Consider the following 264,075-nt stretch of genomic DNA (forward strand, 5'->3'; position numbering starts at 1 on the left):
ATGGATTTAAAGGGGAACTCTACGCCAAAATGTAAAAAAAAAAAAGCGCGGGGTTCCCCCAAAATCCATGCCAGACCCTTATCTAAGCATGCAGCCTGGCAGACCAGGAAAGGGGGGAACGAGCAAGCGCCCCCCCCACCTGAACCATTCCAGGCCACATTCCCTCAAAATGGGAGGGTGGGTGCTTTGGAGCACCCCACCCCAAAGCACCTTGTCCCCATGTTGATGGAGAGTTTTTGTTTGTTTTTTCTTTTTTGGCCGTGCGGCGGCATCGTGATTGACAATGGATTTACATTGGGGGATATTGTTTTTTCATTTTTAATAAAGGAATGTTTTTATAAATGTTTACACTTTTTGGTGAATGGGTAGGGGTACTATGTACCCTGTACTCATTCACAAGGGGGGGGGGCGGGATCTGGTGACAACCTTACAGATTCGGATAAGCCCCCTGCCCGCAGACCCCCACAACCACAGCCCAGGGTTGTGGAGGTGAGGCAATTATCCCCATTACCATGTGGACAAAGTGCTTTGGGGTGGGGAGGGGCAGAGCCCCTCTGCCTCAAAGCTCCTACCCTCCCATGTTGAGGGCATGTAGCCTGCCGGGCTGCATGCTCAGATAGGGGTCTGTTATTGATTTTGGGGTAGGGACACAATTTTTTTTTTATCTTGGGGTAGGGTTCCCCTTAAAATCCACACCAGACCCAAAGGGCCATAGCTGTGTGGTTAGTAGCCATTTTGTAATTATGCAGCTAATCCAAGCCATGTTGTCCAGTGAAGAGCACACCACCATGACCTTGCCCCCACCTTTTTTCATTCAGTTATCCAATAAACAAACTTGTGACTGATGCCAGGACCTTATCAGTCCAGTGATCAAATACACAGACTTTTCCATTACCCAATCGACAAATTAAGGCTGGAACCCCTAATAAAACTGTCACCCTCTCAATCCAGAGAACCAACAAATACGTAAATACCTTGATCCACATAGAATGCAGACAGTTTAGTATAGTTATGAAACTTCAGCATGTTTTATATCTTCCAAAATATTAATAGCAACCATAATATGGACATATTTAGTTTCTTCAGATAATTTGTAACGTGTCAAGTCCAGACACCTCTATGTCAGATCATATGGGAAACCACTGGTACCCCTTGTTCCTCTTAGGTAAACTAGACATTAGAAACCTGCCATGTTTATATTTGCTTTGAAACAAAAGTCACACTGGACCTTAATATGGATGTTAGCAGTCTGTATACAGTAGAGATGCAGAGATATGAATATTTATCACAAACTGTACCTGGGACATGGTCATAAATGTAGAGACCTCCCAGCAACCAACCCCTAAACAAGATGACCAGACGATTGGTTACTATATAAAACACTCAGCACAGACAGATATAAAACATAAATATTGCAAGCTGTACACTTAAGGTTAATCATATCACCTCATAAAATAAAATAAGTGCAGCGCATTGATAAAATAATAAGTCTGTAAACACATTGTTCATAAAAGGAACTACAAGTCCCAGGATGAGAGATGAAGAAACCTTGTAATGAATTTTAATCCACTGCAAACTTCTGTGTGACAACCTCCACAGCGGATAAAAATTATTAAAAAGTGGGAGGAGGAATTGGGATCCTCTCTGAGTATTTTAGAATTAAAACAAATATGGAGAAGAGTGCATACCTCATCAGCAAATAGTAAAATAATCGAATTAAATTATAAATGTTTAATGCGGTGGTATATTACCCCAGACAAGGCTCATAAATATAAGAAAGAAGCCTCAGAGTTGTGCTGGCGCGGATGCGGGCAGATCGGAGATATGGCTCATATATGGTGGCAGTGTCCAAAAATTAAATTGTATTGGAGAAGGATTAGACAATTAATTATCCCTGGGGATGTTTGCATCAGAAGATAAGATTACCTATGAAACAATATCAGAAAAGTCTATTACCCCACCTGTTAACTGCTGCTAAAAGCCTGATAGCCAGCCACTGGCAAGAAAGGGAAAGCCCCTCCATTAAAGAATGGTGTAATAAAATGAATTCCATTCAAAATTTAGAATTCCTAAGGTTAAGTGACTCAGACAGTTTAGAGGAATTTGAAAAGACCTGGTCTAAGTGGACAGAGTTTAAAAATTCCATGACATTTGTGGAGCTAATGGGTGCATAGGGCATAGTACTTGGTAAGACTTTTTCAGTTTTTGAAGGAGGGATCCAATATAAGAAAGTATTAAAATTAAGATAGAAAAAAAGAATGATCAGAAGACACAGAAAGGCAACTGGAGTTCCAGGGGGAGGGGCGGGGGGGGGGGGAGGGAAGTGGTGGGGTAGAAGGGTTATAAGAATTAAAGTAGAAATGTTTAAAAATATGTAAAAGTAGATAAAATATATATTTGCTCTTTTTGGATACGAGAGGGAAAAAAAAAAAAAACCCACACATAAAAACTTCCACATATGATGCGAAACCAGGAAGGAGATATGGCGGGCAAATGAAAGGCGGGCAAGTCTCACGACCTTCCTCCGCAAATGGTTAAGTCTGAGGTGGAAACAAAAAAAAAAAATCATATCACCTCATAAAATAAAATAAGTGCAGCGCATTGATAAAATAATAAGTCTGTAAACACATTGTTCATAAAAGGAACTACAAGTCCCAGGATGAGAGATGAAGAAACCTTGTAATGAATTTTAATCCACTGCAAACTTCTGTGTGACAACCTCCACAGCGGATAAAAATTGAGCACTTACCAGATCAGATAGACCCCTGAACTAACAGAAGGTCAAACACACTTGTATCCACAATGAGATCAAGAAAACCAGCACTCCAATGGACCGGGTCAACCACAGTGTGAGAAAAAAAAAGAAGACTATCTAAGCGCTCTCCGTCAGAAAAAAAGTCATTTATTCTCAAGCTGTGATTAAAGGCTAAATACAGCGGTAACAGGTTACCATAAAAATCAATGACATCCAGCGTGGACATCCAGTAATAGCAGCATGGATAGTACAATGACAGCGGATGACTTCTGCCAGGTAGCTCCTCCCCTGTATGCATTATGTCATAAGGGACTTCGTCAGCAAGGGTGGGGCTACCACGTCACCCATGAATCTAAATAGGCGGCTCGTCTTCATGGAGATTGCAGAAAACAGGAAGTTCCTGCTCAAATCCGCGATCGATAATACCTATGGGGACACTTATCTCACCCAACGAAAATCAAAAAAGGGGGGTGGCAAAAAAATCCTGAAACTTTCCAGAAAGGTTTTACTTCTATTAAACATCATCAAATCAATAATAAGGATGTTATGTACCCACGGCCATCGCATTACAATTACAACTCCGCAAATACAATATGACATATACAAAAGGTGTTTAAAATGAAGCCATTAGCATATAAAACCTTCAAAACACACACATAAAATCTCTATTTATTGGATATAAAGCAGTTCAAATCAAATTCAACTTTTTAACCTTCTGAAGCTGAAACTTTTGTCTCATATATCCAGAATGTTATATCCAAAATGTTTTGACACACTATGCATTCGTTAACCCTTTTTAAAAATTGTTCACGTGCTTGACAATGCGTGTCCCTCCTTACATCAGGTGTCCCCAGTGGAGCCCCTGCTTACATCAGGTGTCCCCCCAGCAGTGTCCCATCAGGTGTCCCCAGCGGTGTCCCTTCTTACATCAGGTGTCCCCAGTGAAGCTCCTCCTTACATCAGGTGTCCCCAGTGGAGCTCTTTCTTACATCAGGTGTCTCCCCAGCAGTGTCCCATCAGGTGTCCCCAGCGGTGTCCTCTTTACACCAAGTGTCCCCCAGCAGAGTCCCCTTACATCAGGTGTCCCCCAATGGAGCCCCCCCTACATCAGGTGTCCCCCAGTGGAGCCCCTCCTTATATCAAGTGTCCCCCAGCAGTGTCAGCCTTACATCAGATATCCCCAGTGGTGTACCCCTTACATCAGGTGTCCCCCAGTAGAGCCCCTCCTTACATCAGGTGTCCCCATGCCCCCCAGCGGTGTCCCCCTTACATCAGGTGCCCCCCAGCTAAGTCCCTCCTTATATCAGGTGTCCCACAGTGGAGCCCTCCTTACATCAGGTGTCCCCCAGTGAAGTCCCCCCTTACATCAGGTGTCCCAGCAGTGGAGTCTCCGCCACCGTTACAGTGTGTAACACAGGTCACTTGCCGAGGGAAACAGACAAGAGGCGGAGCAAGCTTGGTGGCTACCAATATAAATTAAGCTGCTGCCAACCCCCCACCCCTGGCCTTTCCCACAACAGGCTCAATTTCTATTGGCATCCACCCGGCTGGCTCAGCCTCTTACTTCTTCCTTGAACGCTATACAAGAGCTGGTCTTCTGTAAAATTTAATTTCACTATCGGCTGCAGACCTCTAGCGGTGGCGGCAAAAAAACGGGAAAATAACAGGTTTCCCGGGACATTTCCCGGGAAACGCAAAAAGTGGGACAAAGGTCTAAATCCCGGGAATGTCCTGGGAAATTCAGGACAGTTGGCAACTATGTTTTTCTTGATAAGTACCCACTTCCACTTTCTCTTTTCTGACTTGCGGTTAGGCATGCCCATGCTCCCCGCTACAGCCTCCAGTCCCATAGTTGTGTGCGATCACAGGCATGTGCAGTGGAGATCCCTGGGAAGTCACACCCTGCTCCCATATCCAAGATGACGATGCAGAGGACCTTCCATGATAAGAACTAGCTATAGGCAGGCAGTACTGGGCTCCAGGCACTGGTAAATACCTGATCTTTCTATTTATACGTTGTAGATAATGACTTTTGAATTATTTATTTATTTATTTTAAGATTGAAGTTCCTCTTTAAACTAAACATGGTTCCTCTGTGGAACTATAAGGTTTGTAACTAAATACACAAAAATATTTGTTATAAAAAACGCTTCGGGACACGCTGCTTGCCCGCTTCCTAGATGGGGTAAGGGCGCGAGGCTTTGATGTCCCAGCTGTTCTACCGAAGAGGGGGGGGCTTGCTGCCGCTGCAGCTGACCGGGGGGGGGGTGGTTTCCACCCCTCCAAAAGAAAAAAACACCACCAGCCGCCATTGATACCAATTTTTTGGTACATTTTCTGAAAGCGCATCAAAGATGCAACATGCAGGACTTTTTGTTCGTCAGAAATGTGGGACATAATAAAAAGTCTATGGGAGACCGCAGGTAACCTGCACAAAAAATGCAGGTACACTGCACTGCACCCATGCTGGGCCAAATCAAAGCACATCCGTGTGAAAGTGGCCCAACATTAGCAGCTACATTGAATAACATGAGTAGCTTTTGAAGCTGAAGATTCTCTAGCTAGCTACAAACATTGCAAAATGTAAACCACTCAGCAAATAAGCTACCAGTTAGTTGCTTAGAATTTCAGCAACACTGACCTTCCATTGACTGCATTTTATTTTTGTTTTAGCCACAAAAGCATGTATGTGTATGTGTTTTTGTAAAAGTAAAATTATTTGTGTATGTGTTTTTTTATGTGTGTATGTGTCTTTTTTCAACCAGATTAACTATATAACCATGAAGGAAAGCAGCCCTGCAACTGTTGCTACAAAATTGCTAGTATGACATGAGCCTATGATAGAAAAGATAGATGACAATGAAAAAAAAAAAGGTTGGCGTACAATACAAATGGTAAAAAAATTGCAAAAACCTAATGACTAAAGGGAGAAAGTTAAAGTGGTTCTAAAGGCTCAACGTTTTTGCAGAAGTCCCCCAGCCCCCCCTAATACTTACCTGAGCCCCATCACGATTCAGCGATGTGCACAAGAGCCTTGGCTCTCTCTCTGGGGACTCTCTCTCCTCATTAGCTGAGACAGCAGCAGTGCGGGGTCACCAGGACTTTAGACCACTGGATAATAGGGGTACAGAGGCTGCAGGGACTGGTCTAGCCACTGGGAGGAGCAGAGGATCAAGCAAGTTACAATTACAGTGCAGGCACAGCCCTACTACAAGGAATACAAGGAATACATGTTTGATTGTTTAAATTTGGGCTGTAAACTTCAGATTTGAATACCACAATACAAATCTTAAGGCGGCTCAGAAACTGTGCCATTTAAGTTCAGTAAAAGTACTTCAGAGCACACTTGTAATCCTAGAAGAGAGTTGCCTAGGCTGCACGGCTTATAGACATTTCCTGGTCTGTATAGACATGTTTAGACAAGCTTTTCCAGTTTATGAACATGATGAGGAACCCTTCTATTATGGGCAATGGTGGTCATCTATTTCCATGGGTAACCAGCTAAACAATACATAAAGCTTTAGTTCCAATTTCTCTTTGTCACTCACATCTACAAAAAATGTCATTGCCTTGATAATATTGTTGTGATTTTGTTCTGACCCACTGAGATTAAACACTATAAACCAGCCATTACTAAATGGCGGCCGGCTGTCCGAACACGGACCGAGTGACGCTCCTTTCCGGACTGTCAGGCTGCCAGTGTACAGCACCACATCCCCCACTGCTCCACTCAGCAGTCATTGGTTGATGGGACCGTGGGCCCCCTGCAAGAAATGACATTGCGTGTGCACGTTCCCCCGCTGCTTACTATCTTGGGCCTCCTGATGGGGTTGGAGAATTTTATAGGTTGGAACTTTTGACAGAACACCAGCCGGAGCCACGAGTGCCCGCCACTGCCCTCTGCTGTTTGTTATCACGGGGGTGATCGCCGAGTGAGAGCCGGGAGCCGTGAGGAATGATGTGCTATGCGCACCCCTTCAGCAAGACTCCCAGCGCAGCTCTCGTCCCCTGCAGCTTGTTACCGCCTGATCCCTACCTGCCACAAGCTGTGTGGGGTGTTTACAGGGGCACATTTTCTTATAAGGGGCACACTGATGAGCATATTTAATGTAAGGTTCACTCTGTTGGGCACAACAACATTTGCCCATCAGAGTGCCCCTTACCTTAACATAAAATAAGGGGTATGCTGATGGGCACATTTCATGTTAAAGGGGCATGCTGATGGACACATAGGTTAATGGGGGCACAGTGATGGGCACATATTATGTTAAATGGGCAGGCCAATGGGCACATATTATGTTAAATGGGCACGCTGATAGGCACATATTATGTTAAGGGGACATGCTGATGGATTGGGGCACTCTGATGGGGACACTTGATGTAAGGTGGCACTGTGATGGAGATGCCTGATGCAAAGGGGCACTCTGATGGGGGCACCTGATGTAAAGGGGCACTCTGATGGGAACACCTGATGTAAAGAGGCACTCTGATGGGGGCACCTGATATAAAGAGGCACTCTGATGGGGGCACCTGATGTAAGGGGGCACTCTGATGGGGGCACCTGATGTAAGGGGGCTTTCTGATGGGGGCACCTGATCTAAAGGGGCATTCTGATGGGGCACCTAATGTAAAGGAACACTCTGATGGGCACACCTGATGTGATGGAGACACCTGATGTAAAGGGGCACTCTGATGACGGCACATAATGTAAGGGGGCACTCTGATGGGAACAGAGAATGTAAGGGGGCAGACTGATGGGAGACACCAGATATAAGGGGGTCTTCTGATGAAGAAACCTGATGTAAGAGGGCACTCTGACAGGAATACCGGATGTAAAGGGGCACTCTAAAGGGGACACCTGATATAAGAGGGTAGTCTGACAGTGGCAACTGATTTATTGGGGTAGTCTGATGGGGGCACCAAATGTAAAGAATTACTCTGGTAGGGGCACCTGATGTAAGGGGGAACACTATTGGGGACATTTACATTTACAGAGTATTAGCAGAGTGTGTGGAGGAAGGTAACAAAAGTGCCAGAGAGCAGGGCTTGTGCCAAAAAAGGAAAGTTAACACATACAATCTTTCATGGCACAGACTTGTGATTTGGACCTCGCCCAAATTTTTTTTTAGTTATGGGACCTCCTTGAATTTTATTTGACTACCCCTGCTACAGTGTACATGACAGAAGAACATGCTAAAATTACCTTCAACTACAAAGTAAAAAAAAAAAAGCTAGCAAGTGATTAGTATACACCCAAAATAGTACAAGGTAAGCCAACACCTAGAGCCTCAGAAGATCCTGGACCACACCAATCTTTTGAAAATTATAATGATTTGGAGTAGCATGTTGGAGCAGTCAGTCACTTATTTACATGGAGCAAATGATAATGCATTTAAAATTAGAATCACTGTGGACAGAGGCGGCTCTCTATTTAGGCAAATTAGGCACTTGCCTAAGGCCACGCCTAATTTGTCTAATGTGTGTGTGGGAGTGGGTTGCGAATGTCCCCCGATCGGATTCCCCAGGGCCGTGTTTATGCCTGGAAATTGTTTCCCCAGCCAGGGGGCGGACTGACCTCTTAATAACTTCCTGAGGTGAGGTACCAGGGTCAGTGCATTGCGGTTCCTCCGTGTATTTGACTCTTCCCCTTTTGCCACGCTCTGTGGATCTCCTGCAATGTGCAGAGCAAGGCGGCTGAGCAGCTCCATCATCCACTCTCTCCAGAGTCCAGGACAGCCGCTGGATGATCTGCAATGGAGGAACCTGCCACTGGCTGGCAATCATCGGGGAGCCTGTCTTAAGGTACAGCATGACAGACACATCCCGTGGCGTCACCCCCCAGACCGAGGGCACCCCGAAAAGCACTGCTACCAGACACCCCACACACAGAACCATGATCTGTATATGATGCCACCTATTGACCACCAGTCATTCATCCCACCTGCCAGCCACCCTCTGCCAGCTTCCTACCACCCCCCTGTCATCATCATCCCACCTGCCAGCCATCCTCTGCCAGTTGCTCAAGTGGGCAACTACTGACCACCGAGGCTCTGATGAAAGAGGTTTGCCTCTGAAACGCGTAAGCCATAGATGTTGGTCTGATGCCATCTGATCCGTGTTGTTACCGTGGTCGCTGGGCGATACTGTATACCAGTTCAATTGTCTGATAAGCGTTGTCTTTTAACTCCGTTTGTGAGTATGACCATTGTTTTAATCTATCTAATAAAATCCCTTTAAGTGTTAATGCACTAGGTCGGTGCGCCCTCCTTTTTCTTTTCTTTTATAGTTTTATGAATTCCCGTGATTCTGAGGAGGGCTGCAAGATTTTAGACTTTACACTGAAACTGGATGACATTGCCCTATAGCAGGAAAACACCAGAGCGCAGGAGAATTTTTTGTGTGCTTTAGCTTCCTACCACCCCCATCATTTTCATACCACCTGTACCCCTCTGCCAGCTTCCTACCACCCCACCTGTCATCTTCATCCCACCTGTACCACTCTGCCAGCTTCCTACCACCCCACCTGTCACCTTTATCCCACCTTTACTCTTCTGCTAGCTTCCTACCACCCCCTGTTATTTTCATACCACCTGTACCCCTCTGCCAGATTCCTGATTATCTGCATCCCCCCTGTGCGCCTCTGCCAGCTTCCTACCACCCCGTCATCCTCATTCCACCTGTACCCCTCTGCCAGCTTTCTACCACCCCCTGTCATCATCTGCATCCCACCTGTCTCCCTCTGCCAGCTTCTTACCACCCCCCTGTCATCTTCATCCACCTGTACCTCTCTGCCAGCTTCCTACCACTTTAAATTAGGAAAAAAAGTTGCGCTAACCATAAAACAATATTAACCTGTAGCCGCCAGCACCAACAAAAGACAATGTTGTGTACACGAAATGGAAAAGAAAAAGTGCAGCGCTAAATATTCAGTGAAGTGAATCAAAAAATATGGTAAATAATCAAATTCAGTGAAAAATCAATGAAATTAGAAAAAAAGGGGGGAGGAGGACACACCCCCAAGTGGTGTGATAAGTAAAACACAGAGGGTGATGACCATGTGGTAGCCTAGAGACCCGCTGAGAGGTGGGATCTCTCTGGATAACTATATAATAGGAACACACCGTGATGAGTGATGTGACACAAAAATAAATAATAATGTGAACCTCAAATGAAGTCCATATAAAATATATGTGTAAATCCAAAATATAAGTGTGATAGTCCAAGGTCAAACTGGCATATACAATCCAAAAAAAGAGTATTTTTTTGAAGTTGGTCAGAAGTTCTTTGTGGAAAGAAAAACCGACTGCAGAGGAATGGAAGATGGTGTGATCTTCTCAGGTGTGGAATTCAGGTATTCTTGGTAAATAGTGGGGACCTCATCAGCATAGGTTATGCCCCAGTTGAAGAGCTCTGCTGCTCGAAACATGTCGGGTACATAGCTCATACGCTACTCGCCCATTGCGCCATTTTTTACTTGTGATCACTTGTACTCGTCTTTCACCGGGCTTGTACTTTTTTTATCTATTTTATGCATTTATTTTTATCCAGTTTTCTGTTCATTTTGGCTACCTTTTTATGCCTAATAAAGGCTTGTTTTGGGATTAACCGCACTATGTGAGTTACGTTTTCCCTTACATGGTTCTACGTTTGGCCTGCATATTATACACCTTCATCTGAGAACCTCACCTGCATGAGTTGTCTCCTTTCATTGGATCGGACCCGCCCTGGTGGATCAAAGGCTGGCACATCAAACGGCTTCCCCACTGACATCACTGCTGCCTAGGAGTTCGTGCATGCTCGTTTGACATACCGTCGCTGACGTGTATGTCCACATATTCTGGTAAGAGTACCCATCTTTACATTTATTTGTTTGGATACCATTATGGATTGCTGATGAGGTCCCCACTATTTACCAAGAATACCTGAATTCCACACCTGAGAAGATCACACCATCTTCCATTCCTCTGCAGTCGGTTTTTCTTTCCACAAAGAACTTCTGACCAACTTCAAAAAAATACTATTTTTTTGGATTGTATATGCCAGTTTGACCTTGGACTATCACACTTATATTTTGGATTTACACATATATTTTATATGGACTTCATTTGAGGTTCACATTATTATTTATTTTTGTGTCACATCACTCATCACGGTGTGTTCCTATTATATAGTTATCCAGAGAGATCCCACCTCTCAGCGGGTCTCTAGGCTACCACATGGTCATCACCCTCTGTGTTTTACTTATCACACCACTTGGGGGTGTGTCCTCCTCCCCCCTTTTTTTCTAATTTCATTGATTTTTCACTGAATTTGATTATTTACCATATTTTTTGATTCACTTCACTGAATATTTAGCGCTGCACTTTTTCTTTTCCAGCTTCCTACCACTCCCCCTGTCATTTTCATCCCACCTGTACCCCTCTACCAGCTTCCTACCACCCCTCGTCATCTTCATCCCACCTGTACCCCTCTGCCAGCTTCCTACCACCCCCTGTTATCTTAATCCCACCTGTACCCCTCTGCCAACTTCCTGATCATCTCTATATATACCCCTCCCACTCTGCTACTTAATTGTTCCTTTAATTTTTTTGAGCAGTGTATATCAATAAATCACTGAGAGACAGGTGATGCTAATGCTGGACTGGTGGAATCGGGTTCAGGCGCATCCATACTGGTCCCTAAATGCTGCACACCTGTGAAGTGGTGTCCTCTAATGGAAGGAGTGTCAGAAGTGTACATGTGTCATCAGGGTAATGCAGTTAGTCACAAATTAAAATTAGTTAACAGTATAGTTGCAGCTCAATTCTAAGTTTGGGAGACCATGTTGACTGTTACATAACTGCAACTCTCAGCCTGGAGTTCAGGCATTGGTGAGTGTAGTTCCACTTGTCCCCCACTAGGGTGCCTAAGCCCTGCCCACATGTTGAACATCCCACGTGCTGGCTCCATAATACTACATTCTACTCCAGGGGTGTCAAACTCAAATTCATCGGGGGGCGCATCAGCATTATGGTTGCCCTCAAAGGGCCAGGGTCAGAGTAGAGGGGTCAGGATTGCGTTACGTACACAGTGCATGGGTCAGAATTGCGTTACGTACAGAGTGCAGGGGTCAGGATTGCGCTAGTTACACAGCGCATGGGTCAGGATTGCGCTACGTACACAGTGCAGGGGTCAGGATTGCGCCCAAAGTTTCCTCACATCTGTACTATCTCCTACCTTCCTACCTGGCCCAGCTCTGGTACCTCCCTGTATAAGCAGCTCCCTCCCTTTGTATTGGGCTATAGTACCTTCTTGTTTATTGGGCTATAGATGGTACCATCCCTCTGTGGGCGGATCTCTGTGTTTAGTAACAGTACTCAGTTTTGCTATATGTTTTTTTTCACCATCACTTCAAAATAGCAGCACACACTTCATCAACACAAGTGCTTAAAAAGCCTCAGGACGCAGCCCGCTGGATGGGGGGGGGAGAGCTGTCAGCAATCTCTGCCACTATGCTGGTCAGCGAACAGCGCATGAAAAAAGCTGGCATCGTTGGGCGGACTGGGAAGGCGAGAGAGTGAAGGCGGCGTGGAGGCGGAGACAGAGTGGCGGTGGAGGCGGAGGCGGAGACAGCGGCATCGTAAGCTGAGACAAAGCTAGGGTGGAGACAGAGCGGCGGTGGAGACAGAGCGGCATCGTAACCTGAAACAAAGCTGAGGCAGGGTGGAGACAGAGCGGGGGTGGAGGCAGAGACAGAGCGGCGGTCGAGGCAGAGGCAGAGAGGCACCGGAGGCTGAGGCAGGGGTGGAGACTAAGCGGAGGTGGGGGTGGAGGCGGAGACAGCACGGAGGGGGAGATGTTTATTCTTGTTGTCATGTAGACTGACCGGCCACACATGTGCTAAACAATGCCACGCCTTTCGGGGGACTGAGGGGGATGTGTTTCCCTCATTGCCTGGGATACCTGTCAGAGAAAAAGAGGTAGCAGCCGGAGGCTGCTGTGCGGGCCACGTGACAAAGCCTGGCGGGCTGGATTCGGCCCGTGGGCCTTGTGTTTTTGTGTTTCTTGTGATCACACTATATACAGTGCCTGTATTTGTCTACATTGATGTAAGTGCAATACTTTATTTAATACATTTTTAGCCAAGGAATTTATGCTATGTGGCAATTTTATTTCCTTCATTACCCCCTTTTGTTGACCGGAGGAGCCTAAGAGTCGCTAGATGCTGAACCAGGGTCGACGTACCTTCTGTGTTGTTGTGCAGTTTATATGCTGGTTCCTGTGATGTCAAAGTCTCCCTAGTTCTGCTCGTTTGGCTCCTTGCTGCTGGCAGGTAGCCCACACCATTTGGTAAGAGTACCCTAATACCTTTGTTGGTAGTGGTGGCACATTGGATGGTGAATTTTCTCTTTGGTTGTCCCCTCTGAGGAGCTTAGTGCATATTCATATGGGTGATCTCCGTCCTGAAGGCTAAACATTCATCTTCCACCATTTTGAATCACTTTTCACTTCAAGTTTTATACACTTAGGCCCCGTACACACGACCAAACATGTATGCTGAAACTGGTCCGCGGGCCAGTTTCAGCATACATGTTCGGTCGTGTGTAGGCGCGAGCGGGCCGAATTTCAGCAAACATTTGCCCGCCGGGCCTTTTCCCAGCGGGCAAATATTCCTGGACGTGTTTTAAAACCGTCCGCTGGAATCCTGCCCGCTCGGACATGTACGGTCGTCAGTACAGACCTACCGTACATGTCCGAGCGCCCGCCGTCCCTCGCATGCGTCGAATGACTTTGACGCATGCGTGGAAGCCTTTAAATGGCAGGCCCGCCCACGTCTCCGCGTCATCGCCGCGTCATCGCCGCGGCGACGACGCGGACACGCCCCGCGTATTGTTTACGCGCGGACTTCTGTACGATGGTTAGTACAACCTTCGTACAGAAGCCCTCTGGCAGGCATGTACGGTGAAAACGGTCCGACGGACCGGTTTCATCGTACATGTTTGCTCATGTGTACCGGGCCTTATAGTACTTGGACTTATTCACGTGCACCTTGACTCAGTTTGATGGACATTATGCTTTTTCACATGTTTTTTCATTGTTTCATATAATATTCTTGCTTTGCAGGCGCCAAATATTGGCCATTTTCATTATTTTGCAGTGTCACTTTATTGTTTGCACATTTGTATGTTTTCACAATCATTCAGTGCTGCACTTTACTCCTTATTCCCAGTACATATCATTGCAACTTCTTTGTGTAGCCAGGTGGATTATACCTTGTTTTTTCAGGACCAATTGGGCTTTCATTTTGTGGTAAATGGTAACGGATATCTCTGATATGTGACGCTATTGCTACAATACACCTCCCCCATACCCAATTACAAGCAGACTTGTTACACAAATCAATAAACCAATATAAACCTTGTGCTTTACTTCCAAAGATGTGAAAAGAAAGTAAAATAACCAAACCATATGCTATAATATACCTCCCTCCTCTGGGAAATGTGTACCTTAAACAATGTGTGAGAAACTCATAAATGTGCATATATATATATTAGGGCTGTTACTGATTAAAATTTGTGTTCGATGAATCGATTTTTTTTAATCAATTAATCTACTAATTTCGATTAATTGTAAAATAAGACTGTAATATCCACAATCTCCCCCAATGTAATATCCACAATCTTCCCCACTGTAATATATCCACGTCATCTCCCCCACTGTAATATCCTCAATCTCCCCACTGTAATATCTGCAATCTCCCCCACTGTAATATCCGCACCCACTGTAATATCCACAATCTCCCCACTGTAACTTGTCTTTGTACTACTCACCTGGTTGCTACCACACATGCTTGACACCATCTAAACCAAATAAGTTTATCTTGGTCTCCCCGCTTTTCTAGGGAGTGCTTAAAATACAGTTTATGTATCTGTTTTTTAGTATAGAGTTGTTGGAGGCATCTACTCCTGAAGAAGTGAAAGTATTCACGAAATGTGTCAAGTTACAAGATGCATTCCTTTCCCATATTGCAATCATCTTGGTTATGTAAAGCATGTATTTTAAAATATACCAGCTTGATGTACATTATATATTGTTATGTGTAACCCATTGGCTTGTTATGCCAAACATTTTTTATGTGTACTTTATACATTTATGTGTGAAATTATTGTACAAAAAAATATATTTTATGACTTTTGTACTATGCCTCATTTAAAGTCCCATGGGTGAATATAGGTTGTGTGTATGTTATAAATGGGGATGGAGGCATGACATGTTAGGCACCTGGTCACAGTTCTTTTAAACACTGATAGAAGTAAGCAAATCTCACTTTCAACTGTGAGGAGTTGACAGGCCAATTGGCAGTAAGAAAGCCATTGCTAAGATGGACAAATAAGAAAAAGGTTGATCACAGTTCATCATGCAGGGTTTCTGTAAGTCATCAAGCAGGTAAAAGGATGGTTCCTCGGTGTGTGCCACAAACTGAAGCATGATGGTCTGGGTCTGTTTTGCTTGATCCAGAGTCGGCGACTTGTGCAGTATGTGAGTGGCACCCTGAACCAAAACTGTTACCGCAACATTTTGCAGCGTCATTCAATACCCTCTAGGGTACACCGAATTGGTCAGGGTTTCATCTCACATCAAGATAATGACCTAAAACATACCTTCAGTCTATATCAGAGATACCTTAGGCCCTGTACATACGGTCGGACAAAACCGATGAGAATGGACTGAGGTTCAGTTTCATCGGACCAAACCGACCGTGTGTATAGCCCATCGGTCTGTTTTCCTTCGGTCCAAAATTTTAAAACATGCTTCAAATCCCACCCAATGGACCGCTGCCCGATCGGTCCAAACCGATGGTTAGTACAGAAAGCATCGGTTCAAAACCCACGCATGCTCAGAATCAAGTCGACGCATGCTTTGAAGCATTGAACTTCGTTTTATTTAGCAAGCCGTGTGTTTGACGTCACCGCGTTCTGACCCGATCGGTTTTTGGAAGGATGGTGTGTACGGATATCAGACCATCAGGCCACTTCAGCCCGTCGGACCATTCTTATCGGTTTGGAACGACCGTGTGTACGGGGCCTTAGAAGTGTAGTAAACCCCCGAGGGAGCTGCTTTTGTTTGTTCAGTCCGTTACTCTGCCTTTCAACCCCAATAAACTGCCCAGCCCCTCTGGCACACCTAGCAATGTGATTAATGGAATAACTCAGCAGGAATACACAACACAGTTCTTCTTGTGGTTTGCAAAAAGAAAAAGAAAAAACGTGAAGCGCTAAGTAATATCTGGAGTGAAGCCAAATATGTGGTGTTTGTTTTCAAATCAGATGCTCCAAATAAGGAGAAAATATAAGAATACACTAAACTGAATTAGTGTGAATGTCAAATGGTGTACAAAAAATAAAAATCAGGATAGGTGTGATACCACAGGGTACCACCAGGGTACTCACAATCAAGTGAGAATGAATATATTTCACAAATGAATGTGTCCAAATACCTGCAGGGTATGTGTGTAAAACCCAAATAAATTTGAGTAGACCAAATATAATATAAAAATAAAGAAAACCATGTAAGTGATATCACAGGATAGCACCGAGGTGCTCACAATCAAGTGAAAGTGGATGTATACCACAGATAAGTGTGTCCAAATACCTGGAAGGTATGTGGCCAAAATGACAGTGCTAATGAAGGTCACAAATAGCAATATACATAAACCAGTCCAAGGAAACCAATAGATAAAAAATCTGGTGGTAAAGTCCCAATATAAAAATAAACAGAACAACGTTAAGGCAAACTGAATTGCAAAAACGTATGGGATGAGTCCTCTCAAACGCAGGAATCAAATAACTTCAATATTTAAGCAGGTAATAGAAGCCCCATCAGCGGTCGCTTTCACAGGATCCACAACAACATCCAACTGGTAAATATAGAAGATGGGTACTCTTACCGGATGGAGTGGACACACTCGTCAGCGACGGTGTGTCGATCAGGCATGTACGAACTCCTGGGAACGATGGTGTCAGTGGGAGGCCGTTGAAACAGCAGACAGTCGATCATCAGAAGCCGAGTGGATCCAGTGTGAATAAAATCCTTCAGGAAAGACTCATGGATAGTGGCATATAGCAAATAGGCCCATCATAGAATCATGGAAGGGAAAAAAACACAGCTCCACATGGTGTGGTTACTCCCAATAAAAAAAGCCTTTATTAGGCATAGAAAGATAATACAAAAAGGCCAAAAAAGCAAATGAATAAAAGTTCAATAAAAAATACAGGGCTATGAAAAGTCCAGTACAAGTGATCACATGGATAATGCAGCGTGGTTGGCAGGTAGCTTATGGGCTATGTACCCGACATGTTTCGAGCCGATAGCTCTTCAACTGGGGCATAAAACCACTTCTTGTGGTTTACTTGAAGAAAAATAAAATTCAGGTTAACATTAGTCAGCCAAGACCTGTGTAAGTACCCAGGACTTGGTTTAAACAGTTTAAAGAAAACAGTCAGGAACACTATGCAAACAACGAAAGCAATAGGTAACAATATGTACAGATTAAATAGACTCCCCAATAACTTTTGGTGTGTGTGGGATGCTGTGGCTAAAGGGGAACCCCAGGCTAGCCTACGATGCTTCTAGTACACACCCAGTGAAATGATCTCAATACCCATGGTGTGTCCCCTTTAAGAGCAACCACGGTAATGTCCTGGAGGCAAAGCTTTGAGTTTTATTATGTAGGAGCTCTGTGGACAATATTTGGATATGGTATTCTATGAAAAGCATTAAAGGTTCCTGGGCAAAGCCCCCTCACCAAATCCTGTACACAGTTAGTGGCCCTCCCCTGAGCAATCGAAATTTTTTTTTTCCAACTTCCTCATTAAAACGACGTTGCCCACACACCATTGTTTTTTAAAAATGCTCTAGCAAAGCGCGGTGACGTACAACATGTACGACGGCACTATAAAGGGGAAGTTCCAATGCGGATGACGCCACCCTTGGGGCTGCTTTAGCTGATTCCGTGTTAGTAAAAGACGATTCACGCTTTTCTGTCTGTTACAGCGTGATGAATGTGCTTACTCCATTATGAACGGTAGTCTTACCAGAACTAGCGCTCCCGTCTCATAACTTGCTTCTGAGCATGCGCAGGTTTTTAACGTTGTTTTAGCCCACACACGATCATTTTTTACAACCCGAAAAACGACATCGTTTAAAACGTCGTACAAAAATGCAGCATGCTCGAAAAAAACATTTGTCGTTTTTCAGAACCCAAAAAATGATGTGAAGCCCACACACGATCATTTTAAATGACATTTTTTTAAAACAACGTTTTTTTTCATGCCGAAAAATTATCGTGTGTACGCGGCATAAGAGTCTGTGTGTGAAGAGAGAAAGGGGGGGGGGGTGAAAAAGCCCATGTTGCTGCAGCAGACAGCTGTCCCCTAATATATTAGATCAGTCTGGAGAAGTACCTACTACACATTCCCTCACCAAAGAACCTTTGGTCCCCAAAGGAAATAAAAGTCCGTAACCTGTTACATGCTTTTTATATACACGCAGAGAAAACAAGTTAGTGTGCACAAGAAATCAAACAGTTTGTACTTGCATAAAACCCTTGCAGAGGAACCTCCCACCAATGAGCATGGGAAGGAAGGTTGTCCTGCCTACAGGCCACCTTAACTAGGATGGCCCAGCTAGATGTGCCAGGGGGTTAGTTGGGGCTGTTCTCCAACAAATGTGTGGTGGAAAGATCAGGCGTCTCAAGAGTCCTTTTTGAGGTGAACACAGCTTCCTCAGAGATTTCACCAAACATGTCATACGTCAGTCTCTTGGGTGGGTGAATAGCCCTTCGCTCTCTCTGTTCTTTTGGCTCTGGTGTTACAGGCACACTGGACTTGGCTTCGTCCACAGCTTCTTCTTCTTCCTGCATACGAGCCTCAACTCTCCCTTCTGTAAATGATTGGACATCTTCGGGGTCTGCTGTTGGCAGGGAAGATTGAGTGTCTTCCAACTCTTCAGAAGGTGGACTTTGGGGCACAAACGCAGGAGCCTCTGGCCTGAGAGTTGCAGTGTCTGTCACTTTAGGCAAAACGAAGATTCCTTAGCAGCACCCTGCCATCTGGTTGCAAATCCTGCACTCGGACTCTGAGATCAAAGTTCCTTTTATTTCTTAACCCTCGGGCATCTGAGGTAGCTTGGGCCTTGTCATAGGTGGTCTTCAGACTTTTCCGCAGGCGGTCTATAGGGATAAGCTTCGAGTTCGAGTCGAACTCATGTTCGACTCGAACATTGCCTGTTTGTCTGTTCGGCGAACAACGAACAATTAGGGGTGTTCGCGGCAAATTCGAAAAGCCGCGGAACACCCTGTTAAAGTCTATGGGAGAAATCTAAAGTGCTAATTTTAAAGGCTAATATGCTAGTTATTGTCCTAAAAAGTGTTTGGGGACATGTATCAATGCAAAAAAACATTTTTTCGGGAGCAGTGAATTTAATAATGCTAAAAGTGAAACAATAAAAGTTAAATATTACTTTACATTTCGTACCTGGGGGGGGGGGGGGGGGTGTAAAGTTAGCATGTGAAATAGCTCATGTTTCCAGTACATAGAACTGTCTTTGCACAAAGTGTCATTTCTGAAAGGAAAAAAAGTATTTTAAAAAAATGGTGTGGAGTTCCCCCAAAAATTCACACCAGACCCCTTATCCTGAGCACGTTAACCTGGCCGGCCGCAGAAAAGAGGGGGGGACAGAGTGCGGCCCCCCCTCTCCTGAACCGTACCAGGCCTCATGCCCTCAACATGGGGAGGATGTCCCCATGTTGATGTGGACAAGGGCCTCATCCCCACAACCCTTGCCCGGTGGTTGTGGGGGTCTGCTGGCGGGGGGCTTATCAGAATCTGGAAGACCCCTTTAACAAAGGGGACCCCCAGATCCTGCCCCCTCCTATGTGAATTGGTAATGGGGTAAATTGTACCCCTACCATTTCACGAAGGAAGTGTAAATAGTTGGAAAAAACACACACACACCGTAGAAAAAAGTCCTTAATTAATAAAAAAAATAAAAAATAAACTCCAGTGGTGATAATCCACTCGTTCCCGGCTTCCTGCTCAACGTTGTCTGTATCCAGCGACGGGTGCGGGTGATCTCCGGTCTAGCGATGAGAAGATCCATCCATCCAGAGCGCAGCATCGCTGACCTCCTCTCACCGCTGGACACAGCCCAGCGAATGACGCGGCTGAAGCTGTGAAATTTCTTATATAGGGGAGGCGGGGCCACCTGTCACGTGACCCCGGACCTTCTGCTACGTCACTGGGGAAGCCCAGCAAGAGGGAAGACTGGGCTTCCCCAGTGAGGGGATGGATGGATGGATGGATCTTCTCATCGCTGGACCAGAGATCACCCGCACCCGTCACTGGATACAGACAATGTTGGAGCAGGAAGCCGGGAACGAGTGGATTATCACCGCTGGAGTTTTTTTTCGTTTTTTTATTAATAAATAACTTTTTTCTACGGTGTGTGTGTTTTTTCCAACTATTTAAACTTCCTTTGTGAAATGGTAGGGGTACAATGTACCCCATTACCAATTCACATGGGGGGGCAGGATCTGGGGGTCCCCTTTGTTAAAGGGGTCTTCCAGATTCTGATAAGCCCCCCGCAGACCCCCACAACCACCGGGCAAGGGTTGTGGGGATGAGGCCCTTGTCCCCATCAACATGGGGACATCCTCCGCATGTTGAGGGCATGTGGCCTGGTACCGTTCAGGAGAGGGGAGGGGCGCACTCTGCCCCCCCCCCTCTTTTCTGCGGCAGGCCAGGTTAACGTGCTCGGATAAGGGGTCTGGTGTGAATTTTTGGAGGAACTCCAAGCATATCCAGGAGGGTTCGGTTGAATCTTTCTGGCTGAGGATCTCCTTGAAGATGGTATGGGGTGGTTCTGGACTTCTTAATGCCTAACAAGTCTAAATGTCTCTTGATGCGGCTGCTTTCAAAATCTCTTCCTTCCAGAATGGATGTGTTGGGGCAGGCCATAGTGTACAAAGAACTTCTCCACCAAGACCTTGGCCACCGTGGATGCTTGTTGATCCTTTGTGGGAAAGGCCTGGGCATACCTAGTGAAGTGGTCAGTCACTACCCAGATATTTCCCTGTCCACTCATATCCAGCCCCAAGCACAGAAAATCAATGCATACTAGCTCCATGGGTCCCTGACCCAGAAGATGGCCCATTGGGGCGGCTTGGTGAGGCAAAGTTTTTCTTTGGATGCATCTGATACAGGAGTGGCTGTGGCCCTCGAATTCAGCCCGAAAGCAGGGCCAGTAGAATCGGTCCCTTACCAGGTGGAAAGTCCTCTCGGGCCCTAGGTGGCCATGATTGTCGTAAAGAGAAGTCAATATTGTCACCCTGCGTTTTTCCGGTAGAAATAGCTGCCATTTCTCTTTGTGATCATCAGAAGAGCCCCTTCGGTAGACCAGCCCTTGATGCAGTTGCAACCAATCCCACTCTCGGTGCAGTAGGCGGGCCTCCTTTGGGGAGTCAGTGAGGAGCATGTCGGGGCATTGGTTCTCCAAGGCCTTCAATGCCAAGTTACAGAGGGGATCTTCCAACGGGTCCCCCCTCAAATCCTTCTTAGAAAGCTTCGACAGACCTTCATTGCTGACTTGGGTAACATTGCAATAACATTTGGGGACACCAGCAGCTGAAACTCCAATGTCTTCGACCCAGGATCCTCCTCCAGCTTGGTGTTCTGCTCCCTGACACAAGGCTTGTACTCCTTCAGGTGTCAGCCGAGTCCACTCTTCTAGGGGGGTCACTGGAGTAATAGGGCCTTCTTGACAGAGCATCTGCATCCTTGTTACCGCCCCCCGGTCGATACTTCAGGCTGAAAGTAAACCCCGATAGGGCAGCCAACCATCTGTGACCTGTGGCATCCTACTTGGCAGTGGTGAGGATTTAAGTGAGAAGATTATTGTCAGTCTTAACAACGAACTCCGCTGGTGGGTGCCAAGCTCCGACTCACATAGGCAACAGGCCATAGGTGGCCGTCGTGTTCTTGATACAGCACCCTGCCTAACCCATCTCGACTGGTGTCAACGTGTAGTTAATACGGCTTGGTTGTATCTGCATAGGGCAGAACTGGGGCAGTTGTTAGACTCCACTTCAGCTGCCTAAAGGCCTCTTCGCATTGGGCAGTCCACTGTTCCTGAATGGACTCTGGGTTTTCTGGGCCCTCCAGCTGGTCTGACAGGACTTTTCGGGTCCTCATCTTCCTCCTCACTCTTCAGTAGCTCATGTGGGCAAATCTATAAGTGCAATACATTTGTGAGAACTTCTGTAACAGTGTTGGGAAGAACCGTCTGAAAAATTATTGATTTTTGTTGTAGAAAGAAAGCTACAAGTGTGTTTGGCTGTTAAATCAGCAAACGGTGGCTAGTTTGATGAGCCAAAATTTTAGATTACAATTTGTTAAAGAAAATAATTCCATGATTTTTTTTTTTATGCCCAATTATTTATTTGTTCTATGCTTTGTTTTCAGAGTACATTGAGACAATAAACTATGTCAATTTCAAGAAAAATTTGAAAAATGGGTTATGCTAAGACTTTTGACCAGTACATGTACAGCGTATAAAACAGTGTGCTTATTTAAACGTAAAACAAGTTCTTTACTAGTGAAAGGTGATACTTTTCAGATTAAGCCTTATATAAACTGTACAATGAAAATGTGGTATGTGCAATCTGTTATAAATGTAGTAAGCAGTACAGTAATCAGACTTCTAACAATAGAAGGCTAGGATTAAAAGTCATAGAGATGACACTGAAACTGGAAGGTTAAGGTCTAATGCACCTGAACACTTCTCCATTGACAAATCAGGTGTTTGGCAGCTCACATTCCTTCTTTTGTTACAATGGTGCATCTGACATTATTTCAAATTCATTCCCAAAACAATTTCAGCTTTAAGCCCTGGTTCACACTGGGTACGATTTGGAACGATTTGAGATGCGATTTGACATGTCAAATCGCATCTCAAATCGGCGGCAATTGTCGGCAATGGCACTGTCCTAATCAGTGCGACGCCGCATCTGCGATTTCAAAAAGTAGTTCCTGTACTACTTTTTGCGATTTCGGGCCGCGATTTACATTAAATTGCGGCCGAAATCGTGGCAAATCGCGGCAAAATCGCGGCCGCGAAACCGCGATTTTGAATTCGCAGCAGTGTGAACCTAGGCTAAAGTGACATTAAACTCTGTTTTAAAAAAAAAAATCTTTTCAAGTATGTATTCCTAATTAATAAACAACACAACTCAAAAACACACATTTTTTTTTCCGCTCTTAGCCTCCTCCATATGTCTATATTCCTTTTTTTAGAGGGTAGTTACACTCATTTTTCATGATGCCAATGCATGTAAGAACGTATGCCACTCACTCATGCCCACTCCTGAGATGGACTATGGAATTTATAGAGTGCATAGAGCACTGTACATATCCACAACTAGCGTGCATTATTACCAGCATATACACAAAAAAAAACTATTTAATAAAAAATAGATTACAGGGCTATTAAAGGGGTGGTTCACCCTAAAAACTACTTTTTTTTATTACACTGGCCCCCCACATTACAATACGATTAAGGCTATTATTATTTTTTTGATGCTGTACATACCTTTGTACAGCATATTCACCCGTGGCTTCCGGCTTGCGAGTCCCGCAGGAGTGGGCGTTCCTAACATGTCTGTGATTGACGTTTTGACAAAAAACCAGCTCCCCCCCGTCGCGTAAGCCGCATCACGATTGGCGAAAGGAGCCGAACGGCGATGCGCATGCGCAGTATAGCGCCGACTCGCCGTTCGGCTCCTTTGAATTTGAATCAAGATTTGAATCATTTTGAGCAGGCTGATTGTACCCAAGTCGATCCATTGATTGACTTGGGTTCAAGCAGCATGCTGGATTTTTATATTTGAATATTGTCAGTGGATTCCCCACCTCTTTTCCTGCCGTTCTCCTGGCACAATAGTTCCCCTATCAACACTGATTATGTTGATGAGGCAATCTATCGATTTTATTTGCAAAATCGCAATCTATGGCCTGCATAAGGATATTGTTTAGTGTCACTTTAATGAGTGCCAGGAATTAACACAGGTAACTCAATCACCTTAATCCGGTCACTATAGAATGTAATGAGGCAGTGTTGATTATTCATATACAAGATAGGAGGTGTAAGGGTTTGTTAAATTACCACGCCCCTTTTTCCTTAATGGTGTCACAAATATTGGACCAGTTTTGACCAAGCTATTAAAAAAAAATTCAGGATCTATGTCATGACAGCGATTGAATTATGTTACTAGAACACTTGATGAGGTTAATTAAAATTCCAGACAAAATTCCAAACTTGTAAAAAAGGATTTTTGTTATTCTTAGCAGAACACACACAAATGCACTTTGCACACATGATGCAGTTATAAATATAAACAGTGGCGGCTGGTTTTCAAAATTTTTGGGGGGGGCGAAAACAAACTGAAAACCCCCCCCCATCAATTGCAGCCACTGTGCCCATCAAACGCAGCCACTCTGCTATCAATTGCCGCCCCTGTGCCATCAAATGCAGCCACTATACCCATAAATTGTCACCACTGTGCCATCAAATGCAGCTAATGTACCCATCAATTGCTGCCAGTGTGCCCATGAATTGCCACTACTGTGCCCATGAATTTCCGCTACTGTACCCATCATATGCTGCCAGTGTGCCCATGAATTGCTGACACTGTGCCCATCAATTGCCGCTACTGTGCCCATCAACTGCCGCTACTGTGCCCATCAACTGCTGCCAGTGTACCCATCAACTGCTACTGTGCCCATCAACTGCTGCCAGTGTGCCCATCAATTGCCGCCACTGTGCCGTCAAATGCAGCCACTGTACCCATAAATTACCACCACTGTGCCATCAAACACAGCTACTGTACCCATCAATTGCTGCCAGTGTGCCCATGAATTTCCGCTACTGTGCCCATGAATTGCCGCTACTGTACCCATCAGTTGCTGCCAGTGTGCCCATGTAGTGCTGACACTGTGCCAATCAATTGCTGCTACTGTGCCCATCAACTGCTGCTACTGTGCCCATCAACTGCTGCCAGTGTGCCCATCAACTGCTGCTACTGTGCCCATCAACTGCTGCCAGTGTGCCCATCAATTGCTGCTACTGTGCCCATCAAATGCCTACGGCTCTAATCAGGTGCTTCTAAAAAATAGCCTGCAGCTGTAACTCAGGTGCCTGGCGCCTGAAAAGCAGCCGGGCACCTGAATAGGGGGTGGCAGCGGCGACCATTGCATGAATCTATCTATTGGTGATAGATTGGATGCACCGCCACTGACCACCATAATATATATATATATATATATATATATATATATATATATATATATATATATATATATATATAGTAACTGTTTAAAAAGGCCCCTGCCACACACAAGATGTAGTGTCAACAGTTTGTAGCAGTTTTAGACTTACTCTCCTTGAGGTCAGCTTCATAAGTTGTCATTGCAGTGCCATACAATGCATGCATTATTGTGCTATGATGCTAATCATTTTATTTTTTTATTTTTATTTAATTCTCTTTATTTATATTTCTTTACCCAACAAGTATCAAAACAAGTTACAAAAATAGAAGAAAAAGAAACAGTGTACAAATAATTTAACACACCAAAAACTCCAACACACTAAGGCAACTGAGCTGCTTTGCAATGCATTTCAGCACACAGTAACACTCTACCTACTTAAAGTGGTTGTAAACCCTAGGGAGAAGTTACAAGGTAAGCCTTAATCTAGTATCACCTTTGAGAAAGTCACATGACGAAACGCGTCAGGTGACTACTACGCAAGCACGCACGCACGCCCTCCAACCTGTCCACGCGCTGTCCATCTGAGCTGCGATCTGCCTGGACAGAAACAAACGCCCGCTCACCAACTTACCAGTTTCGCTATTCCAGCTCTTAATAGACAGGCGGACAGTTGGGCTAATTACATTTTTGCTTTTTTTGTTTTTAAATGTTCTATTGTGTTTCCATTAATTTGGAACTTTACCCAGGTGTCTCTGGGACTGTTGTGGAGCTATTCCACTGTTTTTAAGAATCCTCCTTTTTTAATAAAGGCTTGTCGCCTTTTGAAACATATCACGCTATGTGGATTCCTTTTTTTATGTTTGAGTGACATCAGGAGTGCCCACCCGGAAAGTACTTGGAGTATATTTTCCTACAGCTTGGAGAAACGGCAATACAACAAATCCGTCACACAGGACTGTGCAACAGGATCAACTAAGGTACCACCACCTACCGCCTTTTGCCCCTAGGGGTGCCGACATCTGGTGAGTGGGGACCCAAGCGGGGGAGCACAACAGTCACAAATTATTGATCTGTGAGGAATCGGCACTTGAAGTCACCCTATTGTGTTATATTTTATTTCCAGGGATCATGCTTTGATGGTTGAACTTTGACCCTATGCTTTCTCCATTAAGACTATTGCAACCTCTACTGCTCACAGCATAAACCTGAACAGCAGCACTGACAGGGTGGTTGATCACTGTGTGTTGCTCTGCTATTTTGCAATTATCCTTGTCCCTCATTTTGGATTTTATATACATTTTTTCTATCTAATTGGTAGATTGCATTTTATTTAGGCTGCAGGAATTATTAGGAACCCCGCATGAGGACTTATTATTGATTTTTCAGCTCTCTTCCCGGGTTATTACCTCAGTGTTAGTCCATGGCCTGCACAGTGTCCTGACTGACCCATTGTTATTAATTTTTATCTATCATGACTTTTACTTAGTCTATATATTTTATTGATAGCCTTTAGGGACCTATTGGTCATCTTTGCTGTCTTGTTTTTGTTGGTTTATTTTCATTGTTTTTGCACTGTGACCCACTTAATCACTAATATTTACACACCTTTTGTATTTACACTTTCTGGCGGATTAACCTTTATCATAGACCTTCCAGGATTTAGGCACTTCCAAACATTTTTTGGCATATACAAGGTCTGGCCTGATCACTGGCCTGCACATGGTCCTGACCTCAAACAATTTTCTGCTACATATTTCTCACCCACCAGTACCACACTTACAGACCTTTTTTCCACACTTTGGATATCCATTCCTAGTGGAGGTCCAAACATTCACGCACTTGGCAACAAGTTTTTCTCTTAGCACTATCAAAAGGGGCAACCTACACGCGCCTGTAGTGTAGCAGCGTGTGCCCATAGGGAATCCACACATATTGGTTTTACCCCTTATAGAGGTTACCCAACACGTGTTTAACACCACTAAAGGATATTCCTAATTTTCTAGACCTTCTAGGTCCAGCAGCGCCACCATCCCAACACTTTTATACCACTCTTCTGAGACCCTCTAGGGAGGCAGCAGCTCACTCACATATCCTAAGCGCGGATTCCTTCTTCTAGGCCTTAATCTAGGCTTACCTGTAGGTGCTTGCAATATAGAGATATGAAAGATATTTACAATTTCCCCAAGCGACGCCTTCTTCTGCGCATGCGCCGTTTTGAAAGGGCACGTTGTGTCGTTTCAAGCAAGGGTCATGCCATCAAAGGCGGCTCCCTTGTGCATGCGAGTGACGTCACGTGACTCCGGCCAGTCACAGAGTCGGAGTTCGTGGCCCCCAGAAGAGGGGTGGAGATGGACACTCGCTGCCATGGAGGAAGACGGCAACATCGCAGGCTTCTCCTGCAGGTAAGTGTCACATAATGGGCTACTATGCGATGCATATTAGCCCATTATACTTTACCTTTGCAGGGAGACATAGAGGAAGTAAACCCCATCAGGGTTTACTTCCTCTTTAAAGAAGTAGTGGGGTAGATTCAGAGAACAATTACGCCGGCGTATCCATAGATACGCCGCGTAATTGCTAAGTTGCGCCAGGGTTATCTACTTTCTGTATTCAGAAAGCTAGATACGCCGACTGTAGCCTAAGATACGACTGGCATAAGTCTCTTACGCCGTCGTATCTTAGGGTGCATTCTGCCGCTGGCCGCTAGGTGGCGCTCCCGTAGTTTGCAGCGTAGAGTATGCAAATTGCCTACTTACGCCGATTCACAAACGTACGCGCGCCCGGCGTTCCTTTTTTACGTCGTTTGCGTTAAGGCTTTTCCGGCGTAACGTTGTTCCTGCTATTAGGAGGCGCAGCCAATGTTAAGTATGGACGTCGTTCCCGCTTCGAAATTTGAATTTTTTACGTTCACGTTAGTCGTTCACGAATAGGGCTGGACGTAAATTACGTTCACGTCGAAACCAATACGTCGTTGCGCCGTACTTGGAAGCAATGCACACTGGGATATGTACACTGACGGCGCATGCACCGTTCGTAAATCACGTCAATCACGTCAGGTAATCACATATTAACATAAAACACGCCCCCTTCCCCATTTGAATTACTCGCGCTTACGCCGGCCCCATTTACGCTACGCCGCCGCGACTTATGGAGCAAGTGCTTTGTGAATACTGCACTTGCTCCTGTAAGTTGCGGAGGCGTAGCGTAAATACACTACGCTGCGCCGCCGTAACTTTAGGCGGAGATACCTGAATCTACCCCATTGTAGTCATCTGTTGCAGAAAATCTGTAGCAAGATATAAACTGCCAGAGAAAAATCTGAGAAAATTATTACTACAGATACATAACTATGCTACCAATTTGCTGGTGAGACATGGCCCTAACAAGGTTAAAATCTTTAAAAAAATTCCATCAAGTTCAGTCTCTCAAAACAAAGTGACATAAACATAATGAAAACATGGAGATTACAAATGTGTTTTTTCTTTTCTCGTGCTATTGCCATGTGCTGTTGTGTGGATAGGCAAATCATTTGCTTAATCACTTCAGCCCTGAAAGGATTTGCCACCTTAATGACCAGGCCATTTTTTTTGCGATAAGGCACTGTGTCGCTTTAACTGACAATTGCACGGCCGTGCAACGTTGTACCCAAACACAATTGACATCCTTTTTTCCCACAAATAGAGCTTTCTTGCTTTTCTCTGCGGTTTTTATTTTTGTGCTATAAACCAAAAAAAGAGAGTCAATAAAAAAAAAATGTTTTACCTTTCACTATAATAAATATAAAAAAAACTTTTTAAAAAACAAATTTCTTCCTCAGTTTAGGCCAATATGTATTCTTCTACATATTTTTGGTAAAAAAAATCCAATAAGTGTATATTGATTGGTTTTCGCAAAAGTTATAGCGTCTACAAAATAGGGGATAGATTAATGGCATTTTTATGGCATTTTTTTTATTATTTAATAATGGCGGTGATCTGTGATTTTTAGCAGGACTGCAACATTTCGGCGGACAGATCGGACACATTTTTGGGACCACTGGCATTTATACAGCGATCAGAGCTAAAAATAGCTACGAATTACTGTATAAATGTCACTGGCAGGAAATGGGTTAACACTAGGGAGGGATCAAGGGGTTAAATGTGTTTCCTAGTTAGTGTTTCTAACTGTGGGGGGATTAGACTGACTGGGGGAGGAGACATATCGCTGTTCACAATTACTGCAAACAGCAGATCTGTCTTTACTCCCCTGTCAGAGCAAGGATTTGTGTGTGGCTCTCGTGCCCGTGATTGTGGGTGGCCGTCGGTGATCATGCCCGCCGGCCACATGCATTCGGTCCCCCGGCATGCAGCGGGCGCCTGCTATGGCTCTTAAAGGAGCCGTCGTACATATACAGCGATTTGCGCTGGAGAGCCAACCTGCCGCCGTATATGGACAGGAGCTGGTCGGAAAGTGGTTAAAGTGTTACTAAACCCAGGACCCTACATTCACTTTATACTGTATGGTCTCCCACAGTACACAGAACATGGAAATGCAATTATTTTTGTAAATATAAACTGCTAAGGGCGACCATCTTGGGACACCCTGGATGACGTTTTGTATTTAAGCAGCCTAGAGGTTTATTTGGGCCAGGCTGTCAGAGGGAAGACATCTCCTGGTGTCTTCTCTATCCACTACCTCACTCTTCTGTTACTATGGAGCCTGGCCAAGGTTAGCAGCAGTGATGGGGATGTGTATATGTACATATATATATATATATATATATATGTATATATAGTTCGAAATATATATATATATATGTATATATGTATATATGTATATATATATATATGTATATATAGTTCGAAATATATATATATATATATATATATATATAATATATATATATATATATATATATATATATATATATATATATATAAAATGTATTTTCTAATTATCTTTACATTAAATGAGTTCCTTTAAATTTGTCTTATCCCCAGCTGCCGCATCAGATCCTCAACATACCACTTGGTAAGGGCTGCAATAGGCAGGTAAGTTATTTTTTTCAAAAGAGCTTTTTCGCCCATTTGGAAATATTCCTTTGTTTTTTCCTACAGCCCACTCCGATAATTATCCCACAGATCTTCCTGAAGGAGTTCTCCCAGTAGGGGGGCAAAAGGCCATAGAAGTTCTGGTCACTCGCATTCATCCTCTGCTCATGCTTCCCGCAGCATTCGGAGGTCACCCCAGCATACCTCTAGCTGACATGACTCCCAGCGCAAGTCTACACATCCAGGGAATGAGGCCTGTTGGGTATGTGGAAAACAAGCCCTACGGGGAAAATTGGCATGTGGTCAGTGCTTCCTATAAGCCACGGCGGACAAGCAGGGATCCATAGATTAAATTAAAAATTTGATAAATGATTCCATTCCGGGAATTAGCCTCATCCCAAGATCAGTTAACTCCGCCTAGGGGGCAAAGAGCAGTAGGGATGCCTATTCTCCAACCCGATTCAGAAGCTAATTCGGAAAACGAGTCAAACGCAGCCAAAGAAAATACGTCAACATTTGATTTCAGTTTAGTTGAACCTTTTATTATAGTAGCAGTAAAAGATGTTTGATTCAGTGGCAGGAAGATCCGGAACCTCCGTCCAAGATGAAAAAATACTTTCCTCACCTAACAAAGAAGGTTTCAACCTTCCTTTTGATAGATGAGATTTGGGGAGTGGTTACGGATGAGTGGCGGAAAGTGGACAAAAGACCCATCGCCTACAATTGATTTCTCAAACTATACCCACTGGCAGAAGCAGATGCTCAGCTCTTTGATTCCATTCCGACTGTGGACGCATCAGTCATGAGGTTAGCCAGGAATACAACATTGCATTTAGAAGATGCAGTCTTGTTCAGGGATGTCCTGTACCGCAGGATCGACTCATATCTTAAGAAAGTTTATCCGGCAACGGGGGGAGCCTGCAAGCCAGCAGTGGCTCTGTCTTCAATTTCCAGGGCCATATAATATTGAGACAGCTCTCAGACGAGGCTTAGGCTCAGATTAAATCATTAAAGCACTGGATGAGTTGAAGCTAGCCTCAGATTTTATGGCAGAAGCAGCCATCAATGTCCTGAGGTGTTCCTCCAGGGCCATGCTATACTCTTTCACAGCCAGAAGGGTATTATGGCTAAAGCCATGGTCGACGGACCCATCTTCAAAACAGTCCTGGTGTCACATCCCATACGATTGAAAGGCCCTGTTCGGCAATAAAATGGATACAGCAATCAGCAGAGTCACAGGAGGCTTAATTACCCGGGATAGGAATAGGAGAAGGCCAGCTACCCAACAAAGGCCAAGGGATTCCAGGACATACCATCTGTGTAAGGAATACAGAAGAGGCTGGAAGGGCTCACAGGCCAGCTTTCTCAAGTTGGAGAAGCCTAATGACTCGACATTGACGGCTGAGAACCAGAAGTCTTTTTGACTCCTTACCCACCCAAACCAGTCCAGTAGGAGCAAGACTCAGGTCTTTATCCCAGGTTTGGGTGCAAAATTGCATGGATCAATGGGCAATCTCCATGGTCCTTCAAGGACATGTTTGGAAATTCAAGAGCCGTCCTCCACCCTTTTCCTTCCAACCCACCAAATACCGAACTACAAAGAGAAGAAAGAAGCTCTCTTTCAATATATTCAAATATTTCTACACCAACAGTCAGTACTGCCAGTCCCGGTCTCGGAGAAACACTCAGGGTTCTATTCCCAAGTCTTTTTAGTTCCCAAGAAATCGGGAGGCTGGAGGCCGCATTGAACCTAAAAAGGCTTTACAAGTGCATTCAGGTAGAGCACTTCGAAATGGAATCCCTAAACACAGTAATTCTGTCAGTACAGCCAGGGGATTGGATGGTCTCTATAGATCTCCAGGATGCATACCTTCACATACCTATCCACCATCATTTCCAGCCTTTTCTCCGGTTTAAAATAGGCAGTCTGCACCTCCAGTTCAAGTGTCTTCACTTTGAAATTTCATTAGCTCCCAGAACCTTTACCAAGGTTTTAGTGGCCATCCTAGCTTCCCTCCAGGAGAAGGGGATACGGGTCCTGCACTACTTAGACAACATACTTATCCTAACCCAGCACAGAAGGACTCTGGAAACGCATGTGCAGCTGGTCCTAAACACTTTAATTGTTTAAATGACACCTTTATTGGGAGCTTTATTCAACACCCCAAAGAAGGCTGTGTCACTACCACCGGAGAAGATCCCTATATTGATACAGAAGGTGAAACAAGCGTAAGGAAGCCGTTCCATGCCAGCATCAGACTGTCTGAGCCTCCTACGATCCCTTTCGTCTTGCATACCAATGGTGAAATGGGCCAGGTGGCATGTGCGAGATTTCCAATTGGGTTTTCTGGCACAGTGGAGGAAGAAGCACCTAAGACAGATGATAATCATCACCTTTTCAATGAAGTCCAGCCTCTGGTGGTGGACAAGACCACCCAACCTTCTAGTTCACCGCTCCCTTGGCCACATCTCATAGACCATTCTCACATCGGACGCAAGTCAACTGGAATGGGGAGCACGCTACCAAAACCAGTTAGTACAAGAAAGTTGGAGATTCAATGTGGAAGGGATGGTTTCGAACATGGAGCTAAGGGCAGTATGAATGGCAATCTTACATCTAGCCCCTTTTCTCAGAGAAAAGTCCATTCTGCTCCAGATGGACAACAGGGCGGCAGTGGCCTATATTCAAAACCAAGGGGGGATGCACAGCAGGTCCATAGCCAGCGAAGTAGCCCCAATCATATCATGGGCCGAGAGGAATTTGGTCGATCTTTGGGCCGCCTATATTCCGGCCCCTGAAAATCAGCCAACCGATCGCCTTTCAAGAGCTTTCAGCAGCAACAACGAATGGTTGCTAAACTCACAGTTTTTTCACTGCATATGTCAACAGTGGGGCACTCCCCAGATAGATATTTTTGCTTCCCCGCTCAACGCGAAGACACCTCTGTTTTTTACGAGATTCCCATCTCCAAGGTAAGCTGAAGTGGATGCCCTAGTCCAACCATGGGTCTTCCAGAAGGGATATGCGTTCCCTCCGATTCCTCTGATACTGACATTCCTCCAGCGTCTGACCTTGGAGAAGGTCACTATTATGGCAGTCATTACATACTGGCATCTTAGGCCCCATACACACGAGAGGATTTATCCGCAGATACGGTCCAGCGGACCGTATCCGCGGATAAATCCTCTCGAGGATTTCAGAGGATTTCTATGCGATGGCGTGTACACACCATCGCATTGAAATCCGCGCCGAAATCCTCTGGCGATGACATGTCGCGCCGTCGCCGCTATTATGACGCGGCGACGGGCGCGACGCTGTCATATAAGGAATTCCACGCATGCGTCAAATCATTACGACGCGTGCGGGGAATCCCTTTGGACGGATGGATCCGGTAAGTCTGTACAGACGAGCGGATCCATCCGTTGGAATGGATTCCAGCAGATGGATTTGTTGTGCATGTCAGCAAATATCCGATCTGCTGGAATCCATCCCAGAGGAGATTTCTCCGCGGAAAAAGATCCGCTGGCGTGTACACACCATAGGATCTATCCGCAGAAACCCATTTGCTGGGATTTATCTGCGGATGGATTCTATCGTGTGTATGGGGCCTTAGTCAAAATGGCTCTGTGCAGCCCACTACCTCTTCCACACACGGAAAACCTCCTATCTCAAGGTGATTTCTTTCACCCACATCCGGAGATCCTATACTTGAAGGCCTGGAAGTTGAGCAGAAGAGGCTGGGCAACTTAAGTCTCCTGCAAACGATCGGACTTCCATCTGACTTTTCTGTGGATTTTTGTCCAAAGGGGCGTTGGCCGTGAACTTGGTATGCATAAACACGGCAGAATATTTTCAGCCAACATTCATCAAATCACGTGGTTTTTCAGCTTTTTACCGCCACCCTTTGGGCAACTTCTGCTATTGTTGTCTGATGTTTAGCATTGGTTATGAGCATGCGTGTTTGTACTTTGAATTTTAGTCTGATGGACTTGTGTACACACGATCGGATGATCCGACGTAACACATTTGTTGTTGGAAAGTTTGATAGCATGCACAGTGAACATTTGTCAGTGGAAATTCCGACAACAATTGTCCGATGGAGCATACAGACGGTCGCATTGTCCCATAAAACACATCCGTCGGACCATTGTTGTCAGAAAGTCAAATCGTGTGTATGGGCCTTTAGGGTGCTCACATAATGTTATCCAGACATTATTACAGGCAAGGAAATAGTCCACCAATGTCACCTACTACAGGGTATGGAGAAAGTTTACGGAACTGGCAGAGTCCAGCCATTTCGATCCACTGGATCCCGGGGTCCAAAATATTCTACTCTTTCTACAGAATGGTCTAGACTTAGGCTTAGGTCTTAGCACACTGAAGTTTTAGGTTTAAGCCAAATCAGCTTTAGCGGACACACGATGGGCACTAAATCCCCTCGTAGAGCATTTCCTGAAGGAGTTTCTAAGATTACGTCCTCCCAGGAAAACACTGTACCCCAAATGGGATCTGACAGTTGTCCTCAATGCCTTAGCAAACCCTCTCTTTGCACCCACCGAAAAATGTACATTGGAGGATATTACATGGAAAACGACCTTCCTGATCGCCATCACATGAGGTCGTAGAGTGTCAGAAACTCAAGCTCTAGGGGCACAGGAGCCCTATGTCACCTTTTTCCCAGACAGGGTAGTCCTACAGCCTATTCACTAGTTTGTCTCCAAGGTACCTTCAGTCTACCATCTCAACCAGGAATGGGTTCTTCCGACCTTCGGGGGAAGATCCAACCTCCTCAAAACTACACAAATTGGATGTAGCCAGATCCGTGAGGTGTTATTTAGAGCTGACACAAAGTTCTGCAAAGATCAACGTTTATTAGTTTATCCCGAGGGCGCAAAGAAAGGAATGGCAGCCTTCAAGATGACCTTTGCCAGCTGGATCGTAAGACTAATCCAGAAGGCGTACCGGGCTAGTGGTCTTCCAGTCCCAAATGCGGTGAACGCACACACAACGCAGGGAATGGCCTGTTCTTGGGCAGCTTTGGCTTGGGTCTCCCCTGAAACAATTTGCAGGGCGGCTAGTTGGTTGTCCTTCAACACCTTCATGGCGCACTATAGCCTAGATCCAGCGGTCCTTACCTCCCGAGATTTTGGGAAAAATACCTTAGAGCTATCAGTTCTGTAAACCCATTAAAATTTATTATAGCAGTACCCTCCCTGTAAGCGAGTTATTTACCATTGGTATGCTGCTATGGAGGCACCAGGAAAACAGAAAATTGAATTCTCACCTTTCCAATATTTTCCTTTCCTGTTGTCCTCTTCTATAATCCTTAAATGTTCTGAAGTCTAGTTACAAGAATACCTGAGGGGGGAGAGCAACTCTTTTTTTATAGAGTTAAGTGGCCCTGTGGGTTGGTCGAGGGCGGAGCCACCAACCATTTGTATGCTGCCATGGGTAGGCACCAGGAAAGGAAAATTGTAGGAGGAGTTTTCATTCGACTCTGGCTGTTCTATGAGGCTGCGGGACCTCTGACCCTCTGTCCGGACAGTACTGATTGGCCCTGTGCTGATCACATGCACCCTCCCAAGAAAGAAAAAACTCTCTAGCAATATACTCCAAACTGAGCATGTGCAGAGTGCCCCCAAGGCTCTGTACTATCAGTAGAAAGATAAGGAACAGTGGAAGAAGGGGATATCAGAGGAGACAGGATTAAACAGCCTTTTTACACAATGTAGATGATTAACCCCTTAGGTTCCACAGTGACTATAACAAGTGTGCTTTACTGCGCATACAGACTGATTTTACTGTTGTGGGTTTAGTGACACTTTATTATAAGGGTTTTTAGTTGCAAATCCTTGAGTTTTACTCAAAACTTACAAATAGAGATGGGCCAATAGTATATGTGTGTGTGTGTGTATATATATATATATATATATATATATATATATATATATATATAATCACCTGTGCTCTGACTCAGAGGCGCCTCCCTGCTTTCAGGAAGATTGTTCTGGAACATGGGCTGGACCTGAAGTTTGAGTGACAGGCAGCTCATGTGAGGAGCTCTGACCGATCCCCATTCGGTATTGACATGGGGCAGGCCTCCCATATAAGCTAAGGTCACATGCTGCTAGGGGGAGAAAGGAGAATAGAGGTTTAGGCAGTTGCTGCAGGGCATCCTCACGTGGGGACGCGCCAAACGTGGAAGAGGGCCGGAGAAGTGGCTAGGATGTATTCCTTGATAAAGATCTTCACCATGGAGTCACCATGGGAACACAGGACTTGCACTTTGGAGAAGGTCAGTGTGGAAGAAGCAAGAGGAGGATTGTTGAGAGTAGTGCGGAAAGCTTTAGCTGGAAACTCGTAGCAACCTACCGCTACACTTGGAGGTCCCACCGAGATCCGCCTTCACGGTTAAAGACCCAAAGACACTTCAGCTCGGCTACTGCACCCCCGTACCTCAGGCCAAATGAGGTACTGCAGGCCAATGTTCGGCTGCAGCGCCCCCGTACCTCAGGCCAAACAAAGTACTGCATGCCTTTTTTCGGCTCTGCTCGGGTCCTGTGCCCCTGTACCTCAGGCCAAAAGAGGTACTGCAGGCCTATTTAGCTTGAATTCCACTCGCCTTGCGAGTCAACACTCGCAAACCGAGTCAAAATTTTAAAAAAAGTTACTCGCAAATCAAAACGCTCTCAAACCAAGTTACTCTTAAACCGAGGTTCCACTGTATATTTTACATGGATTGTGTATATGGGATTGTATGATTTTTTTTCGGGTGAACTAGATGGACTTATGTATTTTTTCAACCTAACTATGTAGCTATGTAACTATGTACAGTGTACAGTATCTCACAAGAGTGAGTACACCCCTCACATTTTTGTATCTTTTATGTGACAACACTGAAGAAATTACACTTTGCTACAATGTAAATTAGTAAATGTACAGCTTGTATAACAGTGTAAATTTGCTGTCCCCTCAAAATAACTAAACACACAGCTAATGTCTAAACCGCTGGCAACAAAAGTGAGTACACCCCTATGTGAAAATGTCCAAATTTTGCCCAATTAGCAATTTTCCCTCCCCAGTGTCAGGTGACTTGTTAGTGTTACAAGGTCTCAGGTGTGAATGGGGACCAGGTGTGTTAAATTTGGTGTTATCGCTCTCACTCTCTCATACTGGTCACTTGAAGTTCAACATGGCACTTTATGGCAAAGAACTCTCTGAGGATCTGAAAAAAAGAATTGTTGCTCTACATAAAGATGGCTTAGGCTGTAAGAAGGTTGCCAAGACCCTGAAACTGAGCTGCAGCACGGTGGCCAAGACCATACAGTGGTTTAACCACTTCCAGACCACTGTACGACTATATACGGCCTAACTTTAAAGATACATATCTCGGTAACGGCAGCAGCTGCTGCCACAACCGAGGTATCTATCTTTACTGTCAGCGGTTCTGGTAACGATAACGGCGGTCTCCGCGGCGGATTCGCCGCGAGATCGCCGTTATCGGTGGCGGGAGAGGGCCCCCCCCTCCCGCCGGTCTCCCGCGCCCTGAGCTGAGCGGGGACGACACTGAAGGAAAAATCTCCTTCGCCCGTCCCCATAGCTCGGCTGGGGGGAAGTGACGTCAAAACGTCAGTCCCGCCCAGCCTCTTAAAGAAACATTTTTTTTTTTTTGTCTTTTTGGTCTTTTTGACCCCAGATCTCATATTTAAGAGGACCTGTCATGCATTTTTCTATTACAAGGGATGTTTACATTCCTTGTAATAGGAATAAAAGTGATCATTTTTTTTATTTTATTTTTTCCAGTGTAAAAAATAAGAAAATAAATAAAAAAAAATAAGAAAAAAAAAAAATGTTTAAAGCGCCCCGTCCCGACGAGCTCGTGCGCAGAAGCGAACGCATACGTGAGTAGCGCCCGCATATGAAAATGGTGTTCAAACGACACAAGTGAGGTATCGCCGCAATCGTTAGAGCGAGAGCAATAATTATAGCCCTAGGCCTACTCTGTAACTCAAAAAATGCAACCTATAGAATTTTTTAAACGTCGCCTATCGAGATTTTTAAGGGTAAAAGTTTGACGCCATGCCACGAGCGGGCGCAATTTGTAAGCGTGACATGTTGGGTACCATTTTACTCGGCGTAACATTATCTTTCACAATATATAAAAAAATTGGGCCAAATTTATTGCTGTCTTATTTTTTAATTCAAAAAAGTGATTTTTTTTCCAAAAAAAGTGCGCTTGTAGGACCGCTGCGCAAATATGGTGTGACAAAAAGTATTGCAATGATCGCCATTTTATTCTCTAGGGTATTAGAAAAAAATAAATATATAATGTTTGTGGGTTTTAAGTAATTTTCTAGCAAAAAAAACTGTTTTAGTCTTGTAAACACCAAATCTGAAAAACACCCAAAGTAGAGCCTTGCCATGGTTAACCATAGAAGTTAAATGCACGTGCTCAGAGGTTGTCATTGGGGAATAGACATACGAGTGCTGACAGCATTTTCAGGCTTAAAACAGGTGGTGAAGAGATGGATTTGCTTCCTCACTTCAAGCACCTCTGAAAAGCAGTCCACCACAGGGCTGCCTCACATCAGAACAACCCTCCAGATGACACTGATTTCCAGTGACGACTGGTCCTCCAAATTTTTGGGGGGGTGCAAACAAATGAAAAAAAAAAAACATCAATTGCAGCCTCACTGTGCCAATCAATTGCTGCCACTGTGCCCATCAATTTCCGCCACTGTGCCTATCAAACGCAGCCACTGTCCATAAAATTGTCACCACTGTGCCATAAAATTGTCGCCACTGTGCCATAAAATTTTCGCCACTGTGCCTATCAAACGCAGCCACTGTCCGTAAAATTGTCACCACTGTGCCATAAAATTGTCGCCACTGTGCCATAAAATTTTCGCCACTGTGCCATGCCATCAAATGCAGTCACTGTGCCATGCCATCAAATGTAGCCACTGTGCCCATCAATTGTCGCCACTGTGCCATGCCATCAAACACAGCCACTGTGCCCATCAATTGTCGCCACTGTGCCATGCCATCAATTGTTGCCACTGTGCCATGCCATTGTCGCCACTGTGCCATGCCATCAATTGTCACCACTGTGCCATGCCAAACGCAGCCACTGTGCCATCAATTGTTGCCACTGTGCCATGCCAAACGCAGCCACTGTACCATGCCATTGTTGCCACTGTGCCCATCAATTGTCGCCACTGTGCCATGCCATTGTTGTCACTGTGCCCATCAATTGTTGCCACTGTGCCATGCCATTGTTGCCACTGTGCCCATCAATTGTCGCCACTGTGCCATGCCAAACGCAGCCACTGTGCCATCAATTGTCGCCACTGTGCGATGCCAAACGCAGTCACTGTGCCATGCCATTGTCGCCACTGTGCCCATCAATTGTCGCCACTGTGCCATGCAAATTTTTGGGGGGGGGTGCAAACAAACGAAAAAAAAAATATCAATTGCAGCCTCACTGTGCCAATCAATTGCTGCCACTGTGCCCATCAATTGCCGCCACTGTGCCTATCAAACGCAGCCACTGTGCCATAAAATTGTCACCACTGTGCCATAAAATTGTCGCCACTGTGCCATACAATTTTCACCACTGTGCCATGCCATCCAACGCAGTCACTGTGCCACGCCATCAAATGTAGCCACTGTGCCCATCAATTGTCGCCACTGTGCCATGCCATCAAACACAGCCACTGTGCAATCAATTGTTGCCACTGTGCCCATCAATTGTCACCACTGTGCCATGCCATCAATTGTCGCCACTGTGCCATGCCATTGTCGCCACTGTACCATGCCATCAATTGTCGCCACTGTGCTAAACGCAGCCACTGTGCCATCTATTGTTGCCACTGTGCCATGCCAAATGCAGCCACTGTGCCATGCCATTGTTGCCACTGTGCCCATCAATTGTTGCCACTGTGCCATGCCATTGTCACCACTGTGCCCATCAATTGTCGCCACTGTGCCGTGCCAAAACGCAGCCACTGTGCCATCAATTGTCGCCACTGTGCCATGCTATTGTCACCACTGTGCCCATCAATTGTCGCCACTGTGCCATGCCAAACGCAGCTACTCCACTGTGCCATGCCATTGTCGCCACTGTGCCCATCAATTGCTGCCAGTTTGTCCCTAAAATGCCGCCAGATTGCCCCCCCCCCCCCGCCTGGCACTTACCTTTCCCGGACAGTCATCCTCGGATCGATCCCTTGAACTAGTCCCGCCCTCGATGTTGCTTCAGCCAATCAGGTTACTGGTAACCAGAACCAGGACGCACCGCCACTGCTGATTTCAAGAAACAGGAATTTACAGTAAATCTCCAACAGCAAAACAGGCAAAATAGAGAAGAAATGGCTGCACATCAAAGAAAGTCCAATTTGTCGTTTATTGAATCACCAAAGTGACATAAAGGACACCAGTATACAGTCTTGTAGATGCGTTTCACACAGTACAATTGTGCGTAATCATTATTAATCATCATCGCTAATGATTAAGCACAACTGTACTGTGTGAAATGCGTCTACAAGACTGTATACTGGTGTCCTCTTATGTCACTTTGGTGATTCAATAAATGGCAAATTAGACTTTCTTTGATATGCAGCCATTTTTTCTCTATTTTATGTAGTGCCCTGCTCCCAATGATTGGGTCGCTATTTTAAATTTAGAGGGTGTCTGAGCCAATTGTGGGCTCAGACTTTGTTGAATTCTTTTGAAATTAGCCTCTGTTCTGTCTATGGTTGTGCTTGATAGGATTTTCCCCTGTTGCCTGTAGGTAGCATTACCACCTCAGGCCCATGTTGGAACACAAGCGAACCATGGTGTGTTAAGTGACCCTTCACGGCAGCAGCCCAGTGGGAGTGGTTCCCCGCTGTGCATGCCGGGAAGGGATACTTAAGGGGCAGATGCCGTGTTTCGGGGTCCTTCGCCTCGTGGCCCTACAGGCGCGAGGCACGTGTCTGTGATCTTGACTTCGGGACCATGTCGGCCAGAGGTCGCATCTCCATGGAGTAGGCCCAGTTATGCTGGCTGGGGCCTACGATTCAAAAGGGGATCCCAAGCTGTTTATCCAAGTGGGGGAAGCTGCTTAACGAAGGAAACCGGGGGAGGACCTGCCCTGGAGGAGACCAAGCAGAGCAAGCTAATGTCTCGGGATAGGCCTGGTCACCCTGTTATAAAGGGATCTACTATTTTATTTGTCTTACAGTCCGTCGGATTGGCTTAAAGGCTCTTTTACTGTAAGGCTGGAAGTTAGGGACTTAAATCCTGTGGCAGAGGATCCCTGACTATCCATCTTTCGTTCTCAGACGGTCTGTGGCAGATACCGTTCTCATACTGTTCGTGCATCATTCTGGCTGCTAGGCCATGTGAGAGGGGTCTATCAGTGTGAGCAATACCCACTCAAGAGAGAGTGGTGACTGACTAATCAGAACTTAAGATATTTTGGTGCATTATGTACCGCGTACCTGAACCTTCCCCCTTCTCTCTATACTCTTCACTTTTTTCATAAGTTTTATGTAGCAAAAATAAAACCTAAGGCCACGTACACAAGATCGGTTAAACCGATGAGAACGGTCTGATGGACCGTTTTCATCTGTCCAAACCGATCGTGTGTGGACCCCATCGGTTAATTATCCATAGGTTAAAAAAAAAGCAATCTTGTTTTAAATTTAAAAATCCATGCATGCTCAGAATCAAGTCGACGCATGCTTGGAAGCATTGAACTTCGTTTTTTTCAGCACTTCGTTGTGTTTTACGTCACCGTGTTCTGACACGATCGGTTTTTTAACCGATGGTGTGTAGGCACGACTGATCATCAGTCAGCTTCATCGGTTAACCGATGAAAATGGTCCATCAGACCGTTTTCATCGGATGGACCGATCGTGTGTACAGGGCTTAACAGTTGAAGGTTTTACATCCTGTGTGGACATTGAAATTCCTATAGACTTTCTTTCCCTGACAATGAACTTAGAGGTAATGTGCAAAACTCAAATCTAAACTAGCTGCTCCTGCGGGGGTAGTGCTATATTTACATATCCATGGAGGTGGACCGGGGCTGTTCTTATCAAGCACAGCTCATTCACCTGGAGCAGTGATTTCTTCATTCCTACTAAGCAAAACATGCAGGAGTAAAAAACACTTTCTTTCTTCTCTGGTAAAACTGGTGTCACCAGGACAGAACGTGAGGGGAACCATCTTTTATGGAGCTCTGGATATCAGTGAAGATCTGAAAAGGTTCTAATCCTTTCCCACTCTATTGAAATGAAAAGAAGAAAAAATCAGCTTGACGTGTATAGTACTGCAGCGATATCCCCACAGGAGCTGCTAGTGAATATGGTTATCTCCCACCCTGCACAGCCGGGCACATGACTTTTCCATTCACTCTGGAGACAAGAAGCGGTCCTTGCAGCTTTGTTTTGTTTTTTTTATTTAGGGGAATTAAACTTTGATGGGGAAGGATTGTTATGGGAAGCCCACTTGGTCAGTAAGAAATCTTCAGGGACTCAACTATATACATCCGGTATATACACACTTCTCCTCTTCTACCTCCAGCAAAGATTTGCTTGTAGAACTACATCTCCCAGGACCAGCTAGCACTGACAGGATGGTCTGACAAGAGCATAATTAGACCATAGCAAATGCCCTTTGCAGGCAGGGACCGCTGACCCCTTTAGTTGTGGAGCAAAAATAGAGGTCTTTGGTGCTCAGCTGTTCTATTTCTGTGGCTACTGTGCCCAGTTCCACCTCTTCAGGCACTGCAAGCCTGCCTGGCTGCAGCTGTCCCTTTCACTAGCCTTCCTGGCTACTTCTCCACAGTCCTGCCAGACTGACTCTGTATCCACCCCAGACTGCTTGCACCCAGTCCCTTCAGGCATGCCTCCCAGTCCTCTGACTGCAACACTCACCAGCCCTCTTGGCTGTCTTCCTCCCTGGAGATTTGCCCGGCAGTGTTCTCCTGCTGTCCTCTCCTTGCTCCTCGAGCCTTCTGGTCAGGATCTCTCAGTGTGTCATTGGAAGGGGTTCCGCCTCACAATCCATCTCCATCTTCCACTCAAATTCCACACTCCAGCTGGGCTGACCCTGAGTATTCGAGGGGGCCTGCCCCCTGCCAACCCTTCTGTTGGGGATTGGTCAGGGCCCTCATAACACTCCAGCCAGCTCATCCTATACCCCTCCCAACTGCTTCTGGAACCTTCTCCAAGTTTCCAGCAAGCAGAGAGGAGTCACCAGAGAAGCTGCTGCTGAGTCATCCAGCCTACCTGAGTCACTCACCTGACCCAGAAAAACTAACAGGCTTGGCTGCCAGCCTAGCCTGACAATTTACCTACACTAAACAACAATCCTATCCTTAGCACTCTAGCCACGCTATTAGGTGCACAGTACTTTATTTTGAAAAGTGTTTGTAGTAATCAGAAGTACATTGAGAGATATTCTGTTAAGGGGAAATCTTGATTCTAAAGCTTTAATTTAAACAATATTTCTACAACATTCTACAACTTAGCTTTTTCTATATACCGTAGCATGGGATGGATTACAAGGGTGCCCTCCTGTAACTCACTACTCTATATTTTGTACGCATATCACCAAATGGTCAAACTTTAAACCCCTTGCCACTTAAGGACTTCCTCCTGCAGAATGGCACGGCTGGGCACAAGCACATACCTGTACGTCCTCTTTAAGTGCCCAGCCGTGGGTCCGTCCAAAGCTCCGTGACCGCGGCCGCGGGACCCGCGGACCAGATCGCCGCTGGAGTCCCGCAATCGGTCCCCGGAGCTGAAAAACGGGGAGAGCTGTGTGTAAACACAGCTTCCCCGTTCTTCACTGTGGCGCTGTCATTGATCGTCTGTTCCCTGATATAGGGAAAGGCGATCAATGATGTCACACATCCAGCCCCGCCACCCTACAGTTAGAAACACATATGAGGTCACACTTAACCCCTTCAGCGCCCCCTAGTGGTTAACTCCCAAACTGCAATTGTCATTTTTACAGTAAACAATGCATTTTTATAGCATTTTTATGCTGTGAAAATGACAATGGTCCCAAAAATGTGTCAAAATTGTCCGATGTGTCCACCATAATGTTGCAGTCATGAAAAAAATTGCTGATCGATGCCATTAGTAGTAAAAAAAATGTTTTTTATAAAAATGCAATAAAACTATCCCCTATTTTGTAAACGCTATAAATTTTGCACAAACCAATCGATAAACGCTTATTGCGATTTCTTTTTACCAAAAATAGGTAGAAGAATAGAGATGTACAGAACTGTTCGCCGGCGAATAATATGCGCTGTTCGATCCGCCTCCTATTAATTAACATTGAGCAAACTTTGACCCTCTACCTCACAGTCAGCAGACACATTCCAGCCAATCAGCAGCATACCCTCCCTCCCTGACCCTCCCACCTCTCGGGCAGCATCCATTTTAGATTCATTCTGAACCTGCATTCTTATTGGGAGGAGGGAGAGTTTTGCTGCTGCTAAATATTTTAGGGAAATCTATAGCTAGGCTAGTGTTTTCAGTGTCCACTCCAGTCCTGGAAGACTCATCTGATCTCTGCTGTAAGGATAGCACCCCAAAAAGCCCTTTTTAGGGCTAGTATATCAGTCAGCTTTTTTTTCTTTGTAATCTAATTGCAGTTGCCTGCTAGGAAGGCAGCGTGTGTGTCAGGATCACAGCGTACACTGTGCACAGTGCCACCCACCACTCATCTATCTTGGTGGCACAGTAGATAACATTTAAAAAAAAAAATGTTTTACTGCAATAGAATAGTAGTCAGTAGCCTGGATGGCAGCGTGTGTCAGGGTACAGCGTACAATGTGCTCAGTGCCACCCACCACTCATCTATCTTGGTGGCACAGTAGATAACATTTAAAAAAAAATGTTTTACTGCAATAGAATAGTAGTCAGTTGCCTGGCTGGCAGCGTGTGTCAGGGTATAGCGTACACTGTGCCCAGTGCAACCCACCACTCATCTATCTTGGTGGCACAGTACATAACATTTAAAAAAAATTGTTTTACTGCAATAGAATAGTAGTCAGTTGCCTGGCTGGCAGCGTGTGTCAGGGTACAGCGTACACTGTGCCCAGTGCCACCCACCATTTATCTATCTTGGTGGCACAGTAGATAACATAAAAAAAAATGTATTACTGCAATATAATAGTAGTCAGTTGCCTGGCTAGCAGCGTGTGTCAGGGTACAGCGTACACTGTGCCCAGTGCCACCCACCACTCATCTATCTTGGTGGCGCAGTACATAACATTTAACAAAAAAAATATTACTGCAATATAATTGTAGTCAGTTACCTGGCTGCCAGCATGTGTCAGGGGTACAGCGTACACTGTGCCCAGTGCCACCCACCACTCGTCTATCTTGGTGGCACAGTACATAACATTTAAAAAAAAAATTGTTTTACTGCAATAGAATAGTAGTCAGTTGCCTGGCTGGCAGCGTGTGTCAGGGTACAGCGTACACTGTGCCCAGTGCCACCCACCATTTATCTATCTTGGTGGCACAGTAGATAACATTAAAAAAAAATGTATTACTGCAATATAATAGTAGTCAGTTGCCTGGCTGGCAGCGTGTGTCAGGGTACAGCGTACACTGTGCACAGTGCCACCCACCACTCATCTATCTTGGTGGCACAGTAGATAACATTTAAAAAAAAAAATGTTTTACTGCAATAGAATAGTAGTCAGTAGCCTGGATGGCAGCGTGTGTCAGGGTACAGCGTACAATGTGCTCAGTGCCACCCACCACTCATCTATCTTGGTGGCACAGTAGATAACATTTAAAAAAAAAAATGTTTTACTGCAATAGAATAGTAGTCAGTAGCCTGGATGGCAGCGTGTGTCAGGGTACAGCGTACAATGTGCTCAGTGCCACCCACCACTCATCTATCTTGGTGGCACAGTAGATAACATTTAAAAAAAAATGTTTTACTGCAATAGAATAGTAGTCAGTTGCCTGGCTGGCAGCGTGTGTCAGGGTATAGCGTACACTGTGCCCAGTGCAACCCACCACTCATCTATCTTGGTGGCACAGTACATAACATTTAAAAAAAATTGTTTTACTGCAATAGAATAGTAGTCAGTTGCCTGGCTGGCAGCGTGTGTCAGGGTACAGCGTACACTGTGCCCAGTGCCACCCACCATTTATCTATCTTGGTGGCACAGTAGATAACATAAAAAAAAATGTATTACTGCAATATAATAGTAGTCAGTTGCCTGGCTAGCAGCGTGTGTCAGGGTACAGCGTACACTGTGCCCAGTGCCACCCACCACTCATCTATCTTGGTGGCGCAGTACATAACATTTAACAAAAAAAATATTACTGCAATATAATTGTAGTCAGTTACCTGGCTGCCAGCATGTGTCAGGGGTACAGCGTACACTGTGCCCAGTGCCACCCACCACTCGTCTATCTTGGTGGCACAGTACATAACATTTAAAAAAAAAATTGTTTTACTGCAATAGAATAGTAGTCAGTTGCCTGGCTGGCAGCGTGTGTCAGGGTACAGCGTACACTGTGCCCAGTGCCACCCACCATTTATCTATCTTGGTGGCACAGTAGATAACATTAAAAAAAAATGTATTACTGCAATATAATAGTAGTCAGTTGCCTGGCTGGCAGCGTGTGTCAGGGTACAGCGTACACTGTGCCCAGTGACACCCACCATTTATCTATCTTGGTGGCACAGTAGATAACATTAAAAAAAAATGTATTACTGCAATATAATAGTAGTCAGTTGCCTGGCTGGCAGCGTGTGTCAGGGTACAGCGTACACTGTGCCCAGTGCCACCCACCACTCATCTATCTTGGTGGCACAGTACATAACATTTAAAAACAAAAAAAAATGTATTACTGCAATATAATAGTAGTCAGTTGCCTGGCTGGCAGCGTGTGACAGGGGTACAGCGTACACTGTGCCCAGTGCCACCCACCACTTATCTATCTTGGTGGCACAGTACATAACATGGCTAGCTTGGTATCCAACCTTGTGTAAATGGACTGTTTGCAGGTGTTTGCGGTGCGTTAAACAGGGAGTTTGATCTGTCAGAGTTTGGTCTGTCACTGTGAACCCTAACCCTATTACAGATAGGGTTAGGGTTACAGATAGGGTTAGGGGTAGGGTTAGGGTTACAGATAGGGTTAGGGTTACAGATAGGGTTAGGGTTAGGGTTACAGACTGTAACCCTAACCCCATCTGTAACCCTAACCCTGTCTATAGCCCTAACCCTAACCCTATCTGTTACCCTAACCCTAACCCTATCTGTAACCCTAACCCTATTTGTTACCCTAACCCTATATGTAAACCTAACCCTAACCCTAAGCCTTACACTACCTGATCGATATAACATTATGATGTTTGATGTTTGATGTTTTAAAGCACGTTATTCCAAACAATTTATGAATGTTAGGTGATTTATGCCCTTTATGGATTAAAAACGGACTCTGCGACAACTACGTAATTTTCCATGGGAGTTTTGCCATGGATCCCCCTCCGGCATGCCACATTACAGGTGTTAGACCCCTTGAAACAACTTTTCCATCATTATTGTTGCCAGAAAGAGTTCCTGTGGGTTTTAAAATGTTCCTGCCCATTGAAGTCTATGGCGGTTCGCCCGGTTTGCGACATCACTAGGTTCGCGACATCACTATAGAAGAATACGTATCCGCCTAAAATGAGGAAAAAAACGTTTTTTTATATATTTTTGGGGGATATTTATTATAGCAAAAAGTAAAAAATATTGATTTTTTTTCAAAATTGTCGCTCTCTTTTTGTTTATAGCGCAAAAAATAAAAAACACAGAGGTGATCAAATTCCACCAAAAGAAAGCTCTATTTGTGGGAAAAAAAGGACGCCAATTTTGTTTGGGAGCCACGTCGCATGACCGCGCAATTGTCAGTTAAAGCAACGCAGTGCCAAATTGCAAAAACTGGCCAGGTCCTTTATCTGCATAAAGGTCCGGGTCTTAAGTGGTTAATTATGGAAAGCCCTTCAAAACAGGCTAGGTTACACAATCTGATGGGAGAATCTTTATTCGACCATCCCATTCTTGTCACCAGCTACCTTGCATTGGTGTTGACTACGCAAACTAAAGTCCACTGGTTGAATACAATAGAGAAGCGCTTTCGTCCAATGAGCACATACGTTCAGGTTACTCTAGTTATAAGGTTTTGTTGGTTGAATATTCATGTGCATGTATACATTCATTTGTAACCTCTTTTAGTTATCTATATTCATGCATGATTGCATTCAAGCAAATATAAAAAGTGTGTATTCGCCCTAAACCCCCTAAATCCAACCTGCTTTATAAATACCTGTATGATATTAAAACACTTTACACACTACAGAATGTTTCATATAATGATTGCATTCACGTATTAAATTATGCTAACTTGCAGTAATTTATGCATGCAGCAATCAACCTTCTGTTGAAATTTCACCAGCAATAGACAGATAGATTCAGTAGCTAAACAATGGCATATAATAATCTTTAAAATCTTGTGTAATATGACACACACTACTTTACTTATTTACATTTTAGCATCTTCTCAGTGACTCTCTTTCATTGTTCTAATTATTCTAAACTGATAAAAGATAAAGTTGAATAGTTGGTTACTATGGGTTGGTGCACATCACTGGACTGTTTGCTACATTATTAAAAAGCCATTAGGATATTGTTATATATAAGAGAGTCTGTTAACCGTGAAATTAATTTACCCTTAATTTTATATATGTGTCAAATTTTGGAGAAGGATTATTTACTTGGTTGTACGTTTATTTTGACACGTTCTTAATTGATCACTTTCTGTAAGGACAGTAAAGTGCATGGAACAAAGGGTTAAGTTACAGCCTGAAACACTAGATGCGTGTTACTATGATGAAAGGAATACGTTCACGGGTCTACTTTAGCTCAGGATTCCCCTTGTTCGATATTTCAAGCAGCATGCGTGTGCAGACACTGTTACAGAACTGTTCATGGTTGACTGACATTATCTGTGAGCCCTAAAGTGTCATTTTATTTCAATAGCATTGTTTCCATTTTATATTACACTTTGAGAGAACATATTTGCTGTCAGAGACCCAGAAGTGAGGGTTGCTTGAAAATTGTCAGTTTTTATTGTAAAACACATCATATCAAAATACCGTATTTATCGCGGTATAACGCGCTCCCGCGTATACCGCGCACCCCTAAAGTGGCCCCCAATCCTGTGGAAAAAAAGTTTTTTTTTGTACTTACAGTTTTGGTGTCTTGCGCGGCGTCCATCGGCGGCCTCGTCGGGTCCGGCGTCCTTCTGCGGCTTCGGGTGTGCTCTTCGGCGGGTCCGGCATCCTTCTGCGGCGGGTCCGGTGTCCTCTTCGGCGGGTCCGGTGTCCTGTTTGGCGGGTCCGGTGTCCTCTTCGGCGGGTCCGGCGTCCTCTTCGGCGGGTCCTTCTGCGGCGTCCTCGTGTCCTTCCCGCCACGAGTTTGAATACTGCGCCGGCATATACCGAGCGCAGTACACTCGTGAATCTTCGGGCAGGCTCGGCAACTGTCGCGCTGACGTCCTGTACGTACAGGACGTCAGTGCGAGAGGCGCCGAGACTGCCCGAAGATTCACGAGTGTACTGCGCTCGGTATATGCCGGCGCAGTATTCAAACTCGTGGCGGGAAAGCGGGTATCGGCGTATATCGCGCACCCACGATTTTGCCCTGATTTTTGCCCTATGGGTAAGTGGCTTTGCCTAGTAGCATTTGTGCGATGTATTTCCATGTATGTATGTATATGCATCCCCCATTTGTTGTGACAAATTGTTTTCCCTTTTTGTACCGTTTTTTGTTAAAAAAAATAATCTCATTATATTATACTTGTTCTAAGTATGCCTATTGTACATTGAGCTCATGTATTGACTATTGTCTCAATGTTTGATTTCTCATACATGATTATTCCTCTTCTCTCTTATAGTATGCCTTGTACAAGCTCCTGACGAAGCCCTGCTCAGGCCGAAACATGTTGGGCACTCCATGTACAGGTCATCAATGTGGCTCTCTGAAGTCACGCATATCCTCTCAGGATCAAAATGTGGTTGTTTTAGCTTCCATTTTTTAATTATGTATGTCCAAATCGAATAAAATTTGTATTTTTCTACTTGATATATTTTTCTTTATTGACACCGTTCAAAGTCCCTGGGTTTGTAACCCTTCCCCCCCTCCTTGATTCAGTATGTTATTTACCGAGCGCTGAGGTACTGCATATTATGGATCAGATGGACAGATTGTTGGATGAGGCTGGGGGAAGAGCCAGATGTCATGATACACTAATCACAATGGGGCAGATTCACGTAGAAATCTGTTACGCTGCGGCGGCGTAACGTATCCCATTTACGTTACACCGCCGCAGGTTTACAGCGTAAGTGCCTGATTCACAAAGCACTTACCTGTAAACTTGCGGCGGCGTAGCGTAAATCCGCTCGGGCACCATTTAAATTAGGCGCGTTCCCGCGCCGAAAGTACTGCGCATGCTCCGTCCCTAAAATTACCCGACGTGCATTGCGCTAAATGACGTCGCAAGGACGTCATTGGTTTTGACATTAACGTAAATGGCGTCCAGCGCCATTCAGGGACGACTTACGCAAACAACGTGAAATTTAAAAATTCGACGCGGGAACGACGGCCATACTTAACATTGCTTAGACCACCTAGAGGGCATGCTTAGTTTTACGCGACGCATCTCTACGGAAACAACGTAAATTTAGACCGACGGGCAAAGCGGACGTTCGTGAATCGGCGTAACTAGTCATTTGCATATTCTACGCTGACCGCAATGGAATCGCCACCTAGCGGCCGGCCTAGAATTGCAGCCTAAGATCCGATGGTGTAACACAGTTACACCTGTCGGATCTTAAGGCTATCTATGCGTAACCTGATTCTATGAATCAGGCGCATAGATACGACAATCGTATCTCAGAGATACGACGGCGTATCAGGAGATACGCTATACTAAAGAAAAAGGACATCCAAGTTGGTATTCTTGGAAATACTGCAAGTACCTCAAGCCACACCAGAGACGCAGCAGGAGATTAGGGAGCTTAACAATAGGTGGAAGGAAAAAATGAATACCTCTAAATAAGGTGGGATTTTTTGGGCAACCATAAATAGCGATGACAACTAGGTCATAAAAATATAAATTAAATACAAAATGTAAATAAGCATAAATAGTCATAATAACATGTCAAATTACAGATAAAAATATCAGACATGAAAAAATTACTGCTATAGATCATCATATACCCCAGGACAAGGCTAAGGGCATAGGTGGTCGTTTCCGACGCGTTTCAAATGTTAGTTTTACATCCTTCTTCAGGGAAAATAAGCAGTGGAATTTTTTCTGAAACATGAGAAAATGCAAAGTAAAGAAATCAATACAAAAACTTTTGTGATCAGGTATAGACATTGCAACATGTGGGCATGAAGGGGAAAAAAAGGGGGAAAAAGTTCATCATCTGAGGGAAAATGACTCACCTTCACCCAGACAAAAAAATACCTAGATTATCCCCAGGGAGGCGTGGACGCACCAATACCAAAAAGATGGCCGGGCCGGATGATGTCTCCAATGCCCTAGAGGGCTGCTTCATTCAAGAGGGCTCCCGAACCATGGGGGGTGGATGATAGATAGTCAAAATCCACTATTCGATCAGCAACCAAATATAATAAGGGTGATCCCAACTAAAGGGAGGTCAAATATATACAAAGGAGTGTCATTAAATTGTCACTTATCAAAAAAAGGGACAATAAGATGAGGGGAAAAAACAAACTTATATACACTCACCACTCCAATTGACACAGCTAAGGTTAGGGATAGACCGGTATTCCAATAGGTGGAAGAACTGGTGCAGGAAGGGGGGTTTTAAGTTCCTGGAGAACTGGTTAAGAATTGGTTAATGGCTCTATAGCAGGGATGGACTGCACTTAAATGGGGAGGGTGCAGCTCTGTTGGGGGAGAAGATGGCCAAAAAGCTAGAGAAACATTTAGATAGGAGGGGCAGAAGAAGCTTTTTCAGTCAGTGAATGTGAACTAGAGGGTGCTACCGTGGTCCACATTGGTAGTGTATCTAGAGCGACTAGGGTCAATGTACATAAGCTGCCAATATTCTATTGCAGCCTCAGAACACACAAGGAAAAAAAATATGCTCTGGTACAAAATGCAAAGGCATGTTTACGACATTTGCGGCAAGTGGGAGGGAGGAAAAACAGCGCAAATTCGCGGACCGAGCTCTACAACTGAGAAATCCTGAGCATTGCCGCGTAATCTGTCTCCATCCTCCGTCTGATGGCCGACACCAAGCTATGGAGCTTGGATTTTAATGGTGATTACTAATGTATGGATATCGCTGGTTGAAGATAACCATTTGGGCTGCTGCTGGATTTGATTTTATGCTTATTATTCACTGAATTCTGGTAAGAGTCAGTATTATCTGTGGTGGAGGTCTCCTGTTTGTTCTGAACACAGCGTGGTTGCCATCACTGCTACCTAAGATTCCTTTCATCACTACACCTGTGGACTGCTTCATAATCTCTTGGCTTGTCTAGACTGTCAATTCGTCCATATCAACTGCAGAGACATTTATGATATTCAGTAGACATTCACAATTTGCACTTACTATATTGATGGTGTTTACCACCATATATTGAATTGTTTTCATTTTATTAGTCACTGGTGCTTCACTATATTTATATTAATTCTAATTAGCGCGACTTCCCTTTTTTTACTATGTTTACAAATGCTATGAGTTTGATGTGTAAAATGACAGAACTAAAACTACTGATACCTGAAGAGGATTTTGACTTTGTGGGAGATATAGAAACCTGGTTTGTGACTGTCCAGAGGTATTCCATGTATCAGAGGGAGAGGGTTGGTAGCAGAGGGGGAAGAATGTGATGTATGTCAAGAGTGATTTGACAGTAAATATAGGAGACAACGCTCCTAAGGCCTCGTACACACGGACGGACTGTCCGCTGAAAACGGTCCGCCGGACCGTTTTCAGCGGACATGTCCGCTCGGAGATTTCTGTCTGATGGTTGTACACACCATCAGACAGAAATCCGCGCGGACACGATACGCGGTGACGTGGCTGCGCCGTCGCCGCGACGATGACCCGGCGACGTGCGCGGCCCTGGAAGGTCAATGCTTCCACGCATGCGTCGAATCACTTTGACGCATGCGAGAGCTTTCGGCCGAGCGGACATGTACGGTGAGTCTGTACAGACGACCGAACATGTCCGACGGACAGGCTTCCAGCGGACATGTTTCTTAGCATGCTAAGAAACATTTGCTGGAAACCTGTCCGATCCGCCGGAAAATTGTCCGGTCGGACGTACAGACGACCGAACATGTCCGCTGAAACTGGTCTGCGGACCAGTTTCAGCGGACATGTTCGGTCGTGTGTACGGGGCCTAACAGGGCAAGGGAAGAGGTGGAATCCTTGTGGCTGGGGCTACAAGGGGAAAAAACTAATGGGAAATTAGAAGTTGATGTAGCTACAGGTCCCCCAATCTGAAGGATAAAGAGGAGACTGATCTCCTTTCACAGACAGAAATGGTGGTTTAATTATCATGGGGGACTTCAGTCATCCAGATATTGACTGGGAAGATGGAACTGTTCAGTCAACTAAAGCTGCATATACACTATACAATTTTCCTTTAGATTTACCAAAACCATATGTAGCACTACCCCCGGAGGAGCTGCTGGTTTGTTTTGGGTGGCACATTTACCTTGTGGCTCTCCAAATTCCTAGGGGGGTTATGGTGCATATAGCAGAAGTAAAAGAAATGTCCGAAACAGGTGTCTTTTGCTGTGCTCTTTATTACCCAGCTGGGTAAAAACAATAAACTTGTGGTGAAGAAGGTAGAGTTGAAGGAAGAAGCAGAATAGCAAATTTAGGCCTAGTAATAGGGAAACAGTCCAGCTCCCACGTGTAAGACTTCTTTGCGCCACTCCTGTCTGAGTGGGAATAGTGTACCTGGACAGGCCTCTCTCACTGACCTTGCAGCCAGAGTATCACTCGAACCTTTGAGAAGAAGTCTCTCCCACAGACCCTCCCAGAATGAATTCAGTAAGAAACCTCTGCCACAGGCCCTCCTGATTGTAGTTACGGAGATGAACCTCCTTAGTGGAATTACGCCTGGATCTCTTTCTAATTCCTTTCAGGTACCGACTGATAGGTGACCAGCCTCCCGGTGTCCGGATACCTCGATCTCCGGTGGATTGTCGAGACCCTATTGGATTGCCAACCTCTCATTTGCTCTCCTCAGATGGACGCCCTATCCAACAGCTATACCGATTGGGATATTCAGGAATGGGAACCCAGACGATCACTGGGCTCCCTGCCACGACTCAAATGTTCTGGACCCATATGGTCCCGGAACCAGGAACTGCATGTGGCACGCACGCCCCGGCCAGGTAGGCCATAACGCGGGGCGCCATTGGTGCAGACACACTAAAGGTGGATGCCGCACTTGAATAAGAAGAGCCCAGAACCAATGGCGTCTGCCCCATAAATACTCTCCCCCAGCATGCACAGCGAGGCTTAACCCTCCTGATTGGCTGCTGGGGAAGAGCACCCAAACCTTGACTCCACTGCTGCCACCTACTGCCCTGGGGTGGGAAGAACACCCCAGCACAACAGAATGAGCTCACAGCACAGGCAAGCTGAGACAGAGACCCAATTTGAACATTTTACCAGATCAGAGTTTAACTACACTCTGATCTCTTTCTAAATTTAAATAGCACCGGTACTTTGAAGTAACCAGGCGCTACATACTCCTCCCACCTGAATAGACACTGTCCTCAGTGTCCCAACAAAAGGTATTCAAGCCTGAATACCTGGCCTGAATCTGCTTTACAATAGAGAGAAAAGATAGAAAGATAAATAAATAAAACAATATAAAACATTCTGTGTACAATCCTTACAGTATCATTCTAAAACAACAAAACATTCCTGACTATCTATCCTGCCCCATTCGCCGACAGTTTTGATAGAAGATCACGATCTGTAAAATATAAAATGGAAGAAGATATATATACAAATATACATTACTATACAGTTGTAGTCACTAAGGGTGAAACCGAAGCTGCACCTTCCCCAGTAAAAGGCGAAAAAGGTCCGTGGCCCCGGAAGGAAGAGGGGCGAGAAGGTGGACACAGCCTTCACAGGGGACAGTGCTGGATTCGTTTGCAGGTAAGTGTCACATAATGGCCTAGTATGCGATGCACACTGGCCCATTATGCTTTTAATTTGTAGGGTTTGCAGTGAGAAAAAGATGAAGTAAAACTCATCAGGGTTTACTTCCTCTTTAAGCAATAATGTTCTAAGCAGTTCTTTATTTTGATTTCTCTTCTGTTCATTTACTTCCTATTTTGTTAATTGATCAAAATAAACTGTTAACACTTCTATTTCTGAAAGCATTCTTAATTTACAGCATCTTTTTTACACCTGCCTTAAATTTTTGTACAGTACTGTGTGTGTGTATTGTGACAGGAAGTCAGGTAAATCTGTGTGTGTTGTCACAGACGGGACATACATTTCTACCTTGTTTAGACAATACACCAATTGTTATTAGGCGTCGGCTGCAAAAGTAGCCAGAAAAGGTCTAAGGGCGTTGGAAAACTTCAGCTGTTCAGAATGAGGCACTTAAGGCCTCTATAAGTAATCCAGAGGATTACCACTGGATTGCTGCATCCTGAGGCTTTGTGAGGAAGGAGAGCAGTGTACTGAAAGTCTTCTGAGGAGGTGAGGAGGTGATTGATTTTTCTGTGTGATAAAAATCAAAAGACTATTGTTTTTCTGCTGTATGACCAGCAGTGTCTGCCCAGCACTAGGCTGTGCCAGACTCCATAGATAGGTTCCTGTGTGGTGAAGATAGACGCCCCAAGTGGCCAGGGTTTATTTTATGTTTGATTTTGTTTATGCTGTTTGGATGCTTGCACTTGTTTCCAGCAAGATGGAAGAAATAAACCAAAATCTTTGTTTTCAACCGTCTTCGACTGCCTGTCTGCCTATAAATTCAGTGTGTAGTGAACCCACCCAAGGCGTCACACACCCCGCTACCGAGTTCACCCCTTACAGTATATATATTTATATATATATATATAGATATAGATATAGATATATATCTATATATAAAAGGAAGTTGCATAACGTAACGCGTACAGGGGAAGGAGTCTGACGTCGCTCGCTGCCATCCTTTGAAAGCACACGCTGTGTGTACCATTTGCTGATGTTTTTTTCTATTGGCTAATGTGAGTAGCTTGTTAAACAGAGAGCACTTAGATCTGTGTTTTTCTATTTATGATCCCAATGCTGCTGAGTTTGAGGAGTCTGTCCTAAACACATCGTATCAACCTGGTGTTTTGATCTCTGCTGGTATGACTGCCTGGTAAAACAGGGGTATATACCTGAAGGTGAGAGTAGCCATTTCTAATGGTGGAGGGATCACTTTACTTTGGAGTTAAAAGTCACCGGTGAAGATTTTGGAAGTTGTTGTTTCACAATTTTTTGATTTTTTTCACTTTATTGGACTTTTATATATTCATATATTCATTTATTACCATTGATTATCTTGCAATTGAAACAGTTGCTTTTTTTTCTTATACAGTGCCTTGCGAAAGTATTCGGCCCCCTTGAACTTTGCGACCTTTTGCCACTTTTTAGGCTTCAAACATAAAGATATAAAACTGTAATTTTTTTTAAGAATCAACAACAAGTGGGACACAATCATGAAGTGGAACTAAATTTAATGGATATTTCAAACTTTTTTAACAAATAAAAAACTGAAAAATTGGGGGTGCAAAATTATTCAGCCCCTTTACTTTCAGTGCAGCAAACTCTCTCCAGAAGTTCAGTGAGGATCTCTGAATGATCCAATGTTGACCTAAACGACTAATGATGATAAATAGAATGCACCTAAGTGTAATCAAGTCTCTGTATAAATACACCTGCACTGTGATAGTCTCAGAGGTCCGTTTAAAGCGCAGAGAGCATCATGAAGAACAAGGAACACACCAGGCTGGTCCGAGATACTGTTGTGGAGAAGTTTAAAGCCAGATTTGGATACAAAAAGAGCACTGTGCAAGCGATAATATTGAAATGGAAGGAGTATCAGACCACTGCAAATCTACGAAGACCTGGCCGTCCCTCTAAACTTTCAGCTCATACAAGGAGAAGACTGATCAGAGATGCAGCCAAGAGGCCCATGATCACTCTGGATGAACTGCAGAGATCTACAGCTGAGGTAGGGGACTCTGTCCATAGGACAACAATCAGTCCTATACTGCACAAATCTGGCCTTTATGGAAGAGTGGCAAGAAGAAAGCCATTTCTTAAAAATATCCATAAAAAGTGTTGTTTAAAGTTTGCCACAAGCCACCTGGGAGACACACCAAACATGTGGAAGAAGGTGCTCTGGTCAGATGAAACCAAAATCCAACTTTTTGGCAACAATGCAAAACGTTCAGCTCATCACCCTGAACACACCATCCCCACTGTCAAACATGGTGGTGGCAGCATCATGGTTTGGGCCTGCTTTTCTTCAGCAGGGACAGGAAAGATGGTTAAAATTGATAGGAAGATGGATGGAGCCAAATACAAGAAAACCTGATGGAGTCTGCAAAAGACCTGAGACTGGGACGGAGATTTGTCTTCCAACAAGACAATGATCCAAAATATAAAGCAAAATCTACAATGGAATGGTTCACAAATAAACATATCCAGGTGTTAGAATGGCCAAGTCAAAGTCCAGACCTGAATCCAATCGAATCTGTGGAAAGAACTGAAAACTGCTGTTCACAAACGCTCTCCATCCAACCTCACTGAGCTGGAGCTGTTTTGCAAAAGGTGGCACTACAAAGTATTAAAATAAGGGGGCTGAATAATTTTGCACGCCCAATTTTTCAGTTTTATTAAAAAAAGTTTGAAATATCCAATAAATTTCGTTCCACTTCATGATTGTGTCCCACTTGTTGTTGATTCTTCAAAAAAAATTACAGTTTTATATCTTTATGTTTGAAGCCTGAAATGTGGCAAAAGGTCACAAAGTTCAAGGGGGCCGAATACTTTCGCAAGGCACTGTATATAATATTTTTTGCGCTGCACTATTTTCTTTTATATCTTTGCACTTTTTTGGGATTTTGTGATTATCCTGTTAGTGTCCAGCTTTCATTATTGGGGGGAGAGTAATTGTTGGGGTTTTTTTTGCGCTGATTGCACCCTTGTTTTTTTTATATATCTATATATATATAGCCAGATTCAGAGAGACTTAGGCCGGCGTATCAGTAGATACGCCGGCCTAAGTCTGAATTTGCGCCGACGATAATTTAAGCGTATTCTGGAAACCAGATACGCTTAAATTAGACTCAGATACGAGTGGCGTAAGTGTCTTACACCGTCGTATCCTAAAGTGTAATTTTTAGGCTGACCGCTAGGTGACGCTTCCATTGCGGTCGGCGTAGAATATGTAAATCACTAGATACGCCTATTCACGAACGTACGCCCGGCCGACGCAGTACAGATACGCCATTTACGTAACGCATTATCAGGCCTAAAGTTACTCCATCAAATAGCTGGAATAGTAATGTTAAGTATGGCCGTCGTTCCCGCGTCGAAATTCGAAAATTTTACGTCATTTGCGTAAGTCGTCCGTGAATAGGGATTTACGTCATTTACGTCCACGTAGGACCGTGCGGCGTACTTTGCCGCAATGCACACTGGGATATGTAGGCGGACGGCGCATGCGCCGTTCGTAAAATACGTCAATCACGTAAGGTCACCCCCCATTACCATAAAACACGCCCCCTCAGCTAAATTTGAATTAGGCGCCATTACGCCCGCCCGATTTACGCTACGCCGCCGTAACTTAGCAGGCAAGTACTTTGTGAATACAGTACTTGCCTTGCAAACTTACGGTGGCGTAGTGTAAATGCCATACGCTACGCCCCCGCAACTATGCGCCCGCCATCCTGAATCCAGCTAATAGTTATATATAGATACATATCTATATGTATCTATATATAGATATATATATCTACAGTTGTGTTCAAAATTATTCAACCCCCCAATGCTGTAAAGGGTTTTAGGGAATTTAGTGTACATTTGTAATTGTATTCAGAATGAAATCCTACAAAGACTTCTTAAAGAACCATATGCAACTAAAATAACATCAATCGGTTTTGTAATACAGTAGTAAATATTTATTTTGTGAATTCTTCATTTACACAATTATTCAACCCCTTAAAGACTACCACTCTGAAGAACAGAGGTTCATTGAAGTGTATTCAATCATGTATTGAAAACACCTGTGGATGTCAAGGAGCAGCAATAAAGCCTAATAAGCATTAATTAGGCAGCTTTAAAATGACTGTGATACTCAGCTCCTTCTAGACATTTACTGGTGTGGTTACAAACATGGTGAGGTCAAGAGAATGGTCCAGGAAGACAAGAGAAGAGGTGATTACTCTTCACAGGAAGGGCAATGGCTATAAGAAGATTGCAAAGATGTTAAACATACCAAAAGACACCATAGGAAGCATCATTCGCAAATTCAAGACAAAGGGCACTGTTGAAACGCTACCTGGTCGTGGCAGAAAGAAGATGCTGACTTCGACTGCTGTGCGCTACCTGAAGCGTAGAGTGGAGAAAAGTCCCCGTGTGACTGCTGAGGAACTGAGAAAAGATTTGTCAGATGTGGGTACTGAAGTTTCTGCTCAGACAATACGGCGCACACTGCGTAATGAAGGCCTCCATGCCAGAACTCCCAGGTGCACCCCCTTGCTGTCTCTAAAGAATAAGAAGAGTCGACTGCAGTATGCCAAAAGTCATGTGGACAAACCACAGAAGTTTTGGGATTGTGTTATGTGGACTGATGAAACAAAATTAGAAGTGTTTGGGCCCATGGATCAACGCTATGTTTGGAGGAGGAAGAACAAGGCCTATGATGAAAAGAACACCTTGCCCACTGTGAAGCATGGCTGGGGTTCAATCATGGTTTGGGGCTGTTTTGCTTCTGCAGGTACAGGGAAGCTTCAGCGTGTGCAAGGTACCATGAATTCTCTTCAGTACCAGGAGATATTGGATGACAATGTGATGCAGTGCGACACAAACCTGAGGCTTGGGAGACGTTGGACCTTTCAACAGGACAATGATCCCAAGCATACCTCCAAGTCCACTAGAGCATGGTTGCAGATTAAAGGCTGGAACATTTTGGAGTGGCCATCGCAGTCACCAGACTTAAATCTGATTGAGAACCTCTGGTGGGACTTAAAGAAAGCAGTTGTAGTGCGCAAGCCTAAGAATGTGACTGAACTGGAGGCTTTTGCCCATGACGAATGGGCGAAGATACCCGTAGATCGCTGCAAGACACTTGTGTCAAGCTATGCTTCAAGTTTAAAAGCTGTTATAACTGTAAAAGGATGTTGTACTAAGTACTAAGATTGAATGTCACTTGGGGGTTGAATAAAACTGATAATGATGTGAGCACAGAAAATACATTTGTGGTTATTTTATTATAAATGTTATGTTATTTTTGTCTGACCTACACGTGCCTCTTTGATTTAATTGTAAGCAGGATGACTGAATGATCAAAATCAATGTCAAACTGGCCAAAACAATCAATTTCAGTGGGGGGTTGAATAATTTTGAATACAACTGTATATATATCTATATATATACACTGCACAAAAAAATTAAAGGAACACTTTGAAAACATATCAGATCTCAACGGGCAAAAATCTCATGCTGGATATCTATACTGATATGGACTGGGTAATGTGTTAGGAATGAAAGGATGGCACATCGTTTGATGGAAATGAAAATTATCCACCTACAGAGGGCTGAATTCAAAGACACCCCTGAAGATCAAAGTGAAAAAATTATGCAGCAAGCTAGTCTATTTTGCTGAAATTTCATTGCAACAACTCAAAATGGTCCTCAGTAGTTTGTATGGCCCCCAAGTGCTTGTATGCATGCCTGACAACATCAGGGCATGCTTCTAATGAGACGACGGATGGTGTCCTGGGGTATTTCCTCCCAGATCTGGACCAGAGCATCACTGAGCTCCTGAACAGACTGAGGTGTAACCTGGCGGCACTGGATGGATCAAAACATAATGTGCCAGAGATGTTCTTTTGGATTTAGGACAGGTGAGCGTGGGGGCCATTCAATGGTATAAATTAGGGTTGTCCCGATACCACTTTTTTAGGACTGAGTACGAGTACCGATACTTTTTTTCAAGTAGTCGCCGATACCGAATACCGATACTTTTTTTAAAATGTGTCCCCAAATGCAGCGATGTCCCCCCACAGATGCAGCCATGTATCCCCCCATCCAGCCATTGTCTCCCCCCATCCAGCCATTGTCTCCCCCCCATCCAGCCATTGTCTCCCCCCCATCCAGCCATTGTCTCCCCCCATCCAGCCATTGTCTCCCCCCCATCCAGCCATTGTCTCCCCCCCATCTAGCCATTGTCTCCCCCCATCCAGCCATTGTCTCCCCCCCATCCAGCCATTGTCTCCCCCCCATCCAGCCATTGTCTCCCCCCCATCCAGCCATTGTCTCCCCCCCATCCAGCCATTGTCTCCCCCCATGCAGCAATGTATCCCCCCATCCAGCCATTGTCTCCCCCCATGCATCCCCCCATCCAGCCATTGTCTCCCCCCATGCAGCAATGTATCCCCCCCATCCAGCCATTGTCACCCCCCATCCAGCAATGTATCCCCCCATCCAGCCATTGTCTCCCCCCATGCAGCCATTGTCACCCCCCATGCAGCCATTGTCACCCCCCATGCAGCCATTGTCACCCCCCATGCAGCCATTGTCACCCCCCATGCAGCCATTGTCTCCCCCCATCCAGCCATTGTCACCCCCCATGCAGCCATTGTCACCCCCCATGCAGCCATTGTCACCCCCCATGCAGCCATTGTCACCCCCCATGCAGCCATTGTCTCCCCCCATCCAGCCATTGTCACCCCCCATGCAGCCATTGTCACCCCCCATGCAGCCATTGTCACCCCCCATGCAGCAATGTATCCCCCCATCCAGCCATTGTCACCCCCCATCCAGCAATGTATCCCCCCATGCAGCCATTGTCACCCCCCATGCAGCCATTGTCACCCCCCATGCAGCCATTGTCACCCCCCATGCAGCCATTGTCTCCCCCCATCCAGCCATTGTCTCCCCCCATCCAGCCATTGTCACCCCCCATGCAGCCATTGTCACCCCCCATGCAGCCATTGTCACCCCCCATGCAGCCATTGTCACCCCCATGCAGCAATGTATCCCCCCATCCAGCCATTGTCACCCCCCATCCAGCAATGTATCCCCCCATGCAGCCATTGTCACCCCCCATGCAGCCATTGTCACCCCCCATGCAGCCATTGTCACCCCCCATGCAGCCGTGTCTCCCCCCATCCAGCCATGTGTGTCTTCCCCCATCCAGCCATGTGTGTCTCCCCCCATCCAGCCGTGTGTGTCTCCCCCCATCCAGCCGTGTGTGTCTCCCCCCATCCAGCCGTGTGTGTCTCCCCCAACCAGCCGTGTGTGTCTCCCCCCATCCAGCCGTGTGTGTCTCCCCCCATCCAGCCGTGTGTCCCCCCCATATGCAGCCATGGCCCGCTTACCTGCTACCGCCGACTGTGTAAAGTACTACGGCCGGCCAGGAACATTACAGCTTTGAATAGCTTTGTAATGATTGGCGCCACGCTGCGTGTATAGACACTCCCCCTCGCTCGGGATTGGACAGTTCACCCGAGCAAGGGGGAGTGTCTATGCGTGGCGCAAATCATTACAGCTATTCAAAGCTGTAATGTTCCCGCCCGTATTACACAGTCAGCGGTGTAACGGCTTTGGATCGCAGCGGCGAATTGCGGCTCCGGTGGCTGCGGTCGGCGGCGGCGGCGTGGCGCGGGGGGGGGTTAAGTATTCTATTTGTGTATCGGGGCGGGGTATCGGCGTCTGACTACCGCCGAAAAAAATCGGAATCGGTCCCGATACCGATACTAGTATCGGTATCGGGACAACCCTAGTATAAATTTCTTCATCCTGCAGGAACTGGCTGCATGCTCTCGCCAGATGAGGCCGGGCATTGTCGTGCACCAGAAGGAACCCAGGACCCACTGCACCAGTGTAGGGTCTGACAATGGGTCAAAGGATATCATCCTGATACCTAATGGCAGTCAGGGTGCCATTGTGTAGCCTGTAGAGGTCTGTGCGTCCCTTTATGGATATGCCTCCCCAGACCATCACTGACCCACCACCAAACCGGTCATGCTGAACGATGTATAAACGGTGAGACCTAATTGAAGAGATACCGTTGGCTGCTTGTGGCCAATTGTCATCAGTAGTCATAGGTCAAGAAAAAGGGGAAGGAAGGGGTTTTTTTTTGGATTGGGACTTTCACGGCACTGATAGGAGACCAAATTAATATAAAAATAACAATATTTATTTACATAAAACAATTACAATATAAAAACATTTAGGGACAAACCCCACAAATCAAATCAGATAATAGAACCATCTGTGTCTAATGAGTGGAGCCAGTGACCTCGACCGGTTTTGCGGTTGTACCGCTTCTTCAGGAGGGTCTAGGTTGGTCAGGGCGATCAAACACTGGGCCTGGTGATTACCTTCTTTGGCGCATGAAGGGGGATATTAATTAGAATGGACTCATAAGAGTTACAATAACCTCATAATTGCTGGGGCACATAAGGGCGGATGGAGTCAGCCAATGGGATACAAACAAATATCCAAATAGAGAGCCAAAGCATGGCAATTAGTCTGGCATTAGCAGATAGAAGCACCGTGTGTCCCCAGGGAGAGCGTCCGTGCTGTCTCGAGAGTCCGTTCTAATTAATATCCCCCTTCGTGCGCCAAAAAAGGTAATCACCAGGCCCAGTGTTTGATCGCCCTGACCAACCTAGACCCTCCTGAAGAAGCGAAACCGGTCAAGGTCACTGGCTCCACTCATTAGACACAGATGGTTCTATTATCTGATTTGATTTGTGGGGTTTGTCCCTAAATGTTTTTATACTGTAATTGTTTTATGTAAATAAATATTGTTATTTTTATATTAATTTGGTCTCCTATCAGTGCCGTGAAAGTCCCAATCCCAAAAAAAAACCCTTCCTTCCCTTCCCCTTTTTCTTGACCTATGACTACTGATGACAATTTGCCACAAGCAGCCAACGGTATCTCTTCAATTAGGTCTCACCGTTTATACATCAAACGGGATGTTGGCACATCTAACTACCTTTTACCATTAGTCTAATAGAGGCAATACTCTCCCTTTTTCGACTCATGCTGAACGATGTTACAGGCAGCATAAAGTTCTCTGCGGCTTCTCCAGACCCTTTCACATCTGTCACATATGCTCAGGGAGAACCTGCTCTCATCTGTGAGCATGGGGCAACAGTGGCAGACCTGCCAATTCTGGTGTTCAATGGAAAATGCCAATCGAGCTCCGCAGTGTCCAGCAGTGAGCACAGAGCACACTAGAGGACATCAAGCCCTCAGGCCACCCCCATGATGTCTGTTTCTGATTGTTTGGTCAGAGACATTCACACCAGTGGCCCGCCGGAGGTCATTTTGTAGGGCTCTGGCAGTGCTTATCCTGTTCCTTCTTGCACAAAGGAGCAGATACCGGTCCTGCTGATGGGTTAAGGACCTTCTACGGCTCTGTCCAGCTCTCCTAGAGTAACTGCCTGTCTCCTGGAATCTCCTCCATGCTCTTGAGCCTTCTGGCAATGACACATATTGATGTGTCATCCTGGAGGAGTTGGACTGCCTGTGCAACCTTTATAGGGTCCAAGTATCGCCTTGTGCTACCAGTAGTGACACTGACCCTAGACAAATGCAAAACTAGTGAAAAACAGTCAGAAAAGATGAGTAGGAAAAAAAATGCCAGACACCTCCACCTGAAAAACCATTCCTTTTGGAGGTCGTCTCATTGTTGCCCATCTAGTGCACCTGTTGTTAATTTCAATTAACAGCAAAGCAGCTGAAACTGATTAACAACCCCCTCTGTATACACCCCTCCCCCTCTGCTACTTAACCAGATAAATATCCCAGGAGTTTTGATTCAAAAGTGTTCCTTTAATTTTTTTGGAGCAGTGTATATAGATATATATCTATATCTATATATAGATATATATCAAAGATGCATTTACATTCTATAACTCGTCATTTTGTGCTTTGTTTGATTTTTATTCTGTTCGCTCACTTTGCATTTTGTAAATTGATAAAAATAAATGTTTAAAATATATATTTTTACAAGCATTCTTACTTTACAGCATTTCTCCACATCTGCTTAAAACTGCCTAGTACTGTATATATATATATATATATATATATATATATATATATACACACACACACACACATTTACACATATATATATATATATATATATATATATATATATATATATATATATATATATATATATATGAGAGAGAGAGAGAGAGAGATAGTAAAGACTTTAAAACAGAAATAAATATAATTAGCAAATCATTAAGCTATATTAGAAAAGCCAACAATACCATTATTTATTTATAAAATAAACATGCTTGTGGGAAACCTCTTCTTGTATCCTGCATGCCAATGAAGCAGAGAAAAAAGCTATGACCTGTAGCTCTACATTCAACGTCCTAGTAGGAAGTAAGCATTGTGACCTTGCAGAAACGAGAAGAGCGTATGTGTGGTGCTTTCCCAGGCATTCAGCAATGCCCTACTGTTCTGCTTCAGCAAAAGCAGAGCTGCCTTTGATTAGCAGCTGACGTCATGAAGGTGTCGATTGGCAACCGGTGTGACTGAGGGAGATGTGTCCTCTTGAATGTCCGAGCCAGCTATTTAACTGTCCTCACTTTCAAGTTCAAAGTGGCTTCATGTAAGCAGCAGCACTTTCACAGCCAGGCAGTGAAAATAGACTGTCAATGAGACTTGAAGAATGAGAGCAACGTGAGCCTCTGAATAAGCAGAGAATTGTTACAGTAGACATCAGTATACATGGTAAGGAAAATGTGCATGTTGCTTGACATGACCGCTGACTTGTTATCATCTGCTGTAAAAAGACATTGTACAAATAGGTCTTACCCTTGTTCAGATGGTTACCCTTCTCTGCAGAAAACCTACAGAACACATCGGTTTCATGGATAACCAAAGACATTATTCTCTCAGGGAAGCAAGGAGTATTTTATTTTTATTCTTAAATGTAATTTGTAGTCTTATAGAGCGTGGCATATGCTGCCCAAAGGAATGCACTTGTGAACACCTTTTAGTAAACTGCACTGACAGACAGCTTGAAGAATTTCCCTCTGGCATCCCAATGGATACCAGACAGCTAATCCTAACTCACAACAATCTAACCTATTTGCCATCAGTGGATCTCAATCTCCTGATTGACCTTGTGTACCTGGACTGCAGCCACAATATTCTGGGAAGTTCCTTGGAAGCCACGTTCATTGCTATGTCATTGGTTTATCTGGACTTGAGCTATAATAATATCACCAAGATCACATCTGCCACTTTCTACCTTTTGACAAGTTTAGTTGTTTTGAAGTTATCAGACAATCCCAACTTGGAGGAGATTGAGAAGGATGCATTTTCCAACAATACAGGCCTTCGACAGCTGGATCTTAGTCGCACAGCACTGACTTATCTGGACGTCACTACAGTCAGTGAGTTGCCTAGCCTACGAACACTAGGCCTTAGCTCAAACCCCTGGGACTGTTACTGCCCCTTGAAGGAATTCCTTAAATGGGTGATGGAAACTGATATTTACTTTACAGGTGAGCAACTGAATCAGGTAATTATGTAATAAGAACACAAAAACTATCAGGGTTGTCATTCCAAAATAAGAGATTAAACTTGAGTGGTTGTATGAAAAGGATGCCATACACTGAGTTGTTGAATCCATAATCAAATTTTGATTTCATTGCATTTGTATGCTTCTGTTTGGTAATTGCACTTGTAGTTCCATCTGAATGTATTCTACTTATCTATCATTAGATATAAGGAATTTTTAATGGACCTTGCAAAAATATGCATCATCACGGGGTGACTAATTGCTGTGGATGCAACAATATGAGTGTACCAACGTCCCGGTATTATTAAAATGGAAACTAATCTAATCTAAACTAGAAAAAATTGACTTTTGGCGGTACACGAGTAATGAATATAAAAATCTATAGATATTTATTGTAGAAAATATGTATAAAAAAGTATCTAAACTTATAATACAGTATTACATCAGCATGGGTACCCAGCGGGTATTCCAATAACACTTCCAAAAGCTTATAGTAGTGCAAGTACGTTCACATAATGAGAATACATAAATGTCAAACAGTAAAAGTGCATATAGGATTTGTGTCCTTGGAGCTGGGTCCGGTATGCATATTAGTTCTTGCTTTGCTCAACATGTTTTGCGTGAAAACGCTTCATCAGGAGCATGGAAGTCTAATAGAAGACATATATAAACATAGACAAAAACATTGTCAAATATGTCAATTAATGACACAAGTTTATACATAAAACAGTTACATAGAACATGAAAAATGTATACACATTAAAACCGTCAATGTTGCTATTCGTGTGTAACAATGTCTGCCACTCCCATCCGACAATCTCAGTCCCAAATGAACTGCACCCTCACTATGGGGATGTGCATAGGTCAGCTGGTATACATAATGTATAAACGCGGGGCACCGCATATATGTGTCACCGACAACAACAAGGCAGTTGTAACCTCAAAAAAACCCTACCATAGACATTACAAGTAGGTGTCAAAACTCAGCTACAGGGTAAAAAACTATAATATTTTACATATTTTATTTTTACTTACAGACAGATCGTGTTTAAGGGATAGAAAAACAGACCCGGCTACCACCAATTAGGGCTGTATGTGTATAGCTGACCCAGCCAGCCAGCCAGCTGGGTATTGTTTTGGTACTCTAAAAAAGAGATATACATAGTATAGTTTTTAATGGAGGACATAGTTGTAGCGCTACCCCCGGAGGAGCCGCTGATTAGATTTGGGATCGGCGTATTTAAGTTACCTCTTCACTGTGTCTAGGGGTGATGGTAATGTTGAGAGCAATAACAGAATGTCCAGAACCGTTGGTTGACGTTTTCAAATGCTTTATTTTCCCTGTCAAACACGACCGACATGTAACTTGAGGTAGACAAGATAGGTTGGTGAAGGTAGAGCAACTTCACAGTATCAGGCTATGGATAATAAAGGCAGTCCTGCCCTTTAGCAGTAGTATTTGTATGCGTCGCCACTCCAGCCGGAGTGGGTGAAGTGCCCCTGGACAGACCTCTCTCACAGGCCTGGCAGCCAGAGCGCCACTTAAAGCTTCTAGGAAAGGAAACAAGTCTCTGCCACAGACTTGGCTCTAAATTAGATCTGGATGTCCAGATGAGACCTCTGCCACAGGCTTGGAAGTTAGGACGATAGAGCAAATCCTCCCAGTATGTCTTTGGAGTCACCGACTGACAGCTTGAATGTGACCTGTCAGTGTCCGGTGCCCAGATCCCCGGTGGTTCGTTCAAGCCCTGTTGGATCACCTGCCTCCGGGTTCTCCTCAGACCGATCCCCCCAACGAACAGCACCCAGCTTGGGATCTTCTCAATAGAAGTGGGGACCCAGTAAGTCACTGGGGCCCCTTTGCCATATAATTTGCTCTGGGCTATGAGAGCCCAGAGTCAGGAACTCCACGTAGCACGCGACCCCGGCCTGGTAGGCCATAGTAGTGGGGCCCGTGATGTGCGCACACCCTGAAAGCGGGTGCCGCACCTGGAACCAGGAACCCGCAAAGAACCCCGAACAACGGCCTCCGCCACAGAAAATACCCCTCCCCATCATGCCCCACGAGGGAAAACTCCTCCAATTGGCTGCTGGGAAAAAGCGGCTCCGCCTGGACCCCTCTGGCACCACCTGCCGCCCAGAGATGATATCGTATCTCTGGGGCACAGACTGACCCACAGGACAAATCCAGATTTGGCGACCGCATAGCACCTGTACGAAAGTACACAGGCGCTACATAGTTAAATTGCCATATTGGTGTCAAAGACAGAGTCCAGCACCAAAAAAGATAAGCAAGTTTTGTGCACAGGCAAAGCTCACCGTTGTATATGGCAATAGAAGGTTGAACCAAACACAGTCTGCTGGTAAGCAGAAAGAGAGGGGAAAAGGAAAAGTCTCTCCAATACAGTCAGGTCTCTCTGCGCCCCAAATGGCTGAATATAGATCACCACCAAGGACTGGGCAGGAGAGAAGAGATAGCCGTCTCTGCCCCAGGGTTCGTCTGAGGAAAGAGGGATTAAACTGGCTAAAAAAGACCAGAGAAAACCTGGTTAGTAAAAAGATCACAGAGTATGTATAGAAGCCATAGCATGGTCACAAAGGGCCAGATCCACAGCCCCGCAGCGCAACGTAACTTAAGAGATTTAAGTTACACTGCCGCAAATTTCCTAAGTTAGGTATCGATCCACAACACACTTACCTGGAAATTTGCGGCGGTGTAACTCAAATCCGTCCGGCGCAAGGCGTTCCTAATCTAATGGGGCGAGTCCCATTTAAATTAGGCGCGCTCCCGCGCCGGACGTACTGTGCATGCTTGTGACGCAAATTTCCCAACGTGCTTTGCGCGACGTGACGTAATTTTTTGATCGGCGCGGCGCGTAGCGTATTTCCGTATTCCCGTACGGCTTACGCAATCGACGTAAAATTTTAAAATTTGACGCGGGAAGGACGGCCATACTTTACACAGCAGTACGCCTGCTGTGTAAAAGTAGGGCTGCTTTACAAAAGTGTAACTAAGCGATGGGAAACTAACGTAGCGGCTAAGTAGCGAACGCGAAAAAGCTTTGAGGATCGACGTAACTCCTCATTAGCATACCCGACGCATAATTTCGACAAAGAATGCCCCCAGCGGCGGTCGCGGTACTGCATCTTAAGATCCGGCAGTGTAAAACTATTACACCTGCCGGATCTTCTGTCTATCTCTTGGAAACTGATTCTGTGGATCAGTTCCAAAGATAGAAACAGGGATACGCAGGCGGAACAGCAGATCCGCCTGCGTATCTCTTTTGAGGATCTAGCCCAAAGGATCTAGCACTGAGTATTGTGTAAAATATAGTACAGCGCTCAAAAAACAAGTGAAAAAGATCTAAAATAAATTGATCGAACATAAACAATATTGAATTGTGAAATGAGAAACACTTCTCACACTAATACATAAAATAATGTAAAAAATAAGTGAATATAGAAAAGTCCCACTGTGTAGAATATAACGTCCAAAAATTATGAAAAATAAATGGAGAGTGGGTGAAAAACGAATTGAAAAAATAAGTGAAAAATAAGTCCTTGCAGGATAGGTGACTCCTTGAAGGGAAAATCCGAATGGAGACCAATAGAGGATAGAGAGAAAATTCATCCACCAGGAAGACACACAAATGTGGTAATGTAGTCTCCTTACCCTGTCAGTGTGATCACCATTACAGTGACCTGGGGATTTTAGATCTTCCTCTACACCCTCTGTAAGATGTGTGAGGTGGTGCCTATGGTCTCGGATGATCAGGAAATAAAAAGGAAGAGGACCATAGTGTAATACCGTAAGGTTGAGTTTAATAGGCAAAGATACTATGCACTTACAGGTTCGATGGCATCAAATTGCGATTTAGAAGCACATCTAATCGAGACGCGGCGGCTTCTCTTGTCTCTCCTGTGGTATAAGCTCTGAGCTCCTTCGTCAAGAGCGTGATGACGTCAAGTCTGCAAGCCACGCCTACGCGTTTCGTCACCACCGACGTTGTCTGGGATTGGCTGCTGTCAATCCCAGACGACGTCCGTGGTGACGAAACGCGTTGATTCGGATTTTCCCTTTAAGGAGTCACCTATCCTGCAAGGACTTATTTTTCACTTATTTTTTCAATAATTTTTTCACACTCTCCATTTATTTTTCATAATTTTTGGACGTTATATTCTACACAGTGGGACTTTTCTATATTCACTTATTTTTTGTTACATTATTTTATGCATTAGTGTGAGAAGTGTTTCTCATTTCACAATTCAATATTGATTATGTAGGATGAATTTATTTTAGATCTTTTTACTTTTTTGAGCGCTGTACTATATTTTACACGTTTTAGGAATTTTTTGTATCACCATTTTTTTGGTACTGGCAGCTAGTTATTAATTCACTTACTAATCATTGGGGTTTGTCACCCATCTTTTTATTTAGCGCAATGTTTTTTCCTTCTGGAATTTTTTTTTTTTTTTTAGCGCTGAGTATTACCTTATCAGCCAATATGTACAACCACCGAAGGGGGGAAGGAGAAGAACGAGGGGGACAGGAGACAGGAGAGCGGTATGTGCCAGCCTTATGAACGTCACCGCGGGAAGTACGGCTGGCAGCAAAGGCATGATGCACAGGGCCAAGGATGACCCCGTGCAGTGCCAAACGTCGGAGCCCCGGTCAAGGGAAAGAACCGGGGACACGACGTAAAGCCACATAGTGGGGGCAAAGAGGTTCAGAAAAGGAGGAGATGAGAGAGCAGGAAGGGAGGGGGGGCATTGACATCACTTAGACACGGGCAGCAAGAAACAGCATACAAACAAATGAGTAAAAAGCAAATAAAATAGGTGCCATAAAATCACCTATTATTTAATACAGGTATATATACATATTAGTTGAGGTATCCAGGAATTATTTTTTACAGTAAATACAGGTACAATAAATGAAAAAATAAAAATGAAATAAAAAATAATAAAAATAGGTATAAACCAATATATAAACTGGTTAGACCTAGAAATCTCACATTTATTTGTTCAAGAAGATGCTAGTATTAATATAATTGTATATGTCCACCAGTGTCAGTATATGGGGAGAGAAAAAAAACCTACGTAACAGTGAGTGAACTGAAGTGTAATGTGAACAAAAAGTGAAGAGGACAACACAATAGTGATACCAGTTATAAGGCTGGAAGACATGTAATATAACATGAATATATAATAGAGTACTGACTTATCTGGACGTCACTACAGTCAGTGAGTTGCCTAGCCTACGAACACTAGGCCTTAGCTCAAACCCCTGGGACTGTTACTGCCCCTTGAAGGAATTCCTTAAATGGGTGATGGAAACTGATATTTACTTTACAGGTGAGCAACTGAATCAGGTAATTATGTAATAAGAACACAAAAACTATCAGGGTTGTCATTCCAAAATAAGAGATTAAACTTGAGTGGTTGTATGAAAAGGATGCCATACACTGAGTTGTTGAATCCATAATGAAATTTTGATTTCATTGCATTTGTATGCTTTTGTTCGGTACTTGCACTTGTAGTTCCATCTGAATGTATTCTAATTATCTATCCAGGGCTTTTTTTTCAGGGGGAACTTGGGGGAACTCAGTTCCACCACCTCTGGCTCAGACCCTTTGGTGCCTGCTCACCACAATCACTTGTAAACACAGAAGTCTGGTTTCTGTGTTTACAAGTGACAGCTTTGTAACCCCCTGAACTCTGAACTCTGTATGTAATGCAATTCTGGTATTTAATGCCCCTTTAAGATCCTTCTACTGTTTGTGAAATCTGAACGGGTCGTGGTTGAGTTCCTGCACCTATTTTCTGAAAAAAAAGCTCTGTATCTATCATTAGATATAAGGAATTAGCTGTTATATGGAGTTCTGCTAGGATTGAGAAAGATTGAAGAAGTGCTTGAATTCTGTACATTGGTGAGAATTGTGTTTTATATGAGTTTTGGAACTTTGTGTGCATTTTTCATCGTGGATTGCAGCCATTGATTTCCATCTTTTTTGAATCTCAAGTTATGCTGTTTCTGTGCACCTAAAATAATGTTGGTATTAAAAAACGGCCCTACTAGGGAAACAATATTTAACAAAATAGAGTATGTTAGATATTTATGCTTATTAAATTATGAATGAATGAATGGCATATACCTATCGTGCTGAATTAGCTTTTCTGTTAATTTTTTAATTTATTTTTTATACTTCCTGTCCCTTTGTGGCTACACTCATATCTCCACTGTATCTATGGAGTAAGTCATAGTTGTCACACAGTCGGGACTTCAAACACGTTTGCAATTGTTCATCACCATTACATGATGGATTGATGGGACTAACCGAACATTCGACTGGAAATGTACGATTGCAGCATCGTACAGTTTCGTTGCTCCGTCGAATCTTTTATTTTTTTTAAAGATTCTGTCAAATCTTCTTTTTTTTTTTTTTAAAGATTCCGTCACGGAAACGGTCGGTTTGGACCAATGAAAAGGTCCTTCAGTCCGTTTCCATCGGTTTTGACCAACCGCGTGTACAGTTTTGACCGACTGCGCCCTAAAGGACACTGGATTATTGGCAAGATCAACCGGTATTTTTTTTTTGTACGTGTTGAAAATATTCTTAGCCTGAAAAATTAAAACAAATACAGCCACCACATCCAAGGACTGGTAGTCTGCAATTAATTAACTGTTGGTTTTTCAGGTTTAGCTATTTTTAAGGACATGTTTCAATCTGATTTTAAGTCAACGAGCGATACACTAAGTATTTTTAATTTTATAGGGCCAGATCCACAAAAACCTGACGTAACTTAAAAAATCCAATTTAAGTTACACTGCCTTAAAGTTTCTACCTAAGTGCCTGATCCACAAAGCACTTATCTAGAAATTTCAGGCTGTGTAACTAAAATTCCGCCGGCGCAAGGCGTTCCTATTCAAATGGGGCGAGTCCCATTTAAATGAGGCGCGCTCCCGCGCCGGCCGTACTGCGCATGCGCGCCGGCCGTACTGCGCATGCGCGAAGTTACGTTACGCCGAGTTTTGAGGATCGCGACGGCTTAAAGTTGCGTCGGGGATAAAAAAAATGACAGCGGCATGCATTCCTGAGGGAGAACTCCATGCCCATTTTCAAAGAAAAAAACGGCATGGGTTCCCCCCCAGGAGCATACCAGGCCCTTAGGTCTGGCATGGGTTGTAAGGAGACCCCCCCACGCCGAAAAATTGACGTAGGGGGTCCCCCTACAATCCATACCAGACCCGTATCCAAAGCACGCTACCCGGCCGGCCAGGAAAGGAGTGGGGACGAGCGAGCGGCCCCCCCCCTCCTGAGCCGTGCCAGGCCGCGTGCCCTCAACATGGGGGGGTTGGGTGCTCTGGGGCAGGGGGGCGCACTGCGGGCCCCCCCACCCCAGAGCATCCTGTCCCCATGTTGATGAGGACAGGACCTCTTCCCGACAACCCTTGCCATTGGTTGTCGGGGTCTGCGGGCGGAGGCTTATCGGAATCTGGGAGTCCCCTTTAATAAGGGGGTCCCCAGATACCGGCCCCCCACCCTAAGTGAATGGATATGGGGTACATCGTACCCCTATCCATTCACCTGTAGGCAAAAAGTAAAATGTAGTAAACACACAACACAAGACTTTTTAAAATATTTTATTATTCTGCTCCGGAGGCCCCCCCTGTCTTCGTTATTAGCTCAATTAGCAGGGGGGGCTTCTTCTTCCGCTCTCCGGGGGTCTTCTCCGCTCTCCGGGGGTCTTCTCCGCTCTCCGGGGGTCTTCTCCGGACTCCGGGGGGCTTCTTCCATCTTCTCCCCTCTTCCGCTCTTGACTCGGCGAACCCCGGTTCTTCTGCAGCTCTCCGGTGCCTTCTTCTTCAGCGCTGGCTGCCTGCTATGTTTGTGTGTTAGCTCGATTTCAAACAGGCAGCCAGCGCGGTCTTCTGTGATGTCAGGGTCTTCTGGTCTTCTGGAAAAAGACAGTGCAGCGCTAGACAAAATATAACATCAAGTGTGAAAAGTGTGTCAATAGAATATTTAAATAAATAAATAAACCATGAATAAAAAATTATATAAGTGAAATATAAAAATAACTCAATCTAATATGGCAATTATCCTCTGAAGTGAACAGGACTGTTGCAAAAAATAAACATGATAACTAAACCTGTGAAGGTAAGTGATGCCTAAAACAAATGTATTTCTGCAGTGAAGCCAGAGAACCTGTCTCAGTCTTCCAACAAATCAGTGTAAATTATACCACATAAATAATCACAGTGATAATGATACACAGTGTTTCAATATAAGTCCATGTTGCATGGAAAGTATAAATAAAGTTGAATAAAGGTGAGTAAAATTAAATGGAGTCCACAAAGGAAAAAAAGTGAAGGAGGGGTTTTGTAGTCCCCTCAGGTGAAGATGAGTAAAATTAAATAGAGTCCACAAAAGAAAAAACGCGCGGGAGGGGTTTTGTAGTCCCCTCAGGTGAAGATGGTAAAAAAAGCAGAAGATCCACCAAAAGACCGCAGATGGAAATAGGAGGAAGCAATCCACAGACAATCCAATGTAAAGAGAAATGGAGGCTTACCGGAAAGCCTGTGACCCGACCTTCTCAGGAAGGATCTAAACAGGCGTGTTGGGATAGAAACGTCCCTCAGGCAGTGGAGATGGATCGATATCCTTCACGAATCAAACGTCAGGGTCCACAGCGTCGTAGCTCCTCATATGGGTCAGGGATGACAGCACTCACAGAGATATGTAGCAACGGTGGTCAGCAGATGTCATATGAAAAAAGGAAAAATTTCCATGGTATAGCCTGCTTGATATTGGTTTATTTAAAAATTCAATTAAAAATCCATTAAAAAGATTTCCCATACATAGGGAAGAAATATATAGAGTCCTTGCAAGGAAAAAAAAGCTCCAAAATATAAACAGACCGCCTTGGGCCGTTAGCGCATGCACAGTGCGTGTGTTGCAGCCCGACGATCGTTTCGTCGTAATGACATCATCAGGGGCACGCACACCTCACTGTGCATGCGTGATTTATACAGCCCAAAGCTTAAGCGAAATGAGCTCATTGGCCAAGGCGGAGTTAAGACAGAAATCACAATAGGCTGTACTTCTCATTGAGTTACAAAAGGAAAAAAGAACCATGCCATCTTGTGGATAAAAAAGCGTATTACCGCTCAAAAATATCTATACTTCAAAAATAATTAAAATTGACATGGAACCCGAAGATAGGGCATAAAGAACATACACTAACAATAATTATAATGGTGTGTATGAACAAAAAATGATTGCCCAACGGAAATATATATATAAAGGTTATATGTTAAAAAAATGTACACCCATAATGTCATAGGGATTTTTTCCTTTGGCAATAATGTCTGATTGATTAGGACTTAGTAACATATGAAATACACAAGAATCACATAACCAAATGCATAGATTAATCTTTGGCACTAGTGTCTAATTAGTGGATAATTAGCGGCTTGTAAATCATAAAGCCGAATGCATAGAGCACAAAAATATACCAGGCAGATAAAAATTATGCCATAGAAAAAATGTATGTGTATATAAAAAAATATATAAAGAAAAATTAGTAGAGCAGGGTTCAAATGGGACTTGTTAACTATTATTGATGAAACAATTAATGTCCCATTCGACGTTAAGTCCTCCAGGGACATGACATCCGAGTTTATGGATCCAGTTGGTTTCGGCTCTGGAGATGGATCTTGTGCCATTGCTACCTCTCCAGTGTGGAACATATTTCTCCAAGGCAATGAACACAGTCCCCTCTGGGTTTTTATCATGTTTTAGTTCGTAGTGTTTGGACACATTATGTTTGTCAAATCCAGTCAGGATGTTGGTAATGTGTTCGCCCCATCTGACCTGTAATTTGCGTGTGGTTCGTCCTACATATTCCAAACCACATGGGCACCTTATAAGGTACACCGCACATTTAGTGCTACAGGTAATAAAGGTTTTGATGGGGTATGTTTTACCTGTGCCTATGGAGGTAAAATCTGTGTAGCGTCTGTTCTGGAGGACATTTAATTTACAGGCTCTACATTTTTTGCAAGGGTAGAAGCCTTTGAAGTCTCCAAAAAACACCGGTTGGCGTGGGACATCTAGTACATTAGGGGCCAACGAGTGTCTGAGGTTTGGAGCTCCTCTGAACAAAACTGTAGGGTTAGTTGTGAGGAGTGGACCTAGAATCCTGTCGTTTTTAATAACTGCCCAGTGTTTCTTTATGATTCTCTTAATAGCCCAATGTTGGCTGGAGAAGGTGGTTATGAAGGCTAAGCCAAAATTTTCTTTTGTACTAGTGTCCGATGGTTTATCTGTTAGCAGAGTGCATCGATCAATCTGACTTACTTCCCTAATGGTATTGCCAAGTCTTGCCACATCATAACCCTTGGCTAAAAATCTAGCTTTTAGTAGTGCTGCCTCTTTATAAAACTCATCTAGATTTGTGCAGTTGCGTCTAAGGCGTAAAAATTGGCCCTTTGGGACCGCTTTCAGCCATGAAGGATGATGACAAGAGTCAACCGGTATGTATCCATTTCTATCCGTAGGCTTGAAGTATGTTGAAGTGACAATTTTGCCATCGGTTATAGAGATGTTTAAATCCAGAAAGTGTATCATAGTGGCACTCTTTTCATGGGTTAGGACAATACCCCTGTCATTTCGATTGAGAGTCGAGATGAAGGAATTGACTGAATCATCGTCACCGTCCCAGATGCACAGGATATCGTCGATGAATCTTTTCCAGAGGATGAGGTTTGATGGTCTGTTCATAAGTACAGTATCCTCCTCCCACTTCGACATGAACAGGTTCGCCATGCTTGGCGCAAATTTTGCCCCCATGGCTACCCCCTTGATTTGCTTATAGTGGGTGCCGTCATGCCAGAAGTGATTATGCTCCATGGCGAAATCAAGCAGTTCCATTATGAATCTGCAGTGAGTGTTTGTCAGAGTGGACTTCTGTATCAAAAAATGTTGTACTGCGTCATGTCCCAAGTGATGCGAAATAGACGTGTACAAAGAAGCCACATCCGCTGTGACTAACATATAGGTAGGTTTCCAAACTATATTTCCAAGGAGGTTGATGACATGTTTGGTGTCTTTTAAAAAGGAAGGAGTACCCATCACCAGTGGTTGCAAGTAGAAGTCAATATACTTGCCTATTCTAGAGGTTATGGAGTCAATACCACTGATGATGGGCCTTCCTGGGGGATTTATCAAGGTTTTATGAATCTTTGGCAAGATGTACATCACCGGAAGACGGGGTGCTAAGGGAACCAAGTGTTCCTTTTCTTTCTTGTTAAGAATACCCATGTCAAAACCCTTTGTAATGAGATCTTTCAGATCCCGTTTAAAGGGTATGGTGGGATTCATAGGGAGTGTGGCATAAGTATCAGGATCAGACAAAATTCTCGCCATCTCGGTAAGGTAGCAGGTCTTGTTTAGAATGACAATGGCTCCCCCCTTAATTGAATTTTTAAATAAACCAATATCAAGCAGGCTATACCATGGAAATTTTTCCTTTTTTCATATGACATCTGCTGACCACCGTTGCTACATATCTCTGTGAGTGCTGTCATCCCTGACCCATATGAGGAGCTACGACGCTGTGGACCCTGACGTTTGATTCGTGAAGGATATCGATCCATCTCCACTGCCTGAGGGACGTTTCTATCCCAACACGCCTGTTTAGATCCTTCCTGAGAAGGTCGGGTCACAGGCTTTCCGGTAAGCCTCCATTTCTCTTTACATTGGATTGTCTGTGGATTGCTTCCTCCTATTTCCATCTGCGGTCTTTTGGTGGATCTTCTGCTTTTTTTACCATCTTCACCTGAGGGGACTACAAAACCCCTCCCGCGCGTTTTTTCTTTTGTGGACTCTATTTAATTTTACTCATCTTCACCTGAGGGGACTACAAAACCCCTCCTTCACTTTTTTTCCTTTGTGGACTCCATTTAATTTTACTCACCTTTATTCAACTTTATTTATACTTTCCATGCAACATGGACTTATATTGAAACACTGTGTATCATTATCACTGTGATTATTTATGTGGTATAATTTACACTGATTTGTTGGAAGACTGAGACAGGTTCTCTGGCTTCACTGCAGAAATACATTTGTTTTAGGCATCACTTACCTTCACAGGTTTAGTTATCATGTTTATTTTTTGCAACAGTCCTGTTCACTTCAGAGGATAATTGCCATATTAGATTGAGTTATTTTTATATTTCACTTATATAATTTTTTATTCATGGTTTATTTATTTATTTAAATATTCTATTGACACACTTTTCACACTTGATGTTATATTTTGTCTAGCGCTGCACTGTCTTTTTCCATACGTTTTTTTTGTTTTTGTATCTAAACATTTGTGTTCAGCTGCAGGACGTCCCTCCCGGGACCCACCCTTAATTGCTTTATTATTGCTTTCACCTAGCGCAGATTCCCCTATCCCATTTCCCTTCCTTATACCAATCTTCTGGTCTTCTGTTCTTCCGATGTTGCCTCGTCGCCTGTTGTCGCTGTAATGATGGAAGCGCGCCTTGCATCCCATTTATATAGGCATCACCGTCCCATCATGCTCCGGTAGGTACCCACATGGTGGGTGCACGTGGGTAGGCACCCACCACGTGGGTACCTGCCGGAGCATGATGGGACGGTGATGCCTATATAAATGGGATGCAAGGCGCGCTTCCATCATTACAGCGACAACAGGCGACGAGGCAACATCGGAAGAACAGAAGACCAGAAGACCCTGACGCCACAGAAGACCGCGCCGGCTGCCTGTTTGAAATCGAGCTAACACACAAACATAGCAGGCAGCCAGCGCTGAAGAAGAAGGCACCGGAGAGCTGCAGAAGAACCGGGGTTCGCCGAGTCAAGAGCGGAAGAGGGGAGAAGATGGAAGAAGCCCCCCCGGAGTCCGGAGAAGCCCCCCCGGAGAGCGGAGAAGCCCCCCGGAGAGCGGAAGACCCCCGGAGAGTGGAAGACCCCCGGAGAGTGGAAGAAGAAGCCCCCCCCTGGTAAAAGAGCTAATAACGAAGACAGGGGGGGCGTCCGGAGCAGAATAATAAAATATTTTAAAAAGCCTTGTGTTGTGTGTTTATTAACTTTTACTTTTTGCCTCCAGGTGAATGGGTAGGGGTACGATGTACCCCATATCCATTCACTTAGGGTGGGGGGCCGGTATCTGGGGGCCCCCTTATTTGAGGGGACTCCCAGATTCCGATAAGCCTCCGCCCGCAGACCCCGACAACCAATGGCAAGGGTTGTCGGGAAGAGGTCCTGTCCTCATCAACATGGGGACAGGGTGCTCTGGGGTGGGGGGGCCCGCAGTGCGCCCCCCTGCCCCAGAGCACCCAACCCCCCCATGTTGAGGGCACGCGGCCTGGCACGGCTCAGGAGGGGGGGGGCGCTCGCTCGTCCCCACTCCCTTCCTGGCCGGCCGGGTAGCGTGCTTTGGATACGGGTCTGGTATGGATTGTAGGGGGACCCCCTACTTCAATTTTTCGGCGTGGGGGGGTCTCCTTACAACCCATGACAGACCTAAGGGCCTGGTATGCTCCTGGGGGGGAACCCATGCCGGTTTTGTTTTTTACAAATTGCCGTGGAGTTCTCCCTCGGGAAAGCATACCAAATGCCGTCGCTGGAATGGGCCTTTACAAGGTGTTACTAACTTTACACTTTGTAAAACGAGCCCTAATTTTACACTTGCAAAATAACACTTACGGCGCAAAAAGGAAGCTAGAAAGCTTTGTGGATCGCCTTAAGTGCTAATTTGCATACTAGCAACGGCATTTCGACTCGAAATGCCCCCAGCGGCGGATGCGGTACTGCATCCTAAAATTAGGCAGTGTAATTCAATTACACATGCCGGATCTTCTGTGTAACTTTGGAAAAAGCCTTTTGAGGATCGTTTCCAAAGTTACACACAGACTGAACAGCAGTTAAGTCGGAGTATCTCTTTTGAGGATAACCCCCATAGTGTATATTCTGAGAAGTTTACACATTTGTCATAGCAAAGCAGGCTTTGTGTTACCAGCTCCCACCTAGACAAATTGTGGCTGCAACGTATCGGCGATATTGCTGTGTCCCATTAGGACCCAGAATCCTAAAAAAAACAGGCCTCTGGACATTTTTAGGTGATTGTAGCTGTATTAGGTAAGCTATCATTTAAAACTAGTGAGCAGATACATGTCCACAATCATGGATTCCAACAGCCATTTTGTGAGAGACTGTGTCCTAATTGGATGCACTACTTCTCACGAAATAGACTTACATGATTTTCTCAATTTTGACAAAAACGAGTCCCTGTTATTTGAGCAAATTTAATAGTAAAGTCTGTAGTTCAAGCACCAAATAATCTTTACAAATGTGAATGAGGGGTTAAAAAACCCAGAACCAGCGCAAAGTGGAGAGATAATGAGTAACAACAACTAGAGTAATTAAAGTAATTAAACAGGTGAGTATTGATAAGGAGCAGCACGTTGTATAAGAAAAAATAAATGAATACTAAAATGGTTAAACCACGCTCCTTCCGTTTACAAAGTGCAAGCGTGCAAAGTGATTTCAGCTAAACACCAACATGATAATATGTGTGTTAAAAGTCCAAACACAAAATAAGTTCAATAGTGCAAATAGTGAATGTTCAAACAATGTATCAGAGTCCTCAGACAATGTATCAACTTCTTCAAATAGTGTACACAATCTTCAAATCCCTGCTGAACAGTAGGTATATTTGACTGAAATTTCTTTCACCACCACCACCTGTCACACATCCTACTCACCAAACTTCCATGACCCCTATTACAGGTAGTCATAAAACGCATATGGGCAGGGCCGTCTTTACCGCAGGGCAAAAGGGGAAGCTGCCCTGGGCCCGCAGTTTTCCCGGACTAACGGGTGCAGCTGATCCCCCCCCTATCTCTACCAAGCGGCGGCCACATTAATTAATTTATGCAGGAGAGCGGGACAGCTGCGGGCTTCATGTGTTTGAGCCCGCTCGTCCCGCTTCTCCCTCTGTCAGGAGCTGCCGACCGGTGTCAATGACAGAGCGAGAGCGATGCTCTGTGTTCCTCCCGCCCCCACCCCTGCCTGGCAGACCTGTGTAGCACACAACCGAGTGAATTTTTCTGGCTGTGTGCTGAGTCTGATAGGCGGAGACTGTGTGATCTCCCTCCTCCGTGTGATCAAGTAAAATAGAACAAGATGGAGAGAAGGGGATTCATATGTTGTGCAGACTGCAGAGAATTGCTGGTACAGAGGTGGACATGGGGGGTACAGAGGTGGACATGGGGGGGTACAGAGGTGGACATGGGGGGGGGGGGGTAAAGAGGTGGACATGGGGGGGTACAGAGGTGGACATGGAGGGTACAGAGGTGGACATGGGGGGGTACAGAGGTGGACATGGAGGGTACAGAGGTGGACATGGGGGGGTACAGAGGTGGACATGGGGGGTACCGAGGTGGAGGGGGTATAGAGGTGGACATGGGGGGTACAGAGGTAAATATGGGGGGGTACAAATGTGAGAGGTGGACATGGGGGGTAGAGAGGTGGACATGGGGGGGTACAAAGGTGGACATGGGGGGGTACAGAGGTGAACACAGGTGGACGGGGGGAACAGAGGTGGAGGGGGTACAGAGGTGAACACAGAGGTGGACATGGGGGGTAAAGGGGTGGAGGGGGGTACAGAGGTGAACACAGAGGTGGACGGGGGTACAGAGGTGAACATGGGGGATACAGAGGTGGACATGAGGGGGTACAAAGGTCAACACAGGTGGACATGGGGGGATACAGAGGTGAAGGGGGGTTACAGAGATGAACCCAGAGGTGGACATGGGGATGTACAGAGGTGGACAGGGAGATACAGAGGTCGACGGAAGGATATAGAGGTCAACGTTTAATGGGGGGATGCAGAGGTGGATGGGGGATACAGAAGTGAGCTGTGGATGGGGGGATACAGAGGTGAACATAGATGGGGGGTGGGTAAAAAGGTGGACATGGGAGGATACAGAGGTTGATGGAAAGATATAAAGGTGGACATGGGGGGTACAGAGGTGGATGGGGGATACAGAAATGAGCTGTGGATGGAGGGGTACAGACGTGAACGTGGAATACAGAGGTGAACTGTGGATGAGGGAGCAGAGGTAAGCAAAGTGATGTGCAGATGTGAACAATAGATGGTTTCTTTGGGGGAGGGGGGAAACGCAAGTACTGCCCCTTGTGCTGATTTTTTTGTGTGCCTTGTATGATACAAACACCTCAAAGTACATCCCCCCCAATCCATGTGTGTCCTCCTGGACACCTATCTCCCCCATCCCCCCCCCAATCATCCTGGACTCCCCTATCCCCCCATCATCCTGGACTCTGCTATCTCCCCCCACCCATCATCCTGGACTCTTCTCTCTCTTCCCCTCATCATTATTAGTATTATACAAGGTTTATATAGCGCCAACAGTTTGTGCAGCACTTTACAACATGAGGGCAGACAGTACAGTTACAATACAATTCAATACATAAGTTTACACGTGTGTTTTGTTTTTTGGAATGTTGGGGTGGAGAGACAATTTGCATGGGGGGGGGGGGCCCAAGAATTTTTTTTGCCCAGGGCCCAATCAATAGTAAAGACGGCCCTGCATATGGGTATATACAGCAGGAGTTGTACACGATCCCAATGATGATCCCAACGTTTAATCGACCTCCAGGACACTCACACCAAAAAGGAATCCAGATCGCTTGAGTACGTTCCCAGGCAAAAAACGATTTGAGGAGAGCTGTCCAATGGTTAATGGGAAAAATCTAAAAGAAAGGACTTCCATAGTGAAGTATGTCACGATTTTATTTCAAAAACAGATAAAAACAAGGTAAAAAAGCAAACGCTTGCAGCTTAAAAATTCATGTGCATGGAGACGCCATGATGTGTTCCAGCTGCGCTTCAAAAACGGCGGAAATGACGTGTCACAATCAAGCACCCTACCAGTTTCATTGGTGCACACCAACATCTTCAGGGGACATGTCATTTCCGCTATTTTTGAAGCGCAGCTGGAACGCATCACGGCGTCTCCATGCACATGGATTTTTAAGCTGCAAGCATTTGCTGTTTTACCTTGTTTTTATCTGTTTTTGGAATAAAATCGTGACATACTTCACTATGGAAAGTGTGAATAGTGGGGGCAACTAATGCGCAAAAACCACACTAACTAGAGCAATAGGTAATAATGACTAATAAAAGCTAAAATAAAATAAAATAACTAAGCAGCAGCCACGACAATATAGTGCTCACACACTGATAAAAATGATATATAAGAGGGGTAATGGCGCTTGCTAATAAATACAATTATATTAAATACATATAATAACAATCTCAAATACTGCTTCCATCCTAATCCAAGTCCAAATGAGACGAGCCAAATAAGCCCAAAAAAAAGGGGGGGGGGGGTGTATCACTCCTAGTCAGTCACAACCCATCATCAATCAATGGGAAGATGAGGGGGGTACACTGAGTGATGTTTTTATATATATGAACCAATTGGTGGTGTATAAGAGTACCACCACCTGGCTAGTGAATTTCCAATAATCCAAGTAAGTGAAAAAATAATATATGTGAAAAAATATGTAACAATTACAAAATATGTTAATAAATATAAAAAGCATAAAGTGGCAAAAACAATAGCCAATACTGATTAAAGGGCATAAAAATGTACATATCCACACGTGCAAATAAATAAGAAATAAGAAATAAATGTGAGTCTCTGTGCACACTCCACACTCCAAGATATGTGCTCAGAGTGTGATAATGATCAAGTGTCCAAAATAGATCACAGCAAAGTGCTTCAATTAACAGTATTTTTACTATTTTTAAAGTTTTTTAAAGTGCATAAGTGTTCCAATAAAGTGCTTGACTCCACACAGGGTCCCACGGTGCATAACGTGCAGAACAAGTGCTCCGTTTCCCCAAGCCTCTCACCTCAGAAAGGCTTAAAGGGTCACTAAAGGAAAAAAAAAATTTTGCTGAAATGACTGTTTACAGGCTATAGAGACATAAAAGTTAACTGATTCCTTTTAAAAAATGATTAAAATTGAATTTAATCTATCATATAATGTGCCTCTAGTTTCACTTTCGGTTTTAAAGGTACATACATGACGTTCCGGGTGAGAGGTGAGTCGGGAAGACTCACAGAACAAAAACAAACAAATCCAGGGCAGTGTTTTGTTTTTTAAATTAATCTGAGGAGTTTTAGACACACAGTAATGACAGCTTAGACCACTGTGAGAAAGCTCCCAGTACGATGGTTATAAGGAAACAGGCAACCAGGAAGTGTGGAGATCACAGCAGAATTACAGCTACTTCAAAGCAAAAACGAACAATGAGGACATGAAACCAGTACTGCAGTAAGGCTAAGGAAGCTATTTAGCTAAAAAAAAAATTCCTTTAGTGACCCTTTAAAACAAGCCTATAGATCTCCAATACTGCTGGCTTAATAGCACAGCAGATTTCGTTTCTGATGGAAGACTCCCGGTCAGCCTATTTTCCAACGCCACACCAATCCCTCTGGTTAGTGATCCCCAGGTCCCAGCAACCAGCTCTCAGGGCAGATGGCTCTCAATAAACAAATAAAAGCTCCATAGCGTAAAACTGATTAATACGTTTAATAAGTAAAAGCAAATGCACTTACAGCAAGCTTGTAAACAAATAGCATAAAGCATGTAGTTAAGATGTCTCCGCTCTCGGCCTCAAGCAGAGATGACGTCACCACCGGCTCTCCTCCTTACGCGTTACGTGGCTGCACACGCCACTTACTCATAGGATCCTATTAGTAAGTGGCGTGAATGTGCAGCTCACGCCACTTACTCATAGGCACACTCATCCATTCGGATGACACCACCCTTTGGGCTGCTTTAGCTGATTTTGTGTTAGTAAAAGATGATTTGCGCTTTTCTGTCTGTTACAGCGTGATGAATGTGCTTACTCCATTATGAACGGTAGTTTTACCAGAACGAGCGCTTCCGTCTCATAACTTGCTTCTGAGCATGCGTGGATTTTTCACGTCGTTAAAGCCCACACACGACTATTTTTTACAACCTTAAAAACTACAACATTAAAAACGTTGTGAAAAAATAGAGCATGTTCGAAAAAAATGTGCCCATTTTTCAGAACCCGAAAAATGCTCTGAAGCCCACACACGATCGTTTTTAATGACAAAAAAAAAAAAAACTCCTGGATCTTAGAATCAAGATGTGGCAACTCAGGGTTTCTCCATAATGGAGTATTTGGGGACATGTTAGTTCTCGAGTATCCCTCTTTTACTGCGGCTGCTCTCCATATTTTTATTGTTTCATTGAAGGGGTCAAATCCTCCCTAAATTTTATCCCCCGGTATAATAGTCCCTGCAGTGCCTCCGCCGATTGAACCACTGCTGCTTCCAGCATTGTAGCAGAGTCAAACCCATCAGGGTTCAACCATCTCCCCACTGTCACTAACTGTGTGGCTAAATAATGACTAAGCACTGACGCCAGTGCGAAACGTTGGCCATACTGATTTTTGTGGGCTTGCAGTGACTGTATGCACAGTTGAAAATAAAGACATCTCTTTTAAAGAAAATTTTGGAGTGCGGCTGTCCAGCTTTTGTTCTTTTGTTTTTGTGGCTAAATAATACTTATAGAAGTCTGGGAAGGCCAATCCCCCTTTACTGCCGGTAGCATAAGTGCGCTTAATTTAATTCTAGCTGGTTTGTTTTTCCATATAAATGTAGAAAACATACCATGCAGCTGTACAAAAAAACTTTTAGACAGCCATTTTTTCTAAGAGAATTTCTAAATAAATACAAAAATTTGGGGAGAATAATCATCTTTGTTAAATTTATACGTCCTGTAGCGTCAGGGGTAGCGCTTCCCATACCTTTTTTTTCCCTAAACTCCTGTATTACTGGATCCAAGTTTAATGTTCGAAAATCTTCCATCTGTCAAGATATTATTATACCAAGGTACTTAAATTCTGTTACCCATTTCAATGGTAGATTTGGGGCAGCAGTGTCCTGTCCTCCCTGGTCAATGGGAAATAATAAAGACTTAACCCAATTTACTTTGAGCCCTGTATACAGTGAAAAAATATCTAATAATTCTAAGGCTCCTTCCAAAGATGGGCCCGCGTCTCTCAGAAATAAAAGCATATCATCGACAGACAGGGCTACCCTCTCTTCCACTCTTCCAAGCCCCCCCCCCACTCGAAGTCCTTGAATGTTTGGCGAAGCCCAAAGAGCCTCTGCCACTAGCATTATTGCTAACGCAAAGAGTGCCGGAGAGAGAGGGCAGCCCTGCCTCGTGCCTCTGTATAGCTGAAAAAAAGATGATAGCTTTCCTCCTAGTTTAACTGCTGACATGGGTTTCCTATATATTATTTGTATCCATTTAATGAATACCAATGGGAATCCCATCCTTCTTAGGCAACGTACACACGATCGGTTAAACCGATGAGAATGGTTTGACGGACCGTTTTCATCGGTCAAAACCGATCGTGTGTGGGCCTCATAGGTTATTTAACCTTCGGTTAAAAAAAAAAGGACACTTGCTTTAAAATTTAACCGATGGATGGCTAACCGATAGGTCAAAACTGATCGTTAGTATGCAAAACCATCGGTTAAAAACCTGCGCATGCTCAGAATCAAGTCAACGCATGCTTGGAAGCATTGAATTTCGTTTTTTTCAGCACGTCGTTGTGTTTTACATCACCGCGTTCTGACACGATCGGTGTGATACATTTGCCTATATGTCTCAGTTTACTGCTCCCTGCTAGCCAGGTTATTGATGTGCTAATGTCCCCTCACTATTTCTAAAGGTTAATTGATCTATTGTGTTGTGTGAAGGAGAGCTGGGTTTAAGTGGCTTGTGTTAATTATTCTGATTGCTTCATTGTGGTAATTATCTCTCTATATGCGGGGTCGAGCGGTCTGGTTGATGTATTCAGTACAGCTAGTGCTCAGCGTCATTGATGTCATTGTCTAAAGAAAATGTGTTTCAGCATCGGCCCCGTCGTGTCTACCTACTCATCTGTATGGAAGCCCCAGTGTGAGGGGGGCAGAGATTTGTCATTGTAACAGTTTTGGAAATGACATATAAGCTGTGTGTTATAACATTAAAGTCTGTGTTGTTCAAGCAGTAAGCTGGTCTCATGTGTGGCTTTCTGGGCGATTCCAGGGATATCCCTCCTCGTGGAATATTGGGGTGATTTTCGTTATGGGAAGAAGGGAACGTTGACGGGGATATCATACCGATACCGTCACAATTGGTTGGTAGCAGTGGGATTTTTCCCTTCTATTCCCCTTCACACCCGGATTCCAAGCAGACACTGGAAGAACTACTGGAAGTTCGTGGAAGGATTGCTAGCAACAAAACCAAGCGGGTCATCATAGCAGAATCAATGGAGCTAGACCAGGAGGACGGGATTGCAGCAACGCCAGCAGTACAAGAGATGGAGACACCAGTGATTCAGGAGGAGGAATCGCCAGCCAACAAGCTAATGAGAGAGAAGCTAGCGTGGTTCGGCCCGAACCCAACGCCAGATGTGGTACTGAAAGTGATGGACCTGTTAGCGAAGGAGGCTAAAGAAATAAGGGACGCAGAACTACAGTTAAAACTGGCAGCAGTCCAACAAGCAGCCGCACATTCTCCAAACAGTGAGTACAGCACAGCAGACGCAAGGAAGATTCCGTTTAGCGCTTTTAAAGCTTTTGATGAAAAGGACTGTGAGATTGATAACTTCCTGGCGGACTTTGAGCGACAATGTAACCTGCACCGAATAGCTAGAGGAGACTGGGTTGCAATATTGTCAGGCAAACTGTCAGGCAAAGCTTCTGATGCTTTCCGGACCGTGCCAGATCAGGATATTCATAGCTACGCCCGGGTTAAAGAAGTGCTCCTGGCTCGTTATGCAGTAACCCCAGAGTCCCACCGACAGAAGTTCAGGGACTCACGCAAAACCACGAAAGACTCTTATGCGGAATGGGCATGCCAATTGTCCCGGTCGACCTCTAACTGGGCTAACAGCAGCCAGGCCACCACCGCAGAGGACATTTTGCAACTAATGCTCCTGGAGCAATTTTACAATCACATCCAGCCGGACGTCAAAGATTGGGTGAGAGATCGCAGGCCCATGACTCTACCAGAGGCCGCGAAGTTGGCGGATGAATATGCAGATACTCGCAAGACGAACCAGGTCACACCACAGGAACAACCTCCACCACAAACGGTGCCCTCACACCCACCAACCGCTAGATACCAACCTCCTAACAGACCGATGACATCTAACCCTCGCTATCCATGCCAGGAGGACAACGAACAACGCTGCTTCCGGTGCAAACAGCTGGGTCACTTCAAGCAGAATTGCCCCATGAATGACAACACCAGGTCAAATTGGTCTCAACCTGGGTACCGCCCACCAGCAGCAGCCCATTGTGTAGACTCGGCTTGGGATCCAAAGGAGCTGGGTCAGGAAGAACCATTGGGCACCCCTTACGAAGCCCTCATGGTACAATCTGTTATTACGGACAACAGGGAACACCATTGTCAGCTGGTCATGGGCGACAGCCCTGAGCCGGAGGGGCCCTGGAGGGAGCTGGGCAAAAAGAGGCACCGCCGGCCACCCTTCAAGAAGAAGAGGTCCTGGAAGCCGTATAACAAGCTGACCTGGGAGGAGAAGAAGCGACTGGAGGAGAGGGAGTCGCAGCGGGCGTCCCAGATGCGTGCCGAGATGTTCGCCAAGGGCCCACCGGTGGCCCCTTACACCACCACCCAGTTCCTGATGATGAAGGACCACGTGGAGAGCCTGCAGGACATGAGCAAGCAGGAGCTGATCCGTGAGTACATAGAGCTGGAGGAGTGCATAAGCCGCATGGAGGAGGAGAACAACCACCTGAGGTCACAGCAGCATGAACTGGAGATGGAGCTGGAGAAGCTCCAAGAGGAGAACCGGCGGCTGCGGAGGGAGCAGGGGGTGGCTGACCTTATGGGGCTCTGATTCCCCTCCCCCCCCCCCGGACTCTGAGCACCAGTGCTACAGCATTTCAACAAATATAACTTTTTCTTTTTATGAATCTCCTGGGATTGTCACTTCAGAGCCATAACCTGCCCCCTCCCATAGCGGGACACCTAGACGGCGGCGCACAGACCCATTCGCTGTCTTCACACTGACTTCTGGTGACTTTGCAGATCGCACAAAGACTTGGGGACTGACCGGCGTGTGATCTGACGACCCGGTGACATACCTGAGTCTGAAGCAGTTGCCAAGGGAGGTCAGTCATGCCAAACGGAGTTAACCTCTGACTAATAGCTCTGAACCCTTCAACCCTACTGGACCAGGGAAGGTCCAACCGGGTTTGCCGGAGCAGGGAGCAAAAGGGGGGCCATTGTGATACATTTGCCTATATGTCTCAGTTTACTGCTCCCTGCTAGCCAGGTTATTGATGTGCTAATGTCCCCTCACTATTTCTAAAGGTTAATTGATCTATTGTGTTGTGTGAAGGAGAGCTGGGTTTAAGTGGCTTGTGTTAATTATTCTGATTGCTTCATTGTGGTAATTATCTCTCTATATGCGGGGTCGAGCGGTCTGGTTGATGTATTCAGTACAGCTAGTGCTCAGCGTCATTGATGTCATTGTCTAAAGAAAATGTGTTTCAGCATCGGCCCCGTCGTGTCTACCTACTCATCTGTATGGAAGCCCCAGTGTGAGGGGGGCAGAGATTTGTCATTGTAACAGTTTTGGAAATGACATATAAGCTGTGTGTTATAACATTAAAGTCTGTGTTGTTCAAGCAGTAAGCTGGTCTCATGTGTGGCTTTCTGGGCGATTCCAGGGATATCCCTCCTCGTGGAATATTGGGGTGATTTTCGTTATGGGAAGAATGGAACGTTGACGGGGATATCATACCGATACCGTCACAATCGGTTATTTAACCTATGGTGTGTACGCGTGACGGACCATCAGTCAGCTTCATCGGTTAACCTAAGACAACTGTCCTTCAGACCGTTTTCATCAGATGGACTGATCGTGTGTACGAGGCTTAAGTATTTCCCATAGAAAAGGCCATTCGATTGTATGGTCTTAGCGGAGCTTTACCAGTGTTTTTCGGGTGCTGGCAGTGTGAAAGGGCTCTGAAAGCACTCAGGCTTTCACATTGGGATTGCAGATGAGGCTTCTTTCAGGCGCTTTACAGGTGCTTTTTTTGAAAGGGGTCTTTCTGACCATAGTGTCTGTTCTATACTCAGTACCCAACATAACCCAACAATCCCCCTTCCATTCCATTGTGTGGCGGGCTCTCTAATAGACAATCAATCTTGAGGACACCCCACCTATTGACCATTTTATCCCCTATATCTAGCTTCTCCCTTATCTCTTAAAGGAGTTCTCTGACCTAAAACTTTTAACCCCCGCTGTGCCCGGGCTGTAAAACTATACAAAATAAACTGTCACTTACCTGCCTACGATCCCCCGTTGTTCCGATATCGCCGTCCCGTTCTCCGGTCCCGGTCTCTTCCACTTCCTGTGTGTCGGTGACTCATAGTGCGCTCAGCCTATCAGCGGCCGCAGCAATGTCCCGTCGCGGCCGCTGATAGGCTGAGCGCACTATGAGTCACCGACACACAGGAAGCGGAAGAGACCGGGACCGGAGAACGGGACGGCGATATCGGAACAACGGGGGATCGTAGGCAGGTAAGTGACAGTTTATTTTGTATAGTTTTACAGCCCGGGCACAGCGGGGGTTAAAAGTTTTAGGTCAGAGAACTCCTTTAAAAGAAAAAAATGAAAAAAAAAATACATTGTTATGCATCATTAAAGGGGTTGTAAAGGTAAATGTTTCTTCACCTTAATGCATTTTATGCATTAAGGTAAAAAAACATCTGAGTATTAGCGCCCCCCAGCACCCCCGATTACTTACCCGATCCCTCGAAAGTCCCGCACCGTGAACACGCAGGCTTCTCAGCTGTCTTGAAGGCATGAAGGCATTGCGGGGAGAGCTGAGACAGCCGCCGAGGGACCCCAAAAGACCAGGTTCGGGACCATTCTGTGCAAAACGAGCTGCATAGTGAGGTTAAGAGGACAGGTCCCACTCAGAAAAGGCCTTGCTATGGTCGACCAGAAAAGTTGAGTGTACGTGCTCATTGTCATATCCAGAGGTTGTCTTTGAGAAATAGACGTGTAGCACTCTCTACCTTAGGTAAGTGCTAAGTGTAAGGGTTTTTGTGTAAGCTGCCAGCGCTGGTAAATTTAAGAAGGCCTATGCTGCAAGCTAGGCCTGTTTTTTTGATCTGGGGGCAGGGCAGTGGTTTAGTGTGACTGACATGTACTTTAGCTCTTGGGTGCCTCCCCTGTTTCCAGGGAGAATGTTGTGGAAAAGGGGCAGGAGTGACATGGGATACATGAGGAGCTCTGACCAATACCCAAATATAATTGGCAGGGGGAAGGCCTCCTACATATACCTGCTGGGGGAGGAGTTGTCGGCTGGGTGAACTGGATGATGGAGTGTTAGACTGTCGTTCTTGAAGGAGCCTCCTTTCCGGGGGAGGGGTGTACCTCAGGCGGTGGAGCTCGGGGAGCTGGGAGGGAGCCTCTCCTTACACGGTCATGGAGAGGTGTCCTGGAACAGAAGCTAGAGGAGACAGTTGGTCCGCACATCCAGAGTAAGTCATTCAGGATGGATCCAGGGCAGGAGTGAAAGCACAGTGAAGAGATCTGGAAGAGGCATGCCAGGGGAGCTGGATGTAGAGCCAGGAGTTTCTGTCACATCGATTCAGACATAAGGGCGTGCAGGATTTGCAAGTCGGACTTGCTGGGATCAGTAGTCCATCACCATTTATGCTTCTCAAGTAAACAGTTGCTGCCATAAAGGAGTACTACAGGCCCCTGCCTACAAAGGGTCATCAAGTTCTCCTGCTCTCAGGATTGAGTCTGAAAGAGTGACTCCTCCCCAGGGCTAGAACTGAGCTCCAGTAGTAATCGGCGTGCGGACCTAGCAGTAGGACGTACGGCTCCTGGAGCCAGACAGGCAGGGTTTTCACCTCCAGCCTGCTTGATCCTCCCCCTGTCACTGCTGTCCGCTCTCCCCGGCGTCTGCTGGTCAGATCTCCTGCCGCAGACTTCCACCTGGCTTCCCCCGGACTACCCTGACATCCCCTGGCTCCCTTTTCTTCACCTCTATAGGGAAGCCTACAGGTAAGCCCCTGTTCTCAGGGCCATCTACTAGGTTCATTGGCGGCCGTCCTTTTCAGGACAAGCCGCCACAGCAAACTACTTAGCTCGGCTCTCCCCTTCCCCTCACCCCCTCTTCTACACCCCCATAGTACTATCAAGATATTCCCCCCATCACCTCCCCGCCGCAATTTCGAGCCGTTTTTCGGCGTTTTTCAGAACGTCCGCGCCGGCCTGCAGAGAATCGCGGCAGCCGCGATTCAGGAAAGACCGCGGCTTCACCCGCGGCCTAGCGGCACAACGCTTCCCACACCCCTCTATCTCCACCAAACTGATCCGAGGCCCCCCCTTCCCCTACCCCTGAAGGATACCTATTCTCCAGGTCCAAAAACCGAACAGTACACAGCAGGACCGATCCAACAAAAGCTGGCCCCCAGCCTGGATCCTGCTGCCTGATCAGTGGCCATCTCTGCAACACCCAGCAGTAAGAATATCCCCCACTCCCCCCCCCTCAATACAACCTGAACTTGATCCAGGGCTTTACCCGATCGCCTGTTAAGGGGTCAGGAAGGAATTTTTTCCCCAGCCACAGCATATTGGCACAGCTTGGCCGGGGTTTTTTGCCTTCCTCTGGACAAGCTAAAAGAGAAGATTAAGCTAATCTTCCCTCCATCTCCCTAGAATAAACTCTCCCCCCCCCTTCTTGAGGCTTGGCGACCATGGTTAAACTGCAATATTCTGCCGAAACCATCTGGGGTCTGAGGCGTTTCGCCGCAATACTACCAGCCATCACCAAAAAAGCCCTAAGAATTGAGCGATTATTGAAAGTCGATCAACGATCGACTAGCAAGAATCTCAGTCATTTGCCCCAGCCTAAGCACATATTATGTGCTTTAATCAACACAAGATCGGCAGTAAAACACCGACTAGAAATCCATGATTTAATTTTACAACACAATTTAGATTGCCTCTTTATTACAGAGAGCTGGCTTACAGCCGACTGTAACACCATTCTGGGAGAACTGGTGCCTGAAAGCTATCATATTATAACCGAAAACAGAATAGGGCAAAGAGGAGGAGGACTGGCGGTGATTCACAAGACTCACCTTGCGATCACTAAACCAGTCCTTCAAAATCCTCTTCCATTCATGGAAACCCTTACTCTGCAACTACAAACAAATTCCCAGGAGACCGTCCGTATTCTACTCTGCTACAGACCGCCTGGCCCAAAATCGCAGTTTCTGCCATCATTGACGGACTTTATCTCCACTTATACCCTTAACAGCAAACACCTTTTGCTGCTCGGGGATTTCAACCTGTGGGCCAATTCCTCACAAGATCCCTGTATCAACCACCTGGAAGGTTTAGGGCTGCAGCAATTAGTATGTGGGCCCACACATACTTCAGGTCACACGCTCGATCTTATTTTCAGGCAAAATCTGGAAATAAACATTTTGGAAAATGAACCATTGCCATGGACAGATCACCATGCAATTAAGTTCAGAATTCCCCAAATCCCCCCCTTAACAAAGACATCAAAACCAGTGACAACACACTGGACTAGATGTCAGAAGAAGCTCCATTCGGAACTCTTCAAAACCACATTAAGGGAAAAAGTTAAAACAATTCAATCTTATCAAACGACCTTAGAAACACTGGATGCCATAAACACAGCCCTATTACAGTCAGCCGACTTAATAGCGCCAAAACGGAAAACCTGCATCCGAAAAAATACCTCAAGCTGGTTTAACAACCAGCTGTCGTTACTGAAGCAAGAGCGTAGAAGGGCGGAAGCCACCTGGAAAAGAAGCTCCTCAGAAGAAAACCTCATCACCTACAAGACCACAACAAGAAAATATCATAAAGAAATCTTCAAAGCCAAGAAAAAATTTTTTTCCAAGGCTATCAACAGCGCCCTAAATCGCCCCCGCGAACTCTTCAAGCTGGTCACTCAGACCATGAATCCTGTCTGTCTTGAAGCCCCCAATTCTGACACCCAAGAATTTTGCAATGAATTGTCGGATTACTTCATTAATAAAATCGAGGGAATCCGGGAAAGCATTCAGCAAAACAATACCCCCCTGAACCCCCCCCCACAATTACTCACACAACACCCACAGAAATTCACCGCAATTAGGAAAGTTCACTCTAGAACCCATCTCCATAGAGGCCACTAAAAATATCATTGGTACTCTGCGAAACAGCACCGCGCCAAATGATATCATCCCCACTAAACTGCTGAAGGAATGCGCCGACATCTTGGCACCTCCTATCACGCAGCTTATAAACCACTCGTTCAAGGAGGGCATGGTGCCCTCCCAGCTGAAAGAGGGCATAATCCAACCCATCTTGAAGAAACCCACCTTAGACCCCAAGGACCCACTTCATCGCCGTCCCATAACAGGTCTAAACGTTCTTTCCAAGGTCATGGAGAAAGTAGTGGTACAACAGCTGCAACAGCATCTAGATACCCACAACCTACTTGATCCATTTCAATCTGGCTTCCGTCCCGGATACGGTACGGAAACAGCATTGCTCAAAATATGGGACGACGCTCTCGAGGCCGCAGACGAAGGAGAATCTTGTCTCCTGGTTCTGCTGGACCTAAGCGCGGCTTTTGACACGGTAGACCACAAACTATTACTAACTCGGCTAACGGACGTAGCCAAAGTCGCAGAAGGTGATTTATCTTGGTTTTCCTCTTTTTTGGAAAACCGATCACAAACAGTGAAATTGGGACCTTTCACTTCTGAGAAACGCACGGTATCATACGGAGTCCCTCAAGGATCGCCTCTATCACCGGTGCTGTTTAACATCTATCTTCGTCCCCTCTTTAAAATCATTAGCAGCCAAAAACTGCTTTATCACTCATATGCTGACGACACGCAACTGTATTTCCGTATTTGCAACAAAAAAGATCACCATCTCAATCTAGAGACATGCCTCTCTTTGATAGAGAACTGGATGACTAAGAGTTACCTTAAACTCAACGGAGCGAAAACAGAACTTCTCCTGTTTCACGCCAAGCGCATGAATCAACCTGCAACAACATGGATACCCCCGCCCATTCTGGGCAAAATCATCACCCCTAGCGCCAAAGTCAAAAGTCTTGGGGTCATCTTTGACTCCTACATGACAATGGACGCTCAAATAGGGTCAGTAGTCAGCGGATCTCACCATCTGCTGCGCCTACTACGCAAACTCACTCCTTTTATTCCCAAAGAAGACATAGCGGCCGTGGTGGGAGCTATTGTAAACTCCAGATTGGATTATGCAAACGCCCTCTACCTCGGACTCCCAAAGTACCAAATCGCTCGTCTGCAAGTCGTTCAAAATACGGCCGCCAGACTTGTGACTGGGAAAAAACCATGGGAATCAATCTCACCTTCACTGAGAACTCTACACTGGTTGCCAATAAAAGACAGAATTGTCTTTAAAGCACTCTGTCTAACGCATAAATGTATCCATGGGAATGCTCCCCATTATCTATGCGACAAAATAAAAGCCCACAACTCCAATCGCATTCTGCGATCCACCAATCAAAACCTGCTCCAAATACCGAAAGCCAATTACAAGTCAAAAGGAGAAAGAAGATTCGTGGTCCAAGGTCCCAGACTATGGAACGCTTTACCAACCAACATTCGGTTGGAGGAGAACCACCTAGCCTTCAGGAGAAAGATCAAAACTCATCTCTTTTGATATCAAAGGAGACCGGAACAACCAGCGCCCAGAGGCGATTTAGTTCGCATGCGTCGCGCTATATAAATTCTTCATTCATTCATTCATTCATTCAAGTAAATTAACTGGGACTTATTCAGAGTGAGGCCTAGTCAAGTTCTGAGGGTGTGACAGGATTACTAAACTTGGATAGTAAAGTAGTGTGCTGGAGGAAGAAGTGTTCTGAGGTAAAAGTCTGTCAAGGAATGTGCTGAAGGAAGAAGTGTCCTGAGGTAAAAGACTGTCAAGTTTAGGGTCAGCCATCTTATTATTTTGAGAAGTGTGACGCGGTTACTATTTTCTGCAAAGCACTAATTTATCTTTTGGGCATCCCATGTCTCTTTCCCCAACCAAGTTAATCCCCTAATAAAACAACGAAAACAAGCAAGAGGCTGTTCATAGACTAAAGAAGTGTATCTAATGGATGTCTGGCAGTAGGGTGAAATGTGTGGATGCTGTAACATGTAGCAACTCATCGCTACAGACGTATGAGTGCTGCCAGCATTGCTGCAGAGGTTGAAGGGGTGGGGGGTCAGCCTGTCAGTGCTCAGACCGTACACTGCACACTGCATCAATTTGGTCTGCATGACTGTCATCCCAGAAGGAAGCCTCTTCTAGAGATGATGCACAAGAAAGTCGGCAAACAGTTTGCTAAAGACAAGCAGACAAAGGACATGGATTACTGGAACCATGTCCTGTGGTCGGATGATACCAAGATAAACTTATTTGGTTCAGATGGTGTCAAGTGTGTGTGTTGGTAACCACGTGAGGAGTACAAAGACAAGTGTGTCTTGCCTACAGTCAAGCATGGTGGTGGGAGTGTCATTGTCTGGGGCTGGATGAGTGCTACTGGCACTGGGGAGCTACAGTTCATTGAAGGAGCCATGCATGCCAACAGTGGCGGTTCGTCCATAGAGGGCACCGGAGCGCCGCCCCCTCTGGCTCTCGCACAGCCAGTGAAATACATAGATTCACGCTTGTACAGGCTTGTACACCCTGGGACACATATCTCACCCTCCTCCAGCCGTAAGACACTACCCTTGATGGTTGCAACACTGTTGCCTAACATAAGAACCAACACATTGGGGACCTATTAGATTTGGATCATACTTTTTCCTGCTGTCTGTGAGGTATTTGCTGTCCCAGTATGCCACAGGACCGTCTATTTTAGCACAGACGACGTGTGACTATATTCGTTACGCCCATTTCAAGCTTGCAAACTGTGTTTTTTACTACGAGCTTATTATCTCCCCCATCGGGGATGTGTTCCTTCCTCTGGCTGTATACAATAGCTGATCCTTTTCTAAAATTGTGGACAAGTTCCCTATCGATCTTGTGATACCGTGTGCTATTTGTGCCTTATGGATGCATCCATCGAGAGACCATTTGTCATATAACTACTTGTTCTCTGTTATACGTTACTCTACGAAATCCTTGTTATCGTCCTGAAGAAGCCCCACGGCGAAACGTGCGTTGGCGACTTCTAAGGATTTTGTATACAGTGGTCATTTTTGTAATTGTATTTATTACCATGTATATTTGTTTGTAATTTAATATGATATTAAACTTTATTTTTAATATACTTCCTTGGCCTCAAAGTCTGACCATCAATATCTACTTGTAGTTATTGTTCCCCCCTTATTAATGGCTGTGTGTTGAGTTACACTGTTATGCAAGCTGTACACTCACTACTTTACATTGTAGCAAAGTGTAATTTCTTCAGTGTTGTCACATGAAAAGATAGAATAAAATATCTACAAAAATGTGAGGGGTGTACTCACTTTTGTGAGATACTGTAGTCTGGTCAGATGAGACCAAAATTTTACTTTTTAGATGCCATAATACACACCATGTTTGTGGGTCAAATGGCACCACACATCACCCCAAGAACACCCCCATACCAACAGTGAAGTTTGGAGGTGGGAACACAATGGTGTGGGGATGTTTTTCAGCATACAGTTCTGGCAAACTTGATGTCATTGAAGGAAGGATGAATGGAAAAATGTACCAAGACATTCTTGATAAAAGTCTGCTGCCATCTACCAGAATGAAGAAGATGAAATGAGGGTGGACATTTCAGCAAAACAATTATCCCAAATACAAAGCCAAGGAAACTCTCAATTGGTTTCAAAGAAAGAAAATAAAACTGCTAGAATTGCCCAGCCAATCACCTGTCTTGAATCCAATAGAAAACCTATGGAAAGAAAATCAGAGTTCATAAAAGAGGCGCTCAAAATCTTCAAAATTTGAATACTGTTTGTGTGGAAGAATGGGCCACAATCACACCTGAGCAATGCATATGACTAGTTTCTCCATACAGGAGGCGTCTTGAAGCTATCATTACCAACAAAGGATTTCTCACATCAAACAGATATTCTACCACTACCTCCTGTCACAGGATAGTGCATAGTGGTTTAAAAAACAGTTAATTATTCAACCCTAAAAAGGGAACACATCATCATGTGGAGGTATTTAAGCGTATGGTCCAAGAAGAAATAAAATAAAAGAACTTGATGTTATACAGATAAATCAAAAAATGAATCCCATCAATGAAGGTATTAAAAAGCTTGAAACTCACAAAAACATAGTGATACGTCCAGCAGATAAAGGGGGAGGGGTCGTGGTACTCCTCAAAGAACAATATTATGCAGAAATCCAGCGTTTATTGTTGGATGCTGATACTTATCAGCCTCTGCCAGGGGACCCAACAATCAAATTGAAAGCCCAACTGTCACTCTGGGTTACAAATGGTTTAACACTATCCATTTTGGACAATAAGGAAGCACAATATTTTGTTCCAAAAGCACCACGGATACCGGTGTTATATATACTCCCCAAAATCCACAAAGATAAAGTTAAACCCCCAGGGAGGCATATTATTAGTGGAATCGGCTCCCTTTATTCAAGAGTGGGGGAATATTTAGATATTTATCTACAACCTCTTGTTGTAAAGGGCAATGCCTACTTGAAAGATAGTAGAGATCTTATTAAGACCCTATCCCCTGTGCTTGTAACAGAGAAAACTTGGTTGGTGACAGTTGATGTCGAATCGCTGTACACCAACATTAAACATATAGATGCAATTCTGGCTGTTACCCAAGCATTGGAGGCACTATCTGCCATACCTCCGGCTCAAATTCAGTTTCTAGTGGAGGGTTTGAAACAAGCTATGGGGAATATTTATTTTTGGTCACAAGGGACATTCTATAAGCAAATTAAGGGTGTCGCTATGGGGGCTCGTTATGCACCCAGTGTGGCCAATCTGGTCAAATGGGAGGAAGAAACCATATTCAATGTTAACCTACCTGCTTTGATATACTATAAAAGGTATATAGACGATATCCTGCTTATGTGGGAGGGTCCCAAAGCAGCTCTTGATGAGTTCATACTGGAAATGAATATCAATCACTATGGTTTGAGGTTCACTGCGGAGTGCAGCCTTATTTCTATCAACTATTTAGATTTAACATTATATAAAATTGGGGATCAGGTCGGGACAAAAACCTACTTCAAACCTACGGACAGAAATGGTTTTGTGCCCACCTCTAGTTGCCATCATCCAAAATGGTTGGGAGCAACCCCCAAGGGCCAATATATGTGCATTAGAAGGAACTGTGATTTAATTACCGACTACAACTCACAAGCAAACATACTTACCAAAAGGTTTGCTGAAAAAAGATATCCCTTGCCCATATTACAGGCCACTCAGGTGGAGGTTTCCAGTATGGACCGCCCAACTCTACTTGAATCTAAAAGGGGCACCCAGCGGGGTGATCAGGTATCTTTCCTTTCTGGCTTTCACAGACAGTATAGGAACGTGGAAAATATTTTTAAAAAACTCTGGCCTATCCTATTACAGGATGTGGATTTGGCCAAAATATTACCACCCAAACCCAACTTTGTGTATAGACGAGCCCCGGCCTTAGAAATAAAATTGCGGCTAATGTTCCAGATCCACCTGAACGGCCTTTGACCTTCCTTGATGGATCTGCATTTCATTACTGCACCCGATGCAGATTGTGTAAAAACACTACTAGACAAGGAAAAAAGAAAAGTACATTTACTTCCTTTGTCACCCAACAGGAATTTACAATAAAGCCACTCATTACTTGTCATTCGGACTATGTCACCTATGTCCTAGAATGTCCTTGCAAGTTACAATATGTAGGACACACAACCCGTGAACTTAAAGTGCGTATTAATGAACATGTGGCGAACATAATCAAAGGGTTCCCTAACCACAGTGTCTCTAAACATTTTGCAGATTGCCATGATAGGGATCCACGCAAACTGACCTTTTATGGCATAGACAAGGTCACTCAACATTGGAGAGGCACTGACCTTAAAAAAGCAGTATCGCAAAACGAAACAGAATGGATACATCGTTTAAGGACGATGCAGCCGTTAGGGTTAAATATTGAGTTGGACCTGAACTGTTTTTTATCTAATGAATAGTATTTTAAGTGTTTTAATTATTTTTATATTTATTTATATAATGTTTTTTACATGTCATTTTGTCCAATATTTGGCCATACACATGTGAATTTATGCATATATATTTTAAAATGAAGGTTTAATTTAATGCTGTTTGCACAATATTTATTCAGTATATATGGTTTAACATGTTATACCATGTTATACCATGGAACACAGCATGTATCAATTAACTGTTTGATTGGGAACTGAGGCTCGTCGTAGGCTAAATCCCGCCCACCTCAATTGCAAGACCTATTTGTATGGGTCTGGTACGCATCTAGGTACGCTTCCTGATGACGTGTTTATCACGAAACATATGTCGAGGCGCCTAGTTACGTATGAACGACGCACTTCCGGTCCCGCTGGCTCTCGTGCTTGATACGTACGCGAATCCCCAGCGAGGAACTCCTATCGCACACGCTAGTTCCCCAGCGAGGAACCTTTATCGCAGTGTATCTGCCATGCCGACTAGCCTCAGTGCCGGGTCCAAGGCACTATCAAAGTAAGAGGCCATTTGGCTACGCTGTTATTTTTTTGATATTTTAATAAACAATACTTTACTATAGCGGTTTTCCTTTTCCTTCCTGTATGAGAGTACCTGGGTCTAGGAGACATAAATCTACACAGCTGAATCTTTCAACTGGTTTAGTGACCAACTGCTGTAATTGACCTTTTCTAAACAATCAGGTCAACGCCTTGTGGTAAGAAGCCATCCATCAGTACACTATTGGGGGATCTTTTTCTTGGTGGAGGTCGATACCTTTCATATGAATTTTCAACACTGTTCTCTCAGTTTATCGGCTAAGGACATATTTGAATGGATTTCACCTAATATTTTTGAATGGACTTTATATATTGACTTATTTATTTAGTCACTTATATTTTTTTCCTTATATTTATATATATTTTTGAATGGACTTTATATATTGACTTATTTATTTATTTTTTTCCTTATAGTTATATATATATTTTTTATTCTCAATTTATTTCATTATTCATTTATTGCATTGATTGTTATTTCTGTTCACTAGTTTGTTAGCACAGACGGATTATTTGATTATTGAATTATTTTTGATCACGCAACTTATTTATAGCGCCCCCTACACACTACCAATATCCAATTTTTGACCTTTTGACCTTGGTCTCAATTTTAGGGGAGCAGCTTACTCACTAATATATATGTCATATTAATATATTTACTTTATTCACTATGGGCCAAATCCTCAGCCAGGCGGCGTAACTTAACTTTCAGCAGTTAAGTTACACTGACTTAAAGTTTTTACCTAAGTGCCTGATCCACAAAGCACTTACGTAAAAATTTAAAGCCGTGTAACTTAAGTGCCGCCGTCGTAAGGCGTTCCTCCTCTCCGGGGGGCGTTTACAATTTAAATGAGGCGCGCTCCCGCGCCGGCCGTACTGCGCATGCGTGTGACGTCATTTTCCCGACGTGCAGCGCGTGAACATCGGCAGGTACGTGGGTACCTGCCGGAGCATGATGGGACGGTGATGCCTATATAAATGGGATGCAAGGCGCGCTTCCATCATTACAGCGACAACAGGCGACGAGTCAACTTCGGAAGAGGGGAGAAGAACAGAAGACCCTGACGTCACAGAAGACCGCGCCGGCTGCCTGTTACTAATTGAGCTAACACACAAACATAGCAGGCAGCCAGCGCTGAAGGAGAAGGCACCGGACATCTGCAGAAGAACCGGGGTTCGCCGAGTCAACAGCGGAAGAGGGGAGAAAATGGAAGAAGCCCCCCGGAGTCCGGAGAAGCCCCCCCGCCGGAGAGCGGAAGAAGAAACCCCCCCCGGAGAGCGGAGAAGACCCCCGGAGAGTGGAAGAAGAAGCCCCCCCTGGTAATTGAGCTAATAACGAAGACAGGGGGGGCATCCGGAGCAGAATAATAAATTATTTTAAAAAGCCTTGTGTTGTGTGTTTACTAACTTTTACTTTTTGCCTACAGGTGAATGGATAGGGGTACGATGTACCCCATATCCATTCACTTAGGGTGGGGGGCCGGTATCTGGGGACCCCCTTATTAAAGGGGACTCCCAGATTCCGATAAGCCCCCGCCCGCATACCCCGACAACCAACGGCAAGGGTTGTCGGGAAGAGGTCCTGTCCTCATCAACATGGGGACAGGGTGCTCTGGGGTGGGGGGGCCCGCAGTGCGCCCCCCTGCCCCAGAGCACCCAACCCCCCATGTTGAGGGCATGCGGCCTGGCACGGCTCAGGAGGGGGGGGCGCTCGCTCGTCCCCACTCCCTTCCTGGCCGGCCGGGTAGCGTGCTTTGGATACGGGTCTGGTATGGATTGTAGGGGGACCCCCTACGTCGATTTTTCGGCGGAGGGGGGGTCTCCTTACAACCCATAACAGATCTACGGGCCTGGTATGCTCCTGGGGGGGAACCCATGCCGGTTTGGATTTTACAAATTGCCGTGGAGTTCTCCCTCGGGAATGCATACCAAATGCCGTCGCTTGAATGGGCCTTTACAAGGTGTGACTAACTTTACACTTTGTAAAAGCAGCCCTAGTTTTACACCAGGCAAACTAACACTTACGGCGAAAAAACTAGGCACAAAAGCTTTGAGGATCGCCCTAAGTGCTAATTTGCATACTAGAAGAGGCATTTCGACTCGAAATGCCCCCAGTGGCGGATGCGGTACTGCATCCTAAGATCCGGCAGTGTAAGTCCCTTACAGATGTCGGATCTTCTGCCTAACTTAGGAAAACTGCTTCTGAGGATCAGTTCCAAAGTTAGAACCAGAGATACGACGGCTTACGCCGGAGTATCTCTTTTGTGGATATGGCCCTATATACTTCACCTGATTGGCGCGAGATACCACTTTCTCTAAAGGATTTTGTACGAAGTATTAAATTAATTTCAGTTAGCGTGTTCAATATTTTTTCCCTGTGTCATTCCATTTTTATTACACATAACTTAATTTCTGAACTTATTTGTTTTGGTTTCTTTATGTATGGATTGCTGGGTTGTTACTGACATGTGGATAGCATTTCATGTCAAAAGCACATTTAGAAATGTATTTACCTAGAAACATGACAAAGTGTTCAATACTAATTTTACCTGCTGCAAATATATATATATATATATATATATATATATATATATATATATATATATATATATATATATACTGTGTGTATATATATATATATATATATATATATATATGTATATATATATATATATATATATATATATATATATATATATATATATATATATATGTATGTGTGTATATATATAGATATATAGATATCTATATATCTATAGATATATATACAACCCATCACAACACTTGAGTGAGCTGGCTACATTTTCAGATTTCAGTAAACCATCCTTAGCGTCAGTCTCAGATCTTATTTTACAGTAGAACTTGTTTTGTTATATACTTACCGACACAGATACAAGACCATAGCATGGTGACTCATTTACTAGAACAGATCTATTACCCCCTTCCCCCTTGTTTTTCTTTTGTCTTTTTGTTAATGTTTTCACTGTTTAAAGGTATTGCTTCTTTGTTGTTCTAGGCTGCTTAGTAATCCTTGCAGATGATACTGCCCAGAGAGTCTGAGTGCACTTAGATCTATGCAATACATGTAAAAGCTTTTATGACTGTTGTATCTTGTAATGGAAATTGCACTATCCTTGAATGAAGAACAGGCATGGACTTCCAAGACATTAGAAAATACTGTGAGGCCTCATTACTTAAAGAGGAGTTCCACCCAAATTTGGAACTTCCTCTTAACCCACTCCTCTCCCCCTTACATGCCACATTTGGCATGTAATTTTTTTGGGGGGGAGTGGGGGCTTCAGGAGGAGTGGGACTTCCTGTCCCACTTCCTCCTTCCGGGTAGACGATTAAGCCTAATCGCCTAGGCGATTAAGCTTAATCACCTACAGGAAGGGGCTGCTGTAGGCGATCGCCCAGGACACGTGACAGGTCCTCGGCGATCGCCTGTCCAATCAGACGGCGCCTCGCCTCGCCCCACCTCTGATCACTATTCTCAGCTGCTGCAGAGCTTCATGGAGGGGGGGGGCTGTTGAGTGTTGTGTTTTGTGGCAGTGACTGGCAGCTGTGGGGTTTCTCCACCCTAAACACCCCCTCCCTGCATCTCCACCATAAACACCCCCCTGCATCTCCACCCTAAACACCCCCCATCCCTGCCTTTCCACCCTAAACACCCCCCTCCCTGCATCTCAACCCTAAGCACCCCCCTCGATGCATCTCCACCCTAAACACCCACCCTGCATCTCCACCCTAAACAACCCCCTCCCTGCATCTCCACCCTAAACACCCCCCTCCTTGCATCTTCACCCTAAACACCCCCTCCCTGCATCTCCACCCTAAAAAAAAACTCCATGCATCTCCACCCGAAACACCCCCTCCCTGCCTCTCCACCCTAAACAATAACCCCCTTCCCTGCCTCTCCACCCTAAACACCCCCTCCCTGCCTCTCCATCCTAAACACCCCCTCCCTGCCTCTCCATCCTAAACACCCCCTCCCTGCCTCTCCATCCTAAACACCCCCTGTCTCTCCACCCTAAACAATAACCCCTCTTCCTGCCTCTCCACCCTAAACACCCCCCATCCCTGCCTCTCCACCCTAAACACCCCCCTCCCTGCCTCTCCACCCTAAACAAATAACCTCTATGTGTTTAATGATGGGGTTAGTAGGAGGGAGGGGGTCCTGTGTAACAATGGGGGGTAGTGTTGAGGAAGGGGTCCTGTGTAATGATGGGGAGAGGGATGGTGGTAGGGGGGATTTGTTTTGTTTAACAATGCCCCTTAAGCCCCTTCCACTGATAACAGTCTGGCCACACCCACTTTTTGGCGTGACGTGCGGCATGTTTACAGTTGGGAGGTATGTACTCTGTCCTGTGATGCTGAGCTGTATACTCTGTTCTGTGATTCTGAGTTGTATACTCTGTCCTGTGATGCTGAGTTGTATACTCTGTCCTGTGATGCTGAGTTGTATACTCTGTCCCGTGATGCTGGGGTTGTATACTCTGTCCCGTGATGCTGGGGTTGTATACTCTGTTCTGTGATGCTGAGCTGTATACTCTTTCCTGTGATGCTGGGGCTGTATACTTTGTCCTGTGATGCTGGGGCTGTATACTTTGTCCTGTGATGCTGGGGCTGTATACTCTGTCCTGTGATGCTGAGCTGTATACTCTGTCCTGTGATGCTGAGCTGTATACTCCTGACACTATGGGTGGAAGTTAGTGGAATAGAGGGGACGGAGTGGGTGGATTATATAATGGGTGGGGCTTATGAGAAGTGGGATAGGTCAAAAGAGAGGGGCGGGGTCTGGCACCCTCCCATCCTAAAACTTCACCAGCCGCTACTGATATATACACACACAGAAAAAGAGTCGCCCATGGGACTTTAAATGAGGTGGTCTCAGTTTGCCACTGAGTAACAAAAGTAGTAACAGTATAAATGTTTATTAAAAATGTATGTACATACATGAATAATATAGCATGATAGCTCAGCCAATGGATTTGCACATAATAAAGAGAATAATTAAAATTGATACAAACGTTATACAATGCAGTACATACAAATGCACGCATCAGAAAACCTGACGCACGTTTCGCGAGATCATTGCTCGCTCATCAGGGGTGGATGCGCATGGGGTGTATCTAAGTAGATAAAAAGATGTGTCACAGTAGTAAATATAAGAACAATGGCAGAATGAGCCAGAGCAAGACATTCCAATACTTACCAATGAACGAAACCAGAGTTTCCATCGCTGAACCCCGAAATGGACGGCAACAGCCAGAGTATGGCACGGAAGCTGAGGGGGAGAAAGCAGACACAGATAACCACCGTTTATAGTTAAAAAAACTATACCAACAATGATCTCACCCCACCTCAGACTAGTAGACAGCAGGAGACCCAGGGTTGTCAAGATCTCATTAACCAGCTTTCTTTACACATACTGTATGTCTGTCCACTTAGTCTCAAGCTGACAGAGACCATCATGGCCTCCTTAATATCCTTTGGCATTACATCACAGAACATCTTCCTAAATGCTTGTAGCTCCCTCAATTGCCAGGGCCATAGTAGGCAAGAGGCTAGCATTCAGTCCCTCCAAAAAGCTTCTGTCCCGGGTGAGTCTGTCACTTCTGTAATCAAGTGATCAGTAATTATTTGTACTGGCCTGTTCAGAGTCTCACAGGCTAGGAGTTTGTTTGCTTCCTCCTGCCTCCTGCTTAGTGTGGGAGATTCAAATTGACCAGTCTGAATATTTATAGGGGTCAACCCAATCTCTTGAGCAGAAGTATCCAGTAGGAGGCTGGAATGTAGATAAATACTTTGAGACACTGCAGAGGGGCAGGAGCTACTGATTCCAGGTAGCCCATGAACAGAACAGCTGCTCTAAGAGGCCTCAGAAGTGCCAGGACTAAAGGTTTGCATGGACTTTTCTCATAGTTGAATGCTGAGTCACACCACAGGGTATTGAGTTTTGAGGGTTTTTTTCTCACTTCACTAGACCGTGTCTGGAGGAAGCTGGAAGGAGGCAGCTGTCCTGGGGACTTGTGAGTAGTGACCTTTAATCAATCCTTGTCACTGTGTGCTGGAAACTGCACTGGATGCCAACAGGTGGGCATTGATTGTCCCATGGTCTTCAGCTCTGGTACCTTGGACTGTTTACTACTAACTATATATAACATACAGGGATATGCGGTCAGACAAAATCAAACCACAGACATATGATAAAATCTTCAAAATGTATTAACAAGATTATCTAAAAAGTCATGTTTAGAAAACATAGGCTTAAAACCCATAAATGTTTGTCCGAGAGCTGTTTAAAGCGGTATATGCTTAAAGGGTTTGTAAAGGATTTATTTTTTATCTTAATAGCTTCCTTTACCTTAATGCAGTGCTGTTTTCATGTCCTCATTGTTCATTTTTGCTCTCAAGTTGCTGTAATTCTTCTCTGATCTCCACACTTCCTGGTTGTCTGTTTCCTGATACCCACAGTACTGGGAGCTTTCTCTCTGTGGTCACTAATCAAGGAGGTGTTATTACTGTGTGTCTAAAACCCCTTAGCACCAATCAGTTTCGTTTTCCAAACCATCACTGCCCTGTATTGGCTCTGTGGCTCTGTACAGCACAAAGGCAGGAAACAACATGCAAAAACGAAACTAGAAACTACAGGTACATTATATGATTGATTTTTATCTATTTTTAATCATTTTTAAAAGGAATCAGTTAACTATTATGTCTCTATACCCTGTAAACAGTCATTTCATCAAAAAAAAATTTTATTTACAACCCCTTTAGGTCCCGCCATGTTTTGACCTAGTGTTGAACTTCCTCAAAACAAAACAAAAACAAAACAAAGCAAAAACATACAAATAGCATTCCATAATTATTGCATAACAACTTTTTTTATATATTCAATACATTTACATTTAATTGAACTTATGTATAAGTATGCAAATATGAGCCATCCAATATACGGTACCCTTTATACCTGAGATACCACTTAGAAAAATTATAATACATTTATTTAATATATGCTAAATCCACTGATGTTTAGTATTTTTTTTAGCAAAGTGTATTCTATTTTGTCTTTATTCTCAGTTTAACATCTGAACAAACCTCCACTGTCATTTACTTACACAGCTTAAGTAAGTGTGTACTGTATATCTTTCCTCTCCCCCCCCTTTTATTTTTTTAAATGAGAAGTGCTAGTTTGCACATAAACATTGGTACGATTTATTGGTATTGGTTTTGCTTACATTTTTTGTCTGGTCCGTGTCTGCCTCCTGTGGCCTCCTGCAGCTCTGCAGTGGATTTAGCACTTCACCATTTATTAAATACATTTGTGATCATTGTGGTATCTCAGGAATACAGGGTAAGCATATTGGATGGCTGATATTTGCATACATATGTACATAAATGGGACTGCCTGTACAGGAATGCATGGAACACCTGTGCATTTCTGTGCAGGTAAACATGGCCCCCCATGAGCATATACTTTAGTATGCCACATGTGAACAATGATTTTAGTGTATTTTTAGCGAAAATATTTTTCCATAAACATTTGCGCAAATATCGCTCTGCCTTTAAAAATTGGTAGCACCTTCTTTTTATACTACTGGCCACTGTAAGTGAAAAAGGAAAGCCTCCAGATTTTCGAAGAAACGTTTGCGTACGTCCGATTTTCTCAAAAAGGTGCAATTTAAAATTTACCAATATTTGTTATTTATTAACTTAATACAGGTTCAGCTTTTATATTTAGTAGGGATTTTGTAAAATGTGTTTGTATCTGCTAATAATGATTTTTGTGTATTGTTTGCAAAAATATTGCTTTGATAAACATTTGCGCAAATATCGTGGGGCCTGAAAATCAGTCTCAGTTTTATTATACTGGTACAATGCTTCAGAATTTTTTTTTGGGGGGGGGGGGGGGTCTTTCACAAATTCTGAATACTGTAAGGGAAAAATATAAACCTTCAGATTTTTGGTGAAATTTTTATATATACATTTTTGCGTACGTTCAATTTGAACCATTTTGCAAAAAGACGCAATGTAAAAATTACAAATATGTGTTATGTATTAACTCCAAACAATCTTAAGTTTTTATATTTAGTTGGAATTTAGCAGAAAATTTGTAAAATTTGCTGTTTTTATCTGCTAATAATGGTTCTATGTATTTTTAGCAAAAATATTGTTTTGATAAACATTTGCGCAAATACCACGGGGCGTAAAAAATCAGTAGTACCTTCTTTTTATTCCAGAGGTCAAATGCGTTCAGAAAATATATGGTTTGGGGGGTATTTTACAAACTCTGAAAGCTGTAAGTGAAAAATGAAAACCTCTAGATTTTTAAAAATAATTTTGGGTATGTTCCTTTTTTACCATTTTGCAAAAAGGCGCAATTAATAATTTACAAATATTTGTTATTTATCAACTCCATACAGGCCAGTTTTTATATTTATTAGGTATTTAGCAGGCATTTTGTAAAATTAGCTGCGTATTTATCTGCTAATAATGGTTTTAGTGTATTTTTTTGCAAATATATTGGTTTGATAAACATTTGCACAAATACCGCAGGGTCTAAAAAATCAGTAGTGCCTTCTTTTTATTCTAGAGGTCATATGCTTTCAGGAAATATAGGGGTTTGGTGTCTTTCACAAATTCCAAAAGCTGTAAGGAAAAAATTAAAACCTTCCGATTTTTTGAGAAATTTGGATATTTACATTTTTGCGTCTGTTCAATTTTCACCATTTTGCAAAAAGGCACAATTTAAAAGCTACAGATATTTGTTATTTATTAACTCAATACAGGTCAAGCTTTTATATTTAGTAGAAATCTTGTAACATTTGCTGTGTATTTATCTGCTAATAATGATTTTAGTGGATTTTTTGCAAAAATATTGTTTTGATAAACATTTGCGCAAATATTGTGAGACCTTAGAAATCAGTAGCACCTTCTTTTTATCCTACTGATCATGTGCTTTCAGAAAATATATGGTTTGGGGGTCTTTTACAAACTTTGAAAGCTATAAGTGTAAAATAAAAAAGCAATGGAAAAATTGCAAAAATGGTCTGGCCACCTAAGTGTACAAAATGGAGCACAGGGCCTGGCAGCGAAGGGTTTTAATAACAAACATGTTATACTTACCTGCCCTGTGCAGTGGTTTTGTACAGGGCAGCCTAGATCCTCCTCTTTTTAGGTCCCTGGCTGGAGTTCCTGGCCCCTACCTCCTGTTGAGTGCTCCCACAGCAAGCAGCTTGCTATGGAGGCACCCAAGCCGAGCTGCAGCTCCCTGTGTCCATTCAGACACAGAGCTATGGTTTTGCCCCACCCATCTATCTCCTGATTGGCTAACTGAGTTTGATTGGCAGCAACAGGAGCCAATGGTGCCGCTGCTGTGTCTCAGCCAAGCAGGACCGTTCTACAGAAGCCATGCCATTAGGCAAGCATCTGTTGAACAGCCACATACCGCTTGTCGTCCTGTGTTGATGCAGGGATCTGTGAGATTTCTTTCCTTCAACCCATTGGTTGAGCATAAAAAACCTATCTTTGTATACCCAGCTTTAGTGTTAATGTCAACATTAGCTTGTTTTAGGTAAAATAAACAACGTTTTAGTATGTGTGCGACTTGACACTAACCCTAAAACTGATATTAAAGCTGGCCATACATGGGTCGGAATTCGTCGAGACAGTTCAGCAGGAACCAGACGAATTTTGATCCATTGATAGTCATTCCAGTTCTATTGATGGACTTCTCATGAAAAGGCCTGCTGAGAAATTTTCATTCGATTCAGCATTTTCAGTCAATTGGCTGCAGCCTTGATCAATGTATTTTGACGGTAGGGGAGTCCTTTTGTTAGAATACAATGACACAGCAGAGAGGATTTCCGCATCCACATTGAATGTGTGGATGGAGGATTCAGGTCCGTTTTTTGCGTTCAACCCGCTGCCTGAATGAAAAAACGAACTTAGATAAAACCTTGATCTTAGTGTTTTAACTTTTTTTTACAATGAATAATTTTCTCCCTACAGATGGGAAAGAGATGCAGGAGAGGGTTCTGAAATTAGTAATCACTGTGATTATATAACTCAATTCCCCATTGTTAGTCCAAGGCCTAGAACTGTCAGTGACAGCTCAGTCTTCATGCTGGGAGTACATGATTGAGTGTGATTATCTTGAGATTACTCATCTACCAATCAAATTTAACATCTCTAAAAATCATACTCCTCCCTAAAACAATGGAATCACTGAAAGACAATTATCCTTTCAATTGGGCCCAAAAATCCTTCAACTACATAGGTATAAAAGCTACACTGAGGTGTAATATGTTAGCCTTATACCTTGCCAAATACCGACCCATAGAGATGGCCTGCCGGTTTGCCCGGCGGTCGTTTCACGGCGAACTTTGCGTGTTCGTGGTCCGCCAAACAGGCGGACATCTGGCGATGTTCGATGCGGTCCGCAATGTTACACTGGTAAGAACTTTGACCCATGACACATCCATCAGGTGGTGAAGGACAGCCAATTGAGACATTTCAGCACATGGACATACCCCCTACCTTGTTAATAGACCTGATCTGGCGGCCATCTTACATTCTGCTTTTTGTCAGTGTAGGGAGAGGGTGCTGTTTGGAGCAGGGACAGGCTGTATTCATTCAAATAGCTATCTAAAAGGTCCACAAAAGTCCTTTTAAGTCTACCACAGGACTGATATAGGTGTGCTACTTGCTGTGCAGTATATAGGTGTCTAATACATTCATTCATATATTTTTTGTCAGTGTGTAGGGAGAGGTTCGCGTTTCCAGCAGGGACAGACACAAATCGCTACCTAACAGGTCAGGGCCGGCCCTACCATGGGACCCGATGGTACCATTGTACCAGGCAGCACTTTCAGGGGGGCAGCAAATTGCCGCCCACACGCCATCCCATTCCGCCAGCTCCGCTCTCTGCTCCACTGTGGGGTTAATTGCATGAATAGAGCCATAACAGTTCCTTTTTATACTCCTATATACATGTATAGAGCCATGATAGGTCCACTTTACATAGTTACATAGTTAGTCAGGTTGAAAAAAGACACAAGTCCATCCAGTTCAACCACAAAAAAAATAAACAAACAAAATAAAAAACACAATACAATCCCATACACCCAACTCTATACCCACAGTTGATCCAGAGGAAGGCAAAAAACCCCAGCAGAGCATGATCCAATTTGCTACAGCAGGGGAAAAAATTCCCTCCTGATCCCCCAAGAGGCAATCGGATTTACCCTGGATCAACTTTACCTACAAATCTTGGTACTCAGTTATTTTATGTACATTTAGGAAAGAATCCAGGCCTTTCCTAAAGCAATCTACTGAGCTGGCTAGAACCACCTCTGGAGGGAGTCTGTTCCACATTTTCACAGCTCTTACTGTGAAAAAACCTTTCCGTATTTGGAGGTGAAATCTCTTTTCCTCTAGACGTAAAGAGTGCCCCCTTGTCCTCAGTGTTGACCGTAAAGTGAATAACTCAACACCAAGTACACTGTATGGACCTCTTATATATTTGTACATGTTGATCATATCCCCCCTAATTCTCCTCTTCTCAAGAGTGAATAGATTTAGTTCTTCTAATCTTTCCTCATAGCTGAGCTCCTCCATGCCTCTTATCAGTTTGGTTGCTCTTCTCTGCACTTTCTCCAGTTCTCCGATATCCTTTTTGAGAACTGGTGCCCAAAACTGAACTGCATATTCCAGATGAGGTCTTACTAATGATTTGTACAGGGGCAAAATTATAAATCTGTCTCTGGAGTCCATACCTCTCTTAATACAAGAAAGGACTTTGCTCGCTTTGGAAACCGCAGCTTGGCATTGCATGCCATTATTGAGCTTATGATCAACTAAAACCCCCAGATCCTTCTCCACTACAGATCCCCCCAGTTGTACTCCCCCTAGTATGTATGATGCATGCATATTCTTAGCCCCCAAGTGCATAACTTTACATTTATCAACATTAAACCTCATCTGCCACTCAGTCGCCCAATTAGACAGAGCATTGAGGTCGGCTTGTAAATTGGCGACATCCTGCAAGGACGTTATTCCACTGCATAGCTTGGTGTCATCTGCAAAGGACATACTTTAGTTATCATGATATAAAATAATGGATGTGGGGGCATTTTGGTGGGCGTAATTTTTTTTGGGGGGGAGGGGCAGCATTTCATTCTTGGTACCAGGCAGCACAATGTCTTGGGCCGGCACTGTAACAGGTCCACAAAAGTCCTTTCAAGCACTGGTATAGGTGTGCTACTTGCTCTGCAGTACATGATAGTGTGTAATACATTCATATATTTAATTTTTTGTCAGTGTAGGGAGAGGTTGGCGTTTCCAGCAGGGACAGACTTTATTGACACAAATCGCTACCCAACAGGTCCACAAAAGTCCTTTCAAGCACTGGTATAGGTGTGCTACTTGCTCTGCAGAATATAGGTGTCTAATACATTCATATACTTTTTGTCAGTGTAGGGAGAGGTTGGCGTTTCCAGCAGGGACAGACTTTAGCGACACAAATCTCTACCTAACAGGTCAACAAAAGTCCTTTCAAGCACTGGTATAGGTGTGCTACTTGCTCTGCAGTATATAGGTGTAATATACACTTATAATATACTTTCGAATATAGAAAGCATATTATAGTGGATTTGTATTGTGCAGCATTGTGACTGGCGGAGCATTTGGTTACTGCTGGATTTTTGCCTCTTTCGCTGCGTTACCTCTGCTATACACATTAAAAAAAAATCCTGAAAAAAAGTTTCATAACTGGTGCGATAAACCAGTGGCCCACCAAAAAGACAGATTTTGTTATATACCTTCTTCCACATATACTGCGCTTCTCTAGAGACTTTTGTTGTCACAGGGTCATTTAAAAAATGACAGGCAGAGGAAGAGGCAGGCCCTTCCGCAAGGGTGGTAGGGATAGGGCAGGAGCACCAGGCCGAAGCCAAAGTGGGAAGTGTCACAATGTTCGTTCGATTACGTCAAAGGACGCACCAGACTTGGTTGAGTGGCTCACCACCAACACCACCACCACCACCACCATATACCCTCCGCTTGAGTCACAGGAATTATTTTTTGATCCATCAGAAGATGTTTCGGATGCGCAGCCATTCTTGGCATTGGATCAGGAAGAGGAGGTAGCAACAGCCGGCACTCAGCAGTCTGACGACAGTACTCAGATCAGCCCAAGGAGGTTGGTGCCCGCTGTTGCTGCCTACTCCGAAACCTCTACTGTTAGTGATGGGGAAGGTGACGTAGATGATGATGTGTCTACAGGCGTCACGTGGGTGCCCACAAGAGAGGAAGAGGAGGGGAGTTCAGAGGGAGAGATGGACCAGCAGATAGGGAGGAGAAGCAGGCCGAACTTACATTGCACAGGAGGGACAAAGCAGACTCCTAATGTATCAGGAGCGAGCCATCAACCATGTACGGTCCCATCTGGCGCTCCTAGGACACCGGCCCATGGCCCTGCAGTGTGGACTTTTTTTAACGTGTCCGCTGTAGACAATAGTGTTGCCATCTGCAGCCTTTGCAGTCAACGCATAAGTCGCAGTAAGCCCAACACTCACCTAGGGACGACCGCCTTAAGAAGGCACCTGGCCTCCCATCACCGAGCCCAGTGGGAGTAACGCCATCAGAACCCACAAAGTCACACTCCAGGCTCTCACCGTCCAGCCTCTTCTCACAATTGTCCTCCACTCCACCTTCCATCATGCCTTCCTCACGTTTTTCTGCAAAAAGGCAGGCTTCCGTGGCCCAAATGTTCGATCGTAATAAAACGATGACGCCGGATAACCCTCTTGCCCAACGGTTGGCCGCTGGCTTGTCGGAACTGATAGCCCGCCAACTACTGCCATATAAACTGGTGGAGTCAGAGGCCTTTCGAAAATTTGTGGCCATTGGAACACCACAATGGAAGGTCCCAGGAAGGAATTTTTTTTCACAGAAGGGCAACCCAGAGTTATATGGCCATGTTCAGCGGCAAGTGAATGTATCTCTGGCACACTGTGTGGGTGCCAAGATACATCTGACCACAGACACGTGGTCTAGCAAACACGGGCAGGGAAGGTATATAATACACTGCCCACTGCTTCTGACGGCCGTCAAGCATGTAACCCATGACACCCATGTAGATTTGGTTTTACTGCCACGGATTACATGCAGGTCTGCCTCTTCTTCTCCTCCTCCTTGGCTGACTCCTCATTTTCAGATGCTACCGTCTCTTCCGCTGTGCCACCCAAGATCCCCAGAACCTATTCGACATGCCAGGTGAGACGTTGCCATGCTGTGCTGCGTCTGTTGTGCCTGGAAGACAAGAGCCACACTGGTTCTGCACTCCTTTCAGCTTTGCATTCACAGGCAGATCAGTGGCTAACACCGCTCAATTTGACAGTGGTGTGCGACAACAGTGCCAATCTGCTGAGCGCGCTGAAACAGGGCAAAATTACACACGTGCCATGCATGGCACACGTTCTGAATCTGGTCTTGCAGCGATTCGTTGCCAAATACCCGGGGCTCCAGGACGTCTTGCGGCAGGCCAGGAAAATCTCGGCACATTTCAGAAGATCTTACACGACCATGGCTCGCCTTGCTGACATTCAGCGGTGACACAACCTGCCCGTCAGACGTCTTATTTGTGACTGCCCGACGCGATGGAACTCAACATTGTATATGCTTGATAGGCTGCTCCAGCAGAAACGTGCAGTTAACGACTACCTGTACGAATTCTGCGGCAGGACAGGTTCTGGGGAGCCTGTTTTTTTTGCACCGCACCAGTGGCTGCTCATGCACGACTTATGCAGACTTCTGCGGCCATTTGATGAGATCACCAAACTGGTCAGTCGCAGCCAGGGCGCCATCAGTGGCATCGTACCTTACACCTTCTTTCTGGAGCGTGCATTGCGTCGTGTCATTGATCAAACCGTCGAGGAGCAGGAAGATGAGGAAGTCGCAATGCTGGATGAATTCCCAGGGGGGCTACTTCACTTAAGACAAGTCAACAACGGGAGTCTGAAGAGAAGTCAGAGGAGGATGGTGCCGGGGCGGAGGAGGAGGAGCAAGAAGAACATGCTTTAAACCTTTCTGGGATCCCTGGTGCTGTCCGTGGATGGGGGGAGGAGAACGAGGACGACATTATCCTGGATGATGAGCAGGAGCCAGGCCAGTACAGCGCTTCCAGTTTAGTGCAAATGGGGGTCTTCATGCTCCAATGTTTTAAGAGGGACCCCCGTTTAAAAAGCATAAAGGGCAAGGACCAGTACTGGGTGGCAATGTACCTAGACCCCGGGTACAAACAAAACATGGCAGAAATGTTACCACCATCACAGAGGGCTATGAGAATGCAGCACTTCCAGGCCTTGCTTCGAGAAATGCTGCATTCTGCTTTTGCGTCCGTTGGCAGAGGAATTTCCACTCACAGAGAAACAGTTTCGGGTACCAATCCAACAGCACCTGCAAGAAGAGGGCGGTTTGAAGATGTCTTGGTCACTAATGATATGAGATCATTCTTTTAGCCGACCCATCGACAGCTGTCCTCTGGATCCAGCATCAGGGAACGCCTAGACCGACGGGATATGCAATTAGCGGACCTCCAGCTGTTTCAGAACTACAATTCCCATGAGGCATAGCAAGACTCTGACAGCCACAAGCATGAACCCAGAGGCTGAGGCATGATGGGACTTGTAGTTTTGCAACATCTGGAGGTCCGCTAATTGCATATCCCTGTACTATATGTACTCTCAAGGTACCTGAGCTATATTGCCTCTCATACGCAATTAATACTTGTTACTACTAATACTATATGTACTCTCAAAGTACCTGAGCTATATTGCCTCTCATATGCAATTAATACTTGTTACTACAAATACTATATGTACTCTCAAAGTACCTGAGCTATATTGCCTCTCATATGCAATTAATACTTGTTACTACTAATACTATATGTACTCTCAAAGTACCTGAGCTATATTGCCTCTCATACATTTCTATTAGTTGCCAGTACAACTTGTGTATTATACGTGTATCCTCAAAGTACCTGAGCTACACTATCTCTCGTATGCAATTAATACTTGTTACTACAAATACAATTTACTACGTGCTTGACAGAAGTATAAAATACTTATAGTCCTAATTGTTGAACATGTTCGCTCCAACTTTTAATAGCTTAATGTACCTCCAGCCACAGAATACAAAGTTGTTTCCTGTCAGGTGAACGCCTGTCGGCTAATTTTTTGGGGCTTGTAATGGCCGGCACTAACTTATGTATCCGGTTTTTCACTTAATACTTCTGGTAGCTCACTGTCCATGTTGTGGGACTATTTGTGCACAGCTAGTAAGTATTTTGTGGCTGCAAATATGACCTGCATGTTTTTAATATTCGCCTGCCATTAAAGTCAATGGCGCCCGCCGTGAACTTGTGGTTTGCGGACATTTGCGAAAGTTCGCAGTTAGTGTTTGCGAACCGTCCCGTCAGATGTTCGTCCATCACTACCGACCCATATTCCAGAAATACTAACATATGCAGGTCTACTGGAATTTTCTCCCTATCTCTTGTATTGGCCATATTCCTCTGTTCAATGCCTCTACTATCCAAAATGTTATATATATTCTACACATTCCTGGCCCCCATCTCCTCCTTTGCACCTAAAGTGTTACTAAAGATAAAACATTTTCTTAATTTTGGATAGAGTAAGGGAGGGTTATAATTGTACCCATCTGGGTCTCAATAGGGAGATTCACTTCAAAACAGTGAGAGGAAATCCCTCCAAAGTGACAAAATCCCAGGGTGTCGCTGGGGTTTCCAAAACGAGTGTCTCCACTCAATATTTTGGATTTTCTTTTACTTTCACGTGAGAATGGTAAACAGGGAAAGTAAGAGCTGGTTTCAGCGCGACTTTGGGAGGTAACTTGAACACGACTTGAGTATGAATCACAACGCAACTTACAACACGACTTGAAGTCGCCTCCAGGAAGGAGAACGCGATGCCAAATTTTAAATAAAAAAATGTCATGGGTTCCACCTCTGGGAGCATAACAGGCCCTTAGGTCTGGTATGGATTTCAAGGGGAACCCCCCTACGCCGAATAAACAGCGTGGGGGTCCCCCCCAAATCCATACCAGACCCTTATCTGAGCACACAGACCGGCCGTTCAGGTAAGGGGGTGGGGATGGGCGAGCATGCCCTCTACATGGGGGGTGCTTTGAGGCAGGGGGCACCCTGTGGCCCCCCTCACCCCAAAGCACCTTGTCCCCATGTTGATGGGGACAAGGGCCTCTTCCTGATAACCCTGGCTGTTGGTTGTCAGGGTCTGCGGGCGGGGGGCTTATCGGAATCTGGGAACCTCCTTAAATAAGGGGGCTCCCAGATCCCGGCCCCCCCACCCTATGTGAATGAGTATGGGGTACATCGTACCCCTACCCATTCCCCTGGTGGAAGAAAAATGTCAATAAAAAAACACTTCACAGGTTTTTAAAGTAGTTTATTAGGCAGCTCCGGGGGTCTTCTTCCGACTTCTCCCTTCTGCTGAGCAACATCGCTGTCTTCTTTCAGCTCTTTCACCAGCGGGGGGCCCGGTCTTCTGCGTTGCCTTCTTCTCTTCTTCTCCTCTTCGAAGTTGACTCGACTCTCCCTCCCGCTGTAATGCCGGGTGTGCGGTGCACAGAGATTTTATAGGCCTCTTATGACGTCACAGTCCCAGCATGCTCCGGGTGGTGACGACATAATTACCCCGCCCCCCCCTATAAGTCATTACCACCCGGAGCATGCTGGGACTGTGACGTCATAAGAGGCCTATATAAATCGCAGCGCACCGCACACCCGGCATTACATCGGGAGCGAGCGTCGAGTCAACATTGAAGAGAAGAAGGCGACGTAGAAGACCGGGCCCCCGCAGGAGAGAAAAAAAACGGAGAGCGGGAGAAGAGAGCGGAGAAGTCGGAAGACCCCCCGAAGTCGGAAGAAGGGAGAAGATCAGGCCCCTGCTGGTAAAAGAGCTGAAAGAAGACAGCGGTGGTGCCCGGCAGAACCCCCGAAGTTGGAAGAAGACCCCCAGAGCTGCCTAATAAACTACTTTAAAAACCTGTGTAGTGTTTTTTTATTGACATTTTTCTTCCACCATATGAATGGGTAGGGGTACGATGTACCCCATACTCATTCACATAGGGTGGGGGGCCGAGATCTGGGGGTCTCCTTATTAAAGGGGGTTCCCAGATTCCGATAACTCCCCCGCCCACAGACCCTGACAACCAATGGCCAGGGTTGTCGGGAAGAGGCCCTTGTCCCCCCCCCCATGTTGAGGGCACGCCGCTCGCCCATCCCCACCCCCTTTCCTGACTGGCCGGTCTGCGTGCTCGGATGAGGGTCTGGTATGGATTTGGGGGGGATCCACGCCGTTTTTTTATTTAAAATTTGGCGTGGATTTCCATTCACTTCCATTTTTTATTCATGCAGCGCGACTTGAGGCGACTAGGGGCGACCTGAAGTCGGATCCCAGTTTGCCCCTGTGTGAACTGGCTCTAAAGAGAGTGACTCCCTAACGGAGGCACAGACAGCAATAACAACTGACAGGTATTCTAATCCCTCTCTACCCTAAAACAAAAAATATATTTTTGCTTTTATTTATGCTTTAAAGCAATACAAAACATTGCCGTATTCATTGTATGGATTCCAAAACTTTCCCACATCTCCAGGAAAACTGGCATGTAACTCCCTTAAACTTTCTACTTTACCAATCTCAGCACTCTTACCTGTGACTCAATCCAATTTTCTGCCCTTTGAAGTCTCTTAACCTCCCTGGCGGTATGATTATTTCAGAAAAAAGGTGCTGAAAGCGGTACCATTATTTGCAAGGAAATTTGGCGTTTTATACTGTAGGCATGTAATTCTTAGGAATAACTCACTTAAATCTGACCAAACAAGAGTCTAGTAGGCATCCCGGGTATGAAAAATTATAAATTATAATATAATAAATAATTATAAATAATTATAATAAAAATTATTCAATAATGTAATCAACTCAAAATCACTGAAATTTGCTCAGTTGCAGAATTGTCGCTGTCATTACTTTTATTTTTTTATGCGGAATTTCCCCACAAATCGCTATCGCTCAATTCTGCAAGTGATTATAATTTATTATCACTGTTTTCTAGCTGCTCTAAAACCATTTTTTACATAAAGGGACACTTTTGGTTGCTATGGACAATCTACAGTTTGCAGGCAGAAAGAACAGTTTTTATTATATAAAAGTACATGTAGGGCACTGGGCAGACCACTAGGGACAAGGGGGGTGTGTATTTTTTACATACAGTACTGTAATCTATAAGATTACGGTATACTGTATGTATTGTGTTTGTTTACCTTTTTGAATTTGGCGCCGTTCTCCGCCCGGTGCGTCGTAACGTCGCGGGGAACGGAGATCCGCGGCACAAAGAGGCACTGTGTGAATCGAGCGAGGTCCCGCTCGCTCACACAGCGTGGTGGCATCTCTGGATCCAGGGACAAGGTAAGTAAACCAAGCCTGTGGATTCAGCGAGGTGAGCCCGAGTCTGACTCGGGGTTATCGATCGTAGCCAAAAAATCTCACCCCGAGTCAGACTCGGGAATACTGCCAGGGGGTTAAGAGACCTTAAGAGATAAGATAAGAAATATCAAACTCATTCTAAGGATATCGTTTGATATATGAAAATATAACACTGGGTCAGATACCTCATCTCCAGGCCATTTAAAGTGGAACTACACTGCATCTGAGCACCACAAACCAAAAATTAATTTATAAATAATTTTGAATACTCAAAGCAAATTCACCCATCCGTCTTCAGCCAAAATTTTGCACACTTCAGGAATCCTGGGGATTAGCCACTATCCCATTGTAGCTGGGAACCCAAACCTCACCCCCAAGAATTCAACTACCTGGTACCATGTTATCTGCACCAACAAAAGTATGCTGTTGTTTTCACAGTCTATGTTGGGCAAGCACATATTGAGAGCTAATCAAAGTTTTGATTGATAAAAACAGAGTTTAACCCTTTCTCTACCACAGCCGTATAGCATATGGTTGGCTGTCAGGTAGAAGCAATTGGGCGGCTATACATTCTAAACCCTCTCTTCCTCCGGGTGGCGCCAGGTAGAGGGAAGACCAGAGCATGTCTGTTCACTATTCTCATCTGCCAAGTAAGGACACGAAAGTAGTGTGAATTAGATCACTTCCAGACTCGGATGTCACTTTCCTCAGCCTCTGTGGGGAAAAGCTAACAGAGCATGATCTGTGTTCCATTAGCTTCACAGAAAGACAGGTGAGCCATCAGGAGTCTAAAAGACCCAATGCATTACTTAAAAGCCTGTCAAGCTAAAATTCAATCAGATAGGGGACTTTAGTGAAATTTTAGTGAATAAAAGTGTAAATAAAGTTACATCCAAGCACTTAAAACCCCCCATAAAATGTTGAGCCCACATTGACTATGGAAAATGTAGGGTACTAAAGTTTGTTGTTGTTCCATGAGTGCATGCATTTTATAGGCTTGACATATCTTTTTACTGAAAAATGTGGTAATACATTGCACCCTAAAATTAACTTTTTTTACTGAAATTTTGCACTTGCATTAATATCATGTGATCATAAAATGTATCAATAACTATTACCATTTTATTCTCTTTTAGAAAATATATAATGTTTGGGGGGTTTAAAGTAACCTTCAGGTCTAAAATGATTTTCTAGATGTATAAAAATAAATAAATGCAAAAACAGCTCTGGCAGCAAAAGTGTTCATGGATGATAATAGCAATGCAAATGTTTAACAATATTCTGTACATTATGCTCTGTGAATATCATTAAGTGTGTAAATATCACTTCAATGAAGACCACAATGCCAACTTAACACAGGCATCTGCTGATATTGTTATAATTTCTTTCATAATCCACTTCATGCACAATTGGCTGCAATATATTAAATACTTGTAAACAATTTTAACTGTAATAATATGTGTATCAGCTGTGTTTTATACTTCTAGTTTAAGAGGAAAGTATCACTTTAGCAGATTGAGATGGGTTGGTATCACCTCGCACTGACAGTTTCTCTTACCATTGATGTTCCAGAAGATCAAAGATAAAGTTCACCATTGTTTATTTCTGCTAAGGTTATTAAACATTGATGTGTTTGCCTTCCTAAGGCAGATAACTAGTACTCTAGTGGTTGAGCCAGGTTCTCTATTTCTCAGCTTGGCAAATAATAAGTAATAAAGGGTTTTATTTCAGTAGGTAAGTGGACACCCTTCTACTAAGGTGCTTATTCACACCCTTTGACCAGGTTCTTGTAGGACAGGGAAGTGTAACCACCAAGGCTGCTAGATTGCTAAAACTCCTCAGAGACTAATTTCTTTAATTTAAGTTGAAATTTAAACCAATCATCTCAGTAACAATTGAGATCTGCTCCTCTTGGTGTACTGCCCATTTTTGTTTCAGGCTGCTTTTACAGTCCAGTCTCCCCCATTAGTGCTATTCTGCTGGAAACTGTGTATGACCTTCCTACTTGGGTAATATATTCCCTTAGGTGTAAAAACATTTTAGTAATTACATGTAAGGGAATACATTATTTATTTTGCTTTTATAGTGGTTACAGTGCCACAGCTGAGTAATAACGAATATGCCTTGTACACATGATCGGAATTTCCGATGGAAAAAGTCAGACTGAATTTTTTCATTGGATATTCCGACCGTGTGTGTGCCCCATCTGACTTTTTTCCGTCAGAACTTAGAAAGAGAACATGTTCTCTTTTTTTCTGATGGAGTAATATTTCTATCGGAAATTCTGTTAGTCTGTAGGGAACTCCGACGGAGAAAAAAAACATGCATGCTCAGAATCAAGTTGACGCATGCTCAGAAGCATTGAACTTAATTTTTCTGGTCTCGTCGTAGTATTGTATGTCACTGTGTTCTTGACAGTCGGAATTTGGTGTGACAGTGTGTATGCAAGACAGCTTGAACGGAATTCCATCGGAAAAATCCGTCGGTGTTTATCCCAACGGAAAATCCGATCGGGTGTACAAGGCATTAATGCCATCATGTACAGCTCATGCCACGGTTTGCCATCACTGGGCTAGTTGATTGCCAGCTGCCAGAGCTTAGCAATGGAACCAAGTAAATTCCAGGCCCTACAACAAGATGAAACGAAATCAGGGAGTGGGACTGAAGTTTTTCTATAGTACAATAATTAGTAGGGATCTTGGGGTGTCTGTTCTTAGGCACTTTTACTTTTGCATGTTTAAATAGCAGTACAGGTTCACTTTAATAGAGACAATTTAGTAAGGATTCCTTCAGCAAGCCACAAAGAAGATGCAGTTCATCTTTCATAGTCGTGTGTAATTGCATCTACTAGTTTCGAAACAGGTACACGTTGAATGTTGGCACTTAGCAACAGGGGTAAGAGGTTCAGCAGTAACACTTACTGTATATCCAGTGACTGGGTCACTGTTATAGGAGCCATCACGCTAGCTCATTTGGTAACATGCATGAGAGCACTTAGCCTAGAAATAACATCTTGTGTTGATTGTATCTTGGTGTATCACGAACAATATAAACTTTTCACCTCTATAGTTTGTTTTGGTGACAGAATCAATTTGTTTCCACACATCCTTTTTTCAGGGTGATTGTTCATTATCAGCTTTTCAAATGTTACAAATATCCTGGCAGTCCCTATCTAACTGGTATTTACAAAGACACAGCAATGGAATGTGATAGTTACTTTACACAGGAGCGGTACTCTTTTCCATAGTTACTTTACACAATTAAGGTTTTATATAGGTAGGCAACATTATGTTAAAAACCCCAAACATACACTACTGCACAACAGTTTTAGGCAAGTGTAAAAAATGATGTAAATTAAGAATGCTGCATGTGTTAATTTATTTTATTTTTTTATTAATTAACAAAATGGAAATTAAATGAACAGAAGGGAAGATACAAATACATAAGACTGTAATGTAACGCTTCACCTTGACGATACTTTTTCCTCCTTCAAAGCATTTTTTTGATGATCTGTATTTACATGTACCACCATTTTACTCTGAATAAAATAGTTTGTAAACAAAAAAAGCAAAAAAAAAAAAGCATTAATTCTTCTCGGTACACTTGCAACCAGTTTTTGAAGGAACTTGGCAGGGAGGTTGTTCCAAACATTTTGGAAATCTAGTCACAGGTCTCTTCATATAATTCCAGACAGACTCAGTGATGTTGAGACCACAGGTCTGTGGGGGCCAAACCATCACTTCCAGAACTCCATGTTCTTTAAGCTGAAGATACTTCTTAATGACATTGGCTGTATGTTTAGGGTTGATGTCCTGCTGCAGAAAAACATTTGGGGCCAATCACAATCCTCCCTGATGGTATGGCATGCTAGATGAATATCTACATGTATTTCTTAGCATTGAAGACACCATTGATCCTGACCAAATCCCCAACTCCATTTGCAGAAATTAAGCCCCAAACTTTCAAGGACACTCCACCATACTTCACTGTTGCCTGCAGGCACTTATCATTGTACGGCTCTCCAGCCCTTCGGTGAACATACTGCCTCCTGCTACAGCCAAAATTTTCAAGTTATGAGTCATCAGTCCAGAGCACCTGCTGCCATTTTTCTGCACCCCTGTTCCAATATTGTCATGCATAGTTGAGTTGAGTTGAGTTGAGGGTATATCTGGGTCCCACTGGTTTCTGCCAATGTTGTGCTGATGGAAGGGAAGAAAGCCTGATGTGTTTTTCATCTGTTGCATTAAACTTCCTTAGCTGACCACTACATATACAGTCCTCAATGTTGCCCATTTCTTTGTGCTTCTTTAACCACTTAAGGACCGGAAGGATTTTGACCCCCTGTCAGTGAAAATGTTTCTGGGCAGGCCATGGAGCCTTACTATCTCCTTTTTAAAGGCATGGGCCATGTATGTGGCAGAGGGAGTGCCCACCAGTGGGTAGATCCACGATGAAGTCCATGGACAGCATTTTCCAGGGAAGGTGTGGGACTGTTAATGGCTTTAAAGTTTCTCCCTTTGCTGCAAAGGCAAGTTGTGCAGGAACCAACATAATCTTGGCAGTCCTGACTCAAGCCTGGCCACCAGAAGGACCGTTGGACAAGTTCAATGTTCTTATGCACCCCAAAATGACTGGCTAGCTGATAGTCATGGTGCAAACATTTTATTGTTATGCCAGAAAAATCCATCCTGCTTCCTTCGAAGAAATTCAGTTTCTGGTCTTTGGTCTCCTGAGACCACTAAAATCGAGAGTGTTGTCATGTCAGTTGAGTGATGGGGACAATGATGGCTGAAAACCCTCTGATGAACCTTCCGTAGAAATGAACAAATCCTACAAATATTTGGATACCTTTTTTATCCACTGGGGCAGGCCACTCAATAATAGATACCTTCAGGGAGGTCCATGCCGATTCCTTTGGTGGATATTATCAACCCCAGGAATTGGATGCTTTGTTTCTCAAACTCACATTTCTCTGCTTTTCCATGTTTTCTAAGGGTAGTTAAGACTCTCTCTACATGTACACGGTGTAGTTGGAGTGATTCAGAGAAAATAAGAATATCGTCAAGATAGGCAATCAGGAAGTGGTCCAGGTATTCTCTAAAGATGTAATTTACGAAATACTGGAAAGTTGCATTACATCCAAAGGGCTTGACAAGATACTCAAAATGTCTGAAAGGGGTTCGGAAAGCTGTCTTCCACCCGTCCCCCTCTCTAATCCAGACTAAACTGTCAGCCCCCCGGAGATCTAGTTTTTAATGGTGATTTTATTTAAATCCCTGTAGTTCACACAGGGCCTGAGTGTGTGGTTCCTCTTCTCAAAAAATAAATCCTTTCTCTAGATTTTCATCAATGTAGAGACATAGAACTTCCAATTCCATCTCAGATAGCGGGAAGATCCGGCCAAAGGAAATTTCTGCACCTGGAAGCAGTTCTATGGGACAATCATAATGCCGATGCAGTGGCAAGATATTGGCTTTCTTCTTATCAAACACATCTAGAAAGTTGTGGTAACTGGAACAAGTTGGCTGCTGTCAGATACCGGTTGAACAGCCATACAACTTGAAGATTTCAGGACTCGGAACAAAACAATGTTGGCAGCAGTAGGCAGAGGAAAACATATTGACCTAACTCTCAATAGGTAAAACATCTGAGGTAAGCAGCCTGTTTGGAAGGTGAAAGAAGCACTCTGTGGTGGTGATTTATTTAGAATATTCACTGATCCGTGTTTTAGTTTTTATGGACTCAAATTGAGGTGGAAGAAAGGAGGTGGGCTATTAATATACAGTATATGTATGCTTTTTCACTATATATTTTTTTTCACCATTATTATTTGCATATAATTGGATGCTACACTGCATTTTGGCACTTTATTGTATTGTGCCTTGAAAAAGTATTCATACCCCTTGACATTTTCTACCTTTTGTCATGTTACAACCAAAAAAGTAAATGTATTTTATTGGGATTTTATGTGATAGACCAACACAAAGTGGCACCTAATTGTGAAGTCGAAAGAAAATGATAAATTAATATGTAAAAAGTGTGGTGTGCAGTTGAATTCAGCCCCCTTTACTCTGATACCCCTAACTAAAATCTAGTGGAACAAATTGCCTTAAGAAGTCACCTAATTCAGAAATAGAGTCAACCTGTATGTAATTTAATCTCAGTATAAATACAGCTGTTCCATGAAGCCCTCAGAGATTTGTTAGAGAACCTTAGTGAACAAACAGCATCATGAAGGCCAAGGAACACACAAGGTCAGGAATAAAGTTGTGGAAAAATTTAAAGCAGGGTTAGGTTATAAAAAAATATTCCAAGCTTTGAACATCTCTTGGAGCACTGTTCAATCCATGATCTATAAACGGAAAGAGTATGGCACAACTGCAAAGCTACCAAAACATGCCATAGGCATATGTAAAACTACACCCCAAAATACATTCTGCTGCTTCTCCTGATTATGGGGATAACACATGTGTGGGACTTTTTGGCGGTCTTGCCATGTACAGAACCCCAAAAACCAATCACCGCCTTCAGGATTTCAAAGGGCGAAAATTATTGATTTCACTCCCACAGCTTCAGAGGCCATGAAATGCCCAGATAGCACAACCACCGTCCCCCCTAAAATGACCCCATTTTGGAAAGTGTCCCCCCAAGCTATTTTCTGAGAGGCATGTTGAGTTCATGGAATATTTTGTATTTTGCCACAAGTTTTGGGAAAATTACAATACATTTTTTTTTCTCACAAAGTTGTCACTAAATTATATATTGCTTAAACATGCCATGGGCATATGTGAAATTACACCACAAAATATATTCTGCTGCTTCTCCTTAGTATGGGAATATCTCATGGGTGGGACTTTTTGGCAGTCTAGCCGGGTACAGGACCCTGAAAACCAATCACTGCTTTCAGGCTTTCTAAGGGCGTAAATTCTTAATTTCACTCCTCACTACCCATCACAGTTTTGGAGGCCATGAAATGCCCAGATAGCAAAAAACTCCCCCAAATTACCCCATTTTGCAAAGTAGACACCCCAAGCTATTTGCTGAGAGGCATGTTGAATATTTTGCAGATATCGCTTTATGTCACAACGTTTTGATAATTTAAAAGAATTTTTTTTATTCTTTTTTCATTTTAATGCACTGAAACACACTATATTGCCCAAATATTTGATAATATATAAAAGATGATCTTATGCCGAGTACATAGATACCAAATACGACATGCTTTAAAATTGCATACAACTGTGCAGTGGCGACAAACTACATACATTTTTAAAAGCCTTTAAAAGCTTTTACAGGTTACTACTTTAGATTTACAGAGGAGGTCCAATGGCGCTGTTTATATCCGGCGAAACCAAAGTCATGAAATGCTCGTAGCTTCTGGTTTCTTAGGCCTTAGAGATGATTGGAGCCATTCTGATCTTCGATCAGCTCTATGGTCAGCTGGCGGAGCCAACGGCTGCATTATCAGGTTCCCCGGTGGGACAGGAGAGCCAGAGAAAACCAAGGAAGACAACGAGAGGGGGAACATTCCCTCCCCATGCATTTAAAGGCAGTCTAGCGGCTAATTAACTGCTAGGATTGCTTTTACATGAAAGCCGACCGCTGACTGAAAAGAACGATAACAAGATGATACCTAAACCTGCAGGCATCATTCTGGTATAAGGCAATCTGGTGCATTTCCAATAGGAGCACGGATAAGATCACCAGCACCTATATCACCCTAATTATGAGGGCAGGAAAAGCCATTTCCTCTGCAGCGCACCAGTCACCTTTGAAGAGCACAAGTCACAAGTCACATTTTAATTTTTCAAATTTTTTCTTTAACTAATGTTCCGCTCCACCTTTTGGTAGAACGCACATTTTGAGTCACCCTAACTCATTGAAAAATGAGGATGTTAAGGGGGTTAATCATTTAAGATTTGCATTTATCTATTCACCTTAATATGATAGACTGCCGTATATACGAAATACTGCATTGGTATGTGTAAGGCCGGAATCACAGTAGTGCGTTGCGTTTTGGAGCTGCGTTCACGTTGCAAATTTCTCTAGAGGGTGTTCTGCGGATCAACTGCGGTTTAGCTGCGGATCGGGTGCGAATTATAAGAAATTATTTTCTGAGCTGCGTTTTTGGTGAGGGCCAATCATTGTTAGCTGTGTGATGATGTAGGTAATAAAAGGGAGTGACCTTTCTTGGACTCTTCCTTTTTCACGACCATTCAGTATTGTGTGGAATTGGATTTGGATTTCTGAAGAAATGTGTGCTGCCCTGCCCATGATCATGCCTACAGTTGTTGCTGCAACAGCAGCAATCTTGCTGGAAGTTGAGAGGAGGAGAAGGAGGAGGAGAAGAAGAAGATACTGGGTTCATCCTATCATTGCAAATAGGGATGAAAGAGGGCAGTTCATGATATTGTATGAAGATCTCCGTGGGCATGAAGACAAGTTTTTTAATTATACATGCATGTCAATAACCAGGTGATTTTTTATTTTTTTTGCTAAACATTTTCTTTCTCCATTGTTCCATAGTAAATATGTATTTGTATTTTTTTTCAAGTTTTGATGAATTGTTAGGACTAACGTACTCTAGTTTGGAGCGACAGAACACATGCTTCAGAGCAAGCATCCAGCCTGCACAAAGATTATTAATCACATTAAGGTACTTTTCCACACCTATGTGCATTTTAAATTTTATGTTGAAGCATGTAATCTTTTTTGTGTTCAACTATCCAACATCTGTAATTAGAAATGAACAACCAGACATAAGATGCCCAAAAATATCTTTATTTTTTACTTTTCTCCCAAAAATAAAGAAATAGACAACATATATTTTCTTGTAATAATATAAAAAATAAAAACTTTGCCTTCAAGTTTACCTCAGGACTAAACTTTGATCCAAAAAATGCACACATGCTTGTTTACTGTGGGCATAACGTAAACTTTAGAGATGTTGATATGTTTTGGTAAATAATGGTGTCTCTGAGGAGTATTGACTTGCTGAAGTAGTTTCATCAATGTCAGTGCTTGAAGCATGGCTACACTCGCCATGTGTCTGAGGCCCATGTTGCTGTGGCCCATGTTGCTGTGGCCCATGGTGCTGTGGCCCATGTTGCTGTGGCCCATGTTGCTGTGGCACATGTTGCTGTGGCACATGTTGCTGTGGCCCATGTTGCTGTGGCCCATGTTGCTGTGGGCCATGGTGCTGTGGCACATGGTGCTGTGGCCCAAGTTGTTGTGGGCCATGGTGCTGTGGCCCATGGTGCTGTGGCACATGTGTTTGAGGCCCATGTTGCTGTGGCCCATGGTGCTGTGGCCAATGTTGCTGTGGCACATACATCCCCTGCATTTGTGTTTGGGGCCTAATTGAAGGGATTGGGGATGGGATGGGATAGGGAGTTCGCCTCTGTTGTACCTCATATATTGAAGTTGGCTCCTGAAAGCTGGAAGTGTAGGATGGAGGAACATAGGGGTAAGGTTGGTTTCCTGGGTCCGGGTACTGGCCTGACATTGGTAAGTGTATGTGTGTTGTTTCTTTTGTTACATATGGCCTTTCCAATGTTGGTTCCTCACTTGGCACTGTAAATGACTGCAGAACGTGTTCTACTGTGGTTCGCATTTCTAAATATCTCTCAGGTAGAACTTTTTTGATCAATGGTACAAAATTAAGCGCCAGTATTGTAGCTGGACATAAGAAAGCATCCACCTTTCCAGCCATTTGTTGTAACATCTCTAGTAGACGCTCGCTTATGTCCGTCTGCGATACTGGCGTTCGCTTACGTGCCACTTTGGCAGGCCGAGCAATGGTTGCCGGAGCAGAGGAGGGTCCAGGCATAGGCTCAGCCAATTCAGACTCATTCTCTGGGTTTGTGACCCATAGATTTGACCCAAGTTGCATTTCTGGTATTTCCTCATTTGGATCAATGCAAACTGCTGCCACCGATTGGGCCTCAGAATGGCTCTCTGGTTGATCCTCCAAGACATCCTGTTCGTCCCAACTTGCTTCTGTCCTGTTTTTACAAAAAAAAAAAACATTAATAATGCTTAATATATAGTCACGATACATAGATGATGTAGAGGATAACTTACTCTCTCATCTCTATGAGTGGTTTCAAGAAGGCAAGGTCCTCTGCATACATATAGGGTACTCTAGCTGGTGCCCCCGAGCCACTCCTCACTTCTCTTAGATGTTTGTTGTATTGCTTGAAGGCATCACGCATGCTTCGCCACCTATTCTTTATGTATTCCACTGAAAAACAGAGAAGATAATAATTATTTAATATTTCTTATTTGTTGAAGGTACCTAGCTACAGGGAATTCATTTGGAAGTCTCCACTATGAGTTCAAGGTTGGAAAATCAACAATATCTGGCATTGTACATGAAACATGCATTGTTTTATGGGATGTACTAAAACCATTGGTCTTCAAAAAGCCTACAAAAGAAGATTGGTTGAAGATATCGGAGGAATTCTGGGAGAGATGTAATTTTCCAAACTGTGTGGGAGCCATCGATGGGAAGCACATTTGCATCCTGAGGCCATTTGATAGTAGGGAGTCAGTTTTTTAATTATAAAAAATATTTTTCTTTTGTATTAATGGCAGTGGTAGATGCCAAATATAATTTCATTTATATTGATGTGGGTGCTTATGGCAGCAGCTCTGATTCTAGTATATTTAGTCATTCCACATTTGGGAGAATGCTAAGGGAGAATAGTCTGGATTTACCTAACGATTCGTCCTTGCCCGGAACAAATGAGCCAGCCCTCCCATTTGTTTTTGTAGGGGACGAAGCGTTTGCCCTTGGGAAAAATCTTCTTCGACCATTCTCAAGTAGAGCGCTGACCAATGATAAAATAATATTTAATTATCGCCTCACTAGGGCACGTCGAGTAGTAGAGTGTGCATTTGGAATTCTTTGCAATAAATGGAGAATATTACACACCGCCATCAATCTCAGTCTGGAGCATGCTGTCTCTACTGTCAAAACTGCGTGTGCACTGCACAACTATGTGCGAGAACGTGATGGATTTGATTTTGAGGATTCCATGATGCATAACATGGAGGCGGCACAGTGGAATTTGACTAGGGGCACTACCAGTGGGAAATTGATTAGAGATCAATTTCTAAATTACTTTATGTCGCCATCTGGCGAGTTACCTTGGCAGATGCAGGCAATTAAAAAAAAAAAAATATGTGGTGTTGCCATAAAAATATATGGCCCTTTAAATATTAAAACATAACATACTGAGCTAAAAATGTCACTATGTGTAATTTGAATGCAGCTTGAAAAAAAAAATAAAGATTTTTATTTTTAAAAATATTAAGGACTCCGAAGTTATTCTCTACCTGAAATTGTAAAAAAAAAAAAAAAAAAAGTTGCTGTGTGAGACTGTTATGTGTGTTCTGCTGGGTGTCATTGTACAGAAGATGATGCATTTGTAAGACCAGCATGGCCAATAACGTCAAAATAGGATGACAAATACAGATAGTCACTCCCCCAAGGATCTGCAAACATACTTGGTAAAGTGAGTTTACATATTTTGGTAATAGACACACACGCAGACTCATACAAACAATGACCAAGGGTGTGGGAATGAGTCCATTGCCACCAGCAACATGGGGACAGGGTGCATTAGGATTCTGCTAAAACACCATGCCAAGATAGAAAACATGTGGCATGGTATAGGTTAGCACACTTTACATGCCCTGACAGAATGCATGCTTGGATAAAGGCCTGCTCTGGATTTGTGGGGGTACGCACTGTAGTTATTGGTGTCTACTTAGAAATATAATTTTAGAAGTTAGGGAATGAAAAAATAAATCAAACTTACCTTTGTCAGCTTGAACTTGGGATGAGCACATGCTCCACTCTGGCAAAAGGCTTTTGGTAATTTCAACCCAGGTAGTTTTTTTCAAAACATTGTCCTTATATTTAGTATGCCGGGTGTCATAGAGTTGTGGGTTCTCCCTGACAAGGCGGATAAGCTCCTCGGAATCCACACAGTCCTTCACCTTAGCAGTGACTTTTTTGCTCAGTCTTTTGGACATGGCTACTCACCTCAGCAGCATGAAACAGACAGAGGAGGAACTAGGAAAAGGGGGAGGTGGTGGAGGAGGAGAAAAAACTTCCGTTCAAACCGCAACACATCTGCGAATTAGATGCGTACCCATAGAAGATAATGGGACTGAATTCGCACCTGAGCCGCACCGAAAGACATAAAAACCGCACACGGTTTGGAGGCAATGCGCAGTGCGGATGCATCGCACATATGTGAACCAGCCTCATTGAAAACAATGTATTTTGAAATGTCCTGCGATTTGGATGCGGTTGAAGCCGCACTCAATTCGCATAGGTGTGAACCTGGCCTAAAGGTTTGATTTAGAAAACAGGGGTGTAAACCATATATATCAGAAGCATGTGTCACCAGTTATTTTTAAACTATCTTTAGTGGTATATTCTGAAAAGGGTATAACACACAAGCACCAGAGGCATAACTAGAAACTTCAGGGCCCAAGTGCAAGAAATCATGAAGGGCCCCCCCATCAGTGTCAGTGGTGGTGTTGAAGGGGTGGCAGCGGTGGTGTTGAAGGGGTGGCAACGGTGGTGTTGGGGGAGATAGAAGCGGTGGTGTTGAGGGGGGGGGGTGACAGCGGTAGTGTTGGGGGGTGGCAGCGGTGGTATTGAGGGGGGTGGCAACGATAGTGTTGGGGGGATGGCAGCGGTGGTGTTGGGGGGATGGCAGCGGTGGTGTTGGGGGGGTGGCAGCAATAGTGTTGTGGGGGGTGGCAGTGGTGGTATTGACGGGGGTGGCAGCAGTGGTGTTGAGGGGGTGGCAGCAGTAGTTTTGTGGGGGGTGGCAGCGGTGGTGTTGAGGGGGGTGGCAGCGGTGTTGTTGAGGGGGTGGCAGCGGTGTTGTTGAGGGGGTGGCAGCGGTGTTGTTGAGGAGGGGTGACAGCGGTGGTATTGAGGGGGGGTGGCAGCGGTAGTGTTGGGGGGTGGCAGCGGTAGTGTTGGGGGGTGGCAGCGGTAGTGTTGGGGGGTGGCAGCGGTAGTGTTGAGGGGGGGTGGCAACGGTAGTGTTGAGGGGGGGTGGCAGCAGTGGTGTTGAGGGGGGGTGGTAGCAGTAGTGTTGTGGGGGGTGGCATCAGTGGTGTTGAGAGGGGGCGGCAGCAGTAGTGTTGTGGGGGTGGTATTGAGGGGTGGCAGCAGTGTTGTTGAGGGGGGGTGGCAGCGGTGTTGTTGAGGGGGGGTGGCAGCGATGTTGTTGAGGGGGTAACAGCGGTGGTGTTGAGGGGGGTAACAGCGGTGGTGTTGAGGGGGGGTGGCAGCAGTGGTGTTGAGGGGGTGGCAGCGGCGGTGTTGAGGGGGGTGACAGCGGTGGCAATGATGGGGGGTGGCAGCAGTGGTGTTGAAGGGGGGTGGCAGCGGTGTTGTTAAGGGGGGGTGACAGCGGTGGTGTTGAGGGGGGGTGGCAGCGGTAGTGTTGAGGGGGGGTGGCAGCGGTGGTGTTGGGGGGTGGCAGCGGTGGTGTTGTGGGGGGTTGGCAGCGGTGGTGTTGAGGGGGGTTGGCAGCGGTGGTGTTGAGGGGGGTTGGCAGCGGTGGTGTTGAGGGGGGTTGACAGCAGCGGTGTTGAGGGGGTGGCAGCGGTGGTATTGGGGGTGGCAGCAGTAGTGTTGTGGGGGCAGTGGTACTCGAGGGGGGGTGGTAGCAGTGGTAGTGCCATCCTCAAACCACCACCACCTCTTACTGATCCCACCCCCCCCCTTTATCACCTCTGTTGTAGTGATGATGGGGGGGATAGGGATGAGATCTGCGGTGGTGGGGGGATGGGATCGATTGCAGTGCAAAATGCCACTTGACAGGACTTACCAGTAATCAATCGATTCCCCCTCAGAAATCTGTCACTGTGCCTCCTCCAGGAATGCCTTGCCTCATGGGTACGACGGGACAGGTAGTCGATGCAGTCGCAGAGAAGAGAGCTCCTCCCCTGCCTTCACTCAATAGGTGTTTTTCAGTGGACTCCGCCCCCTTCATTCTCTCTGTCTCTGGATAGGCGGGGACGGGTGGTACACAGTCTCGCAATGCTGTGCTGCCTCTGCCTTCTCTCTCTCTCTTCCCTCAGCGGGCGAAAGCCCCCCTCCCCGCGGCGGAACAAACCACACAGTCAGGCGGGCATCTCACACGTGCGGCAGGCGGGCATCTCACGCGTGCGGCAGGCGGGCACCTCACACGGGCAGCAGGCGGGCACCTCACGTGGGCAAACAGCCGGACGGCGGGCCCCCCTGAAGTGGCGGAACTACAGGGCCCAGTCGCAAGTGCGACTGTTGCGACCGTGATAATTCCGCCACTGCGTTTGACACTATTTTGGGACCACTGTCATTTATACAGCGATCAGAGCTATAAAAATGCACTGATTACTGTGTAAGTTACACTGGCAGGAAAAAGGTTAAACACCAGGGGGCAATCAAGGGGTTAAGTGTGTCCTAGGGAGCGATTCTAACTGTAGGGGGGATGGGCTCACAACAACATGACAGAGATCACTGTTCCCAATGACAGGGACAGTGGATCCCTGTCATGTTGCTAGGCAGAACAGGGAAATGCATTGTTTACATCTCCATTCTGCCGCTCTGTGACATCGAGTCCGCGGGACCCACGGGCACGCTTATGGAGCACACGGCAGCCGCACCCACAATGCCGCAATTTAAAGGGGACGTACAGGTACGCCCATTTGCCCACTACTGCCATTGTGTCCACGTATATCGGCGTGCAGCGGTCATCATCGGTTAATAAGCCAAGGTGACCAACCATCAGTAAATTCACAGATAGTTTGAAAAATTTGTGATTTTTACATCTGTCTGCGAATGTCTGTTATAAACATACAGACTGCTTATCAGTAGGGATGAGCTTTGAGTTTGAGTCAAACCCATATTCGACTCGAACATCGTCTGTTCGGCCGTTCGCCGAATTTCGAACATTATGGGCTGTTCGCGCCAAATTCGAGTGGAGCGTCACGGCCCATAATTCACTGCGGCATCGCAGTGCATTGCTGGCTGATGATTGGCCAAGCATGCACTATGACCAGCATGCTTGGCCAATCACAGCGCCGTAAGAAAAGAGAGCCATTATTGGTCAAAGCCAGGGTGGCTTTGGCCAATTATGTCTCAGGGAGCTTAGTACAGGCCCCACACTATATAAGGCCACCTGCGTGGCGGCCTTGTGTAGTGTGTTGCGGCGGTGGTGAAAGACAGAGAGAGAGAGAGTGTCATTTCATTTAAGTTAGACAGAGCAGGCAGGTGAGTCAGTTAGCTGCAGTTACAGTGTGTAGAACATATATATGCATCCCAGGTGTTGTATATATATTTATACACTGTATTCAGTTTAGCTAGATCCATTCCTGTATTCTATTCCTAATATACTGACAGGCAGGCAGGTGATTGTGCTAGCTGCAGTATTTTCACTTAGTGCACTGTGTCCTCTGCACAGTGTGCACCTAAAGCTACCTAAATACAATTGCTGGTGTTCTCATACTAATACCACAGGCAGGGATCTGCAAGTATTGTCAGTTAGTGTACTGTGTCATTTGCACAGTGTGCACCTAAAGCTACCTGAATACAATTGCTGGTGTTCTCATACTAATAAAACGGGCAGGGGTCTGCAAGTATTTTCATTTAGTGTACTGTGTCATTTGCACAGTGTGCACCTAAAGCTACCTGAAGACAATTGCTGGTGTTCTCTTAATAATAATACTACAGGCAGGCAGTTGATTCTGCTAGCTGCAGTATAATCAGTATATTTATACTGTACATCCCAGCTTTGTACAGCTACATCTCCCTGCAGGCCATTAGTACAGTGGGGATCGAAAGTTTGGGCACCCCAAGTAAAAATGTGTATTAATGTGCATAACTAAGCCAAGGAAAGATGGAAGAATCTCCAAAAGGCATCACATTACAGATTAGACATTCTTATAATATATCAAAAAAAGTTAGATTTTATTTCCATCATTTACACTTTGAAAATGACAGAAAACAAAAAAATGGCGTCTGCAAAAGAATTTATAGCATGCACTGCCCCCTTTGCAAAGCTGAGACCTGCCAGTGTCATGGATTGTTGTCAATCATCGTCTGGGAAGAGCAGGTGATGTCAATCTTAAAGGTTTTAAATGCCCAGACTGATGTGACCTTTCCCCAACAATCAGAACCATGGGTTCTTCTAAGCAGTTGTCTAGAAAACTGAAACTGAAAATAGTTGACGCTCACAAAGCTGGAGAAGGCTATAAGAAGATAGCAAAGCGTTTTCAGATGTCAATATCCTCTGTTTGGAATGTAATTAAAAATGGCAGTCATCAGGAACAGTGGAAGTTAAAGCAAGATCTGGAAGACCACAAAAAATATCAGACAGAACAGCTTGCAGGATTGTGAGAAAAGCAATTCAAAACCCACGTTTGACTGCACGATCCCTCCAGAAAGATCTGGCAGACACTGGAGTTGTGGTACACTATACATCAAGAGGTGTAAACTGAAGGTTTTGCCATGGCCTTCACAATCTCCTGACCTCAACATAATTGAAAATCTATGGATAGACCTTAAAAGAGCAGTGTGTGACAGACAGCCCAGAAATCTCAAAGAACTGGAAGACTTTTGTAAGGAAGAATGGGCAAAGATACCTCAAACAAGAACTGAAAGACTCTTGGCTGGCTACAACAAGCATTTACAAGCTGTGATACTTGCCAAAGGGGGCAGTACAAGATATTAACTCTGCAGGGTGCCCAAACTTTTGCAGGTGCCATTTTTTTGTTTTCGTAATTTTGAAAGTGCAAACGATAGAAATAAAATCTAACTTTTTTTTTTTTACATATTATAAGAATGTCTAATCTGTAATTTGATGCCTTTTGGAGATGTTTCCATCTTTCCTTGGCTTCGTTATGCACATTAATACAAATTTTTACCTGGGGTGCCCAAACTTTCGATCCCCACTGTATATACACGTATATAGTGCCATGACCGGTCCTCTTTATACATGAATAGAGCCATAACAGGTCCTCTTTATATTTCTTTACACATGTATAGAGCCATGACAAGTCCTCTTTATACTGCTACATACATGTATAGAGTGATGACAGGTCCTGTACATGTAAACAACAATGACAGGTCCTCTTTATTCTCCTATATACATGTATAGAGCCATGACAGGTCCTCTTAATTTATCATGATATAAAATTATGAATGTGGGGGCCTTTTGGTGGGCGTGATATTTTTTTTTGGGGGGGGGCAGCATTTCATTCTTGGTACCAGGCAGCACAATGTCTTTGGGGGGCGGCACTGACCACATAGTTATGATCTCCAGAGCAGAGATGTAAGCATTTCACACTGACTGCCAGTGCTGCAACACTGAAGTAGGTAGAGCAGCTATAAATGAAAGCTTCACTTAGGTGAGGTACTTCTCTGAGGCCCCGTACACACGGTCGGACCGAACCGATGAGAATGAACCAAAGTTCAGTTTCATCGGACCAAACCGACCGTGTGTATAGGCCATCGGTCTGTTTTTCTTCGGTCCAAAATTTTAAAACATGCTTCAAAACCGAACCGATGGACCGCTGCCCGATCGGACTAAACCAATGGTTAGTACAGAAAAGCATCGGTTCAAAACCTGCGCATGCTCAGAATCAAGTCGACGCATGCTTGGAAGCATTGAACCTTGGTAATTTTCAGCACGTCGTGTGTTTGACGTCACCACGTTCTGACCCGATCGGATTTTGAACTGATGGTGTGTACACACATCAGGCCACTTCAGCATTGAACCGATTAAAACGGTCCGTCGGACCATTCTCATTGGTTTTGTCCGACCGTGTGTACGGGGCCTAAGAATAACAAGGCAGCTGTGCATAAGTAGAGCAGGCAGGGAGATAGAGCATGCCCACTGGTGGTGTAAAGCTGAATGGGCTCAAAGTCACAATGATTCTGGCATGAAATTAAAAATGTTCCCTTTTTTATTTTATTAAAGATGTATTATGTCTCATGCCTCATGCCTCTCTTAGTGTCTTATTAATTTATTACACTCAATGCTTCATACCCCTCTGCAACACATATGTCCTCTGCAGGCTGTTATTTAGAGTTACCTAACAATTCAGTTTGTTGATATTTCAACCATGTGTAATGGTGCCTATGGAAATTAGTGAACAACCTCCCAACCGGGCTTTTTACTGCCATACCAGGTGACAGTCTCCCTGCATGTGGCCCACAAACCATGGGCCACATGCAGCACCAAGGTAGCCCAACAGCAGCTCAGAGTACATTCAATAGAAGACAGAGCACATTTCTTCTGAAATAAAAAGCTGTCTGCTTGCAAACCTTTATTCCAAATGAGGAAAAAAACACAGTGGGGCTGATTTATTATTCTCTGTGCGCTGCGCTGGTTCATGCCTTAATTAGTGCGCCGGGTGAAGCCTTAATTAGGCGCATGAACCAGCGTAGCAGCGGCGCATTGCAAGTGATATGTAAAGCCGCCGCCGAACTCCCTATAGAAGTCTATGGGAGAAATCAAAAGTGTTAATTTTAAAGGCTAATATGCAAGTTTTGTCCTAAAAAGTGTTTGGGGACCTCAGTCCTGCCCCAGGGGACATGTATCAATGCTTTTTTTATTTTTTAAAACGGCCGTTTTTTCAGGAGCAGTGAAATTAATAATGCTTAAAGTGAAACAATAAAAGTGAAATATTCCTTTAAATTTCGTACCTAGGGGGGATGTAAAGTCAGCATGTGAAATAGTGCATTTTCCCGCACTTTTTAACACTTTTGACACTTTTTTTGGGTGAAATGGTAGGGGTACAATGTACCCCATTATCATTTCACATAGGGGGGGGCGGGATCTGGGGGTCCCCTTTGTTAAAGGGGTCTTCCAGATTCTCATAAGCCCCCCGCCCGCAGACCCCCACAACCACCGGGCAAGGGTTGTGGGAATGAGGCCCTTGTCCCCATCAACATGGGGACATCCTCCCCATGTTGAGGGCATGTGGCCTGGTACGGTTCAGGAGAGGGGGGGCCGCACTCTGTCCCCCCCTCTTTTCTGCATCCGGCCAGGTTAACGTGCTCGGATAAGGGTCTGGTGTGGATTTTTAGGGGGACTCCACGCCATTTTTTTTTATTTGGGGTGGAGTTCCCCTTAAAATCCACACCAGACCTGGAGGGCCTGGTATGGATATTTGGGGGGGACCCCACGCCATTTTTTTTTTAAGTCGGGGTTCCCCTTAATATCCATTCCAGACCTGAAGGGCCTGGTAATTTAGTCTGGGGGAACCCCCACACATTTTATTTTTTTTTAGTTTTAATGAGCAATGACTGTATTCTTTATAGCCATGAGTACTTGTAAAAAAAAATTTTTTTTCACTTCAGAAATGACATCTTGTACAGGGACAGTTCTAAGCACGGGAAACATGCGTGTACCCCCCTCCCCCCCTGTATGAAATTTAGAGGAATATTTCACTTTTATTATTTCACTTTAACCACTTCCATACCGCGCCTATTCTGGCACTTCTCTCCTTCATGTAAAAATTATATTTTGTTCCTGGGAAATTACTCAGGACCCCCAAACATTATATATATTTTTTTTTAGCAGACACCCTAGGGAATAAAGTGGCGGTCATTTTTTATTTGATTTCCAACGGTATTCGCGCAATAATTTTTGTAACGCCTTTTTTTTTTGGCCCAAAAAAAAAACGGTTTCATGAATTAAAAAATAACAAAACAGTAAAGTTAGCCCAATTTTTATGGATACTGTGAAAGATGATGTTACACCGAGTAAATAGATACCTAACTTGTCACGCTTTAATATTACACACACTCATGGAATGGTGCCAAACTTCGGGACATAAAAATATCCATAGGCGATGCTTGATTTTTTTTTACAGGTTACCAATTCAGAGTTACAGAAGAGGTCTAGGGCTAGAATTAGTTCTCTCGCTCTAACGCACGCGTCATTACCTCACATGTGTGGTTTGAATGGTGTTTACATATGTGGGCGGGACTTACGTGCATATTTGCTTCTGGGTGCGAGCTACTAGGGACAGGGGCGTTTTTTTTTTTTACCTAATATTTTTATTTTTGCACTTTTTTGTCACTTTTTTTTATTTTGGATCACTTTTCTTCCTATTACAAGGAATGTAAACATCCCTTGTAATAGAAAATAAAAATAAAATAACCGCGCTTAGGAAGCACTAAATGGAAATATGTGGCAGTGTTAATAGGAACGTGTGTAGAATCAGGTAAGAACCAAACACACAGTGTATAATCCAAACAAGGGAAATAAATGTAGAAGACTGCAGCCCCCCCAAAAATGTGATCCCCTAGAGGATACAAAGGATAGTAGCAATGGTGTGGGGGTGGTGGCGCTGTCTAAATGAAGGCTGATAGTACCCAAAAGTTGGTACGTAACAGACTATATCCTAACCTCAAAAAGTGTATAACTATTGGGTCTATAAGGATATAGTGCCTCCTTAAGTTGATAAGTGAAAAAGATGTACCAGTGGTAAAGTGATTGTGATAACTAGCATGAATGTTACTACAAACACATACAGTACATTACATAAATTCGTGCAAACATGAAAATATATATGTGACCAACGTTAAATAAAAATGATATAAAGTGGTAACTGACAGCACTGATGCTGTAAGTCTAAAGTGTCCAAGAAATAAATATATTAAATTAGTAATCCATAAATAGAGGACAACAGTCCATATATATGATCCAATGTGAAAAAATAAATAATAAAGTGACAGCAGTCCATAGAAGTGTATCAAAGGTGATAGTTGGTGACCATGTGACTTTCCAGGCAAGGTGGGTGGTCACAGTATGCGATAGTGCAATTATGCGCAGTGGGTCCGGTGCTCCCCCTCCTGGGTCCCTACTCACCAGAGGCACTCACCCCTGCAGGGGTAAAGTGCATAAAACGTGGATGATGTCCAAACGGCTCAGGTCCTCGCCCGTCCGTGCTCTCCTTATGAATCCTCTAGTCCAGCTGGTACCGAATGTCCTGGGTAACCAAATTCCTCCAAAGGAAAAAAAGGGTCTCATAGGGTAGTAGGTTCAAGGTTCAGGGGGTATATTTTATTGGTACAGCCATAGGCTTATACTGGAGCAGTATATACAAAAAATGAGATAAGCATAAAAATATCAAATAAAATAAAATAAAATGAAACTGGGGCCGGATAAAATACTTATAAAAACAAGCAGATAGTTATCTGATTGATAACAAGCTTCCCTGCACAGCACAGAAACCAAAGTCAGAGATCAGCGCCAGCATGGGAACGGCGTGCGTTCCACCAAGTGATCAGCTGGTTGATCCAGGAAGTGCGTGCGGGCGTGCGTGTATCCGCTTTACGCACGTTTCGTTCTCTTACGTCTTCTGAAGCGGGTACACGCATACCGCTACTGATGGTTTATATAGCCAGCGTCACCATGGAAAGACCCTCCCACTTAGCGGCGGTATCCAATCATAATTTCGATGGGGGATATCCCGTGCAATCGAATCATTTTAGCAGGTGTCCCTGGATAGATCTAGTTTCCATGGTGAGCACGGACATGACACAACAATCCATGCGATAACATCTTAATTTGACTATAGAGGTTATGTGGGCACAGAGTTCGTGAGCGGCTCTCACCTGCGATACTAGTGTGAAGTACAGTCAGAACTGTGATAGATGTATTAAAACGGGACAACATGTATGAATTGTGAATGAATAATAGACCAACTAAACCAAGTATGTTAGTACATTTGTCCAGTGATACATAGGTATCAGGCATGTTCCCGATTCAATGGGAAAAAAATACTATCTAATAAATGTCCTAGTACTTAACAGAGCATGGGAGGGAAAATATAAGCCCTAACCCAATAATCAGTGAATAAGCTTGGTATAGGGATGACCTCATGCATATAGCATAATGCATGTATAGAAATGGAAATTAAAAAGAGCATAAATTTCAGAGTAAATAATACATAATACAATAATATAACCCCTCACAGGGTGACCACCCTAAAGGTGCAATGTGTAATGCACCTTAACTAGGCAGTAGTTCAGGGGGCGAATGAGGGCAGTATTATACCTTATAATAAGGCATAAGGGGACAGAATGAATAGCATGCCCCATGTCTAATAGAAAATGGGATCAGGTGGTAGAGTGTAAGACACATAAGTACTGGGGTGTATGACATATGTGTCATAAATTAAATATGGATGAGTGGGCAATAAGTATTGAATATAGGCAATGCATTACCCTGGGGGGATGCAGAAACTAAACAGACAGGTCTAAGATAATAGGAAGTGGGGCTTCCTAGGCAGTAAATCCTGAGAAGTGGTAAGTGAAAAAAGGTCAAGGGATGGGATCCTGACCTTAGGTGGAGTGATGTCTATATTTAATAGTCCCCCATAAGTCAGTGATAGACAAGGGTAGGGAGTACTGTATATCCTTGTGTGCCCTGAATAGATGATCTAAAGTACCCTTCAACTACGGGTTGGCAAGGAAGCAGTTAAGGTCAATATCCTTGTTCAACCCATAGGGTGCAAGTGACCCCAGGCGGTATATCCAGCTGGTCTCATTTTGAGATATGGCAATGGTCTTATTTCCTCCCCTCCAGTTGTCTTTTATTGTATCAATGCCATAAAAAATCAGGCCAGTGGGGTCTTGCTGATGGAATTCTTTAAAATGGCGTGAGAGATGGTGTTTAGGGAAACCTGCTTTGATCCTATTGATGTGTTCCCGGATTCTTATCTTCAAAGGTCGCGTGGTTCTACCCACATATTGCAAGTGGCACGGACACTCAATGACATAAGTCACGTGCGTCGTGTCACAGGTAATGAGTTCCTTGATTTTGTATTCTTTAAAATCATTCCTGGATTTAAAACTCATTTTTCTTCTTGGTTGCTTTTTGCTGACCCTGCAACCCAGGCATCTCTGACATTTAAAGAATCCCTTGAGGTCGGGGCAGATGTTGACTTGTTGGGGTGGGTCTACTACATTGTGCACCAGATGATGACGGAGAGAGGGGGCACGTCTGTAGATAAAGCTAGGTTTTTTGCCCAGGACTTTGGTGAGGGCGTGGTCTTCCTGTAAGATTGGCCAATACTTTTTTACTATGTGCTCAAAGTCTTTATATTGGGAATTGAAGCTGGTAATAAATGCCACATCAGTTTTGTTATTTTTGTTCTTTTTATTAAGTGACAGCATATTGTTCCTATCCATATTTAGCACTTCATCTTTTAATTTCACCAAATGTGCCTCTTTATACCCTTTTTCTTTGAACCGGTCGACAATTATGTCAGCTTGTGCTTGGAATTCAGTAACAGAACTGCAATTCCTCCGGAGTCGCATCAGTTGCCCTTTTGGTATATTAGCTTTCCACCTAGGGTGGTGGCAGCTAGTAGATGGAATATATCCATTGCGATCCGTGGATTTGAAGTGGGTTCTTGTGTGTAATTTTGAACCCTCCTTGTAGATCTGTAAATCAAGGTAGTCTATGCATTCTGTACTGCATTTACCAGTAAAGGTGAGGCCATATCTGTTGGTATTCAAATTGGATAGAAATGCCTGGAAAGTATCGGTTGTGCCGTCCCAGAGGATAATAAGGTCATCAATATATCACCTATACAGTTTGATCTGTGGGATATTCCGACTGTAAACATACTCCTCCTCCCAGCTGTCCATCAATAGGTTGGCAACACTGGGGGCATAGCGGGCCCCCATCGCTACCCCCCTAGTTTGAACATAGTAGTGATTCCGGTACCAAAAATAATTGCACTCCATGGCCATCTTGAGTCCTTCAACAATAAAGTTAATCTGTGCTTGTTTTAGATTGGTGTTTTGATGTAGGGCTTTTTCTACCCCCATGACACCATCTTCCTGGGATATACTGGTGTAAAGAGAGTTGACATCAATGGTGGCCAGGAGTAGATGTTCCGCACCGTCAACCTGTTGTAATTCGTTGATCAGTTGTAGGCTGTCACGAAGGTGAGATCTTCCCAGCTTAACAATAGGTTGCAAATAGGTGTCGAGGTACTCTCCCAGACGGGAGAAAATGGAGTTGATACCACTTATTATAGGTCTGCCGGGGGGTTTTTCAAGTCTCTTATGTATCTTGGGAGTGTAGTATAACACCAGTGTTTTTGTAGAATTCGACACTAGATACTCAGCTTCATTTTTATTCAGTATCCCCAAGGTCTTCCCCTTTTTTACAAATTTCTCGAGTAATTTGTTAAACCGTATTTTGGGGTTCCCCTTCAGCTTCTTATACGTATTTTCAACTTTAAGCAGATTTTCCATCTCCTCTTCGTAATCCCTTTTATTAAGGATAACGAGGCCACCCCCCTTATCAGCCGGTCTAATAATGACTTAATTTTTCTTACCGATTTCTTTAATTGTTTTCCACACTTCTCTGTTTTTGTTTTTAAATTTACGCTGCAATTTCCTAAGGTCACATTCCACCATTTTCTTAAAAGCCCCTATACACTGATTTCCTGGTGTGTTTGGGTTGAATGTGGAGTTGTTCCTTAAGTTAGTTTGGGTGTATTCAGATGTTTCCATTGGGCTTTCATCTTGATTGGTCAAGAAGAATTTTCGTAGATTCAATTTTCTGAGAAATTTCTGGAGGTCTATATAGACCTCAAATTGATCTAGCGCCTTTTCTGGGGCATATTTGAGGCCCAAGTCTAAAATATGTAACTCTTCCTTAGTTAGTTGAATGTCACTAAGATTGAATATGCCTTTGCCTAATAATGCCTTGGGCGTTTTCTTCTGCCCTCCCCTGCACCCTCTGGTGCGTTTTCTCTTTGAGTGAGTTCCATTTCTCTGTCCTGATCTGTTGTCCCATGGACTGGGGTAGGTTCCCTGTCCTTGATGTACTTGGTTCCTCGGATTTTCTCCTCTCCCTTGTGGTCTTCCATGGGTAGCCCCTCGGCTGCCATTCGTCCCTCTCCAGCCTGGATTCCCGTAACCCGTTCTCGGTCTCCATCTTCCTGGTGGACGGGTATTGGGGCCTCCTCTGTGAAAATCCTCATAATCCCCTCCATTTCTACCATGATTGTAGTGTGGATTGGTGGGGTAATGGTCTCTTCCTGAGGAGTGCCTATTACGGCTATATGACCTCCTTCTAGGTGGGTTGGGGCTCCTATAATATTCATTGTCTTGGTATCTAACCCTTCTGTTCTCGGGTCTCCCTTGTTGCCATCTTGGCGTATGAGGGGTGCTTTGTCCGTGTTGTTCAGGTCCATTAGTTGTTGTATAAATGATCGGGTGCCTAGGGGTGGCTTCCCCATCATTAGCCATGAGTGTGGGTTCACTTTCATCAGTTATAGTATCATCAAGCCCTTCTGTCGGGTCTTCCATAGAAGCTTGCCATTTATATACCTGCATATTTTTATAGTCAAGTACGTCCCTCTTAAATTTCTTTTGCTTCTTGCTCTGGATGTCACTGTCATATTTTTTAATCAAATCCTGCAATTCTTTGGTTTTGTCTTTATAGTCTTGCTGGCTTGCGAATGGTGTTAATAGATTTTGTATTTCTGTAATACTTTTTTCTATTGTTTTTAATTTGAACTTCCTTCTTTTAACGATTTTATGTAGGAGTTCATTTTCACATGTGTTAAAAAAACAGTACCATTCGTTCATAAGTTCAGCGTCCTCAACGTTGTCATTCGGGTGTATATCCCATCGTAACCTCCTGGGGGTCATTTTATCTTTTATATATGTTTCCAGGGTGGCTATGTCCCACCATACTCTCAGTTGCTTTTCCATTGCATATCCTGTCTGTTAATAATTTCTTCCTGACTAAAAATGCCCCCAACATCTATATTTCTACTGCTCATATAGCCAAACAGTTCCATAGCTGCAGTAAAACACACCGATAGGTGTGGAAAAGAAAATAAAAATAAAATAACCGCGCTTAGGAAGCACTAAATGGAAATATGTGGCAGTGTTAATAGGAACGTGTGTACATCTTTTTTACTTATCAACTTAAGGAGGCACTATATCCTTATAGACCCAATAGTTATACACTTTTTGAGGTTAGAATATAGTCTGTTACGTACCAACTTTTGGGTACTATCAGCCTTCATTTAGACAGCGCCACCACCCCCACACCATTGCTACTATCCTTTGTATCCTCTAGGGGATCACATTTTGGGGGGGGCTGCAGTCTTCTACATTTATTTCCCTTGTTTGGATTATACACTGTGTGTTTGGTTCTTACCTGATTCTACACACGTTCCTATTAACACTGCCACATATTTCCATTTAGTGCTTCCTAAGCGCGGTTATTTTATTTTTATTTTCTTTTCCACACCTATCGGTGTGTTTTACTGCAGCTATGGAACTGTTTGGCTATATGAGCAGTAGAAATATAGATGTTGGGGGCATTTTTAGTCAGGAAGAAATTATTAACAGACAGGATATGCAATGGAAAAGCAACTGAGAGTATGGTGGGACATAGCCACCCTGGAAACATATATAAAAGATAAAATGACCCCCAGGAGGTTACGATGGGATATACACCCGAATGACAACGTTGAGGACGCTGAACTTATGAACGAATGGTACTGTTTTTTTAACACATGTGAAAATGAACTCGTTAAAAGAAGGAAGTTCAAATTAAAAACAATAGAAAAAAGTATTACAGAAATACAAAATCTATTAACACCATTCGCAAGCCAGCAAGACTATAAAGACAAAACCAAAGAATTGCAGGATTTGATTAAAAAATATGACAGTGACATCCAGAGCAAGAAGCAAAAGAAATTTAAGAGGTACGTACTTGACTATAAAAATATGCAGGTATATAAATGGCAAGCTTCTATGGAAGACCCGACAGAAGGGCTTGATGATACTATAACTGATGAAAGTGAACCCACACTCATGGCTAATGATGGGGAAGCCACCCCTAGGCACCCGATCATTTATACAACAACTAATGGACCTGAACAACACGGACAAAGCACCCCTCATACGCCAAGATGGGAACAAGGGAGACCCGAGAACAGAAGGGTTAGATACCAAGACAATGAATATTATAGGAGCCCCAACCCACCTAGAAGGAGGTCATATAGCCGTAATAGGCACTCCTCAGGAAGAGACCATTACCCCACCAATCCACACTACAATCATGGTAGAAATGGAGGGGATTATGAGGATTTTCACAGAGGAGGCCCCAATACCCGTCCACCAGGAAGATGGAGACCGAGAACGGGTTACGGGAATCCAGGCTGGAGAGGGACGAATGGCAGCCGAGGGGCTACCCATGGAAGACCACAAGGGAGAGGAGAAAATCCGAGGAACCAAGTACATCAAGGACAGGGAACCTACCCCAGTCCATGGGACAACAGATCGCGCAATCAGGACAGAGAAATGGAACTCACTCAAAGAGAAAACGCACCAGAGGGTGCAGGGGAGGGCAGAAGAAAACGCCCAAGGCATTATTAGGCAAAGGCATATTCAATCTTAGTGACATTCAACTAACTAAGGAAGAGTTACATATTTTAGACTTGGGCCTCAAATATGCCCCAGAAAAGGCGCTAGATCAATTTGAGGTCTATATAGACCTCCAGAAATTTCTCAGAAAATTGAATCTACGAAAATTCTTCTTGACCAATCAAGATGAAAGCCCAATGGAAACATCTGAATACACCCAAACTAACTTAAGGAACAACTCCACATTCAACCCAAACACACCAGGAAATCAGTGTATAGGGGCTTTTAAGAAAATGGTGGAATGTGACCTTAGGAAATTGCAGCGTAAATTTAAAAACAAAAACAGAGAAGTGTGGAAAACAATTAAAGAAATCGGTAAGAAAAATTAAGTCATTATTAGACCGGCTAATAAGGGGGGTGGCCTCGTTATCCTTAATAAAAAGGATTACGAAGAGGAGATGGAAAATCTGCTTAAAGTTGAAAATACGTATAAGAAGCTGAAGGGGAACCCCAAAATACGGTTTAACAAATTACTCGAGAAATTTGTAAAAAAGGGGAAGACCTTGGGGATACTGAATAAAAATGAAGCTGAGTATCTAGTGTCGAATTCTACAAAAACACCGGTGTTATACTACACTCCCAAGATACATAAGAGACTTGAAAAAACCCCCGGCAGACCTATAATAAGTGGTATCAACTCCATTTTCTCCCGTCTGGGAGAGTACCTCGACACCTATTTGCAACCTATTGTTAAGCTGGGAAGATCTCACCTTCGTGACAGCCTACAACTGATCAACGAATTACAACAGGTTGACGGTGCGGAACATCTACTCCTGGACACCATTGATGTCAACTCTCTTTACACCAGTATATCCCAGGAAGATGGTGTCATGGGGGTAGAAAAAGCCCTACATCAAAACACCAATCTAAAACAAGCACAGATTAACTTTATTGTTGAAGGACTCAAGATGGCCATGGAGTGCAATTATTTTTGGTACCGGAATCACTACTAAGTTCAAACTAGGGGGGTAGCGATGGGGGCCCGCTATGCCCCCAGTGTTGCCAACCTATTGATGGACAGCTGGGAGGAGGAGTATGTTTACAGTCGGAATATCCCACAGATCAAACTGTATAGGCGATATATTGACGACCTTATTATCCTCTGGGACGGCACGACCGATACTTTCCAGGCATTTCTATCCAATTTGAATACCAACAGATATGGCCTCACCTTTACTGGTAAATGCAGTACAGAATGCATAGACTACCTTGATTTACAGATCTACAAGGAGGGTTCAAAATTACACACAAGAACCCACTTCAAATCCACGGATCGCAATGGATATATTCCATCTACTAGCTGCCACCACCCTAGGTGGAAAGCTAATATACCAAAAGGGCAACTGATGCGACTCCGGAGGAATTGCAGTTCTGTTACTGAATTCCAAGCACAAGCTGACATAATTGTCGACCGGTTCAAAGAAAAAGGGTATAAAGAGGCACATTTGGTGAAATTAAAAGATGAAGTGCTAAATATGGATAGGAACAATATGCTGTCACTTAATAAAAAGAACAAAAATAACAAAACTGATGTGGCATTTATTACCGGCTTCAATTCCCAATATAAAGACTTTGAGCACATAGTAAAAAAGTATTGGCCAATCTTACAGGAAGACCACGCCCTCACCAAAGTCCTGGGCAAAAAACCTAGCTTTATCTACAGACGTGCCCCCTCTCTCCGTCATCATCTGGTGCACAATGTAGTAGACCCACCCCAACAAGTCAACATCTGCCCCGACCTCAAGGGATTCTTTAAATGTCAGAGATGCCTGGGTTGCAGGGTCAGCAAAAAGCAACCAAGAAGAAAAATGAGTTTTAAATCCAGGAATGATTTTAAAGAATACAAAATCAAGGAACTCATTACCTGTGACACGACGCACGTGACTTATGTCATTGAGTGTCCGTGCCACTTGCAATATGTGGGTAGAACCACGCGACCTTTGAAGATAAGAATCCGGGAACACATCAATAGGATCAAAGCAGGTTTCCCTAAACACCATCTCTCACGCCATTTTAAAGAATTCCATCAGCAAGACCCCACTGGCCTGATTTTTTATGGCATTGAAAACAATAAAAGACAACTGGAGGGGAGGAAATAAGACCATTGCCATATCTAAAAATGAGACCAGCTGGATATACCGCCTGGGGTCACTTGCACCCTATGGGTTGAACAAGCATATTGACCTTAACTGCTTCCTTGCCAATCCGTAGTTGAAGGGTACTTTAGATCATCTATTCAGGGCACACAAGGATATACAGTACTCCCTACCCTTGTCTATCACTGACTTATGGGGGACTATTAAATATAGACATCACCAATTATATACTCATAAGGGAACATTTAACATATCAACATAGAAATGCGAGCAACAAATTTAATAACATATGGGGGGCCTGGTTGGAGACTCCGGAGCTTGCTCCCCCGAGACTAGTTCTGACTCGTCTGCTGCAAGTCTAGGAGAGCCACATATTGGTGGGGAAATTGGTCCACATCCCAGCTATTTAATGTGCAAGCTAGATGGTTGAGGTGGGAGTGGTCGGTCTCTGGAGGGGGTAGGTTCGACTGGGTATACAATTTCTGGTTGATGTAGTTATCTAAGTGGCCCGTTGGCCCTTTGGTTCTTTTTTGTTGTACTGGTCTGGCGAGATATCTCTGTCCGTTTCAGTGCATAGGGGAAATTTTGTTATGATTACTCCATTCTTTGGTATGATGTGTCATCATATTGTTTTTTGGTGCCAATAAGTTATTTTATATGCAAGTCGTATCCATGTCTTATATGTATATACAGCAAAGCCTTTTTGTTGTGTGTATGTCTTGTGCACTGTATTCTGTATATGGTTGTAATTGGCCCAATAAAATATTTTTCTGATTTAAAAAAATATAGACATCACTCCACCTAAGGGCAGGATCCCATCCCTTGACCTTTTTTCACTTACCACTTCTCAGGATTTACTGCCTAGGAAGCCCCACTTCCTATTATCTTAGACCTGTCTGTTTAGTTTCTGCATCCCCCCAGGGTAATGCATTGCCTATATTCAATACTTATTGCCCACTCATCCATATTTAATTTATGACACATATGTCATACACCCCAGTACTTATGTGTCTTACACTCTACCACCTGATCCCATTTTCTATTAGACATGGGGCATGCTATTCATTCTGTCCCCTTATGCCTTATTATAAGGTATAATACTGCCCTCATTCGCCCCCTGAACTACTGCCTAGTTAAGGTGCATTACACATTGCACCTTTAGGGTGGTCACCCTGTGAGGGGTTATATTATTGTATTATGTATTATTTACTCTGAAATTTATGCTCTTTTTAATTTCCATTTCTATACATGCATTATGCTATATGCATGAGGTCATCCCTATACCAAGCTTATTCACTGATTATTGGGTTAGGGCTTATATTTTCCCTCCCATGCTCTGTTAAGTACTAGGACATTTATTAGATAGTATTTTTTTCCCATTGAATCGGGAACATGCCTGATACCTATGTATCACTGGACAAATGTACTAACATACTTGGTTTAGTTGGTCTATTATTCATTCACAATTCATACATGTTGTCCCGTTTTAATACATCTATCACAGTTCTGACTGTACTTCACACTAGTATCGCAGGTGAGAGCCGCTCACGAACTCTGTGCCCACATAACCTCTATAGTCAAATTAAGATGTTATCGCATGGATTGTTGTGTCATGTCCGTGCTCACCATGGAAACTAGATCTATCCAGGGACACCTGCTAAAATGATTCGATTGCACGGGATATCCCCCATCGAAATTATGATTGGATACCGCCGCTAAGTGGGAGGGTCTTTCCATGGTGACGCTGGCTATATAAACCATCAGTAGCGGTATGCGTGTACCCGCTTCAGAAGACGTAAGAGAACGAAACGTGCGTAAAGCGGATACACGCACGCCCGCACGCACTTCCTGGATCAACCAGCTGATCACTTGGTGGAACGCACGCCGTTCCCATGCTGGCGCTGATCTCTGACTTTGGTTTCTGTGCTGTGCAGGGAAGCTTGTTATCAATCAGATAACTGTCTGCTTGTTTTTATAAGTATTTTATCCGGCCCCAGTTTCATTTTATTTTATTTTATTTGATATTTTTATGCTTATCTCATTTTTTGTATATACTGCTCCAGTATAAGCCTATGGCTGTACCAATAAAATATACCCCCTGAACCTTGAACCTACTACCCTATGAGACCCTTTTTTTCCTTTGGAGGAATTTGGTTACCCAGGACATTCGGTACCAGCTGGACTAGAGGATTCATAAGGAGAGCACGGACGGGCGAGGACCTGGGCCGTTTGGACATCATCCACGTTTTATGCACTTTACCCCTGCAGGGGTGAGTGCCTCTGGTGAGTAGGGACCCAGAAGGGGGAGCACCGAACCCACTGCGCATAATCGCATACTGTGACCACCCACCTTGCCTGGAAAGTCACATGGTCATCAACTATCACCTTTGATACACTTCTATGGACTGCTGTCACTTTATTATTTATTTTTTCACATTGGATCATATATATGGACTGTTGTCCTCTATTTATGGATTACTAATTTAATATATTTATTTCTTGGACACTTTAGACTTACAGCATCAGTGCTGTCAGTTACCACTTTATATCATTTTTATTTAACGTTGGTCACATATATATTTTCATGTTTGCACGAATTTATGTAATGTACTGTATGTGTTTGTAGTAACATTCATGCTAGTTATCACAATCACTTTACCACTGGTACATCTTTTTCACTTATCAACTTAAGGAGGCACTATATCCTTATAGACCCAATAATCCCTTGTAATAGGACTAGTGTGTGACAGGTCCTCTTTATGGAGAGAGGCCGGGTCAATAAGGCTGGAAAGTATGGTATTGCAAAAAAAAAAAAGATCTCATGCTTTCAGCTGCAATCATGTTCGTTCAGCACAGTGGTGTAGTGTATAGCATCTTGACCTAGCAGCAAAAGGGTCGCTGGTTCGAATCCCGCCCGTGACACCATCTGCCTGGAGTTTGCATGTTCTCCCTGTGCCTGCGTGGGTTTCCTCCCACACTATAAAAACATGCTGTAAATCGGATCCGGTCTAAATAAGCCCTAATATGCAGTAGTATATTTAGGTTTTGTGCTGCCCTAGGCCTCACTACATTTCTGAACCTCCTAATAGAAAAATGACCCACCCCTTCCTGTCAAGGCCACACCCTTTTTTTGTATGACCCGCACAGGAATTTTCAGGGGACACACACACTAGTTCTGGGGGGGAGGGGGGGGCACTGGATTCCCTTAATTTGCATAGTTTTTCTTTCACTTCCTGTTTGGCTATGGGGCAGGAAGTGAAGGCAAATCTCCCCAATTAGACACAGATCATACAAAATAAACTGACAGGGGCCTCTAACCCTCCTCACTCTATCCAAAATTAAAGAAAATAAAAAGTGTTGATTATAGTTCTAGTTTAAGCACAAATTTCAGAGAGTCTAATTGAGAGGCCTAAGAAAATATAACCATGCCAATAGGCCAGGATACAGCGTTGCTAATATGTATGAATGTGTGTGTTAGGGCCCCCCACAAACACCACCCAATGTTAAATAAACAATTTTCTTAATTTGCAAATAAGTATTATCTGCTCATTTTTGGGGGATGCCTGCACCCCTAATAGGGTGAAGACACCTCACAAATGTTGTCACGTTCTACTTCAAATTCATTCACTTCCTGTCACATAGCCAAACAGGAAGTGAGGGTAATGTCTTTTGTTGGGGACACACAGATCAATCGAAATAGTTTCCCATCATGGAAATTGCATTTTGCTGTGTACACCCCAAATTATTAGGGATCTTGGACTTTGGGGGTCCATTTACTAAAGGCAAATCCACTTTGCATTACAAGTGGACAAGCAAGGAAGAAAACAAAAAAAACGTTGCTTCTACAGGATTGGATGTTAAAACCGTGAGTGCTTCCTCTGATTTTCAGCGACTATGCTTGTACTGCAGAGTGGCTTTGCCTTTACTAAACCCCAAACTAACTAATCATTTGGGGTGTACACAGCAATGCAATTTGCTTAATGGGGACACTAGTTAGATTGACCCCAAGAAAAGACATTGGTAGGGTTTTAACCTCACTTCCTGTTCAGCTGTGTGACAGGAAGTGAAGCCAATTTTAAGAAAAGGGACACAAAGCTCAACCCATAAAAAACACAAGCAGGGGCTCTGACACTCACTTGGCTTCCCTCAAACACCCACAATTAGAATAGGATTGCCTTGCGCTAGATTTAAGCACAGTGCTGTAAATCAGCACTTCAAGCCTGTCCACCAATACCCCCCCACCCCCCAACAGGCCATGTTTGCAGGTTTTCCTTCATCTTGCACATGTGCTTTAAAAGACAGTCTGGACAGCAATTCTTGATAAGAGAAATCCACAAAACATGTCCTGTCGGGGGTACTTGAGGGCTGAGGCCCACTGCAGTAAAAAGAAAATACTTACCACTTTGTCTTTAATTTCCTGGAGATTAAACATGGCAGCAAACTGTTCATGATTACACACCAGGAAAGAAGCTTAGACAAAAATCACACCTAATTTGTTAGGCCAAACCTATTTCAGCTGCAGCTGTCAAAATCTGTAGCATGAAAAAGTAACAAAAAACAAACTTCAAAATTTGAAAGTAATTTTTATTGGTCAACAAAACAAGGAAAGCAAAAAAGACAAACAAACAAACAAAAACACACACAAACAAAAATACATTTTAAAAATCAAAATAAACATAGGTTAACCGTCCCAACATCTTCAGAAATATTTTTCAAAATAAGGCAGCAGAGACAAATACATCAAAGGGAACATCATTTAAAAATAAACAAAAAACATTGGCAAAATAAAAATAAACATGCTCGCAACAACATGCCTGCCCCTCTGAGGGCAGCTGAGGACTGCTCGATCCACGCTTTTTACAACATCTGTGCTAATTAAGCAATTTAAATCACATGAACAAATTTCAGTCTCTAGTTTGGGTGAGCTTGTAAGTGCTTACACCTGGTAAGGATGTCCTTAAATTACTAACCCACCCACGCTCTATGAGCATGCTCAGAGACATCCAAGTGATTTTCACCCTTTAAAAAGAAAGAAAAAAAATTCTAACTGCCTGAGCATGCTCAGTTCAGCTCACATGCAGGAACAAAGCTGCAATGGCTGCTGAAAGCATGAGAGCTGTGTTTTTTTCCCCCTGAACTCATGCTTTCCAGGCTGAAGGGGAGGTCTTAGTGAATTATTACGTAACAAAAATAAATAATAATAATTAAAACGCCCCTGTCCCTAGTAGCTCCCAGTCAGAAGCGAACACGCACAATTTGTTTTTTCAAGTTAACAGTTTAGAGTTACAGAGTGGTTTGAACGATGTTTACATATGTGGGCGGGACTTACGTAAGTCCCGCCCACATATGTAAACACCGTTCAAACCACACATGTGAGGTATTGACGCGTGCGTTAGAGCGAGAGCAATACTTTTAGCACTAGTTACATAGTTACATAGTTACATAGTTACATAGTTAGTCAGGTTGAAAAAAGACACCAGTCCATCCAGTTCAACCTCAAAAAACAAAATAAAAAAACACAGTAAAATCCTATACACCCAACTCCATACCCACAGTTGATCCAGAGGAAGGCAAAAAACCCCAGTGGAGCATGATCCAATTTGCTACAGCAGGGGAAAAAATTCCTTCCTGATCCCCCGAGAGGCAATCGGATTTACCCTGGATCAACTATACCTACAAATCTTAGTACTGTATATTCTGTACATTTAGGAAAGAATCCAGACCTTTCTTAAAGCAATCTACTGAGCTGGCCAGAACCACCTCTGGAGGGAGTCTGTTCCACATTTTCACAGCTCTTACTGTGAAAAAACCTTTCCGTATTTGGAGGTGAAATCTCTTTTCCTCTAGACGTAAAGAGTGCCCCCTTGTCCTCAGTGATGACCGTAAAGTGAATAACTCAACACCAAGTTCACTGTATGGACCTCTTATATATTTGTACATGTTGATCATATCCCCCCTTATTCTCCTCTTCTCAAGAGAGAATAAATTCAGTTCTTCTAATCTTTCCTCATAGCTGAGCTCCTCCATGCCTCTTATTAGTTTGGTTGCTCTTCTCTGCACTTTCTCCAGTTCTCCTATATCCTTTTTGAGAACTGGTGCCCAAAACTGAACTGCATATTCCAGATGAGGTCTTACTAATGATTTGTACAGGGGCAAAATTATATCTCTGTCTCTGGAGTCCATACCTCTCTTAATACAAGAAAGGACTTTGCTCGCTTTGGAAACCGCAGCTTGGCATTGCATGCCATTATTGAGCTTATGATCAACTAAAACCCCCAGATCCTTCTCCACTACAGACCCCCCCAGTTGTACTCCCCCTAGTATGTATGATGCATGCATATTCTTAGCCCCCAAGTGCATAACTTTACATTTATCTACATTAAACCTCATCTGCCACTTAGTCGCCCAATCAGACAGAGCATTGAGGTCGGCTTGTAAATTGGAGACATCCTGTAAGGACGTTATTCCACTGCATAGCTTGGTGTCATCTGCAAAGACAGAAATGTTACTTTTGATCTCAGACCCAATATCATTTATAAATATATTGAAAAGTAAGGGTCCCAGCACTGAACCTTGGGGTACACCACTCATAACATTGGACCATTCAGAGTAAGAATCATTAACCACGACTCTCTGAATTCTGTCTTTCAGCCAGTTTTCTATCCATTTACAAACTGATATATCCAATCCTGTAGACCTTACCTTACACATGAGCCGTGTGTGCGGAACTGTATCGAACGCTTTTGCAAAATCCAAATATATCACGTCCACAGCCACGCCTCTGTCCAGGGTTTTACTTACCTCTTCATAAAAGGAAATCAGGTTTGTCTGACAACTTCTGTCTTTCATGAATCCATGTTGTCTGCTGCTTAAATAGTTTTTTTCCAGCAAGAACTCATCCATGTGGTCTTTTATTAAACGTTCCAGTATCTTCCTAACTATAGAAGTTAAACTAACAGGTCTATAGTTACTTGGTAAAGACTTTGTTCCCTTTTTAAATATGGGCACCACATTGGCCCTGCGCCAATCCAGTGGTACTATTCCTGTCTTTAATGAGTCCCTAAATATTAGATACAGTGGCTTTGAAATGACAGAGCTCAACTCACCTAGGATCCGTGGATGGATGCCATCAGGTCCAGGTGCTTTATCCACCTTTATTCTGTCTAAATATTTCTGGACCATATCACTTTTGAGCCATTGTGGATTTGGGGCTGTGTCACTCCCACCCCCATTTTGGACATGAGCTCCCCCATGCTCCATTGTATACACAGAGCTGAAGAAAACATTTAGTAAATTTGCCTTCTCTTTGTCCCCAGTCACCCACTCTAGATTATTTTGTAAGGGGCCTACATGCTCAGACTTCACCTTTTTACTATTAATATATTTAAAGAATTTTTGGGGGTTTGTCCTACTATCTTTTGCAATCTGTCGTTCATTTTGAATTTTTGCATCCTTGATTTCCTTTTTGCATATCCTGTTATATTCTTTGTAACATTTAAACAACACTAGTGTTCCTTCATTTTTATATTTTTTAAAAGCTACTTTCTTATTATTTATAGCTTTTTTAACTTTGACCGTGAGCCACATAGGTTTTATTTTTAGCCTTTTAAACTTATTGCCCATGGGAACATACTTTGCAGTGAGGTTCCACACAGTCTTTTTGAAGAATTCCCATTTCTGTTCTGTGTTCATCTGTGCCAATAGTCCCTCCCAGTCCAAGTCCTGGAGAGCAGCCCTCATCCTTGGAAAATTTGCTCTCTTAAAATTTAGTGTTTTAATATTTCCTGTATGTATTTCTTGCTTATAGTTAACATTAAATGAAATCATGTTATGATCACTGCTACCCAGGTGTTCCTTTATCTGAACATTAGTAATAAGCTCTGCATGGTTTGAAATTATCAGGTCCAACAGGGCATCATTCCTAGTTGGGGCCTCAATAAACTGCACCATAAAATTGTCCTGCAATAGGTTTTTAAATTTTTGTCCTTTAACTGTCCCAGAAGTGCCATTAATCCAGTCAATTTCTGGGTAGTTAAAATCCCCCATTATTATCACCGTCCCAGACCTTGCAGCCCTTTCCATCTGTGCAAGGAGCTGAGTCTCCACCTCCTCATTAACATTGGGTGGTTTATAACAAACTCCAATGATTAATTTTGAACTACGCACATCTGTATGCAGTTCCACCCATAATGCTTCAGCCTCATCACACTCTCCATCAACCAGGTTCTCTTTCACGCTTGCTTTGAGGTCACTTCTCACATAGAGACAGACCCCTCCACCTTTCCTTTTTACCCTGTCTTTCCGAAAGAGAGCATAGCCAGGAATATTAATAGCCCAGTCATGTGAGGATTGAAGCCAAGTTTCAGCAATACCGATTACATCATAGCTCTCCTCATGCATCAGAGCTTCCAGCTCACCTGTTTTGCTTGGCAGACTTCTGGCATTGGTGAACAAACACTTAAATGTATTGTTACATTTTTCTCTGGTGTTTTTCATATAATTTATAGTAGTACAAATGGCACTATTATTTCCAATGGCTGTTTGCAACATGGGAACTTTCTTGTCACCTGCCATAACCCTCCCCCATCTATCCCCATTCCACTCTCCATTAATGTCTGACCACTAACTGACCTGTCTGCTCGATGTAATTCTAATTCACCCTCCCCCCTCAATCCTAGTTTAAATACTCCTCCAGCATTCCCATAAACCTCTCCCCCAGCACAGCAGACCCCCTTCCATTCAAGTGCAAACCGTCTTTAGCATATAGGCTGCACCCCAATGAAAAGTCAGCCCAGTGCTCTAGAAACCCAAATCCCTCCTTCCTACACCAGGTCTTTAGCCATGCATTCAGCTCTCTAATCTCCCCCTGCCTTTCCTGTGTTGCGCATGGCACAGGCAATATTTCAGAGAATATCACCTTGGAGGTCCTTCCCTTCATCTTGCAGCCTAGTTCTTTAAATTGATTCTTAACGAGCCTCCACCTTCCATGTATACTGTCATTGGTTCCAACGTGGACCAAGACAGCTGGGTCATGCCCAGCCCCTCCCAGTAATTTATCCACCCGGTCCACCACATGCCGAACCCTGGCACCAGGGAGACAGCAAACCATTCGGTTGAAGCGATCCTGGCGACAAATTATTCTATCAGTCCTTCTGATTATAGAATCCCCTATTACCACCAACTGTCTAGGCCTACCTGCACTCCCCTCCCCACCTCTACTAGATGGGTTGCTCTCCCGGCTGTTAGGGGTAGCAGTAACATCTAGGGCTGCCACCTCTGTGTTTGCCACCTCCACATCATCACCCAACTTGGCAAATTTGTTTTGATGCACAAATACAGGACTGGCCTTCCCTATCTTCACGCCCCTTCCACTCCCTCTAACTGCATTAACCCATCTCCCTATCTGATAATCCTGACTTTCCCCTCCACCCTCCACATCAACCTTACTGACCACTTGCTCAACGAGCAGAGGACCCCTTTCAAGGTTGTCATTTCTACCCAGTGTTGCAACTTGCTCCTCCAGATCTCTAATACGAGCTTCCAGAAGGGCAACCTGCTCACATCTGTCACAGCGGTATCCATCTTGGAGCTGTTGCACCAATTTTGCATACATGTGACACACTGTGCACTGAGCAAAACCTTCAACCCTGCTAGCACTCATTTCCCAGTTACAATATAATTACTTGTATGAAGATTAAGATAATACTTACAGTTTTAGAAGACTCCTGTCTTAACTCTTTTTTTAAACTCCTGGTTTTTAACTCTCCACTTCTGATCAGAAATTCCACACCAGATCTTAGCAAGGAGCCAGCTCTTATGGAGTTTTTACAGACACTTATATACTCACCTGTTAACAATTAAACACTCCCCTTAATTAGCAGAAAGGGAAAAAAAAGCTGTTTAAAAAGTGTCAGAGAAAAAAAGACAAACAATTGAACACTTGCAGCAGAAACAGTTAAAAGCAGCTAAAAGCAAATCCTGGTTATTAACTCTTCCTCTTGTAATCAAAAATTCCACTTCTGATCAGAAATTCCACACCAGATCTTAGCAAGGAGCCAGCTCTTATGGAGTTTTTACAGACACTTATATACTCACCTGTTAACAATTAAACACTCCCCTTAATTAGCAGAAAGGGAAAAAAAGCTGTTTAAAAAGTGTCAGAGAAAAAAAGACAAACAATTGAACACTTGCAGCAGAAACAGTTAAAAGCAGCTAAAAGCAAATCCTGGTTATTAACTCTTCCTCTTGTAATCAAAAATTCCACTTCTGATCAGAAATTCCACACCAGATCTTAGCAAGGAGCCAGCTCTTATGGAGTTTTTACAGACACTTATATACTCACCTGTTAACAATTAAACACTCCCCTTAATTAGCAGAAAGGGAAAAAAAAGCTGTTTAAAAAGTGTCAGAGAAAAAAAGACAAACAATTGAACACTTGCAGCAGAAACAGTTAAAAGCAGCTAAAAGCAAATCCTGGTTATTAACTCTTCCTCTTGTAATCAAAAATTCCACTTCTGATCAGAAATTCCACACCAGATCTTAGCAAGGAGCCAGCTCTTATGGAGTTTTTACAGACACTTATATACTCACCTGTTAACAATTAAACACTCCCCTTAATTAGCAGAAAGGGAAAAAAAAGCTGTTTAAAAAGTGTCAGAAAAAAAAAGACAAACAATTGAACACTTGCAGCAGAAACAGTTAAAAGCAGCTAAAAGCAAATCCTGGTTATTAACTCTTCCTCTTGTAATCAAAAATTCCACTTCTGATCAGAAATTCCACACCAGATCTTAGCAAGGAGCCAGCTCTTATGGAGTTTTTACAGACACTTATATACTCACCTGTTAACAATTAAACACTCCCCTTAATTAGCAGAAAGGGAAAAAAAAGCTGTTTAAAAAGTGTCAGAGAAAAAAAGACAAACAATTGAACACTTGCAGCAGAAACAGTTAAAAGCAGCTAAAAGCAAATCCTGGTTATTAACTCTTCCTCTTGTAATCAAAAATTCCACTTCTGATCAGAAATTCCACACCAGATCTTAGCAAGGAGCCACTAGACCTTCTCTGTAACTATAAACTGGTAACCTGAAGAAAAAAAAACATCGCCTATGGGGATTTTAAAGTACTGAAGTTTGGCCCCATTCCATGAGTGTTTGCAATAGTAAAGCGTGACATGTAAGGTATCTATTTACTCGGTGTAACATCATCTTTCACATTATTGCCAAAAATTGGGCTAACTTTAGTGTTTTGTTATTTTTTAACCACTTGAGCCCCAGACCATATTACTGGTCAATGACAGGGCCAGTTTTTGCGATTCGGCACTGCGTCGTTTTAACTGACAATTGTGCGGTCGTGCGACGTGGTTCCCAAACAAAATAGGCGTCCTTTTTTTTCCCCACAAATAGATTTTTTTTGGTGGTATTTGATCACCTCTGCGTTTTTTCTTTTTTTTGGTATAAACAAATATAGAGCGACATTTAAAAAAAAAAAAAAATCATTTTTACTGTTTGCTATAATAAATATCCCCAAAATTAACTAAAAATAATATTTTTTTCCCTCAGTTTAGGCCGATACGTATTCTTCGACATATTTTTGGTTCCAAAAAATCGCAATAAGCGTTTGATTGGTTTGCGTCAAAGTTATAGTGTCTACAAAATAGGGTATAGTTTTATGGCTTTTTTATTAATATATATTTTTTTTACTAATGGCGGCGATCAGCGATTTTTATCAGTACTGCGACATTATGGCGGACACATTTTTGGAACCATTGGCATTTTTCTAGTGACCAATGTTCTAAAAAGGCATTGCTTACTATAAAAATGTGACTGGCAAGGAAAGGGGTTAACACTAGGGGCGAGGGAGGGGTTAATTATGTTCCCTGGGTGTGTTCTAACTGTAAGGGGGGTGGGACTGACTAGGGGAAATGACAGATCGCTGTTCATACATTGTATGAACAGACGATCAGGCATTTCCCCCCCTGACAGGACAGGGATAAAGAGGAACTCCGCGCCAAATTTCAACAAGAAACCGGCGCAGGTCCCTCTCCAGGGGTACATTAGGCTCCTCGGCTTGGTCTGGAATGTGAGGGGTTAAACCCACGCCAAAAAACAGCGTGGGGTCCCCCCCAGATCCAGACCAAACCCTCATCCCAGGTACGCAGTCTGGCCCGGACAGGAATGGGGGGGAGGAGCGAGCGCCCCCCCTCCTGAGCCGTACCAGACCGCATGCCCTCGACATGGGGGAGTGTGTGCTTTGAGGGAGGGGGCACTGCCCCCCCCACCCCAAAGCACTCTTGTCCCCATGTCGATAGGGACAAGAGCCTCTTCCCGACAACCCTGGCCATTGGTTGTCGGGGTATGCGGGCGGGGGGCTTATCAGAATCTGAGAGCCCCCTTTAATAAGGTGGCCCCCAGATTCCGGGCCCCCCAACCTATGTGAATGAGTATGGGGTACATTGTACCCCTACCCATTCACCTGAGGAAAAAAATGTAAAAAAATAATTTATAAATTAATTTATTAGTCAGCTGGGGGTCTTCTGCCACCACCCCATAAAGCTCTTTCGGGGAGGAGCCCCGGACTTCGCCGCTTTCTGCCGTGGCCCCCTTCACCATGAAGCTCCTTTGCTTATGGGGGAGGGCCGCGGGCTTTGTCGCTTTCCGCCGGGGCCCCCTTCACCATGAAGCTCCTTGCTTATGGGGGAGGGCAGCGGGCTTCGTCGCTTTCTGCCGGGGCCCCCTTCACCATGAAGCTCCTTTGCTTATGGGGGAGGGCTTCGTCGCTTTCTGCCGGGGGGGTGCCTCTCGATGGCCTTTTCTGCCTTGCACCTCCGCGGGGGCCAGGGCTTCTCTCCGCTGTCTTCCGCCGTAGGGCGCCACCCTCCGGGCTTCTGCGGTGCCCTCCGCTTCTGCCTGGCTCCTCCGCGGGGGCCAGGGCTTCTCTACGCTGTCTTCTTCCTTCTCTTCCATTCGATGTTGACAGGACGAGGTCCGGCGCTGGAATGCCGTCTGAGCGGTGGGCATCGAGTTATATAGGGCAATGCCACCATGTGACCTCAACCCATGTGACATCACATTCCCGGGGCATGATGGGAATGTGATGTCACATGGGTTGAGGTCACATGGTGACATTGCCCTATATAAGTCGATGCCCACCGCTCAGACGACATTTCAGTGCGGGACCTCGTCGTATCAACATCGAATGGAAGAGAAGGAAGAAGACAGCGGAGACAAGCCCTGGCTCCCGGAGGAGACAGGCAGAAGAGGGAACAGAGAAGACAGCGGAAAGAAAGCCCTGGCTCCGCGGGGGTGTACTGACAAGGCGCACAGGAATCTTCGAAATTTCTCTGTACGCATGCCCAGTATGAAAATGAACCTCCCGAGGTTCAGGCGCACTGTGTAAGCGTACGGGGATCGGTTCCCTAAAATCACTTTCACTTTCAATTCTGCCCGCCAAACACATTCAAACACATGTCACTTCACTTCCCCCGCATCACCCCACCTCCCCCCTAATAAACTCCCGCCCGAATCCCCGCAATTTACATTTCAATATGCCGTGCGCCAGGTCTATAGTAGTGCTCAATGCGCCCTCTCCTGGGCGCACTGAGCACTTTAGTAACTAAGGAAATACACTGCACTAGCAGCGTATTTCTTTAGTAAATGTCAAAACGGCTGCTACTCCTGCTTTTGCTCCATGAGTCATGGAGCAAAGGCTTGGTAAATCAGCCCCAATGTTGCAGTAACTGCTTAAAACTGTTAGCTGGAGTTCAGCTTTGATTTACTAGTTTACTAGTCAAGTACATCTAAATTTACTAGCGCATCCAACACTACCCTCTCCACAGGTTGACAATGCTACTGTATTACTGCTAATATATGTCTTTATGGCTATAAAAAAGTGCTAAGGAAACTCCTGTATAAACATTTTGCTGAGCCTTTACCTAGTGTAGGTGCTAGAGTGAGGTTTTTGTAGTGCAGGTAAATTTAACTACTTGCCTACAGGGCACTTACACCCCCTTCCTGCCCAGGCCATTTTTGAGCTTTCAGCGCTGTCTCACTTTGAATGACAATTGCGCAGTTATGCAACACTGTACCCAAATTTTTTTTTTATCATTTTCTTCACACGAATAGAGCTTTCTTTTGGTAACTAAGTAATTTGTTGCCTTCAATGATGTGTGCTGATGAGGCGGAACTGATGGGCACTAATAGGCTGAACTGGTGGGCATTCATGAGGTGGCACTTATGGGCACTGATGAGGCGGCACTTATGGGCACTGATTAGGTGGCACTGATGAAGAGGCACTAATTTGCCGCACTTATGGGCACTGATATGTGGCACTTATGAACACTAATAGGCACCACTAATGGGCACTAATATGTAGCACTGGTGGGCACTGATAGGCGGCACTGATAGGTGGTACTGATGGGCACTGATGGGCATTGATGGGTGGCACTGATGGGCATTGATCGACAGCAGTGATGGGCATTGATCGACAGCACTGATAAAGGGTACTGATTGCCAGCACTGACTGGCATCACTAATGGGCTCTGATTGGTGGCACTTGTGGGCAGTGGTGGGCACTGATTGCTACCACTGGTGGGCACTGATTGCTGGCAATGGTGGGCACTGATTGGTGACACTATATTGTGATACAGTAATCAGGGTACTGATGATCAGTGCCCTGATTACATTCATAGATGTGACTGGCTGTGATTGGACACAGCTGATCTTATGGTTAAAGAGCCGCAGACTTTATGTTTACAGAGATTGGGGTTGCGTCGTGTCCTAGCAACACGGTGCAGCCGCGATCGCCACGCTGCACGCCCCCGAAAGACCGTTCATTCTGGGACACCGTCATAGCTTATAATATCTACAACTGATTGGATGCTATTTATACTTACCTGGTATATGACCAGCTTTAATGCAGTGTTAATTTCATAGATGGAAATATTTTTGTCATAATTTTCATCAACTGCATGTTTCCAGTGATGGAAAATAAATGAAAATAAAATATGAATTTAGTCAATCGATGAAAACTTTAGAATTAGAATTGATTTTCTTCATAGTTTTCATCAATTGACTAAATTTACAGTTGTATTCAAAATTATTCAACCCCCACTGAAATTGATTGTTTTTCCCAGTTTGACATTGATTTTGATCATCCTGTCATCCTGCTTACAATTAAATCAAAGAGGCACGTGTAGGTCAGACAAATATAACATAACATTTATAATGAAATAACCACAAATGTCTTTTCTGTGCACACATCATTATCAGTTTTATTCAACCCCCAATTGACATTCAATCTTAGTACTTAGTACAACATCATTTTACAGTTATAACAGCTTTTAAACTTGAAGCATAGCTTGACACAAGTGTCTTGCAGCGATCTACGGGTATCTTCGCCCATTCGTCATGGGCAAAATCCTCCAGTTCAGTCACATTCTTAGGCTTGCGCACTGCAACTGCTTTCTTTAAGTCCCACCAGAGGTTCTCAATCGGATTTAAGTCTGGTGACTGCGATGGCCACTCCAAAATGTTCCAGCCTTTAATCTGCAACCATGCTCTAGTGGACTTGGAGGTATGCTTGGGATCATTGTCCTGTTGAAAGGTCCAACGTCTCCCAAGCCTCAGGTTTGTGACGGACTGCATCACATTGTTATCCACTATCTCCTGGTACTGAAGAGAATTCATGGTACCATGCACACGTTGAAGCTTCCCTGTACCTGCAGAAGCAAAACAGCCCCAAAGCATGATTGACCCCTCCGCCATGCTTCACAGTAGGCAAGGTGTTCTTTTCATCATAGGCCTTGTTCTTCCTCCTCCAAACATAGCGTTGATCCACGGGCCCAAACACTTCTAATTTTGTTTCATCAGTCCACAGAACACAATCCCAAAACTTCTGTGGTTTGTCCACATGATTTTTGCATACTGCAGTCGACTCTTCTTATTCTTTGGAGACAGCAAGGGGGTGCGCCTGGGAGTTCTGGCATGGAGGCCTTCATTACCCAGTGTGCGCCGTATTGTCTGAGCAGAAACTTCAGTACCCACATCTGACAAATCTTTTGTCAGTTCCTCAGCAGTCGCAAGGGGACTTTTCTCCACTGTACGCTTCAGGTAGCGCTCAGCAGTCTAAGTCAGCATCTTCTTTCTGCCACAACCAGGTAGCGTTTCAACAGTGCCCTTTGGCTTGAATTTGCGAATGATGCTTCCTATGGTGTCTCTTGGTATGTTTAACATCTTTGCAATCTTCTTATAGCCATTGCCCTTCCTGTGAAGAGTAATCACCTCTTCTCTTGTCTTCCCGGACCATTCTCTTGACTTCACCATGTTTGTAACCACGCCAGTAAATGTCTAGAAGGAGCTGAGTATCACAGTCATTTTAAAGCTGCCTGATTGGTGCTTATTAGGCTTTATTGCTGCTCCCTGACATCTACAGGTGTTTTCAATAGTGGTAGTCTTTAAGCGGTTGAATAATTGTGTAAATGAAGAATTCACAAAATAAACATTTACTACTGTATTACAAAACCAATTGATGTCATTTTAGTTGCATATGGTTCTTTAAGAAGTCCTTGTAGGATTTCATTCTGAATACAATTACAAATGTACACTAAATTCCTTAAAACCCTTTACAGCATTGGGGGTTGAATAATTTTGAACACAACTGTATATATTTTTTATATTATTTTATATTTCGTCACTGAAAACATGCAGCTGATGAAAATTATGACGAAAATATATCCACCGATGAAATTAACACTGGATTTAAGCTGTCATATACCAGGTAAGTATAAAAAGCAGCCATTCAGCTGTGGACATTAGAAGTAATAAGTGGATACTAGGGATGAGCTCCGGCGTGTTCGCACAGTCCACGTGCAGAGCCCGGCAGGAAGTCTGCACGGCACTGCACTAACCACAGGCAGGGAGACATTTCCTGATCTCTACAGCCGAGCATCATCAGGACAATGTCTCCCTGCCTGTGATTAGCGCAGCGCAGTGCAGACTTCCTGGCGGGCTCTGCACGTGGACTGTGCAAACACGCCGGAGCTCATCCCTAGTAGATACATAGGCATAAACCAGTTCATACACAGACAAATCCAACCTTGCACAAAAAAGATCACAGATATAGCTAAAGATCTTCCAGGATGTTGTGGTGCTAAATTTGAAAAAGCAGCTAATCGGTAGTGATAAGTGGACACAAACCAGTTCATACATAGACAAGCGAATCAAAAGGAACAAAAATGTGAGGGAGGGACCCTTACCCACTTGAACTTCCACTTTTCTCGGTGCTCCGCCTATCTGTTAAAGCCCAGGCCCCATGACAAGCTGTATTGGCTGAGGAATGCAGGCTCCCTCTGTCTGCCTGCTGCCTGGGAGTTCTGGAACAATGTCCTGTAAACCACGTGGTGAGTGTTTCCACTCCCAGCAAGGAGCACTGTGTAAACTAAAAGCCTTCCCAGACCAGTGCTTTGCTCTGTGCAGTCGATTACTCCCATTTACTTCCCCATCCCTACTACATGTTATTAGATTTTTACTGCAGGATTATATAACGAGTTTGGAAATTCTAGAGAAATGCTTAAATAATGTATTACAATTTAACTAAACCCATTCGATTTTAGTGTACAAAAATGTGCTGGTGATTTTAGTCTACTAAATTACGACTAAAACAATTCAGATACCTAAATACGATGAAAATTAAAATGACATTTTAGTCAAAAGACTATGGGCTAGATCCACAAAGCGTTTACGCTGGCGTATCTATTGATATGCCGCGTAACTAGTTTGCTCCGGCGTATCTTTGTTTTGTATCCACAAAACAAGATACGCCTAAAGCTGGGCTAGATCCGACTGGCGTACGTCTTAGTACGCCGCCAGATCTAAGGTGAATATTTACGCTGGCCGCTAGGTGGGGTTTCCGTCGATTTCCGCGTCGAGTATGCAAATTAGCTAGATACGGCGATCCACGAACGTACGTCCGGCCGGCGCATTTTTTCGCCGTATAGTTACCCCTGCTATATGAGGCATATCCTATGTTAAGTATGGACGTCGTTCCCGTGTCGAATTTTGAAAATGTTACGCCGTTTGTGTAAGTCGCTCGCGAATAGGGCTTTGCGTAGAATGACGGTCACGTCGTAAGCATTGGCTTGTTGCAGGTTAATTTCGAGAATGCGTACTGGGATACCCCCACAGACGGTGCATGCGCAGTTAAAAAAAAACGTCATTTACGTCGGGTCAAGACGTATTACCATAAAACACGCCCCCATCTCATCCATTTGAATTGCGCGCCCTTACACCAACACAGTTACACTATGCCGCCGTAACTTACGGCGCAAATTTTTTGAGAATACGGGAAATACGCTGTAAGTTACGGCAGCGTAGTGTATCTGAGATGCACTACGCCAGCCGTAAAGAAGCGCCGCGCTTTGTGGATCTGGCCCTATGACTAAAAAGTAATCAAAATTTGACATTGAAATTAACACTGCTACCATGAATATATGCTTACTTTCAAACCCTGACTCGTATGTTGCCCAAGAACTGGGGCCACCTTGTCCCAACCTCGCCTTGCTACCTGACCAATTTTTTTTACCACTTTCATAGACCTGAGCCTGCTTTCTTTAAGCCAGGTATTTCTTCTTGTCTTACCATACTCTGTGCTATTTGTCTGCTAGGTATGTATGAGTTGTACCAGAGGAGCAAAGGATTATAGTCTCATAGCTAAACCCAAACTTGTTTCTGTGGACCACTAGTAAAGATCAAGCCTGTCTTAGCTCCTATGCCCTGGTGAAAACTAGACTTCCCATTGTCAAGATCAGAAAATGACCATAGATTGTTATACACTGCAGAGCGAGATCCTGGCATCAGTGGCACAGAGAGAGTTACCTGATGAGATCAAGTCAGCTGATCATGCTCCAGGTGACATTGATATAGTATATCTGTCACCTGAATATATCTCTGCTGCTCCCTGCCTTTTGTATCTCTCTTTATCGCTGCAGGAAGAGCTGGTTGCCAGCATGATGGGGTAAGCTGATAAAATGATCTAAAACTATTCCCTGCTGTTTTCACATTGCTGTACACAACTAAAAAAGAACAAAGTAAAGTGCTTCTCCCACTGAAGACAGCTTTCTTTTTCAGGAGATCTCCTTTGCTGTTACAAAGACTTTAAATATTTCCTTCTATAAAACATAAGGTAACACAAGAAAGCTGGACTGCAGTGAGCCATACATGAATTACACTACAACAAAGGCATGTTTCTATGAATCAGAAACAACATATACAATTACACATTCATTAAAAGAAGAGCTTACATTTTTGCATAGAATTATCTAATTTATCAGGGTTTAATCACAATAAAATAATGTTTTGACTTTATTGTGATCAGAAAATATAAAGAAAAGTAAACTAAAAGGCATCCTCTGCTTACATGTGACACATTTAAGGAAGCGTAATGCACTGGTTGATGTGTTGCAGATGTGTCAAATACAAAATATTATTACAAAAATATTAATTAAAGCTAAAAATATTTTAAACAATAAGAAATCTAAGCACTGGGTTTTATTTGTGCAAATGGCACAAACTTCATATTGCCAGCTCATAAGAGAATGGAGAATGGAATGTCTTAAATCGAATAGCAAAAAATGTGTATTTGTTCTTTGCACAAGGTACTAACATATTGCCATAATTATATTTTATTGTTCAAACTGATTCTGGGCAAATGTCCTTAGCTGTGCGACTTGCATACCCTTATTGGTGCCAGTTCTACCCTATGCATCAAGCCTGCCTGTGTAACTCAATGTGGCTGATTTACTAAAGGAACAAAGCATGTTCACTTTGCAAGGGAACTTTCCTCAGCTTAGTGGATGAGGCTACTATCAAATCATGCTTTGTCAAAAACAATTCTTTATTTTTTTTATTTTTATTTTTTATTATGCTTGCACGCGATTGGGAAATTGTCATAAAAATCACCAAAGTAGGAGAAAATTTCCATTCAAAGTGACAATTTACTTTGAAAAGCAAAAATGCTCTACTCATTTAGTATATTAGCCACACTAGATTAGTCACAGACATCTAGAAATAACAATAACATATTTTTAGAAATAGATTTGTATTTTTCCCATGCTTGTTAGTATAAAGTAGTAAAGTCCACTTTACAAGCTTTCATGTAAATATTATTTCCAGTTCTGGGAAAGGTTCTCCTTATGTCAGAACCTGCCCTGAAGTGCAATTGACAGCAGTAGACTCTTTAGGGTAGACCAGGGGTACCCAACCAGTGGCCCGGGGACCAAATGTGGCCCACGGAACCCTCTGATGTGACCTGCGGCTGGAATAGAATACTGTTATTAAAGGTGAGTTTATTTCTAAAATCACAGTGTATATATGGGCATATCTGTTGTTCTGCAGTGGTTACTGAGCTGCTTTCAAACTGATCCGCAGGTGCAGAGCAGTTTACCTGTGGGTTACCTGCACTGAGTCATAGACTTCTGTTATTACCTGCGAGTTTGGTGAGCTTCATGAAAGTGCACCAAACCTTCAGAATATAATAGAAGTCTATTGCAAAGTGCAGGAAAGCCAAAGGTACACTGCGTTGCACCCGCGGTGTGGCTAAACTGCAGCGCATCAGTGTGAAAGCAGCCTTGTGCCCCTTTCACACCATCAGCCAAACAGTCCGACCAATTGGACTCTCCATTCACCTCTAAGTAGTGGCAGACATAAACCGACTTGTGTCCTACCTCCAATCCGATCCGCAAAAAAGAGTATAGTGGGCTGTGTCCATGTCCGCTCTGCATTTGCAGAGCAGACACGGACATGCCATCCACCCACTCCGCTAATTTTGGCCCACGAACGGTTACCACGTCGCTTAAGAGGCCCGCTCACTCTTCAAAACGTTGGGCACCCCTGGGGTAGACCAAGGAGATCAGGACAGGTGCAGTGGTTAAATCTGGTGTGTTTGGCATTCTTTGCCTGAGAAGTTGAAGAGTCAGTGCCTTTACAGTCTGTGCCAATGCCAGTACAGGCTAAGTTTGGCGCCTCACACAACTTGTAGGGACTGGCTCTTGTAAACAGACTTCACTCTGCCCAGTGAGTCCTAGAAAGCTGGGTATGTTCAACTTGGTGATCTATCCAGACATGATCAAGCCAAGAAAGCTCCTGTTAAGTCATGTCAGGTGTAGAAAGTCACTCCTCGAGGTATATAAAATACTAATGAAAAGTGTACCCGGCAACCCATTCCAAGAGTCGTGACATGGACTGTGCTTAAATCAAACCCAAAATACCTTAGTTTGTAGTGTTCCCAAGTTTGAGAACTACTGTTTTTTTCCCATAGCAGTTCAGGGTCATCACAACTAATATAGTTATTTGAGATTTGTTTAAGTTATTATATTTTATTGTTTGATTTATTAGCTTTTTTAATAGACCACTATGCAGTATTGTAACCTTGTATGTGACAGTGTCTATATGCCTGATGTCCCACACCACCATAACAGTATCATAACAATATAATCTCCTGTTTAATTCATATGCTGCAGCTTCTGCATTTTATAAATGTTCTCTGTGATAATACCAATGCCAACAATTTTAATCGGAAATAACATGGAGTTTTATTTAAAATTCGATATGTGCTCCAGCATTCGCCTGCAGCTTTTGAAGCCGCTCGGGAATAGCATCAACTGATGGCAGAAATAGTTTCTCATACTGAAGACTTGATTTTTATGCAAGATGGTGCTCTTCCACATTTTGCTATTATTGTTCGTGAATGGCTGAATGAACATTTTCCTGGGAGATGGTTGGGTCGACGTAGTCCGCATGAGTGGCCGGACAGAAACCCTGATTTAACACCCTGCGATTTTACTCTTTGGGGTTGGTTGAAGGAACAAGTTTACTCTACGAAACCAAAGACTTTAGAAGAACTTGAAGGGTGACTGTGAGTAGTTATTTCTGCCATCAGTTTATGCGATTCCCGAGCGGTTTCAAAAGCTGCAGGCAAATGCAAGATTTTTAAAATATGAAGTTACTTTTCAATCACCCTGTAGAGTCAGTGTGTATGCGATAGAATAGGGACAGATTAGGATCGGCTATCAAACTATCCTTTACTTTTATATATTGCAGTGGTGGGGTATATTTTCCTGTGTCCTACCTTTGTTCACAAGTCTTCATTTAACCCAAAAGACTTTGACATTTTGTATGATTGTTCTTGCTCTTCAAATTTAGTTTGTGGTTGATTTGAGAGCAGCAGTCACTGTTATGTACAGGGAGAAGAGTTCAGTAGTGCGCAATATACAAAGTTCGGAGTTGAGGGTGTGCTATGTACAGGGTGCTGAATACAGGAGTATGCTATGTACAGGGAGCAAAGTTCCGGAATGAGCTATGTACAAAGTGTAGTGAGCTATGTACAAAGCGCAGGGTTCAAGAGTGTGCTATATACAGAGTGCAGAGTTCAGGAGTGTGCTACATACAGAGTGTAGGAGTGTGCATGTACAGAGTGAAAAGTTCAGGAGTGCGCTATGTACAAGGTGTACAGTTGAGTAGAGCTTGTATAGTGCCACCATATTGGAGCACATAGTGGCGGTGAACGATGTACATGCAAGCAGGTCATTTCCTTTTGTTTTCATGTGTAGCACTACCCCGAAGGAGCTGCTGAAATATTTTCGGGTGGCATGTTACCTCTATCTTCTCGGCGTCCAGGGTGGTAGATGAGAGTTGAGAAAGTTCAATGTCCACACTTTACACTTCTTTTTCTAAGATTTATTTGCAGAACTTGGTAAAGAATGAAGTGGATGAAGGGGTGGAAGGGTAACAAGTAGATTCAGGTAGGTTCAGGTGTGAAATTTCAATCCACAAACACTCCTGCTCCCAGTAATACATGTTTCGTCGCCACTCTAGCCAGAGTGGGTATTGCGCGCACCCAGATAGGTCCCTCTTACCGGCCTAGCAGCCGGAGTGGCGCACGGAACAAAGTACAGTCTCTGCCACAGACCTTCCTTTGAGTGAAGATGCTTTCGGTCCAGAATCCCCTAGCACAGGATTCAGCACCCGGATCTCTTCAGATTAATTTCTGTAGAATTCAAGTCTGACAGGCGATCACCATCAAGCCTCTCAGTACGTGGTGCATCCTTCGATGAAGTTTCCAGGCCTCTCCTAAGATACCAGCCTCTTGCTTGGTCCTCTCCAAGATAGGTCCTTCATCAAGCGGCTTCCTCCCTCCAGGACGGACAGCACAGGATCACCTTGAAACCGTAAACCCAGTCTGCTTACTGGGCCTACTTAATAGATCACAACCCCGGACCAATGTGGTCCCGGAGCCAGGATTGCAGGAACACGCACCCCCGGCCAGGAGGGCCAGGAGGGCTATGAGGTGGTGGGACGACAGACCAGGGATCGACGACCCTGGTCCAGTGGCGTCTGTTCTTTAAGTACCCCTCCCCAGCATGCACACCGGGACGACCAACCCCCACTGATTGGCTGCCGAGGGGAGACACCCAATATCACCCTGACTTAGCTGCTGCCACCCTTGGCCTGGGGTGGTAACAACTCCCCAGGCGAACAATGGTGGTCACTCCCAGCACAGCCACAGCTGGAACAAAAGCTGAATTTAGCCAAAATCATATGTGTCTGAGCTATCTAACACTCAGAGTACCTTCAAAATCTAAAGCAGCGCCAGCCCAACAGGGGCAGGCCGCTACATACTCCCCCCGCTGAACTAGACACTGTCCCCAGTTTTAAGAACCATGGCGTCTCAAGCCTGAGCGCCAACACCTGAACCCCAAAAAAAACACAAGGGGTAGAAAGAAGGAAAGAAGATAGGAACACAGCAAGTATTGACACATCTTGGTAAATTACAAATTTACAGTATTATTCCTATCTATCTAGTCTGCCCCATTCTCCGACAGTCTTGATAGAAGATCAACTGGACCTGAAAAACAAACAAAAAGAAACACACACAATTCTATGCCTAAATCATCTACATTTCATCTACATCTCCAAAGGTGGAGTCTTCCTTTTCCTTCTAAGAAATATTCAAAATTGAAATGCTAGGCTTAAAAGAAAGTCCTTTTCTTGCTTTACTGACCACTGCCCACTGCTGGTAGGAATTGCAATACACAGGTGCTGCACAAAGTCCTGAGAAGAGAGAGGGAAAAAAAACATCTCTTGATCACGGAGTTCTCTGAGGCCCTGTCCTAACTGACTAAGTTCCTCCCTCCCCAGAGTTCAGGTTCTCAGCAGCAAAGAGAAAAAAAACGTAATTCCTCACAGACTTCTCAGAAAGGTAATACAACCCCTCAAACAGATACGGTCAGTTCTGTTCTCTTTTTTTCCACAAATAAAACCAGGGATCCGGCAAGGTAAGAGTTTTTCCCTGATCATCAAGGGTAGTGATTGAGTAGCCCCGATCCGAATAAATGTGTCGGCCATAGCTCCAGGAATGCTGACATCCCTCAAAACGGTAAACCATTATAAAAGAAAAACTGACATTACGGGACGGCTTTGGCACTTTAAGATAGTCCCAAATGGCTTCCTGATACCATTTCACACGGTTCTCCTCAATCTCTTTCATGGTGACTTCTGGCACATAAGGGAACTCCCACCCATAGTCAAAGGCTACCTTTTTCATCAGAATCCTCTGTAATCAGGGCCGGCCTTAGGTGTTCAGGCGCCCTGTGCGAGCTAATCCTGTGGCGCCCCCCCATCTTTACCCCTAATATTGTAACAAATAATTTGATTTAATAACAGTTAATTTAAGTGCATGTGCAAACACTGCAATCTTATTTAAACATATAGGCCGTGTACACACGGGCAAACATGTACGATGAAACCGGTCCGCCGGACCGTTTTCACCGTACATGTCTGCCCGTGGATTTCTGTACGATGGCTGTACTAACCATCGTACAGAAATCCGCGCGTAAACAATACGCGGGGCGTATCCGCGGTGTCGCCGCGACGATGACGCGGCGACGTGGGCGGGCCTGCCAGTTAAATGCTTCCACGCATGCGTCGAAGTCATTCGACGCATGCGAGGGATGGCGGGTGCTCGGACATGTACGGTAGGTCTGTACAGACGACCGAACATGTCCGAGCGGGCAGGATTCCAGCGGACTGTTTTAAAACAAGTCCAGGAATATTTGTCCGCTGGGAAAAGGCCCGGCGGGCAAATGTTTGCTGGAATCCTGTCCGCTCGGGCCTACACACGACCGAACATGTCTGCTGAAACTGGCCCGCGGACCAGTTTCAGCAGACATGTTTGGTCGTGTGTACGGGGCCATACTGTTCAATCTCCACACACATATAATACTGTATGAATAGTGGTATAATTCCACTTCAAAATGTGTTGTGCTAATATCCAATTTATAAACTCCTTTTGGAGTTAGATACGTTGGATATTAGCACAGCGCATTTTGGAATGGATTTACGCCACTATCCATACAGTGACCTGACTACACTGACCTGTCCTGACTACACTGACCTGCATACACTGACCTGACCTGACCTGCATACACTGACCTGACCTACATATATACACAATCACTGATGTCACCTACCTCAGCCGTGGTGTGCGGCGCCGGCACGCCCAATGTGCCCGTCATAGCGATGCAGCCAGGGAGGCTTAGGAGCCAAGGAGGAGAGCCGCTGAGCAGGAAGCAGGGATGTGGCGCGGCGGGCAGCCGTGGTGTGCCCATCATACATAGATATGCAGCCACTGCAGTCAGCCAGAGGAGGCTCAGGAGCCGTGGAGAGCCTCCGAACCGAGCGGGCATATCGCATGGCGTGCTGGGCGGCATTGTAATTCCCAGCCCACCCCTGATGATGCCCCTGGGAGGGGGTGTGACACAGAGAGAGAGAGAGAGGAGGGGGGGTGACACAGAGAGAGAGAGAAGGGGGTGACAGAGAGAGAGCGAAGGGGGATTGACACAGAGAGAGCGAGAGAGAGAGGCTGGGGGGGTGATAGAGAGAGGAGGGGGTGACAGAGAGAGTGAAGGGCGGGTGGCACAGAGAGAGCAGGGGGTGTGACACAGAGAGAGCAGGGGGGTGTGACACAGAGAAAGCAGGGTGGAGACACAGAGAGAGCAGGGGGGTGACACAGAGAGAGCAGGGGGGGGGACACAGAGAGAGCAGGGGGGTGACACAGAGAGCAGGGGGGTGACACAGAGAGAGCAGGGGGGGTGACACAGAGAGAGCAGGGGGGGTGACACACAGAGAGAGGGGGGGTGACACACAGAGAGAGGAGGGGGGTGACACACAAAGAGAGGAGGGGGATGACACAGAGAGAGGAGGGGGGATGACACAGAGAGAGGAGGGGGGTGACACGGAGGGGGGGTGATTGACAGGGAGGGGGCTGACAAAGCAGAGGAGACCGACCTTAGGGAGACACACAGCAGGCAGGAGCCGGCGGCCAATTGCAGACCTTCATGCTGACCCGTTCGGCCAATCACGGGGCACACGCTGGTCTCAGACACACAGCAGGCGGGAGCGGGAGTAGGCGCGCCGCGCAGCCAATTGCAGACCTTCATGCTGACCCATTCAGCCAAACTCACAGGGCACGCACTGGTCTCAGACACACAGCAGGCGGGAGCAGAAGCAGGTGCGCCGCTGCGCCGATCGCAGACCATCTGGGCTCAGACCCCACCGCACAGTGTCAGTGACATGACACTGATACTGTAGCGGGCAAAGGATGCACGGCGCCACTCCAGATGCAGCCGGGGCCAGAGATCTGCTGCCACTGGCCACATTATGGTGGAATTTGTGCCTGGGTTTTCCGTGAGCTGTGATGGCCGCACGGCTCGCACATCCCAAAGGCCGGCCCTGTCTGTAATGTAGCAAGTTTAGGCAAAGTATGAGAGTGTCCCAGTCCCAGCATTACACAAGCCTCCAGGGGCCTTTTTAAAACAGGCGTTATGGCTGGAGGCGCATCTTTACCACCTGTAATGATACCTGCATCCATCACAACCTCCCAATTTACACCCGGGGTTTCCGCCCAAGGCATTGTATTCCCAGAGTCCATTGGAGAACGTTTCCCTGAACTACGGGAAGCGGCAGCTTTGACTCTCTTATCACATGTTAGCTTAGGAAACTCCGGATGTGCAGTGTAATGCCGCGTACACACCATCACTTTATGTGATGAAAAAAAATGACGTTTTTAAAAACGTCACTTTAATTGACTGTGTGTGGGGGGAAACGTCGTTTTATGTCTTGTAAAAAACGACCAAAAAAAATTGAAGCATGCTTCAATTTTATGTGTCGTTTTTCAAAAGTGCACTTTTTACTTCACAGAAATTGACCGTGTGTAGCAAAAAACTTTGTTTTCTAAGACGTTTTTTCATCCACGCATGCCCAGAAGCTACTTATGAAGCAAGCTTCAATGGTAAAACGTGGTGGAACGTAACCTCACTTTGCAAGATCATTGTGAGAAAACGATGGTGTGTAGGCAACTTCGTCTTTGAAAATTGAAGTTTCAAAAACGTCATTTTTTACTTCACAGAAAGTGTCGTTTTTTTTCATCACATAAATTGATGGTGTGTACGGGGCATTAGTTCTCTGCCACACAGGGCGTTTTGCTTTTAGGCCAAAAAGTAAAATTTTGGTCTCATCTGACCAGAGCACCTTCTTCCACATGTTTGCTGTGTTCCCCACATGGCTTCTTGCAAACTGCAAATGGGACTTCTCATGGCTTTCTTTAAACAATGGCTTTCTCTTCCATAAAGGCCAGATTTGTGGAGTGTATCTTGATAGTTGTCCTGTGGGCAGATTCTCCCACCTGAGGTGTGGATCTCTGCAGCACCTCCAAAGTTACAATGGGCCTCTTGGCTGCTGCCTGTCAGTTTAGGTGGACGCCCATGTCTTGGTAGATTTGCAGTTGCGCCATACTCTTACTCCCATTTTCAGATGATGGATTGAACAGTGCTCTGTGAGATGTTTTAAAGCTTGGGATATTTTTTTATAACCTAACCCTGCTTTAAACTTCTCCACAACGTTATCCCTGACCTGTCTGGTCTGTTTCTTGGCCTTAATGATGTTGTTTGTTCACTAAGGTTCTCTAACAAACCGGTCTTTACAGAACAGCTTTATTTATATTGAGATTAAATTACACACAGGTGGACTCCATTTACTAATTAGGTGACTTCTGAAGGCAATTGGTTCCACTAGATTTTAGTTAGGGATGTCAGAGTAAAGAGTGCTAAATACAAATGCACACTAAGCTTTTCACATATTTTCCTTCCACGTCACAATTAAGTGTCACTTTGTGTTTGTCTATCACATAAAATACATTTACGTTTTTGGTTGTAACATGACAAAATGTGTAAAATTTCAAGGGGTGTGAATACTTTTTCAAGGCACTGTATCAACAAGAGTATTATCTCTAGGGGGTTAGGAGAGTGAGTTATACCTAGAACTAATTTACATACAGAGGTGGTTTATGAAGAAATAAAATATTGCCCGCGGTTTAAGTGTGATGGGGTAATGAAACTAAAGAAAGCTGAAAAAAAAAGTACACTTGAATGTAGCGATTTAGTGTAAATTTACTAGTGTTTTTCGGTGTGACTTGATAAAGGAGGCCACGCTTCCGAAACACGTTGTCATGGCAACAGTAATTTTTCTGTGTTCCCCCTCTTTTCTCTTGTGTACGGTCTTCTGGCTATGGACGCAATTCCCGGCTGGACCGGGCGCATGCGCAGTAGCACCGGTGCATCGTTTGTGGCTCACAGCTGTCAGCAGGCTCCATCAAGAGCTCCATATACCTGGATCTTACAGCAGCGATCGAGGAGAGTGTGGCCAGATGAGACAAGCTAATTTTTATCTTTAACCATGTGAGTGCATTCTTTTTAGGTTCATACTGCAATCAATAAATAGGATTACACTAGGGCGGTCATGCGCTCTTGTTTTGTGTTGTACTAGTGTTTTTTTTAAGCATTTTTGCAGCTTTTTGCAAGCATTTTTAAAGCATTGTGGAAGTGTATTACAAGCATTTTACAGCTTCAGGTGTTTTTGTTTAGCAAATAGAAATCACTAGCGGGAGGAGAGGGAGCGAGAATTAGGAGTGGAGAGCTGCTATTTGAGAATAGAATATTTGCAAAACGCTCTTAAAAACGCTCAAGTCAAGTGTTTATATTGAAATCTATGCTGCTAAAAACATTCGTAATCTGCCAAAAAGAAGAGCATGTACTTCTTTGAGCTTCAGGCGTTTTGCTTCAGGCGACAGAACGCTCAGATGTGAACAGGGGATATTGAAACTAATGGGATTTGGCTTGTTGAGCATTTTAGAGCTACACGCTTCAAGCAGAATATCCCTCAGGTGTGAACGGGGCCATAGAGGAAACTGAACAGAAAATGAATCAAAGCTTAGAAAAATTGAATGAATTTTGAATTCTGTTTAAATGTAACAAAACTGAATGAATTATTTCAAAAAGAAGTAGAAAAATCTTGGAAAAGCTGGAAAATGACAAAACAGCCAAAGTAAGAGACAGAGAGCTTCAGCTAATCAGGAGGGTGAGACCCAGGCAGGGGCGGACTGACAACTCATGGGGCCCCCGGGCAATAGAAGATTATGGGGCCCCCGGGCTTACAGATGGCCACCACGCCAGGAGGCAGTGCAGTGGCAGGGCAGCTAAAATCTCAGAATTTTCACATCAAAAGCATGTCGGTTTCAGACATATCAGGGACAGATGTAAAAAAAAACAGATTTTTACATACTGTGCCTGGTTTTATTGAGCCTGGCAACCCTGATGGGGCCCCCTAGTGGCATGGGGCCCTCGGGCAGTGCCCGAGAGCCCCAATGGTCAGTCCGACCCTGGGCTCTAGTGCACTTAATTGGATTGGGATCAGGCTTTGGTAAGTATTAGGAGGGCTGAGCGGGCAGCTGGAAACTGAATGTTTTTTTACCTTTTTATATATATATATACAGTTGTATTCAAAATTATTCAACCCCCACTGAAATTGATTGTTTTGCCCAGTTTGACATTGATTTTGATCATCCTGTCATCCTGCTTACAATTAAATCAAAGAGGCACGTGTAGGTCAGACAAATATAACATAACATTTATAATGAAATAACCACAAATGTCTTTTCTGTGCTCACATCATTATCAGTTTTATTCAACCCCCAATTGACATTCAATCTTAGTACTTAGTACAACATCCTTTTACAGTTATAACAGCTTTTAAACTTGAAGCATAGCTTGACACAAGTGTCTTGCAGCGATCTACGGGTATCTTCGCCCATTCGTCATGGGCAAAAGCCTCCAGTTCAGTCACATTCTTAGGCTTGCGCACTGCAACTGCTTTCTTTAAGTCCCACCAGAGGTTCTCAATCGGATTTAAGTCTGGTGACTGCGATGGCCACTCCAAAATGTTCCAGCCTTTAATCTGCAACCATGCTCTAGTGGACTTGGAGGTATGCTTGGGATCATTGTCCTGTTGAAAGGTCCAACGTCTCCCAAGCCTCAGGTTTGTGACGGACTGCATCACATTGTTATCCACTATCTCCTGGTACTGAAGAGAATTCATGGTACCTTGCACACGCTGAAGCTTCCCTGTACCTGCTGAAGCAAAACAGCCCCAAACATGATTGACCCCCCGCCATGCTTCACAGTAGGCAAGGTGTTCTTTTCATCATAGGCCTTGTTCTTCCTCCTCCAGACATAGCGTTGATCCATGGGCCCAAGCACTTCTAATTTTGTTTCATCAGTCTACAGAACACAATCCCAAAACTTCTGTGGTTTGCCCACATGATTTTTGCATACTGCAGTCGACTCTTCTTATTCTTTGGAGACAGCAAGTGGGTGCGCCTGGGAGTTCTGGCATGGAGGCCTTCATTACGCAGTGTGCGCTGTATTGTCTGAGCAGAAACTTCAGTACCCACATCTGACAAATCTTTTATCAGTTCCTCAGCAGTCACAAGGGGACTTTTCTCCACTCTACGCTTCAGGTAGCGCACAGCAGTCGAAGTCAGCATCTTCTTTCTGCCACGACCAGGTAGTGTTTCAACAGTGCCCTTTGCCTTGAATTTGCGAATGATGCTTCCTATGGTGTCTCTTGGTATGTTTAACATCTTTGCAATCTTCTTATAGCCATTGTCCTTCCTGTGAAGAGAAATCACCTCTTCTCTTGTCTTCCCGGACCATTCTCTTGACTTCACCATGTTTGTAACCACACCAGATGGAGAGTGTGATGAGGCTGAAGCATTATGGGTGGAACTGCATACTGATGTGCGTAGTTCAAAATTAATCATTGGAGTTTGTTATAAACCACCCAATGTTAATGAGGAGGTGGAGACTCAGCTCCTTGCACAGATGGAAAGGGCTGCAAGGTCTGGGACGGTGATAATAATGGGGGATTTTAACTACCCAGAAATTGACTGGATTAATGGCACTTCTGGGACAGTTAAAGGACAAAAATTTAAAAACCTATTGCAGGACAATTTTATGGTACAGTTTATTGAGGCCCCAACTAGGAATGATGCCCTGTTGGACCTGATAATTTCAAACCATGCAGAGCTTATTACTAATGTTCAGATAAAGGAACACCTGGGTAGCAGTGATCATAACATGATTTCATTTAATGTTAACTATAAGCAAGAAATACATACAGGAAATATTAAAACAATAAATTTTAAGAGAGCACATTTTCCAAGGATGAGGGCTGCTCTCCAGGACTTGGACTGGGAGGGACTATTGGCACAGATGAACACAGAACAGAAATGGGAATTCTTCAAAAAGACTGTGTGGAACCTCACTGCAAAATTGCCCAGCGTAAGCGCGCGCAATGTAAATGATCCCACCGGAGGCGGGAATCATTTAAATTAGGCACGCTCCCGCGCCGAGCGTAGAGCGCATGCTCCGTCGGGAAACTTTTCCGACGTGCATTGCGGCAAATGACGTCGCAAGGACGTCATTTGCTTCAAAGTGAACGTGAATGGCGTCCAGCGCCATTCACAAATCACTTACGCCAACGACGTAAAATTTGACCGTCGCGACGCGGGAAGGGCGGTATACTTTAGCATTGGCTGCCCCTACTATTAGAAGGGGCAGACTTACGCTAAAGACGCCGTACGGAAAATCCGTAACTTGCGTACGCAGGGCCCGCGCAACTTTGTGAATCGGTGTTAGTATGCAATTTGCATACTACACGTTGATCACAATGGGAGCGCCCCCTAGCGGCCAACGCAAGAATGCAGCCTAAAATCAGCGTGGCATAAGAGCCTTATGCCACGCAGATTTTAGGCTGCAGTCGGCATTACGATGTTCCTGAATCAGGAGCATTCGTAACGCCGGCGCAAGTAAGCAATTGCGCTGCGTAACCTATGATTACTCAGGCGCAATTGCTTACTGAATCTGGGCCATTGTTTTCAATGGTGACCGTTCACATGAATGCAACTCAGCATGATACAATTTTGCAAAAGGTTGTTTTACTACTTTGGTGCGATTCTAGCACAATTTTGGCCCCATAGAATATGAAGACCACTTCAAAGTAGCATCGATGTAGCATCCAAGTCGCACTACTTAATTGCACTAATGTACACAAAGTACATTTAAAGTATAACTAAAGGCAGAACTTTTTTTTTAATTTTGGATAGAGTGGAGAATGATTAGAACCCCTGTCAGGTTTTTATTGCTGTCTGTGCCCCCCATTAGAGACATCTACCCTCCCTATGTCTCCTCCTGTCTTATCATTAAAAGTGAAAGTAAATGAAAATCTTCATTATAGATTGGTTCCCAGAAAACAAATCGAGGGGAAATCTTCCAATGCATACACTAATTCTGATGACCTGGGGGTCCCCAGGGAGTTTCCTTAATTTGCAGGGATTTTCTCTCACTTCTTATTTGGCTATAACCGTAAATTAAGGTAAATCTCCCCAATGGGGCAGAGATGGCAAAAAATAAACCAGCAGGGGTTTTAATCCTTCCTTACTCTATCCAAAATGAAAAAAAAAAAAAACTTCTGCCTACAGTTCTACTTTAGGAAATAATGACAACCCTGCATGTCTGCTAAAGAGCGGCACATTTCTCTGAGCCTGCATGAGTGTTGGGAACGCGCATGGTTTTGTACACATTCCTAGACACGCCATAATGTGAATCAAGCCTTTGACTTGGGATCGAAAATACCTTTCAAGGGCACCCTGACTGGAAAAAGGTTGATAAAAACTAAGGGCCAAATCCAACTAAGGGCCAAATCCTCAAAAGGGATACGCCGGCGTATCTACTGATACGCCGTCGTATCCCTGTTTCTATCTTTGGAACTGATCCACAGAATCAGTTTCCAAGAGATAGACAGAAGATATGGCATGTGTAAGGGACTTACACTGCCGGATCTTAGGATGCAGTACCGCATCCGCCGCTGGGGGCATTTTGCGTCGAAATGCCGCCTCGGGTATGCAAATTAGCACTTACGGAGATCCAGTTTTAGTTTGCAATCGTAAAATTAGGGCTGCTTTTACAAAGTGTAAACTGTTTACACCTTGTAAAAGCAGACCCTTCTGTCCAGCGACGCGTTTTTTTTTTTTTTATTTAAAAAAAAAAAATTCCCGCCGTATCTTTTTTTTTTCCCGACGCAACTTTATTGACCCGGCTTGATCCACAAAGCTTGGCGTAACGTAATTTCGCGCTATGCACGTCGGGAAAATGACGTCACGAGCATGCGCAGTACGGCCGGTGCGGGAGCGCGCCTAATTTAAATGGGAATCGCCCCCATTTGAAGAGGAACGCCTTGCGCCGGCGGAATTTAAGTTACACAGCCGAAAATTTCTAGGTAAGTGCATTGTGGATTGGGCACTTAGGTAGAAATTTTAAGGCAGTGTAACTTAAATGGGAATTTTTACGTTACGCCGGCTCTTTGTGGATCTGGCCCTAAATTAGGAAATCAATAGGCAGTAATGACACAATACTTTTAAGATAAAAAGCTAAAAAATATGACACTTTTATAATGCAATCCTTAAAGAATTGCGGTAGATTGGTTGGATGATGACCTCAAGAGAAGGAACGATGGAGAGAAAGGCATGGCATGAACTGCATAAGAATTAGGGTTATAATCATAAAGCCTAGTGATAAGGGAAGCGCTGTGGTGGAAACGAGAGTAGGAGAACTGGAGGACTCAATACCGCTTATAAAAAAGGATCTGCATTTGATAAAAACAAAGATAAAGGATCAAACACAAAGAATGGAAGGATTGGAGAATAGACAAAGACACAATAATGTCCGCATACTAGGTCTCCCAGAACAAGAAGAAGGCCAATCACCTGTTATTTTTTTCGAAAAATGGTTAACGGACATTTTTGGGGTGGAGGGCTTTTCTAAGCCTTTTGCAATAGAATGACAACACTGTATAATAAATCGCTCCCCCCCCCCCCCCCCGGAGGTACACCCAGGCCAATTATTATCAGATTACTAAATTGCCAAGATAGAGATAATATACTATCTAAAGCAAGACAAAGGGGCAGCACTGAGTATAAGGGCAACAAGGTGTCCTTTTACCCAGACTTCCCTGTAGAAGTACAGAAGCAGAGGGCGAAATTTACAGAAGTTAAACGGCGGTTATTGGCATTTAAGGTTAAACATGCAATCGAGTTCAGTTCTTTGAAACACCAGATGCAGTTAATGCATGGTTGGATAAGAGGCAGGAGTAGTTTAGGAAAGTGGATAAGAGGAATATGGGTGTGTGGAGGATTTTTTGTCCTCTGAGCCTACCTGTAGCTTTTTCTTTCTTTTTTCCCAGGTGGGGGCAGATGGGTTTCAATCCTCTGCCCCTCCCCCCCCACCTGGGCTGTTAAACGGTACAGATGTAACGTCGGAAATGGCTACAGTGGGCCCTCAGTATGTGTTCCATGTGGACAAGAAGTAAGTCTCTGTAGCTGTCTCCCACACAATGGGGAGGGTATGAAGAGGTATGCAGTAAAATAACTAATTCAATTCTATAATCCAGCAATAGTCTGCCTTCAGGAGACACATAAAGAAAATAAGGATGACAAAATGTTTTGTATATTTAAATATAAACATGAATTTCGTACTCAACGTACTCCCGTGGAGTGAGTATTCTGATCTCTAACTCTATCAGGATTACCTGTAGGCAGTGTATTAAAGCTCCATTTGGTCGATATTTGATGCTATTATGCTCCATAAATGATACAATGCTCCTTTTGGATCATTATCAAGAATTGACATGGCCTTGGGAAATGGTAATTTTTTCTCATTAGTAAAAATAATTTAGTATGAATCAAGGGTAATCTCAGAGCACTCTCCATTACTCATCACTCTCCATTAACTGTCTATGGAGTGGCCGGAACAGCTGATCTGCCCAATGTGGAAAGTCAATCCACAGTGGTTGTCCCTGATTCCAGAGAGTCAAATAGAACAAAAGTTAATGGGCTTTTTTGGAGATAATAAGGGCTCAACCTCAGCGATGATGATGTGGGATGCAATGAAAGCATATCTTAGAGGCTTAATAATTAAAGAAATATCTCAAATTAAAGCGGCCACAATACAGCGAGAGGAAGAGGTTACTCAAAGAGTTAAGCAAACAGAACAAGAATACACATTAGATCCCAATAAAGAGAAATATGGAGCATGGTAGGATGCACAGAAGCTATATAAAAATCTGGTTATAACTAAGGCAGAGAATAGCAGATTTTTGCAGAATCAAAAGCACTACGAAATGGGGGAACAGGTGGGCCATATGTTGGCAATGATAGCACGGAATCAGGAAGGATCGTTTGGTATAGTAGCCATTGAAGATAGAAAGGGGATAGTGAAGTATGACACAGAGGATATTCAAAAGATATTTGTAGATTTCTATTCACGGTTGTATGAATCTGAAGTCTCAAATGTAAGAGAAAAGACTGAACAATTTTTAGATAATCTAACGATGCCCAAACTAACCTCAATTAAAGTGAATCCTTGGATACTCCTATAACTAGGGCAGAGCTGGAGGAAGCTGTGAGACAAATTATAAATAATAAGGCATCGGGGATGGATGGACTTCCCTTGGAGATATATAAATTATATGGTCAGATTTTGATACCAGAACAATAATAATCATAATTCTAAAACCGGATAAGGACCCATTAAAGCCTGGTTCATATCGTCCAATATCACTCCTAACATCTGATGTCAAGATACTAGCCAAGGTATTGGCAAATAGGTTATCCAGACACATCGTTACCTTGCTCCATAGGGACCAAACAGGTTTCATCCCTACTAGAACAGCAGAAACAAATATTTGTAGGCTCTTTCTGAATCTGCAATTGCCAATGGATAACTGGGGAGCTGGTGCCATTCTGTCATTGGATGCCCAGAAAGCATTTGATATGGTAGAATGGGTGAAACTATGGATGGTATTAATCGCCTTTGGTATAGGTCCTGGTTTTATAGCCTGGCTAAAATTACTATAAAGATCCAAGAGGATCAATGACACTATGTTGCCAGCTTTCCCTTTATCCTGAGGAACTAGACAAGGTTGCCCTCTATCCCCGCTGCTGTTTGCACTCAGGGCCGGATTCCAGACAAGGCCAACAAGGCCAGGCCTCGGGGCGTCAGTGGGTGCAGGGGCGGCACTGCGGCTGAGAGGAGAGGACACTTTTACTTTCATATCGGGAGTTCCCCCCTGTCATGCGGATGGTGAGAGGAGAAAAAACAGAGGGAAGAGGAGGTGAGATAGTTCTTGGCAGCAGAAACCCCCCTCCTGGTTCTCAATATCATTTTGTCATTTTCGGTAGCAGCACCCCCCAATGCTCAATGTCATTTTTGGGGAGCAACCACCCCCCCCGCATCTCAGTGTCCTGCCGAAAAAGTCCCCCGGCGGATAATGTCCCCCCTGTACTGCGCAGGCGGTGGGGGCATTGAAGGACCTGGCCTTGGGGCGGCAAAGGGAGTAAATCCGGGCATGTTTGCACTGGCAGCGGAAAAAATTGGCCGCTGCAATCAGACAGTCCGTGGGGATAGAGGGATTTCGACGTGCTGGAAAAGATAAGAAATAGATTTATATGCAGATGACGCCTTAATCTTCCTGAGTGACCCCACAAAATATTTAGAGGAACTCATAACTCTTGTCTCTGCATTTGGACAGCTCTCTGGGTTTCACATCAATTTGGAAAAGTCGGCAATGATGCTGCTATATAATGCAAATATTACATTACCAGACTATGCAAAATAAATGAAAATAAAACATAAAATTAAGTATTAACCACTTCAGCCCCTGACCATTTTGCTGGTCAATGACTGGGCCACTTTTTGCGATTCGGCACTGCGTCCCACAAATAGAGCTTTCTTTTGGTGGTATTTGATCAACTCTGCGGTTTTTATTTTTGACGCTATAAACAAAAATAGAGCGTCAATTTTGAAAAAAAAAATATATTTTTTACTTTTTGCTGTAATAAATATTCCCCAAAAATGTATAAAAAAAATTATTTTTCCTCAGTTTAGGCCGATACGTATTGTTCTAAATATTTTTCATAAAAGAAAATCGCAATAACAGTTTATTGATTGGTTTGCGCAAAAGTTATAGCGTCTACAAAATAGGTGGTAGTTTTATGGCATTTTTATTAATATTTTTTTTTTACTAGTAATGGCGGCGATCTGCGATTTTTATGAGTACTGCAACCTTATGGCGGACACTTCGGACACTTTTGACACATTTTTTGGACCATTGGCATTTTTATAGCGATCAGTGCTATAAAAATGCATTGATTACTGTAAAAATGTCACTGGCAGGGAAGGGGTTAACACTAGGGGGCGAGGAAGGGGTTAATTATGTTTCTTAGGTGTGTTCTAACTGAAGGGGGGGTAAGACTGACTAGGGGAAATGACAGATCGCTGTTCATACATTGTTTACACACACAGCTCCCGGTTATCGCTCTGCAACGAGCGATCGCGGGCACACGATTCGGCACCAGGGGCGAGCACGGGGCACACGCTCGTGCCTCCGGCGGCGCGCGCGCCCCTAGTGGCTAAAATGCAAAATAACGTTATATTACGTGATTTCACGCAGCCGAGCCGACCTGCCGCCGGCAGCGGGTCGGCTAGTGGTTAAGGGGATTCAGGTAACACAGAAAGTGGGGGACTATGTGGACCTTAACCTTAGACCTCTATTGATTAGGTTTAAAGATTTTGGACCTGGTGCAAACTCCCAATAACTGTGATTACTATACATTTTTCATAATTGTCTGGTATGGATAGCTACGTTCTGGTTCAGATTTATAGAATCTCTTTTCCGCTAGCTCATCTGGAGGAAAAACATGCACATATTAAGTTGTCGACCTTGATGCTAGCTAAAGACGAGGGGGGACTCACTAACCCACATCCTAAAAAAATTCTAGCCTCACAAACCCAGCAATTTTATGGCTGGACAGATGTAGATGAGAAGGATCCCATACAGGGGTTATTACTTCCACCAGGTAAGGGATATTCACTGATATCCCTATTAGAGACAAAAATCTTTCAAAAAGATAAGAGATTTATGACAGGCAAACTATTTAATAAAGTATGGCTAGCAATAAAAAAGATCACTAATATTACAGGTTATACCTCCTATACACCAATATGGAATAATGCAGAGTATGAGGAAATACAGAGATTGGAGGGATTTGGGTTTTGGCAAACTCAGGGGCTGAGATATGTGTAGCAACTGTTCTGAAATGATAACATAAAATCATTTAAACAAATATCTGAGGAATTTAGAATTCCAGTATCTCCAGCTTCGACATGCCTTTCACACCCAGGCCCGTAAACCTTTCCTCAAGCTTAACACCTCTAAAATAATAATAATACTGAGGAAAGGGGATCAAAAGGAGGGACTTATTTCCAAATTATATGAGATATTGCAGAGTAAATTTAAGGAATCATTAGTGGTGCCAGCCAGGGCGCAGTGGGAACAAGACCTAGGAGCACTGACTGATGTTCAATGGTCGGAGGTCCCAAAGGTAAGACTGTCGACCACTCAAAAATAAACACAACTCTTTATTACACATAGATCATACTATACCCCGTAATGTTTTTTAAATGGAAACGTAGGGAATCCTCTTTATGTCCCCAGGTGTAAGGGCACACCGGCTAATTTAATCAATTTTCTGTGGAGATGTATATACCCCCGACGGTAGAAGAATGGAGAGCACAAATAAAATAAACCATAATATAGGAGGAATATACCGATACACACAGAGGGACCCGAGACAAATTTTACGCTATTTGGAAAGGTTGAGCAGAAGCTTGGGACCATGAAAAGCTAAGATGACCCAATATGGGAGATGGTTGATGGTGGGAGGGGATTGGGGGAGGAGGGACCCCTTTTCTTTTTGGGGTTGGGGGGGCTACAGTAAGGGGAGGATAAAATATATACACAGCAAAAATCTCATGCTGGATATCTATACTGATATGGACTGGGTAATGTGTTAGGAATGAAAGGATGGTACATCGTTTGATGGAAATAAAAATGATCCAACTACAGAGGGCTGAATTCAAAGACACCCCGAAAATCAAAGTAAAAAAAATATACAGCAAGCTAGTTCATTTTGCTGAAATTTCATTGCAACAACTTAAAATGGTCTTCATTAGTTTGTATGGCCCCCAAGTGCTTGTATGCATGCCTGAAAACATCAGGGCATGTTCCTAATGAGATGACGGATGGTGCCCTGGGGTATTCCCTCCCAGATCTGGACCAGAGCATCACTGAGCTCCTGAACAGACTGAGGTGTAACCTGGCAGCACCGGATGGACCTAAACATGTCCCAGAGGTTTTCTTTTGGATTTAGGTCAGGTGAGCGTGGGGGACATTCAATGGTATCAATTTCTTCATCCTCCAGGAACTGGCTGCATGCTCTCACCACATGAGGCTGGGCGTTGTCCTGCACCAGGAGGAACCCAGAACCCACTGCACCAGTGTAGAGTCTGACAATGGGTCCAAGGATTCCCGATACCTAATGGCAGTCAGGGTGCCATTGTGTAGCCTGTAGAGGTCTGTGCGTCCCTCCATGAATATGCCTCCCCAGACCATCACTGACCCACCACCAACCGGTCATGCTGAACGATGATACAGGCAGCATAAAGTTCTCCGCGCTTCTCCAGACCCTTTCACGTCTGTCACATATGCTTAGGGTGAACCTGCTCTGTAAAAGGCATGGGGCACCAGTGGCGGACCTGCCAATTCTGATGTTCAATGGAAAATGCCCATCGAGCTCCACAGTGTCCGGCAGTGAGCACAGAGCACACTAGAGGATGTCGGGCCCTCAGACCACCCCCATGAAGTCTGTTTCTGATTGTTTGGTCAGAGACATTCACACCAGTGGCCTGCTGGTGGTAATTCTTTAGGGCTCTGGCAGTGCTCATTCTGTTCCTCCTTGCACAAAGAAGCAGATACCGGTCCTGAATAAGCACTAATCTTGTGCGAAACGTCGGCTGTTCCCCTGTTCCTGTTTTATGATTCAGTGATGTATTTGCTGTTTATTTGAATAAAAGACAACCTGCACGTTTTTTTTGGAGTGCGGCTATCCATCTTTCACCTACTTTTCATGCAGATAGCGGTCCTGATGATCGGTTAAGGACCTTCTACGGCTCTGTCCAGCTCTCCTAGAGTAACTGCCTGTCTCCTGGAAATCTCCTCCATGCTCTTGAGACTGTGTTGGGAGACACAACAAACCTTCTGGCAATGACACATATTGATGTGCCATCCTGGAGGAGTTGGACTGCCTGTGCAAACTTTATAGGGTCCAAGTATCGCCTCGTCCTACCAGTAGTGACACTGACCCTAGCCAAATGCAAAACTAGTGAAAAACAGTCAGAAAAGATGAGTAGGGAAAAAAATGTCAGACACCTCCACCTGAAAAATCATTCCTGTTTTGAAGGTCGTCTCATTGTTGCCCATCTAGTACACACCTGTTGTTAATTTCAATTAACAGCAAAGCAGCTGAAACTGATTAAAAACCCCCTCTGTATACACCCCTCCCCCTCTGCCACTTAACTGACCAGATCAATATCCCAGGAGTTCTGATTCAAAAGTGTTCCTTAAATTTTTGTTGAGCAGTGTATTTTTTTTCTTTGTTTTGAGGGTGAATGTTAGAAGGTAGAAACTGTATCTGGATAAAATGTAGGTATAACATGTATGTCATGACCTTGCAGTAATACTTTTATGACCTGTCTGTCTCTTACCTGGTCTGTGTGACCTGATAGTTTTCAAGGCTATGGACCCGGCTGATGTGCCGCTACCTGCCGATGATCAGCTGCAGGGCATAGTCCGCAGACTCGAGACCCAGGAATCTAATCAGACCATGGTGATGCGATTTCTTTCAAGATTTGGCTTCCCGCTTTGAACAACTTCAAGCCTCCTTAGGATCCCCGGTTTGACAACCTCAACTGCAACCTGCTGCCATATAAGCTCTGCCTACAGTCGCAGCCTCTAACCCATTGCACTTACCAGCTCCGTCCCGTTACTCTGGGGATTCCAAGACCTGCAGAGGGTTCCTTAGCCAGTGTACCATTCACTTCGAACTCCAGCCTTAAAACTTCCAGTCTGATCGGGCAAAGGTGGCCTATATTATTTCTCTCCTGTCCGGTGACGCTTTAGCTTGGGCTGCCCCTCTGTGGGAGAGGAACAACCCAGTGGTTTCCAGCCTGTCTAATTTCTTGAAACTCTTTCTAAATATCTTTGGGGAACCAGGTCGTGTCTCTTCAGCGGCCAGCGCCCTTTTACATCTCTGCTAAGAGTCTGCGTCTGTGGGACAGAGAGCTCTTCATTTCCACATACTGATGGCTGAGCTGAGCTGGAACAATGAGGCCTTAGGCCTTGTACACACGATCAGTCCAAACTGATGAAAACGGACTGATGCTCTGATGGACTGATGGTCTGATGGTCTGATGTGCGTACACACCATCAGTTCAAAAACCGATCGAGTCCAACGCGGTGACGTAAAACACAACGACGTGCTGAAAAAAACGAAGTTCAATGCTTCCAAGCATGCGTCAACTTGATTCTGACCATGCGCAGGTTTTGAACCGATACTTTTACGTACTAACCATCGGTTTTGACCGATCGGTCAGGCGTCCATCAGTCCGATTTTAAAGCAAGTTCTGTGGCCCTGTACACACGATCAGTCCAAACTGATGAAAACGGACTGAAGTTCAGTTTCATCAGTCCAAACCTACCGTGTGTATGGCCCATCAGACTTTTGTCCTTCAGACCAAAGTTTTAAAACTTGCTTTAAAATCGGACTGATGGACTGATGACCGATCAGTCAAAACCGATGGTTAGTACGCAAAAGCATCGGTTCAAAACCCACGCATGCTCAGAATCAAGTCAACGCATGCTTAGAAGCATTGAACTTCGTTTTTTTAGCACGTCGTTGTGTTTTACGTCACCGCGTTGGACTTGATCGGATTTTAAACTGATGGTGTGTAGGCACATCAGACCATCAGACCATCAGACCATCAGACTTCAGCCTTCAGTCCGTTTTCATCAGTTTGGACTGATCGTGTGTACAAGGCCTTAGTCACAACCTTTTTGCATGGCCTTTCTGATAGAGTGAAGGATGAATTAGCGGGAAGAACCATCCCCACTGAATCGGACAAAGTTATCTCCTTGTGTAACCAGATAGATATTAGTTTTCAGGAAAGGATCCTAGAAAAGTGAAGCCAGCACTCCTTGGTCCTTAGTCAGCCTGAACTCCCCTCTCTCCAACCCGTGGAGCATCTCCCGCTAGCTGAGGAACCCATGCAGCTGGGTCGGACCAGGCTATTCCCAGAGAAACGTGTTAGGCACAGAACTCTGGGCCTGTGTCTCTACTGTGGGGGCAAAGGTCATTTTCGTGACAAATGCTCATTTCGCCCAGGAAACACTCGGGTCTAATACATCTGGAAGGTGGAGTATTGGACCCAGAAAAGTCACCTTGTCGTCTCCTTCTTTCTGTGTTTCTTCATGTTGGCGCTTCCTCCCACTCAGCCTTAGCTTATCTGGAGAATCTGTATGGACTGGAGAACTGCATCTTCCATGAACCTTACCCTTTCACCCCTCACCACTCCATTGGTGGTCTTGGAAATGTATGGCACTGTTCTTCCAGGGGGCCCTATTCGCTTCCAGACCCTTCCTGTTAAGATGTTGGTAGGGATACTCCACCAGGATTGGCTATCCTTCCTTATCCTTCCTAAGGTCTCAAACCTTATCACATTGGGGATTCCTTGGTTGCAGCTCCCTCCTTCTATGACCAGTTCTTCCGACATCCCAGCTTTGGCTACTATTTAGGAATCATTCAATTCCATGTGGGTTGACGTTCATGATTTCCTCCAGACAGCTGCCAAAAAAATTGCGGTTTTGCTGACAGCCGCAGGCGTAAGCCGCTTCCTCTACAGCCAGGAGACGAAGTCTGGCTTTCCACCAGGAACATCAGACTCCGGGTTCCTTCTCTCAAATTTTCCCTGAGATTCATTGGTCCTTACAATATAATTTCAAAGCTGAATCCTGTTTGTTTTAAACTCCAGATCCCTAAAAGCCTCAGGATCTCAAACTCCTTTCATGTATCTCTTCTGAAACCTTTAGTTTTCAATAAGTTTTCTCCCTACCTTGGCTCTAATATCTGAAGATGATCAGGAGTACGAGGTTAGTAAAATTTTGGATTCTCGCTTCTGTAAAGGTGTTCTTCAATATCTCGTGGATTGGAAAGGTTTCGGTCCTGAGAAGAGATCTTGGATTTCTGCATCTGAAATCTTCACACCTCGTCTTCTGAGGAAATTCCATTTGAAGTTCCCCTCCAAGCCTGGTCCCAAGTGGGGGAGGGGGAGGCCTCATAAGAGGGGGGTACTTTCATGACCTTGCAGTAATACTTTCATGACCTGTCTGTCTCTTATCTGGTATTAGCCTTAGGGCTTGTACTCTCACACCTGCATGCTTAAGTAATCTTCCCTCAGTGTGGCTCCACCCTAGCCTCAACAGGAACCACTATTTAACACTGTGTTCTCCAAGCCTGCCTTGCTGTGCATTATTGTGTGTTTGGTTTTCTGTTTCCTGCTTGCTGCGTGCTCTACGTTTTTCTCTATTCCCGAACTTGGTGTGTTCTTGACTTACCCTGCCTGCTTGTGACCCTGACCTTTGGTGTGTTCTCTGTTTATCCCTGTCTGCTAGTCGCCCCGGCCTTTGGCTTATCCTCCTGTAGCCTACCATGAGCGTGAGCTGGGAGACTCTGGGGGCCGCGACCTGGAGTCAGTTGCAGCGCAGTTCATCTTCACCACTAGAGGCTCTGGTGAACACCTGCTGGCTCTTAGACTCCGCGCCCTGGGGAATCTTTTGCTCTAGCTCCCTGTAGGATATGTGTTGGTGCCCCAGTGTACCTGCCTTCCAGTACCACCCAGAGTTCCATCCGCAGCAGTCAGTCGTAGGGTCCACTACCATAGGGGTGCACTCCTGACCCCAACAGTGTGCATCTGTCACCTGTCCTCAGGTGACCTGACAATGTACTGTTATGAAAAGAATAAAAAAAGTACTGAATCTAAAAAAAGATAAGGGAAGCAATATTGTCCTTCCTACAGAGGAGTATTATGTAGGAGAAATTGAAAGACAACTCACTGGTGTAAAGTGTTATGAGCAGATTAGGGAAACCCATAGACTACTGACTTAACAAAAGGCTAGATGGGAACATAGAGGGCAGCATGAAGATGAATATGAGTATATGAGGGTGGAAGAGTTTAAATCAGTATTAAACCCTAATGATTCAACCAGTAAGTCTGTTATATTTCAATACACCAAGTTTTTCTGCATACATAGCAGTCAGAGGGTTAAAACCATTTTAATTTATGTAAAATATTTATACCAAAAGAAAAAAGTTGCTGTAACTGCTTAACCATTTTGCTGACCAGCTAATGCTGATATCCAGAAGGGCAGGGCTAGGCAAAGCAACATACCTATACGTTGCTTTGAATTTGCCGCTGTGCAGGCCCGCCGCATGCTCCGTGAGCATGCCCGTGGGTCCCGCAGACTCGATGTCCGCCGGGTTCCCGCAATCGTCTCACAGAGATGCAGAACAGGGAGATGTAAACAAGGCATTTCCCTGTTCTGCCTAACATGACAGAGATCTACTGCTCCCTTTCATCGGGAGCAGTGATCTCTGTCATATTCTAGGTAGCCCATCCCCCCACAGTTAGAATCACTCCCTAGGACACACTAAACCCCTTCATCGTCCCCTAGTGATTAACCCCTTCCAGTGTAATTTACACAGTAATCAGTGCACTGATCGCTGTATAAATGACAATGGTCCCAAAATAGCATAAAAAATGTCCGATATGTCCGTCATAATGTCCCAGTCATGATAAAAATCGCTGATTGCCATCATTGCTAATAAAAAAATATAATAATAATCCCATAAAACGATCACCTATTTTGTAGACGCTATAACTTTTGCGCAAACCAATCTATATACGATTATTGCGGGTTCTTTTTTTTTTTTTTTTCACCAAAAATATGTAGAAGAATACATATTGGCCTAAACTGAGAAATCAATTTGTTTTTTTATATATTTTTGGGGGATATTTATTATAGCAAAAAGAAAAAAATGTTACTTTTTTTTCAAAATGTACGCTCTTCTTTTGGTTATAGCGCAAAAAAATAAAAACCGCAGAGGTGATCAAATACCACCAAAAGAGAGCCCCATTTGTGGGGGAAAATGAACGTCAATTTTGTTTGGGTACAGCATAGCACGACCGCACAATTGTCGACGCAGTGCCGAATCGCAAAAAGTGCTCTGGTCAGGAAGGGGGTAAATTCTTCCGGGGCTGAAGTGGTTAAAGAGTGTTAGCTGGACTTTGGCTTCAATTTCTTAGTGCATTTAAATCTGCTACTACATCAAACACTGCTCTCTTCTAATATTTAGAATGCTGCTGTCCAAAATTGGAGCCGCTGGTTGATTTTGGGATCGGCCTGCTAAGTTACCCTGGCGGTGTCTAGGGGTGCAATTGTGAGAACAGCGGTAGTGAGCAAAGGTCCAGACAGCCAATAAAAGGGTTTTCAATGCTTTATTGTCCAGGCCAAACACGGCCAACATCAACACGTATTAGGAAGGTCAAGGTTGATGAAGGAAAGAGAAGAGAACCTTGCTGTATCAGGCCTGGATGTTGAATGGAGCAATCAATACTGCTCTGTATAGTACCAATTGTTGTAACTCGTCGCCACTCTATTTGGAGTGGGTAAAGTGCCCCCGGACAGACCCACTATAATAGGCCTGGCAGCCGAAGCGTCACTCTGAACTAGCTGGGAGGAACGGGTCTAGGGCCTCTGCCACAGGCCAGTTTCAGGGACTTAGGTGAATAAAGAGAGCTAATCCTCCCATTTGACTTTTCCTATATGGGCCCCCAGATGACAGCAAGCATAACTGTCAGTGGTCCGGATGCCAGATCCCAGACTCGGATCCTCTCAACAAGTCATGGGACCCAGTGGAACAAGGCCTATGATGAAAAGAACACCTTGCCTACTGTGAAGCATGGCGGGGGGTCAATCATGCTTTGGGGCTGTTTTGCTTCTGCAGGTATAGGGAAGCTTCAGCGTGTGCAAGGTACCATGAATTCTCTTCAGTACCAGGAGATATTGGATGACAATGTGATGCAGTCCGTCACAAACCTGAGGCTTGGGAGACGTTGGACCTTTCAACAGGACAATGATCCCAAGCATACCTCCAAGTCCACTAGAGCATGGTTGCAGATTAAAGGCTGGAACATTTTGGAGTGGCCAGCGCAGTCACCAGACTTAAATCCGATTGAGAACCTCTGGTGGGAATTAAAGAAAGCAGTTGCAGTGCGCAAGCCTAAGAATGTGACTGAACTGGAGGCTTTTGCCCATGACGAATGGGCGAAGATACCCGTAGATCGCTGCAAGACACTTGTGTCAAGCTATGCTTCAAGTTTAAAAGCTGTTATAACTGTAAAAGGATGTTGTACTAAGTACTAAGATTGAATGTCAATTGGGGGTTGAATAAAACTGATAATGATGTGAGCACAGAAAAGACATTTGTGGTTATTTCATTATAAATGTTATGTTATATTTGTCTGACCTACACGTGCCTCTTTGATTTAATTGTAAGCAGGATGACAGGATGATCAAAATCAATGTCAAACTGGGCAAAACAATCAATTTCAGTGGGGGTTGAATAATTTTGAATACAACTGTATATATATATATACACACAATCAATTTGGGCAGCAATATGTTATCATGAGATACCTTTTAAAATGAATGGCACCACAATGCAACTCACACAATGATTTGCGTTACCTTGTTGTGGCAATGCGTTTTACTGCATGCACATATAGGTGTGCATCTAACTTAAGCATATTCTGGTGGTCCCGAGACAGAAAAAAAAATATTCAAAAAAAGATGGATTCCCTTAATTTGCATAGATTTCCTCTCACTTCTTGTTTGGCTATGAGACAGGAAGTGAAGGGAAATCTCTGCAATGGGGCAGGGATGGTAAAAAATTAGAAGCGACGCCCCCCCCCCCCCCCCCCCCAGTTGCAGAATGCCAACCGCCCACATACTGGAAGAAGTGCGGCCGATTTATGGGGGCGCTAAACTAATTTGCCTAACAGTGTAGTGCAAGCCGGCGGGGACACTTTCTGTGCTGCCCTAGGCCTGGGCCTTGTTGGTCTAGGCCAGGAAACAGCATTGCTCACCACTGTAAATCTGCAGAAAAAAAAGGTAAACTAGGTAAACTTTTGTATAAAACATTTCTAAACTGAAATGTCCTCATTTGTTCTTTTTTAATAAATATTTAATAATTATTAACATATGCCCCATCTGACTTTTTGCTGTCTCTCTCTCTATAATTTACAGATGAAGAAAACATGACATGTACAACACCTGCGCATATTCATGGAGAATTATTGAAAAATACCGAAAAGCATATTAATCTAATGTGCTTCACCAACCTATATGAAAGAGACTACGTTTTCCTCATGCTGGTGGGGTTTGTCATATTTGGCTCTGGTACAGTCGTGGCTTGGATGACTGGTGTCTGTATTGTGATCTATGACCGACTGTGTGGCAGCAGTGAGGACGATGAAGAAGAAGATGATGAACCTCCTCCACCTCCAAAACCAAAGAAAAAAGAAGAAGCCTGAGCAAACACAAACAACATGAAAAGTCAGTTTTTCATCAGATTACATCACTTACTTTGATAGCACAGAAATCTATAAATGTAAGCGAAGTATCAAACTATTAAAATGAATTCCACACTTCAACACTTCTTTTTTATGTACGATTGATGCAGTGAAGTGAACTATAAGAGATTCGATGTTCCATAAAATGAACGTTATACAAGATGCTGCTGTGTAAGTGTTTTCTACTCTCGATATATGGATTTCTGCATGTACTGAAAGTGTCAGCATGCAGAAACAAAAGGCTTAAAGGAGTTGTAAAGCCAGAAGGTTTTTTATCTTAATGCATTCTTTGCATTAAGATAAAAAACCTGTGTGTAGCAACCCCCCTAATTACATACCTGAGCTCCTTCTCTCTCCAGCCATGTCTACGATCCCCACAGCCATCCAGGACACTCCTCCTGAGCAGCGGCGCTATTCTCTCCCGCAGCTGTCAATCAAAGTCAGGGGCGAGAGGGGCTCCACGTCTGAATGGATACAAGGAGCTCTGACTCGGCTTGGGTGCCCCCTGTAGCAATATGCTGGCTGAGGGGCACTCAAAGGAGGTAGGGGCTAGGAGCAGCGAAGAGGGACCCGAGAAAAGGAGAATCCGGGCTGCTCTGTGCAATACCAACTGCACAGAGGAGGTAAGTATATAAGTTTGTCATTTAAAAAAATAAAAAAAACAAGCATTTACAATCACTTTAACTGAAATGGTTGACTATACCAGTAATGCTGGTAGTTATGCCTTGTACACACGGCCGGACTTTTCGAGAAAAAAAGTCAGACAGGCTTTTTTTTTTCGGAAAATCTGGCCGTGTGTAGCCTCCATCAGACATTTTTTGTCGGAAGTCCAACGGATAGAGATAAAGAACCTGTTCACTTTCTTTCCGTCAGGCTTCCAACGGACTCATGGTAGACTTTTGCACGGTCAAAAGTCTGACCGTGTGTACGAGGCATTACTGTATGTCTTTGCACTTCAGCCCACGCATGCTTAAGCTGGCCCTAGATGGATCGAAATTCAGCTGATTCAGTAGGGACTGGATGAATTTTGAATGGTCATTGGCTATTCCTGTTCCAGAGAAGTTGATCTAATGATCAACTTCTCTTGAACAAGCTTGTTGGAAAATGTTTCTTTGATCAGTGCTGCAGCCTGCCAGCCTGTGGAAACAAGGTAATGTAAGCTGTGCTCCCCCCGACTGACAGAACATGGTAATGTGCTCCCCCAGACAGACAGAACAAGGTAATGTAAGCTGTGCTCCACCAGACTGACAGAACAAGGTAATGTTCTCCCCCAGACTGACAGAACAAGATAATGTGCTCCACCAGACTGAAAGAACAAGATAATGTGCTCCACCAGACTGACAGAACAAGGTAATGTAAGCTGTGCTCCACCAGACTGACAGAACAAGATAATGTGCTCCACCAGACTGACAGAACAAGGTAATGTGCTCCACCAGACTGACAGAACAAGGTAATGTGCTCCACCAGACTGAAAGAACAAGATAATGGGCTCCACCAGACTGACAGAACAAGGTAATGTAAGCTGTGCTCCACCAGACTGACAGAACAAGATAATGTGCTCCACCAGACTGACAGAACAAGGTAATGTAAGCTGTGCTCCACCAGACTGACAGAACAAGGTAATGTGCTCCACCAGACTGACAGAACAAGGTAATGTGCTCCACCAGACTGACAGAACAAGATAATGTGCTCCACCAGACTGACAGAACAAGGTAATGTGCTCCCCCAGTCTGACAGAACAAGGTAATGTAAGCTGTGTTCCCCCAGTCTGACAGAACAAGGTAATGTGCTCCACCAGACTGACAGAACATGGTAATGTGCTCCACCAGACTGACAGAACAAGGTAATGTGCTCCACCAGACTGGCAGAACAAGGTAATGTGCTCCCCCAGACTGGCAGAACAAGGTAATGTGCTCCCCCAGACTGGCAGAACAAGGTAATGTGCTCCCCCAGACTGACAGAACTAGGTCATGTGCTCCCCCAGACTGACAGAACAAGGTAATGTGCTCCACCAGACTGACAGAACAAGGTAATGTGCTCTCCCAGACTGACAGAACAAGGTAATGTGCTCCCCCAGACTAACAGAACAAGGTAATGTGCTCCCCCAGACTGACAGAACAAGGTAATCTGCTCCCCCAGACTGACAGAACAAGGTAATGCGCTCCCCCAGACTGACAGAACAAGGTAATGTGCTCCCCCAGACTGACAGAACAAGGTAATGTGCTCCCCCAGCCTGGAGGAACAAGATAATGTGCTCCCCCAGCCTGGAGGAACAAGATAATGTAAGCTGTGCTCCTTAAACCTGGGGGGGACATTAACTGATTCCCGGCCTATTTGCCAAAGACTCCTGGGCCGGCCTCTCGTCTATCAAGGGGTGGACGTCATATGATGTCCTTCCAGATCGCACCCAGTGCGTGGCTCGCGCACTGATGCGATCTGTCACCAGCTGCATCCAGCGGACGCAGCCGATGACTGATCACTGTACCTGCCCGCTGGTGGTACCATGTGACCGCTGTAACCAATCACAGCAAGGAACATGACAATTGAAAACAACTAATGGCTACCTTTCAAACCACCCACTGTACACAATTGTGTTTCTAGCTGTGATTGGTCACAGTTATCTCATGATACAGACTGGGCCAATCACGGTCCATCTGATGCCAAATTTTTGGTAAAATATGAGGCCTCATACACACGACCGAACATGTCTGCTGAAACTGGTCCGCGGACATGTCCGACCGTGTGTACGGCCTAGCGGACCGGATTCCTGGCCGAGCAGACAGGTTTCCAGCGGACAAAAGTTTCTTAGCATTCTAAGAAACTTGTCCGCTGGAAAGCTGTCCGTCGGACATGTCCGATGGTTAGTACGACTCATCGGACATGTCCGCTGGTTATGACGTATAACCAGCGGCCCGAAATCCTGCGCATGCCTCGAATTGATTCGACGCATGCGTGGAAGCATTGAACTTCCGTGTCAGAGAACGTCGGTGTCTTCTACGTCACCGCGTTCTCTGTCCGCAGGGATTTTGGTCTGATGGTGTGTACACACATCAGACCAAAACCTCCCAGCAGACATGTCCGATGAAAACGGTCCGCGGACCGTTTTCATCGGACATGTCTGGCCATGTGTACAAGGCCTAAAAGACAGGGTTGCATGAGTAGATACGTTTGTGCGTATGTATATGTGTAATTTATTTATTTATTTTTGGGAGGGAGGTTATATGTTCTTGGGTGTAACTTTAGTTTTTTGCGAAAAAAATAGATATATACCATAGACTGTGGACTGTATAACTTTCCTACAGACTAAATTATATACACTGATTTGGGTTATTTTCACCAAAGAAATGTAGCAGAATACATTTTGGTCTAAAGTTATAAAGAAAGATTATTTATTTGCAAAATTGTATACCAGAAACAAAGAAACATGGGTTTGTTTTTAATTTTTTTTTTTTACTTTTTTGTTTATTTATCAAACATTAAAAAAAAAAGTGGTGATTAAATAACACCAAAAGAAAGCTCTATTTGTGTGAATAAAATGATACAAATTTCATATGGGTACAGTGTTGCATTATCATGCAATTGTCATTCAAAGTGTGACAGCGCTGAAAGCTGAAAATTGGCTTGGGCAGGAAGGGGGTAAAAGTGCCTGGTATTGAAGTGGTTAATGTAAAATGCGCTTCACCAACCTGGTAGAACAAGGTTAATGTAGGATGTGCTTCCCCCTACTTGATGGAACAAGGTAATGTAAGAGGTGATCCACCAACCCGGTGGAACAAAGTTAATGTAACCCGTGCTCCCCCCCTACTTGATGGAACAAGGTAATATAAGATGTGCTCCACCAACCCGGTGGAACAAGGTAATGTAAGATGTGCTCCACCAACCTGGTGGAAAAAGGTTAATGTAGGATGTGCTCCCCCTACTTGATGGAACAAGGTAATGTAAGAGGTGATCCACCAACCCGGTGGAACAAAGGTAATGTAACCCGTGCTCCCCCTACTTGATGGAACAAGGTAATGTAGGATGTGCTCCACCAACCTGGTGGAACAAAGGTTAATGTAAAGGCGCGTACACACGGTCAGACTTTTTGCCAACAAACTTCAAAATGAGCACGTTTTCAAAATAGTCCGACCGTGTGTACGCTCCATCAGACAAACTTTTTCGGGTTTCATCGGACAAAAAGTTCGGTCTGCAAACGGACAAACTTTATGTCAACAAGAGTCCGAAGGTGCCTAGTCCGAGCGTGTGTACAGCAAGCAATTGGACTTTTGTACAAAGTACAAACGCGCATGCTCAGAAGCAAAGACCAGCCGGAAGCGTTCTGTCTGGTAAAACCAGCGTTCGTATTTGAAAGAGCACATTCGTGACGCGGCAAGTTCTGAAATCAAGAAAAGCGGCGCACATTCTCTTCTTCTTTATAATGTGACAATACTAAAAGCTGCTTTGCTGGTGATACTGACGGAGTAAAAACAAATGTCTTTACTTTGGATTAGTGTATTTTGGTTATATGAATCAAACATATTTCTATATTTTTTTGTGGGTCGAGTTAGCACAACCCCATTGCCAACATGTCTGCTTGACGAACGGACGTTCAGAAACGAACAAAATTGCATGAAACTGAAAATCGCGAATGCACACAGACGAAACCTCTACTAACTCTCGATTAGCAGAAGGAGCCCAAAGGGTGACGCCAGAGAATTGAACTTCCTCTTTTAACCACTTGCTGCAGGCCGTACGACTTTCTACGGCCGCAGTGTAGATCCCAATTGCTGGGAGGCCGTCTACATACGGCCTCCAGCCACTGGGTGGCGTGCACGTGCCCGCCGCATCACTGAGTTACGATGCGCGTGCCTGGCGGCCGCGATGTCCGCCACGCACCTGCGATCGGCGGCTACACAGACAAGGTTGTGGATCTGTGTGTGGAAACACACAGATTCACATCCTATCAGGGAGAGAGGAGACCGATGGTGTGTCCCTTGTACATAGGGACACAGATCGGTCACCTCCCCCAGTCAGTCCCCTTCCCCCACAGTTAGAAACACTATGCAGGGTACACATTTAACCCCTTCCTCGCCCCCTAGTGTTAACCCCTTCCCTGCCAGTCACATTTATACAGTAATTAGTGCATATTTATAGCACTGATCACAGTATAAATGTGAATGGTGCCAAAAATTTGTCAAAAGTGTCCGCCATAATGTCGCAGTCCCAATAAAAATCGCAGATCGCTGCCATTACTAGTAAAAAAAAAATAATAAAAAATAATAATAATTCTGTCCCCTATTTTGTAGGCGCTATAACTTTTGCGCAAACCAGTCGCTTATTGCGATTTTTACCAAAAATATGTAGAAGAATACATATCGGCCTAGACTGAGAAAAAAAATGTTTTTTTCAAAATTGGGCTATTTACTATAGCAACAAGTAAAAAATATTGATTATTTTTTTCAAAATTGTCGCTCTTTTTTTGTTTATAGCGCAAAAAAATAAAAACCGCAGGGGTGATCAAATACCACCAAAAGAAAGCTCTATTTGTGGGGGAAAAAAAGGACGTCAATTTTGTTTGGGAGCCTCGTCGCACGACTGCGCAATTGTCAGTAAAAGCGGCGTAGTGCCGGAAGCTGAAATTTCACCTGGGCAGAAGGGGGGTATATGTGCCCAGTAAGCAAGTGGTTAAACTCTCGTCAGTACGTTGAAACGTCACTACGTACGTGTTTGTTGCCGAAAAAGCCAGAGCGTGTTTATGCTATGGGTGTGACCGGACAACTCCCTTCGGACAAAAATCCAAGGGAAAGTTTGTTTGATGTCCGATCGTGTGTACGAGGCTTAAGCTGTGCTCCCCCTACCTGGTGTAACAAGGTAATGTAAGATGTGCTCCACCAACGTGGTGTAACAAGGTCATGTAAGGTGTGCTCCCCCTACCTGATGGAACAGATCATTAGATATTTCAGTTTTTATTTTTGCCCTTCATGTGCTTCATCTTTGAAAATATTTGTGCACAAGTATAGGTGCTGCCGAAAAATGATGACATGAATAAGGCATGATTGTGAAGATTGGGATATTCTTCTTTGGGAAGATAAAACTTAGTCCAGTAAAGAGACACTTTCAGATTTTTCTTCACCCACATGTGTTCCCTAAGGCCCCTTTCACACGGTCGGGTTGTTCAGGTCCACCTGTCAGATTTTACGGCGGACCTGAACGGCTGCTCCATGCATGCCTATGGAGTGTCAGATGTCAGCGGAGACATTTCCGCTGACATCCGATCCGCCAAAATCAGCCGGATGGCGATACTTCCCCATCCGTCCATGTCAGATCGGATCGGGTGAGATCTGATGAAAACGGACGTGCTGTCCGTTTTCATCAGATCCCTCCATAGGAGACAGAGGCACTGCACAAGACCCTCCCCACTCAGTGAGCAGAGAGGGAATTGTCATCCACCGACTCAGCAGAGAGATCTCCCGCTGAGCTGGCGGACTCTGTAGCGACGAAGTCCGCCTTGTGTGGAAGAAGGCTTAGTGTAAATGCATTTTTACAAACCCCCCCAAAAATTAAAATCTTTAAGTTTACAATTTTGTGTTGGGCTGCATTCATAGCCATCTTGGGCCTCAGGTTGAACACCCAGCCTTCAAGTGGTTCTAAAGGCAGAATTCTATTTTACCTTCAATCTTTCTGCATGCAGCTTTCTACCCAGCCCCCCCTTACCTGAGCCAGATCTCAAACCAACAATGTGCACAAGAGCAGAGGCTCTCCTGGCTCTCTCCTCCTCATTGGCTCAGAAACAGTGGACACACAGAGCTCACGCAAGTCGCTTTCTATGGGGGCACTCAGCAGTGGGGAGGAGCCAGGAGCGCAAGCGTGGTGCCGAGAAGAGAAGGATCGGGCTGCTCTGTGCAAAACCACTGCACAAAGCAAGTAAGTATGACGTGTTTGTTACATTTAAAATGTAAACCTTTACAATTACTTTAAAGTGGTTCCAAATGTTTAAGGATTTTTATCTTCATGCATTCTATGCATGAAAGTAAAAAATGTTCTTTGTTTATAGACATTCGGAAAGTCACGTGGATCATGTTGTATGAAAAAATTGTGAGCATCCAATAAACAATCCATCTTTGACAAAATATGGTCCCCCGGCTTGCTTTTTTACAGGTTCAGAATGAAAGAAACTGACTTTATGGATGATCGATAGAGGATCCCCGGACGGATTCACCTATTTTTTTCTTCTCATTTCTTCTATGGCTCCCCTGATACATGCAAGGCTTAGCATCATGCCCTAATGGCTTTCTTTCCCTTTTTTCTATTCAAGTTGCTTGTGTTTGCACTCGGGGGATTGGAGTCCCTAATATGGGGCCGCCATGTAGCTGGGCAATCGATAGTATTTTGGAAGCTATAATCACTGGATAAGGGCTTTCTCAGTTTATAGGCCTATTTTCAGTGACTACGCTTTAGTAAGGTCTCAACCTCAGGATCCTGTATTTTGTTTTCATATTCTGATTAACTGGGCAGTTGTCTGGACGCAGTATGCTATGCATACTAGCACATTATGCTATTGTCTTGCTTTTTCCCCCGCAGTGTACTACATCTTTAATAGTAATTCCCTTTAAAAGAGAAGTATGTTTTTTTTTTGTTTTTTTTATTCTCACTTACCAAGGTGGATGCAGCATTGGTCTGATGCTGCATCTGTCCCTCGGCACTTTTAACACTGAGAACTGAGCGATTGAACACCGCCGAGCAGTGACTGACAATCTGCAGCTCTCTGCTCTCGGCCCCCCACCCCTCACTCACTGGAACGCTGAGCTGTGGAGGGGGCAGGAGCAGCTGGTTCAGGCTCTCAGCAGCTCGCTGAGAGCCTGAGTCGGGTGTCAGTCCAGGCATCTAGGGGGATCCTGACTCCATGGTCGGCATGACATGGTGCCTGGATCGACTGGTGCCTGGATCGGAAAAAAAGTGTGCTAGGTATTGTAGATCAGTAGAGTACAATACAGAGGTGCTGTCAGAACATATCAGTATCAGTATAGTAGAACGTGTTGCCTGACATTCTTCCTGAACAGGTCACATTCAGAACATATCACTTTTTATGACATAAGAATACACCATGTTTAAACACATAAGCAAGCCAGTTCATGCCACCTGTTGATCAGGATTAGTGTTGAGCAGAATACGCCATATTCGATTTCACGATATATCACGAATATATAGCTAAATTCGAATATTCGTGATATTTTATCGAAATGAAATTTTTGCGAAATTTCGCTATTGCGAATGCGAAAATAATTGCGAAATTTCGACAACAGCGGAAGGAGCACTCTGATTGGCTCAGAATATTTGTGATATTTTGCACTCTGATTGGCTCAGAATATTCGTGATATTGTATCAAAATTTCGCAAAATGCGAATGCGATATTGATGGCGAAATTTCGGAAGGAGCACTCTGATTGGCTCAGAATATTCGTGATATTTTACAATACAAAATAATTGCGAATATTCGGCAAATGCGGAAGGAGCACTCTGATTGGCTCAGAATATTCGTGATATTTTACAATACAAAATAATTGCGAAATTTCGACAAATGCGGAAGGAGCACTCTGATTGGCTCAGAATATTCGTGATATTTTACAATACAAAATAATTGCAAAATTTCGACAAATGCGGAAGGAGCACTCTGATTGGCTCAGAATATTCGTGATATTTTACAATACAAAATAATTGCGAATATTCGGCAAATGCGGAAGGAGCACTCTGATTGGCTCAGAATATTCGTGATATTTTACAATAGAAAATAAAAAGTGTTTTGCATTGGTGGTGATTCTTTACTCTATCCATCTGTCACAGCCGTTTGTCAATCAAACACCTTGAAGATTGAACACGTTCATGCTGCATGCTTTGGACTTTTTTTCACTTCACATATCAAAGACATTTTTATGAAAGATTATTTTTCTATTATTGGGACTATATTTCTTTATATATTTGTTTCACTGTGTATTTCACAAGTTATTTGCGCTTGCTTATTTTATAATTTGCCCACATGTCTTGTCACTAGACATATTTTTTATTCTTGTAGAGCGACTCCATTTTCTGTCTTGTATTAATTTATGTTGTATAACATTTTTGAGTTGCTGCTGTATTCTCCCCTTTTTTTAAGGTATGCACAATTTTTTCCTTCTTACAAAAAAAAATAATATCAAACATACAAATATTCATAACAGAAACATACACAAAGCCCCCCCCCTTTTGCATCAGAGACAATCAGAGTTCTCCTACCACAGTTATCGAAAATTCGCAATCATTTTCGCATTCGCATTAGCGAAATTTTGCAATTTTTTTTTTTTATATTCGGCAACATAAAAGGATCGCCTCAGCTTAGCTACTCGGCCCAGGGTCTCTAATCATACCAGCAATGCTTTTAGACGTCGATAGGATGTGATCTGTTTTAAAAATAAAATTGAAAAAATGCGAATATTCGGAATAGCGAATATTCACCGCGAAATTCGAAATATATCGCGAATACTCGAATATGCCATATTCGAGCCGAATATTTGCAATACGAATATTCGTGAGCAACACTAATCAGGATCCACTGTCCCGTATACACTTATGCTGCGTACACACGGTCGGAATTTCCGACAACAAATGTTCGATGGGAGCTTGTTGTCGGATATTCCGACTGTGTGTATGGTCCATCGGACATTTGCTGCCAGAATTTCCGACAACAAATGTTTGAGAGCTGGCTCTTAATTTTTCCGACAATAAAAGTTCTTGTCGGAAATTCTGATCGTGTGTAGCCAATTTCGACGCACAAAAATCCATGCATGCTCTGATTCAAGCTGAAGTGCCGCACTGGCTATTAAACTTCACTTTTCTCGGCTCGTCATATGTGTTGTACGTCACTGCGTTCTTGACGTTCGGAATTTCCGACAACATTTGTGTGACCGTGTGTATTCAAAACAAGTTTGAGCCAACATTCTGTCGGAAAAAATCCACGGTTTTGTTGTCGGAATGTCCGATCGTGTGTACGCGGCATTAGACCCCTTTCACACTAGGGTATTTTTCAGGCGCTTTTGGGCTAAAAAAGGTGTAAAGTGCCTGAAAAACAGCTCCTCTGCAGTCTCAGTGTGAAAAAGCCAGAGGGCTTTCACACTGAGGTGATGCGCTGGCAGGACATTAAAAGAACTCCTGAAAACAGCATATTTGGAGCAGTGAAGGAGCGGTGTGTACACCGCTCCTCCACCGCTCCTGCCCATTAAAATAAATGGGCAGTGCGGCTGAACCACCAGCAAAGCGCCACCTTAGCAACGCTTTGCCGGTGGTTTTAACCCTTTTTCGCGCGATAGTGGGGGTTAAAAGCGCCCCGCTAACGGTCAAATACCTCTGCAAAAACTACGTTAAAGCGTTGCTAAAAATAGTGGCGCTTTAGTTATAGCGTCTACAAAATAGGGGATAGTTTTATGGCATTTTTATTAATACATTTTTTATTACTAGTAATGGCGGCGATTAACGATTTTCTTGTGACTGCGACATTATGGCGGACACATCGGACACTTTTGACATTATTTTGGGACCATTATCATTTTTACAGCGATCCGTGCTATAAAAATGCACTGCTTACTGTGAAAATGACACTAGCAGTGATGGGGTTAACCTGTAGGGGGCGCTAAAGGGGTTAAGTGTGATCTAATGTGTGTTTCTTACTGTAGGGGGACGTTGCTGGGCGTGTGAAGTCACTGATCGTCGTTCCCTATGACAGGGAACAGAGGATCAGTGACAGGCTCACTAGAAAGCATGGGGAGAAGTTTGTTTACACTTACCTCTCCCCGTTCTTTAGCTCTGTGACTCGATCGCGGGACACCAGTGGCGATCAGGTCACAGAGTTCAGGACCAGGACCGGCGGCACGCGCGACCCACGGCTAGGCTCTTAAATGGCAATGTACATGTATGTGATTGTGCCCAGTCGTGCCATTCTGTCGACGTATATCGGCGTGAGGCGGTCCTTAAAGCGGAGTTCCGGCCACAATTTCACTTTTTAAATATAAAAAGCCCTGTAATACACAAGCTTAATGTATTCTACTACAGTTAGTCTGTAAACTAAGGTCTGTTTTGTTAGGTTGTTACAGCATTTAGACACTTTATAAAATAGAAATTGACTGGGGCCATCTTAAGTGTGGGCATCATGAAGCCAGACTGTATGACTTCCTGGATTTCAGCCTTGCAAATCTCGCACAGATCAGGTTTCAATAGCAACGGGAGTGTCAGAGAAAGTTGCCGCCCCTTATCTATGCAAACCTCTCCTCCCCTCCTCCTTCCAGGAATCAGTAAATATACAAAATAATTTGTTTCTGTGCAGATATATCTACATAACAAAATTATATATATATATATATATATATATATATATATTGTTATATATGTGGTGTGTATACATATACTAGACATGTGCACTGTCAATAAATTCATTTTGTTTAGTTCCGTTTCGCATTAGCCGTTATTTCGTATTTTGTGCCCGAAACTCAATTCGGATTCGTACGCTCATGAGCACAGCAGGAGTACAGCCACAGGAAGTCAGTACAGGGATGGTGGGAACCCCTCATAATGGGCACAGCACAGGGATGGTGGGAACCCCTCATAATGGGCACAGCAGGAGTACAGCCACAGGAAGTCAGTACAGGGATGGTGGGAACCCCTCATAATGGGCACAGTAGGAGTACAGCCACAGGAAGTCAGCACAGAACAGGGATGGTGGGAACCCTTCATGAGGGGTTCCCACCATCCCTGCACTGAGTTCCGGGGTCTGTACACCCGTTGTGCCCATTATGAGGGGTTCCCACCATCCCTGCACTGAGTTCCGGGGTCTGTACACCCGCTGTGCCCATTATGAGGGGTTCCCACCATCCCTGTGCTGACTTCCACCCGCTTCCTTCTTCCCCCAGCACAGCACATTGCCACCATAACATCGCGCACCGCATCGGCCCCAGCCCACCGCATCGTCCCCGGCACAGCACCCCGCATCGTTCCCGGCACAGCACCCCGCATCGGCCCCAGCACCCCGCATCGTCCCCGGCACAGAACACCGCATCGGCACCCCGCATCGTCCCTGGCACAGCACCCCACATCGGCCCCAGCACACCGCATCGGCCCCGGCACAGCACACCGCATCACCACCACCACTACTACTACCACAGCCACCACCACCACTATCACAACCACCACTATCACCACCATCACCACCACCACTACTACTACCACAGCCACCACCACCACTACTACTACTACTACTACAACAGCCACCACCACTATCACCACCACCACTACTACCACCATCACCACTACTACTACAACAGCCACCACCACTATCACCACCACCACTACTACCACCATCACCACTACTACTACAACAGCCACCACCACTATCACCACCACCACTACTACCACCACCGCCACCATCACCACTACTACTACCACAGCCACCACCACTATCGCCACCACCACTACTGCCACCACCACCACCGCCACCATCACCACCACTACTACTGCCACTACCACCACCACCACTACTACCACCACTACCACCGCCACCATCACCACCACTACTACTGCCACTACCACCACCACCACTACTACCACCACTACCACCGCCACCATCACCACCACTACTACTGCCACTACCACCACCACCACTACTACCACCACTACCACCGCCACCATCACCACCACTACTACTGCCACTACCACCACCACCACTACTACCACCACCACCACCGCCACCATCACCACCACTACTACTGCCACTACCACCACCACCACTACTACCACCACTACCACCGCCACCATCACCACCACTACTACTGCCACTACCACCACCACCACCAGCACTACTACCACCACCATCACCACCACTACTACTGCCACTACCACCAGCACTACTACCACTATCACCGCCACCATCACCAGCACTACTACTGCCACTACCACCACCGCCACCAGCACTACTACCACCACTACCTTTCTTTTTATATTTATCTGTTTACTTATTTTTAGGAAACAATCATAATAATAATGACTACACATTTTCCTCTAGAATATCTGATCTTCCTCTTGTTTTTTTTTTATAATTTCAGCCGCCTGCTTTCCAACAACTTGTTTTGTGACTGTCACTTAGTGGCCCACCATCGGGTTATTCACACAGAATCAGGATGACAGAGCGCATCTCGGTCTGTCTCCGGTGCAGGGAGAGTTACAGATCATCAGGATTCCTGATGATCTGTAACTCTCCCCGCACCGGAGATAGACCGAGATGCGCTCTGTCATCCTGATGAACTGGCGGGTGGTGGAGGCGGGAGAACGGGGGCTAGCACATAAGACAATAGCACCGGGAGAACAGCTGCGGGAGAACTGGCGGGCGGGTGGTGGAGGCGAGAGAACGGGGGCTAGCACATAGCAAGACAATAGCACCGGGAGAACGGCTGCTAGCACCTAGCAGGGAGGAGTTGGAGAGTGACAAGGGGACACCACCTCTATGGGCGGCATAGCCCGCCCACTCTCCCGCCCACTCTCGGTTTTCAACTGCGGTGATAGTTCTCCTGGGATTGATGACACACATCTCCCAGGAGGCATAGCAGCGCTAGATGCGGCGGCGAGGCCATTCCGCCGCGGCGGGAGAAATAAACAATGAAGAATAAAACCGTGAGTTTTTTTTTAAAAAAAACATGCCAAATACATTTAAGGGGGCAGTGTTAAATAAAATGCTGTTAGGTTGTAAAATAGGGTGGAACTCCGCTTTAAGGGGTTAAATGAGTTTTGCTTTCTGAAGAGCAGTCAGCATTTGAAACGCTCTTCAGAGAGCATTTGATATGCAGTAAGAATGCACATTACAACGGTCGCGCGGGTACGTTGCCTTGCCCAGCCAAGCCATTCTGCCGACGTATATGTGTATGAAGCGGTCGGCAAGTTTTAACCCTTGAAAAAAAAAAACCCTACAAGAAGAGAAAGCATACCTCCCAACATGCACTGATTCTACGGGACTTTCCCGCATACACACCTGATTCCTGCATTCCTGTGATAGCACATATTTTCCCGCAAAACAAAGATTAACGGGCATCTCCACTTGTCACTGCAATAATTCGGCGTTCCGCGGCAGCTCCCCCCCGTTCAACAACTTTGAATTGCATGAATCGGCGTCCCGCGGCAGCACAACCCCCCCCACCCCCAGAACAAAAATATGGGTGGTATGCAAAGAAAGTCATAATAAGGTAAAGGCATACTTTACATCGAAGCCCCCACAGCAGTCCCTCGTCCCCCCCGCTCCAGCGGCGTCATCTCTCTTCCGGGGGTTACTTCCGGGTATTGCGGCTCCGATGCTGAGATTGTCCGGAAACCGTGATGACGTCACTCCAGCACTTGCATGCAGGTGCCGCCGGTCACATATGTGCCGTTCCTTCAGTTTGCCCCAGTGCGCATGTGCCGATGGCATACAGGGGACGGGATATCTCCTAAACCTGATATCCGGGGTAGCTACAGGTAAGGCTTATTATAGGATTACCTGTAGCATAAAGTGGTCTGTAAGGGATTACAACCACTTTATTGGCTGTGTGTTGAATTATTTTGAGGGGACAGCAAATGTACACTGTTATACAAGATGTACACTCACTACACAACATTGTAGCAAAGTGTCATTTCTTCAGTGTTGTCACATGAAAGAATATAATAAAATATTTATAAAGTTGTGAGGGGTGTACTCACTTTTGTGACATACTGTATACATTATATGTACATGAACGCAGTATATTACTAGTTTCTACAAGTCTCACGTCGTGGAGCACGTATTCTGGTGGGCGGGGCATGTACGGAGTCTCCGCCTCCTTCTCCTCCTCCTGCTCTCACAGTTCAGATCTTCAGGCGGAGAGTTGCTGGTCCGGGCGGTAGAAGTTCAGGTAGGTGATATGATTGTTAGTACATACGGACAGGTAGGTGGTACACACGGGTGGGAGGCTTCTGTACAGCCCAGTGTTCTATGGGGGTCACACAGTGCGGGTGGAGCGGAGTATTCCTCCGGGAGCGGCTTCCGGTTTGTGTCACCTTGACAGTGCGGAGGAAGGACGAGCCGGTGACCGATCAGTGCACACCGGGGTCACGTGAGTGACACCAGGGCCAGTGCTTGGAAGGGGACTTATGGAGTGTACAGGGTGTGTGATGGGGCCATACACCTCACAGGATCGGATCTATGAACCCATCTGGTGCGCAATCTGTCATCGTATTGATTTCAAGCAAAATAAAGCGATTTCATCCAAATGACTGATCAGTCTGCACAGAACTCCACATGGCAGATGGCTCAGTATGATGGTTAATGGTGGCCATACACTCCTCCATAAATGATTGATCGATGTTCTGATCCTGCCAGGAAGCTGTCACTTTACTGGGCCAGCCAATCACAGTCTGTCACTTTACTGGGCCAGCTAATCACAGTCTGTCACTTTACTGGGCCAGCCAATCACAGTCTGTCACTTTACTGGGCCAGCCAATCACAGTCTGTCACTTTACTGGGCCAGCCAATCACAGTCTGTCACTTTACTGGGCCATGCCATGGCTGCCTGCAATACCAATCTGTCACTGTACTGGGAAAATCATAAGCCGCCATGGAATGCCTCGGCTGCCTGTGATTGGCTGGACAGCTTCCTGTTGGGATCGCTCAGGTGGATCTGGACCAGGATCTGAACATGTCTGCGCTCATCACAATTGACAAGCCGTTCCATTAATGTGTCACACATGGGGAAGTGGATTTGGATCAATCGTTCGGATGCAGATGTAAGTTATCGATCGCATCTCGGCCTCCATCATGTAATCTGATCGACATACAATCGTATTTCTGAACTTGGTACCCCAATGCTGCCAATTGATGTATATCCCACTGAGTGGAAATCAATAGGAAGGAACCTTATGGCGATTGTTTGGGGGGTAACCGTATCGCACCCCAGCAGATCAGGCTGGTGTAAATGGGAAATATATATTTTACAAGGTAAGAGGCGCTTCCACTACTGATCCCCCTTCTAAACATTCTATCTGCTTGGTGGTTATACTGACTTATTGGCTTCAGTACATACAGCAGACCCCCCCCCCCCAACACAAAAATCAGTAGTGCATGCACAATCCACAATATTGGGAGGTCTATTTACAAAACGTGCATTGGACAAATGTCATGTATTTACCCAACCTGCATACGTTTTTCCCATATTTTCTCTAATGCAATTATTTCCTATGCTTGTCGGTTCCATCTAGTGGCCAAAATGCAGTATTTTTTCTGATTGAGGTATTTCAGAAGAATGATGAATCTAGGCCACTAGACGCTGACAATCATCGTAATTAAAGTGGAAGTAAACCTTCTATTGTTTTCAGCCAAGGAAGCTGCCATCTTGACCTCTGTTTAATCTGCAACTGCCATGATGCTGTACATGTGACCTGTTATGAAACCAGCCATTGGATGGTTTGGCAGTTTGGTTGAGAGCACAAACAATTGTGACAGCTAGCATTTCCGGCATGCCGGGAATGTTAACTGTTTTTGTAACTATCAAATTGAAGGGTTTACTTCCACTTTAACCATATTAGAGAAAATACGTGGAAAACGTATGCAAGCTGGGCATATGTTTGACATTCGAATGTTATATAAATAGACCCCTAACTAAAGTTCACAGTGAAAACGTATTTTTTTGTGTGTGTGTGTAAAATTTGCATTTATTTTCTTCCACTTCCTGGTTTGCAGTAGGCACTGGTAATATACCCAGGGCCTTGAGTGCCCCATGGGGAGGTTACATCACCAGTGCCTTCTCTCCTGATCCTATCCCAGATAGCAGAAAGTCTGTATTTGAGGTTTAGGCCCCTCTATGCACACAGTGCGATACCCGACTACCCCTTGGAACTGTGCACAGCTGCTGCTTATTTCAGCCTGTGAATGATTGTGGCAGACTGCTGGCTGTGCCTCCTGGGCTCACACTTGCCCTCACAGTCCTCCCCTTCCTTTCCTTCTAACCAGCACAGAATGCCCGGTGTTCACTGGTGTTTGGGCTTACAAGGGGCGGTGACATCACCCCCTCCACCAGGTGGCAGTGTTGTACTGGTACTTGGCTACTAAGCGCTATCAGTGCATCCTGGAGGGTCACATCACCCCATACAAGTCTATTGAGGTGGAAGGAGTGCTGTGCAGGTAAGAAGAAAAAAGTGGTCCAGGTGAGTATTAAACAGACCTTGTCTGCCCTGAATGGGCAAGGTGACAGGGCCTTCCCAATGCCTGTTCTCTGTGAAAATCCTTGTTTCTTGCCTAGACGAGTTCTATAAGCCGTTCTAATATCCCAGAACTCCAGTCCTACCACATTGCTGGAAAAACGTCCTCTGAAATAAAGACCATGGACGGCTGCTCCAGCTGCAAACACTGTGTACTGAGTGGCTGGGAGGGTACCTTGTGATCCCTGTGATATCCAATCACGGTGGTCACAATGTAAAATTGAAAGTAGATTGCCTGGTAGATCCCTCCCCTTTATCTTATTACAGAGGATGGAATGAATTCTATGAATGGGTCTGCAGCAGGAGCACCAATATTACCTTTTCCCCTCCTCCTCTCTTAGACATGTGATCACCAGCCTGCCTCCCTACTCATCTCACCTTCCCTAGCGACTCTGTGACCTGTATTAACCCCTTCACCATGACTATATATATATATATATATATATATATATATATATATATATATATATATATATATATATATATATATATAATCTATCTATCCTAAACGATTGTGTATCACCAAGCTCTATTTTTAACCCACTAAAAACCAGCATGTTTCTTTATTCCCTTATTCTACCCCCCCCAAATAAAACTTATGGCATCTAACTTGCAGAAAGGGGTCATTTGAGTAGGTTTTCATGTTGTCCTGCATTTTTATTTAACCAAAAATTATTAAAGAAACACATTTTTTTTTTTCTCCTAAATTTTTTGGGGTCTTTTTTTCCTTTTATATAATAATAAAAAAAAAATCTGTGGTTATTAAATGCCACCATTAAAAGCTCTACCTGTCTCCTACAAGTGGCATAAATGAACTTTAAGTACAGTGTAGACAGCACATAAAACTGAAAAGCGGCCTGGCAATGACGGAGGTGCTACAAGCTGGCACTCGCTTTGCTGAGACAGCATTAGGTTAGGCGTGTCTGCCACACTGGGGATTGCGCCACACACCCACTCCTTAAAACCAGATGAATTATCCTGAAGTCTGGTGAAACACGCCCATGTTAAATGTGCTCTCAGATCTGCATTGTTCCTGTGCCTCTTTTATGGTGGCCATACATGCTGCGATAAATCCAACAAATTATTTTCCGATCAATCACTTGTGATGGGTATAATAAATTTAGAACCGACAACACATTTGATCAATATGTCACACACAGGAAAGTGGATATTGTTTGATTTCTTAAAGTGGAGTTCCACCCAAAAATGGAACTTCCACTTTTTGGAATCCCCCCCCCCTTCTGGTGTCACATTTGGCACATTTCAGGGGGGAGAAGGGCGCAGATACCTGTATTTGCTCCCACTTCCGTGCCTAGATCACCGCGGTGACCTATGCCATGTCCGGCGCCTACTTCATCCCCCTGCAGTCTTCTGGGAAACACAGGTCCCAGAAGACAGGGACCAGTGAGGACACGCAGCGCGACTCGCGCATGCGCAGTAGGGAACCAGGAAGGGAAGCGGTAAGGCTTCACTTCCTGATTCCCTCACCGAGGATGGCGGTGGGGGCAGCCGAGAGTCGAACGACTGATCGGCTTCGGCTGCCGACATCGCAGGCACCCTGGACAGGTAAGTGTCCATATATTAAAAGTCAGCAGCTACAGTATTTGTAGCTGCTGGCTTTTATTATTATTTTTTTTTTTTTTAGGGGGACCTCCGCTTTAAAGTGGAGTTCCACCCTTTTTTCCTAAAAATCTTAAAATAAAAAAATGTATACTCCACCTGAAAGGGCGGTTGCTATTCGGAAATAGCACTTCTGCCTCTTCTTCCACCACGGTGGATCTTCTGGCTCGTCCTAGTCGCCATGTCTTCCAGTGCTGTTTTCTGGGAATTGTGTGTATCCCAGGAGGCAGCCGCCCATTCACGTCGCGCATGCGCTGTAGGAAATTGGATGGAGGTGCCAGGACCGAGGAAGTCCCACTCCTACTGAAGCCCCCACTCCTCCCCCCAAAAAAAATGATATGCCAAATGTGACATGTAAGGGGATGAGGAGTGCTTAAAGCGGAAGTTCCACTTTTGGGTGGAACTCCGCTTTAAATAACTACTCCAGGCATTATTTTGAAAAAATTGGACTTGGGTCCAGCTTGGTACAATCTAATTCTTCATTGGTTGTAATAGCTTGTGCTACGTTCTGGTTGGTTGAACGGCTTTCCGTGTCTTATGCTGGCCATACACTATACAAAAAATTGGCCGAAATTCGGTCATTTAGACAGTTCGTTGATTTTTAGGCCAGTTAATGGGCACAATCGATAATTGGGACATTTTGGAGCCGAAAAAACGAAGGACAATTTTTGAAATTCTCTGCCGAACAAACGAAAAATTGAAAGGTTAATGTGTTTCCCGTCTGAGCTATCTGCACTAGGTAGGTATATGTAAAAAACAAACCAAAAATTCATTAATTTATGTCCACTGAATGATTTATCGATCATTACATGATGGCACTATCATTTTCTCTCTCGGCCGAATGTTAGTTTTTTGAAAATGGGTTTGATTGATTTTTCGTATAGTGTATGGCCAGCATTACTCTAAACGCAGCGTCTCTCGCTCCCCCCACCTCAGCCATTCAGAAAACGTCTCGCATTTTTTCATTGAACACAAGTTTTTTTCTGATTGGACAAGGGGGAGTCATGACACCATCTGCCCCTCTCCTGCTCCCTCAACTACTAAGATTGGCAGCACACGCTCCATGCGGTTTACTACATCCGTATACTTTACTGTGTATTATGGGATGACTGACTTGGTTATGTTGGATAATAACATTCAGTAGACCTACCTTGTAGGTTCATGCAGTGAACAGCTCGAGACTTGCACTGTGTTGAAGCTGATCTCTGGACATCCGGTCCTCCTACTTGCACCCAAACTATTCAGCTTCTTAGTTTTAAAAGAATCAAAATCTGAAAAGTCCCTCTTTTTCTTTTTCTTTTTTACCCAATCTGTGCTCAAAAGCTCCTTCTTCTGCTGTCCTTGTTGCTAGCTGATGGCTAGGAACACTTCCTTGGCTATACAGCAGCAGGTTTCTCTCAGGTACTGAAGACTTATGTGGCATGATGATGTCGGGATAAAGGGACTGGTCAGTGTGGGCAGAGACTGGGCTCTTTCACACCTATGTGAATAAGAAGGGGGTATAATTTTGCCTGCCACTGGGCTTTACCCACTGTGATTCTGTAAAGGAGTGCCAGCTGAAGATTACTATAGAGTAGTACAGTTCTCATTTGTAGAGGTTACTCTGTATTGTCACATCTATATGTATTTGTCATTGTTTACAGATTCAACATGGTGGTCCTTTCCAAAGAACATGGATATGTGCTCCTCACAGGGGCAGCCAGCTTTGTTATGGTGGCTCATCTGGCTATCAAGGTGTCAAAAGCTCGCAAGCAGTATAATGTAGAGGTAAGAAGCCGGCACTCTCCAACTATGTTCTTGTTTCTCAGAACGTTGCATGTTAACAGTGTGCTTTCTCATAACAAGCAGTGGATTATTAAAATGGAAGAATGGCCAAATATATTTTGGCCATACTTCTCTTGTGGGTCACAGGAGTGCATTGACTTGTGTACTTCTGTGACCCAAAATCAGCCGACAGTGGGCTGTCAGCTGATGTCACCAAGCTGCTTCAGTCTCTGGATGCATCCCGATAATAATGTCAGGAGCCACTCAGATGCCTGATTGGCGGCTGGATCAGCCTCTCAGTGCACCACCGAGAGCCTGAGCCAGCCGCTCCTGCCCTGTGCTCCAGTGACAGCTAGGGGGACAGACTGCCAATTACCATTCTGTGCTCAGAGTGGACCAGGGAATTGACTGATCAGTGGTCACGTGATCGCTCGGTTCTCTGGCTTAGAGCCTGTGGGGGACAGCTGCAGCATCGCACCGATGCTGAAGCCATGTCGGTGTGTTTTTTTTTTTTTTTTGTTTTTTTTGTTTTGTTTTGTTTTGTTGTTTTTTCTCCCACTTCTCCACAAGGGGGCATTCATCAATTCTGTTGCATAGCAAGGCAGCACTGATCAGTGAGAGCTTGTGGCAGATTTACTCTTAAAGGAGTTCTCTGACCTAAAACTTTTAACCCCCGCTGTGCCCGGGCTGTAAAAAAATAGAAAATAAACTGTCACTTACCTGCCTACGATCCCCCGTTGTTCCGATATCGCCGTCCCGTTCTCCGCTCCCGGTCTCTTCCGCTTCCTGTGTGTCGGTGACTCATAGTGCGCTCAGCCTATCAGCGGCCGCGACGGGACATTGCTGCGGCCGCTGATAGGCTGAGCGCACTATGAGTCACCGACACACAGGAAGCGGAAGGGGCCCGGGACCGGAGAACGGGACGGCGATATCGGAACAACGGGGGATCGTAGGCAGGTAAGTGACAGTTTATTTTCTATTTTTTTACAGCCCGGGCACAGCGGGGGTTAAAAGTTTTAGGTCAGAGAACTCCTTTAAGGATGTATTTATAAAAATAATTGCATAGCAGATCACACAGTAAAAGTGCATTTAAATTGTTTCCTTGCACAACTCGTTGTTTATTATTTGCTTTAATCACAGAAGCTACTACATTACAGATGAGACTAATCCACACAATCTATTTTCCTCTCTATTGGGTCGTCACTTTATAGGTGAAACTAGAAAAATTTTAATATCGTGCAAAAGTTCATTTATTTCACTATTGCAACTTAAAAGGTGAAACTAATATATGAGATAGACTCATTACATGCAAAGTAAGATAGTTCAAGCCGTGATTTGTCATAATTGTGATGATTATGGCTTACAGCTCATGAAAACCCCAAATTCACAATCTCAGAAAATTTGAATATTACATGCAATAAAACAAGGATTGTACATAGGGCAATATCGGACCTCTGAAAATTATAAGCATGCATATGTACTCCGTACTTGGTTTGGGCCCCTTTTGCAGTGGCATAGAAGCTATCAGCCTGTGGCACTGCTGAGGTGTTATGAAAGACCAGGATGCTTCAATAGCGGCCTTCAGCTATTCTGCATTGTTCGGTCTCTTGTGTCGCATCATTCTCTTGGCAATGCCCCATAGATTCTCTATGGGGTTCCCACAGTCATTGAACCAGGTTTTGGTGCTTTTGGCAGTGTGGGCAGGTGCCAAGTCCTGCTGGAAAATGAAAATGAGTCGCCCCCGGACTTAATGAAGCACAGTGGACCAACACCAGTAGATGACATGGCTCCCCAAATCAACACAGACTGTGAAAACTTCACACTGGACTTCAAGCATCTTGCAGTGTGTGCCTCTCCATTCTTCCTCCATACTCTGTGCTCCTTGGTTTCCAAATGGGATGCAAAAGTTGCTCTCATCAGAAAAGAGGACTTTGAAACACTGAGCAACAGACCAGGTCTGTTTTTCTTTAGCCCAGGTAAGACGCTTCTGACGTTGTTTGTTGTTCAGGAGTGGCTTGACAAGAGGAATATGACATTTGAAGCCCATGTCCAGGATCCGTCTGTGTGTGGTGGCTCTTGATGCACTGACTTCAGCCTCAGTCCACTCCTTGTGAAAGTCCCCAACACTTTTGAATGGCCTTTTCCTGACAATCCTCTCCAGTCTGCAGTCATCCCTGCTGCTTGTGCACCTTTTTCTTCCACACTTTTCCCTTCCACATAACTTTCTATTAATGTGCTTTGATACAGCACTTTGGGAACTTCCAACTTCTTTTGCAATTACCTTTTGAGGCTTGCCCTCCTTATGGAGGGTGTTAATGATGGTTTTCTGCAGAACTGTCAGGTCAGAAGTCTTTCCCATGATTGTGATTCTTATTGAACTAGACTGAGAGACCATTTAAAGGCTCAGCAACCCTTTGCAGGTGTTATGGCTTAATTGGCTGATTACAGTGGGATACTTTCAGCCTAGAATATTGCACCTTTTCACAATATTCACATTTTCTGAGATTGTGGATTTGGGGTTTTCATGAGCTGTAAGCCATAATCATCACAATTATGACAAATCACGGCTTGAACAATTTTGCTTTGCATGTAATGAGTCTATCTCCTATATTAGTTACACCTTTTAGGGTGCATTAGTGAAATAAATGAACTTTTGCATGATATTCTCATTTTTCGAGTTTCACCTGTACATTAGAGAATTTTTCAGTTTCACTCTCCCAGGTTAAACTTTGTGTAGTGTCCATAGGTAAAGAGGAAAAACTCTTTCACACTTTAACACAGTATTCCTTATATTCCTTATTATGTGTAAATGGTCTCCTTGGTTCTATCATTGCACTTTGATTTATTCTCGATGTTTAGAACTGCATATATTGGTATGTTAATGTTGAGGTCTTTTCTTTTTCCCTTTTTGAAATAATTGCATTATCAGCATCAGTATTCACATTTTGCGCATGGATATTGCACACTTTTTTACAGACTGGGCTATCTTAGTCATTTTCTTTTTTTTTTTTTTTTTTTTACATTCAACTTTTATTGAAAAGAAAAAGGAGAGATCAAGAAACAGGTTACATAGCATGTCATATGCAAGTACAGGTGTATCAGTAAACAGCGTGGTACCGTGTGTACATGAGCCAAAAGATTTACAGAGTAGACACAATACAAGCAGATCAACAGCTCAAAGGTTTTGACTTAAGCAACTTATGCCTGTCCTAAAGGGTCTAATTACAAGTGAAGTAGTTCTTTTCTGAGCCCTGGCCTAGTTCACCTTCAAAGTTTTTATTTGAAAGGATAACAACAATAATTCGGCCTAAGGTTCTTAGTCATTTTCTGTACCAATATGATATTATGTTAAGATGCTAGTTTCTCTGTACCACTTTTTGAAATCTTCTAATTTAAAAAGTTTGTAAACAAAAATAAATAGTTTCCTTGCAAATGAGGCCAAACAAAATAATTTCCTGTCCCCTACAATGTTACCGTTGCTCACCTCCTGTTTTCTTTTTTTTTTTTCCTGAGTATCTGACTTGGGACAAGAATTCAGCATGTGAAGTTGGCACTCCTGGTCTGCCTGAGGCTGGGTTCACACTTGTGCGATCACAGACCTCGCATGTGATTCGCACTGCCATGCTGTTCACATCACATGTGATGTCTGTGCAATGCAAATTCAGTCATACAAACTGGCTGAAATCAAATCGCATTCGCACCAAAATGGTGCAGGACTTTTTTTTTTTTTTGGTCAGCATTGGAACTGGATCGCATGGCATTCCGACTCCTGCACCATTTGACAGTTCACACTGCAATCTGCAAACCGATCTGGGGGTGTCATTAACTTTACAACTGACACCCGCAGTGGTTCACAGATGTCAGTGTGCGATGCGGGAACAGACATGGAATCGCAGGGTTTCCCGCATTGCACCAGTGTGAAGCAGGACTCAGTCAGTGTTTTGGGAAGTATTATAGCCTAAAAACAGAAGAATCTGCACAAGTGAATTAACCTACACTTAGACCCCTTTCACATTGAGGCATTTTTCATGCGGTACAGCGCTAAAAACAGCGCTGCTATACCGCATGAAAAAAATCATGCCCTGCATGCTTCAATGTGAAAGCCCGAAGGCTTTCACACTGAAGCGGTGCCGTAGCAGGACCGCTCCAAAAGTCCTGCTAGCCGCATCTTTGGAGCGGTATAGGAACGGGGTGTTTACCGCTCCTATACCGCGCCTTCCCATTGAAATCAATGGGAAACAACGTTGATACCGCCCGCAATGCGGGCGGTATTAACCCTTTTTCGGCCGCTAGCGGGGGTTAAAACATCACCGCTAGCGTCCAAATATTGCGGTAAATACGACGGTATAGCGGCGCTAAAAATAGCGCGGCTATACCATCACCGCACCTCCGCTGCCCAATGTGAAAGCAGCCTTAGTATAATGTGTCCCTTGCTGTGTCTTTTTGTTGTACCTACCTCCTGACCTGTTGTAAACGATTAGAAAGTGTGGTTAGGGCTGGTCTTTTTAAGCTCTCTACTTATCCATTGCTTAGATGGAATCCGTCATTGGGTTAAAGGGGTGTTTAATAAAGAGATTCTCACATTGTAATGTTTTTTGGATTTTACCATCTTCTCAACACTGTTGAATAAAATAGTATGTATTGATTAAAAATGTTATACTGTCTATTTTTTAATTTGGTTAATTTCCAAGTATGTTGTGGAACAACATAGGCATCCTAACATTAGCACATATCTGTATGATCTGCAGATTTGGTCATTTACTACCCATTATGTTGAAAAATTTTGTAACTGTACATTTCTTGAGGCTGGCAGTACTGCATTGAGCTCATCTGTCTGTTCTTTTTAAATAGAGAAATGTTGGTTATTTCTGATGTTAACTGAGCTTGTCCATTTTCTTCCTACAAGTATCCTAACATGTACAGTGATGACCCAGAAAATGGAAAGATCTTTAACTGCATACAGCGGGCACATCAAAATACGTAAGTATATATCTCCTGAGATTTTCCTACAAACCTTTACTTATCCTGTACCCTTAGACCCCTTTCACACTGGGGCGGGAGGTGCGCTGATGGTATAGCGGCGATATACCATCAGAATTGATGCGGTATTCGGTCGCTAGAGGTGCGGTTTTAACCCCCGCTAGCAGCCGGAAAAGGGTTAATACCGCCGGCAATGCGCCTCTGCAGAGGCGCATTGCCGCGGTGTCCCATTGTTTTCAATGGGAAAGAGCGGTGGAGGAGCAGTAAATGCACCGCTCCAAAGATGCGGCTAGCAGGACTTTTGGAGCGGTCCTGCTAGCGCACCACCTCGGTGTGAAAGCACTCGGGCTTTTACACTGACACTGCAGGGCAGGAGTTTTTCAGACGGTATTTAGGCGCTATTTTTAACTCTAAACCGCCTGAAAAACTTTTTTTTTTGCCTTGAAACCTACCACGAAACTCTGCTAAAAGCTTACAGTATGTGTGGATGGACACGTAGGATAACATGCAGGAGAGTTTAGAGGCAAAACAGACTCCATACGCCCCTAGGACAGCTCTAAAACCATCCAGTGTGCATGAGGTGTAATGTGTAGCTCCTGATCTGATAATGAAATCTGTTTGAGGAACAACACATTTTAGCTACTCCTGTTTTTTCACCAAAGCAATACACTCGCTTGGCTTCCTGGTCAGAAACCTTCATTTCATAAGTTTCTAGGGGCATAACTGTATGGCGGTAGAAAAACCAACAAAAACTGAGTATTTGTCTTGTTTTATAGCTCCCAGTGTTGATCAGGTGCCACCAATGACTGTGGTTGTTCTACCGTCTTGGTAAAAATGGGAAAAACGCCTTTTTAAATGAAAGTAGAAATTTTATACTTGGCACGTTTTTAGTTTCATGGTTAACATTTAGCGCTTGTTCACACGCTAGTCATTTTCAGAATTTTTTTCCCCCAATGCCTGACTACACGTAACATGCAGAATCCCGTTCTTTTCTAATCGTCCCTGTTCACACTTGAAGACTCGTTTCTCAACGCTTAAAAAAGTACATGAGATTCCTTTGAGTGTATTTAGTCATTTTGGATGCGCCTGTAAGCGTGCAACACGTGCGTTTTACATGTGCATGGATATGTGCGCCTGGGAAAAAAAACCCTTCTAGAACTGCGCTCCTCCCCTTGCCCAGCCCAGGAAACAAACACCTGAAACTTCATACACATTCAGAAACGCTTGTATAGTGCTTGAAAATGCCAAACAAAACGCTTCTTGTATTTATTGTGCATTATTTTACAGTTTGGAATCATACCCTCCCTTTTTATTCTTCCTTGCTGCTGGAGGACTTACACATCCGGTAAGTGATTTGTTTGTTGTTGGCTCTTCTGGTTTTCTGCTGATCCGGGTTCAAACACTTGGATTTTTAACTTTAATTTTGGAAATGTGAAATGCTTTTACAGGATATTCATTCAACTTGAGTTTAGGCTCCATTCACATGTAAGTGTTTGGAATTGCATCATTTTTTGTCAATGGCACCCCAATCAAAACGCAATTTTACCGCGTTTGGTGGGTGATAAATTGCGCTGCAATGATGGCAAAAATCGTTACAATGCGATTTTTCGTTTGACAAAAGTTGGATGTGCAGACTATAAAATTGTTGTCATACGTTAACTCCAACGTCAGACTTTCGTTTAATTGGTACGGATTTCGACCCGAAAAAAATCGTAGGAGCAAGACTACCCATGCTCAGAAACGTAAGCACACATACAAAATTATTCAACGCGTTGCATCACTTCTGAAGTTGTATTCTGTCATACAAGACTTTTCTTGTGGTGAGAAACCTCTTCACTTTCAACATGAGACTAGCATGGCACAAAAACCGGATGAATGGTCGTCCGAAAATCTGACCGTGTGTACAAGGCTTAAAGCTCAGGCAAGTTGTAAACTAGGCCCAAAAAATACTGTATCCAAAATGTCATGCTTTGTTTATTTACTTTGCTGTAAATCTGCACCCAAAAAAAGTGCCATGCAATAATTTCATATCTATACTGTAATTATGTTATTAAAGCGGAGCTCCGCTGTAAAAAAAAAATATTAAAAGCCAGCAGTTCCAAATACTGCAGCCGCTGACTTTTAATACTAGGACACTTACCTGTCCTGGAGTCTCTGCTGCCCCCACCACCATCCTCAGTGAGGGAATCGGGAAGTGAAGTGTTGCGGCTTCACTGCCCAGTTCCTTACTGCGCTGTGCCGTCCTCACTGGTCCCTACTATGTTCTGGGAGTCGTGTGTTTCCCAGAACACAACAGGGGGGGGGGATGGGAAGTGGCGTACTGCCCGCAGGTATCTGCACCCCCCTCCCCCCTAAAAGGTGCCAAATGTGACACCGGAAGGGGGGGGGTTCCACTTTAGGGTGAAGCTCCGCTTTAAGGCCTTGTGCACACTGCTCCTGAACTGGATTGGAGTTTTTAGGGCCATTTTTTTTGCCCAAGCCCCTGAATCCTCATCATTAAAGGCCTATGTATGTATCCATTCACAGGCTTTTAGAGGAGTCTAGGAGCAGCAGAGTTTACAAGCAGTCACATTTTCTTGCGACCGCAGAAGAATCATGCTAAACGCAGCTAAACGTTCCTAAGCGAATTTAGCGCTTCAGAAATTATTCATTTCAATGGCCAGAATAAATTACAATTCTGGACAATTGAAATAAATGCCTCAACACACGTGGCTTAGATGCATTTTCAATAAACCAAACCAATAAAATAAACCAATGTGCATGAGGCCTAAAGTGTAACCAATTCCATTTTGTTTCCATCTTGAATAGAATAAGAGAGGGTTATGACCCCTGTGATTTTATTTTTTTTGCCATCTGTGTACCGATGGGGAGATTTTTCTTCACTTCTTGTCCCTAGCCAAAACAGGAAACGGGGGAGGGGGGGGGGAAGAAGATTTGGGATCCCTTTGATGTCAAGGGGACAAAGAAAAAAGATATCTACCCAATGGAAATAGGTAATGAAGGAAAGTTTGCAATGCTTGCATGGAGTTCAGCCTTACATTTTGAACGTTGATCTGTACATATTACATTTGTATCTTTGCACACTCTGTTTGAAAATCAGTATGTCTTTGGTATGTACTTTAATAGGTTTTACAAATATTTATTTCCTTTCATTTGTTTGTTTTAACACGCTTTAAGTGATATAGCCTAAGGTTCCTTTTTTTTTTTTTTCAAAGATTGACTTGTTTATCTACCACTTGAATTGACTTGTTTATATTCCTACAGCGTGCTGCTAGTACTATGGGAGTTGTATGGATTATTGGCAGAGAACTTTATGCCGCTGGATACTCTACAGGTGGTAAGTACACAAGCTGCTTAGATTTATTGCCCTTATTTTAGGTGCTTAATTTTGGTTGGCACAAGCAAAGCCAATCTGGCAAATGGTGTGTGTGTGTGTGTGTGTGTATATATATATATATATATATATATATATATATATATATATATATATATATATATATATATATATATATATATATATATATATATATATATATATATATATATATATACACACATATATATATACACACACCTTATGCTGACAGGAACATTACAGTTCTTCCTCTGAGTGCGACCTACTGGAAAGTCCTCTAAACCGAGTACATATACGTGTTACAGCAGAGAGAGGCTTCCATAGTATCTCAGATGACAAATTCTTCTTTATTTTAAAACAAATTTGACGTTACAATCACTTTAACTTTTATTTTTTCATCACATGGGGAATAAAAAGTACCTCCATGTGATATTTTTTTTTTTTTTTTTGGTGACCGATTCTATTTAATGAGACATCAGGGGTCTTAAAGACCCCTGATGTCTCGCCTGTCCCCCAATAAAGCTGATGAAATGCTGATCGCCCTAGGCATATAGGCAGGGGAAAGTGAAAGTGGTCCCGGGCACGTAGAGCCCAGGTTGCTTCCATCTGGCAGTCAGCTTGTTGGATTTACACACACCCCCTGTGGCTGCAGCCGCTGGGAGTATGTAAAATCCCCTAGTGTCACATTGGGAACAATGTTACGTACATAATTGTAAACTAGATGATGGCTTATTTGTGAAGTCTTTGACCTTGAGGCTGGGTTCACACTATTGCGAATTGGATGCCTGTTTCTTCGCATGTCAGGAGATTGTGACTGGCTGTCTATGGAGCCGGTTCACGCACCTCTGGAGTGAATTGCAGTCCTGTGCGTCTTTTGGTCCATTTCAGGTCCAAATTCAGCGCCGGAGCTGCGATACCCCTGATGTAAGTCCCGAGAAAGATGTCGGTGGGCAGAGGGGGAGACGAGGACCGCTGTGTATACTACCATACTATACCGCCATGTATACTAGGTCATTATGCCTTTTGTCTGGCAGGTGTTTTTTTTTTTTTTTTTTTATATGGTTAACTACTTTAAAGCTGAACTCCCAGGATAGTTTGAAAATCTTCTAAATACTACTTTTCCTTTGCTTAAAGTAAAACGGTGTAACAAGACCAGTACTTGACAATATTAACAATATTTTTTTTCCTAAATGTCAAAAAAGCTTTTGACACGGTAAGCTAGTTTTGACTTCAGAATAGAAAGACAATGTGAGGACAAGCGTAGGTTCATAACCTTTTTTATGACTATACAAATGTATTCAAACTTTAACTCCATGTATAAATACAAGGATTTGTATGCCAAACACTTTACTACCAGAGTAGAACTTGATGTTATAATTTAGCTCTGGTTCACACTGGTGCAATTTGACACGTAAATTGCATGTCAAATTGGCAGCATTTGCCGGCAGTGACGCCGCATCTGCGGCTCTGCATCGATTTCAAAAAGTTGTTTCTGTACTACTTTTTGCGATTTCGGGCTGCGATATTTTTTTTTTTTTTTTTTTTTTTTTTTGTATCTAGTGTAAAAACGTTCTCACCCAATTTTAATTACCTGGAACACACATTTATACCCTGAAATAGTTAACAGCATTATTCATTTGACAAAGAAAAAAAAATTACCTAAATTGGTTACCAATGCTGTTGACCCCTCCTTTATAAAATGCTAGTTTCCTGGTTGTCATGGCTTCTATGACCTTTATACTTTGAGTGACGGAGCAGGAAGACGTATTACTTCTCCCAGGTCAGCCGCTGTCAGTATGGAAGTAAAAGGATGATCATGACAGCCAGTCGGCTAGCATTTTCAGGTCGGCATTGTAATCGCCAATATTTTTACAGTGTGCTCTACATGCCTGTGTACGCGATGCATTGCAGTGTCATTCATTTTCAGAGGCACCCCAACCGAATCAAGCAATGCACCTGCTTTGCAGCGCACCACACCAAATATAAAAATAGTGCAGGTTCAGTTTTTAGTCTGTTGTGGTGCACCGACAACCCATTTAAAGGAACGCAACAGACAGCTGGGTGTGAATGGACCCTAAAGGAGCATGTGTGTTTGTTTTTTTTTGTTTTTTTTTAATGTATACACAATTTCATTATAATATACAAATTAAAGATCACTCTCCTATCTCACGCCTTTTCTAAACTGAAAAAATGCATTTGTCAGGCCATTGGCAATGGTGTCTATTAAAGCATGTTCTTGGGCAAAATTCCTGTAAGTGTCGGTTCACACTGGGCAACTTCAAAGTCATCTGACTCCTGAAGCCCCAACGCACAGCATGACCTCAGCGTGGCTTGCAAACTACTTCTTTAATAGAAATCAATGCAAGCCACTCCGAAGTCGCCCCCACGTAGTGCAGGAAGCTTTTTCTAAGTCGGAGCGACTTGAGTGGCTCCCGTTAGAACGGTTCCATTGCACTGCATGGCGCGTAACTTGTCAGGCAGGCGAGTCACCTGATAGGTGGCCCCAGTGTGAACCGGCACCCAATGTTTATCATGTCTATTTTGTTTTGACATCCAAGTAAACAACTGTTTGTTTTTCCTTTTCACAATTTAAACCTTTACTAGATCCAAAGAAACGTGTAAGAGGAGCCGTTAGTTCTTTTGCCCTCCTTGGTCTGTTTGGTTCTACAGTATGCTCCGCCTTCAAATTACTTGGCTGGTCCTTTAACCCAAAGACATGGGTCTAACCAGGAAACGACAGCAGATGGGACCAAATGTGCTGATTTCTCCCGTCAGGGATAAAAATAATACCTTATGAAAATGATTTATGGTGTTCTAAAATTAATCTGTATTTTCTAAATAAAAATTTTAAAAAGTTAATCTTTTTGTTATTGTTTGTTTTAATGTACAGGGGATTCTAAAACCTAAGTAAAGATAATGTTACCCTAAAGTAAGCGCTTTTTTTCACAGAAAATATCTGGAGAAATGTATTGTAAAATTAGGGCTGTGACTGATTAAAATTTTTGTGTTCGATTAATCGTTTTGTTTTTTTAATCGATTAATCGACTAATTTCGATTAATTAATGCACATACACATACAACTACTTTTAGCTGATCTCCTTGCATGGCAACTCTGCATTAGCCAGTGGTAAATGTGATGGGGGGCAGATGTGTATATTCTTGCAGTATGGGGGCAGATGTGTATATTACAGCATCTGCCCCCATGCTGTAATATACACATCTGCCCCCATGCTGTAATATACACATCTGCCCCCATGCTGTAATATACACATCTGCCCCCATGCTGTAATATACACATCTGCCCCCATGCTGTAATATACACATCTGCCCCCATGCTGTAATATACACATCTGCCCCCATGCTGTAATATACACATCTGCCCCCATGCTGTAATATACACATCTGCCCCCATGCTGTAATATACACATCTGCCCCCATGCTGTAATATACACATCTGCCCCCATGCTGTAATATACACATCTGCCCCCATGCTGTAATATACACATCTGCCCCCATGCTGTAAGATACACATCTGCCCCCATGCTGTAAGATACACATCTGCCCCCATGCTGTAAGATACACATCTGCCCCCATGCTGTAAGATACACATCTGCCCCCATGCTGTAAGATACACATCTGCCCCCATGCTGTAAGATACACATCTGCCCCCATGCTGTAATATAGACATCTGCCCCCATGCTGTAATATAAACATCTGCCCCCATGCTGTAAGATACACATCTGCCCCCATGCTGTAATATACACATCTGCCCCCATGCTGTAATATACACATCTGCCCCCATGCTGTAATGTACACATCTGCCCCCATACTGTAATGTACACATCTGCCCCCATGCTGTAATATACACATCTGCCCCCATACTGCAAGAATATACACATCTGCCCCCATACTGCAAGAATATACACATCTGCCCCCATGCTGCAAGAATATACACACCTGCCCCCATGCTTTTAGAGACACACCTGCCCCCATGCTTTTATAGACACACCTGCCCCCATGCTTTTATAGACACACCTGCCCCCATGCTTTAATAGACACACCTGTCCCCATGCTTTTAGAGACACACCTGCCCCCATGCTTTTAGAGACACACCTGCCCCCATGCTTTTAGAGACACACCTGCCCCCATGCTTTTAGAGACACACCTGCCCCCATGCTTTTAGAGACACACCTGCCCCCATGCTTTTAGAGACACACCTGCCCCCATGCTTTTAGAGACACACCTGCCCCCATGCTTTTAGAGACACACCTGCCCCCATGCTTTTAGAGACACACCTGCCCCCATGCTTTTAGAGACACACCTGCCCCCATGCTTTTAGAGACACACCTGTCCCCATGCTTTAATAGACACACCTGCCCCCATGCTTTTAGAGACACACCTGCCCCCATGATTTTAGAGACAGACCTGCCCCCATGCTTTTAGAGACAGACCTGCCCCCATGCTTTTAGAGACACACCTGTCCCCATGCTTTTAGAGACACATCTGCCCCCATGCTTTTAGAGACACACCTGTCCCCATGCTTTAATAGACACACCTGCCCCCATGCTTTTAGAGACACACCTGCCCCCATGCTTTTAGAGACACACCTGCCCCCATGCTTTAATAGACACACCTGCCCCCATGCTTTTAGAGACACATCTGCCCCCATGCTTTTAGAGACACACCTGTCCCCATGCTTTTAGAGACACATCTGCCCCCATGCTTTAATAGACAGACCTGCCCCCATGCTTTTAGAGACACACCTGCCCCCATGCTTTTAGAGACACATCTGCCCCCATGCTTTAATAGACACACCTGCCCCCATGCTTTTAGAGACACACCTGCCCCCATGCTTTTAGAGACACACCTGCCCCCATGCTTTTAGAGACACACCTGCCCCCATGCTTTTAGAGACACACCTGCCCCCATGCTTTTAGAGACACACCTGCCCCCATGCTTTTAGAGACACACCTGCCCCCATGCTTTTAGAGACACACCTGCCCCCATGCTTTTAGAGACACACCTGCCCCCATGCTTTTAGAGACACACCTGCCCCCATGCTTTTAGAGACACACCTGTCCCCATGCTTTAATAGACACACCTGCCCCCATGCTTTTAGAGACACACCTGCCCCCATGCTTTTAGAGACACACCTGCCCCCATGCTTTTAGAGACAGACCTGCCCCCATGCTTTTAGAGACAGACCTGCCCCCATGCTTTTAGAGACAGACCTGCCCCCATGCTTTTAGAGACAGACCTGCCCCCATGCTTTTAGAGACACACCTGTCCCCATGCTTTTAGAGACACATCTGCCCCCATGCTTTAATAGACAGACCTGCCCCCATGCTTTTAGAGACACACCTGCCCCCATGCTTTTAGAGACACATCTGCCCCCATGCTTTAATAGACACACCTGCCCCCATGCTTTTAGAGACACACCTGCCCCCATGCTTTTAGAGACACACCTGCCCCCATGCTTTTAGAGACACACCTGCCCCCATGCTTTTAGAGACACACCTGCCCCCATGCTTTTAGAGACACACCTGCCCCCATGCTTTAATATGGATGGTGGTCCTCTCTTACCTACATCAGGCGGCAGACCCGTCCACAGAGTAGCTGACACGTGCGAAAGGGAAGATGATACGAGCAGGCGGGCGGGTGAGGATGACGTCAGCGCGCCGCTACTCGGCTGACGCCGGGTGGACCAAGATGGCCGCGGCTTTTCCGGAGCTAGGCCGAAGCCGCGGTCTGTCCTATGTGCGAGACCGCGGAGCTCACTCCGCGGATCGTGGTCGATCAAAATAATTTTAGTCGATCAAAGAAATTAACGATTAATCGAACAATTAATCGTTAATTTCCGCAGCCCTATGTAAAATATAATAGAGACAGGTCCGGATTGGATATTTGGGGAATCAGAAGGTGATTTTAACCACTTCAGCTCCCACAACTATAGAATAGAACAGGGATATGCAATTAGCGGACCTCCAGCTGTTGCAGAACTACAATTCCCATGAGGCATAGCAAGACTCTGACAGCCACAAGCATGAACCCAGAGGCATGATGGGACTTGTAGTTTTGCAACAGCTGGAGGTCCGCTAATTGCTTATCCCTGGAATAGAAGAATGTTCACTTTACAGTTATAGATCTGGCCGTAACTTTGTCAAAACCTATTGTATACCTAATAATAATATTATTATACTAAAACCATGCATGTTTTTGGGGACAAACAAGGCTTTTGGTTGTATTCTCTTCCAAAATGGGTAACCTTTTCATTGCTGCTGTGTTCGGGACAGGCATACACAGAGATTAATAAAAAAAACTTGACATATGTTCCAATCCTTCCCTGCCGCCAACCATGTGACTGGACAATGAAAGAGAAGCAGCAGACAAATAAGCTCATCTCGCTCCAGTTTCCTGTCAGCACACATGAACACTGCGGCACAGCTGGCTGGTTACTTGTGCTGCCTCTCCCTCTTTTAGTCTGATCTCTGCTGTAGTAGGGTATTGCAAGAGGCTGATGGCAAGTTAAAGGGGTTGTAAAGGTAAAAATTGTTTTCCCTAAATAGCTTCCTTTACCTCAGTGCAGTCCTCCTTCACTTACCTCATCCTTCGATTTTGCTTTTAAATGTCCTTATTTCTTATGAGAAATCCTCACTTCCTGTTCTTCTGTCTGTAGCTACACATCGTAATGCAAGGCTTTCTCCCTAGTGTGGAGTGTCGTGCTCACCCCCGCCCTTGAGGGGGGAGGGGACGAGCAGTAGGGTCAGGACACTCTTTACATTGCAGATGGAGAAAGGAGCTGTGTTAGTGGGCATCCTGACTCTCCTGCTCGCCCCCTCAAGGGAGGGGGAGAGCACGACACTCCACACCAGGGAGAAAGCCTCACATTACTGTGTGGAGTTACAGACAGAAGAACAGGAAGTGAGGCTTTCTCAGAAGAAATAAGGACATTTAAAAGCAAAATGGAAGGATGAGGTAAGTGAAGGAGGACTGCACTAAGGTAAAGGAAGCTATTTAGGGAAAACATGTTTTACCTTTACAAACCCTTTTAAATTTGGTTACTTAACACTAGTTACTTTAACAACTTGAAGACCACCATGCTAAACTCCCTCCCTGTCCAGGCCAGTTTTCAACACTGATATTTTGACTGACAATTACTAGGTCATGTAACGCAATACCCAAATGAGTTTTATATCCCTTTGAGACAAATGGAGCTTTCTTTTGGTGGTATTTAATCACTTCCGAGTTCATTTTTTATTTTATTTTTACTATATAAAAGGGGGAAAAATACTTCCCCTTTTTAGTCTCTATTATAAAACTTTGCAAATCTTCATAAATTTAGGCCAAAATGTATTCTGCTATATTTTTTGGGTTAAAGTGTATATCATTTAGATTGTGTGAAAGTTGTAGAGTCTTTAAACAGGTATACATTATGTACAGTGGGAAAAGATTTATTTGATCCCCTGCAGATTTTGTAAGTTGCCCACTTACAAAGAAATGAAGGGTCTATAATTTGTATCATGTGTATTTTAAATGACAGAGACAAAATATCAACCAAACACATGAAACAAATGTTATGAATTTGAGTTGTAGTTCAGTGAGTTAAGTGTTTGGTCCTCAAGCAAAACATGACTTGGTACTTGGTGGATAAACCCTTGTTGACAAGCACAGAGGTAAGACGTTTCTTGTAGTTGGTGATCAGGTTTGCACACATCTCAGGAGGGATTTTGGTTCACTCTTCTTTACAGATCGGGCCAGATTCAGAAAGAGATACGGCCGTCGTATCTCTGAGTGCGCTCGGCCGTATCTATGCGACTGATTCAGAGAATCAGTTACGCATAGATATCCCTAAGATCCGACCGGTGTAAGTGTCTTACACCGTTGTATCTTAGGCTGCAATTTTAGGCTGGCCTCTAGGTGGCGCTTCCGTTTGTTTACGCGAGGAATATGCAAATTACTATTTATGTCGATTCAGAAACGAACGACCGACCGGCGCTTTTTTTTTTTTTTACGTCGTTTGCGTTCGGCTTTTTTCAGCGTAAAGTTACCCCTGCTATATGAGGGGTATGTGCGCCGTATCCTATGTTAAGTATGGCCGTCGTTCCCGCGCCGAGTTTTGAAAATTTTTACGTCGTTTGCATACGGCTGGACGTAATTTACGCTCACATTGAAAGCAATGACGTTTTGCGGCGGATTTTCGAGCATGCGCACTGGGATGTTTTCACGAACGGCACATGCGCCGTTAAAAAAAACGTAATATACGCGGGGTCAAGCCTAATTTTAAATAAAACGCCCCCCAACATCCCCATTTGAATTACGCGGCCTTACGCCGCAACACATAAGTTACGCCGCCGTAAATAAGGGCGCACGTTTTTTTTTTTTTTTTTTTTTTTTTTCTGAATACAGAACTTGCGCCCAAAGTTACAGCGGCGTAACGTATCTAAGATACGTTACGCCAGCCGGACAGATACGCTCAGGTATCTGAATCCGGCCCATCATCTCTAAATCCTTAAAGCCAGGATCCACCCAAAAGGGGGATGTTCTGCTTTAAGTCCTTGTTCCCCACTCCTTTTGCACAGTTGGCACTTTTAAATAGCGGGGGGGGGAAGCAGGTAGCTGATTTTGACAGGTACCTGCTTCGCACTTATGGAAGTTCTCCCTCCTCCTACAGTCTTCTGGGACACTAAAGGGTCCCAAAAGACTGCATCCATCAATCGCAATGCGCAACACGACTCGCGGGCAAGCCGTCACAGCCCAGTGCCCATAGTGAATATCCCGGGGACCAAAGACAGCAGGTGAGACCGACTGGTGTGAGCACACTGCTGGATTGTGGGACAGGCAGGTGTTTGTTTTTAAATAGTCAGCAGCTATAGTTTTTGTAGCTGCTGGCTTTTATTTTTTGCACAGGTGGCTGGAACTCTTAAGGTTTCTTGGCTGTCGCAACTTGAATGTTCAGCTACCTCTATAAATTTTCTGTAGGCTTAGGGTCTGGAGACTGGCTAGGCCACTCCATGACCTTAATGTATTTCTTTTTGAGACACTCCTTTGTTGCCTTGGCGGTATGTTTTGGGTCATTGTCAAGCTTTGTAGACTCATCCATGACCTATCTTCAGTGTTCTGGCTAAGGTAAGAAGGTTCTCATCCAAGATTTTACAACACATGGCCCTGTCTATTGGCCCCTCAATGCGGCGAAGTTGGCCTGTACCTTTAGCAGAGAAACTGTCCCAAAGCATCATGTTTCCACCACCTGTGCGTGACTGTAGGGATGGTGTTTCGTAGGATTATAGTCAGCATTTTTCTTCCTTCAAACACAGCGAGTCAAGTTAATGGCAAAGAGTTTAATTTTAGTCTCATCTGACCACAGCACTTTCTCCCAATCCTTCTCTGCTCAACTCTTTCAGGTAACTGCACAGAGCTTCCCTGCAACACAAAGTTGCTCTACCTGCCTTCTGGTAACAGGCATAGACTCCACTCTTCAACACTGGACTACATTGCCTAACTGAACTCCAATTCTGCCTTGCTAAGAATTTTTTTGCAACTGCTGTCTATACTTGCTTATTTTTTAAAGTGTCACTTGCTTTGTATTACGCTGCCCTGGAAAAGATCAAACATTTAACGTTATTCTCTTGCATTGCACTCTGTGCAGGCCAGTTGTAAACCCCACCCTCCCCATGAGCCTGGTTTTATCAGCTCCTAATTGAATATTTGTCAATCACCCTCCCACCCATCCCCATATAAATGTAGTTCAATTTTCGGGACGGCTGGCAAGGGCTTGGGCTGGCCACTCCTTAGTCAAAGTGTCACTCTGGCGACAAGTGTTTGGCACTTGTACACTGCTACAAAAAGCTAGTACAGACATTGGTGTTTCATCCCAATTTGCCAGGAAGTTCCCCTTCATCTTCTTACTTTCCTCAGGCTTCCTTCTATTCCCCTCTCCACCCTCCAACATGCTCACACTAATCTTTTTGCTATAACATCCTCTCTCCTCAAACTCTAATTTCTGTGCCCCCCAGCCTGCAACCTGTACATAGCTCCCTCTCTTCTGCCCACTCAATATTGCTGCACTTATCACCTCTTGCTCACTCTAAGCCCACACAGTGTCACCACTTCCACTCATGCATCTGCCCTCCTATAAATCCCACCTTACCACCCTTCTACTACTCCTAATGTCTGGGGACACAGCACTAAACCCCGGGCCTCCTGGGGCGTGGCCTGACGAGGCATGTGAGCAGACGTGCTGCACGGAGCTCCCGCCGCTGATCCTGGATTCGATCCTTCCCTCGCCACACTAAACGCCCGAAATCGCCGCTAAAAGGTGCGGACCGTACCCGGGGTGCCTCAGGAACCAAGGGAACTGAGAATCCCGGCATGATGACCAGAGGAAACCGCGGAGACGCCGCGGTCTCGGCCTCCCAGGATTCGCAAGATGGCGCCTGGATGCTCCAGCCTCAGAAAACACCACGGGGCCAGGATAAGAAATCGGAGCAGGGGGGTAAGTCCACCAAGCCCCCTAAAGCAAAAGAACAGGCCAGAGACATGCTTTATTACACCCAGAAGCTTGCAGGCCCTAGTGACCACACACAGGCTGGGAACCAGCAGCGCTCAGCACAAGTGGAGCTGCCAGAGAATGACACTGCAGGGGGGATGGATGACTGTGAGCCGATGGAGTCAGTCCCTGATCCCATGCTAGCTCTGCAGGGGATACAGTCAGAAGACAGCCCCCAGCCCACTCTAAGTGAAATATTGTATGCTGTTCACAAGTGTACTGCCTCTGTAAATGCTTTGAAAGACCGTTTTGGAGGGCTGGAAGAAAAGGTGTCTCTCCTCCGTCAAGATATACAAAAGATCAGGGAGCGTACCACGGCTGTGGAGGGAAGAGTGAGTGATATGGAAGATCAGCTGCCCCATATTACTAGGGATGCGCGCGGTGCGGCCCAGCAGGCCAGACAGGCCTATGACAAGACTGATGAAATTGAGAACCGCCTAAGGCGCAATAATGTGCGTATTGTGGGGCTCCCAGAGAAAATTGAGGGCAGAGACCCTACAATATTTGTCGAGAACTGGCTGCAGGAGGTGTTCGGTAAAGACGCGTTCTCCCCCCTATACGCCATTGAAAGAGCTCACAGGGTGCCCCCGCGCCCTCTACCCCCTGGCAACCCACCCAGAGCAATGCTGGCAAGACTCCTAAACTACAGGGACCGTGAGGTGGTGCTGAGACTAGCGAGGGAAAAAGGCAAGGTGCTGCACAATGGCACGAGAATCTCTTTCTACCCGGACTTCTCGGCAGAAGTACAACGCCGACGCTCGAGATTTGCCGAGGTCAAGAAACGCCTGCAAAAGCTGCAGCTCCCGTACGCTATGCTGTTTCCTGCTAAACTTCGCGTAACGGCAAGAGACCAGAACCACTTTTTTGAATCTGCTCAGGATGCAGCCGGATGGCTGGATCACAACGAACAGGATCTACGTAGAAGAGGCCGTGACGGGGGAGAAGGTTGATAATGCTTATGATGTCCGCACCAGGCCTGGAGGGCGTAAGCTTTCCCAAAAAAGTGTTCATTTGGCCAGTTGAGGGCCGGTTCCAGATCCATATTCAAGGCGAGTGAAATCCCTACTACAAGTGTTTGGCCCTTGTTTTTCGGCGAAAAACTTTTTTGCTTCCCCCCTTCCCTTTCATATTTTTTGTTTTTTGTTAAATTTTTTCAAGCCCCTGGGAGAGGGTGAGAGGCAAAGCTGCACAGTGTTTGCATGGGGCCGGGCGTATGTGGGGGCCTGGCTCCACTGCTGGCGCCCTGTTGGCGCAGAGGGGGTTTACCCACACACCCCTCTAGGTTCTAATGAGTACCCCTGTCGGGTATGTTTGAGGAGGTGTCTATATTTTTTGTTTTTTGGCTCACCTAACGCTACTATTTTTTCTTCTTCACTTTTAACCTCACTCCATTGCACAAGTGTTATTCCTACTATGGAACTGCAGGGCCAGATACGGCTGAGGATTGTCCTGCTCTGCCCACGAACCAATCAACATACATACTCGGGACTGGCCACTGGATATGTGAGTTTCACCTACCTCTCTGTTTTACTGACTAATTGTGGGCAATGTCGGATACACCTTTAGTGACTTGGAATGTTCGGGGGGTAAATGATCCGTTGAAAAGGACGATGATTTCTGCCTGTCTGAAGAAATTCCACCCGGCCATCATAGGCCTGCAGGAAACACACTTGCAGAAGGACACGGTGGGGTTCTTACAGTATGCCTGGGTAGGGAAAGCATATCACTCCACCTACTCTGCGTTTTCGCGTGGAGTGAGTGTATTGATACACAAGGCATTGGCCTATCAGGAGTTAGACTCCCTAATAGATGTGTCGGGTAGATTCGTATTTCTTTATTGTAAACTGTACACAATGACACTTATTTTGGCTTTTGTTTATATTCCCCCCCCGTTTTCTCGGGAGGTGCTGCAGGTGCTGCTATCCTATCTGGCCAACAAGCCGGACATTCCAGTATTGATAATGGGTGATTTTAACTGCTATTTAGATCCCAAGCTTGATAGGCACCCCCCGGTGTCTCCCCCTAGGGGGGGCCGGGGCACGGCTCTCAGCAGGCTACTGCTTGAGGTGGGGTGGACCGATATTTGGCGGAGCCGCAATCCCCACGGCAGGCAGTTCTCATGCTTCTCCAAGACCCATGGGTCATTGTCCCGAATAGACCTCTGTGTGGGTACCCCGAATCTAGTGGGAAATATATCCGGGGTAGAGTACTATCCTAGAGGGGTATCGGACCACTCCCCATTGGCGCTTTGGCTGGTTGCACAGCCCCCCAGTTCCCTGCCTAGAGCTCCATGGAAGCTGAATGCTTTCTGGCTTAAACTATTTACATCACCAGACAGGGTCGTTTCTCAGATACGGGAATTCTTTAGATCACACGCCAACAGTAGTGATAGCCTTCAGACATGGGAGACCTTTAAAGCATTCACTAGGGGGGTGTTCATTCACGAGGTACAAATCATTAAGCACAATTCTTCGGCCTTGCAGGAACAGGTGGGTGACCAGGTAAAACAGCTTGAATTGGCATATGTGACTGATCCGTCTGATTCTGCACGGGAGGCATGGATGTCGGCCCAGGACTCCCTGGACCGTCTGAGATCCTCCACGGCGGAGCGGAAAAGGTTCTTTACTAAACTAGCATTTTTTGAGGAGGGGGAGAAGACGGGCCGCTTGCTTGCCAGAATTGCACGCTCTCAGCAGCAGTCGCCAGCTATTGGTGCGATTCGGGCGGCTGGTGGTAGGCTGGTTAATTCCCCTGATGCTATTGTATCCGAGCTGGCCACTTTCTATGAGGATCTCTATGGGTCAAGGGAGGACTACACAGATGAGGAGTTAGTCACATATATGTCCCAAATTAATTTGCCATCACTGTCTGTAGGGGCCCGCAAACAATTAGATGCACCTATAACTCTGGAAGAACTTCAGGCTGCGGCCTGTTCCTTTCCTACGTGTAAAGCCCCGGGCGAGGATGGGTTGCCCATGGAGGTGTTCACCCAGTATGGGGAGCTACTACTTCCTGAACTATTGAAGACTCTGAATGCTTCGATGGAGAGGGGGGTACTCCCTGACTCCATGAACAAGGCTAATGTGATTTTGTTGTTGAAGCCAGGGAAGGATCCAGTGGACCCGGGCTCTTATAGGCCAATTTCGTTGCTACCTAGCGACGTAAAGATCCTAGCTAAGGTTTTGGCGATGCGGGTCAATGGGATAGTGTCCACAATTATTCACCAGGACCAGGCGGGCTTCATGCCACAAAAGTCCACAGCAACTAACTTGCGTAGGCTATACCTGAACATGCAAGTGCAGGCGGACAACGGAGGGCGGAGGGCCCTGCTGTCGCTGGATGCCAATAAGGCGTTTGACAGCGTCAGCTGGAGATACCTGTGGGCAGTGTTGGGAAAGTTCGGTTTTGGAGAACGCTTTGTAGCATGGACCAGGCTATTGTATGCATCCCCGCAGGCGTCCATTAGGATGGCGGATAAGATGTCGCCGGCGTTTGCATTGGGCAGGGGGACTAGGCAGGGCTGTCCTCTGTCCCCCCTGCTCTTTGCGATCGCTATAGAGCCTCTGGCGGCCCTGATACGGACGAATGACCGAGTTGAGGGCTTCAGGTATGGTGACCTCCATGAGAAGATAATGCTATACGCTGACGACATGCTGCTTTTCTTGGGGGACCCCACCCTGGCGCTGCCGGGGGTCATGGCTGTTATCCAGGGGTTTGGCCGCTTTTCAGGTCTGACCATTAATTGGTCCAAATCTGCCCTGATGATGCTTGATGAGGACACGGAGGTGACCCTCCCGGCCTCATGCCCCATACCTGTAGTGAATAGTTTCAAGTACTTAGGGGTGCAAATTTCGCCCAAACTGTCAGAATATTGTCTGTTAAATATATACCCATTGCTGTCCCGATTTAGAGACAAAATAAACACATGGAACAACCTTAAGATGTCCCTGGCAGGCAAAGCAAATTTAATAAAAATGATCTTAATGCCCCAACTGTTGTACTTCCTACACAACTCCCCAGTGGTTATTCACTTAAAGATTTTTAGAGTAGTGAACACCCTGTTCAGGAAATTGCTATGGAACGGGAGGGCTCCCAGGATTAGGCTGGAGCAGCTTCAGCGTGCTAAAGACGATGGAGGGTTGGCGGTCCCCAACCCTTGGGTATACTATCTGGCTGCACAGCTCCAACATTTGGTGGGCTCCATGGCTCGGGACCCTGTGGGATCGGCGGCACGGCTACTGCTGTATGCTTCTGGAGCCGAGACCATTCCCCTGGGCCTGGAGGCGCAAATGTTTCTCAAATCTAACAAGCTAAACCCGACTTTAACGTTGTCTCAAAAGGTGTGGAATAAGGGCAGGCAGCTTCAGGGGGTCAGGGGGTTCACTGAACATAGTCCTATATGGAATAACTCCTCCTACATTGAATTAGCTAAATTGCAGCAGGAATCACGTTGGAAGATCTATGGGATAACTATGTTGTCCCAAATATTTCATAATGGCAGGCTGCTGACGTTTGCTCAGCTGCAGGCTCGCCATGATCTTCCGTCATCCATGTGGCTCTCATATCTCCAGCTTAGGCATGCGGTAGCAGCTCAGGGGAATGCTGTGGAGTGGACATTGTCGCCCGCTCCGGTGTTCCACTTGCTGAGAACGACCTCCGAGACCAAAGGAATTATTTCCCAATGCTACCAGATGCTACTTTCCAGGCACCTGGACGCGTACCCTAGCGGGGCCTTGTCTGCCTGGCAGAGGGATCTCGGCCAGATAACGGGTGACCAGTGGGAGGAAGCCCTCCAATCCCTAACTACATGCTCCCTTAATGTCGCACAAAGGGTTTCACAACTCTACATATTACTGAGGGTACACTATACTCCGGTGAGGTTGCACAGGATGGGTAGGCGGGCGGACCCATTGTGCTGCAGATGTCAACAGCACGAGGGGGACCTAATACACCTCCTGTGGCGCTGTCCAAAACTACACAGATACTGGGGAAAGGTGGTGGAGACGATTAACTCTGCATTCCAGACAAAGGTCCCGGTCGATCCTGTGTGCTGCCTGCTGGGGGTGCTGGAAGATGCGGTCCCCGAGGAGGCGACCAGGGTGGCTGTCTCTAGGGCGCTGTTTCAAGCCAGAAAGTTGATATTAATGGGGTGGAAGTCTGTCTCCCCGCCAACTCACTCCTCTTGGATTTCCCATATGGGAAAGGCATTAATAATGGAGAAGTGCATTTACCAACATAGAGGGTGTCCAGGGAGATTTGAGAGGATATGGGGGCTGTGGCTGGACACACCGGGTTTGAGTCCCGGGGAACTGGTCATGACTAGACTTTTGAGGTGCCTGTAGATGTATATGTATGTGGGATTCGTGAGGCCTGTCGCATGTATTGTTGATGGTGGGAGGGAAGGCTTGTATATTGGAAACAAGGGGAGTGCCGGTTCCAGTGGGCGGAGTGAGGGATGGGATGTGTCCGAATTTATAAGTTGGTTATATGTTGGTAAGGACTTGACTTGTATACGTGCAATGGAGAGCTGTAACACTTGTGTGAACCTGTGTATGTTCAATAAACACCTTTTTGATTTAAAAAAAACCCCGGGCCTCCTACACTCAATCCCCACCCCCAAAATTGTCTACCTCCTCCAACAGTCATAACTCCCACCTTCTCATCCTGATTCCACAAGTCACACGCCCCCTCCTTTTTCGTGTGCCCTCAGGCATGCCTGCTCAGTCTTCAACAAACTAGCCTCTGTCAATGACCCTTTCCTTCTCCTCCAACTCCCTTTAATCTATTTGCTATTGCCGAAACCTGGCTCCAGGAATTCAACACTACCTCTCCAGCTGCCCTGTACCACAGTGCCCTCCTCTGGACTATCTCCCCCAGACCCAGTGGATGAAAAGGAGGTGGCATCGGACTTCTCTCCCCAAAATGCACCCTTCAGGTTCTTCCCACACCTCCCTCTCTTCCCCCTGCTCTTTCGAGGTGTACTGCATTTGTCTTTTCTCTCCAGCTTGTCTGAGGGTCGCAGTCATTTATCGGCCTCCTGGAACTGTGTCACACTTTCTGGATGACTGCTCTGCACGGCTACCCTATTTTCTCTCCTCTGAAGTACCTGCCATCATCCTAGGTGACTAACATTCCAATCAATGCTAATACTGCAACGACTTCTCAACTACTAAACCCAACCTCCTCTTTTAACCCAACGCAATGAACACAAACCACCACTCACTCCAACGGCAACACTCTCGACCTCGTATTCTCCCATCGCTGCACTCCCTGCAACCTCTCTAACACCCCCTTTTCTCTCTCTGATCACAACCTTATCCGTTTCACACTCTCCCTGTCTCCTACCTCCCATGCTGCAAACCACTACCCACAGGAACCTTTGCAACCTCAACCCTTCCCTTCTTTCTGTTACTGATGACCTTTATGACAAAATCGCACCCCTATCCTGCTCTGACCTAATACCACTTCCATCTACAACACGCTGTCATCCTCCCTAGACGCACTTGCTCCTCTTTCTATATGCAGAACCAGGCCCCATCTGCCACAACCCTGGAAAACCAATGACAACAGAAGTCTCAAGAGACGCAGCTGTGCCCTTAAATATAAACCCCTGCAAGACTTTACCCTCTACTAATCTGCCCGTCTCAAATACAACTCCTGCCTCCACACTGCTAAACAAACCTACTACAACACTCATCCAAACCTCGTCAACTCTTTTCTACCCTTAATTCCTTACTCCACCCCCCACTGCCTCCACCCACCAACTTGCTTACTGCTCAGGAGATTGCCAACCATTTCAAAAGCAAAATCGACACAATTCACAAGGAGATATCCAGCATTCAACTTCCTCCCCTACCCAACACATTACATCACAACACTCAATACTCTCCTCCTTCTGTCCAGTTACCACCGATGAAGTTGATAAACTCCTCATCATGGCCCACCTCACCACCTATCCCCTCACACTTACTGCAACCACCTTCCCACTCTATCCTAAACTCCCTAACCCACATCTTCAACCTCTCCTTCCCTGCTCAAACATGCACTGGTTACCCCCATACTTCACTAGACCCCCACCTCTTTGAATAACTTAAGACCCATCTCCCCTTTGCCTCCAAGCTCATCGAACGCCTTGTCCATGACTGAATGAGTTGCTACCTCACGGACAACAACTTTCTCGACCCCCTACAGTCTGTCTTCCACCCACACCATTCCACTGAAGCTGCCCTACTAAAACTCACCAATGACCTACTAACTGCTAAAACTAATGGCCATTACTTCATACTTTAATGCCACGTACACACGATCAGGCTTTTGCCCAGCCAAATCTCATCGGAATTCCAAAAATAGAACATGTTCTATATCTAAACTCCGAGTCGGAATTTCCGATGAAAAAACTCAGATGGGGCTACACACGATCGGAATATCCGATGGAAAAAGTCTGACTTTTTCCATCGTAAATTCGGATCGTGTGTACGCGGCATTACTCTTGGACCTCTCTGCTGCCTTCGACACAGTTGACCACCTGCTCCTCCTCAGCAAACTACACTCCCTTGGCCTCCGTGATTCTGCTATATCATGGTCCTCCTCCTCCTAGCTATCTCAGCATACTTTCAGTGTCACAACTCCATCTCCTCTTGGGGTACCCCAAGGCTCTGTCCTTGGGCCCCTCCTATTCTCGCATTATACCTTTTCCCTGGGACAGTTGATAACCTCCCATGGCTTACAATACCACCTCTACGCCAACACCACCCAGATCTACCTCTCCACTCCTCAACTCACCCCCTCGATTTCCTCACAAATCTCAAACTTACCCAACGACATATCGGTATGGATGTAACACCACTTTCTCTAAAACTGAGAGTGTAATATTTTCTCCTTCCTGTCCTGACTTTACCATTAAGATCAGCAGCACAACCATTGGTCCCTCCACACATGCCAGGGTGATGGGTGTAATCCTTGACTCTGACCTCTCTTTCAGCCCCCACATCTAATCACTGGCCAAGTCTTTCCGCCTTAACCTCTGCAACATCTACAGTATTCAACCCTTCCTGACTAACACCACCACAAAGCAACTTATTCACTCCTTGGTTATTTCCCGCCTTGACTGCTGCAACTCTCTCCTTAATGGCCTACTCTTACATCTATTATGTATGCTGCTGTTATGAATGCTAAGGGCTCTTTCACACGGGGATGCCTGTGTACAGATTCCGCTTGCTCAGCGGGAATTGATCTGCTGAGCTGTCTCCGCTCACTGTGCAGAGATGGACTTGTCAGAACTCTGCTCTCCACTATGGGGGGGGGGGGTGCCAGACAGATGGAAAATAGGGTTGCCAGCCGTCTGGATTCAGCGGATCTGCTGCCAGCAGACATGTCACCGCTGACATCCATCACTCCATAGGTACATGGAGCGTCCATTCAGGTCCGGAAAAAAAAAAAAAAAAAAGACAGGCAGACCTGAATGGTCCACCTGTCAAAGAGAAAAATGTATCTATCCTATAGCACACTCCTCTCTAAAGACCAACATTTTCAATTAAAATTTAAAAATATTCTACCCATCCCCCAGGAAATAAAAAAGGTGAAAAACCTATCCCCTTACCCTCAATCCATTTGCCCTTACCCAATTGTCCTATAATACTCTTATACAATAAGAAATCTGATAAGCGAGTCTGTGACCTTCCCCTACCCTTTTTATTTTAGTGTCTCATCTCTCTACCACCATTTCCATCTCCCCTGAATAATTTCCCCAGTTATATATACTTAATTTCTTTGTAAAATGGGCAAACTTAAAAAATCTGCAGGAGATCAAATACTTATTTTCACCACTGTATTTTACCATTTGTATAAACTCTGTTCTGACATTTAAAACCCTAAAATTCCAGGACAGTAAAAACATTTGTAAAAAATAGAATTTTTTAGTCATACTTACCTATAAAATCCTTTTCTTTAGAATACATAATGGAACACAGAGGCCAGACTAATATTCATTACCTGCTGGGTTATATGTCATCATTGGGTGAACGACACTGGTAGATCAAAGATCTTTAGACAGGAAGTGCCCAGGGTTGGACTGGCCATCGGGACTACCGGGAGTTTCCCAGTGGGCCAGTTGTCACTCAGGGGCGTCAGGAGGGGATGGCTAGAGCCCCGATTGGGTCCCCAAAAAGCCTGGAGTCTTGCCCTGACTGTAAACATCCAGTGATTGGTGGGCAAGCGGGGGTGTGCGGCCACAGTGAGAGTGGAGCTGTCAAAACGAAGCACTGATGTCGGGGATGGGCGGGGCCAATATGCGGGGACACCCCCATCCCCGACATTATTGCTTAGATTTGACAGCTCCACTCTCACTGCAGCCGCAAGCCCCGATACCAATGTGCGGTGCGCCGGTGCCCCTTCGTCCAGTACATTTGCAAACACTGCCTGTATACACTCTGACAGTCAGAATGTATACAGGCAGTGTTTGCTATGTACTGGACGAAGGGGCACCGCACATTGGTATCGGGTCGTGCGGCTGCAGAATCTGACTGCTGGCTGGGGAGGAAGGTGGTGGCCGCACCCGCAGAGGCGTTGCTAGGGGGGTGCGGTCCGCACCCGGGTGACACCCCTACTATCCCGAGGGTGAGGAAAGCCCTGGTATTTTTTTTTTTTTTTTATAGCTGACCCCGGTCACCCCGCTGGAACAACACTTCCAGCGCCGCCCCTGGGGTGCCTGCTTCTCATTCTTCCTCCTCCTTACTGAGCCAGTGAGCCTGTCACATCTCACACTGCAAACACGAGGCGCGTGGCTGCAACGCTGTCCTCGTCTCCTCTCCAGACTCCCGGGCCCAGAGCAGGTATGAGTACATCACAGGCGGGAGGGAAATTAACTAGTGAAGTGTGACACTCAGCTTGCTTGCGAGGGGGTGAGGTGTGTGATAGGTGGGGGGGTTGCCATGGAACCTGTGCTGTGCTGGTCTGATAACGAAAGGAGGGGGGGTGCAAGGTGGTCTAGCTGTATATTATATAGCTGTGTCCAGCCGCCCCCCTCCTGCTGTATACCACCACAGCCTGCCCTGTGCCACCCCAGCCTGCAGTATATCACCCCAGCCTGCTGTATACCACCCCAGCCTTCCCTGTGCCACCCCAGCCTTCTGTATACTACCCCAGCCTGCTGTATACCACCCCAGCCTGCCCTTTGCCACCCCAGCCTGCTATATACCACCCCAGCCTGCTCTGTACCACCCCATAGACAAAAAGAGAAAATGCGCCAACCTAAGTGCAGTAAGTGGGTATTTAATTCAAGCAATTTGCACAGTAAAAATGGCTACTCACAAAACCAGTGTTAACACAGGCATGTAATGGAATGAAAGAAGCGGCTGGTCCGGTGTCACAACGTGTCATCAACAGTACAACAGGCTGGTCTCATATCCTGGTCCCCTGGGTGATGAAAATGAAGGTCCAAGGTGTTCGGGAGCCTTTGGGGGACCCCAGAGAGTACAGGAGCCGTGGATGCTGTATCAGAAGCGGCGTGCGTTACAGCGTGGAACGCAGCGTATCTCCGTACAACCGGAAGTGACGTAGGGGCTTCGGACAGCCAATGGGATGACGCGTTTCTCAGCCTCCGCTGGTTCATCAGAGATGGGATGAGATGGATCTGATGAACCAGCGGAGGCTGAGAAACGCGTCATCCCATTGGCTGTCCGAAGCCCCTACGTCACTTCCGGTTGTACGGCGATACGCTGCGTTCCACGCTGGAACGCACACCGCTTCTGATACAGCATCCACGGCTCCTGTACTCTCTGGGGTCCCCCAAAGGCTCCTGAACACCTTGGACCTTCATTTTCATCACCCAGGGGACCAGGATATGAGACCAGCCTGTTGTACTGTTGATGACACGTTGTGACACCGGACCAGCCGCTTCTTCCATTCCATTACATGCCTGTGTTAACACTGGTTTTGTGAGTAGCCATTTTTACTGTGCAAATTGCTGGAATTAAATACCCACTTACTGCACTTAGGTTGGCGCATTTTTTCTTTTTGTCTATACATATCTTTCAGAGTCTGCTTCTGCTTCAGGATTTTGCTGCCACTAAAGTGCTATTGGACCTATATTGGACTATTGATTCATGCATTCATTTTTCATTTTTTGTTATTGACATGGACCTTATGATATATGTACTTTTCTATTATTGACTGTGCTCTCCTGTTTATGCGCCATCTATCTATATATAATATTCTGTACCACCACAGCCTGCTCTGTACCACCCCAGCCTGCTGTATACCACCCCAGCCTGCCCTTTGCCACCCCAGCCTGCTCTGTACCACCCTAGCCTGCTGTATACCACCCCAGCCTGCTCTGTACCACCCTAGCCTGCTGTATACCACCCCAGCCTGCCCTGTGCCACCCCAGCCTGCTGTATACCACCCCAGTCTGCTGTATACCACCCCAGCCTGCCCTGTGCCACACCAGCCTGCTGTATACCACCCCAGCCTGCCCTGTGCCACCCCAGCCTGCTGTATACCACTCCAGCCTGCTGTATACCACCCCAGCCTGCCCTTTGCCACCCCAGCCTGCTCTGTACCACCCTAGCCTGCCCTGTGCCACCCCATCTTGCCCCATGCCACCCCAACCTGCCCTATGCCACCCTAACTTGCCCTGTACCACCCCAACCTGCCTTTTGCCACCCTTACTTGCCCTATGCCACCCCAACCTGCCCTATACCACCCATCCTGCCCTGTGTCACCCCAGCCTGCCCTGTGCCACCCCATCTTGCCCAATGCCACCCCAACCAGTCCTATTCCACCCCAACCTGCCCTTTCCCAACCTGCCCCATACCACCTTAACCTGCCCCATACCACCCTAACCTGCCATATACCACCCCAACCTGCCACTTTACCACCCTAACCTGTCACTATACTGCCCTATACTATCATTTACAGGGGCTGGTTTGGGGTGCACCCCGTGACTGTGCGCTGCCTGCATGGTGCTGGGCAGCCTAGACGGGGGGGTGACACCATGTTTTACCGCACCAGGTGACACCAACCCTAGTGACGCCACTGCGCACCCGTTGCCACTACTGCAAGTGCACGGTTCCAGTGCAGGCTGCAGAGTATCGCTGCTGGAGGGGGTGCATGGTGGGTGGAGTGCATGTGCAGGGTGACAACAGTGAACCTGTTGAACATCCTGTCTGGGTGTCCTTCTCTCCCGTGTAACTCCTCCCCCCCCCCGCACAGCCGCTTTCATCCATACAATAAGCAGACTGTCCGAGCAGAAGGCGGAGCTGTCCAACTTTTCAAGTTAAAAAGCTTGTGATTTGTTGCTAGGGGCAGTCCTAGCAACCAAATCGCCTGTCTGTTACATGGAAAGTTGAACAGCTCCCACCTTCTGCTTGGACACGTCGCATCCTCTCCCTCTGTCTTCTCCCTGCTGTGTAAGGCCCCGTACACACGTCCGAGAAACTCGACGAGAAAAACACATGTGTAAGAAGGGGGGGGGGGGTCATTGTTTGTGTCTGTGATTTTTTTAATATGCAGCATGGTGGGGGGACGGGGGTAAATGCACTGCCACTGGTCATAGTAACTGATGTATTAGACCCCTTTCACACTGAGCCGCCCATAGTGTCGGCGGTAAAACGCCGCTATTTTTACCGCCGCCAATTGCGTATAGTTTGTGTTTGGGTGCGTGTTTGCAAAAATTAAGTGGTCCGGTCTGGATGAAGTCCAGGGCCAAATTTTTGTCCCAGTCCACCCCTGGAAGTGCCCCTCCCTATATAACCCTTCCCATATGGGAAGTACAGTTTTGTAGCAAGCACTGAATCCTCAAAAAAAGGGGAGGGACCTCCGTTTCCCATGATGTATTCTAAAGAAAGGATTTTTTTAGTCATACTTGTAAAATCCTTATTTTCTTTTTTATACATCATGGGACACAGAGGCCAGGCTAATATTCATTAGCTGCTGGGACATCCCAGAGCAATAGCCTTGAGGGGAGGGATACACCCTACCAAATAATAATAGCCATCAGAACTTTATACAGCAGCCTGCAGTACAATGTGGCTGAAAGCTGAATCTTTGGCTGCCCGAATATCCACTTGATAAAATGTTGTGAACGTATGCAATATGAAAATAATATATATATTGGGCAAGATAGGAAGCCAAGGATACAGTATGCGGTATTAACGCAGGTTAAAATGCTCGGGGGATTAGCGGCACCAGATATAAAAAGATATAACGCAATTATATTAGCACGAATGATAGAATGGACAAATGACAAAGGATGGGTTTGCATGGAAAACATATGGCGTAAAACACTTTTAGATAAAAATATATGTATACCAAAAAAAAAAAAAATACAGAACACTGGATAAAGATACACATGACTGGACTAGAAACATTTTTAAAAGTATGGGATGCACTTCATAGGCACAAAAAATGGGAATATAAATTCCCCACTTTTAGGGACCAATTTTTTTTTACCGGATAAAAAGGGGCATTTTGGAGCTTGAATAGAGAAGGCACAATTAAAAGATATATTAAATATAGGTACAATCGGAACTCTCCAGGAACTAAAAAATTAAAGTGATTTATTAAAGATAAATGAATGGAGGCATCTACAGCTGAAACTTTGCAACACCATTACCACAGCCAATTAGAACAGAGGAGAATTTCAATCCAATACAACGATTATGTAGTGTACGCACAACAATGAAACATGGAATATCATGGATTTATAAGATACTCATGGATCTAGAGGGCCCAGGAAGACCCCCCCATATACAGGGAGTGCAGAATTATTAGGCAAGTTGTATTTTTGAGGATTAATTTTATTATTGAACAACAAACATGTTCTCAATGAACCCAAAAAACTCATTAATATCAAAGCTGAATATTTTTGGAAGTAGTTTTTAGTTTGTTTTTAGTTTTAGCTATTTTAGGGTGATATCTGTGTGTGCAGGTGACTATTACTGTGCATAATTATTAGGCAACTTAACAAAAAACAAATATATACCCATTTCAATTATTTATTTTTACCAGTGAAACCAATATAACATCTCAACATTCACAAATATACATTTCTGACATTCAAAAACAAATCAGTGACCAATATAGCCACCTTTCTTTGCAAGGACACTCAAAAGCCTGCCATCCATGGATTCTGTCAGTGTTTTGATATGTTCACCATCAACATTGCGTGCAGCAGCAACCACAGCCTCCCAGACACTGTTCAGAGAGGTGTACTGTTTTTCCTCCTTGTAAATCTCACATTTGATGATGGACCACAGGTTCTCAATGGGGTTCAGATCAGGTGAACAAGGAGGCCATGTCATTAGTTTTTCTTCTTTTATACCCTTTCTTGCCAGCCACGCTGTGGAGTACTTGGACGCGTGTGATGGAGCATTGTCCTGCATGAAAATCATGTTTTTCTTGAAGGATGCAGACTTCTTCCTGTACCACTGCTTGAAGAAGGTGTCTTCCAGAATCTGGCAGTAGGACTGGGAGTTGAGCTCGACTCCATCCTCAACCCGAAAAGGCCCCACAAGCTCATCTTTGATGATACCAGCCCAAACCAGTACTCCACCTCCACCTTGCTGGCGTCTGAGTCGGACTGGAGCTCTCTGCCCTTTACCAACCCAGCCACGGGCCCATCCATCTGGCCCATTAAGACTCACTCTCATTTCATCAGTCCATAAAACCTTAGAAAAATCAGTCTCGAGATATTTCTTGGCCCAGTCTTGACGTTTCAGCTTGTGTGTCTTGTTCAGTGGTGGTCGTCTTTCAGCCTTTCTTACCTTGGCCATGTCTCTGAGTATTGCACACCTTGTGCTTTTGGGCACTCCAGTGATGTTGCAGCTCTGAAATATGGCCAAACTGGTGGCAAGTGGCATCTTGGCAGCTGCATGCTTGACTTTTCTCAGATCATGGGCAGTTATTTTGCGCCGTGGTTTTTCCACACGCTTCTTGCGACCCTGTTGACTATTTTGAATGAAACGCTTGATTGTTCGATGATCACGCTTCAGAAGCTTTGCAATTTTAAGAGTGCTGCATCCCTCTGCAAGATATCTCACTATTTTTGACTTTTCTGAGCCTGTCAAGTCCTTCTTTTGACCCATTTTGCCAAAGGAAAGGAAGTTGCCTAATAATTATGCACACCTGATATAGGGTGTTGATGTCATTAGACCACACACCTTCTCATTACAGAGATGCACATCACCTAATATGCTTAATTGGTAGTAGGCTTTCGAGCCTATACAGCTTGGAGTAAGACAACATGCATAAAGAGGATGATGTGGTCAAAATACTCATTTGCCTAATAATTCTGCACTCCCTGTATTGGAAAATGGGAAGGGGAATTGGGTGTACTATTGGACGAGCAACAGGCAGCTAAAGTGATAGGACGTGACTAACAGAACGATAGAAACTACCGTATTTATCGGCGTATAACACGCACCCTAACTTTAGGAGGGAAGTTTCAGGAAAAAAAACTTTCCACAGCCCCCTGTGTATAACACGCAGGCACAGTTTACCCTCTATTTTCAGGGTAAAAAAAAAAAAAGTGTTATACGCCAATAAATACAGTAATTACAAGTGCCTAGCGAGATGGCATCTAACCCCTGAGAAAGCTCAAAAATGTCAACAGGACAAATCCCCACTTTGTTGGAGAGGTTGCAAAAAGATAGGCAACATGGCCCACATATGGTGGGGATGTACAAAAATAAACGTTTTGGCAAGATATACAAAACTATATACGGGAGATAACAGGGAAGGAGATCGCAAATGACCCAGAAAACAACGATCCCATATCTATTGAATGCAGCAAAAGGAAAAATACCCCAAAAATTACCTGGAAGAACCCACAATAAAATAATGGTTTATGAGAATAGATTAAATCTATAAAACGGAATATCTTAGTAGCAAAGAAGAAGGTCTGGCAGAAAGATTTTACAACATATGAGGAAAATGGATAGAGTTTAAGAAAACTAGGAAATATACAGAAAAGTGGACATAGTAAGACATGAAAGGATGAGTAGTATGAGAGAAAGGTAGGAGAGGAAAAGAGATGAGGCAGACCGACAGTGGAGGAGACGAGGGTTGGAGGTAGAATGAGAGGGGGGGGGGGAGTGTATTTATAGTGGGTTATGGGTATTTATTAAATTGTACTAGAACAATGTTATGTTTTATAATGTAAAATCAAATAAAGTTTTTTTTTTTAAATGGGGTGACCAAGGGGTTAAACGTGTGCCTAACAAGCGTTTGCGTGTGTAGCTTTTACTAGGGATCCAGTTATTTTCATTCCCTACTTAGCAGGGAACGAACAAACCATAAGATCCCATCACTGAACACAGCTCTGTGTTGTTTACATTCACAGAGTTGTGTTTGGGGAAGCTCAGAGCCAATCACAGTGTGCTAGGTATGTGAAGGAGCACAGGGAGGCCACTTTGCCAGTGTTCATCCTCGTTATGCGGTCGGCAAGCGGAAACATTTATTATTACCCATCCTTCTGCATCAGAGGCTTGTGCGTGGCTCCTAGAGCACACATCTGCGTGCCTGGCCCAGACACAGCGGATCATAAGACATGATACAGAACCAATGAAACTGGTCCTGTACCATGTGATCACCATGTTCAATCGCAGCACAGCAGAAATGTAAACAAAAGCCACAGGGTGCAGCTTTCGACTCTCTTATACAGAGATCGTCTTTGAGAGGAGAGAGAGCCTTTACAATGGTACTGTAAGTAAACACAGCCTGTCACGCAGTTCACACAGCCAGTTCACAGTGTGATCACTACTTAACAGTGCACTGTGTATAAACTGCAGGCAGTCATCTGTCCCAGTGTCACCAGTGCTGCAAGGAACAGTGTCCCTGATTGCAGTGACCCCAGAGCACTAAAGACAAGCACAAGTATCCTTATCACTGCCATTCCAGTGTCCCAATAACAACCACACTAGTGTCAACAGAGCCAGTGTCCCTGCTTGTAGTGGCACCAGATAGCTAAACACACCAGCACCAGTGTCCTGATCACTGGCACACCAGTGTCAACAGTACAGTTTCACCAGAACCTAAATGCCAAGTCCAGAAAAATGTACATCAGTGATCCAGATTTTGAGCATGAGATGAAAGCAGCAGGGAGGTCTCACTGTCAGGCTCCGATTCTGAATATGAAGCCATGGACAGCAGCGGGTCAGTAACCAATTCAGAGGAGAAAATGATCCCAACAAAAAGAATGGAGGCATACTGAAGGGCAGCAGGCAACCACCAGCAGTGCAATACACCCCTGTGAAATGGTGAGCACCAGCAGTGCAGTGTACCCAAGTAGTGGGGAGTCATGTCAGCGACCAAGGATTAGGGCCCATACTAGTGTGCGAGAGGCAGTTTTAAACCCTGCATGGCTACCTTTAAATTCAGAAGCACCTACAGTCCAATACCCCCATTTACAGTGCAGGCAAGCTCACCATTCATTATTTAAATGTATTTTTCGCAGAAGATTTTTTTTTATTAATTTGTGGACCAATGCAATCTTTATGCCCAGCAGCATATCACCAAAAATCCAAGCTCATGCCAGTTCATTTGAGTGGAAACTCATCACAGTTTAAGAATTGTAAGTATTTCAAGGCTTCACACTAAATATGGGACGCAATAAAAATGAACAGCAGTCCTATTCCCACCCGACTTATCTGATCTATTCTTCTGTTTTCCCTGGATCCGCTATAAAACAATCAAATGATTTTTGTGCCCTCCAAAAAAAAAAAAAAGAATTACCCAGTATGACAAGCCTTATAAAATTAGGTCACTGATCATTATTTTACCCCAACACTTTCTGAAATGTATACAGGTGCCCAAGCTATGTAGGTAGTGAAAAAGTTGTGTGTGACCTTGAATGACTACTATTCCCAAATAGGTACCACCACAAATGTTAACCACTCTTCCCTCCATAAAACTTTAGCCTATGGTACAATGCAGCGGCTTCCCACAAAGATTAATTGGCACAAAGCTATAAAGGGGGTGGAGTAAGCCAGTTTGCTGAATAAAGACATGTTGGCCCTTAAAGCAGGGACCAGTCAGGAAGCGCAGTGCCTCCACCCAGAGCCGAGGGATGGGCCGGCTTCGGGTGAAGACATCGCGGGTGCCCTGGACAGGTAAGTGTCCTTATTTTAAAAGTCAGCAGCTGCAGTAGTTGTAGCTGCTGATTTTTAATTAAAAAAATTGCGCAACTCCGCTTCAACGTTTATATAGCAAAAATCCAAAAACTTGAAAAAATAGCCTGGACTTTAAGTGGTTAACCACTTCCAATCCCGCCTATAGACATATGACGTCCACAAAGTGGCTCTGCCATCCTGGGTGGATGTCATACGACGTCCTCGGGCCTCCCGGCCGCTAGGGGGCCGCCATTCACTCGGGTGCCGATGCACGTGCCTGGCGGCCGCAATGTCCTCTGGGTGCCTGCGATCGGCAGTTACAGAGCCAGGGACGTGGATCTCGGTGTGTAAACAGAGAGATCCACGTCCTGTCAGGGAGAGGAGGCCGATGGTGTGTCCCTTGTACATAGGGACCCCAATCGGTCACCTCCCCCAGTCAGTCCCCTCCCCCTACAGTTAGAATCACTTCCCTAGGACACACAATTTAACCTCTTGATCGCCCCCTAGTGTTAACCCCTTCCCTGCCAGTCACATTTATACAGTAATCAGTGCATATTTATAGCACTGTTCGCTGTATAAATGTGAATGGTCCCAAAACAGTGGCACAAAATAAAAAGAGCAGAGATGATCAAATACCACCAAAAGAAAGCTCTATTTGTGGGGAAAAAAAGGACGTCAATTTTGTTTGGCCGCCACGTCGCACGACCGCGCAATTGTCATTCAAAGCGTGACAGTGCTGAAAGCTGAAAATTGGCCTGGGCAAGAAGGGGGTGAAAATGCCCGGTATTGAAGTGGTTATAAATTAACTCTTTGATGCCAGCCACCCGCACATATGTGGCCACTCTGCGTTAGTGGCCACATATATTTGGCCCTGTTAAAACAGCTTACCGGGCTGAGAGAGGGCTCCCAGCACAGTAGCCAGCAGGTACCATAAAGCTCCCAAATGCATACTAGCGATCTGGAGCTTTCCAATCATGTGACCGCTGTCAAAGTCAATCACAGCAGTCACATGAACCTGAAAGCCCACCTCCGCCTCCTGGCTTTTAGAACCCTTATAGGTCTAGGAACCAGTCGGTGGAAAGGGGTTAAATAGGATTTTGACATGCTGTAAATACTTTTTCTTGAAGTAAGACAGGCAGTCTTTTTACATCCGACTACACAACTTATTTGGTTGGCCTGCGAGTGCCACGTCCTTGGTTTTAATTCAAAAGAATTGGAGACCTGTAGGTATGGCGGGACTTTAAAGGCACAGATCAAAATTGTGGCCCTCTGGGGCTGCAGCAGGATGTATTATGGCGCGAGGTTGACCCACCCAGCTCATTTTTGCACAGTGACCGACAATGTTTGGCTGCCATCATGGTACACCTCACGAGCTGCGGAGGTGGAGGACAGCAGCGGAAGGTGCGTGCATATGTGGTGGAGGGGTCCACCCACCATGTTACTTTTACAAGCATGCCCCTTACCCCAGATAGCCAAAACTGGCGGTCAATTAGGGGGCTATATAGGCAGGTGGCCCATGATGGAGACTCAAATGCCAGGAGGAAACCCACACAGGACATAGAGCCGTTTGCTGTATCATGCAATGATGAGTAGATAAGATGCTAGCATTTAACTAGGGTCGGTAACTTTATCCATCGGTTTTTAGTGGATAAACTGCGCCAACCCTATACTAAACAAATATAGGTGGATATTCTCTGACAGTGAAAAATCAATAATTATAAAAAATTCGTAGTTTAAACCATGTAAACACAAAAAAGTCCCCCAAAAAATGTATGAATAACAAAAGGAAAAAAGGAAGAAAAGTCCCTGTGCTTTAATCACAAATAAGTGGTCAAAAGTCCTCCTTGTTTTCACTTTAAGAGAATCTTTAAAAACTCATAGAAAACGTAGGGCCATCATTGTGCAACATTCTTGTGCTTTTATTCAAAAACTATCTTTAAAACGTTATTGCACTCACATGGTATAGTGCCTTAGACTGGCACCGCGTCCTTCCAGCGATCTGTTAGGGGTTGAGTTTTGCCGCTCCGTCTATGGAAACCGGCATGTGTTGCAAACCTCGTTCTTGTGCGGGTTCGGGACAGGACGTGAAATTGGCGTTACCCAGAAGCCTCTATGCATTTCTCCTCCAATCATGCGTCTTTTTATCCATCTGCTTCCAGCCCTAACACCCTTCTGCTTTAGGCATAATGGGTTTATATTGTTAAAGTTTTTTTACAAAACATTTTTTTTTTTAAATTTTGTGTTAATGTTAAAGGTCCCCGAATGATGTGATATGTGGACCAATGCAAGACTGCTTGGCACAAGTTACAATATACAGTAGCAGGTAAAGGAATGTAAGAAATAATGTCTATTCCTTGGATAGATATTGCCCTACTATAGCCATCATTCTGCGTGGCCCTTTAGTAGGGCAGCATATGTATAGATGGATATATGAAAAAAGACAGATTAATATATATCAGAGATATGACTTAAACTTCCCTTGCCCATTAGGTCTACTCACTGTTTTGTTTTCACCTACAGATATTTCTCAACATGTAAACTACATGCCACATAAATAGTTTAAAACCACCTACAGTATGATTACTCTTCCCTGTGTGGATCCTTCCAAACACTGGTTCCCCATTATCGGGACCTCACTTGTTGTTTTATTCCCTTTTGACCTAACCTTCCCCATCCTGATCTTCACCCAGGTAATTATGTGAGCTCTCTTATACAAAATACATCTGTATAATACTCTATTAGGCTGCTATAACATTTTGTATATATTTAGAGAATATGTACAGTATCTCACAAGTGTGAGTACACCCTCACATTTTTGTAAATATTTTATTATATCTTTTCATTGAACACTGAAGAAATTACACTTGTAGTAGTGAGTGTACAGCTTGTATAACAGTGTCAGTTTGCTGCCCCCCTTAAAATAACCCAACACATAGCCATTAATGTTTAAATTGATGGCGAGTAAAGCTCTAAGTAAAAATGTCCAAATTGGGCCCAATTAACCCCGGTGTCATGTGACTCGTAAGGTGTTACAAGGTCTCAGGTGTGAATGGGGAGCAGGTGTGTTCCATTTGGGGTTATCGCTCTCACTCTCTAAAAATGTTGGAAGTTCAACATGGCACCTCATGGCAAAGAACTCTGAGGATCTGAAAAAAAAAGAATTGTTGCTCTACATAAAAATGGCTTAGGCTAGAAGAAGATTGCCAAGACCGTGAAACTGAGCTGCAGCACGGTGACCAAAATCATACAGAGGTTTAACAGGACAGGTTCCACTCAGAACAGGCCTCACCATGGTCGAGTGCACGTGCTCAGCATTATATCCAGAGGTTGTCTTTGGGAAATAGACGTATGAGGGCTGCCAGCATTGTTGGAGGTAAAAGGGGTGGAGGGGTCAGCCTGTCAGGGCTCAGACCGCACACAGCATCAAATTGGTCTGCATGGCTGTTGTCCCAGAAGGAAGTCTCTTCTAAAGAGGATGTAGAAGAAAGCCCACAAACAGTTTACTGAAGACAAGCAGACTAGGGACATGGATTACTGGAAGCATGTCCTGTGGTCTGATGAGACCAAGATAAACTTATTTGGTTCAGATGGTGTTGAGTACGTGCGGTGGCAACCAGGTGAGGAGTACAAAAGACAAGTGTGTCTTCAGGGCTCGAGTCCTGCGGGAACGCGTGGGAACTGCGTCCCTCCACTTTTTCCAAAGGAGGAACGCCGTTCCCGTTGCAGGACTCGAGCCACCCGGCCTTCACTAACGATGGCGATGCCGCAATGTCTCCTGAGTCCTGGGAGACATTGCGGGGGACAGACTGCCGCGAGTTATCGCAGGATTTAGAAAGAACTTTAAGTTCTTTCTAAATCCCGCGATAACTCGCGGGAGGCCTCAGCAATGACTCCTGGGAACAATGAAAAAAGCTCCCAGGAGACATTGCGACATCGCCGCTTAATGAAGGCTGGGCGGCATTGAGAAAGTAAGGTGCCCACAGTACACTCTGCACTCACTGACACTCATTGCCTTTGTAACTAGGGACCTTGTACTACTTTATTTTATATTTCGATCTATGCTGAGAGTTTAAATCGATTCTGGGGAATAATAGCAGCAAGAACAATGCAGTTATCACATAATTATGTTGTTCAGAAATTAATTTCATTGTTAACAGAATGGAAAATGCAGAATGGAAAAAGAAAAGCCATGCATAAATAGTCATTGCTGCACTAGCACTGCAGCCTTTCCCATACTTACATTTATATATCCGATTCCTACCAGTACCATTCTTCTAGACAACTTGACCTGTTTAATCGCTGGATTGGCGCTAAAGAAATCGCACAGCGACCAGGAGGTCCTCCTCCATGTACACACTGCTCACCTCTCCCCCCAGTAGTCTGCGCTCTCTCTCTCCGGTCCGGTCGCTGTGCGATTATTATGTAGCCGCTACATTGCCTTTTTATGTGGCTTTTAAAAGTTGGACCTTGTGCAAGTGACCTAAGTCGCCTTGTAAAACAACCGTGCCCACTGCCCTAGCGCAGCAAAGTAACTTATTTTTATATGATGGATCAAAATATACAATAAAGGAGACACAAATTTAAATGGTGACCTGAGGTAAATTTGTGTCTCCTTTATTGTATATTTTGTTTTTGATCCATCATATAAAAATAAGTTACTTTGCTGCACTAGGGCACGGTTGTTTTATATAGGGCGACTTAGGTCACTTGCACAAGGTCCAACTTTTAAAAGCCACATAAAAAGGCAATGTAGTCTACATAATAATCGCACAGCGATCGGACCGGAGAGAGAGAGAGCGCAGACTGTACCGGGGGGAGAGGTGAGCAGTGTGTATATGGAGGAGGACCTCCTCCATATACACACTGCTCACCTCCCCCCGGTACAGTCTGCGCTCTCTCTCTGGTCGCTGTGCGATTTCTTTAGCGCCAATCCAGCGATTAAACTTTTTTTTTTTGGTGGGGGAGTGGATCTTGGGTGGGAGTTCCCACACTTTTCCCCCCAGCACTTGAGCCCTGTGTGTCTTGCCTACAGTCAAGCATGGTGGTGGGAGTGTCATGGTCTGGACATACTTTTAGTAAGCCAACATTTTTGTATTAAATATCTTTTTTTATTGGTCTTATGTAATATTCAAATTTTCATAGATGCAGAATTCTGGGTTTTCACTAGTTGTAAGCGCAAATCATCAAAATTAAAATAAATGCTTGACATATATCGCTCTGTGTGTAATAAATCTAAATAAAATAGGAGTTTGACTTTTTGAATTGAATTACTGAAATAAACTTTTTGATGATATTTAACCGCTTTAAAGACCAGCTGCCATCAATATACTGCAACTTTAACCACTTCAGCCCCGAGTCTGTTTTTCAGACTCTGTGTTTACAAGTTAAAAAATTTTTTTTGCTAAAAAATTACTTAGAAAAATATATACAGTATAATGTTTTGGGTTTCTAACACCCTAGAGAATAAAATGGCGGTCATGGCAATACTTTTTTTCACACCGTATTTGTGCAGCGGTCTTACAAGCGCCTTTTTGGAAAAAATACACATTTTTTAATAAAAAAAAAAAAAATTAAACAGTAAAGTTATCAAATTTTTTTTTATATTGTGAAAGATAATGTTACACCGAGTAAATTGATACCCAACATGTCACGCTTCAAAATTGCGCCCACTTGTGGAATAGCGTCAAACTTTTACCCTTAAAAATCTCCATAGGCGACATTTAAAAAAATTCTACAGGTTGCATGTTTTGAGTTACAGAGGAGGTCTAGAGCTAGAATTATTGCTTCCGCTCCAACGATACCTCACATGTGTGGTTTGGACACAGTTTTCATATGCGGGCGCCACTCACGTATGCGTTTGATTCTGCGCGCAAGCCCATCGGGACGGGGTGCTTTAAAAAAAAAAAAAAAAAAATTCTTATTTTATTTTACTTGATTTTATTTATTTTTACACTTTAAAAAAATAAAAATAAAATTTGGGTCACTTTTATTGCTATTACAAGGAATGTAAACCCTTGTAATAGAAAAAAAGCATGACAGTCCTCTTAAATATGAGATCTGGGGTCAAAAAGATCTCATATTTAGACTACAATGCAATAAAAAAAAAATGGCCCTTTAAGAGATATTGGCAGAAGTGACGTTTTGACATTGCTTCCACCCTGCTATGGTATGGATACGGGTGGGGGCCATCTTGCCCTCACTCGTATCTATACCCAGCTAGGAAGAGGACCCGATCGCCTCTGGCACTACTGGCGGCTCCGGTAAGCCCCTTCTCCCACCGCCGATAACGGTGATTTCACTGCGAATCTGCCGCAAAGACCACCATTATCGTTAACCGGACAGCCGCCTGAAGAGATGGATACCTCAGTTATGGCAGCAGCTGCCATTACCGAGATATCCCTCTTCAAAATGCCCACGTATATAGTCGTGCGACGGTCGGTAAGTGGTCAAGCGTGATAGTGGGGCGTGTGCGCCTGCAGCATGACGCCGGAGCCAATGTGCGTGGCCGGCAGCCTTGATGTCTGCCGACCACCCTTGAGCCTGGATGGGGATCTGTCAATGTAAATAGACACATCCCCTTTCTGACAGATTAGAAACATCGATCTATCTCCTCCTCCAGTCAGTCCTATCCTCCCAGTTAGAAACACCTCCCAGGGAACACATTTAACCCCTTGATCGCCCCTTAGTGTTAACCCCTTCCCTGCCAGTGACATTTACACAGTAAATCAATGCAATTTTATAGCACTGATCGCTGTATAAATGTCAATGGTCCCAAAACTGTCCGATCTGTCCGTCGCAATGTCACAGCCCCCATAAAATTTGCATATCGCTTAGTAAAAAAATGAATAAAAATGCCATAAATTATCCCCTATTTGGTAGACGCTATCAATTTTGCAGAAACCAATCAATATACGCTTATTACGATTTTTTTTACCAAAAATATGTAGAAGAATACATATTGGTCTAAACTGATGAAGATTTTTTTTTTGGGGGGGGGGGGGTATTTATTATAGCAAAAAGTAAAAAATATTGTTGTTTTTTTTAAATTGTCGCTGTTTTTTGTTTATAGCGCAGAAAATTTAAACCGCAAAGGTGATCAAATGCCACCAAAAGAATGCTCTATTTGTGGGGGGAAAAAATACATAAATTTTGTTTGGGTACAACATCGCATGACCGTGCAATTTAAGTTAAAGCAATGAAGTGCCGTATCGCAAAAAAATGGCCTGATCATCAAGGGGCAAATCCTTCCGGTTCCTAAGTGGCTTAAAAATTTAGATGCACCTGTGTATAGATACTTACAGGACTGCTGAGACATTAGACTGTAAATTCCTCTGGAGGAAGGTACAAGTATGTACTGTACTCTGTAGAGTGTTTTTTGGC

General features: G+C 44.5%; 2 protein-coding genes across 2 annotated transcripts; both read left to right on the forward strand.

The window, feature by feature from the left end:
- The first annotated feature begins 65,833 nt into the window (after positions 1-65,833).
- On the forward strand, positions 65,834-199,149 carry LRRC52 (leucine rich repeat containing 52). The gene is made up of 3 exons (XM_040359735.1): positions 65,834-66,814; positions 72,187-72,292; positions 198,746-199,149. Exons 1-3 carry the CDS (start codon positions 66,236-66,238, stop codon positions 199,030-199,032), a joined length of 972 nt encoding a protein of 323 aa, XP_040215669.1. The 5' UTR covers positions 65,834-66,235; the 3' UTR covers positions 199,033-199,149.
- A 14,724-nt stretch (positions 199,150-213,873) lies between these two features.
- Positions 213,874-230,901, forward strand: MGST3 (microsomal glutathione S-transferase 3). The gene is made up of 6 exons (XM_040359736.1): positions 213,874-213,982; positions 219,587-219,710; positions 224,614-224,687; positions 225,975-226,032; positions 227,952-228,024; positions 230,647-230,901. Exons 2-6 carry the CDS (start codon positions 219,594-219,596, stop codon positions 230,766-230,768), a joined length of 444 nt encoding a protein of 147 aa, XP_040215670.1. The 5' UTR covers positions 213,874-213,982; positions 219,587-219,593; the 3' UTR covers positions 230,769-230,901.
- The last annotated feature ends 33,174 nt before the right edge of the window (positions 230,902-264,075 follow it).

Source organism: Rana temporaria, chromosome 7, assembly GCF_905171775.1.
Source record: "Rana temporaria chromosome 7, aRanTem1.1, whole genome shotgun sequence".
Classification (NCBI taxonomy): Eukaryota; Metazoa; Chordata; class Amphibia; order Anura; family Ranidae; genus Rana; species Rana temporaria.

Excerpts from the sequence above, each read along its gene's own strand:
- MGST3 (XM_040359736.1), top strand. The coding sequence starts at position 219,594 with ATGGTGGTCCTTTCCAAAGAACATGGATATGTGCTCCTCACAGGGGCA. Across the intron at positions 224,688-225,974 it reads CAGCGGGCACATCAAAATAC|TTTGGAATCATACCCTCCCT; the intron begins GTAAGTATATAT and ends ATTATTTTACAG. Across the intron at positions 226,033-227,951 it reads CTGGAGGACTTACACATCCG|CGTGCTGCTAGTACTATGGG; the intron begins GTAAGTGATTTG and ends ATATTCCTACAG.
- LRRC52 (XM_040359735.1), top strand. The coding sequence starts at position 66,236 with ATGGTTACCCTTCTCTGCAGAAAACCTACAGAACACATCGGTTTCATG. Across the intron at positions 66,815-72,186 it reads ACGTCACTACAGTCAGTGAG|TTGCCTAGCCTACGAACACT; the intron begins TTGCCTAGCCTA and ends ACAGTCAGTGAG. Across the intron at positions 72,293-198,745 it reads AACTGATATTTACTTTACAG|ATGAAGAAAACATGACATGT; the intron begins GTGAGCAACTGA and ends TATAATTTACAG.